Below are 288,358 nucleotides of genomic sequence, written 5' to 3' on the forward strand. Positions count from 1 at the left end.
TCCAACACAGTCATAATGAGTGTTTCATTAAGATTGTACCTTTATGAAATACTAATTCTTTAGGGGGGCCATGACAGTGCAGCTTTAAACATTGTGTCTCTCCCATGACAGGCAAGTAATACGGCAGTTCACTTCTCCACTGAACGCCAAATTGTAACAAACTGAAATCCAAATGGCAAAATAGGTTTTAAAATAGCCAAGCTGTGACAATTGCGGAGTTGGAGAATGTATTCAAGTCAGGTATTATAGCATAAATAATGCCATCAGGTGCTAAGTTCGCTTCAGAGTTTAGTGAATATCCGCTAAGTATAATTTTTTTTTTCTCGCTGGCATTTGTGTCTAAGCAGCCACCATGCTGCAAACTTGTGTCTCCATGGGGTGTCAACATCAACATCAGCACCTGCATCTGCCAAAGAGGTAATCCCTAATTCAACAATAGTTCCCTCCTTTGTACAAATTTGTAATGAGTTCCAGGGCCAATTTTCAAACAAACTGGGGGTCAGCATTAACCAGTCACTTTGCACTGCTGCTTCAAATAATGAGTCTAGGACAAGCGTGTGTTTGTTTTATACTCCGTCCGTAACTCTACACTTGCCAGTAAAACCATTCTGGCCGTCATCAAACAGGTGCGAGTGGTTGCTGAGTCTTATTCTCTTCTTTCTCACTGAAGGCGATGGCCTACTGAACTCTCTCTGGTTCCCTTCAACCTTGCGATACATTTGTCATGAATGATAGCATTTCAATGTCATGGGAACCAGCTGTGGGGCACAAAGAATTCTAGAGTAACATTCGGGCACCACACATTTTTATCTGAAATGAATGGAGATGCAGGTAGGACATTTTGTTAATGGAGAATCCTTTTCTTTGTATTTTTTTTTATTGGTGAAAATGGATTTCTAATGCTATTTAGTTGATTCATTTGGATTACTTTGAGATTTTTCTGTTTGTTGTAGAATTTCTGGCTTGCTGCGATGGGTACCTTTTAGGATCATGTCACCACAGAAAAAGCTGGGAACAATCGAGAAGTATCTACTGCGTGCGTGAAATGAAATAATTGTATAAAACTTTGATAAATACACATGGTTTCTTGCTGTGGCATAGCATTTTCATTTAAGGGTTATTTCATGCTAGAGCAGTTATCCTGTATTTAAAAAAAATATATATTATTATTATTAACTTATTATTAAGCTGTTGCCTCTGAATGTCTTTTTTACAGGTTTTCTCAGGAATTTGCATGGCGTAGTCTGCTGAAATCTTTTAGCCGGTCAGTGTCCTCCCCATTTGCACGTGCATATGTGATATCACACTTAAACAAATCTATTTTATTCTACAACATACCAAATGTCAGGCTTGTGCATGTGTTCTCAGCTGAATTGCAATTCCTTAATTTTAGGCCAATTAACTGGTCGTCTGCGTTCAGTAACTCTGATGAGCTAAATGGGCGACTTGTGCAATGGACGAGCATGTTCATGTGATTAGTGATTCCATGTTTCCATGCTTTACCCATGGAACCAAAAACGATTGATGGGAATGAAGATGATTGATTGTTAGGGGAGAGCCATTAAATGTTTATTTTGTTCACAAATCAAGTGAGGTTGACTAAAAAAGGACAAAAAGGAGAGGCGGTATAAAGAATCTTTATTAATTTATCATAAATTTAATAAATATATATTTATTAAACTTTTTTTTCTGCTTCTCCTCTTTCCCCCTATTGATAACTTTTTCTCACTTTGTCTATGATATATTTTGTGTGTATATATATATTTATATTATGTATATAGTTTGCCGTACACTGACTCCGTTTCACTCCCTCTTTGCTTTGTCCGAATCCTTTTCCCGAATATTTGGACGAGCCGATCCATTGAATAATAATCTTTTTACTGAAACCTCTTATTTTGATTGGTTCAGCTGACTGTTGGGTCTGATGTTCTGGATCTGATTATCTTTTTTTTATGTTTAGCTGATGGTAATGATTAAGATAAGAGATTTTGCATTATAAGTGCAATAGAGGAGGGGAAAAAAACCCAAGTGGAACAAAAGAAGCTTGCCTTTTTACGGTTTACGTGCACCGATGTGACCTCAGCCTTTCCATCTCTGGCATGAGTGGTGAACAAGAGTCACTTCATTTATTTAAATTACTAGGAAATCTATAACATTTGAATAGTAAATGCCATCTTCCAGTAAATCCATTATCTTTCCTAAAATACAAAAATCAAATCAACAACTGTGGTGAGCACCCATTAGAAAGCATTGATTACTGCGTCCCTGTGGAACCTCCTCAACTTTTCTCAAATAGTTGTTCAAGCTGAGTGATCCAGAAAGCTCTCCTGACTGCCAGCTTGATTGTCGGGGAGTCTGTTCCCAAACTGTTCCCAATCAATTCATAAAATTGCTGATTTCTCTTGTTTGGAATGGGAAAGGAGGGCAATCAGTTAACGCCTAAAATAGAGTTTCCAAGGGGTTTCAGTGTCTCCTAAAATATAGAGTGAGCGGATTTCCCTTTGTTTTCAGGAACGTCAGACTTACCTTCAAGGACAATACACCAGAAGTAGTGCAAAGAAACACTATTTCTAGCCCTATAGTGTCCCTCTGCCCCTGCGACCTCCCTTGCAGCAATGAAAATGCTATAAACCCTTTAATTCACTTATCTGTTTCCAGTGCACAGGTCCTTTGGCACTGGCTCAGTCTCTGCCTCCTATTACATCAGCACGAGGAGCAGCAATTTGCAAGACGATGGGCGTCCAGCGGCGCTTCATGGAGATAAACTCCATGAAACTGCAGGAAGTGCCTCTAGTGGCTGTCTGGTAGACAGCCACTAGAGGCAGTCTTAACCCTTAAATGTAAACATTAGCAGGGTTAAGGGGGCTAGGACACTGCATCCAGACACCTTCAATCCGATGAAGTGTTCTGGGTGCCTATGGTGTTTGAGATTTCTGTAATTCTGTGTTTATAAACATTCTTTAAATAATATTCTTGCTGGAACAGAATTGAAAAATCCTAAATTCTGACTCCCCTGCTAGAGGTTTATTAGGAATGACTTGGAAGCACTTCTCTAATGAACTTGTAACTAAACAATTAAGATTGTACATCGTTGACCTACTTGCTATCTATTGTGCTGGAGCCTGCCTGCCGTTTGACACCCCTGGTTGGGTATCCTCAGAACCTCAGCTAGCTCGTCCTATTGAATGAGGGACACTTTTAACAAGAGGAGATCTGGGGGAGGGACAGATCTAAATAGCGAGGAAGGGATGTTCTGGCAAAGTGCAAATAATTACAAGTATGTTGCTGGTATCCTAGTATTTATTATTCAATCATGTAGAACGTTGGCTGCTTTTACATTGAAAAAATATACTTTTTCTTTCAACGTTTTTATATAAATAGTGATGGTCTACTTTCCTGGTCACTGGCATGTCTGAGCCCCGTACTGATTGGGCATTATGCCTGTTAATGAGCAAAGCTTAAAAGTTACAAGAAAATAGTTTATGATTGTTAAACTGATGACTGATTCTCTAAATGATTAATTTTATTTAAACAATAAAGCAATATTGATCTGTGTCAAACAGCAGAGGCAATGTGACTGGACACCTTCTGGGAGGTAGACAGTGTATGATTGATGTCTTGAAATAAACAAAATACGGGGGGCGGAGCCAGGCTGTGAAGCTGACCAGACGTGTAAAGCTTGAGCTCCTGCAATAATCGAAGAAAATCGACTTTTTATGCCAAATTATGGGACTTATTAGCCCATATTTGCACAAAGACACAAGCAGGGGAGCCCAGCAAGCGGAATCATACCTTTCTTGACTATCCACATCGACAAGAGCCCGAGGCGCCTGTTGCGGCCTACTAGGTCCTGGACAGAGGAGAGGCGGCTGACCTCTTTGCGATCTGGCTCTACAAGCGGACCCGCTGCACCCCTATCCCCCCCCCCCCGGACCGGTGGGGGTCATCCCGGTCCTACCAGGGCTGTTAAGCCTGGCTTACAAACTACCTAACATGGCAAGCGAGAAACGGGATACCCCGAGCAAAGCCACAACATGGCGGGGGCCTCTTTTCAAAGATACACGTGGCACGAACCCCCTTCAGAAGACTCCCAGCGATGCAATCATGGAGTTTCAATGGCGACTAGACCTCCACTTCCAAAACTTCTGGCGCAAGCTTAAGCACCATATGGCTCAAGCCGTAGCTAAACAAGGGAGCAGAGAACGGGGAGCCAAGCAGATGGAAACCCAAAAGCCTACCTACAGCGAAAAGCACCGTAGCAAACCGGTGCAGCCTGTACATAAATCCAAGTATCGACCGCACAGGCAAAGGGCATCGTACGACAAAACCCTGCCGAGACTGGAGCAGGGGAAGCGCCGAGCGGCCTCACAGCAGCCAAGTAAACGCCTACCTCCACAGCGGATTCCAACCCAACAGCAGAAGCGCACAGCTCTGGCTACGACACAGGCCCCAAAATGGCGGCGCGTGAAGGGGCGCCCATCGCTTCTGAAGCATGCAGCACTGGTGAGAACGCAGCGGCGACCCAGCCCTCAATCTCCGGACGTACCACAGGCGGTACTGGGGATCTCGACCCGAACGAGAGACTCTGCCATCTGTCCGACCTTGATGGTGGGTGATATGCAGCCCACGTCCAAACGGGACTGTGCCATGCCTCTGGAGGGTATAGGCTGACCGGGACACTCGAATACGGCTGCGGAATTACTCGTCCCATGCCTTATATCGTCTTTATATGTAACAGATGATGACCTATTGTTTATTCTTGTGTTACTTGTTTACTTTTATATTATTCTCTATAATTTCCTACTCAGACCACCTTTGTTTGTTAGCACTGAGGTCATACCTCACATCAGGCACAAGCACTGGGTCCCCCCCAGACGATAAACGCCCTATCCCCCAATCATACTCACCAGCGGGCTGCTATAGCTATTGCTTCTGCAGCGACTCATAGGCTGATTTGGTTAATGTCTAAGTGGCAACCCCTACCAAACCATAGCAGGATGACTCAATAGGACGCCACATGCGTGTATGTTATCTCGCTTGCTGCTACTATTATTTTATAATAGGCTTCATATAACGCTCATGAAACATAGCATGTCACCTTAAGGCCTACCGAGACCAGCTAACTGTGTAACATCATCCTGAATAGCCAAGCAGCCAGAATGTGCACCTTATTAAGTTGCATTACAGTTAATCTGCTTATACTGTATACCATACTGTGTATGCTGATGTCATTGCTTGCCACCCTGGTAGCTTACAGTTATATGTGTGTATCAGCGTTGTCCAACCTGTTGACTTGCCGCTGATGCCTCCTAAATACCACCTTTTTAGTTAAACTATACCACTGTTGACTTTACATCTTATGACTTTTTACATTTATAGTACTTACCACATGTCCTGCCTAGGCTTTTTTAGGCTGCTTACACTGATACATTGTCATAGACGTATCCATGCTAGCACAGTGTCGCCAGCCATAATACTAAAAACATGCCTCGTTAACTGATGTGTCGTTCTCTATAGTCGTACCGCAATTAAGCTAAAAGGTGTACAATTTACGTCCCCCAACGAAAATGAGCACTGGGATAGCCTATCAGTCATCACTGGTCAGCCTGTTGGACGACAGGTCACGGCTTGGACTACTTGTTCTAACACCCATATTACAACATACTTGCGCTAGATTACTATAAATTTAAGTTGAGCTAAGTCACACTAGTTTGACCACGCTATGATATTTAACAAATTGTATATTTCTTAACGTGTACCAAGCACAGAGCAACATCGTATGTTCCTATATAACTAATAATTAGCGAAGTCTTAGACATGAAGAATGATTTGAAGTCAGACATATATACTTAGCTTGTTCACCATTGTTTGAATATAAAAATGAGCTGAGAACGCAATGCTCCCTATGTGAATTCATTCATAATATAAAAATTGTGCAAGTACTAACCTAAACCCTACTGTTATAACTGTTTCTTGAAAAGCATGAGGACTGCCGTTGGGGTACCACATGCCCGATTGTTATATCTTAATGCACTGAAAAAATAAAGAATTAAAAAAAAAAAATAAACAAAATACTGTCAACTACAACCAAATGGCTTGTATTGAAAACCATTATTTTAATGGAATTGTTTTAAATATATTTTTAGATTATTGCTTTACGTTGTGTGGCGTTAAACATCAGATTGCTTTATATCAAAATGTTTTTATTATTCTAAGAATCCTCAGCTGAAATCAATAGTGGGTTTTTTTCCCAGCCCACAGGAAATTCGATGTAGTTTTTAAAAGTAAAAGTTTTACTAGACTAAATTAAACTGTATTGATGCTGTCTTGTTTATATTGCGGTATATAGGAAGTACGCCATCGATTTTGCGAGTTGTTAATTAACCTGGGTCAATATATTGCACAAACGAAGCTTAGTCTGAGCAATGTGATGAGTAAACACGCTCCGTAATATCACACAAAATATTCGGCTAATGCACATGATAACGTGGCTGTCTTGTGGAAAGCAAGAGTGTATTATTAAAAGCAAGTGAAAAATTACCATTCCAAAAGGAACACTCCAATGGGAAAAAAATTAGTTTAATTTTTTATTTATTTATAATTTAGTCGCTATACGCCCAATGAAAGCGCATGCATGCACTTAAATATGATTTTTTTATGGGGTGTATCTAAAAACCATTTACAGAAGCTGCAAATCTCGTGTTTGCTGCCAATACAAACCCTCCCCTTCTAACCCCGCCCAGACTTTCTGTAGCTGTCCAATCACAGACTTCCCAGTGCAGCTCAGTGAGAAGTATTTGCAAGGCAGGTGCTCTGGGCAATTGATGGCTCTTGAGTTTACTTCCACAGAGCTAAACACATAGGAAGTAACAGGACTGATTGTCTTATTGACATTGTAACCAGGTTAATTTATAAAAGTAAATTTCTATTAAAATGTGCACTTATGGGGGGGCGGGGCGCACCGCCGAGCTGGACGGTCGCATTCACGTCCAGCTCCTGCTGAACACACCTAATTAAACACCTAAAACATGGTAATCGACCCAAGAACAAACCGACAGCATGGGTGTTTGGCGACTCGGAGACACCGGATCCAGGGAGAGGCTGGCCCACGGAGCTGCAGTCCCCTGGAGGCGCAGCCCTCGCCGACAGAGTGGGGGCCTAAGCCGGCGGTGAGAGGGGTGGACGGCCGCTGCCCCTCTATCCTGCCTAAAGGTGCCGACTTGGAAGCTGAGACCCGGGTGGACCTGGCCCCGTTCCCCCCCCCCCTATGGACCGGCGGGGGTTATCCCGGTCCCCACCTGTGCACTCAAGGCCCGACGACAAGGCCACTCTGCTCGAGAGCCGGAACGCACCACCCAAGATGGCGGATGCCATGTGGGCCGAGATTGGCAGAGGCGACTGCTCCATGGCGGTGAACGGAGCGACTAATTAAGCCTCCAGGCAAGAGCCCGGGGGGCAGAAGGAGTCCAGGCCCACCATACCAAGCACCGCAGCCCTGCACACGACTACTCACCCGCCAACACCACGGGCCAGATCACAGGCACATAACGGAGGAGGCCTAGCCAGACCCAAAATGGCGGCCGCACTGGTTCCCGTTGCACGCCACTTACCTATGCCAGCGACTGCCACCCACACAATACCCAACGTCCTCCAAGCACACTCCCTAAGAGACACTCACCTCTGGACATCCAGTGAAAGCACTCCTGGCCACTTGGGGAGACAGCCCCTGGGACACTCACAAAGTACGCAGAAACACCCCTGGAGCAGCACCGCCAGAACAGCGACGGACACCCGCACCCGGTCGTACCGACATGGTGGATCGGGCATCGACTAAGCACAGGCCCGCGACAACTAACTAGGCCTCGGACCTACCAAGTCACAGGCCCCTGGGGCACAAATCGACTTACGAACTCTAGACCAACCAGGGTGACAAGCGACTACTATAATACACGCAGAATATATTTGCTTGATAACGTGTATCTCACTCATGTACCCATACTCAGTCAGATGTGTAATCTTGTATGTGTTTGAAGGCTTACAGCGAAAACCTACTCAGCTAAGCTAGCAACAGATAATACTACTATCAGGAAATGCGCATTGTTTAGCAAATACTATAGCAAATCTGTTATTCACCTATGGTCTCAGCTTGTTACTCTAATATAAAATATGAAAAATGCTTAGTCTAACTTGTCTATCTTAAATATAAAATGTGCAGTCTTGTTTAAAACAGCCATGAAAATCCATAATGTATACTCTTGTTCGTGCTATCGTGGCACACCATGCATGATTGTAATTCCCTGCACGCTATAAATAAAGAATTAAAAAATGTGCACTTATTGTAAAATGAGAGGGGGGGGGGGGGTAAAAACACACTTTACACATAAACCACTTGAACAAGCCTAAATGCTCAAGGGGCCTGCACAGTGCACAAGATGAGGAGTCACATTTTACTCCAGGCCAAAATTGAGAGTGAATTGGTGTTTCTATAAAATTGTTAGATATGTGTATTAAACAAATTCAAATATGGCTAAATATTTGCTCTGTGATGAAAAAGTTAGAAGCGCGGAACAATTGTAACTCATCTGCGATTTAAAAGTAGCTGCTGCAAAGATAACTCGGGTAGACAGCCATTAGTGGTGGAGTTAACCCTGCAAGGTCATTATTGCAGTTTATCAAGATTACCATTACAGGGTTATGGGACCTGGGACACTGCACCCAGACCACTTCAATCAGCTGAAGTCTTTAGTGTCCCTTTAATTGTAGCTGGGTGTAACGGATCCCCTATACTCCGCCTGAGTATATCTCCCGAGTTACAAGCGCAATAGTGATTATAGCTCCCAATTCCCCAAACATCAGCCTAGACCTGATGAAGAGTAGAAACGAATGTGTTTAATCTGGCCAACTGGCCCACTTATATACAAAATCAGGCAGGAAAACACGCCCAGAACACTCCCACAAAATGGCTACAAATTACAGTGTCAACATGATTAGGCATAAATGACATAAAATATTAATACACATGTAGGAACCCCCACAAATATGATATCCCTGGATCTGAGCGCCCAAGTTGTTCAAATAGCGCTCAGATCCCACGAATACAGTCGAATCGCCACCGGGGTGAAGTTTTGCCCGACCGCTCATGAGGCGTCTGCCCAAATTAGTTCCATAGTTTCGGTGGTAGCGGTCGGTCAATTTCAGGAGTTCAAAAACAAACAAAAAGGACAAACGGTTCCCCTGGCTCATGGTTTGGTCGTATTGTTCATAGGAACAAACCTACCGAACAGCGCTCTCCTGGCCTGTCGCAGAAAGAAGAATGCATTTGTATGGTTTATCCGGTGTTCGCTGGGACGAGTGTCCGACTTAGAGTTCCAGACACTCGACAACCAAGTCCCGCTGCCTGCTTTTGTGCCACAAGATAGCCACCGTTTTCTCCAGCACATGGCGTTCGGTTATACGAATTGCGGCCACCCAGAGAGCTTTATATACTGAATGCAGAGAAAACATGAATAGGGTTATGGAACCTATTAGTGAACTTAGGAGGAGGACATCTCCTATGCTGTCAAAATAGTGGGTTTTGTCACACTGGGTGCCTAGAGTGTCTCTTTAATTGTAGCTGAGGTTAATGAACAAGCCACGTTGTAAGACCTTTGTATGAAAGTTAAATGTAGCTGAAATTAACATAATATTGTGAAGACCGAATGTAATGTTTGTTACTGATCACAATGTGTAACAATTTGTTTACTTGGCTCTGTAAAGATGTGTTATTAATGCTATTACAAGCATTTATATCGCACCAATATTGGACAAGCTTACCATCTAGTTATTTCCATTTTCCTACAAGAAGAGGATAGAGGCTGATGTCTACAGACCGGCTGAGTCTCTGAATGCTAGAACCCAAGAGAAATGGGAAGATTTGATTAACATTCTGGATTTAAATAATAATGGAGCTAATATCCCGGGAATAGATTCTAAAATTAGCCATCGCAGCAAGACCAGCATTCTAAGGTTAAAAAGCAAGAATGTTCCTGATTTCATAGCAGGAATGGCTTCCTGAATAATTATTAAATATTGGTAGATCGTAAGGAAGCAGGTAATTCTTTGTGGATTACAATATATGATTGATAACAAGCAGAAGCATCGAGAGCAGACACTCGGTCACTGTCTCTTTCCTGATCACACCAGGTCTCAAGGAACTCTCAGCCGGCTCTGGGGGGGAATTAGTTCATCTCTGCTTTCAGTGGGGAAAAAAATCCCCAAAACCAAACTATTTTCATGGAGTTTCTTTCTTTTTTTTTTTTTTTTTTTTTTAAGGCCACTGCTTCTAGCCGTGTTAAACATTCCGAGCACTGGGTGTCACTGGAGTTTTAAAAAGTCAAATTTAATTGTGGGTTTAATCATGCTGTAACACTTTTGTTGCCACAGACTCCGTGGAAATCGTAGAGGGAATTAATATAGGGTATTCTGCCGGAAATGAAATTGCCTGATTAGAGCATTTTACTACTTCCTTTGTGTGCGAGGTGAATGTGGCACGGTGTGTTTTTTGTGGTTCTCGTACCTTTCTGAGGATCACAGGGCCTTTTTGATGATGGTTTACTGATACCTATATATTATTTTAGTGGATAGTTTTTTGGTTTTTTTCTGATTCAAGTTTTTCAGTGATAACAGATATTAAAATGTAACAGACAGGGAACTGGCGATATCCCAGGTGCTGCTCCCCAATTCCATCTTTCTAAATATGGATTACCCACAGGCAGAGGAGAAATAGGATTTTCACATTTAAGATAAAATGTTTTTCTGCTCACATTCAATTCAACAATTTCCAGCAATTCATTTCCTAGTGAATTACCCTGTAAGTAACACATAGGGAGACATACTTGTTAAATGCAAAAGAAAAAGATGTTAAATAATTACAAATCCTTTTTGCATTTGGTGATAGTTCTTTTCTAATCAAACATTAAGTTGTGCACATTGTGTTCATTATTTGCCATTGTGGTGCAATCATTCCTATTGTAGATTTTAATATTCAAAGTTTAAATCATGAAAATTAAATGGAATGCTCAAAATACCACTAATTTTACAAATCCATCATTTTATCTAAGTGTGCATCGCTCTGAGAATCTAGTAATTTATTGTGAGAGTCCACCTGTTTAATTTGAGAGAATTTTTAAATACTGAGAGCAGGTTATAAAGTCTTAGTTCCCAGCTATAGCGTATTCTGACATCTTTACTTAGACCTTAAAATGCAACATCACACTTGAGACATACTAGCTCCTGTTTAGCTCAATTATTTCTATATTTCCCTAAAATTATTTTTATACATTTTTTTCCTTTCTCGTTTACAGGCAGCGCTGGGGTTAACAGATTTCACGTGTCCATGAGCGGCAGAGGAAGTGACACTTGTGACTGATAACCAGCCTGCCGGTTGGATAGGGGGCCCCCCTGCGCTCTGGGACATCTGCATGATTTTGATCGCCGTCACGGTGGTATCCAAATGCCAGCTCCACAAACCGTACATGATTAGTTTCGATATACTGCAGAGTGGGCTTTGTTAAGTGTATTATTTGCCGGTTAGATAGGCAGACACTCATCCAATTAAACCTAGACAGACTTTCCAGTTAGTGTGGCTTTTCTGCGGTCTGCAATGCCAAATATGTGCAGCTGCCTTTGTATTTGATCTCTGAAGTGACATGGCTTGGAACTATTGAAAGCGGCAATCTATTATCAGACTTGTTACCAGGGTACAGCTCAATTGCATTGACAAAAAAATAAAAAGTCCTGCGGAGCTTTAAAGGAACGCATTTAAAATAAAAAAACGAGGAAAAAGAATTTAGCAGGGGGCGATGTTCTCTCAATAGCTAGCCCGGTATTTTAGGATACACACTGGGCACTTATACACCAATTAACCCTCTAAGCACCAAAGGGTTAGGGAAAGAATAAGGCTTTGTATCGGTACAGGTTAAAATATTTACATAGTATTTTCAGACTGGTGAACGGCACTAAAACACAACCTCATTTGTAAATTTTAGACCACAATCACTAGGTAGGCAGAACAGATATCCAGTTAATTTTTTCACAATTCTTTCATTTTGATGTAAACTGGGAAGTTATTACAGTAAACGAAGAATTCTAGTGAAATCTGAATTGCAAACTGTAGACACCACTTCTTTCTTAACTTTGTTCATATTTTTTGTAATTGTGGTTTACTCTATTACAAATTTAGAAGGATTCGTCTCACTAACCCGGAGGGTTGACAAATGAATTGCAAAATGAATGCCCAAATAGTCATAATGGAGAAAAATCTGTAGCTTTAGACAAGTCTAAATGAATAATTTTGTCTGACACTAGCAGTCTAGTCAATGAACCTAAATGTGTTTTTATTTGCATCATTTTCTGTTCTGGTTTGGTTCGTTTTAAAGTTTTTCACAAAGTGTCTATGAATTCTCCCCTAAGGAATGTTGTATACTGGCTTTGACCTCTGTAGCAGAAGGAAGCAGTTTGAGAGAGGATTCTGTCCATAGACCATAGATTTTTGGTAACTGTTCACTTGAAAAGGGTTTAAAGGCTTAAAACTCCCAGGGGAGCACATACCCCGAGAGTTGGTAATTGTAGGGATTTTCGCATTAAATGTTGCATTACAGGCAAGAGGTTTGGGAATAGAATTTCTTCCTCGCCACAAAATGCTGCCATTGCGAGGGCTGAGAATGCTACGGAGTGTCTTGTGATAATTACAGAAGCATATTTTGGCTTCCATTTGAATTTCGATCACAATCTCCCAAAAAAAGGCTGTGGCTTTCTTTTCTTCTTCTTTATGGCCTGTCTGTTGCTTTGTGTATATTTGCTACTATCTGTTGCATGATGAAATCAAATTGAATTAAATTAAATGCACATGGCCGTTCGTTCTCATTACAGCCGGACATTGCTACGGAACGCCAAATCAATGAATAGTCCTTCTCATCAGTCAGAATTAGTGAAATTGTGTACAAAATGTAAAATGTTATTGTCAATATCATATAATTATAGGGGGATAAATTAAAACCATATATAATAAGTTTACATATTATTTTAGTTTTCAGTATAGAGATTGCCGCTATGTCTGTCAGTTACTCCCTCCTCCTTCATCTCTTGCAGTCAACTTTTTACAACTCGCCCAATGTGCTTTAAATTGCCTTCTTTGTCAGCTTAAGCACTCCCCGGCTGTTTTCTGTATTTTTCCGATCTATCTGTCTGTCTCTGATCTATCTGTACTATTGTATCTATCTACCAGGCTCTCTCCCCACCCTCCATACTACAACATCCATTGACATGGCTTCTGAGCCATATTAGACCCTCACAGTCATATTCCCCCCCCCCCCCCCCCCGACATAATTCTTCTAGGAAGTTTTTTTTTTTTTATTGAATAACATGAAATGTATTATGACTTAATTCATTAAAAATACTTGTCCCGAGGGGCGTGGTCTGACGCTGAACTGAGATGGCCGCCTAATTCTGAAGCTCCGTCCCTGACCGCCCGAAATTAACTACATACCCGAGTTTATGGCTTCCATGGGTCGCACGAGACGCACCCAGATGACACCCTCAACCCCTAGAACCCAGGGGGAGACTCCCACGGAATCAATCAGGGGGTATCTACAAACACCGGCGGTCCTGGCGGCCCGCCTCGAGGCCTCCAACATGGCGCCGGCTTCCCCGGGTTCCTCCATATCGGAAACTGAATCCACGCCGGAACTCGAGGTGAGGCCCTCGCCTCCGACCCCAGACTGGTACGCGCTCTTTGCCTCCCTGCCCAAGAAAGAAGATCTGCAGAACATGGTAGAGGAGGTGAAGGGCGCGCTGCAGACAGAACTTGCAACGGTCCGCGCTACAATCACAACACTGGAAGAGAGAGTCAGCACTCTGGAGGCAAGAGATTCCCGCGCAGCAGGCCCAAACTCACCAGCCTCCCAGCAGCAAGCAGCACTGATCACGGATATGCGGTTACACCTAGAGGACCTAGACAATAGGAGCAGACGGCACAACATACGGGTGAGGGGCATACGGGAACTCCCAGACCAGGACAATCCACAGGCTACCCTCACCCGCCTTTTTAATATGCTCCTGGGCCGCCCACCAGACGCCAGAATAGCAATGGACAGAGCCCACCGTGCAGTACGCCCACGACCGCCACCCGACGCCCCGCCCAGAGACATCATCTGCCGCATCCAAGATTATCAAATTAAAGCCGACATCATGCTGAGGGCGCGAGCGGAGCGGGCCTGGCGCTTCGAAGGCCAGATGGTGGAGCTTTACAACGATCTTTCACACCTTACGCTGCAATCACGGAGAGCTCTACGCCCGGTCACACAAGTACTGCAACAAGAGAGGATCAGGTATCGGTGGCTGTTCCCCTTCGCTCTCCTGGCCCGACGGGGGAATGCTGAAGCGGTCATCCGCACACCGGAAGACGTCCCGACCTTCACGGAGACACTGGGGCTCCCACGGATCCGAATCCTCAACTGGATGACCTGCCCCCTCAATGAGAGGAACATGGGGCAACCGGCTGGGAGAATATACCCGATGGAGGGGGAAACAGGGATGGACATGTCCTCTCACCCCCGGGCTGGTCCAGAGGAATAGGAGGGGAGGCGGTGAGATGCCCTGGCGTGAGTGGACTGAGACCTGTGAACTGAGACCTGGTAACGTAGCCCGGCATTCAAATGCAGGGTGTACTGAAACGAGACTGGGAGCTTTTCCTGCACTTTTATAAGCAAAAATTTTATTTTCATTTTCACATTACTTTACTCTTCCTATCTTTGGCTCAGCATCGAATCCTCCCTTCTGCTCTTCTCCCCCCCCCCCCCCCCCCCCCCCCTTTTTTTTTTTTTTTTTTTTTTTTTAATGTATTTATTTATTTATTTTTATTTTAGGCCTCACAAAACCCCATTATTACTCTTGAATCAACTCCATTCCCTTTTTAGACAACAGTACCTGGGGCCTAGCTCATTAACACAGACAACACTGAAAACTCCTCACTTTATTTCTGTCAAAATAGAATAATCAAACTGTATTATGAGGGACCCAGCATAATTGATTAGTGTCGATATCAAAGTCAGACTCACGAATGGGTAATTTTAATGGAGGCACTTATCTTTAGGGGATACTTAAAGACTAAGGCTTGCTATAATTAGAATAGGAATCTCTCCACTTTAGTCTCTCTACTCTTGGAGGGGAGGGGGGGAGCGGGGAAGGGACATCTATAGGCTGCTTGAAGCCTGGGGGGGGAGGGCATTATGGGGGACTACGGTCTTGGACTGCAGGGCATACAGCAGAAAAAGAGTAGCTGCCCAGGAAGGGGTGGGAGTGGAGAGGGAGGAGCAGGAGGGGAGGCATCCTTCGGTCGCCGCGGGTCCTCATGGGGGTACACAGAAGGGAGGGACCCACGACCCAGGCCCGAAAACCACGCGGAGGAAGGGAGGGGAGGGGAAGCTGGCATTGGAGGGAAAGGGGAGGGATAAAAGAGGGGTTAGCAGGGAAGGTGGAGTGTTCCAGCGAGGGGGGGGGACGGCCGCCCTTACGGGCCCCTGTGATCCTGTTGGCCCCCCCCCACCCAGGGGCAACAACCCCAGGATCTCCCACTCAAGATCACCAAGATTCCCTAGACTTAGACCCACAGCTAATCCCACAGAGCCAAGCTCTGATACAGCTAGCTCATAGGCCTACAAACGATGGAGAATACGAGGGTCTCTGGAAGAGCCCATCACAGGTTCACAGCACTTGAGGACACCTCACGCAGGGGCATCCTGAGGAGGCGGGGAAGGACGCTAAGGCATGCACACATGATCACACACTTAGGAGACTGCGAGTACATTACACAACGGACTAGGACCAAAGGGAGGCTATACTGGTGGGGGTTCTAGGGGAAAAGGAAATCGGAATCTAGGGGGACTGACGATAAGGGAATAACACGCACACTTGTTGACCTGCAAAAGCAGCATTCCATACACGCAAACTGGGTGGCCCGAAAGGGAACATCTGTACCACTACTCACCTGGAAGACCAGACAGGCCCCCTATCATAGGTAAACAGCAAACCACTATCTGGGGGACCTGAAGCCACCGACATAGGACAATAGGGACGGACGGATCTAGAGGACATCTTAGGGACAAAGACGACCCTCTGCGGGCGCACTGCCGAGAAACTGAGACTCGAGGAGTGGGGAGCTGATACGAAAACCTCACTGTTGGGTCTCGAGGCACATTGCCCAGTTCTTTCCCGCTTCCAGCGGAGCAACTGACATCACACGCCGACTATCCGGCTCGCTGAACTGTAGTTGACCATACTTACGTTCCCCCCTTCGGGCTGGTCTCGCCCACGCCCCCTGTGTTGTAGACCCTACCCTTCTGTTCTATCCCCTCACGTGAACCTCCCTGGGAGTGTCGGAGCTGCCATGCTGTTCCTGGGGCCCTACTCTGGGGTTCTGCTTTACGGGGGGGCCTGATGCCGGGGGGGGAGCACCCCCTCTCCAGGGACAGGGGAGGGATGGGAGGGGGCTAGTGGTGTACACTCTGAACGCGAGGGGTCTCAACTCCCCACAGAAAAGAGCCAGGGCGCTGCGGGAACTCAGGGCGCTGAAGGTCGCTGTGGCATTTTTTCAGGAGACCCACTTTCGCTCAAATCAAGCACCAAGATTTTTCGACAGGCATTACCAAATGGGATTCTTTGCGAATAACCCCGACGCAAAAACAAAGGGGGTGGCGATCCTTTTCGCGAAGGACGTGCCCTTCCAAAAAGTGGCGGAACACAGAGATCCGCAGGGGAGGTACCTCTTCCTGAAGGGCGTAATACATCATGCGCAATACACATTTGCCAACGTGTACCTCCCGAACAAAGGGCAGAAAGCCTTTCTGAAAACCACCCTCGAGGCCCTCGAACAATTTGGGGCAGGCACGGTCGTGCTGGGAGGGGATTTTAACATACCCGTGCATCCCGACATGGACACATCCACGGGCAGGACAACGCTGCCAGACCACGTGATACGGGGCACCAAGGCCCTGCTGCGGGACCATATGCTAATAGACTGCTGGAGAGCAGTCAACTACGATATCAAAGATTTTACCTACCTTTTACTCAACTGCGCACAAGTCCTATTCCAGATTGGACTATCTATTTCTACAACATCGACACCTAGACGACCTGCAGTCGGCATATATCGCGCCGATGACGTGGTCGGACCATGCGCCGGTCATCATGACCCTTAAACACCCATGCCCGTCCAAAAAGCAGTGGACCTGGAGACTGAATGAGGCACTGCTGGATGACCCAATGATACGGGCGGACGTTGCAGCGGTTTCGGAACGATTTTTCCTAGAAAATGGCACCCCGGAGACCGGCCCGTCCGTGGTGTGGGAATCTTATAAGTGCACGGTTCGAGGGCTTCTGATCACGCACGGAGCGCGACAGAAAAAACAACGCACCCTAGAAATCTCCGAGCTGACGGCCCAATTAGCGGACCTGGAGACGCAGCATAAAGGCAACCTAGACGGGGAAGTATACAAACGCCTGACGGCGGTCAGGGCACGACTGCAGTCGTATCTTACATCCAAGATACAATTCCAATTCAGGCTAGTCCGGAAAGCCTTCTATGAACATGGCAACAAGTGCGGTAAATTACTGGCTAGGGCCTTGAGGGCCAGGAGGCAGAAATGTTTTGTTCAACAAATAAAATATGACGGAGAACGCCACACAACCCCCCAGAAGATAGCGGAAGCTTTCAAAGCATATTATGCCTCCCTCTACAACTTGCCATCCGCGACGGGGGACCTGGAAGCAGATAACAGGACCCTGCTGCACGAGAAACAGGACTACGTGGCCCGCCACCTCACCTCCCGGCTGGGAGAGGAAGAGAGAGATGCCCTGGACGAACCCATTACCCTGGAGGAACTGCTTCAAGCAGTGAAGCTAGCAAAGACGGGGAAAAGCCCAGGACCGGATGGGTTCACCGCACATTATTACAAAACCTTCGCCAAAGACCTGGCACCATATCTGGTGAAGGTCTTCAACGAGGTCAGAGAGGGGGGCACACTGGACCCCAATATGCTCCTGGCCCATGTGGTAGTGCTCCCGAAAGATGGGAAGGACCCGCAGGAATGCGCAAGCTACAGACCGATCTCCCTGTTGAACGCCGATCTGAAACTCTTCACAAAGATATTGGCACTCCGCATCCAACCCCTCCTACCGGAACTCGTAAAACCGGACCAAGTAGGATTCATCAAAGGGAGGGAAGCAAGGGACAATACGGTCAAGGTGATCAACTTGATCCATGCGGCCCAGAAACGGGCGCTCCCAGCCCTGTTCATCTCAACAGATGCGGAGAAGGCGTTTGACAGGGTAGATTGGTCGTTCCTGATGCTGGTGCTCCGACAGGTGGGACTCGGGCCTCACATGATGGCATGGGTGCAGGCACTATACAGCAAACCGGCAGCCCGAGTAAGCGTGAACGGGATCCTGTCCCAACCATTTAGCATATGCAACGGGACCAGGCAGGGATGCCCCCTATCGCCCCTGCTCTTCGTTATCAGTCTTGAGCCATTCCTCAACGCGATAAGGGGAAATGAGGGCGTGAGGGGGATTGAGGGCTCCTGGGGTAACTGTAAGATTTCTGCATATGCGGATGATCTTCTGTTCTCCGTTACGGACCCACATACATCTCTGAAAACGATCATGCAGGAATTCGAAGTGTACCACCGTATGTCCAACCTAAAAATAAATTATGGGAAATCCGAAATTCTCAATGTCGGCTGCAATCCACGGACGGTGCGAGAGCTCCGAGAGAAGTTCCCCCTTCACTGGTGCAAAGAGGCACTGGGGTACTTGGGGATCTGGATATCGGCTAGATTGCCTGACCTATACCGGCTCAACTTCACCCCACTTCTAAGTCGAATTCAGAAGAACCTCCAACAGTGGACGCTCCCACACATAACATGGGTGGGGAGAATCAATGTCCTGAAGATGAACGCCTTGCCCAGATTCCTGTATCTGCTCCAAACAATACCGATTGATATCCCCAAAGAGTACTTCCACCAGGTGCGCAAGTCATTCGCTCAATATGTGTGGAACGGAAAGCAGGCCAGATTGCGGTACGAGATCCTCACACAACCAAAACACAGGGGCGGTCTGGGACTACCGGATCTGAGCAAATACCGCCAGGCGGTACATTTGCAAAGGATCCTAGAGTGGACTCAAGCACCTCAGGAGAAAGTGTGGATCCAGCTGGAGGGCAGTTTCATTAAGGCGCCACTGACAGCGGTGCCATGGATCCCGAAAGGTACGGAGGGAGCACTGCCACATGACCACCCGACTATTGCCGCGACACTGAAGGTGTGGAGAACAGCGACTCGGAGGACAGAGCTGGCACCGCAAGTGTCGCCACTGTACCCTATTGCGGGAAACCCTCAATTTGAACCGGCAGACTCTCCGCAATTCCTGACATCGCTGGGGCTACCGAGGCAGTGCAGACTGAAACATGTAAGCAGGGAAGGGGGAGTGGTGCCTCTCACGGATCTACAGGCACAGAATGCCGCGAGCTTCATGACACAATTCAGATATCACCAACTAGTGCGGCATGTTAAATCCATACCTAGGGTGGACACAGCAAGCAGGCACCTAACCACATATGAACAGCTCTGCGACCAAGACAACCCCCCGGCACACTGTATCTCGACCATATATCAAATGCTCCTTACCAACGGAGGGGGAAACCACACACCATACTTTACGAAGTACTGGGAAAGGGATCTGGGTCACACCTTGACGGAAGATCAATGGAGGGAGGTTTTTCTGAACACCCACAAAGCCTCGATCAGCACCAAATACCAAGAGTCGGGATATAAGATGCTCACGCACTGGTACCCCGAAAGATTAGCCCTAGCAGGATGCACCAACGACCCGGAGTGCTGGAGGTGTGACAGGGCACTGGGCACGCAATTTCACATCTGGTGGACCTGCCCAAACATTCAACCTTTTTGGGAAGGAGTGCACGAAATCATCAAGGAGATCACGGATGATAGCATCGATTTCAAACCAGAAGCATACCTCCTACACGTGACCACAATGTCCCCGGCAAGATACAAGAAGACGGTACTACCGCATCTGATTAATGCAGCGCGAAGCCTCATACCCAGCCACTGGAAACGGAAGACGGTCCCCACAACGGACGATTGGATACGCAGAGTGGAAGAAATCAGGGAGGCCGAAGAACTTATACTATCAGCAGCGGGCAAGACGCAGCGATACCACCAAACATGGTATCACTGGACAAGGTGGATAGCGAGGGATGCGGAAGGGAGGGGGGGAGGGGGCCGCGGGGGAGGGGGGAGGGGTCCGGCCCGAAGGGGCGGGGTGGTGGAGGGGGCCCAAGAGGCGGCGCGGCCGGCAAACCCACCCCCAGCGTACACCCTATGTTGATGTCTTTCCCTGCTTCCCTTACCCCCTTATTGTCCCGCGGGAGAGATCCCCGCCACCGGAAGGGAGGCACCGGACAAACACCCGTACAATAGGCACACGGGGGGGAGGGGGAAACGCGGAGAGGTCCACCGAGACATGAGGAAGAGCTCAGGGACAAGCGTGGGAAGGGGGACCGATGGAGTTGGGGCTGACTAGACAGGTGGGGGGAGAAAGGGAGGGAGGACAAAAGAAACGGACCGACACGCAACCAAGGGACATTTACACAGCAGACGAGAACGGCACACTAACGCAAACAGGGAACTAATCCTAACAAGGAGGGTAGAGGGGATAATACCCCACATACTACAGCGGACGGGGGGACGGGGACAAAACCAGAAAGCCCCGAACAAACGAGACCAAGAGAACCACACACTAGAGGGGAACGCTGCTCAGGCAATAGCCACATATGCAACCAGCAAATAGATAGTATGACGCATACACTACACCAACGACATTATGTATCAGATTCCCCCGAAGTAGGGAACAGGGGGATATCCTCGCAACGTAAGTGAATATATGAAAATATTATATACTTATTAATTTTTATTTCATACTAATCCCTGACCCACTCAACGGATAGCGCAAGGAATAGCTTGGCCGTTAACAGAAGAACTATCACTTCTGGGATTCACAGCATTTAATAAAACATTGATCTTCTTCTATAACCTGAGATGCTTCGTTTTCTTTCTAAACTATAATAAAGATTTGGCAAATCAAATCACAATCCAGTTCAGACGAGGCAAAACCAGGGCAAACATTGCAAATGAGGAGAAGAAATAGAAACATTGTTTCTCTGTATGCTTTCCATAAGCTGACTGCCAAGTGCGAAGGACAGAGTTTGTAACAATGATGGACAGGGAGCGAAGACGGAGGCGCCCAGTTACTGGAAAAAGGGCTGTGGATTCCTACATTTAATTATTATTTTTTTTTAACCTCACAAATATTTCTTTCTTTAATATAAGAATAAGTAAGCTCGATATTAAAAGTCCTTGGAAGTGACAATTCCCCTTTAAGTCACGGGTTGTTTTCCAATACTTTACTGATTGTGAATTCTTCATCTTAATTTTCTTGTAGACGTAATCACAGCCGCTCCGGCACAATAAAGGTTAATCTCCCATGCACCATATTGAAACTAAAAGCCCCCCTTTCATTCTTGTGAAAACTATTTTAACCACTTAAAGACAAAGCGGTATTTTGTAATAATGATCCTGTCATTAAACTCTGTTATTTGTTTTACCTGAGCATGACCGAGACAAAAGCGTAGGATGCACCCTGCTCACCTATAAACTGTCTGCTTCGCTTTGATCCATACAGGTTGCAAATTCTGATAATGAGTGCTGCTCTTTGAAGATCAGAGTAATTACAGGAGCCATGCCGCACTCTGCTCCTTTAAATGTGCGACAGAATTAAAGGAACAAAACAATATGACTTTAAAAGTCAGTCCATCTAATCTGCTAATGCTTGAAGCTGTTACAACCATTTTACCACCCAGGGAACGACGCTTTCAGAGAAACCATTTGATGGCCCCTCGGATTACATATCAACTCGTTAAAGTAAAACGGCAATTCTACAGCACGATTTTCATAGATTTTGTTTTGTAATATTTCTAATGTATTATTTGTTAATATTGCTGTTTAGTGTTTATAAAGCCCCATCTGCAGCACTGTACAGCTGGGAGATTGCAGAAATAAAAACATACCTTTCAAAAGTCCCACATTCGTCAGGACAGTCTCGGTTTTGGGCTCCTGTAACTTCATGTCAGGTGTGATGTTTAGGGACGTGGAGACACAAGACAAATGCCACCAACAAGTACAGCGCAGGCGCGTTATTAGATAATCTAGTTCTGCACAAATTGAACGTGGTAATTCAGCAGAACCCAAGCTGATTGCTCCCCTATATGAAGGGAATGCTCACAATCATCATACCCCGTTCCACCCTCTATATGACCACACCACCCTACTCAGAATAAATAACAGAGAACACTACTCATCAGCTTTACATCTGATATACAGCACATTTATTTATTCTGTTCCAACCTAGAGAAGGTGAGGCCTTGTCTGAGGCTGAAAAATTATCTCCTTTTATTGTTCATCAAAGAGACATTCTGGACTCATGAATAGGTTTGCTGCATACCTCTGGTTCTTATAGCTGATGTGAGTTGTCAGATTTCTGCTAAATAAAGTTTTATCACAAGCTCCACCCCTTGTTCTTCCTCGTTTAAGAGGAAATGAAAAAACGGCCTGGCAGGAAGTGTGCTTAGCTGTCCCACACCCACAATCCTCTGTTTAATATCCCAAATAAACTATTTTGTCTAGATTAGAGACGGGGATTGGCTGAGAGATTCTGGCCAACTCGGATTAAAAAAAATAAAAAAGATTTATGGGATTACTAGCAACAGCTGCCGATAAGGGAACATAAGTCATTTATTTTTGTGTTGAATGTAGTTATTTGTGCAACTTTAAAATGTTTTATCTATATATAAAATATACATTCTTTACTCCGCCTCGTTCACAAAATCTTTTCCAGAAATAAAGATCTTATTCCCTAAACAGTAAACTGTAGTTTATTACAAACTGAATCACAAACTTTAATTCCATTTTAAATGCAACTCTATTCACTATGTAGTAAATAAATTGGCTGTTTTTGTCATATTCCCCACGTGAGCTCTCTTATTGTTCAAATAATACGTTTTAACTTGTTTCTGAGTCCTTTTTGTTTCTTTACACAATATTGAAAAAAGCTATACATTTTATCTGTCATGTCATCATGTGGAAGTTTGTTATGGAGTACAGCCTGAGACTGCTTGGAATCCAACGATCTGTTCTGTGTTTTACAATCTACAAAAATGGCCTTCTTCTTCTAGCCCCTACTAGAAAGAGACCCAAAAGTGCATCGTTAAAACTACATACTAAGTTAGCCTCAATGTGTTGGGCTTTTACTGCACCATTTCTTGTATTGATTAAATTCATTACTTTCGATGCGCATGCACAGTAGTCTCCGAATGCATTCCTATGGTAAAGCATTGGATTGGCTACGATTGTCAAGTTTGAATATCTCTGCCAAGGAGGTGGGGCGGGGCCAGCTGCGTCAATATGGTTCTAGGTGAGTAAAAATACTTTTTTAAAGGGAGGCCGGTTACCCGAAATTTATTTTTAGAACTATAGTTTTAGGAATACATGTTTCTATCCTTGACACTATAGTGTTCCTTTAAGCATTGTTAATACCAACAGCTGCTAGATAACTGCGGGTGAAAATATCAACAGGGTTCCATGTTCCACTTCTATCTTTCATATCTGCACACTATTCACATCCTCTGATACCGACCGCCACCTAGAGTTTGCCATTTTGGAAATACATCACGAATTTGGCACATTTTTCCATTGCCACTGCACTAGGAATCTGTAAAAGGTTTGCCCAGGCCCTGCGTGCTTCAACCGTGGTCATCTGAGCCTGGAAGAGGCAAGTGTAATGTTGAGCGTCTACCCTGAAAAGCAGGTGTTACTTCCGTTTAGCAACTCCCTTCAGTCTCTTTTGGTAAAAGTTAAAACTTTCGCAGCCGCTAGTTACGAGTCATTTAACATCAAGTCTTCTAGCATAGGAAACAGCCGGTAATTGCTCTAGAGAGAGAGACATTTAGTGATTATCGATTACTTGTCCGTAAATGACTGCTGCATGTGTACACAAGTCCAAAGTTGGGCGAAATTAATTCGCAGTTGAGTGAATAAACAAAACGAGTTAAAAAGCACATTTTAATTTTCCAACTTGTGTTCAGTGGGGCCCACCTCTAGAAAATCGAATATATGAGGAGAATCAGGTTCTGTGTTTCATGCAATTTGTTATCCCCTGTAATTTCTCTAGGATCATAGGGGGATTGATTAAACTGCTAGTACACACTACCTCGTCCGACCTTTCCAATGCCGTGCGGTAAGACTGTTCAAATAAAGATGATCAGTAACAATGTAGCAGCTGGCTGGAATTAGCTTGGGAACCAGGCATCGCATGACAAGAAGATCTTCATATGACCTGCTGAGGGGGAACATTCCTTTCTGTTTAATGTAGTGGACCTTTGTAAAGACTTGTCACTGATAGTAAGACCCGGCTGTAGACAATTGTTTGGAATTTTTTCTGAATCTTGATAACGTCTGGTGTCTCCATCCATTCTTAGGTGAATTTCAAATTCCCCTTTTCATTAATCTTGACACAACTCATGCAGAAAAAAAATATATCATAAAATATATTATATATATCTTTAAAAAATTAATGTTTTGCGTTTCTACATATTATAGGCTTAAATATGTAATCCCATGTTGTAAATAAACTGGTGATCTAAATAAAATAAAATGGTTTTCAAGATAAAATGATGTGCACAAAGGTTTATCTCAATCATTAAAGTTCCACTGTTGCCCAAGAATTTTGTTCTATAAATCAGATTGAAACAAGAATGCAAATCATGTTAATTTCATGTATCCAAGCTAGGGTAACTTTATGTTTTGACATGAAGGCTGCCATCTTGGAATTGTCAATGATAGAGATACAAAAATGCAAGACTATTGAGAGCATGTGATGTCAGCAGCCAATCAGAGTGTGTAATTTGCAGAATGACACTCCGCATTCCACTATAGAGGAAACGTGAAATTCTTCTTTGGGCTCTTTGATGAAGCTTGGTGCCCAATATACCCAAGATTAGCTAAAAATCTTTACTTTGACTTTTATGAATAACAACAAGCCTGTCATGTATATTTAACATTGATCAGCACAAGGTATAGAGGTCTGGCCATAAATATTCTGAACAGCAAACAGCCCGTCTCATCCCTTGTGACTGCAATTTTCATTGTCTAATATGTTCTTTGTTGCTGCATATCATTGTTTTGTTCAATGTGTCTTAACAAGGTCAAATCAAAAGGGTGTGGACTTGGAGGGGGGGAGAGGGGTAAGGAATTAATACAAATTTACACCCTGGCTTGGTGAAGTCACAATGGTTTTGACCTTTAACATTCCTGCCTAATGGATTACTTGGTTCTAAATGTCTAATTATGTTAAAGGGGCATTCCAAGCACTATAGTTACTAGTGATTACAATGTGATGAGTATCCAATGTATTCTGCACGATCAATGTATAACAAAAATAAGAAATTAAAAATAATAAACACTGCTTGCTTACTCCCCCCTCCAATTCTCGGACTGTGCTTTTTTTTTTTTTAAATCAGGGATGTGACGGACATGTCTTGCACATTCCCATATAAAGGAATAAACAGAACAGGAACAGGAACCTCCATTCCTTTCCAATACGTGAGTTCACCCTACGAGTTACATTGTATAAATAAAGTGGAGTGGGAGGGTTGGTTTAGATCTGCGTTATGTTTAACCCTGGGCCAGGCCCTAATAGTGGGTCCTGGTGCTAATTCTGTCTGAAACAGGTAGATTCGTGGGTAACTAACAGCCACAATAACTTGCCATACACGGGGAAATGAACTCCCATTTAATGCTGCGAATCATATGAAAGGTACCGGTGGCATGTAAAAAATGTGGATCTCTGTCAAACAATGTTAAGAACCAATGAGTTATTTATTTTATGTATTAAGTGTTTCTCAGGGAGTGTACCATCTGCTGGAATGAACACACTGCTCCTAAGAACTGCAGTTTTTACAGACCGTTTTAAGATATAACCCAATGAACAGATGCATGTGTGTATTCATTGGGGGTGTATCTACTAAACAGGGATTTATATGGGCAGTGGAGTGTTCCTTTAAGCATTAACCATAACCACTTTATCCTTTCACTGCCCGAATCCTTTCACTGTGTGCCTTTTGGTTGGTTGCTGACACATGTCTTGCACAGGATCCTCTCGTAGCCCTACAGATGGAGGTAAAAGATAATTAGCATGGAATGCTCAGACTGTGCCAGGACAGTGCGGCACTCAATTTAAATTAGAAACAATAGATGTGGTATAGAATTGTAAAATATATTAATAAATCTCTATCAGGTTATACAGAAACCTAAGATGTGAAAGTTCCATTTTACGGTTTATCCAGTCAAAAATCTGCTTTGCCTCTTTGGTATTTTATTCTTTTATAAAAAAAATTTTAGACACCTTCCGTAAGAAACGGCCCTCTCGCTTTCCTTTGTTCGGAGGTATTCATAAGCAGTTTGTCAATATGGGCGTTGCTGACTTGGCACACGGTTTCTTTGCTAAAGGACTAATCACTAAACAGCTGAAGAAGGTGTGGCGAGCGGATGGCATGTTCCTGCAAAGAAGGACAAAGAAGCTGTGAGATAATGTGACACAAGCACAGATGATACAGGAGTAACGGCGCGGTATAGAACATCGGCAAACAGTGCGAAATCTAGGATTAGAATCTGGCTTTGTCATGGAGTGAAATCCCTGCAGAGTAAACATTGCGCGGACATTCCTTAGAATGGCACAGCAAAATCGCAAAAGGGTTTCATTCCAGGAAACGCTGTATTCATTGTTATCAAACAATGCCTTGAGAAGTTCCCTTGGATAACAACAGTGTGTCACAATGAATCGTACCTACTGTACAATATGTGGCATGCATTGTATGAGTGGAATGCCAGGTATTATGCTAGCTCTGCCAGCTTAATGCCGCCTTTCAGTAGAGATTAACAGCCTCAGCCCTGAAAGCTATTGCTGCTTCATAAAAGACACGTTGAGCTGTGGAGGGCTGGGAGCCCTGCAGCTGCCATGAAGTGAAACTGTCATTATGCCCTGCAACTCTGAGCATGATGGGAATTACAGTCCATAGCACTTGGAGAGAGATTGGTTACAAACCCCTATGCTCGTTACATAGTGGGCTTCTATTTGCTAAGCAGCGATTTGGGGGAGATTCGAGAACTGAACTGAAACATTTGTAGGAAAAACATCCGGAGTTCAGCAGAATTTCTCAGCCTTTTCCAGATAGAAGGGCCATAATATAAAATAATTCATTTGCTTCAGCGATCATTTCAAAACAGGACATTAAAAAAACAAACAAATTAAACAGTATTCAAGGTGATTGTGATAAAATGTTGGTAGGAACAGAAAACATGGCCAGATTAAATGATAGTCTGTTATGAAGGTTAGTTTTGTGCTAAATACAGGGAGGATTAAGGGGTGCTTAGGATCAGAAGTGAGGGGTGTCATGGCCGGTAAAAGGTAGACTTCCATTGGGAGAATTGAACCAATAGAGAAAAACAGAGGAGGAGCAGGAAATAAATCCAAAGTTATTATGACATATGCTGTATGTATATATATATTACAGCTCCTCCTTTTACTTCTCTGATGTGCGTGAGAAGTCAGAATATAGCTGTCCTAAATCTGTGCATTCTAGTATTAAGGCACAAACAAGAAAAGCCACTGGACTACCATGGATCAGCTGGAAGCCTCTGTATGGAGGGAATAAAACGGAGAGATAATTATCGGTATTTAAAACGGGTGATATTGCAGAGGGTGGAAAGAGGAGGTTTGACAGGAGAACATAGAAAGTAAATTGATGTAACCAATGGGGTATTTCTAAACAGACTACTTACACAAATACATGTTCTGACATTTCACAGACAAACTACAAACAAACATACTAACCCTGAACACACACAAACAAAAACATATCTACACACAGTATACACACACAGGATCACTACAAAACCACACATAGTGATGTTTGACATCTAAGATACTGACATACATGGAAAGTCATACAACAACATGCATAACATTTACAAGAATTGACATTGCACACACGCATAGGCATATAATCACATACACAGACTGACATTGCACACACCCCCATCCAATATTCATACATACTGCCCACTTCCTTAAACTAAACTTGACCAAAACTGAAATTCTAGTCTTTCCTCCCTCAAGTGTTGTTACTCCTGTGTCTGTCTCCCTCCAAGTCAATGGTGCTACCATCAGCTCCACCACGCAGGCTCGCTCCCTAGGTGTTCTCTTTGACTCCGACCTCTCCTTCAAGCCTCATGTTTAATCTATCGCCAAATCCTGTCATTTCCATCTTAAAAACATGCCCATGCCTCACCCTTCTGTCAGTCCCTACATTGGCTTCCTATAAAATATAGAGCTCAATTTAAAATTCTGGTTCTTGCTTTCAAATCACCTATCTATCATCCCTTATACACAAGTATGTCCCGTCTAGGCCCTTACGATCTGCTGAAGACTTACGTCTATCTTCTGTCGTACTCCCACCTCTAATGCTCGCCTTCAAGATTTCTCGAGGGCTGCACCGTTCCTGTGGAACTCTCTTCCCTCCTCCATTAGATGCTCACCCAGTCTCCACTCCTTCAAAAAAATCATTAAAAAACCCACTTCTTCATAAAAGCATATCAATTAAACTGTTACTAGTTCCTGACTGATTCCTCTTCTGCAACTGTCACTAGTCTAATACTATCTTTACCTTTTTGTGTCATTTTACCCCACTCCCTCTAGCATGTAAGCTCCCCACTCCCTCTAGCATGTAAGCTCATTGTAAAGCGCTGCGGATATAATAATAATAATAATACTGATATTGCACATATGCAGGCACACTAGCAAGCACAAACACTGATAGTGGGCACAGTAAAATATGTATTCAAATGCAGACAGGCAAAAGTAATGCTAAATTATACGCATGCTGATATTATACAAGAACATTGACATTCATTGATAGTCTATACACACTGATACACAATCTGACAGTGACACACTGTCAGGGTAAACCCTGTGCTATCCAGATGGCCAGACGTGGTCGCCCCACAAGTGTCAAACGGGGGCTCTGAACCTGGGTCCTTTGCTGTCCTGGGTCTGCTATCTGCCTTTGAGCCACAGCAGTTACGATTCTTTCAAGCTGTTCTAGATCTTTATGCCTGGCTATGTCTGCCGCACTGGGGCTGGACTTATTCTATGGTCATTGCTGTGTTTTACCTGAGACTGATCATCTTCTGTGTATATAAACTGCCCCCCCCCCCCATACCCCGTGAGAACATTATCAAGTCTTTGATCCTGGTGTATGTGATTAGTTCCTGTTTTCTAGTTTCCTGAACTCTGGCATCCCTTGACTTTGGCTATCCCTCGACTATCCTGCTGTTTGTGACCTTGTTGGTACGGCTTTGGAACACCTTTCCTGCACAGCCTCCTGTGCACCCCCCGTGCACAGATTCACAGGTGGCTTCTTACCTGGTCACCCTGGACTGTGTCTATCTGCAAGGATGAGCAAACGCATCTGCGCTACAAACTCCCACCTCAGGTAAGATTCCTGACACAAACTCACGTGCATTCACAATGTTCTACACATAGCCACCCTCACATGCAATGGCATTGCACAAACATTAATTCATATTCAAAAATTTCAGCTGCGTGGGGAGGGGTTTTGCACAGAGACCTTCCAACCCAGTCTCCCCAGAGACACAGAGGAGCACAACTGGAGGCTGGCGTTATACTGTAACATCCTGTAGGTGGTGCTAGCCATGTAGGGTGATGTGTATACTTGTACTGTCAGAGCAGAGTTTGTCTGTAGTACTTTACAAAGTTTTACTTTGGCTTTCTCCTCCTCGGTTACCCTATGTAAAGTCTCCGCAGTTCACTATTTAGGGAAAAACATACCTCAAATTGCAAACATTTTCTGGGTGGCTGTTCCTAAGAAACGATTAGTAAGCAAACTCTAAAGAAAGAGTTTACATCTTTCATGTAGATTGTTTTAATTCAATACAATGAGTCATCGGAGAAAGTGGAAACGGCTTCTGGAATGTGCGACCATGCTTGATCGGAGCTTGATTCAAACGATGGCACTCACTGCCTGTTATTACAAATGCCACATCAAAATCCTGTCGTGTGTGTTTTTCTCATTTCAGTGCTCAGTAACGTTATGATTATATAATCGTAATATCACTAATTGAGTATTAGCATGTGCTTGGAGCTAAACGATTACTTAAGTACAGAGAAATCACACAAACCACACAGATTTGTACCAAACGCAAAATATTTGAGCGATATTCAAACGTTACATTCTGCAAGCAACACACTCAACGATTCGTATACAAACTGTGAAGTTGGCTAATAACGGGAGCAAGGACTCGTATGACGTGCACCAGCCCTGCGGGAACACGCCATACTGAGATCTGATTGGGCAGGTAGGAAGATAGCATACTCCTCTGATGTCACTCAGTGAGGGCTGGTTTGTAGTTGTGGGAGTTCTGTACATTTTTGCGGTTAATGAATAAATAAAGAGCAGCCATTAAAGCTAATAATTTTTTTCTTTTAATTTTATGATAAATTTAGAAACCCCATCCTTCTCTGCCAGGATATTATCAGCCGCTGCCGATACAATATAATATTTTCACACGCGTCAGAAGGAGCGCAGAGAATGTAGCATTGTCCTTGAGGTAAATAGTATTTTTAAAATACATCTTTGACATCACGTCTGTCACATTGTTATCGGCTGTCTGATTAAAGGTATTTCTTCCGAACTGTATTTTGAAAGGGCACAAAATTCCATGCATCACGTCTCTGGTTGTTTTGACTACAATACTACCTAAGAAAAGAGAGCTACCTAACTGCTTACCCACTAAAAATGCCAGTAATTCGTAGTTAGAGGCAAAGTTTAACCTTTTACGTTCACCTGTGGGTTACGGCAAGTTTAACCTCTCTGGCGCTGGTGTAGGCCTAAAAAGAAGTCAATATGTTGCTTACTAAGCTCTGAAGCTGATGGTAAAAGAATGAATGCAGGAATGAAATGTAAATGTAATATGGACTGACAGTGAGAAATAAATATACCCAATGGGATGAAATAACAGTAGGGCTGCGTCACATACAAGGGAGCGACTTATTAAATGAAACCGAAAAGATATAACTGGTATGTGAGCGCTCCAATTAATTATGCAATTATGAATGCAGGAATGATGCAATCTTACAGATTACACCTGGTTAGTCTTTCTCCTTTGTTGTAAACTAGTTCCATGATTTTCACAAGATTCCAGCTCAATGTTAGTGCTTGATGAACCACAGCATTGTAGGTATCGAGTATCGACACTCCCTGCAGCTAGTCCTTGCCTATTCCCAACATTACAGGGCGTAAAAATCAACTCCTAAAGGTCCACCTGGGCTACAATGTCATAACCAAGATTAGTTGTACTCTTCCTCCACGAGCCATTGTCCACTACTTCGCCATACCACCGGACCCCTTCTTCCCCAGGATAAATGACATGGGGAGGACGAATGACACGTAGGATAGGAATCAATGACATCTGCCACCGCATGTCACTGCCCTGTCCTCCATCCTCCGCTCTCACATGTAACTGGTTCCCCTTCCTTGTCCCTATGTAACTGGTTCCTTTCATCTTTCCATCTCAACCATGTCCTGGAACAATCTATCCCTAAATGAGTTTATCAACTAATAATCCCTATTTCACAGAGGTTGTCCCCTTCAATTAGTTGTACATATGTTAATAAAATTCATTATTTTATGATATATCCCTTTGTGATGTGATCTAGCTAGAACAAGGATTTGCTCCTTTCCACCCTCACCATACCAGATCGTATAACCCCCTCCTTTCTCCTCTAACTCTGTCGCTCCTTTATCTCTTCTGCTACCTATTCCAAGGATTCAGGATTTGTTGTCCTGCCCCATCTATGTACCCAGCACATGCAGCAAGTATAAAGGACAACAATCGCTTGATAATTTATTCTAAACAGCAAGACCCATATTACTAGCATAAACCGTATGACACACGTGAGGTGCCTGGACCACCGTGGCCCCTGGAACTAATAAAGATTTGTTTTTCTGAAAGTGGATAAAATCCATTAAAAAGTACATAAAATAGAAAACACCATAAAATACAAAAAAATACTTTTGTTTTTGTTTTGGTAAAAGCAGAGAATCCGTGAATATTTTATTTACAGGTTAACGTCGGAGGTTTGTAGACATCATTATTTTGCAGCCAAAATGAGAGACAAAACACGTGGAATATTTGCCGTTTATATAAGAACAATTATCAAGGAATGCGTGAAGATCTCATTGGAATCACATGCCATTGTCTGAGAGATCACTATCAGGGTGGGGATGCAGAGATGCAATAAAAATAAAGTGAAATTATCTCCACGGGTTGTTTTCTGTCTAATCCAAACACTTCCCGTCATAGCAGACTGGTGCCATTTGTGTAACATGAGGAATGGATTGGGTGCATTGTAGATATTATGGGACTTCGAATGTTGGATTCAGTGGGTTAAGAAACATGTTGGTATTGTGGTTAATGAAATGTGTGGATTTCATTGGACGATAAGAGGATCACGAAAGTCACCCAGACCATTTCATCTCACTGAAGTGTGTGGGTCCTGTAGTCCTCGTAGCCCTTCGATCTAAAATACTGCGGTGTAGTAAATTCGCCAATGTTTTGATTGAAGGATTAATGCGGTGCAACCTCAGAGTTTTACTCAGTCATGTGACATTCGATGCAGCTTATAGGAAAGAATTGAATCCCTATGAGAAGCAGCTAAATGGACATGCACGATGCAGGAGGAGCAGTGTAAAGGTATATGAAACCATTTTTTAACAAGTCAAAAGGAAGAAGCCTTGAATTGGAGAAGGGACTAGGACGCTATATCATTAAAAATACGTGTTATTGTTGCTCATGATATAGCGTTCCTTTAACTGCATTAGTATAGCAGGCAAAATGATATTGGCCCGTTATTGTTGGACGTTAGTAAATCTATTTCAAGTTGTGAATTCTGAGTGACAATTTAAATCCGGAAGGGAATTGTGCAGAGCTTGCTGACACATATTGGATTTCTTTCACTAAGGCCTCTATTAAACATAACTTTTTTGTTTCAAATTTTTAATTAATAAAAGATTTTGTCCCTCAAAATTCTAATCTGCAGATCTTCTAGTTTCACCTATCTGGGACCCAGTGTGTAAGAATAAACTGTCTCCTCTCTTCAAAGGATACTCGGAAACCCAAACATGACGACCATATTGGGGACATGCCCCCATTCTCCTAGTATGGATTACATAGGGGTAGGCAAACAGAATGCCAAAACAATTTCCTTAAAAGATGCAAGTGAAATAGAGGTCTGTTAAAATGTTGAACCTTCTTTGATGTCGTAAACGCATCATATTTTGGAGAAAATAGCCTTTGGGTATTTGTGGACTTCGATAACAAACAGGTGGTGAAAATATTTGTAGTAAAATGTGAAGCGAGAGACGGTGGTGGGCCTTTTTGAAGAAATATTTGCAGATTTGTTAAATAATGTCACCGTGGCATCTGTTTTAATGCCGTAAGATGCCCAGAATGCCGACTTTATTGGTTGTAAAAAAAATGGGAAAACAAAAAATGTATACTTTACAAAGATTATACATATAGCGTTTACTTACATCTTTAACTATCCTACTGAACAGTGCTACCATTGTTAATAGAATCAGAAGAAAAATCTGTAATTAACCCTGACAATGATAGGTTTATCCACTAAAGTGTGAATTGTCAGGTATTTCATATTTAGGCCAAAACAAATAAACTAAAACCAGCGAACTTGGCAAATTTTTCTTGTTTTGCTGTTGTGGCCAAAGCTTCGCTTTCATTCTGGGTAAATCACACTAATGAATAAATCTGTATTAGAAACTAGAATTTAGCACGTTACAAAAGTATCAAACGTGCTGAATTAACGCAAACACAAATTTAGCAATGAAATCTATCTTCATATGTTGGACGTTCGTTCTTCTCCAGACACATAAAAACTTGACTATCTGGAGTGGGACCCATAGGTATTACGCTATCTCTTCCGACAGGTAGAATGGAATATGCACCAAGGAAACATCAGGAGAGAGTTTGTAGAAAAGGGGTATAAACAGACATCCCGATACAGAGACAGCATCTTTCCCAGAAAAATCCTGGGATGCTATCAACAAGAGACAGGGAACAAGGTGAGCCTAGTAGTTACGTGTTATCACCCAGCTTGAAGTACTACGCAAATTATCAAGAAACCTCCAAACAACACCACGCAGGTGGAAAGTAATTCAACAAACTCCCTAATCTCCTTCATTTCTCCAAACCTGAAGAGACCCCTCAACAGGAATATAGAAAACGGTGCACTTAGCTACATCCGAAGCTGCATCCGAAGAGCTGTGAGTCCTGTGAATACAGAAATGGTACACCTACCCCCCTCCCATATATATATATATACTACAAGATCATTGGTACTTTGGTCTGTTAATCCTCAAATGTGCTATACATCTTCATTTGTGCAAACTGTCCCACTATACTATTTGTGATGGAAACAGCCCTTCTGTTACATAAAAGAGTTAATTGCCATAAAAAACGAACACAAAATGACAGAAAACTTTTTGTCAAGGTGTAGCACTATAGATATTAAAACTATTGACTCATGGGTCTGTTCTGCACCCTGAGGAAAGGAAGAATTTGGAAAGTATAATTAAAGGGACACGCAAAGCACCAAAACTACTTTAGCTTAACAAAGCAGTTTTAGGTTATATATCATGCCCCTACAGTCTTGCCGCTCAATTATCTGCCATTTAGGTGATAAATCACTTTTGTTTCTGTGTATGCAGCCCTAGCCACACCTCCCCTGGCCGTGACTTACACAGCCAAAAGTTAAAAAAAATGCTTAATTTTCAATCAGATCTTGCAGCACAGTGTGTTTACTTTAAAAGTTTGTATTTCATGGTCTGTTATTTGTACTTTAAACACACACAGGAGGCTCCTGCAAGCTCTAGCAGTTTGTTAACCGAGCAGGAGATTTTAAATTAAGAATACTGTTCAATAAGGGACGCTAGTAAATTTAAACTCTTTCGGGAGGCTGTGTGTGTCAGAGCCAGGCTGCATAAACAAAGTATTTTAATCCTAGATGGTAGATAATTCAGCAGTGATCTAAAGTTGTTTTGGTGATTAGAGTATCATTTTAATGAAAAAAAAAAAAAGAACAACATTGGTGTGTGCACTTAGATACTAAACTTTAAACTTTGCTTTACAGGATCTTCCAAAATACCAACCCTAGCAGGCTTAACTTCAGCAGTGATATATGTGCCATTTTGTGCACTTTGTGAGCATGTTTAAAATACACAAATAACTGCACTCAAAATAAAGCATATTAGTAAATCAGACTCACCCTGAAAATAAATGGCCACAATCCTATCAGAGGCCAGCCTAATATGCTAAGTAAAGACATAAGGAAATTGACTTGTTGAAATCCTCAGGGGTTGTAAATATGGGCGGAGCTGCAAGAAGTGAGGATGCACCGCCCCCGAGGTCCAGCAATTTAATACTGGAATTACCAGGAATTAAGGTATTCTAGAACGCCAGCTAATAAAAATAATATCCATGGAAACATAAGGAAAGATAATCATTTCATACAAAATGTTCCAGTCACGAGGCCAGCAAGCGCTAAAGACAGTAAGAATAATGTCAAACCCTCACTAAACATCCTAATGGGTGCCAAAATCACATTGTGTCGGCCCTAAACTGTCACTATGCATGCTCAGCCTGGCTTCCTAACATTATAACATTAAGTGACCATTGGCCTATTGTGACCTATTTTGAATCAGATGACCTACCTAGGTGTAGTTGCTTCCTTCCTCCGGTGAGTTGACAGTGTTTGTAACATTGTATTTGTCCCTCATAAGATGATACAGGATGGGGAAGGGGATGGAAGGGAGGGTTCAGGATCCCACATACACTATGTTCAGTGCCCCTAGGCCCAATATCATAATCACACTCCCTAATTCAGAACCAGGCGATGCCCAGTCCTGTAGCCTAAATGTATAAACCCCTCAGCCCATTGTACTTGTGATGTGAAATAATAACTAAATTAATGTATGCTCCTCTCCTCCACAACTCTGCTGATCACTGCTCTTAGTTATTATTATTTTATTATTTATATTGCGCCAGCAATTTCTGTAGCGCTGTACAATGGGCCATGTGTTCTGGATGGAGAAGGTCTGATAACTAGGCCAGTAGCAGTAATTTGCCCTTGGGTCAGAAAGCTTCCAGTCACTACTTGCAAAGATAATTTATATCCCAGGTAAGCATAGCATCTCTGTAATGTATTTCACTCATTGTCAAAGGGCTAACACAGCTATAAGGAGGGAATGTTTGTATAAATATTATTGTCTGGGCCTGCCATCCCTGTGCCCTGTCCAGCTTGGAATATTATGAATTTCGGAATTTCGAGCAAAACAGACATGTGGCAAGAGTACTTTCAGGCTGGACAGGACACTCTCCACGAAGTGATTTAGTAAAGTACATAGAGAGTTTCTGAATGAGTCGCTCATGTCCCAACACGAAGCGAAAAATGTTTTGACAGTTTCCGAGGTTGAAATATTTTTACACTAGAAATGACAGATGACATTTAATATTTCCCTAGACTCCCGTCCGTACGATGGATTCGAGATTTTGCACTTTTTTGCTTTATTGAGCAATAGTGTAACCGGGAAGAAGGAATCTGTGTTACTCCCAACGTAAACCCTGTGTTTCGATTTACAGCTGGTGGACATTTAGGGGCTTATGAACTAAACATAAAATTATAATAGTTTGAAAACCTATTTGCTATACAAAAAGTGCTGATTTTGAAAAAAGATCCAAGTCCCGCACTGACACAACCTGGCTACTTTAACCTAAATTTTGCTATTTCGTTTTCAATTCACTATAATTCAGGTTTAAGTCAATAAACCTTATGCTACAACAGTAATTTAATTTAGAAATTTGCACCCAGCTGTGACACTGAGAGGGGGGGATTCAGTGATATAGTCGCTGGCTGACATGCCATCCTATCTATAAAGCTCCATCATTTTCTTCAATGCTGTACAATACGTGCAGTCTGCAGTCATATGATGACATAATAGGAATTATTTACTGAATGGCAGTGACTGGATAGTAAGCTGACTGCTCACCCACTTTATTTTGTAATAAAAATGAAATCACGAGCAGCCCTGCCCATATTGCGCAGCCATTGTGATAATTCTATTGGCAAATGTGAACATGCGCAGTTACAGTTTGGAGAATAAATTATAGACGGCTGTGAAAAATATCCAGAGATATTACATATACTGAGATATTACATTTACTGAGATATTGCATATATAGAGATATTGTCCATCTACGTGGATATTACATATCTAAAAAGATCGCACATCTACAGAGATATTATTTATATAGAGATATTGTACATCTACGTGGATATTACGTATCTATAGATATCTCATCTCAATGTAGATATTATGTATCTAGAGACATCGCACGTCTAACGGAGGTATTATGTTTTATCAGAGTCCATACAGATGTTCAAACAGCAACTAGATGCATACTTGCAAAAACAGAATAATCAAGGTTATAATCTTTCAATGTAGGGTAATAACTTCTTGATCCAAGGATAAATCTGACTGCCATTCTGGGGTCAAGAAGCATTTTTTTTCATAGCTTGTTGCAAAATGGAAGTGGATCAACAGCAAAAAAACAAATGTGAGGAAGGCTGAACTTGATGGACGCAAGTCTCTTTTCAGCTATCTAACTATGTAACTATGTAACTATGTATCTAGAAATATCTCACGCCAAGGAGATATTACGTATAGAGTGATATTGTACATCTACGTAGATATTACGCTTATAGAGATATCACACATCTACGGAGAAATGATGTATATAGAGAGTGTATAGAGATATGGCATGTCTACAAAATGATTACATATTTTTTTGGTGTTATCACATATCCTCAGCTGTTCCCACCTCCTATAACCTCCGACTCAGTACTAGCACGATATTTAGCATACCGCAATACAAAAATAAAGTGGCTCGATCCTCATTTTCCTACAGAGCACCCAATTATGGAATAACCTCATGGACACAGTCAGATCTTCATTCAATCTAAAATCCTTTAAGAGATCTATGGCAACATACCTCAGCACAGAATGCACCTGTCATGGCTGAATATATGTATTACCTGTTATGTATTAAATGTATATATATGTGTGTATATATATATATATAGTTTGTATATTGTATTTGTGTAATATTGTGTTATATTGTATCCTATTGTAACAATGCAATGTTTTGTGGACCCAGGACTTACTTGAAAACGAGAGGAATCTCAAGGTATCCATCCTGGTAAAATATTTAATAAATAAATAAATAAATATTGCATATCTAAAATGTACAGGATACGAAATATAAACTGAGATATTACTGAGAGGTCAATGCTTTGCTCGACTTCAGTAAACTCCATTGTGTGTTTTATTTGAAGTGTATTTTTTAGCCCATGTTTTATTAAGAGCCCACCTGCAGTCAATCTCTCATCACTCTACCTGGGCAGTTTTCTTAGTTATACATAACACACCATCTGAAGAGCTCTGCCTCCATCGCTGTTAACGTACGTATGTGTGTGTGTCATGGAGCCTGAAGACATGTTTATTGATGGAGGGAAGAGAACGGGCTAGAGAGGAAAAAAACGTTTATTTCTTAAATTAGGACTTTGTAGCCCGAAGCTCCGCGATCTCACTGCTCGTGCCAGCATTGTGTTTCAATGACTTCATACCAGGAGAAGAGTGATGGTTTTATTAAGTCTGATTCAGGGAAGATTAGATGTCTTTTGGGGGGCTGCAGGTTTTTATCAGTACTTTGAGAGTACAGACGTTCACGGCCCAAACAACAAAACGTTTGACTGGAAAATAACCTATCCCAGAAATAACAATGTATCAAAATCTGCCACTTTGGGGTAAAAAAATAATTATTTCCACTTTACACAATCACTTTTAGGCCTTAATTTAAATAATGAAATAAAAGAATACGCTTTTCAAATGATCAGTCTTTTATTTTGTAATCATTTTTTATATGTGATATATTTTTTTTATACAGTATTTAAATATTTTGAAAACATTTTAAAAGTTTATCCAAAAATATTAAATTGAATCCTTTGTTCTTCTGGATCATGGGTCCTCAAACTCCGGCCCCCCCAGATGTTGCTGAACTACAACTCCCATGATTCTCTGGCTATCTATGTAATTCAAAGCATCATGGGAGTTGTAGTTCAGCAACATCTGGGGGGCAGAGTTTGAGGACCCATGCTCTGGATTAATGGCAGAAATAAAGGTCTTGATTTAATTAATTTGAATCAGAAATGGTTCCATTCAGTTAGATAAAAACTACAAGTCACTATTAAAGTCTATGGGAGTTTTTTTAAAAGAACGGTTTCTGATTCTGATTCAAACAAATACATTTGAGGCTGAAGATAGATGAAGACAGTAAACTTATGAATTTTAGTTTTTTTTTTTCCAACCTGTATTATTTTTTTTAATAATAATAGTAACAAAAATAACATATTTTGCAAACCGTTCAGCGCTGTGGAACAATTTGGCGCTTTATAAATAAATTAATAATATGTTATTATTAATTTATTGTGCAACTGATTTGTTCTTTTGAAAGGTACATGTTTATTTGTATTTAAAACAATGTATATGTTTTTAATCAAGCAGAAAGATTTAAAAGCTAATAGACCCATTTTTTTTCTAATGCTTAAAAAAAAATAAAAAAAAATACAATATGTATTTTTTAGTAGCATTTCCATTACAGATCAATTCTATTGATGTAAAATTGTTACCAGAACTGGTTCTTGATATTTGTTACTTCATGACATGTTTACGATAGTCTTTAAGAGGACGTTCCAGATTAGCGTTGGCCAATCCCTGTAACATATTGTATAGTTAATGTATAAAAAAAAATACAAAACATGCAAATGTATGTAAATTAAAAACAGTAAAAAAATATGATACCAATATTTGGCGTTCCTGTGGTTGCTGCATATCCCCAATCTTGCATTCTTTATGAGGTACAGCAGACATTTCGGGGTGAGTCAACTTTATTTCAACTAGAAAATTAAGAACTGAGCAACAGGTCCCAAAACCGGTGGCCCCCTCGGGATATTACAGCTGTAGGAGATACCGGTGTGTTATTGGAGCAAAAATTAAAACAGTTTAGCTTTGGGTTTAGAGAGAAATCAGTTTATAAGGAGCAACAAATGTTATTTAAAAACGGTAACAGCAATAATATCCCATGTACCTTTCACAATATAATAATGGTAATATATTGTCTACTCCATTCAATACATTTTATTTTGTATACAACAGTCACTTGCAGTGGGGGGAGGGGGTAAGTGGGGTGATGCCCCCCAGTTTTTTATGAAATTAAAAAAAAAATAAAGATCTAACCAAATCATGTAAAATGTTTGGAGTATTTTTGAAACAAATGCCCCATTCTCTGGGTAGAGATCTCACTGACGCTTAGTCTGTCCAAACAGCATTTGTGAGATCACCCATTGGCTGTGGACAGTCAGATCTTGAGCACTCTAAAAGAGAGACCTGCGTATGACGTGTCATCTAGGGCTCTCATTGGCTTGCAGCATAAAAGGGGTGGAGTCAAATATCTGGTGGTTTTGTCAGAGTCTATACAGATGTTTAAACTGCAATTGGATAAATACTTGCAAAAACATGACATACAGGGATATCATTTCTAATTAGTGGGGTAATCGCTGCTTGATCCAAGGAGACATCTGACTGCTATTTTGGGGTCAAGAAGGATTTTTTTCCTAGTTTGTTCCAAAATTGGTCTTTTTTGCCTTCTTTTGGATCAACAGCAAAAACAGATGTGAGGAAGGCTGAACGTGATGGACGCAAGTCTCTTTTCAGCAATGTAACTATGTAACTGTGGAATCTTTAAAGTGGCTGTTTCTCAAATAGGTTTATCTATAAGTTTATGACCTCTCACTGGACCAGGGCTCAAGTACACAAGTCAGAGGGCAGAGACAGAGTCCCAGGGTTAAAGTCCAGCATCTCCTGGTCACCTGTTAAATTTTACCTTAAATGAAAGAAACCAGTTTAATGATTTTTTCCCCATAACCCTCTGCTTCAGTTCTTATGGCTGTCTACTTTATATCACTGAAATATAAATATAATTTGACTAGGGCTGCATAAACAAAGTTATTTAACTCCTAAAGAGAATTAAGCAGTGAGAGTGCAGGAGCATGATCTATACACCAAAACTGCTTCGTTAAGCTGAAGTTGGTTTGGCGCCAATAATTGTTTTGAACTTTTTAAAAATGAGAAGTGAAACATTTGATGACAGTTGTCCTTTAACGAGAGACCCCTGACTTACTTGGAAACATTAATAAAGGAGATTAGTATCTGTGCCCAGGGTAGGTAATGACCAGGATCTTTTACTGCAACCTTAGTCATCTATTTAATTAACATTTTCAGTAACATGCTAGAATTCTGTAAAAACATACATGATGCGCCCCTCAAAGGGAATCTATCAACAGGAGCTGGGTCAGTTCATATCTGAGAAGATTTACAGAGGAATTTCAATCAGAGATGTTCTGGATAATGCCAAAATATCCCAAATAATGTGTTCAAATATACAAAAACAATATCCAAATGAAATATATAAAAAAATGACTAGTTAGAGAGTGGCAAATGAAAAAATTCTATATTCTGTAAAAAATACAAAAACATTTAGATATTTAGTGCTAAGACAACTTTCAACCAGTTCAAATAATTCTAGCCACTGAAATTGTCATGGTAAAGAGAATAATATATACAGTTCTTTTGTGAGATACAGAGCTTGACAAAATATAAAAATATTAAGTATATAATAAGCACCCGCCCTGACTCCATGCTAACCTGCTCCTTGATACTCAACGGCCGGTAATACACAAACTCCTGGATTCTAAACGCAAAAAAATACTGTTAAGCGCAAATTAGTTATCTGCCGTTTTGGTAGCACACATTATATTCCTCCCCCCCATTCTCATCAACTATCAAAAACTCAACGTAACTTAACGTAAAATAGTCAAGTTAAAAAAAGTTAATTAGAACTAGGGTAATTTAATAATTTACGCTGTGGTTCTATAATGAAACACAGCACAAGGGATATAACAATAAGAAAAGACATTTGGGTAGAGCCGTATAGCCCGTGCTGTGCTCATAGTTAGGAAGGAGGCAGGGTGTGTGGGATAAGAATTAAGGTTTACTTATAATTAAGGTGTACTTGTCTTTTCCAAACTTGGAATATCAAGAGTTATAGTCTTGAAGGCTGGATCCCTTGCCCTACGCCCCTATTCCTCTAGCCCTATGCCCCTTTTCTTCTAGCCCTATGCCCCTATTCCTCTAGCCCTACGCCCCTATTCCTCTAGCCCTATGCCCCTATTCCTCTAGCCCTATGCCCCTATTCCTCTGCCCTACGCTCCTATTCCTCTAGCCCTACGCCCCTATTCCTCTAGCCCTATGCCCCTATTCTTCTAGCCCTATGCCCCTATTCCTCTAGCCCTACGCCCCTATTCCTCTAGCCCTACGCCCCTATTCCTCTAGCCCTACGACCCTATTCCTCTAGCCCTATGCCCCTATTCCTCTAGCCCTACGCTCCTATTCCTCTAGCCCTACGCCCCTATTCCTCTAGCCCTACGCCCCTATTCCTCTAGCCCTACGCCCCTATTCCTCTAGCCCTATGCCCCTATTCCTCTAGCCCTACGCCCCTATTCCTCTAGCCCTACGCCCCTATTCCTCTAGCCCTACACCCCTATTCCTCTAGCCCTGTGCCCCTATTCCTCTATCCCTACGCCCCTATTCCTCTAGCCCTATGCCCCTATTCCTCTAGCCCTACGCCCCTATTCCTCTAGCCCTATGCCCCTATTCCTCTAGCCCTACGCCCCTATTCCTCTAGCCCTACGCCCCTATTCCTCTAGCCCTATGCCCCTATTCCTCTAGTCCTACGCCCCTATTCCTCTAGCCCTATGCCCCTATTCCTCTAGCCCTACGCCCCTATTCCTCTAGCCCTACGCCCCTATTCCTCTAGCCCTACGCCCCTATTCCTCTAGCCCTACGCCCCTATTCCTCTAGCCCTATGCCCCTATTCCTCTAGCCCTGTGCCCCTATTCCTCTAGCCCTTCTAGACTTAATACTCTGTGAACACCTTCTAACCCTAAGTATCTCTAACAGAACCCCAACACTAACCATATCTTTTCTACCACAGATATTTGTTTCCAGTGTTCACTAACGTCGTGTTACCCCATTTCCCGGGGCACGTTTAAAATATCTTCTGTTTCAGGTGTAGTTTTCAGTATAATCCTCCTCACCAGCACCAATGTTTCGGTTTATCCATTGTTCTCACGTCTGGAAGCAGAAATACAGTAGTGAGTGAACACTAATCCCTTCATTTTTCACTGAGCTTTAATATATCAAGGGTCAGAGTTAATTTGTAACAGAGATATCATCGGTGTAATCATGCTTCAACCAAACTGGCTTACTTCATTATCTAAACAGGACATGGAATGAACATGTCTTGTGAGCTCAAATTAATATTCCACCTTAATCCTATAATAATTTTCTAATACCTTTCATATTTCTGTCACAATTGCTCATATCAAATATTGGCAACAGGTGTTCAAAAGAGCGAAAAATTGGAAAACAGATGTTGCATAAGAGGTAGTTGCAGGCAGAATAAACGTGTCTTTCTGGCAGTCTATGTAATACGGGTTTTGGAGCCTTTAAGACAAAGGGTTTAAGTTATTTCAGTTTTTCTTTTTTTTTGGTAATGGCACGAGCAATGTTAATTATCATTTTACTGATAACATATTGTTTGAGCTAATGAAAAATGTTTCCTCCAATGCTGCCGCTTTATAAGACCTTTCACCATCCGAGCCATCTGAACGTATCAAGTTGGGGGAAAGGTTGAGAGGGTGCTCACCTGATGCCGAGAAGAACTGTGTCTTAAAAACTTGGTGCTTTAAGAATATTTGAATAGACACAGAGTATCCAGAGATATTTTGGAATGAATACAAAGCTTGCACACTAATTGAGTTAGGTGCTACAAATGTAGAAGCTCATCTTAAAATGATTCCATTGAAATATAGATTAAGATTAGCATTCTAGCTCTGATGGTATGTGTGACACTGAATTTAATAGAAAGTAAAAACCCAAACTATTTATTTTTGTGTGGCCCAGAAGGACTAGGCCATCTAACCCTTTCTGCACTTGTTTCCATTGAGGAAAATGGAAACAAATACAATTTAGATCAATGACAGAAGTGCCAGGTTCATCTAGGATTAACCCTTTCTGCTGTAAACATAGCAGTTACCTATGGGTTAATCCAGCCTCTAGTGGCTGTCTCATTGACAGCCGCTAGAGGCACTTCCGCGCTTCTCACTGTGATTTTCATAGTGACCTGCATCATTCCGGAAACAATGAACACGCAAGTATGACGTAGGAAGCAATCATGGCGTGCATCACTCTATAGCCCTCTCTAGCCCTTGAGATAATTGTTCTGCTGTGGTTCCCTGGTGATCACAATAGCATATTCCTTGTAGTTGTGATGTATTCTGTTTTTTGACGCAGTTTGGTCCTGACTCTCCTGATCCCTGTAACCCTGACCCGGCTATTATCTCCGTTCTGTCTGAATTATGTTATCCTTCAACCATGACCTGTTTCTGACTAGGCTCTCATTTTCTTGATTGTGTTAATCCTGACCTTTCTAAATACCGGTAATACACTTCTATTCTTTCATACATACCTAGACTGTGTGGGCTTGTAATACTGCGTGTTGGGGTATATCGTACCATGACAGCTCTACGACATGTGGCAAAATAGAATCTGGGTGTTCTTGGCCATATTGAAAATTGACTTGTGGGTGCTCTGGGTTGTGTGGGAAAATTGGCTTTTGGGTGCTTGGAACCATATGGGAAAGTGGGTTAGGGTGTAAGCCATGGGTAGGAATTATCTGGTGGCTGCTCTAAGCCACATGGGACAATATGTCTAGGATGCACAGGATATAAGCTTATGATGCTCTAAATCTTACGGGAGACCTTACCACTGGGTTAAGACATTTGCCTATTTATTTGCCGTGGGCTCTCTTAACCTTTCTGATAGGAATTTACAAGAACTCGTTGCTGAGACAGCAAATTTATGCCAGATCTTCCAAGAGCAAGTACCCACATAAGTGATTGCAGATTGAAATTGGAGGATGATATCAGCCATTAGAGAATTAGCAAGCTCATTCCAAAGCTCTGTCCCACCTTCTTTGGTCTGGCTTCAATCTGAGCGGCAGACATGCAGTCCCCAGGGAGAACTGTTAGCTTGCAAAATATATGCCACTGAGCTAATGATTTTGACACATCCACAATACGAGCTTTAAAAGTAGGCATGCAGACAGCAAAGTCTGTTTTTTTATCTCATATTTTTAATGGCTAAATGTTTGTAGGAAACAAAATGGATTTATTATGCTGAATCCTGCGTATAAAATTAAGGATTATCTAGTTCCGGGCCCTAGGGCTTCAGACGACCTAACAAAACACATCTTAATTCTGCTCTGCTAGTTTTCTGTTATTCTTTTCACGGGGAAAATAAAGGGAAAAAAAAACACACAACATAGCTGAATAAAAACCGCCGGGACGGCTATTCACTATTATTTACCAAGCATCAGATGATTGGCATAAATTTGTTAAAAAACACATGGATTTCATTTTAAGGCTGCTGCATACGTCAGTGTCATTTCTGTATCCATAAATGATGTATTTATGGAAATATGACCTGTTAATGCTGAGACAACAAGAGAGACCTCTACGGTATTGGTCTATCTTTATCTACAGTAATCGGCGTCAATCATCGTGTGTTGTGTTTTGTTGCCCAGAGATCGTGCAGGTAAAGCATGTGGTTGTTAAACATAAAAGAGAATAAATGAAGAATCCTAAGTCTCAAAACACAGAAATACATTCAGTTTCTGATTTATGACAGGTTGAGGGAAGCTAATTTTCGTTGCACTAGCCACTTCCTGTACGGTAGTACACAGCAGCGGCAATACAGCAAATGCAATGGGAACTTAAGACTAAAGTGATATATACTCAACACCACCTCAAATTATAGAACAACATCTGTAGAACTAACTGGATTAAACAAGTTACTTTTTCTTTGAAAAATAAATATTTAAAAAACAGCCATTTAAATAATTACTGATTTCTAACTGGTACATGCAAAAAATGTGACGTTTCCTGAAATCATTTTGGATTTCATGATGTTTACAGTTAAAATAATCAGAATGTGTTGCGTTGAGAGTTATTTTGTTTTCTAGTATCTAGGTTTCTTAATGTGATGTATAAAATATCTCTCTTCCTGACATCACATTTTCAAGTAATGATATCATAGCTAAGCCAGTTAAAATTTGAAGCTACAGTCTGCCTTCAAGTTTTGCTTTTATGACTCCTTTAGTTTCTCTGAAAGATGAAATATATGTCCCGTATGAGACCGACCAATGTCCACCAGCTTTCTACATCATTACCATAAACAACTCAAGATAAATATTCGGGGCAGGTTAATTTATCTGAAGATTGAATACACACTTTAAATCTTCTTACAAATCATAGAATCATTGCTATAGAATTAGACAACTAAAAATGTGTACGATTTGGCTGATAACAATCGCCAGTCCAAATACTCCCGTGTTGCAGCAAAACAAATTCACAAAGACTATAAATCGGATCAATACTTATCTTACAAGAATGAAACCATGTAATAAAAGTTCCAACTACACTATTTCAGAGACTACACTATGTGTTGTTGTGAAAGGAGCTCTTATTTTAGGATTCATTTACACAATGTTGAGAAGGTGCGAAAGGTTGTGTAATGTTCTACCTTTCTATGTTCATGCATCCAAAACATATAATTTTTTTGGATCTAACTTGTTTATTGATCAAATGTGAGAAGACAGAACATTTTGGTTAAAATTATAAGTTGTACTAGCTCGATATGGACCTTGGATGATCTCCACTGAAGGCCAATGTAGGTGTTACTGATCTGAATATTGAACCCAGAGGGCTTGTCTATTCCCGATAAAAAGTAAATGTCTACGTTTATTGTCATGCGAGCGTGACCCATTGACCTGTGATGTGTTGTCAGTAGATTAACTCTGGCTTTCTCTTTGATGAGCCATAAAAGCAGCTTCTGTCCAGAACTAGATCTCTGAGAATTTGTGGATGAATTTTCCTCCTTTTGTTTTGGTTTTGTTTTTACACCAGCGGTTACTGCCAAGAAAACACAGCTGGGAGGCATTCGATAATAATCCCACTATCTGAAAATGTGATGCTGTTAATTAACATACAAAAAGCCAACAAAGGAATGCACGCCATTATTCTAATATGGGAAATACTAGAAGACAAATGGGGGATTCCACAATTTAAAAAGAAGAATTAAAGAAAAACACAATTCTTATGACTCCTGCAGCGTGAAACTTCACAGATGATAAAGCATGCTATTTTGGGTATCTGTGTACACTGGCCTTCGTTAGAACACATACATTGAATATCACTGAGGGAAGGACAATAAATGCTTTCCTATAGAAAAAAAATCTAAGAATATGCTTTTTATTAATTGATAACCCATCGTTATATAAAACCACTATTGTTGATAGGTTATAATGAACGCAACCATGCTGTAGGATAATGTAAAACTTAATGACATTTTTTCAACATTAGTGGACAGTGGTGGTTATTGGTGGCCAAATGTGGTTTATCCACTAACAGTGATGGCTTTGGCCTGTCAGAACCTCATGATGTTGGTCTCTTGGACGTTGACCAGTCAAGGCACTGGATTGCAGAACTGACTCTTAAAGTGTTATATAGAAAACCTCCTATCCAACACCCAGAGCACAGAAGACCATCCAACAAAACAGCAGCTTTCATTATGTCTTTAGATTGTAAGAGATCCAGTCTGTCAAAACCTACTATAGAACATCATTTCTGTTTGACATGAAACATGTTTCATTATACCCTTTGCTACGTAGACTGAAACAATGACAAATATCTATAGTTAAATGTGCTAAAGGCACTATAACCACTGCAGCCCTTGGCAGTGGTCCTGGTGGTAGTTTATATCCGAGACAAACTACACACTGGTCACTACCGCATCATAGTGCTAATTCTAAAGTCACACAAACTCAATAGTTGGATGGCATTTGTTGACTGATTATGTGAGCTGATGGAAAAACTGAAAATGATTTGACCCAGAAACTGGGAAAAGCGCCACTTTAATGGTTGTGGTGCTTAGTCTGTCCCCGTGATGTATGTTTGTTTCAAGCACAATTGCACATTAACACCACTAGATGGCACAGAAACTGTCACTGTAGAACGCGCTCTAACTGCAATCTGTGCATGTGGACAGGTGAAGAGATCGCTGTTTGTTATTGAGCGGACTGCGAGATTGCTTTAATGTACTTCTGTGTTTTTTCCACTTAGAACATCCATCCATCATTATGATATCAATAATCAGATATGAAAAGTCATCCTTTCAGTCCTGCCCAGAATGTTCAGTTTACTAATAAGATAAAGAATATTTATTATTCAGCCTTTAACCCCCACATTCTGTGATAACAGATCAGCCTTTAACCCCTTAAGGACCAAACTTCTGGAATAAAAGGGAATCATGACATGCACACATGTCATGTGTCCTTAAGGGGTTAAAGACCTTATATGGCCATGGAATGTCTCATTCATTTTTCAAATACTGGCACGGGGGATTTAGGACTGGATTGTGATCCCTATGGGGTTATGAATGTGGTCCTTATGGTAGTTCCCAGAACGCTGGTGGATGGAATTTATAGTATTAGTTAGCAGGAAACCCAAAGACTGTCTGTCCCTGTCTCCCAGCAGGGCATAGCTTAAACATGTCTGCTCTTAATACAAACACTGGACTGGCGATGGCTAGATATGGATGGTTTGATGTATGATGAGGTTTGTGATCTATATTTCTCATGAAGCTCAGGCAGCCTTGCAGTGGGAGAGGTCTCTACCAGAAGACTATAACTACTTAGGGCAGTGATCGCTGACCAGCCAAGCTCAGTGAAAAGGTCAATACTTTGCTTCCCTTAGTATTTCTCAGACCTCCAACCTGCTGGTGCTTAAGTGGGACTATTGATGACCTTGTGCCTCTGTATATTGTCATCACGATGCGTTACCATGGAAGCAATTTTGATGTCATGAATACAGTCTTTGTGTGGTGTCAGGTTCCCGGGAATCAATGATTCATGGGTCTTAAAAGTATAAATAAAAAAAACGATTTCACCAGTTAAACATTGCTAGACAATACAATAGATCGGAGAAGATGTTAAATGAAATGTCACTTTGTTACGACACTGACAGTCATTATATAATTGTATAATAAAATCATGTTTAAAGAAATCAAAAAATAAACCAATCTAAGTTGTCTTGGAAGATCTGATGTACTAATTAATTATCCATTGATATACTGAATAAAATAACCAGCTTTAACCACAGCAATAACAAGAATGCTCAATGTATATTCCAACAATATCACGCAGCAATACCATCAGGCCTAAAAAAAAACAGTTTTAGAAGGATGGGTAATTAAAGGGACACTGCAGTCACCATAACAACTGCAGCTTAATGTATTTGATCTGGTGAGTATAATCATTCCCTTCAGGCATTTTCATGCAAACACTGCCTTTTCAGAGAAATGACAGCATGGAGACGCTGATAGATAAATTGATAAAACTGATAAATTGTATCAATGCATCTCTATCAGGAGGTGCTGACTGGCCAAGCCGGCCTTTGCCCTTACCTCCTTCACACACCCTTGGCAATTTCAACCAATCCAATGCTTTCCCTATTGGAAAGCATTTGATTGGCCAAAATCATGAAATTCTAATGATATAAGCAAGGACGCGGATCGGGGCAGGGCCAGCGTGGGCTGACCCGTGCCTTGCTGGAAATAGAGTTTTCCTACCTTTTAACCCCTTAAGGACCAAACTTCTGGAATAAAAGGGAATCATGACATGTCACATATGTCATGTGTCCTTAAGGGGTTAAGGAGGTTAAGGGGGGCAAGTTACCTAAATAGTGTTTTTAACACAGTAGGGTCAGGAATACATGTTTGTATTCCTGACCCTTTAGTGTTCCTTTAATATAAAACTGAAAAACTGTATCATATATATGGCAATTATATGTGACGGAAATATACTGTGTGAAGCAAAGAATATTCAGCTTACTTTATACAAATAGACGTTACATGCCTTAATATACAAAAAAGGAGGTGTACTGTAACTCAGATGCAGTAGATAAAATTATTGAATTGACGTGTGGCTACAAGGATGACGTGTGGCTATGGGGATGACGTGTATTTGTGTTTTGGTGTGTATACGCAGCATGTACAATACTCTCTAGAAAGATGTTGCAGTATTACAAACAAAATGAGATAATGAAACGTGTACATTATTGTGAGTCCCCCAGTGCTCGGTTTAGAAAGCATTATATGAGCCTACGTTCTGGTTATGATGATGGTTAGATGTGTTCAGGCCCCAGATACATGGGGAAACACCACAACCAGGAGAACAACATGTAGGGACAATACAATATTGTAAAGAGAAAAAACACAGCGATTGCACCGTGGAGCTCTGTTGAAAGTGAGTGCTATACTGTGTTCTATTCAAATACTTCAATTGTAGTCATACAATATTATATGTGATATATATTCTTCATCTCATCGATAGATACTGCTATGAGCTGACTATCTAAACACTGCTATCAAGATGACATTCATCCTTTTATTCTATCGATTGTTTGTGATTTTTACATCTATGTTCAAAACTATAAATCATTTCTAAATTTTGACCCATACAGTATAGTTTAATGTATAAATCACACACAATTTACTAGTCTAGTTAAATGGATTCCATAAAACAAATGCAGTGTGCGTCCACACAATGAAGCAACAACGCATCCATTTCAACAGCCTAATTATCAATTAGAGATTAATTTTGGCAAATACAGACTTAATAACCATCAATATAATAACTAAATTACTATGGCATTGATTAAATATGTTTTATACGTTTTTCAAATGATTTAATATTTTGAAAACTATTTTAATATTTTGATATGTTTAGATTTAATGATATATTGTATGTGATATTTTTTTGATATTTTATTATTTAAAAAATATATTATATAAAAATGATTATATCATATGAAAAGCATATCCAGGAATATTACATTGAGGCCTGTTAATTTTCTCCTAGTACTATGGACATTACCCGTACCTCACACAAGGAATGTAGGTATACTTCTCGCATTATTTGTTTTTTTTATGTTACTGTATCTTTAACAATAAAAGCTTGATGACCTACAACAATGACACACTCTTAGAAAAACGAGCTCCAAATTGTTACTTTCTCTGGTTTCATTGTTAAAGTTCACATTTGTCATCCTAGCCCAACGCGTTTCTGTGTCTGTGTTTGGCCACTTCCTCATTGTTGATGTTCAGGAGAAGCTAAGGCAAGTGCCTTAGACAAAAACTCCCAAACAGACTGACTATTCTTGTACGTGCCCTACTTAACACAACGCTCTCAAATACAGTTTCAGTCTACTGTAACACAAGCAGAGGATTATGTTGAAAACATTCTAAACGCCTGGAATAACTGAGCAAAAAAAGAAAATTAAGATTTCCTAAAAATAAAAACAATCTACTCTCAGGGGCCTAAAAGAAGATCTAGTAAGCCCAGTCTGTGCCTGACATTTTAACGAACAAACAGTCTGTGATCCGTAGCAAAAGAAATGTTGGGACTGACAGACAGCACATAGAATTCGCCTGGTCAGTTTAAGCTTCTCGTTTTTCTGGCTTGTTTAAAGCGACCGCTAAGTTTTAACTATGCCAAGGTCCAGACTACCAAACTAGCCCATTGTTAATTCTTAAATTCGAGACCAGACTAGCACATTCTTAATTTTATATTCATACTGCAACAACTGGAATGTAACCGTAAAATAATATCTTAATGTAATATAATAAGTGCTGTGGTGTAATGAAGCAGCCCTCAAACAACTCTATACTAGTGGCCCAGGGGGCAAATATCTCCCTGCCCCCTTGACAGCCTTCCCCTTTTCCTTTACAACTATGACCGTCCCCCTGTGGGTAAAAAATACTTAAAATATGTCCGCAATCTATTACAGCAGACATTTTGGATGAGGCCAAAGGGATTGCAGGAAAACTATCTTTTAATGTAATATATTTGTTGGGGCTTTGGCTGAAAGGATTATATTTTCGTTACAAAGATTCAATCAGAATTTTTATTTATTAGATAACAGTGTCACTTTAAATCCAAGTTTATATTCGTCCTAAGTGGAGTTGTCACAGAAAGGTTTTGGGAGAAAAATGATATGTATTGTGTGTGAATATTGAGCAAGATCTATTAACTGTCCAAACATTGTGAGAGATGAGAAGTGTGTTTGATGATCAAACATTTAAAGTGGATTCTGTTAAATAAAAGGCCGCTCCACAAATCAATGCATCATTTACACATGTCAATATGTTCAAACGTGACTTTTATAAACTGTATTTTAAAGTCAATTTTAAATAACAGATTACAGTCTATCTATTAACAAACTGGTTTTGCAAAGTAAAAAAAAAAAAAAAAAACAACAAAAAACAAACAAAACATTTCCTGTTTTCTATATTCTGAATTCTGCACTGTGGAGTACATAACATGTTTGACAGACGTTGAAAAGAAATCAGAAATGCTCAGCCAATCAGAATAGAGAAATGGGGAATGTGTTGTGCACTGTAGATTAGACCTGGAATTAAAGATGTGCTTTAAAAAAAAAAAAAAAAGAAAACTTCAAAGTTTATTTTTTTATCCGCTCTGTATTTATAGAATATCTTTGTAGGTGACTGGTCCCCTGAGGCAGGATTAACCCCTTCACCTCTGCAGCATTTTGAAATGTTCCTGTCTACATATGATCCAACTGGTTTAAGATTAGCAACAAAACTGAACCTGCTTTATGGTTTTTTTTTTGTTCGATGTATATAGGGGTTTTTGAGATAAATAACAGAATAGCAACTTGTCTTCAGAAATTTCAGAAATACGATTATAATAATGATAGTTGTAGTTATCTATAATACACCCGCATGCGATACAGTCATAATATAAACTGTTCTGTTGCAATGTTTTTTTGTTATGCACCCAGGATGTGCCTCTAACACGCGTGAGTAAAGATATTGGTGAATTTGTGATGCTCTGTGGCCAACCCTCGCCTTCATAGCAAAACAATTCTCTGCAGATTTCACTTAAGATGTCAATGTCAACAGACAAAACAAAGATAATATTACAGAAATGTGCTTTCCCCCTCCCCCACCTCTCCTGGTATTTTGCACTGAAATAACCTTTCAAAACGGAGCAAAACATGTCCGTATTCTTAATGTATCTCTCGTGGATTTAATACCCTACCTGCCGAAACGTACTGCCACATTTAGAGGACAACAGTAATTAAGCATCAGTTGCTTTCATGTAAAGGAGCCTTTTAGAGAAGTTGGAAAATATATCTAAAAGTTTTGAATAATTTTTTTCTTCTCATTTTATTTATTTTTTCAACCTGCAGTTTATAGTTTACGGGAGGAAGCCATGTTTTATTTCTGATCCCTGACCAGGATTTACATTTTTTTTTCTGTCTCTCCATTAAAATCTCATAATCCGCTTGCTCTGAGGATACAAAGTGTGTGTTACTTACGTCCGTTAATTAAAATCATTATATTCAGACATGACTTATTTCTATTGATTAAAAGCTTTTTTTATATACATTATTGACATTCTAATATCAATCTGGCACCGGTTTCGGCATCTAAGATAAAAATGTAACGCCCAATAATAGTCACAACGAATGAATCATCCATTTTTTAAATAAATATTCGGTATATTAAATGGAATGAATTAATAATTAATAAAAATACATACTGAGCCCTCTGCCAGCATCATAAGTAAATGGCAATTTTGGTCATCAGACCTACCCCACTTTAAACAGTTTTCTGGTTTTACTTGTTTTTGGTTTTTTTACGTGTTTTCTTCTTCATTTTACAATTCCACCCAATATGCCAATTTAGTATGCAAATGAGCAGGTTGAATAATTTAATGCCCATCTGTGATGGCAATAATTGAGTTTCTATTCCTTATTTCTGAAATATATGGAATAATTAAACTTGCTAGTTCACATTGTATCTCTGTATTAAAATATTGTGATATGAATTTATACAGAAAACACATACTCTGTAGTGTTGTACCAAAGGCACCTAAAATGATCTGTTTCTTTTTTTTTACCAAAATCTGCAATAGTTACGAAAAAGGATTCTCCAGTTCAAGATGGTGCTGATTTTGTGAAGCATTATGTAGATTATACAGTAAAAATCAAGAAGGACACAATGAATCGAATATACACATTTTAACTTTCATGTAGTTTTCAGAATGCAATTTAGTCCATGAAACCTCACTCAATCTAATTTTTCCTCTAGGAATGATTAACAGACTATAGATCAATGCATTTCTCTGACATAAGTCACTAATTTCTGATTTACTGCCTGCAAATTTGCAGAAAATGGCAGCTCACCCCCTGTTCCAAACAGTAAAGGAAGTTTCAATCGGTCATACCATTCCCACAAATGTGGAGAAGGATAGAGTGAATGGACTCTACCATTTCACTCATAGAAATTAAAAAAGATTGCTTTTGAATACCTTTGAAAACCTTGTTTTTAGAAGTATGATTACACTGGGCTTACTTTATGTGGCCATTATGTGCCAATGCAGATTTTTGTTTTACATTCTATTGCCACTTTTAGTAAGCTTTAGTGCTAGTAATGTCTTTGTGGTCCTTACAAATCCCTATAAGCACGGCATTTGACCATTTTTATTTATCCATTTTTGTCACACCTACAGTATGTGAGTACATTGTTATTTTTGCTTTTATAACAAATCTCATACCCGGAGTGATATACTGCAAGATAAAGGACACTGTCTAAGCTTTCCATTTCCCAAATATTTTTTACAATTTACAAAGGCTGAACCAATAAGTGGAAAATAAATATTGTCTATATGTACATAATTCAAATATTTACGTTTCTCTGCACAGCAATCTATATACAAAAGTGGTCTGTTATATGTTTTATGCTATCTATGCATGCCTTACTTCAAAGAAATATTATTCGGATATTTTTTATCAATCCCAAATTCTCAGTGGTGAAAGGTTCAGATTCCTCTTTTTTTTAACTCTTTGAGTGCTCCCTACCGGTGAAATCTATGATACCTAAAATGGGTTCTTATTTTTATATACACATATTTGTTTTTGGGGATCTTTCACATCAAAGTTTGGAATGTTCATGTTCATGACTATTTAATGCAGAACTACAGAACATAAATATCTGATAAAATATATATATATATCAATTCAGCAGATTTTGTTTTGAACATATTAACATAATAATGACTTAACACGACGAGTACAACATTTGTAACAGATCAGGTTTGGAGCACGGAAATTTATTAAATTGTTTAAAAATGCAACTGAAAGCAGCTTAAGTTAACCAGGTAATTACACAAATTCTTTAAGTCCACAGGTAAAGTCTTAGGAAGACGTCTAGTATGAAATACAAAACATTATCACGGAAAATGAATAATCTCTAACAGGTAAAGAGCACCATAAAAATCAGTTACATGACTTTTTTTTCTTTCTTTTTTCTTTTTTATAAATCCTTTTTTGCCCATCACTGGAAGACATAACAGATCTTGTAATTTTTAGTTACAGCAATAGCTAGTATCCGTACTGTGGATTTACGGGAATTACATTTCCCATGATGAGCCAGACTTAAAGTGGAACAGACATTATTATAGTCTTTACACAAAACCAATTATATTATGTTTTCAAATGAATCGATATTATATACATCTAACCAAGCTACAGCAAGTTTAGTTTTTAATACCACTGGGAGATCGGACAGTTTTTCTTTTCAGTATGGAGGTCACAATTGTCAATTTTCAAACCATCATTTCTAGTTACTGTTAAAAAAAAATGTGATGGTCATTTGATATCATAAGCCAATCCTAAATTGACGTTAGTTAAGTTGATTTCGTGTGCCCAACAAGCCTGAACGAGATATAATTCTGTTAAATATATATATTTTAAAAATTTAGTTTGAAACAAAAAAAAACAACAGAAAAAGTAAAAAAACTCACAAAAGGAATTTAAAAAAGATAGCCACAACACATAGGTAGTTTTTAGACTGCTATACAATTGTGTATAGACTGATTCCAGTGCCACCTTAGGGCTGACCGAGCACCTTGGGAAATTAAGTTCACAAAAATGTGCAGTACAGAGCAAACCATTGGTACCATGGAAGACACGATATGAACCAATATTATGCACACATCAGTTAAAACATTTTAGTGCACTCTGGGAAATCTAGTATTTCTTAAAGACAATTGATGCTACATACAGCAGGCACAACATATATACTGCATATAGATAATACATGCTACAAAATTGATCATATGCCCCTCATTGATAAAAAAAAGAATTAGTAAATCCTCTCGATAGGAATGTTTTTACGAAAAAATATAATATTTTTTTCTAAACCTCAGTAATTCAGTTAAGAAACACTTAACAAAAACAAACGCATGAGCTCTAATGGTCTGTTCTACATTCTGAATCCTATAATGTAACGTATTCATGTTTGGAAGAAATATAGTATAAATTTGTTCAAACAATGCCATTGTATCCATCATTAAAATCCCAGTTACTATCTTACTTCACTGAATTTCCTCTTTATCATTTGACCATTGTACTATGCTATTGGATTAAGGTATCAGCATTATTAAAGCTTTTTCATTTCACCAACGAATGTTGGGGACGTAGGATTTGTTGAAATTTTAAGGCAATGGGTTGTAACCTCAAGGAGAAAGAATCTTGAACATTCGGTCAGCATTTTGTAACCATCTTTGTTCCAGTCAACAACTTACTCTACATCCCTAGTGGTTGTGCAATGTTATTGGGTTTTAAGGAAAATGTCAAAACAGTTGAGATTCCCAACCCACTAAAATTCTCAGATATATCAACCAAACAGATCCCGGATGGCCCCCATCACTAAGAACCTACTAATCCAGGAACATGAATATTTGTAGATAATTATTTTCATATAGCATGTTTCTATAGAGAAATAAAATGGACTTAGCACACACTTTTGGATTTTATCCGGATTCCCTTCAATTAATTACCTTTAGAAACCTAACTTACAGGGACACTCCGAGCATCTTAACTAGTATTGCTGCCTGGATAGTTGTCCCTCAGGCCTCTAGTTATGGTTAGGGAAAGGATGGGGAATTAGGGTTAGAAATAGGGAAAGGGTTTCACTTCCAGCCTGGAGTGTCCCTCTAATGATACTCTATAACCTTTGGAATGGATTCACGATCTGACCCCACTGGGAATAATTCCTGTGACCCTTATGGTTGAAAAGAGTCTATAGATAGTTCCTTAGAGACACTTCATAGTCTGGACCAGCTTAACCACATATTAATTGGAATTTAATTGGAAATATAATGTACACAGTTTAATAGCTCAAACATTGTCCATATCTGCACAAAAGCTGTCTCTATCCATAGAACACGTGTACCAAACTTTCTTTTCTAACCCACTGTAATGCCGTTCACATGGATGTACTGCAGTAACTGGAAAAGAAAATATGTAATTGGCAAACGTGTGCAATTAAACAGAAGCTGCCAGTACTCTCAAGATATTGATCATTAATTCAGGCACTTGAATATTCTTTTTTTAATGCAAAACTCCCCCTGAACTATCAAAGCTAAAATAAAAAATGAAATCATAAAATAAACAATAACATTTAATAGTAGCTACACCCATGCATTTAGGAAAAATACAAAATTCCCCCCAAAAATGTCTAATGTCGTGTGCTCTCTGCTACCTGGCGTGTGCATCAGTCCTTTCCCCATCTACAAATATTGTTCCGTTTTTGTTTGTTTATTCGTCACATGACTAACTTTCCGCATGTCCTGTACAGATACAAAGTACTTTCACTATAACATCCCACTTAGAAACCCACCAGCTGACTTTCCTATCGACCTTCCTCAGTCTTTAAGGGCATTTCACGTATCAAGGCACCATTCTGAAAAATGAATTCCGCGCTATTTCTAGAATAAAAAATAGAATATAAAGTTTAAGACCCATTTATCAAAAGAGTTCAGTAGCTCTGAAATAGATAGAAATCGTCATATACAAGTCTCATCATAAAAGTCAAACATCTATAGGTTTAACTCTAGTACAGAATTAAGACACAAGCTACCCGTTAGTGCTTAGAATTTCTCCATACTATTAACATATAAATAATAATAATAATAATTTTTCATGTTCATTTATAATAGTTCCAGTGTGACTGGCATAAGATATCAATTGTACTTATTTAACCAATAGCTGAGTTAGTTTTTATTTTATTTTTTTCTGTCCTTTTTTCTCTTTTTTGGTCCCTCCGTGACCGTATACATTTCGATTTAGCAGCCGTTTGAATAGAAATGGCGCCGCTTTCTCTCCATCCTGACAGCTCCGTGATATGTATAATTTAAAATATCTACAACGTCCATATAGCTTTATGAAAGATTTAAGAGAAACAGCTTTGTTATTCTGTCCAGTGCGATGAGAGGAATAATGCTTCCTTGTATCACAATGTCACCTGTCGGGTCCCAATGAAACGTTGTCTCCTGTCTAACAGAAGGTAGCATAATCTCCTCCTCAAAAGAAAATGATTAAGTGTGCAAATTGATGCCGTAGTGGTCCTGTTATGTGTCCTCGTTCGTGGGCACTGGCGTGGATTATTTGCAGGTGAAAACCTCTGTCCTTTCACTGCACGTATTGCATTTGACATAGCAGCACCAATGGAACTTGCAATTGCACTGCCAAACTTTGGTGTACTGATGCGTATTGTAGCCTCGACCGCAACACATCAGATCACAACCGTCTGTGTGCGGGGAGGTTCGGTTGCAAAGGCGCCCCTGAGTTCCCACGCTCCCAGTGGCACTGTCTTCCTCGCAGTAGTTTGGCGAACGCTCTATGTATACCAAGTCCGTCTCCATGGGCTTCTGGTAGCTCCTGACCCTCTTGACTTTAAGAAAAGTTGGCTGACGGAGACGGTTAGCTCGTACAACTTCCACATGCACCGCATTGTTGTACTTCTCCTTTAAAATATGGCCGATGTCCCGGAATTTGGGCAATGTGTTCCAACAGGTCTTTGTTGTACAGGAGCCAGAGACACCGTGACATTTGCATTCCAATTTCATTCGCTCTTCCAATACCTATTGAATAAACATATAACAGAAGTAGAGTTAGATTATTATCGTTATTGGCATTTATATAGTACCAATTAATATTGCAATGTTTTACAATGTTACAAAGCGGGGGGTTAACAACACATGACACCAAACTATGACAAAATTTAAAAAGGAAGGCTAAATTGCTCAAACGAATTTACAATCCAGAGATTATATTTTAAAACTAACCACACAGTATTTTAGCAAGATTAATCACTTTTGGTTTTTATGTTTGTTTGACTTTACACTTTCATGAAACATTTCGAGTGACCATAAAGAGATACAAATGGGTTCTTTAAATTGTAGGGAATCAAAAACATAATTACTACATTTTGTAATTGTTTTGTAATTCTGTAACTGTTTAGTAAATCCTACAAGTTATTTTGCTAAATAGAGAACAGCTAAACGGGAAACATTCCAATAATATCGAATTTTTCCAAAATGGCTAGACCAGAATTTCCAGCCCACTTGTCAATTTGATGGCAGTGTAAACTAAAAAACAATTTCTCTTCATGACCACTTTGGTATTATTAATTGCAATTCGTATTTTAAGGTAAATTAAAGACTTTTAAATCTAAATGTATATCTTTCTCTACTTGTTGGAAGGATAATGTTCTCACCTTAAGAAGGCAGGGGCAGGAATACTTAAAGGGCTAGAATCAAAGGTGAATTCATAGTGAATTTAAAACAAAAAGTTAAAATAGCCAAACGAGAAACATTCTCTGAGCCAGCTGCTGTCACATGGTGGTAAGTTATGTTCTGGGGTAGTTGGTCCATGCTGCTGTCACATGGTGGTAAGTTATGTTCTGGGGTAGTTGGTGTCAGATGAAGTTATGTGTCAGAGTATACGGAGCAGTTGGTGAAAGTTACTTTTTTTACATGGTGGGGAGGTGTTTGTACACCATCCTAGCTCCTACATATGATAGTCCTGATATGCTTCCTATAGGCCAATTAGGTGGCAACCTAGGGCGCTGCCTTAAAGGGTGGCGCCGGCAGGAGCTTTACCGCTCTGCTCATTTGGCCGCCCCTCTATGTTGGAGAAATTCTACAAATCGTGCCGCCAGCCATGTTGCCGGGCGCTAGGGAGCACTTACATGTCTACTGACTAGTGCCCGGTGTAACACTGGTCCAGCAGCCTGCTCAGCCAGACCCCCAACAAAGACTGCCATTTCCGCAACAGCGCAAGGGCACTTCAATTTCTCGCTCCCGCCCCTTGCCCTGTACGTAGGGACAAGTGGGTGAAAGCATAAAAGGACTGAGACGGAATGAAGGTGACCAGGTGCAGGGAAGCTGCCAGTTACACAAGAAAAGCAGTCCTATATGCAAGAAAGGTAAGAGGGTCAATGGGTCATCACAATGTGTATTTGTGAAGAATTTGTGTATGTCAATCTGTATGCGTCAGTGTGTCTGCAGTATGGGTCAGTGTATATGTCTGCATGGGTCAGTGTGTGTTAGTGTATGTGTTTGCATGGGCCAGTTTGTATGTCTGCATGAGTCAGTGTGTGTCAGTCTGCATGGGTCAGTGTGTGTGCGTCAGTCTGCTTGGGTCAGTATGTGTGCGTCAGTCTGTGTGTGTCAGTACGTGTGAGTCAGTCTGCGTGTGTCAGTACATGTGCGTCAGTCTGCATTGTTCAGTGCGTGTGTATCAGTCTGCATGGGTCAGTGCATTTGCGTCAGTCTGCATGGCTCAGTACGTGTGCGTCAGTCTGCTTGGGTCAGTATGTGTGCATCATTCTGCATGGGTCAATGCGTGTGTGTCAGTCTGCATGGCTCAGTGCGTGTGTCAGTCTGCATGGGTCAGTGTGTGTGCGTCAGTCTGCTTGGGTCAGTGTGTGTGTGTCAGTCTGCATGGCTCAGTGTGTGTCAGTCTGCATGGCTCAGTGTATGTCAGTCTGCATGGGTCAGTGTGTGTGCGTCAGTCTGCTTGGGTCAGTGTGTGTGCGTCAGTCTGAATGGCTCAGTGCGTGTGTGTCAGTCTGCATGGCTCAGTGCGTGTGTGTCAGTCTGCATGGCTCAGTGTGTGTCAGTCTGCATGGGTCAGTGTGTGTGCGTTTGTCTGCTTGGGTCAGTGTGCGTCAGTCTGAATGGCTCAGTGGGTTTGCGTCAGTCTGCATGGCTCAGTGTGTGTCAGTCTGCATGGCTCAGTGTGTGTGTGTCAATCTGCATGGCTCAATGTATCAGTCTGCATGGGTCAGTGTGGGTCAGTCTGCATGGGTCAGTGTGTGTCAGTCTGTATAAGTGGGTGGAGCAAATGGGGCACACATTTTTTTTTGCCTAGGGAGGCAAAAATCCCTCACAGTAATTGCCTCGGCTTTTGCTAAGCTGGCCTGCTTTCCCCTTTAAGGTAGACGCAGGGTACACCTCCATAACTGTCCCCCCTTACAGGGGAAGTCTGGTCACGCTGCCCTGCGCTGGTATAGAATGATTTTCCTATGAGGTAAAGTAGAATTAGTCTGGTTTTGGCAGCCAGTTAATCTGCATTCCTCACAGAATGATGCTTTGAAGAATATCAATAACAATCTGTGGTTATTCTCTGCAGATTTTTGGGGCATAGTTTCATGCAGAATTCCCCACTCTGGCCTCAGTCCAAAGGATACGCAGTCAGCCAGCGTCTGCCAGCAAATCCTGATTAAAGATTGAAAAATCATTAGCCGACGGGAGCCTTATTTCACTGCAGATACATTAATCAAGCCCTTGAGTACTGCTCGAACGGATCCACATGTAGAACTACCATGCCACGGTCTTCACCCTCACCAGAACCCGTGGCTACCACTAGTCACAACCTTAAAGAGACACTGTCACTTCTCTGGAATGTGAATCATTGAATCCAATATTGAAAATCACTTGTCTAAACTGTTAGTGTTCGTTTCCATTTCTTTAAAATGTATCTTAAAGATTTGGCAGGTGACATCACAATCTGGTTCAGTCCTGGCACAACCAAGGCACACATTGCATTGGTGGAGGGGAAATCGATACATTGTTGTTGTTGTTTTGAATTCTTTATTTTTGTTGTGCATTGCATAGGGTATCATGAGAGAGTATAACTAGGAAAGTATAACCTATGTCAATTTCACGGCACATTTTGGTATCGGATTGTACTGCACATTTTGACAGGCTTAATAAGTATATCAGTGGAGAGAGCTCATACGTGTTAGCAAAGCAGGATATGCACACTGATTAGAGATGTTAGTATGCTTAAAGGACCACTCTAGTGCCAGGAAAACATACTCGTTTTCCTGGCACTAGAGTGCCCTGAGGGTGCCCCCACCCTCAGGGACCTCCTCCCGCCCGGCTCTGGAAAGGGGAAAGTGTTTAAAACTTACCTTTTTCCAGCGGTGCGCGCGCATTCAGCCGGTCACATAGGAAAGCATTCATAATGCTTTCCTATGGACGCTTGCATGCTCTCACTGTGATTTTCACAGTGAGAATCACGCAAGCGCCTCTAGCGGCTGTCAATTAGACAGCCACTAGAGGAAATAGGGGAAGGCTTAACCCATTCACAAACATAGCAGTTTCTCTGAAACTGCTATGTTTATGAAAAAATGGGTTAGCCCTAGAAGGACCTGGCACCCAGATCACTTCATTAAGCTGAAGTGGTCTGGGTGCCTAGAGTGGTCCTTTAAGGAGCTAGAGACATGCTACTGATGAAAAATATGCTAGGCTCAATTATAGTCCTGTATAATAGCTAATCCTAGTATATCAGCTTTAAACAGAATATTCTTTAAGTAGAATAAAACAAAATGATATTAATAAACACATTGAATCATGTTGCTAATGTTAAGTAAAGTGCTTGCCCCAGGAGGTGTCTTCCAGGTTCTATCAAGAGGGAAAGGGGATATTAGGCCGGTAAAATTAGGTTAGGCAGCCCATGTAGATTCCGGCCAGCCAGGCAACATGATGGAGCACTAGGACGGCTTCATTTGCTCCGTTGTCTTGTGGGAGCTGTGCGTGGGAATGTAGGGAAGTCACGGGCCCTCATGGTGCTTTCCCTAGAGTCGGCCAGTCGATGCCTGCTGCAGGCATCACACAGTCCTGTAGTTCAGCAAGGGGTTTCGGTGTGGTTATGTGAGGCAGTTTAGCCCCTTGGGTAGCAGTTCCCAGGAAGCTGTGGGCTATTTTCGGCAGAGGAAATCGATACATTGTTTATATCTCTCCTCCACCATCAGGGGCGGACTGAGCACTCGGGCAAATCGGTCATGGACCGAGGGCCCGAGGCTCTGGGGGGCCGCCCCTGCTGCAGTGCAGTAACGGCTGAGCTGGGGAGTTAATCTCCCCAGCCAGCCTGCGCTCAGCAAGGGGCCCGCACAGCCGTCCGCGGGCCCCTGCTGCTACTAATTATCTCCTCCGTGCAGGGCACGCTGAGAGACAGCTAAGGGGCCTTCCAAAGACCCCACTAGGCTGCCCCTCAGTGTGCCTGTCTCCAAACACAGCCTCACTGAGCTGCCTGCAACTGCTCAGGGCAGCTCCGTGCGGCTTGTTCTGCAGGAAGTGACATCACCAGTCACAGTGAGCTATGCGGAGCTGCCCTGATAAGAGTTACAGACAGCGTGTCAAGAAGATCCTGTGCTGGAGCTGTGAGGGACTTTCCAGGAGAGGATGTCTGGACTACCAGAGAGGTAAGACTTGTAAGGGGGGCTTTAATTTTTTTTTGATATTTCCCCCACTACTGCCCCTACCCCCTGCACCCTCTGCCACCACAACCCCCCTGCTCCCTCTGAAGCCCCTACCCCCCTGCTCTCTCTGAAGCCCAACCCCCCCAGCTCCCTCTGAAGCCCCTACCCCGTTCCCTCTGAAGCCCCTACCCCCCCTGCTCCCTCTGAAGCCCCTACCCCCCCCCTGCTCCCTCTGAAGCCCCTACCCCCCCTGCTCCCTCTGAAACCCCTACCCCCCCTGCTCCCTCTGAAGCCCTTACCCCCCCTGCTCCCTCTGAAGCCCCTACCCCCCCTGCTCTCTCTGCAGCCCCTATCCCCCCCTGCTCTCTCTGCAGCCCCTATCCCCCCCTGCTCTCTCTGCAGCCCCTATCCCCCCCTGCTCCCTCTGCAGCCCCTATCCCCACTGCAGCCCCTACCCCCACTGTAACTCCTTCCTTTACACTTACAACTCCTATCATGCCAAGGCACTTTAAACTTACAACTCTTATCATCCATACCCCCAGCTCCCTCTGCACACCCTACCCCACTGCACCTTCTGCTGCCCCTACCCCATGCTCCCTTTGCAGCCCCTACCCCCTGCTCCCTCTGCAGCCCCTGCTTCCTCTGTAACTCCTTCCTTTACACTTACAACTCCTATCATGCTAAGGCACTTTACACTTACAACTCCTATCATCCCTACTCCCTCTGCAGCCCCTACCCCACTAAACCTTCTGCAGCCCCTAACCCATGCTCCCTCTGCAGTCCTTACACCCCCCCACTCCCTCTGTAGCCCCTACCCACTGCAGAGATCCTACCCCACTGCTACCCCTGCACCCTCGGCTGCCCCTCACCCCCAGGCACCCACTACAATTCCTATATCCTATGCACCCACTACAGCCTCTATACCCTATGCACCAACTGCAGCCCCTACACTCCCTGCACTTACTACAGCTTATTTTTCCCGTTGCAATCACAACAGCACCTATTACCCTACCCCCCTGCTCCCTCTGCAGCTCCTACCCCTCCCCTCTCTGCAGCTCCTACCCCTCCCCTCTCTGCAGCTCCTACCCCTCCCCTCTCTGCAGCTCCTACCCCTCCCCTCTCTGCAGCTCCTACCCCCCTGCTCCCTCTGCAGCACCTACCCCCATGCTCCCTCTGCAGCACCTACCCCCCTGCTCCCTCTGCAGCACCTACCCCCTGCAGAGATCCTACCCCTGCACCCTCTGCTGCCCCTGCACCCTCTGCTGCCCCTCACCCCCTGCATTCACTTTAGCCCCTACCCCCAGGCACCCACTACAACTCCTATATCCTATGCACCAACTGCAGCCCCTACACTCCCTGCACTTACTACAGCTTATATTTCCCTTTGCAATCTCAACAGCACCCTTTACCCTCTGCACCCACTACAGCCTCTCTTCCCCCCCCGTGCCATCTGCAGTCCCTTCCCCCTGTACCCTCTGCAGCCTCTTCCTCCCAGCACCCTCTGCAGTCCCTACCCCTTTGCACGCACAACCATAAAGGAACGCTATAGTTACCAGAACAACTACAGCTTAATGAAGTTATTCTGGTGAGTATAGTCTGCCCCTGCAGGGTTTTTGCTGTAAAGGCTGCCTTTTCAGTGAAAAAACAATGTTACCTTGCTGCCTAGGAACATCTAGGTCAGGGCTGTCCAACCTGCGGCCCCCCAAATGTTGCTGAACTACAACTCCCACGATTCCCTGTCTGTCTTTTTAATTGAAAGAATCATGGGAGTTGTAGTTCAGCCACATCTGGGGGGCCGCAGGTTGGACAACCCTGATCTAGGTGCTTCCTGTGTCAGTGTTGCAAAATGTGCAGCACTGACATTCCGCATCTCCATGCTCCGTATGGAGACGCTGAACACTTGTCATAGAGAAGCACTGATTCAATGCATCTCTATGAGGAGATGGTGATTGGCACAGCGTAGTGTTTTGCCGCACATGCACAATAGCTTTCCAGTGCTTTCCTATGGTAGAGCATTGGGCTGGCTGAGATCATCTAAAATTGTTGAACTGTGCCAAGGAGTTTGGTCGGTGATGGGGAAAAAAGGTGAGTAAATCCCGTTTTTAAGGGGGGCCAGAAACCGATAGCGTCAGGAATACACTTTTGTATTCCTGACACTATAGTGTTCCGTTAAAGGGACACTATAGTCACCCAGACCACTTCAGCTCAATGAAATGGTCTGGGTGCCAGGTCCCCCAGGTTTTAACCCTTCAGATGTAAACATAGCAGTTTCAGAGAAACTGCTATGTTTACATTGCAGGGTTAATCCAGCCTCTAGTGGCTGTCTTCCTGACAGCCACTAGAGGCGTTTCTGTGGCGCTGCATGCGAAAATCACATTCATCATGCAGAACGTCCATACGAAAGCTTTGAGAAATTCTTTTCTATGGACTGTTTGAATCCACGCACGTTTCTTGCCGCGCATGCGCATTCCGCTGCACTTGGAAGCTGACGTCGGCGGGGGAGGGTAGGTCACCAGCACCGAGGGAGCCCAGCGCTGGATAGAGGTAAGTGGCTGAAGGAGTTTTAACCCCTTCAGCCCAGCGGGAAGGGGACCCTGAGGGTGGGGGGTGGACCTAAGGGTTATATAGTGTTAGGAAAACAAGTTTGTTTTCCTGACATTATAGTGATCCTTTAAGGTAGGTTGTAACATTTAACACTTGATGATCTGTAATTTAAGATGCAAAATTTGGACCTCATACAAACACATTGGCAAAATTTAGAAATACCCCTTTATACAAACTGCCATGCTACACAAACACATAAAAAAAATACTACCCTATTTATAAAACTCAAAACATGTATTCAAATATACTATGAATTCACATATCCTGACACTACACACAAAGACATACATATATTCACTCACACTAGCGCTTACAGTTAATATACACAACATACATTCACTTTACACGTACATATAATCAAATACACGGTACACCTACACCAGCATATATATCGGTCTGCTTGGGGCCCAGTTGCTAATTTTGCCCGGGGGCCCAGGCCACTGTCAGTCCGTCCCTGTCCACCATATAGAATGTCTGAAAGTGACATAATCTCGCTATGAAATTACAGTTAGATGGGGAGCTCTGTGATACACTCATACATACTGCACATTACTGTGAGTTTTATAACTGTGGAGCTCTGTGATACCCTCATACACACTGCACATTACTGTGAATTTTATTGCTGTGGAGCTCTGTGATACATTCATACACACTGCACATTACTGTGAGTTTTATTGCTGTGGAGCTCTGTGATACCCTCATACACACTGCACATTACTGCTAGTTTTATTGCTGTGGAGCTCTATGGTACCCTCACATACTGCACATTACTGCAAATATAATTGCTCTGGATATAATCAATATAATGTGTATTAATTTAAAAGTTATTGCTGTGCAGCTCTGTGCTATAGTCCTCCACACTGCATATAAAATGATATTGCACGGCTCTGGAGCTCGGTGATACACTCAGACACACTATTCAGTACAATGATTTTTGTAGTAAATCTCTGCATATTACTGTTAATGTGATTCCTGTGAAGCTCTGTAACATACACAAACACACCATCGATTGCTAGGAGTGTTATTGTAGTGAGTGTTGTGAGCTGTGAACTAAATGTAGGCTTAATTCGAATATAGTCTAAAATGGAATGTAGGCTAAAATAGTCAAGCTGTGATTATGGTGCAGCTTGAGAATTTTCCATATCAGCTACTTTGGCCTGACATTTGCGATTTTTCGTTTAGTGGATAAACCCTTCAGCCAGTGATGGCCAAGGTCACTCGATTTTCACTCTCAATTCCTAGCGCCCAATTAAAAATGAACTTTCTCATCGCTTCACCTTTGTTCTCATGTTTAGGTTCCAGGACTCAGCACCGGTCTTTCTATATGAACGTTGACAGAATATATTCGGTTTTACCGAAACCTGCCTTTTAGTGAACGCACCTTGATTCCCTAAGAAAGGGGCTGTGTCTACAATGGTATTAAACGTCCATAAAATCTCATATTCTTCTCAAAAATATTTCAAGCTATTTTATTTTCCTTCTTAAAAAGAGTTTTTGTCTAACAATTAAGTGCAGGTTTCCTATTTAGAATAGATAGAATTGATTTTATTTAATATTTTTACAGTTTTATTCAGCGTTCACTTTAAGTAATGTTATGAAGAGACCGGTTAACAAAGACCCGAGTATGCCACGAGCTTGTTCGTGTCTTTATTGATTAAAAGTGGATTATCCATTAAATTATTATGGCTTCCTTGCGGTGTCTCTGTGTAATGCAAAATAAACACTGTCTTATCAGCTTCTCACCCTTGGCTTTCTCAAGACAGATATTTAATTAATATATTTACAAACCATACTGAACAGGAGCAAATTCAAACTGAAATTGGATTAATAAGTTTCTAAAACAAAGCTTTTCGTGGTCATTTTATGAGGATACAAAGTGCAGCAAAGCGCAGCCCAGCCTTGTATAAAATGGAAAGTAGGAAACGCGTTTCACGCACATTAAAAGGACAAATAGAGTGTATTCTCTTCCAAATAATCTAGAATTTTTTTTTAAATATATGGTAGTCTAAGAGGGAGAATGAGAGTCCAAAGGAAATAATTCATTGTCTCAAAATGGTTCTGCTTTTTTTGATTTGTTAATTTACAGTTTACGTGTTGAGATACTATTAGCGACGAAGTCCAGGTTTTATAGATAATGTTTCAGGTCTCTCTTCTTTTTGGGACCAAAAGTGACTTTATCTTTGACCAGTTTCTAATAGGGTGAGAGATTATATTAAGGGAGTGAAAGAAAAAGGTTTAACCCCTTAAGGACACATGACATGTGTGACATGTCATGATTCCCTTTTATTCCAGAAGTTTGGTCCTTAAGGGGTTAAGGGGGGTGCAAAGGAAATATACAAAAATCCTGAATACTTAGTATAATGAGTGGAACACCTCCTGATTTTCCTACAATAAAAACACATACATAGTGTAATACTGTTATGTAAGGAACATTAATCAGTCACAGGTATTGGGTCACTCACAATATGCAGAGCCACATAAAGCTGGCTCGGACTTCAGTAGCAGGTGAATAATTAGCTTATTCTAGCTTTCAGATTCCCAAACAGGATAACTTCTTTCCAACCCTTCAATGATTTCCAGGATATCCAATTGATAAAAGTAAATCAAAGCTTTACTGGATAAAATGCAGGAAACAGAAATAAGCTTAAAATAACATGGGGAATCAAAAGTCGGACTTTTTTGGGGGGGAATAAGGCTTTTTTGGGTTGTTTTTTAAACATGAATGCAAACCTTCTTTCTTGTCCCTGTATTTGCAATAGATTGCGCTTAACATGGCCAATTCACGGAATATCTCTTCCTTTTCACATTTTTTAAATTTATATTTTGACAGGTTTATTATTTGTCAAACTGTAGGTTTGTTACGGGAGTTGAAGATGATTGTGTTTCCTCCAGGCAAATGATTGGCATTCTGTACATTATGTTTATGAGATATTTTTCTCACCCCCCGCACCGCCTCCCCTTTCCTCCAGTTTACAGTTTAACATTATAAAGTCAGAGTACCTTAAAGGGACACTATTGGCACCCAGACCACGTCATCTCATTGAAGACAGGTCCAGAGATCTATTTGAAAGACCGCTCCTCTACCATCTTGTTTGATACACCCTCTGTCAAATACTGTAACTTTTCCCCAACGCCTATCTGCTAAAATATACATTTTTAATGTATTGTATTTATTGAAGGGGAATCATGAAAATATATATATATACCGTATATTAAAACCAAGGAGAACATGCTGAGCTCATACACATACACATTGGGTTGCGTTTTATTGTTTAATTATGTTTATGTTGTTACATATCTCTCAATAATCCTGTGTTGGTTCTCAGAGATGGGGAAATAATCAGTTTGCCAGGTTTAACTTGAGAACTGACCTCGATAAAAACATCCCACCCAAGCCGTAACATGACTTTAGCTCATAAAAAATAAAAATACCTTTCTTCCGGCCTCGTTGTTGTGCAAATTCATCAGCCTCCGTGCGTTCTTTTTAATTTCCCTGGCATCAACGAACCTTCTGGAAAACTCAATTCCATATTTGATATCTGCAGAGCAACCCCCCCATTTCCAGCCTTCGTCTTGGTTGTAGTTGCCCTGCTTTTCCCGGTCACAGCCACAGTTACTCAGGTTGCCCTGGCTGCAGGCCAATGTCACCGCATGAGCCACGCCAGCTGCCGTGATTGCGTAGGTGAACGCGGCTTCCTTACTACCTGTGGAGAAACATCATCAGATTAAAGGGTCTGGGTACAAGAGATATTTTAGACGTGTTAAGAAACATTGTGAATGATAAACAACAGTTTGTCAATTTCTTCAAAACACCCGTAACAATAGCACTGGAAGCGAATTCTCTGCATGCACAACTTACGCAAGAAAAATACCTGAAATCCCTTCCATTGTTCTAGAAGGAGATAGGGAAGCCAACAAGCAAAACGCGGCGTCACACAAACACAAGACGGCACACTTGGTGTAAATCTCTTGTGAGTCATAAACCTACAAAGGTAAATCTGTTTCTTTTCTGGTAAACACGTTTGATTTACTCTTAGACCAGGTGGGTGTAAACACAATTGCCGATATCTTTAGATACATACAGACATATACACACACAGACATAAAGATATATACATACCTACAGATAGATACACACAGTAAAATAGATATACAGAGACACACACACACACACACACACACACACACACACACAGATACATACATAGATAGGTACACAGAGATACATACACACACACACACACACACACACACACACAGATACATACATAGATAGGTACACAGAGATACATACACACACACACACACACACACACACACAGATACATACATAGATAGGTACACAGAGATACATACAGATACACACATTCAAATAGAAAACATGGAGGGCACATATAGGATGAGGCATAGGATAATATTGGGTAAATCAATGATGATGCAGATAGTGTTGAAGATGAATTATGAAACAATGGCCATACGGTAAGAAATGCAACGAAAGATGGACAGACTCCTACATGGATGAACTTTTGTCAGACTCCTTTTGACAGACTCCTACATGGATGCAATGAGATTATACAAACGTTTAAACAGAATAAAGACATTCACAGAAAATGATGATAAACGTGAATTATCACCGTTACATTGCTTGGAATTACACCACCTGGTAACCTGATGTATATATTGCCCTACAATTTAACGGTCCTCGGTCATTGGTGAATCAGTAGAATCTTTTTTTAAAAATCAAAACGCAAACTAATATTGGTTTCTCCACATTATAATGTATCCATTTCTACAGCTCTCTCCACTTAATTGTTAAAAGGCAAACAAACGCCCATCTTGGTATCATCTGCATTTTTCTAAAATGTACAATGTTTCCCTCGTTCTCAAAGAACTACTGCAAACAGTAATTGTCAACACTGGCCCGAGTTTGTTCAGTTATTCAAGAAGGATCCAAGGAAACGAGGGAAACATTTCAACATTTCTCCACAGAGATCCAGCTATCTGATCATTTTCTCATGGAAGCCAAAATTCTGACACTTTCACTCCTGTGCCAAAAAAAGAAATGGGTAAAGGCTATGGCTGGTTTTGTGCATTTTTTAGATCTGAGCTCATTCTATTAGTTTCTACAATACCAACTCACCACTCCTCATCAAATGCTAAATATAAATAATATGACTCTGGTATTATAGAAATTTAAAGTATCTCTTGGCCGGCTAGAGGTGTTCTCTGTTAACCTCAGTGAGCGTTAAAAGCTAGGTGATATCTTTCTGTAGAGATGGGAAAGATGAGTATTTATACTCTCAATGATGTCTGTGCCATGTCGAACACAATAAGAGTTTAGTTTGTCTTTCCAAAAATGATCCAGTAAGTAAAACACTATTTTTCTGTACACACACACTCTCTCACTCTCTCTCTCTGCCTCTCTCTCAGCTTCCTGCATAGTTCATGGCCTAAGTCTGCACACTGAGGGGGAAAGTTTAAATTCAGTCCCCACATCCTTGTTTTAGCTGAGAGCCCAAGCTACCGCTGCATGTGTGCATATTAGCAGCAGAGGCAAATCCTCATTCACAAAACCGAGCCCGACTCTCTAAGTAGCCAGCCAGCAGTTGTGGTATGGAAGCTACAGACGGCTGAACTTCAGCTGCACGGGGCTTATGGGATAAGATCAGAACCTACAGAACTGCATGAAGGCTTCAGACTGGTGGAGTCTCCTACTGTTGTGTCTCTGCTGCTGGCTGTGTGTGTGTCTGCAACCACAGGGACTTTAGAGGTGAGTATCTTCTTTAGTCTAAGTTTGAATTAATTTTTCAATGCATTATCAATGTAACGCAGTAGAACATTAATGTCACTTTCAGCCTAGAGTTTAAACTAAGGAATATAACAAATGCATAATAAGGACATTGACATGAGTCTACACGAAACCCACCAAATGTCCACCCGCTGCCTTTCGCCTGTTATTGGTGCGCAAGTTCCATAATTTGCCATCAGTCTATAGATAATTTAGAATTTATGGGGAATAGAGTTTTGGTTTGGGGGTTTGTACACATCACAAAACAGTGTTTCAAAATTGGGGTACTTATGGCGTCATTGAAAAATGACCCCCTTTTAGACTGGATTCATGCCATATGACGAATGATGTGTCCAGTATCCCAGAATGCTTCTTACTGCCCCCTGTATGCATCTCTCCCTGCTTCGGGAGGAATTATATAAAGCAAATAAAAAACAGACAAATACACATTCATAACAGTTTGAAAACAGTTGATTTTACAATGAAAAATATGCAACATTGTGCTCCCCCACAAACCCCATTCCAATGAATGTAAAATTAAATCCCTCAATCAATTGAAACAACTGAATAATTTATATATTGTTTAGATGTCCCCTTCCATCAGTCAGTTCACAAATCTAACATAAAGAGTCTGATTAACTGGCTGATGGATTAATTGAAAAAATGTCCATGACAGAATCAGTAAATATCAGCACCCATCGGATGTTAGTGAGATAAATGCGCCATATTTTATTAATCTGGAAGGCACAGGGTTAAAACCCAGGTTTTAAAAGGATGTAAAAGTTATAAAAAACAAAGTTAAAGAATTCAGAATATTAGGTGAGAAAATATGTAAAGCTTTGCGGTTTGCGATCACATATATTTAATGCAAATCTCTAAAGCCAGGAGGTACCGTGTATTTAGCCACTAGGCAGCGAAGCATAACATTTCCTGGCGTTATTCTAATTTAGACCTGCTTGTGTCATTCCAGCCTTAAGATTTTTCCATTCCTGCATCGAGCATTGCGCACACGGGGTGGCGAGGAGGTGTTCGGAGGGACGGATTAAATACCACTAAGCACTAAAACATTTTGCATGCTCTAGAGAGCGTATCTGTTGCATGGACTTATTCTGCAGTGCGGCGCTATGATGTCATAGCGTGGAAAGGTCATAAAGCAGATCACCAGCTTTGAGAAACATTTTGAAAAGCTGTAAATGAGGTGTTTATCTGAAAAGGTATCATTCAAGTATGTACTGTACAATAACGCTATGACCGGGCAATTCACTCTATTGTGCACGCAAAAAAATAGCTGCATTAACTCTTCAACAATCAATAAAGAAAGTACACTGTGAGACGCAGTGAATTCTCCAATTTTAACAAGACCCCCAATACACACAGTAAGGATTGAGCAGATTTTGTAACGGGTTCCGATTTCCAATTAGGCCAGGCCGGAATGTGTCATGGGCGCCAGAGATTGCGGGAACACTTGTCAGCCATAATCTAAAACCTAGACGTTTTAGTAAATAGCTCCCAGCTGTGAATTTAAAGGCAGTGCTAGAGCATCATGTTAAGTGGAGCTAACGCAATGACAGGACACAGAGTCCGAGAGGACGATTCGTCTGCCACCCAGTCTAGCATATATTCACACCAGTTTTTGTCGCAGTAATCCTATTTTGAATAAATGATACAACTATTAAACTAGAATTATTTCCATACCCACCACATCCATTTTGTGTAATTCGTTATTTCATATTTTGTGTTATGGGTATTTTACTACCAAACCGGACATTGGCTCTAAATTTAAAGGGAAATTGTCATTTTAAAAAATGTTTTATTATTCAAAATGATGTGAAATGATCCTGTTTCAGCATTCACACTGTAGATTAAAGTATTTTTAAAGATGGCGTATGTAATGGAACAAGGGCAAACCAGAGGATACATTGAATAAAGGTATTAACAAACATTTCTTGGTTTACAAACTAATACACACATAGGCTATAACAAATGTAATCTTTTATTCCCAATAGTAATAAACAATAAGGACAGCCTCCAGGTAATTCTAATTATCTAGATTTGTTCCAACCTAAACAAACCTTCTGTAGCGGAGCCCTAGTCCTAGCAGGGACTCTCCTCCGCTGGTTACACCAAATTACAGCCAGGATCAAGTAAAACAATCCCATAGAACAGTCAGGCACAGCAGAGTAATCCACAGCAAAGTCCCCAGCAACTGGACGACACACAGCTCTGGGGGTATAACTGAATTTTTTGACACATAGACGACTTTTATGCTCAGTCCTATGCAAGGGGTTTCACATACAGAAAATGCAAGGGTTTCAATCCCAAGATCCCTTGTGCCTGAGAGATAATTGCCTGTGTAAACTCCTCTAATTTAATTATCTCTCAGGCACAAAAAATCCATAAAATATCCCGTACCCCAAAAGTCCCCCAACCATACCTGGGAACCCCACAAAAACCACATTCCACGATAGCCCCAATCTGAGTGACCATCATATCTAAGAATCACTCATATTGGTTTGGTAGAACGGGAATGCCATCGTGTGGAAGTTTTGACTAGCCAGACATGAGACGCTAGCCCAAAATAGTTCCAGGGGCATATGTGTCTTGGCCGGTCTCAGTTTGTGGGACTCCTGTGCGAAAACCATGCAAGGGAATCTCTCGCTTTCAGGGTGCGAATGCTTTATATCTCCGGAACGCCGTTCGTGTAGGTGGTTGGGAACAGTAACGGGCAGCGGTCGACAGTTTACTGGTGTTCGCACGATTGCCAAGCCGGTCATAGTTCCATGCACTTGACGACCAAGTACCGCTGCCCTCGTTCATGAGACAAGATGGCAGCCATTCTCTCAGCCACGTGTTCGGTTACACGAAATGGTGGCCACCCAGGAGAAGCACTCATTAATTTTTTCCCTTGCTGTTGTTAACGTTTTAATGGGGTACCGGGGTTGGTCCTTGTTCGGGAAACTAATGGAATCAGTTCGTATGAAGTCTCCCAAACGGCCAATGCAGAACCAGACAAATTAACCGTGGAAAAATACACGCAATAACAGGGGGAAGATACGTACAGCCAATATAGGGGATAAAAAGTAGCTTGTAAATATCCATTTCGCTACACCTTCCAATTCTAAAATTTCCTCAGTAAACCAAACCCAAACTTTCCTTAACCCTGGTACCCAAACACCAGGAGATTAGAGTAATTGTTTTGTTTTTTTTAATTTGAAAGGTTTATCCAAAAATATTACATTATTTAAAAAACTTATCTAAAAATGTAATCTCGGCCTAAATGTTATAGAAAGACTGAAATTCTACTCAATGACTGTAATGTGTATCCTTTATACTATACACATTTTCTCTAAATCCAATATTAGGGGGAATTAATAAATCTCAGATAAAAGCTGTAAAATAGTCACTGTACATAAGAAAGAGAGCTCAAAGATCCATGTTTAGGGCAATGCCAGGTTTATGCATCAAATCCTTTGCTACTGTGAAATATATGTGCGAGAAGTCTTATTGCATGCATATAGTGGGTAGCTTCTGCGCTGTGAAACCTGGAACAAATGGTAATTGTTTTGTAAAATTTGAAAAACTCCAAACCATATATTTTTACCACCCCAGTAATCCATTTAGAATGCTCATAAGAACGTTCTCACCTCAACCTCATACCAAACCCGCAAGGAAAGCCTTGACGCGTGCCATCCCCTTCCCGTAATGAGGTAAGACTAAATGGATGTCAATAAAAAAGTCAAAATCTAAGACTAGAAGAACACTACCTGGTCAGATAATCTCAATTTCTACTGACACATACCCTTCGTTATTAGGTCTGACACCAAAACCTGTGCATTCATCCCACCTTACGTCAAGAGAACTGTATGGTGGTGGAGTAATGGTGGTAGAAATGCTTCCTTGCAGGTCCCAATCTCCGTAATACCTACGGAAATCATTTGAATTCCTAAATACTTTGTTTGCAGAATATAGGCTGTTAAAAAAAAATGTAAACTTATTTATTAAGTACCGTATACATATTTAATTAATTCTAGCCCTTCTAAACATAGGCACCAACACTGCTGAACGTACAGATAATTGTGCACCAGTTTATACAGTGGAACCAAAAAATAGTGAAAAATAGGCTTTACAAAACAAGTCATGTCTTAAAAACCATGCAAAAAGACATACATATATCAGGAATCTTCTATAGATAAGCATGGGATGACCTCACAACATGCAAACAAGAGTCCCATCATTGGCCAATATGCATGAAATATATCTGTCATGATATACACCACATCAGATGTCTAGAGCAGGGGACGTCTTTCAAAAACTAAACAAGTAAATTGTGACTGAAACGTTGACCGTGTGTATCGCTGCATTACACGGTTGACTAGCTTTAACACGTTGAGTTGCCTGGACCCTTCTTTTGTTTCTTTGAATAGACCACACTAATGACCGACTCACTATATAAAGACCTCTAGGTATAAGGCGTAGATGGTACAATCCTTGTCTTGGGATCTAAGTCGGTGGTCTAAAAACTCAAATGGTGAAGTATATATTGACATGTAACAAATACAATAATAATGAGATATCCTACCAAGTGCGAATTATAACAATAATTTGCTTTAATTAGTTGGGCTTTGGTGGAATAGTCCCATCATTGGACACTCTTGGTTCAGGATTCCCAATGTAGGTAAAAGCATTCTTCACACAGTTAATCAAAAATGCATTAATAAAAAATATAGTGATCCCTGTAGCAAAACGAGAGTTGCCTTGGGGCAGGATATGATCAATAAATGGCATCATCAATAACTGACCTCATCACATAGAGTTGACATGACTTTTGTTATTTGAACATTGCTTTATCTATAATTTAGTTTATTCTTTGTCGGTAAAATAAATTAAGATAACATTTTCCTTGCTAGTTTGTAATCAGAGACTGTGTTTACTGGGGTGATTCCACAAGAAAAAAAAGTCAAAAATACAAAAACAATAAAATAAGCAGAAACTTTAACATCCTTTTTTGTTCATCATGTAATAGTGATATGTCCCCTTTATTAAAAACGGAAAAACAATGTGCAGTGTGTACAAAGCTACACTTCTTTCTCAAACACAGACATCCCTTTAGCTCACATGAAGACTCAAAGAATGAAATTCTTAATAGGAGTTGGCAAACACAGTCAAAGGATCTAGTACAGAAACAGAGTTTCTTAACAGACAATAAACTCGGGACAATAGGAGAAGGAATAGAGTTCAAGTATTAGAGAGCTGCTAAAGTCAAAAGACATAGACATTTCTTTCACGCCTTAGTGGACTCGGAGAAAGACATTGTGCGCAGGGGGCGTACAGACAATACTCTGCTCGGGTTTTGTTCAAGTGCTTGACTAAGAATAAGACGCTGGTTAGGGATTGCCTGGCCTTGCAGATTCTATTCTGTTCCAGAGTTCACAGGCAACGGACATGTCTCTCTCTGCTGAGATGTATGGAGACAAGATAAATAGAGAAAAGCCAGCAGGGCCCTGGCGGTGATCTCCAAATCTTTTTTACAGTAATCAATGACATGCATTGAACGCAGTTTATTTATAGTTTGTTTTCATTGGCTGCTCGGATCCCCATAGGGGAATTTATGGAGCCCATGGCTGAAACACAATGGAGAGGCTCCTGTTTTAAGGGGGCCCTGATGAACACTGCGTAGGAGGAGGGTCCAATATGCTTTTTTATCTAAGGAGACAGATCAGCCAGTCACTACCATGGAATAGGAGGTAAAGGACGGAATACATTGTAACATAGCAGTATAACTTGGAGTAAACAGAGTTCTATCGCCACACTGTGAACTTAAATCTATCTGGGTATCGGGATGTCCACTTCACCAGCCATAGCCATATTGTAAGAATCACGAGCACCCATGTATGTGCTTGGTATGGTGAACTTTCCTTTGGCATTATTTCAATTCCAGAAACCTTAATACTGTTTACAGGCTCATTCTGGAGATTTTACTGGTATAAAATAAAAACAAAGAGGTTACCACTCCTTTAAAAAAAACAGAAATATCGTCAAGTACAAAGGCGATTATGGATTGGAAAAAATAAAAAATGTAAATATGTTATTAAGATTCTAACTGTAAGGAAATGCTGTATAATGATATCAGATCCCTCTGCACAGCCTATGCAGACATAACAAAAAACCCGCTCCGGTGACTTGCTCATTAACAGGACTTTACAAAAAGGACAGTGAGAGCAGTAAAGATGTGGAATCCACTGCCTCGAGGTATTCTTCTGTAAAAACCTTCTTTTATTTTAAACAAGGAAGAATATACAGAACAATAAAACATAGATTCTAAAATTTGCATCATAATCCGGTTGCGCAGTCTGGTCTGGATTATTTTTCACACTTTTTGAGACAAAACTGGAATTATTTATAAATTATGGTGTTTTGGGCTTTTTTTGCCCTCTTTGGGAAGACCAGTACTCACAGTGATTGTGAAAGGCTAAATATGACGAGCTAGACTAGAGTATTATTTAGCTATTAGCTTACATTGCTATGGTACAAATCTCTGTATGGTTATTAAAGCGTTCGGGTTTTGTCTCTTCGCACCTCGGCCTTTTAGTTTGGAAATCCCCCAAATCACAGCTGATGTATCCTATCCTCCGTATTTACAAACATACAGTGGAGCGTAACCATTTAAACACATACCTTTTATGTGGTTTGCTAAGTTGCGTCTGGGAGGCATTAACAACTGAAACGACGAAATAAAATCAACACTTTTATCGTGCAAAGTACGGCAGAGACAAAATAAAAAGGTTAATTCCTGTCTGATAATACATTTCCTGAACCTGCTTCACAATCACGTCTCAGATCCACAGATATAAAAATCATGAAAAATTAAAAAAAAATAACATTATCTTTAATAACTACAAATTTTAAATCACTTTTCTCTCAATCTAATAAATAATTTAATATAAATATCTCAAAATGGTAATAGTAATTCATTTGATTACATATTAAGTATATGTTATATTTATATAATTAACCACATTCCTACTAAAGTTGGTTTAGACGTAGGGAGTTACATCTGACTTTAAGGTAACCAGTTTAAATATTGTCGGAGATAAATGGAGGCATTGAAATGGGCAATGTATAAAACATAGAAAAATCAGTTTCATTGCTCGGCACATTATATACCGTAAGTAGTACAATTCTTTATATTATATGCCAATGATTTAGCTAGTTTCTAATAATTAACGTTCTATATTCCATAACTTCTAAATTCTCCATGAAAATAAATACCGTATATAATTTTTACCCAGATAAATTGTAGATTTTAAAGGAGAAGTGGATAATAAAATGTACCATGTTTGTCCACTAAAGTGGAGATGACAATTTGTTGTTTTGTTTTTCCATTATTATAAAATCTTTCCTCTAATTCGGTTTCTATGTTGTTGTTTTTTTCCCTGTATTCTTTTTCTCACGTTACACATTTTAAGAAATGTATAACGTTCTGGACTAGTTTAACTTGTATGTCTTTTTTCTGAAGACCAGCGAAGGCCCAACTACATTATGAAGTGCTTACAATGCAAACGTTTTTTTCATGTTCTCACGTGACTGCGTAACTTGACTGCAGGCTGATTTTATCCATCAATCAAGTTACAGTGAAAGGGAAAACAGTTTACATCTCCTACACACAGCCTGTGAATTTGTTTAACTAGAACATAGAGCACAGTAGAAAAAAACCCCAGCATAGAGCATATAGAATTGTTAACAAGGCACAAGTGATAAGCCATAATTAATTGGGAACAATTTTATTTGTAAACGATTTTATTGAGGCTGTTAAGAGTTTTTGAATTATGTTACAACTAATGGCAGTAAGAAGTTTCCAAAAATACAATAATGACGACAGAGCCTCGTTCTAACATTTTATCGTACTCCAAACTCCCCCAAACCTGCTCTTGTTAGAAATGGGATACTGATCACGCAATAGGTGGTTTGCCCTCCAACAGTCCATGAAGATACCAATGGGTATTTAAACAGCTTTTCCATTGTGTCCCTCATGCTCACCTCGAGTGAATCAATAACGGTTTTCCAGGTCATTGTTATGTTACATGGATTCAAACCATCCTAAAAGCGTGGATCAGCAGCAATTTTAAAGGCCGCGAAAGTAGATAACTGGATATCTCTGTCCTGTCCGAGTAATCTAAAAATGCTTTAAAATTAGTGTCATGGTACGTCAAGCTCTGCCAACATAGGTGCTGCTGGGGGGAGTTGGGCGCTGAAGCCCAGACTGTGAAACTCCAGAGTTGGTGAAGGGGCAGCTGCAGCTACTTCTTAATGCAAGTGCCTATTATAAAAAGAGCATTTTAGGAGAAGAGGGTGATGTCCCCCAGGTGACTGTTAGGAAGGGGTGCCGGGGAACAGAACTTTGCAGCACACCCCTCTATTAGTTAGATAGAATGGCATTAAATACCTGGCTGTACAGCATGTGTTTAGTACCAGCTATAGAGGGCAGAACATAGAAAGGCTGAAATATGTCATGAAATCTCCTCCTTTCTCTTAGTCTGTGGGTTGTCAAGTTTTACTTTGGGCTCAAGTCCCGGGTGTTTCTGGAACCTAACAAGGACCCTGTTTACCAGGCCCACTTGGCATGCTGTCTGCCAGGGATTGGGTTAGCATGGTCTCAGCAAGGCATTGGGTTAGCATGGTCTCAGCCAGGCATTGGGTTAGCATGGTCTCAGCCAGGCATTGGGTTAGCAGTAATTGGGTTAGCATGGTCTCAGCCAGGCATTGGGTTAGCATGGTCTCAGCCAGGCATTGGGTTAGCATGGTCTCAGCCAGGCATTGGGTTAGTATGGTCTCAGCCAGGCATTGGGTTAGCATGGTCTCAGCCAGGCATTGGGTTAGCATGGTCTCAGCCAGGCATTGGGTTAGTATGGTCTCAGCCAGGCATTGGGTTAGCATGGTCTAAGCCAGGCATTGGGTTAGCATGGTCTCAGCCAGGCATTGGGTTAGCATGGTCTCAGCCAGGCATTGGGTTAGCATGGTCTCAGCCAGGCATTGGGTTAGCATGGTCTCAGCCAGGCATTGGGTTAGCATGGTCTCAGCCAGGCATTGGGTTAGCATGGTCTCAGCCAGGCATTGGGTTAGCATGGTCTAAGCCAGGCATTGGGTTAGCATGATCTCAGCCAGGCATTGGGTTAGCATGGTCTCAGCCAGGCATTGGGTTAGCATGGTCTCAGCCAGGCATTGGGTTAGCATGGTCTCAGCCAGGCATTGGGTTAGCATGGTCTCAGCCAGGCATTGGGTTAGCATGGTCTCAGCCAGGCATTGGGTTAGCATGGTCTCAGCCAGGCATTGGGTTAGCATGGTCTCAGCCAGGCATTGGGTTAGCATGGTCTCAGCAAGGCATTGGGTTAGCATGGTCTCAGCCAGGCATTGGGTTAGCATGGTCTCAGCCAGGCATTGGGTTAGCATGATCTCAGCCAGGCATTGGGTTAGCATGGTCTCAGCCAGGCATTGGGTTAGCATGGTGTGGCGAAACCGACCTCGCCACGTGTCCTTGGAGGGGGCTGATTGCCCGCCTCTTGCCTTTGGACTATGGACCAGACTTTATGGGAATGTGATACCCCAGATAGCCATACCATGGAGCCTATTCATATAATGAAAGACTATGGGAAAGACTTTAGCTCCATGGCAATTGTACTGTGTGAGTAGGATCTGCGCGCTATTCGGTAGTTTTGTGCGTGCAGATCCCAGCTATCTGGGGATAGGTGAAATGTCTGTGTGTTATGTGTAAATGTGACTTTATGTATTTTAAAGTGTTTTATGTTGTTTTGCAACCATGTGGTTAATGGAGTCTGCCTTTAGTCCTGGGTAATTGGATTACTTCTCCAATTAACTCCAGGGCAGAAGGGAGGAAACCAGGGTGCATTGTGGGGATGTTTTTCTGCCAGCCAGAAAGGAACAAAAGATACTTTTAGTAACTTTTGAACGCCTGGTCGGATTCATGCCATTTTTTAATATGTTGTTCCCCTGAATGGATTGATTGTGGATATGTATTTTTATGTGAATGTGATGTATGGTTTTAAAGTTATGAAAGTTGTGTAAAAGTATATTTTACACTGTATGCATAATGTGTCACACTAAGGGGAGGGGATGTGTGGGAGGTAACATCTATGTCATAGGTTCTTTTATGCCTCCCCCTGGGTGTGGCCTGTATGTGTGAGTGGAAATAAAAGCCAGGCTGGATGAGCCAGTCCAGAGTTCCTGTTTTACCCTCAAAGTGAAGTGTCGTCTCATTATTGGGGGAAGGATTTATTGTATGCTGTTCCAGTTGACTGCTAGGAGTACAAGCCTATTCGTATGGTTCCTATTCAATGGTCTACAGCATTCATATGCTTGGGAGAATTTAAAAGGTTTCTCGGATTCGGTGATTGTGGTGTCTGCCAGAGTGCTTGGAGTCCTCAGGAAGCACTAGGAGCATCCATTAACGGAGGTACTCAGTCGGGGTGCCAGGTGATCCGTTACATTGGTGGCAAGCGGTGGGATGGCGTCCTAGTGCGAGGAGAAGCAGCTCAGAGACACTGGTAACGTTTGGAATTACAAATTGAGGGCAACGCTAGTATCCGTACAGCGCCCCTGGCTACAGCAGGATGGAATCAGCTAGTTTTTGGACAGCGTTCCATGATGAGGAGGAGGAGGCGGCCGCGGACTACAGGGATGCAGACAGAAAGGAAGTCTGGTATGATGCCCTGGAAGACGCCCAGTGGCGGCGAGGTGAGAGTCTCCCCAGTGATGAGCAGCGGCTACAGAAGCGTGTGGCGATGCGCATGTATCTATTGGGAGAGCAGCCCCTGGATGAGTGGGTGACAAGACTAGAGACCCTGGTATGGCGAGAGATCTGGCTAGACAACGCATACCAGGCCCTCTGGTGGCATACCATTCGACTTACCCCCTGGACGGCCGAGCACGACTTACCGGAGGGGGATGATTATGATGGCCCGGGTTTATTATGGGATGCCTTGGAGGACGACATTGATCTTGGCAGCACGGAGGGGTCTAGGTTTTGGGACATCTACGACTACCGGATGGGCATGTATGTCTGGGCTGACGAATGCGAGGTGAGCAAAGACATGACCCACCTGGTAACAAGGGAGTGGGAGCTGGAGCAGGACTACCAACACCTGCTCAGCTTCGTGCAGCTCCAACCTACCCGACAAGCAGAACCAGACCTCATAGACTGGTCCTGGAGAGACCCACAGATGGCAGGTGGAGATGGGATCGAGGTCTCTCTACTGGCCCTACAGGGATGCTGGGCAGTCGGCCCAGATCCCCAGCGGCAGGTTACAGTTCAGAGAGAGGAGCTTGTTACACCCTCTCTCCAGCGGCAGCCTAACCCACCAAGGGGAGACCGTAAGCCCCACACCAGCGCAGATGGGACCGTGGTCTCTGCGCCCAAGTTACAGGGAGCTGAAGGAGCCGTCCTCCCTCCCCAGCGGCAGTGTGATTTGTTGGGAATTGGGAGCCCGGTCTCCATTCCCCAGCGGCAGAGTATCCAGCAGGGAATAGAGAGCCCATCCCACTTTCCCCCACAGCAGGACTCTGTGCTGGGAGGAGAGACAGTCGGTCTCCCTCCGCAGAGACGGGAAGTATGCATGGGAGAGGAGATTGTTACCACCTCTCCCCAGCGGCGGATCATTAATGTACAGGGAATAGAGAGCCCAGTCTCCATTCCCCAGCGGCAGAGTGTTCTAATGGGAGAGGAGCTGGTTACCACCTCTCCCCAGCGGCAGCTGAATGTACCAGGGGGAGACTGTAAGCCCCACACCTGTGCAGATGGGACCGTGGTCTCTGCACTTCCAGCACAGGGGGTAGGGACGGTCGGTCCTGCCCCCCCACAACAGGGCTGTTTAGCCAAAGGGGAGACAGTCTGTCTCCAGCAGCAGAGCGGTGTAACTCAAGGGGAGACAGTCGGTCTCCAGCAGCAGAGCGGTGTATTTAAAGGGGAGACAGTCTGTCTCCAGCAGCAGAGCTGTGTAACTAAAGGGGAGACAGTCGGTCTCCAGCAGCAGAGCTGTGTAACTCAAGGGGAGACAGTCGGTCTCCCGCAGCAGAGCGGTGTATTTAAAGGGGAGACAGTCGGTCTCCAGCAACCAGGCTCCAACCAGACTACTCCCGTGGTAGTGCTGGCAACAGGACAGAGTACCGCTGGTCAACAACCCCTCAGCAACCTACCAAGGCAGCCTACCAGTCCCCCACACAGCCGTGGTGAGGCACCTGAACCTGGACAAGATTCTCCCTCACCCAGGTGTAGTAACTGTTTATTGTGGGTGGGCTGCTCTGCTGTTTCTGTCTTGTGGGTGGGCTGCTGGACTAACAAGGGCCCTGACCGGCAGGAGGTCAAGTACCCTGTTAGTCTGGGGGGTAAAGGGGAGAAGTGTGGCGAAACCGACCTCGCCACGTGTCCTTGGAGGGGGCTGATTGCCCGCCTCTTGCCTTTGGACTATGGACCAGACTTTATGGGAATGTGATACCCCAGATAGCCATACCATGGAGCCTATTCATATAATGAAAGACTATGGGAAAGACTTTAGCTCCATGGCAATTGTACTGTGTGAGTAGGATCTGCGCGCTATTCGGTAGTTTTGTGCGTGCAGATCCCAGCTATCTGGGGATAGGTGAAATGTCTGTGTGTTATGTGTAAATGTGACTTTATGTATTTTAAAGTGTTTTATGTTGTTTTGCAACCATGTGGTTAATGGAGTCTGCCTTTAGTCCTGGGTAATTGGATTACTTCTCCAATTAACTCCAGGGCAGAAGGGAGGAAACCAGGGTGCATTGTGGGGATGTTTTTCTGCCAGCCAGAAAGGAACAAAAGATACTTTTAGTAACTTTTGAACGCCTGGTCGGATTCATGCCATTTTTTAATATGTTGTTCCCCTGAATGGATTGATTGTGGATATGTATTTTTATGTGAATGTGATGTATGGTTTTAAAGTTATGAAAGTTGTGTAAAAGTATATTTTACACTGTATGCATAATGGGATTATGTGTCACACTAAGGGGAGGGGATGTGTGGGAGGTAACATCTATGTCATAGGTTCTTTTATGCCTCCCCCTGGGTGTGGCCTGTATGTGTGAGTGGAAATAAAAGCCAGGCTGGATGAGCCAGTCCAGAGTTCCTGTTTTACCCTCAAAGTGAAGTGTCGTCTCATTATTGGGGGAAGGATTTATTGTATGCTGTTCCAGTTGACTGCTAGGAGTACAAGCCTATTCGTATGGTTCCTATTCAATGGTCTACAGCATTCATATGCTTGGGAGAATTTAAAAGGTTTCTCGGATTCGGTGATTGTGGTGTCTGCCAGAGTGCTTGGAGTCCTCAGGAAGCACTAGGAGCATCCATTAACGGAGGTACCCAGTCGGGGTGCCAGGTGATCCGTTACACATGGTCTCAGCCAGGCATTGGGTTAGCATGGTCTAAGTCAGGCATTGGGTTAGCATGATCTCAGCCAGGCATTGGGTTAGCATGGTCTCAGCCAGGCATTGGGTTAGCATGGTCTCAGCCAGGCATTGGGTTAGCATGGTCTCAGCCAGGCATTGGGTTAGCATGGTCTAAGCCAAGCATTGGGTTAGCATGGTCTCAGCCAGGCATTGGGTTGGCATCATCTCAGCCAGGCATTGGGTTGGCATGATCTCAGCCAGGCATTGCGTTGGCATGATCTCAGCCAGGCATTGAGTTATCATGATCTCAGCCAGGCATTGGGTTAGCATGGTCTCAGCCAGGGATTGGGTTGGCATGATCTCAGCCAGGCTTTGTGTTGGCATGATCTCAGCCTGGCATTAGGTTAGCATGATCTCAGCCTGGCATTGGGTTGGCATGATCTCAGCAAGGCATTGGGTTAGCATTGTCTAAGCCAGGTATTGAGTTGGCATGATCTCAGGAAGGCATTGGGTTAGCATTGTCTAAGCCAGGTATTGAGTTGGCATGCTGTCTGCCAGGCATTGGGTTGGCATGGTCTCAGCCAGGCATTGGGTTAGCATGATCTAAGCCAGGCATTGGGTTAGCATGATCTCAGCCAGGCATTGGGTTAGCATGATCTCAGCAAGGCATTCGGTTAGCATGGTCTAAGCCAGGCATTGGGTTGGCATGATCTCAGCAAGGCATTGGGTTAGCATGGTCTAAGCAAGGCATTGAGTTGGCATAGTCTCAGCCAGGCATTGGGTTAGCATGGTCTCAGCCAGGCATTGGGTTGGCATGGTCTCAGCCAGGCATTGGGTTGGCATGATCTCTGCCCAGCATTGGGTTGGCATGGTCTCTGCCAGGAAATGAAATGAAACAGGAAGTATCACCTCCCAGTCACAGCAAAGCCCAGGAGGAGAACTCAATGAACTCTGCAGCCCAGGAGGTTCCTAATCATATCAATCCGAGCTAGTTTATCCTCAAACATTTACATTCCTTTGGATTCCTATAAGTGAATACAATTAAGTGCCCAGATAAACAGCATTCTGCATTCTAAAACACTAGATAACTTAACACACAGAAATCTCTCTCTCTCTCTCTCTCTCTCTCTCTCTATATATATATATATATATATACATATATATAAGATGCCAAAAACCCAGAGTATGGCAGTATGCAATGATACCTTTTTTATTGGACTAACATAATATTTCAAAGACAAGCTTTCGAGTGTTTTCCTCTCTTCCTCAGGTCTGAAGCAATACTGATCAAGTTAAACAGATTGATCATACTGCAATACTCTGGGATTTTGGCATCTTGTCTACTGGACTAATACGGCTAATCCAATCTACACTGTGTATGTATATATTGCGGCTGTTATTACAGTAGGTTAACGCAAAAAGATCTCCATTCGTTAAACTTTAATGTGATCCTTCTCAGCACGCATTATTTTGATTCCATTTCTCCTCTTTCCCACCTTATTTCCTTTAATTTATAAGAATATACTTTTCTTAACATGAGCCTTCAGTTTCTTTTATTTGATCACTAATCTCTTTCTATTCCCACATTATGTTTGTTTTACCGGTCATTTCTCTTCTTTTTACTTTTTAATAAAAATTTTAAAAAAATACAATAAAAAGTAACATTTTCACTTCCAGATTAAAAAAAAAATTCTGATAATCAAAGTCACCGTTTATGTATTTTACCCACCGTCCAAATAAATAAAAAAAGTTTTCAATGCAAAAAGAACATCAATCACCTTAGTATTCGGAGTTACACCTCAACGGAGCAGAAAGGGAATAGGTTCTGGAATCTGTGTGATTCATGTGTAAATATTGTCTGTTTAATCGGAGTTTGGCACGGCTAGGCACACATATCATCGATAACACAATGAAGTTGGGCAGCTCAATTAGAAAGCTGCTGGGAGTAGAACGCACTGAGCTTGTTTTCCCGACTTTTACACACCCAGTGGTTGGCTCCTTTCGTTCAAAATTCATTATGTAATTAAGTGAACAAGTCTCGGCGAGGCTTGTGCCCACAAAATCCTCACTTTTATTAATAGCGCATCGCCAGTGAACCAGATCTGGAGAAGTTGCCTGGATCAGTGGTATTGTTACACATGACACCTGGCATTGAAAGGGTGTATGCGCCAAGTCAATTCAAGTCTAGACTGCTAGCATTTGGAGAAGAAAACAAAAATCACTATTTTATTAAATTCCTTTAAACTGGACATTTAAAGTGGACCTGTCACCTGCGATTGTGTGGTTGACAAAGCTTCCTTCGGGTAAATGAATTAACTTTAATCTACACATTCAGTCATTGAGGAATCACTAACGATTATGGAGATTAATCGCTGGAGCTTACAGTGTGCACATAACGGGTTGAGTGATGAGATGTGGGGTAAATCCAGGTCAAGTAGGTGGGGTTCTTATGGTATTTTGACCAACACTCCAAAGGTAACATTTCCCCCTGAGCATTCCTCGAGCCTCTGTGGAGCGCTGAGTACCTCTAAAGTGTCCCTGTTCAGAAGGACAGTCCCTATTTTGGGCCCAAATCCCTTTGTTACTCTTTTCTGTCTTGATGTCCCTCTTTCCTAGGAGCTCCATATTGTGGGTGTGTCTGAGTGTATAACAGAGCTCCACAGCAATAATACTCCCAGTAATGTGTATGAGTGTATAACAGAGCCCCACAGCAATAATACTCCCAGTAATGTGTCTGTATAACAGAGCTCCACAGCAATAATACTCCCAGTAATGTGACTGAGTGTATAACAGAGCTCCACAACAATAATACTCCCAGTAATGTGTCTGAGTGTATAACAGAGCTCCACAACAATAATACTCCCAGTAATGTTTCTGAGTGTATAACAGAGCTCCACAGCAATAAAACTCCCAGTAATGTGTCTGAGTGTATAACAGAGCTCCACAGCAATAATACTCCCAGTAATGTGTATGAGTGTATAACAGAGCTCCACAGTAATAATACTCCCAGTAATGTGACTGAGTGTATAACAGAGCTCCACAGCAATAATACTCCCAGTAATGTGTATGAGTGTATAACAGAGCTCCACAGTAATAATACTCCCAGTAATGTGACTGAGTGTATAACAGAGCTCCACAGCAATAATACTCCCAGTAATGTGTCTGAGTGTATAACAGAGCTCCACAGCAATAATACTCCCAGTAATGTGTCTGAGTGTATAACAGAGCTCCACAGCAATAATACTCCCAGTAATGTGTATGAGTGTATAACAGAGCTCAGCAGTAATAATACTCCCAGTAATGTGTCTGAGTGTATAACAGAGCTCCACAGCAATAATACTCCCAGTAATGTGTATGAGTGTATAACAGAGCTCCACAGTAATAATACTCCCAGTAATGTGACTGAGTGTATAACAGAGCTCCACAGCAATAATACTCCCAGTAATGTGTCTGAGTGTATAACAGAGCTCCACAGCAATAATACTCCCAGTAATGTGTCTGAGTGTATAACAGAGCTCCACAGCAATAATACTCCCAGTAATGTGTCTGAGTGTATAACAGAGCTCCACAGCAATACTACACATTTAGCAATAATACTCCCAGTAATGTGTCTGAGTGTATAACAGAGCTCCACAGCAATACTACTCCCAGTAATGTGTCTGAGTGTATAACAGAGCTCCACAGCAATAATACTCCCAGTAATGTGTCTGAGTGTATAACAGAGCTCCACAGCAATAATACTCCCAGTAATGTGTCTGAGTGTATAACAGAGCTCCACATCAATAATACTCCCAGTAATGTGTCTGAGTGTATAACAGAGCTCCACAGCAATAATACTCCCAGTAATGTGTCTGAGTGTATAACAGAGCTCCACAGTAATAATACTCCAAGTAATGTGTCTGAGTGTATAACAGAGCCCCACAGTAATAATACTCCCAGTAATGTGTCTGAGTGTATAACAGAGCTCCACAGCAATACTACTCCCCGTAATGTGTCTGAGTGTATAACAGAGCTCCACAGCAATAATACTCCCAGTAATGTGTCTGAGTGTATAACAGAGCCCCACAGTAATAATACTCCCAGTAATGTGTCTGAGTGTATAACAGAGCTCCACAGCAATACTACTCCCAGTAATGTGTCTGTGTGTATAACAGAGCTATACAGCAATAATACTCCCAGTAATGTGTCTGAGTGTATAACAGAGCCCCACAGTAATAATACTCCCAGTAATGTGTCTGAGTGTATAACAGAGCTCCACAGCAATACTACTCCCCGTAATGTGTCTGAGTGTATAACAGAGCTCCACAGCAATAATACTCCCAGTAATGTGTCTGAGTGTATAACAGAGCCCCACAGTAATAATACTCCCAGTAATGTGTCTGAGTGTATAACAGAGCTCCACAGCAATACTACTCCCAGTAATGTGTCTGTGTGTATAACAGAGCTATACAGCAATAATACTCCCAGTAATGTGTCTGAGTGTATAACAGAGCTCCACAGTAATAATACTCCCAGTAATGTGTCTGAGTGTATAACAGAGCCCCACAGTAATAATACTCCCATTAATGTGTCTGAGTGTATAACAGAGCGCCACAGCAATAATACTCCCAGTAATGTGTCTGAGTGTATAACAGAGCTCCACAGCAATAATACTCCCAGTAATGTGTCTGAGTGTATAACAGAGCTCCACGACAATAATACTCCCAGTAATGTGTCTGAGTGTATAACAGAGCTCCACAGCAATAATACTCCCAGTAATATGTCTGAGTGTATAACAGAGCCCCACAGTAATAATACTCCCAGTAATGTGTCTGAGTGCATAACAGAGCTCCACAGCAATAATACTCCCAGTTATTGTCTTTAAACTGCAATAAATCAGTCTGTGTCAATAAGACACATTGCTCTTGGTTCTAATTGGTTCTGAACATTGGTTCTAAATTACATTTTAGTTCTTTAAATTGTTATTAGTAAGTCACCTAAAACTTCTCAGAACAGCCCTGTCCCTGGCCACACCCCCACTCGGCACAGCCCCGCCCCTGGCCACACCCCCACACACAGCCCTAAAATTAAAGTATTCCTCTTTGTCCATGTGAAATATTGGGACATGTCAGCCAGTCCAATACTTTCTTGTAGGAAAACATTTCAAGTGCAGTGCGCATGCGCGGCACTGCATGAGACCATATGATAGAGATAGCCGAGATTTATTCTGCTATTTCATGGAAGCGCCTGTAATGGCTGTCTGAGTGACAGTAACTAAGGACCTTTAACCCCTTAAGGACCAAACTTCTGGAATAAAAGGGAATCATGACATGTCACACATGTCATGTGTCCTTAAAGGACCACTCTAGTGCCAGGAAAACATACTCGTTTTCCTGGCACTAGAGTGCCCTGAGGGTGCCCCCACCCTCAGGGACCCCCTCCCGCCCGCCCCGGCTCTGGAAAGGGGAAAGGGGTTAAATCTTACCTTTTTCCAGCGCTGGGCGGAGAGCTCACCTCCTGCTCTCCTCCTCCGATCCGCCTCTTCTCCTCCCCGTCGGCTGAATGCGCACGCGCGGCAAGAGCTGCGCGCGCATTCAGCCGGTCACATAGGAAAGCATTCATAATGCTTTCCTATGGACGCTGGCGTGCTCTCACTGTGAAAATCACAGTGAGAAGCACGCAAGCGCCTCTAGCGGCTGTCAATGAGACAGCCACTAGAGGACATAGGGGGAAGGCTTAACCCATTCATAAACATAGCAGTTTCTCTGAAACTGCTATGTTTATGAAAAAATGGGTTAACCCTAGAAGGACCTGGCACCCAGACCACTTCATTAAGCTGAAGTGGTCTGGGTGCCTAGAGTGGTCCTTTAAGGGGTTAAACTCTGCAATAAAAATACTGCCATCCTGCAGAACTGCCGGGCTAAAATGGGGAGGTAATGGCAAAAAGACCACTTCACTATCGTGCCAATTCTGTCTCTTTAAAGCTAGAAAGAGGCTCGGATATCCTTGCCAGGCCGTGGGGGGAGGATTGTGGGGGCTCCTAAAAGATTCAAGTGTTTTGTGTTTAAGTTTCCGGACAACGTCTTCAAACTCCCTGTGACTTCGCAATGAGTGAGAGAAACAGATGCGATGTCACCTGACGGCCTAGTCATTTCGGGAAACACTTCAAAGAGAATTATGGAATGACACTCAGTAACGAGGAGGGAAAGGACAGATATTCTGTATCCTGCTCGACTCTTAACAATTGTCATTCAGATCACTGGAGATTCATTCCAGGCTTTCAACTCTATCTGGTTAGAGATTTCACACTCTGGGGCTGGGATTCATAGCATTAGCACAGCAGACACTATGTTGGAAAGCTGGCTGAGCCCCATGGGACATGTAGTCCACACACCTACGCAGTGCCAGAATTTGCTATCACTGTTTTGGGTGCAGAATTGAGAATGCTGTAACCTTGCCACCCCCCCCCCCCCTCCCCACCCCCTGACCAGCGTAGGCGGTGAGAAGCTGCTTTCCACTGATTCACATTTCAGAGGCAATCAGTATACAATAGATACACCGTCACGCTGCTGTGGCTGCTGCTTTAGCCAGTAGTACATACCTGAGTACGTACCTGAGTTAGGATCCTCAGTTGCAGCAAGGGTCAGGGAGGGGTCAGGTGCAACAACCAGAAGACACTCAACTCACAGATATGTTCGGCCAATCCCCAGATATGTTCGGCCAATCCCCCGGTAAATAAAACTTCACGGAAAAAGCCTTAAATTGGCCAAGGGAGGGGTAGGGGGTTCTACCAAGCAAATACAGGAACTTAAAATGCTTTATATATTTCATATAGACGGCAAAGAAAATAAATACTCAGATGTTCAGTTCTATCGAGAACACCTCTCGAGACTTTAAACTACAAAAAATTTGTCTAGAAATAATTTAAGATATTATGGCTTGTGTTCAATGTCATTAAAAATTTTATTAATAGGACACCAAGAAAATTCTTGAACAACTTTCCTCCTGACCACACCTAAAACCACACCATCTTAAGTTATAGTGCACCTCCTGGGCCATTCGAGTAGTTAGAAGAAATGTCTGAAGTCCATACTTGGACAGTGCTCTTGCCCTGAGTTGATTCACTTGGTGCTGTAAAATGCGTTTTACCTTGTCATTGGCAGGATCAACGATGCACAAAGGGCCCCCAGGCAAGTTTAGGGCCGGGATTCTAGGCAAAAATCTATCAGAATGCCCACTCAGTCCAGCTACATTCTTCGTCAGGGTATCAGCCGGTGGCAAAGTTTTATGAAAACTGCACGCCAATAACTTTGACACTCAACGAGTCAATAGTTCCACGTCTGATTAAGATATAGAATAAACAACATGTCAAAAGGATTATGGAGTCAAAAGATTCATATCTCACAATGTTTAAATGGAAGGGGTCATGAACTGAACCTATTCCAAAATCTCTACTTAAGTTGAACATGGAAACACGCTAATATAAACAGCCAAAGAGATACATTCCTTTACCTTACGCTTCCTCACCGTTTGTACAGGTAAGTAACCCCTCTCTCTATAACCCCAGGCCTAAATTGTCAATAGGACCACATTTACTGCATTAGAAAAGCCTAGCATTACCCACAGAATTAATACGACGGCTTTGATGAGGGTTCGCGTCCAGTGAAGGTCTACAGGCTGTTATTTTTGGTCTTATCTTAAGTACATAAATGCAGACATTGTTATTTCTGTATGTCTTTGTGATTGTGAAGCTTGTTTAAAACTTGCCAATGAGTTGAGAAGGTTTGTACCTTCCTATACGCACCCCGCTCCGAGCTCCATAATATCCCTTTAATCTCCCTTAGAAATTTCAACGTTATGGCTAAGGTTTTTTTTTACAAAATCTTTTATTTTATTTCTTGTTTTTTTAAAACAAGGACAATAAAAAATCATCTGTCTCAAAAAAGGTGTTTCTTTCCCATCAGATTCTGAAGAGTTTTTGAAAGTGGTTTGGATGCTTTTTTAAAAATGTATTTATTTATTATTGTTTATAAACATACAATATTCAAGGACATCACAATATATAGGTTAATATCTTGTTGATTCAAGGAGACCTCTGATGCCATTTTGGAATCAAGAACGATTTCCCCCCCACCCCCTCCCCCCGCTCCCTCCCAATTTTAAGACAGAATTGGAAAATCTTTTAAATGTACTTTCGCTTTCTTTTTAAACAACCGCAAAAATAGATGTTTGGAAGCTTAAACTTGGCCGCCGGGCCGGCTGGAGTCATTGCTTTGACCTATTTTTGTCCCTTCAAATATACAGTTAGTCACGATCAGTTACAATGTTGTCTTCACTTACAAACCTACGGAAATCTATAATATCTGGACACTGTACGGCTTTTAGCCAGCAGGCAAATGGTTAAAATAGTAATCCGTAAAATATTATAGTAGAAATAAATTCATATTAGAATATAAACGTAATAACAGAAATAAATATATTCGAATTGTTTATTTATACCTACAGAGTTAACCCCTTCTCCCATGGAATTACTCATCAAAATAATGCTAAAAAAAAAAAATTATGTTAACATCTATTACAATAAGTCAATTCAGCCCAGATAAATCATGGGAATTCGCTTGAAACAAATTTACAGGTAAACAGGTGGCAATTCTTTTTATCTAAATTATTTTTGATTACACATTTCCTTAAATGAATTCCCTCCAGATAGGCTGAAATACAATCTGCATTGATTCTAAATTGGAGGATGAAATAGAAACATTGGAAGAGAATATTTTGAGAACATTTTCTGGATTGATTCTGACATACAGGATAAAGACTCTCCGAACCAGAGGAGACAGAAATACCTATAATGGGGGAAGAAACAAACAAGGCAGTTGAAGCAGAAGTAAGGTACTGGCATCCAAGGAATGAAAATAGACCTCAGTGCTGAACAAGTTGGGAGAAGATCTCCAAATGGGGACTCCACTCCCATGAGTGATAGGACTGCTGACTGAGATAGTCCGCGTCATAATTCTCTACACCAGAAATGTGTGGTGCCGGTCACAGTCCAGGCTTTCACCATTCAGAGAATCTTGGAGAATTCCCTCATGGTGGCAGTATTCCATGTCCCTTGTTGGTGGGTTATAAAGGCAACTGCCATGATGTTGTCCATATGAAAGTGAACTTAAAGCTCACAGTGGAGCTTTGGACAAACCAGGAATGTTTTGGTAAATTGTTAAGAGCTTGAGAACATTGATTGGAAGTCTTTTCTCCCGAGGTGACCAGGTTCCTTGAGCCCTTTGCAACTCCCAGGCGGCCAAACAAATGGAAAGACTGTAATCCACTTTAACAAGTAACCACAAGGGTTTCATGAAAGAACACCCCTGACCACTAAGAAATGGAAACTCGACCAATTCACCAGATGGAGTCTCCAAAAATAAGCAGTGAATGCTCTGTGTCTTTTCTGTGCAGACCCTAGAGTCTCCGAACCAGTAGGCCAGCATAATATCAGGGGAATTTACCCCATATGTCACGAGTCATGGACTCTCACCATCCAAGAAAAGGGAATGTTTATTTTCTAAAAGTCACAACTGATCTCACTTTTCATAGATACATCTTTTAAGAAATTATCATCATTATATGAAGGTATACAAAGAACACCGACCCGTGTAGGTGGCGCACCTCTTGTACAACTTCCATGGAAGTTATAATAAAGAAATTGATATTACCAAAATAGGCCATAATGGTCCATTTTTCATGAACTCAGCTATGTTACTTCTTTATGGGCAATACATGAAAGTATGTAGAACCTATGTAAAGGATGGATATTGTTTAAATGATATAAATAACTCCGTTGGGATAATGTCTTGATGGATTTGTAGATTTCCCTCTGCATATCCATTTGGTATACAGCAGGGTAGCAATATCCTTGCATAGACCTACCGTATGTGATACATGTGAAATAAAACATGGTTTATCTGTCCCCCTTACCCAATTGTTTTCCTACCATATGCTTTTCAAATCATTGTTTACAAATAGTTTTTGTTTGTTAGATCCCTGTGATTGGAAATTAAATGATTGAATTGCAAATCACCTATAACTTGTTTATACCTGGAACTTGTGATATTAGGCAGCCTCCTTGCCCAACGTGGGCAATAATATAATATAACTGCACCATAGATTTATACTCATCAGAATCTAAGTGCAAACACATGTAAAAGCACATAGGCAAGATACAGTATTAACTTTATAAGAGGTAATTACACCTAACCTTTCACAGTGTCATTTAACTTTTGTAATATTTATAACAATATGAATGCACGCGAAAAAATTCAGACGTGCAACTTCCTGTGTCACATTTATAATGTGTTGGATGTCAGGATTCCAAGTCCCGGAGTGAGGAGAACAATTACACAACATACGCAATACAAACAGTAACATACGCAATGTACACCCCAGCCCTGAGTCACTACGTAAGATACTGGCTTCACATTTTTTAAAAATATTTCCAAGACACCTATGAATCCAAGTGTCTCCCTCGAAATAAATGAACTAACAAGACTATTATTATTCACAAAAGTGTTAATTGCCCGAAATTCAGAGTGAATCTCAAATTTAAGATCAACAAAGACAAATAGGGAAAATATCCAATTTTCTTCCACATTTTTCCAATTCGGCCTAAAATTTCAACTCCACTTTAAATTCCTGACAATTCTCCAATCCAGCTACAGTTCCGGTTTAGTATTCCTATCGGCCCTTTAAATTGATATTCCAGAGTCAATTCCCAATAATTCATAGGGTAGAGAATAGCAAGAGTTTTCATGTCCCCAACCTCCAGAGAGACACAGAACTCTGAAAACATCGACGGCCTGAGTTCTAGACATGTGCCAAAACGTGTTTAATACCTGGTAAATCACTGAAAGAATCAATTCAGAAATTTGTTTAGTTCCTAAATGAACCAAATACAAATCCTTTTTCAGGCATGGATTCAAAGGATTTTAATTCAGACGATTCTGTTAGTTTATGGAGTTATCATCACATCAGCTGCCACAGAGAGTTCTCACCACATCAACTACTGTCCTCTCCAGCATCATAAAACACAGACCAAGCTTCCCTTCAACTTCAGCTGCCTCCGTCATACATCTATTATATAACCTTAACCATAATATAAGCCACAACTAATACTTGTAACTGACAGAGAAACAACTATTATAATGTTACTTAATTGTGAGTTTATGGAAATAATACATAGATGTGGTTTAGCTCTACCTTGGAATTAGACTTTGATATCTAAATATGAAAACAGAGTATTGCATTAAAGTTTATTAAGTTACGAACGTAAACAAGTCCCTTACCTACTCGAAGTTCTTGCCCAAAGACGGTCCTTTCTCCAAGTGCCGAGCAGTTCCACCTCCCATACCGGAACTGGTACTGGCATTCATTGATCCCCATCTGTGCCCCTTCGCCAATAATTATGATGGCATCAGGGCGACTTTCACAAATGGCTCTTTGCCGAGGCGCCAACCCAGGAATTTTGTTGCAGATTATATTAGCTCCCAAGGCCACCACGGATGACAAAGCTCTAGAGGAAACCAAAACAAGCTATCAGAGAAGAACAGGAAAAGGTTCAACGCAGTAACATTTGATTTATAGCAGTGTCCTATCTTATCCTATAGAAATTAAATTAAGTATCAGTATAATGACTGGCTGAGAGCTAATTCACCCATTCTATGACCTGCCTAGCCTCCCATGTCAAGAGAACCTTTTAATTCACTAACATGTGTATTTCATAGCATGCAATGCCTGAAGGTTGCCTGACATGATAACAATGCTTTGAGGTACTCTAGGCATTGTATGGAAAGTCACTTGGACTTGTTAAGGAATATGTGATGGTCTCATAGATAGGGCTTGCAATGCCTGACATTCCCCTGTGAAAGGAATGTGATAAGTGAAGTTCCTCTAGGCTGGATCGGCAATGTTGGCAGTTCCTGTAGCCATGCTATGTGATGGCTACAGGTCCTCCAGGTAAGGCAGTAGGTAGGTAGGCCTAGGTAGGTAGGTAGGCTTCTCGGACCCTCAAGAGATCTTTGTTCTCCCCACTGGCTTTGCCGCCTCTCATCTGCCTTCTGCCCCGAGGTCGTGGCCTCGGTGACCTTATGGCAAATCCAGCCTTGCAAGGTATAGAATATCGATTAACTGACCACATGATCAATCAATACCCTTTATCAATCAATGGTTGTACTTTTCACTTTGAACTTGAGAAAGATCTGTTGTTAGGTTGAAACATTGTTTAGCTTGTTGTGGAGACCTTAATAAACCTGGGGTGCTTTTTCACCTATTCATGTGTGCTGGGCATTTTCAATATCTCCCCATTCATAAAAACTTTAAAAAATACCGCGCCCAATGCTGCCTGAGCCTTCCCTTATCTAGGATTTCAGGTGGCAGAATGGTTTAACCGAGAAAGGTGAGCCAGCACCAGGGACCTCCTGGCACCATAACAACTTCATTTTGAATGTTTGTTGCACACTGCCCATCTCTCTGATTCATTGAATTCGGTTTCTGTCCCATGTAATTACATCCCAGTGGCCTATCTGATACTAAAACAACAAGCACCATCCATATTCTGAAAAATTCCATAACTAATAACTACAAAAATTTAATTTAAAAAATCAATGTTAAAATCTGTAAAATAGAAATAAAGTAAATGTAAAAACAACATTTGACCTATTACACACAAGAAAGATAAAATATACGCAAGTATAAACAAGCTTTTTATATGCTAAATAAAGTACAGATATTTTTACATAGCATTTCCTTTTTAAGTTTTTTTTTTTTTAGCATATTGTCTGTTAATAGAAGACTCGAACGTCAAATTAACTCAGACGTTAACACCTAGGTATAAAATACTTCCTAATTAGATCATCAGCTTTTGTGCATCACAAATGTACTGTATCGACAAAGAGTCCTTCATCTAGACCCTTGAGATTTTAGCAAATCTAGAATTACGTCTCGATTGATCTAGTCATGCATTCAGCACATCAGCGGAAGATTAAGGTGAAGAAATGGGAATTTCCAGCAGCAAAAAAGAAAAAATATATAAAATAACAGACATTGAAAACACAGTGGAAGTTGGGATCCTGTGATTGATGGAAGGAGTTGTGTAAAAGCCAGATTAAAAAATGGCAAACCTGCATCAACAGAGATACTATATCTCTTTTATATCAGTGTGTAACTCGTGTTAACCTTTTAAATCTACATTTATTTTAGCTATTTGTGTCAAAATTAATTTCAGTCCAGGCACAGCCAAGGCATACAATGCAAATGAGGAGAAGAAATAGAACCATTTCTTCTGCCAGGTGCAATGGGCGGAGCTTAGAACAGTTATTGACAGGGAGTCAAGATGGATAGCAGTAAATTAAGAACCGTATATACTCGAGTATAAATCGAGTTTTTCAACACATTTTTTGTGCTGAAAAAGCCCCACTTGACTTATACTCGAGTCAAGGTCTGTATTATGGCAATGTAAGTTACCATCATTACGAGCACAGCGGTCCTGTGTGTGTGTGTATATAATGCAGAGTGTGTGTTTGTATGAGTGTGTTTGTATGAGTGTGTGTGTATATAATGCAGAGTGTGTGTTTGTATGAGTGTGTGTGTGTATATAATGCAGTGTGTGTGTTTGTATGAGTGTGTATGTATATAATTATAAAAATCACAGAATTTCACAGCCCCAAGTTTTACCCTCGACTTATCCACGAGGCATAGCATATTTCATAATTGTTGGTCACAAAACTGCACTCGACTTATACACAAGATCGACTTATACACGAGTATATATGGTACTTTGAATTCTACATTTAAATTGAAACAGACACATATTTCTTAAATAGAGGTGATAAATAAAGATGTTTTTTAAAATCCCATGAACACTTTGTGCTATACCGGTTAGACTTTATGTAGGTTGTGTAATAAGTCACTAAAACACGACATTAAAATGTATCACGCGTTGAGTCGTCATCTTACACACAGGACTGTTTATAAAAGTGGGAATTTTAGTAAATTTAGTTCAAATTAGAAAGATTGCTGATTTTGTGATTTTTGATTTTCAAATCTGGTTATTTCGGTCTAAAATGTGAAATAAATGATCCTGATTGTGTGACTGCCATGCGTGGTAACGTGGAATGCAGAGGGTTTCTTATATTCAATATTCCATCAGTGAGTCAGAATGTTTAGCTGCGTTATCTAATACTCACATTTTATTAAAGATGTAAAAGTTGCAGTTCTGTCTGCCGTAAAGCAGTCTGATGGTGACGTGCTGCAGAAAGGGACAGGGTCCATCTGTCACATGATCACCTAAAATGGTGATCTAGAGGGCAGCGGATAAAGTAACTTAGATCCAAGAGTACGCGACCTAACACATTTCTACTGGATGCCACACTCTGAAATGCTCAAAGAATAATCTTTAAACAATGTAACTATGATGTACAAGAGCCCATCAGACATCATATTGTTTAAGGATTAAGAATAAAAAGCTGTGCGTCGGGCAGTAAATTGCTCACCGTGGCTAGACATTACCTAAGGGTGCAGTGAAAGTCTAGTTAATGTCAGCACTTGCAGATTATAGAAAAAGTAGGAATATTTGCTCTTTCCTGACTCATCTTTGTTCTCTACCATAATGATTCACATGAGATAGGAGCTCGCTAGGAGCTGAATGTATCGCACTTTTATTTATGGCCCAAAAATATTTCCTTGTAGATATTTCACAACAGGTTACCAGTTAAAAATAGTATTTAACACACACAACTGAATGGTTAAGGGTTTATTCACTAAACAGCGAGTTGCTTGGACTTTACAATTGACTCAAAATTAAGGCCAAGATTGAAGAGGTGGGGGGGGGGGGGGGAGGGGGGGAATCCAAATTTGCCAACTCTGAGGTTTTATTGTTTGTTTGTACAATTTGTAACTTTAATTTTGCATTTCAGTTGTTAACTTAGCGCAGATCGCTATTCATTGAAGAGTTGGGATGTTGGATGTTGGGATTTAAAGATCGGCGTAATAATAGAATGCTATTTCAGATATCAGGAGACATTGTATTGTATTTTGCAAGAGTTCCCACAATCAGACAGTCATTTCTCAAGAGCAAAAAGGATGAATTTTCAGAATCCTTGATTGACACGTCACCTTTTCTCATGAAAGCGACACAGAAAAACCTAAAAATATTACACCACAGATGCAAAAAATGCAATTAAAAAAGTGTAAAAAATTAGTTTTCATCCAGCCCATAAAATACACTGCCCTCATCTGAGAGGCGGTTTGCATCATAGACACAAATCGGATATGCAATAAACATTAATTATTTACTAAAGTGAATTTCACATTTAAAGTCAAGCCTGCAAAACACTCCACAAGTCGGCTCTGCTTTACGTTCGGGTAATCTGGCCGTAAATTTCACTTTGAATTCTCACTTTATTAAATATGCTTGCCATCCTTTTAGGATATATATTTACAAAAGAAGTAAAAATTATATCAAATATTACAATGAGGTTTTAGAAAGGATTCAGGTTTGTTATGGATGTGGAATCAATGGAGGCACTTCATTTAAATCTAATAATAAAGGCCATGAAAGTATTTAGTCAGCCATCACAAGTCTCAGTGTATTTTCTGGTGATTCTGCGCTCAGTCTATGCCAGGCCTTCTCGGCAGCACTGGATAAATAGTCTCGCTCCTGTTAAACACTTGGCTGCTATGAATTTGGAGGACTGTTACTGCACGGGCAGGGTGACTGTGTATTCACTCATCATACTAATTCCAGCTGCTGATTGCTCCGAGATACAGAATCACTTTGTGTGATTAAAGAGGCTGGTGAAAACTAACATCACGATTCGGCAGGATTTCAAAGAGACACTGATACAAAGTGAGATTGTTACGGGACATTCTATAAAGTTACACAATGTCACACTATGCAGTGCTATAGTTACTTACACTGCTACACAATCGCATTGTCAACTTATAGTGAAATTCATGATATTGATATAGTTACACATTCATAGATTACCACAATGCTACCCTGTTATACTGCCATACACTATATGGTCACATTATTAAAGGGACACTATGCACATTAGGTTCCCCAATTGGCGTGAGGTCACGGGAGAAGAATCCCAATCCAGTGCTGAAGGAACCTTTCTTGATGTGAGGGTGAGGGGGAGGACACAGAGGCAGAGGGACACTATAGTGCAGGGGTAGGCAACCTACGGCACTAGTGCCATGTACGGCACTCAAGGTGTCTTTACACAGCACTCAAGGCTGCTAGAGCCAAACAGGCTCTGTCCTATCTTGCAGCTCCTGTCCTTGACCTGTACCTGGCCAGCCTGGTCCCCACTGGAACCCAGGGAAGCCACCGACACTGCTAGATATACACAGAAATGCAGAGTAACCCTCCCCCTCATAAAAATAATACGAACAGCCCACACACAAACACAACACACAATTTGCACAAACTCAACACCACTGACAATCCACATACATGCACACAACCCCACATGCAGCCTCTCACATGCAATACCCCAAACAGCCCTCACACACTACCAAACACACAATGTGACATATCCATCCACACACAATTCCACAAGCAGCCCTCATACACAGCCCACATTCATAGGTATCATACATGATACCATAAACTACTAATGAACACATACAATATAATAGCTCATATACGCACAAATACAACGATACAAAGAAATTACAGTAAAAATAACACAAGCAGAATACGGCAACATACACACCTCAATTAAAAAAAATAGGATTGGCACGCTACGGGACATCACAATCCTATATCGGCACAGTGCTGCTAAAAGGTTGCCTACCCCTGCTATAGTGTTAGGAACACAATTTTGTATTTCTAACACTATAGTGTTCCTTTAAACTTTCATAATGTTACAAACTATATGGCTACATAGTTACAGATTCATAGCTAAATTGGCCACTTGTTGTAATGGTACACTGTTATATAGTCATACAATACACAGTTATATAGTTATACGTCCAGTATCATACACTATGTATTTACATAGATATACCTTCATAATGTTATATTACCATATTGTAACACTTCATTGATAGAATATTATGTCATATACATAGGTTACATTTTAGGATGTTATGATGTCACATTGTATAGAGTATATAATGTTACCTTGTTATACTTTTATCATTCAGTATACTTTCATAAGGTTAATTTGGTAGAAATTTAACAATGAATTGATAGATTACTGGTTATATAGGTTAGATTTTAATGATAAAGCAATATATTATTAAGTTATATATAGATTATGTTATATTGATCGGTTTCAACGATAAGACAATATATTATCATGTTATATTGTTATTATGCCATACTGTTACATATTAGTACCGTCACACTGTTGGTATAATTATAAAATGCCCCTCAACATAACATGTTCACCAATTTGTCCCGTGAAACGTTCCCCCCAAAAATCTACAAAGCAAAATCTATGAATATATTGGGAGAAGATTGTTGGTGGATTCATTTTCTTTTGAACATTTATAAATAGCTGTAAAATGGTGTTAGATAATAAGATCCCCTGTTTTAAGTATGTTTGTGAATCTTGATGGATCATATATGCGTGCTGTTGTGGCACATTACACATGCTTGTTAATTTCATGCACAGCAAAAATAAAGAATAAAAATAAATAAAGTATGTTATATTTTATAACCCACTATTATTATAAGGGAAATGTCACTATTACATTATATATTATATCAGTTAATTCAATACCCTATAAGATAAAAACCAACAACAAGATTAATGTGGTTTCACATGTTTCTCTCCATGAAGCATATACACCAATATCTATTGTCTATTAAGGTCTATTAAGGTGCATATAACTTTACCTTAAAGGCCTTATCCTGAGGAAGGCACCATTTAAGAAGTTTTAAAACGTTGGTTGTCTCCTGGCTAACCCTTGCTTTGAGACCCAGGTAGTGCTATCAGGAAGTGAAGCCCATAACATTAAATGTCACTTCCATGTTACATAACAGACAAAAAACAACTAAACCTTCAAACTTAGAGTATGATACGATTTTTACATTGTTATTTTAGCTCATTGTATGAGATACACGGACGCTCTGTAAATATTCTGCACTGTGTACCATAAATACTTTTTACACAACCAGAGTCTGAACATTTTACTTCTATAATCTGGCATTTACCCGGCACATTTCACAGATTTTATCCATTTACAAAGCTAGCTAAGTCTATTTACTAAGCATGTTGCATCATTCATTGTCTGTTTATCAGGTATGATGTAAAACGGTACAAACACAACATTCCATTACACAACAATTACTCACCGTAAAAAGAATGTTGATAAATAAGACAGTTCTAGGGATTGTCTGCCTTTGATACATTCATTCCAATGTGATTAGCAATATCACTTCTTGACATTTAAATACCTCCACACTGTAAGTTCACATTCAGACTTTATCAAGTGTTTATTTCCTGAACTATGTCTCATACTATGTCCTTTTGTGAGTTAAAACTCAGACACAAAACGTCAATACAATGCACTATATCATACATTGTCGGCCCAACTGTACAAAACAAACGCATTCAGCATACTGAACAAAACAAAAAATCATTCAGTTCATAAAAAAATAAATGAAAGAACCAAACAATACACTCAGTTTTCAAAAGGTTTTCCAGCAAGCTTGTTATTTAACCCCTTAAGGACACATGACATGTGTGACATGTCATGATTCCTTTTTATTCCAGAAGTTTGGTCCTTAAGGGGTTAAGGTGGGTTTAAGAAGATAAAAAAAAAGATGCACCGTCATCACAATACACAAGCCATATTTCTAATGTCTCATCTATAATCCAGTAACTCGCCCTGCATCGCACACAGAGACGGTAAAATATGTCTGTTTTAGAATAACAGCTATCGATTACTTTAGTAATAAGGACACCTGGTTATAGATTTACGCCCACAAATATTGAAATATTCATTTTATGTGAGCCTTGTGGCCTATCGTTAACATCATGGTAGCTTTTTGGGAATTTGCATTTCTCAAAAATACCAGCAGATTGCTTACAAAGAACAATAAATATTTGACTATTAATAGTGTTATTATATTTTTAATCTACTGTATATTATAAAACTGCTCATGTTAGTTTTCTTTAAATAGTTTGAGGTATTGAAAGAGAATTATAGTCTCTAATGGTTGGAAACAGAAATATTTCTGTAATGGATCAACCTGAATTTTCCCGGAAGTGCGGCCAGGGGTAAGGCTACTCCGAGACATTTTATGTGACCCAATGGGGGATATTTATCAAGATTTTCTGAAAAGTGACAGTTAATTTCCATCTTTATTTTGATCCTACTCATTAAAGTGATTTAAAAAGTGATGGATTTCATCGTAGAAAAGTCGACTCATTTTTTCAAAAATTTCCATTTTAGAAGACCGCCAAATTTAAAGCAGAATAAAGAGAATCTAAACAGGACACTTTCTAATCTGAAAAACGATTTGTGTCACCAAAAAAAAAAAGCACATGTTAAAAAATAACGTTTAGAGTGCAAAATAATCAATAGATACAAATTTAAACAACAGGTTATAGTATTACTGGGAGTATTATTGCTGTGGGGCTCTGTTATACACGCAGACACATTACTGGGAGTATTATTGCTGTGGAGTTCTGTTATACACTCAGACACATTACTGGGAGTATTATTGCTGTGGGGCTCTGTTATACACTCAGACACATTACTGGGAGTATTATTGCTGTGTGGCTCTGTTATACACTCAGACACATTACTGGGGGTATTATTGATGTGGGGCTCTGTTATACACACAGACACATTACTGGGAGTATTATTACTGTGGGGCTCTGTTATACACGCAGACACATTACTGGGAGTGTTATTGCTGTGGAGCTCTGTTATACACTCAGACACATTACTGGGGGTATTATTGATGTGGGGCTCTGTTATACACTCAGACACATTACTGGGAGTATTATTGCTGTGGGGCTCTGTTATACACTCCGATTCATTACTGGGAGTATTATTGCTGTGGAGCTCTGTTATACACCCAGACACATTACTGGGACTATTATTGCTGTGGGGCTCTGTTATACACTCAGACACATTACTGGGACTATTATTGCTGTGGGGCTCTGTTATACACTCAGACACATTACTGGGACTATTATTGCTGTGGGGCTCTGTTATACACGCAGACACATTACTGGGAGTATTATTGCTGTGGAGCTCTGTTATACACCCAGACACATTACTGGGAGTATTATTGCTGTGGGGCTCTGTTATACATGCAGACACATTACTGGGACTATTATTGCTGTGGGGCTCTGTTATACACGCAGACACATTACTGGGACTATTATTGCTGTGGGGCTCTGTTATACACGCAGACACATTACTGGGAGTATTATTGCTGTGGAGCTCTGTTATACACTCAGACACATTACTGGGAGTATTATTGCTGTGGAGCTCTGTTATACACACAGACACATTACTGGGAGTATTATTGCTGTGGGGCTCTGTTATACACGCAGACACATTACTGGGAGTATTATTGCTGTGGAGCTCTGTTATACACTCAGACACATTACTGGGAGTATTATTGCTGTGGGGCTCTGTTATACACTCAGATTCATTACTGGGAGTATTATTGCTGTGGAGCTCTGTTATACACCCAGACACATTACTGGGACTATTATTGCTGTGGGGCTCTGTTATACACTCAGACACATTACTGGGACTATTATTGCTGTGGAGCTCTGTTATACACCCAGACACATTACTGGGAGTATTATTGCTGTGGGGCTCTGTTATACACTCAGACACATTACTGGGACTATTATTGCTGTGGGGCTCTGTTATACACGCAGACACATTACTGGGAGTATTATTGCTGTGGAGCTCTGTTATACACCCAGACACATTACTGGGAGTATTATTGCTGTGGGGCTCTGTTATACATGCAGACACATTACTGGGACTATTATTGCTGTGGGGCTCTGTTATACACGCAGACACATTACTGGGACTATTATTGCTGTGGGGCTCTGTTATACACGCAGACACATTACTGGGAGTATTATTGCTGTGGAGCTCTGTTATACACGCAGACACATTACTGGGAGTATTATTGCTGTGGAGCTCTGTTATACACGCAGACACATTACTGGGAGTATTATTGCTGTGGGGCTCTGTTATACACGCAGACACATTACTGGGACTATTATTGCTGCGGGGCTCTGTTATACACGCAGACACATTACTGGGAGTATTATTGCTGTGGAGCTCTGTTATACACTCAGACACATTACTGGGACTATTATTGCTGTGGGGCTCTGTTATACACTCAGACACATTACTGGGACTATTATTGCTGTGGGGCTCTGTTATACACTCAGACACATTACTGGGACTATTATTGCTGTGGGGCTCTGTTATACACGCAGACACATTACTGGGAGTATTATTGCTGTGGGGCTCTGTTATACACGCAGACACATTACTGGGACTATTATTGCTGTGGAGCTCTGTTATACACCCAGACACATTACTGGGAGTATTATTGCTGTGGGGCTCTGTTATACATGCAGACACATTCCTGGGACTATTATTGCTGTGGGGCTCTGTTATACACGCAGACACATTACTGGGAGTAGTATTGCTGTGGAGCTCTGTTATACACTCAGACACATTACTGGGAGTATTATTGCTGTGGAGCTCTGTTATACACGCAGACACATTACTGGGAGTATTATTGCTGTGGGGCTCTGTTATACACGCAGACACATTACTGGGACTATTATTGCTGTGGGGCTCTGTTATACACGCAGACACATTACTGGGAGTATTATTGCTGTGGAGCTCTGTTATACACTCAGACACATTACTGGGACTATTATTGCTGTGGGGCTCTGTTATACACTCAGACACATTACTGGGACTATTATTGCTGTGGGGCTCTGTTATACACTCAGACACATTACTGGGACTATTATTGCTGTGGGGCTCTGTTATACACGCAGACACATTACTGGGAGTATTATTGCTGTGGGGCTCTGTTATACACGCAGACACATTACTGGGACTATTATTGCTGTGGAGCTCTGTTATACACCCAGACACATTACTGGGAGTATTATTGCTGTGGGGCTCTGTTATACACTCAGACACATTACTGGGACTATTATTGCTGTGGGGCTCTGTTATACACGCAGACACATTACTGGGAGTATTATTGCTGTGGAGCTCTGTTATACACCCAGACACATTACTGGGAGTATTATTGCTGTGGGGCTCTGTTATACATGCAGACACATTACTGGGACTATTATTGCTGTGGGGCTCTGTTATACACGCAGACACATTACTGGGACTATTATTGCTGTGGGGCTCTGTTATACACGCAGACACATTACTGGGAGTATTATTGCTGTGGAGCCCTGTTATACACTCAGACACATTACTGGGAGTATTATTGCTGTGGAGCTCTGTTATACACTCAGGAACATTACTGGGAGTATTATTGCTGTGGAGCTCTGTTATACACTCAGACACATTACTGGGAGTATTATTGCTGTGGGGCTCTGTTATACACTCAGACACATTACTGGGAGTATTATTGCTGTGGAGCTCTGTTATACACTCAGACACATTACTGGGAGTATTATTGCTGTGGAGCTCTGTTATACACTCAGACACATTACTGGGAGTATTATTTCTGTGGAGCTCTGTTATACACTCAGACAGATTACTGGGAGTATTATTGCTGTGGAGCTCTGTTATACACTCAGACAGGTTACTGTGAGTATTATTGCTGTGGAGCTCTGTTATACACTCAGACAGGTTACTGTGAGTATTATTGCTGTGGAGCTCTGTTATACACTCAGACACATTACTGGGAGTATTATTGCTGTGGAGCTCTGTTATACACTCAGACACATTACTGGGAGTGTTATTGCTGTGGAGCTGTGTTATACATTCAGACACATTGCTGGGAGTATTATTGCTGTGGGGCTCTGTTATACACTCAGACACATTACTGGGAGTATTATTGCTGTGGAGCTCTGTTATACACTCAGACACATTACTGGGAGTGTTATTGCTGTGGAGCTGTGTTATACATTCAGACACATTGCTGGGAGTATTATTGCTGTGGGGCTCTGTTATACACTCATACACATTACTGGGAGTATTATTGCTGTGGGGCTCTGTTATACACGCAGACACATTACTGGGAGTATTATTGCTGTGGAGCTCTGTTATACACCCAGACACATTACTGGGAGTATTATTGCTGTGGGGCTCTGTTATACATGCAGACACATTACTGGGACTATTATTGCTGTGGGGCTCTGTTATACACGCAGACACATTACTGGGACTATTATTGCTGTGGGGCTCTGTTATACACGCAGACACATTACTGGGAGTATTATTGCTGTGGAGCCCTGTTATACACTCAGACACATTACTGGGAGTATTATTGCTGTGGAGCTCTGTTATACACTCAGGAACATTACTGGGAGTATTATTGCTGTGGAGCTCTGTTATACACTCAGACACATTACTGGGAGTATTATTGCTGTGGGGCTCTGTTATACACTCAGACACATTACTGGGAGTATTATTGCTGTGGAGCTCTGTTATACACTCAGACACATTACTGGGAGTATTATTGCTGTGGAGCTCTGTTATACACTCAGACACATTACTGGGAGTATTATTTCTGTGGAGCTCTGTTATACACTCAGACACATTACTGGGAGTATTATTGCTGTGGAGCTCTGTTATACACTCAGACAGGTTACTGTGAGTATTATTGCTGTGGAGCTCTGTTATACACTCAGACAGGTTACTGTGAGTATTATTGCTGTGGAGCTCTGTTATACACTCAGACACATTACTGGGAGTATTATTGCTGTGGAGCTCTGTTATACACTCAGACACATTACTGGGAGTGTTATTGCTGTGGAGCTGTGTTATACATTCAGACACATTGCTGGGAGTATTATTGCTGTGGGGCTCTGTTATACACTCAGACACATTACTGGGAGTATTATTGCTGTGGAGCTCTGTTATACACTCAGACACATTACTGGGAGTGTTATTGCTGTGGAGCTGTGTTATACATTCAGACACATTGCTGGGAGTATTATTGCTGTGGGGCTCTGTTATACACTCAGACATTACTGGGAGTATTATTACTGTGGGGCTCTGTTATACACTCAGACACATTACTGGGAGTATTATTGCTGTGGAGCTCTGTTATACACTCAGACACATTACTGGGAGTATTATTGCTGTGGAGCTCTGTTATACACTCAGACACATTACTGGGAGTGTTATTGCTGTGGAGCTGTGTTATACATTCAGACACATTGCTGGGAGTATTATTGCTGTGGGGCTCTGTTATACACTCAGACACATTACTGGGAGTATTATTGCTGTGGAGCTCTGTTATACACTCAGACACATTACTGGGAGTATTATTGCTGTGGAGCTCTGTTATACACTCAGACAGGTTACTGTGAGTATTATTGCTGTGGAGCTCTGTTATACACTCAGACACATTACTGGGAGTGTTATTGCTGTGGAGCTCTGTTATACACTCAGACAGGTTACTGTGTGTATTATTGCTGTGGAGCTCTGTTATACACTCAGACACATTACTGGGAGTATTATTGCCGTGGAGCTCTGTTATACACTCAGACACATTACTGGGAGTATCATTGCTGTGGAGCTCTGTTATACACTCAGACACATTACTGGGAGTATTATTGCCGTGGAGCTCTGTTATACACTCAGACACATTACTGGGAGTATTATTGCCGTGGAGCTCTGTTATACATTCAGACACATTACTGGGAGTATTATTGTTGTGGAGCGCTGTTATACACCCAGACACATTACTGGGAGTATTTTTGCTGTGGAGCTCTGTTATACACTCAGGCACATTACTGGGAGTATTATTGCTGTGGAGCTCTGTTATACACTCAGACACATTACTGGGAGTATTATTGCCGTGGAGCTCTGTTATACATTCAGACACATTACTGGGAGTATTATTGTTGTGGAGCGCTGTTATACACTCAGACACATTACTGGGAGTATTATTGCTGTGGAGCTCTGTTATACACCCATACACATTACTGGGAGTAGTATTAATGTGGAGCTCTGTTATACACTCAGACACATTACTGGGAGTATTATTGCTGTGGGGCTCTGTTATACACTCAGACACATTACTGGGAGTATTATTGCTGTGGAGCTCTGTTATACACTCAGACACATTACTGGGAGTATTATTGCTGTGGAGCTCTGTTATACACTCAGACACATTACTGGGAGTATTATTGCTGTGGAGCTCTGTTATACACTCAGACACGTTACCGGGATATTATTGCTGTGGAGCTCTGTTATATACTCAGAGACACCAACAATGTGGAGCTCCTAGATACGAAGGACATTAGGAGAGAAACTGGGACAGAGGGATTTGTAATGGTGCATTCTGACTGCAATCCACATATCCCCACAAGTAATAAAATAACAGCTTTGATTGGTAGAGGGTTGTGTTTTGTAATTCCCTGCAAACACGCCTGTACTCTGAGAGACATTAAAAGCACTTGGACACCTAAATCTTTAATCCTTTCTTTACAGACATTTTCTGAGCCTACTATTTCCTTGGCATCTTTTGCAGCCTGGCACACAGAGATGCAACCCAACACCAAATTCCTTGCCTTGTTGCCAGTTTAAAATGTGCTGAGTCATTTGTATCACAGCAGCTGGTGTCCTTTATCTCAGGACAAACTCAGGTAGCCATGCTGGTTTTAAAGAACTAAATTCCCATGATCCTTTACCAGAACTTGGCTAACAAAGCATCATACGCGTTTGGGCATCAAAACTTGCAATAAAGATATGGTATTTCACTTTGTGCAGGAAAAGAAGGGCTACTTGGTTGGGATATTTTAAAAATAGTATAAATTCTAAACATAGAAGTTCAGAGATAAGAAGTTAACCAGGCATTTCAGAGTCTACAATGACGAACCCAGCATTTCATAGTCTACGATGGTGAACCCAGCATTTCAGAGTGTGGATGGCGAACCCAGCATTTCAGAGTCTACAATGGCGAACCCAGCATTTCATAGTCTACTATGGTGAACCCAGCATTTCAGAGTCTGGATGGCAAACCCAGCATTTCAGAGTCTGGATGGCAAACCCAGCATTTCAGAGTCTGGATGGTGAACCCAGCATTTCAGAGTCTGGATGGTGAACCCAGCATTTCAGAGTCTGGATGGTGAACCCAGCATTTCAGAGTCTGGATGGTGAACCCAGCATTTCAGAGTCTGGATGGCGAACTCAGCATTTCAGAGTCTGGATGGAGAACCCAGCATTTCAGAGTCTGGATGGTGAACCCAGCATTTCAGAGTCTGGATGGTGAACCCAGCATTTCAGAGTCTGGATGGAGAACCCAGCATTTCAGAGTCTGGATGGTGAACCCAGCATTTCAGAGTCTGGATGGTGAACCCAGCATTTCAGAGTCTGGATAGCAAACCCAGCATTTCAGAGTCTGGATGGAGAACCCAGGATTTCAGAGTCTGGATAGCGAACCCAGCATTTCAGAGTCTGGATGGCAAACCCAGCATTTCAGAGTCTGGATGGTGAACCCAGCATTTCAGAGTCTGGATAGCGAACCCAGCATTTCAGAGTATGGATGGCAAACCCAGCATTTCAGAGTCTACAATGGCGAACCCAGCATTTCATAGTCTACGATAGTGAACCCAGCATTTCAGAGTGTGGATGGCGAACCCAGCATTTCAGAGTCTACGATGGTGAACCCAGCATTTCATAGTCTACGATGGTGAACCCAGCATTTCAGAGTGTGGATGGCGAACCCAGCATTTCTGAGTGTGGATGGTGAACCCAGCATTTCAGAGTCTGGATGGCGAACCCAACATTTCAGAGTCTGGATGGTGAACCCAACATTTCAGAGTCTGGATGGTGAACCCAGCATTTCAGAGTCTGGATGGCAAACCCAGCATTTCAGAGTCTGGATGGTGAATCCAGAATTTCAGAGTCTGGATGGCAAACCCAGCATTTCAGAGTCTGGATGGTGAATCCAGCATTTCAGAGTCTGGATGGAGAACCCAGCATTTCAGAGTCTGGATGGAGAACCCAGCATTTCAGAGTCTGGATGGCGAACCCAGCATTTCAGAGTCTGGATGGTAAAACCAGCATTTCAGAGTCTGGATGGCAAACCCAGCATTTCAGAGTCTGGATGGTGAATCCAGCATTTCAGAGTCTGGATGGAGAACCCAGCATTTCTGAGTGTGGATGGTGAACCCAGCATTTCAGAGTCTGAATGGTGAACCCAGCATTTCAGAGTCTGGATGGCAAACCCAGCATTTCAGAGTCTGGATGGTGAATCCAGCATTTCAGAGTCTGGATGGCAAACCCAGCATTTCAGAGTCTGGATGGTGAATCCAGCATTTCAGAGTCTGGATGGAGAACCCAGCATTTCAGAGTCTGGATGGAGAACCCAGCATTTCAGAGTCTGGATGGCGAACCCAGCATTTCAGAGTCTGGATGGTAAAACCAGCATTTCAGAGTCTGGATGGCAAACCCAGCATTTCAGAGTCTGGATGGTGAATCCAGCATTTCAGAGTCTGGATGGAGAACCCAGCATTTCTGAGTGTGGATGGTGAACCCAGCATTTCAGAGTCTGAATGGCGAACCCAACATTTCAGAGTCTGGATGGAGAACCCAGCATTTCAGAGTCTGGATGGATGTGGCGAAACCAGCTTCGCCACTGTGAACTGGAGAGGCCTGGCTGCTAGCCTCCTACCTGCTGACTATGGCCCCTGGAAAATTGGTACAGTTAAAGATTTATATTTGGGCATATTGTACTGTATATTGCTGCTACTGGCCCTTTTAACAGCATCTATGGACACATTGGGACTTTTGGGACTACTGTCCCTTTAAGACTGTGAAGCATGTTCTAGTGTGCTGCCTGTAATATTGTATATGTATTCATGTGTTAAGTTTAACCTGGGTGATATGTATGCAGCATTCATCTGATTGTTCGGTAGAATCACTCCATTCATTATATTGAGTGAAACTACCGAACAACCAGACCACCCAGGAATAAGTGTGCCTCCAATTACAGTTTGCAACAATGTTGCAAACAGGTAATTGGCAATCCATGTAATGTATTCTTTGTCCTCTGGGTGGCTGCCATTCGGGAAACAAACACGTGGCGGCGGCCATCTTAAACTACCGAACAGCGGTGTTTTGCCGTCGAGTGTCTGGAACTAAAATCGGACACTTGACTAGGCAAACACCGCTGAGACCTCCATACTTCCAGGAATTCGTATATAAACTACCGAATGACCCGCCGTTCGGTAGAAAGAACCCCACAAACAAGGGAATTCATTCAAACCCTCTCCAGGCTCTATAACACAGGCAATTCGTCTGTTTTCATTCCCTTGTTTGTGACCGACCGCAGGGCCAAAATGCATGGAGCTGTTTTCGGATACTTTACCCATGCGGTCGGTCAAATCTTTGGAAACCCATATCTGCCGAACTGTTCATCCGAATGACTTGAATTTTGGATATGTTTCCCCCCTGAATGAGGGCTATCCAGCGATGCTGGATTTAAAGGTGTACCCCCTGTTTTTGGGGTACATCCAGGAATTGGGGAAAAGGGTGTACGGTATAATTATGTTAAGTGCTAATCTAAGGGGAGGAAATGTGTGGGAGGTACATCCATGTGATTGGTTAAATTCATCCTCCCCCTGGGAGTGTCCTGTATGTACTTGTTTGTAATAAAAGCCAGACTGGGTGTCCCAGTCTAGAGTTCTTGCTTAACCCTCAAAGCGATGTGTCGTCTCGGTCTTTGGGGGAATGGGATTGTATGCTGACTGCCAAGAGTGTAAGCCGATGTCTGCTTTTCTTGTTCAGCTGTTCCAGTGTTCGTGTGGTTCCAGTCGGGAGAAAGGTGTTCGCAGTAGCTGCCTGTGCATCTGGAAAGGGGATTATCGCCTAAACTGGGTTTTATCCTCTTGTAAGTGAAACGGTCCGTTACAATGGAGAACCCAGCATTTCAGAGTCTGGATGGAGAACCCAGCATTTCAGAGTCTACGATTGCGAACCCAGCATTTCAGAGTCTGGATGGCAAACCCAGCATTTCAGAGTGTGGATGGTGAACCCAGCATTTCAGAGTCTGGATGGCAAACCCAGCATTTCAGAGTCTGGATGGTGAACCCAGCATTTCAGAGTCTGGATGGTGAACCCAGCATTTCGGAGTCTGGATGGCGAACCCAGCATTTCAGAGTCTGGATAGCGAACCCAGCATTTCAGAGTGTGGATGGTGAACCCAGCATTTCAGAGTCTGGATAGCGAACCCAGCATTTCAGAGTCTGGATGGAGAACCCAGCATTTCAGAGTCTGGATAGCAAACCCAGCATTTCAGAGTCTGGATGGAGAACCCAGGATTTCAGAGTCTGGATGGAGAACCCAGGATTTCAGAGTCTGGATAGCGAACCCAGCATTTCAGAGTCTGGATGGAGAACCCAGGATTTCAGAGTCTGGATAGCGAACACAGCATTTCAGAGTATGGATGGCAAACCCAGCATTTCAGAGTCTGGATGGTGAACCCAGCATTTCAGAGTCTGGATGGAGAACCCAGCATTTCAGAGTCTGGATAGCAAACCCAGCATTTCAGAGTCTGGATGGAGAACCCAGCATTTCAGAGTCTGGAAAGCGAACCCAGCATTTCAGAGTCTGGATGGCAAACCCAGCATTTCAGAGTCTACAATGGCGAACCCAGCATTTCATAGTCTACGATAGTGAACCCAGCATTTCAGAGTGTGGATGGCGAACCCAGCATTTCAGAGTCTACAATGACGAACACAGCATTTCATAGTCTACGATGGTGAACCCAGCATTTCATAGTCTACGATGGTGAACCCAGCATTTCAGAGTGTGGATGGCGAACCCAGCATTTCTGAGTGTGGATGGTGAACCCAGCATTTCAGAGTCTGGATGGTGAACCCAGCATTTCAGAGTGTGGATGGCGAACCCAGCATTTCAGAGTGTGGATGGCGAACCAAGCATTTCAGAGTCTCGATGGCGATCCCAGCATTTCAGAGTCTGGATGGCGAACCCAACATTTCAGAGTCTGGATGGTGAACCCAGCATTTCAGAGTCTGGATGGCAAACCCAGCATTTCAGAGTCTGGATGGTGAATCCAGCATTTCAGAGTCTGGATGGTGAATCCAGCATTTCAGAGTCTGGATGGAGAACCCAGCATTTCAGAGTCTGGATGGTGAACCCAGCATTTCTGAGTGTGGATGGTGAACCCAGCATTTCAGAGTCTGAATGGCGAACCCAACATTTCAGAGTCTGGATGGAGAACCCAGCATTTCAGAGTCTGGATGGAGAACCCAGCATTTCAGAGTCTGGATGGAGAACCCAGCATTTCAGAGTCTGGATAGCGAACCCAGCATTTCAGAGTCTACGATTGCGAACCCAGCATTTCAGAGTGTGGATAGCAAACCCAGCATTTCAGAGTGTGGATGGTGAACCCAGCATTTCAGAGTCTGGATGGCAAACCCAGCATTTCAGAGTCTGGATGGTGAACCCAGCATTTCAGAGTCTGGATGGTGAACCCAGCATTTCGGAGTCTGGATGGTGAACCCAGCATTTCGGAGTCTGGATGGCGAACCCAGCATTTCAGAGTGTGGATGGTGAACCCAGCATTTCAGAGTCTGGATAGCGAACCCAGCATTTCAGAGTCTACAATGGCGAACCCAACATTTCAGAGTCTGGATGGAGAACCCAGCATTTCAGAGTCTGGATGGAGAACCCAGCATTTCAGAGTGTGGATGGTGAACCCAGCATTTCAGAGTCTGGATGGAGAACCCAGCATTTCAGAGTCTGGATAGCGAACCCAGCATTTCAGAGTGTGGATGGCGAACCCAGCATTTCAGAGTCTGGATAGCGAACCCAGCATTTCAGAGTGTGGATGGCGAACCCAGCATTTCAGAGTGTGGATGGCGAACCCAGCATTTCAGAGTGAGGATGGCGAACCCAGCATTTCAGAGTCTACAATGGCGAACCCAACATTTCAGAGTCTGGATGGAGAACCCAGCATTTCAGAGTCTGGATGGAGAACCCAGCATTTCAGAGTCTGGATGGAGAACCCAGCATTTCAGAGTCTGGATAGCGAACCCAGCATTTCAGAGTCTACGATTGCGAACCCAGCATTTCAGAGTGTGGATAGCAAACCCAGCATTTCAGAGTGTGGATGGTGAACCCAGCATTTCAGAGTCTGGATGGCAAACCCAGCATTTCAGAGTCTGGATAGCGAACCCAGCATTTCGGAGTCTGGATGGTGAACCCAGCATTTCGGAGTCTGGATGGCGAACCCAGCATTTCAGAGTCTGGATAGCGAACCCAGCATTTCAGAGTCTGGATGGCGAACCCAGCATTTCAGAGTGTGGATGGCGAACCCAGCATTTCAGAGTGTGGATGGTGAACCCAGCATTTCAGAGTCTGGATGGAGAACCCAGCATTTCAGAGTCTGGATAGCGAACCCAGCATTTCAGAGTCTGGATGGCGAACCCAGCATTTCAGAGTGTGGATGGTGAACCCAGCATTTCAGAGTCTGGATGGAGAACCCAGCATTTCAGAGTCTGGATAGCGAACCCAGCATTTCAGAGTGTGGATGGCGAACCCAGCATTTCAGAGTCTGGATAGCGAACCCAACATTTCAGAATCTGGATGGTGAACCCAGCATTTCAGAGTCTGGATGGCGAACCCAGCATTTCAGAGTCTGGATGGTGAACCCAGCATTTCAGAGTCTGGATGGCGAACCCAGCATTTCAGAGTGTGGATGGAGAACCCAGCATTTCAGAGTCTGGATAGCGAACCCAGCATTTCAGAGTGTGGATGGTGAACCCAGCATTTCAGAGTCTGGATGGAGAACCCAGCATTTCAGAGTCTGGATAGCGAACCCAACATTTCAGAGTCTGGATGGTAAACCCAGCATTTCAGAGTGTGGATGGCGAACCCAGCATTTCAGAGTCTGGATGGTAAAACCAGCATTTTAGAGTCTGGTTAGCGAACCCAACATTTCAGAATCTGGATGGTGAACCCAGCATTTCAGAGTCTGGATGGCGAACCCAGCATTTCAGAGTCTGGATGGCGAACCCAGCATTTCAGAGTGTGGATGGCGAACCCAGCATTTCAGAGTCTGGATGGTGAACCCAGCATTTCAGAGTCTGGATGGTAAAACCAGCATTTTAGAGTCTGGATAGCGAACCCAACATTTCAGAGTCTGGATGGCGAACCCAGCATTTCAGAGTGTGGATGGTAAACCCAGCATTTCAGAGTGTGGATGGTGAACCCAGCATTTCAGAGTCTGGATGGCGAACCCAGCATTTAGAGTCTGGATAGCGAACCCAGCATTTCAGAGTGTGGATGGAGAGCCCAGCATTTCAGAGTGTGGATGGCGAACCCAGCATTTCAGAGTGTGGATGGCGAACCCAGCATTTCAGAGTCTGGATAGCGAACCCAGCATTTCAGAGTCTGGATGGCGAACCCAGCATTTCAGAGTGTGGATGGCGAACCCAGCATTTCAGAGTGTGGATGGTGAACCCAGCATTTCAGAGTCTGGATGGAGAACCCAGCATTTCAGAGTCTGGATAGCGAACCCAGCATTTCAGAGTCTGGATGGCGAACCCAGCATTTCAGAGTGTGGATGGTGAACCCAGCATTTCAGAGTCTGGATGGAGAACCCAGCATTTCAGAGTCTGGATAGCGAACCCAGCATTTCAGAGTGTGGATGGCGAACCCAGCATTTCAGAGTCTGGATAGCGAACCCAACATTTCAGAATCTGGATGGTGAACCCAGCATTTCAGAGTCTGGATGGCGAACCCAGCATTTCAGAGTCTGGATGGTGAACCCAGCATTTCAGAGTCTGGATGGCGAACCCAGCATTTCAGAGTGTGGATGGAGAACCCAGCATTTCAGAGTCTGGATAGCGAACCCAGCATTTCAGAGTGTGGATGGTGAACCCAGCATTTCAGAGTCTGGATGGAGAACCCAGCATTTCAGAGTCTGGATAGCGAACCCAACATTTCAGAGTCTGGATGGTAAACCCAGCATTTCAGAGTGTGGATGGCGAACCCAGCATTTCAGAGTCTGGATGGTAAAACCAGCATTTTAGAGTCTGGTTAGCGAACCCAACATTTCAGAATCTGGATGGTGAACCCAGCATTTCAGAGTCTGGATGGCGAACCCAGCATTTCAGAGTCTGGATGGCGAACCCAGCATTTCAGAGTGTGGATGGCGAACCCAGCATTTCAGAGTCTGGATGGTGAACCCAGCATTTCAGAGTCTGGATGGTAAAACCAGCATTTTAGAGTCTGGATAGCGAACCCAACATTTCAGAGTCTGGATGGCGAACCCAGCATTTCAGAGTGTGGATGGTAAACCCAGCATTTCAGAGTGTGGATGGTGAACCCAGCATTTCAGAGTCTGGATGGCGAACCCAGCATTTAGAGTCTGGATAGCGAACCCAGCATTTCAGAGTGTGGATGGAGAGCCCAGCATTTCAGAGTGTGGATGGCGAACCCAGCATTTCAGAGTGTGGATGGTGGACTCAGAATGTCAGAGTTTGGATGGCAAACCCATAATTCTAGTAATGGGCCAATGGCTCAAGTTCCTTTTTTGTTATCATCACTGTTATTGGGGTGTAATTAGAATAGACAGGGTTATCATGTTGCTGTGGACCGTATTTCCAATTCAGTTTTTGTCCAGATCAGCAGTTTTGGCGAGAATTTGCAATTCCCTTGCATGTCTGATTTATTAAATAACAATGATTAAACAAAAAAAAACAACAACAAAAAAACAATACTCTAAACAATTAAATTAAAAGTATTTTAGAAAATCTCAAATATAAATGACATTGAAAGACAAGAATGTTTTGTTCAACGTCTCCACATATACTACCGGGAAAGAAAAAGGTGAAGGTGCCTTAGAATAAAAAAAAATAAATAAAAAAAATTGGATTAAAAAACAAACAAATCCAAAAACCAGATAAAACCACCTTTAGGAGAGATTTTGTCTTCCATAAAAACGATCCCCCCTTTTGTCTGACCTTGTGATTACAGCATTCTGTCCATGCAGCATTTTAAACCTGAGCTAAACATTTGATGGATCAGGGGGATTCTCAGAAAGTTGGAAACAGTAAAAAAACTTCCTAAAAAAGAAGGCTTTGATGACTTTGCAAACGAATACGTGCTTTGCTTCCCACAGTGCGCACAGTGCTCACATTCAGTCTCTGCACACAGGACTACAAACAGGCATTAACACGGAATTTGTGTGTTCAAACGTTTTGTAAAACACGTCTTTTTTTAATTGTTTTTTTTGGGGTGGGGGGTGGGGCAGGGTTAGGCAGGATGTTCAGCAAATCGGGAATTATGAAGAACTTACAAGGGCATTGTGGATTTAAGACCAAAATTGCAGAACTATGAAAACTTATCAGTTTTGGCCTAAAACTTCCCATTGTCAGTTCATGCGCAACTCTCTCTAATTATATATTAATTATGTACTCCCTTAATCTGTACCTGTGTAACAAAGTATTCCGTCCAGGTGCTGTAAAGCTGATACGCGTATACTATATGTTAGCGGCACGCTTTCAATCCTGACCCTTATTACAATTACAAATGTTTTTGCAATCATAATATTTATAATGTTGCGACTACAGTAAGGTAATGTACTTAACGTTAGAGCAATTTAGGGTACAGAGGGGCTTAGGGTTAATTATTATTATTATTTATTATTATTATTGGTATTTATATAGCACTAACTAATACCATAGCTCTTTACAATATTATTAAAGGAGTATATTTACAATAAATGAGACAATTACACAGTGACACAGGAACAATAGGTAGATGAGGGCCCTGTTCAAACGAGCTTACAGTCTCGAGGAGTGAGAAGTTGCCTTTAAAATGCCGTGGGTGCTAACTCCCATGCTAACTCCCATGATTCTAAGTCAGACAAAGCCTGGTTGAGAATGAAAGGAGTTATAGTCTTTCTTTATCTAAAGTCCAGCTAATCCTAAACTCCCTTAAGCCCTTAGTGCAGAGTACACTCTTACACCTTGTATCGACATGGGGGGATACAGCAGACGGAGTGCGCCCCACCGATGCGGCCATTATAAAAGTTGCTATAACAATGTTATTTTTATGAAACATGAGCAATGCTCCCAGTCTTCAATGAAACTGAGGACAATTGCAATGAGTGGAGTCATGCCGACCTCTGACCTTTCAGCATGGGGCTACCATGTGACAATCTGATAGGTTCAATTAGTGAATCGTTTACCAAGCCTTCACACCACATTTAGCAATCCCACCATAATGAATGTAAGGAGGTCTAATCACGGCATCCCACCCACCCAAACGAGGGGCGGATAAAAAGTAAAATCCGCAAAAGGTCTCGCACATTCACTAAACCTGCTCACCCATTTGTAATGGGCATTTTACAGCCTTGTAGACCCTACACATGCTGTGGGATTAGAAGGTCAGAGGGTTGAGACCTTTAATAAATGTCAGGTTTCCCCATTGCCACAAATCTCTACACTGGTAGAAGCGTTTATGGGAATGATGCAGACCCCATTTAGAGCTGGGAAATACACAATCTTTTCAATCACTTTCTTTAACACAATCTTTTCAGGCACACAAAGTACGCTAATGACTGCTGTCAACCCCCTTCAATTAGCCCTATTTTGCTTTTTAGTGCAGGCACCCCTCTCGGAGAGTGAATGAGACGTGTTAAAAGCATACATGTCTAATGCCAGCCTCCACTTAGCAACAAGTCTTTAGCAATTTTTATGAGTTGAGCAAATTAGACCATTTTCTCGGATTTGTTTGCTTGTTTCACTCCTTGGTTAACCAACCGTCAGCCATCTTGCTGCGTGATATTTGTTTTGCATAGAAATCGTTTCTGTGTGAGCCATTGCCTTTACACCATTCAGGCAGACATCCAGTGTCGTAGAGCTCACTAGACAAAATGTACGGAGAGGAAAACCTTCCCCCGAGTCAGACGTGGATTAATAGGTTTCAACTGAAATCATTGTTACAAACAACACAGGCGGATCAGTTCTCTACCGATATATCACAACTGTATACAATCCTAACGCATTGGTTACATCACACAAACATACATTCTCTCAATCTGCTAAAGCAACAATGTACCCCAATTCTGACACGTTCTTTACAAATGTAATTACTTTTTTTTTTTTAGGAAATCAGCATTTATGTAGACATTTCTGATTTCTCCCAGTGTTTATGAGACTAGTTAAAGTTTAATTTCATCATGCCCCTAGGAATATATTAGTTTATCTGAAATTGTGGGCAGGTTATTACCAACTTTAGAATGGGGTTTTGGTGGTGACGTTAAATGGTTCTGAGGAGGATGGTTCTGAGGAGAAGACCGAAGAGGTTGAAGTTAATGTCATATTTACAATAAACTATTATTACGCACGAGGACTGCATTAAACGTTTGGATCAAAACTTTGAGCATTTGTTGAGCACACTCCTGGCACGCAAAGGGTTAAATGAAATGACAGGAATATTCTGTTAATATGACGCAGTTTGTGCATTCAGCGTTCACTCCGCCTGACTCCAGTCTGTTCTGCTAACCTGAAAGGAGATTCCTGGCTCCTTAGGATTTAAACTGATTTTATTTCCAAATACATTTCAACAACCATGTGCCTTATGTCACTTTAACAATGAGAAATGCACACATGTTCACATTACTTCAAGCTTATATCGAGCTTGGGCCTTAATTTATTAAGCTTTCCATATGGTTCAATACCGTTAGAAAAACGTTTCAAATGATTTAACTACAAAAAGTCACCTCTCGCGGCTAGCAACATCACGGCAGTAAAACTATCTACAAAAATTCCCGCACCTCTCGCGGCTAGCAACATCACGGCAGTAAAACTATCTACAAAAATTCCTGCACCTCTCGCGGCTAGCAACATCACAGTGGTAAAAACTATCTACAAAAATTCCCGCACCTCTCGCGGCTAGCAACATCGCAGCGGTAAAAACTATCTACGAAAATTCACGCACCTCTCACGGCTAGGAACATCGTGGCAGTAAAAACTATCTACAAAAATTCCCGCACCTCTCGCGGCTAGCAACATCATGACAGTAAAACTATCTACAAAAATTCCCACACCTCTCGCGGCTAGCAACATTGCAGCGGTAAAATCTATCTACAAAAATTCCGGCACCTCTCGCGGCTAGCAACATCACGACAGTAAAACTATCTATAAAAATTCCCGCACCTCTCGCGGCTAGCAACATCACGACAGTAAAACTATCTACAAAAATTCCCGCACCTCTCGAGGCTAGCAACATCACAGCGGTAAAAACTAAAGTGCGTGTTGCACACGTCCCTGGTGACTGGAATATACCAAACTTACACCGAGTAGGGAGTAGAACGAGGTCTATCCAACGTCACCAAGGGAGCTCCCCTGGAAAACTGAGTTATTTAAGAAAATAGCTGGGTGGCCATAAGTAAAAAAATTACATTAAACGTAATGCCAGAAGGGACAATCAAAAAGCACAATCTGCACATAATCTAATCTATCAAATGGTGCGATCTTAGCACAACAGAGAACTGATCTATGTGTGTGATTAGATGTTGTGTGTTTACTGTTTACACAGAAATGTGAATAAATACGCCGAGCTATCCCAATAAAGCGTTATTCCCTCCCAGTCTATGCAGTGTCTGGCTGATGGCTGTGGCAATGCTACTCTTGCGTAGTTTTCAGCGATTTCTGATCCTACTATTCGAGTTGTGAAGTTGGTGGCTTCAGCTGCTGAGGATTCTTCAGACAGAGAAGGGACGAACATTGTAATGATTTGGGTCTAGATCCCAATCCAGGAACCAACCAACCTGCGGTTACTGTTACTGTGACTTCTGTAGATAATACATTTAGAAGGTTTTTCTAGCAATATTGAATCATTTAGAAACGTATTAAATCGAGGCCTTTGTCCCAGGGTTTCAGTTGTATCGATATAATGTTACATTTAACAGCTTTGTTTGTTCCATGTTGTATGTCACGGTGTGTGAGTCTTCAAAGGATTCACAATAAAACTAATATTTACCTAAAATTAAAGAAACAAGCAGATCCAAGTGGCTTTCATCGAGACATGAGCGGAATGAACTCACTCCAAGTCTACAGACAATAGTAAATAATACGGTGTTGGTGACTGTGGGCACACTGCCAGGGTATTGTGACGGAGTGGATTGATTCACCAAACAGTAATTTGTGGTGAGCTGACAACTAGTGTGCAAAATCAAATACAAAACAGGCAAAACAATAATAACAATAATATTTTTTTAATAACGACATTTAGCCTAAATTCAGCTTCTCACAATTCCCTTTTTATTAAATAAACCTTTAATCACAGTTTATAACCAAATACGGATTACTAGGTTGCTAAATAATCGTCCCTAACTAGATATTCATGTATTAAGGGACACTAAAGTCTCACTGCTAAATTCTCTGCAATTTAGGAGTTAAATCACTTTTGTTTCTGTTTATGCAGCCTTAGCCACACCTCGCCTGACTCACCCAGTCTGCATGAAAAAAATGGTTTCACTTTCAATCAGATAGTAATTTGCCTTACAAAAATTGTATTATATGCTCTGTAAATTAAACTTTAATTACACACAGGAGGCTCTTGCAGGGTCTAGCAAACTATTAACATAGCAGGAGAAGAAATTCTATTTTAAGAAGATTGAGCAATAAAGGAAGTGTACACATTAGATGACTCTTTACAGGAAGTGTTTAGGAAGGCTGTGTCTGTCACATGCAGGGAGGGCAGCGCTAACTCCTAAATGGCAGAGAATTGAGCAGTGAAATTGCAGGGGCATGATCTATACACCAAAACTGCTTCATTAAGCTGTAGTTGTTTTGGTGACTATAGTGTCCCTTTAAGCTTTCTTATATGGTGCTATGGACTAATGATTTTTAGCTAATGAACATTGGATGATGTTCCTCGCACCATCAAACAGGTCAATTGGTCGCACAACAATTTCCAACTATTTGCACAGTGCATCGCTGGGAGACAAAGCGCGAATATGTTTGAATCTCAGGTTCAGATATTATAAGCTCCCAGCAGCTAACAAATAATAGTCACTGAGTGTCAGACACATTGTAATACAATCCATAGAAAATCTGTCCGACTTGCAAACGGTCTGACTTACTGGAGCCTCATTAACAGGGTCATTAACTAAAGTAAGCATTAAAAGTTAAATTTCTCATTTAAAGGCCAAAAAAGAAAAACTAGAAAAAAATCTGTCAATTGAGCTTTTTGTTTGACTACTTTGGCCTCACATTTGAGAATCGCTTTGAATTCTTACTTTACTGAATAACTCTGCGAGTGAATGTATTGTATTATTTACCAGTGATTTATGTAAATTATATCTCAGATAGCTGGTTCAACACATTGGGTCGGGGTTCACATTGGCTCGGGGTTCACATTGGGTCGTGGTTCACATTGGGCCGGGGTTCACATTGGGCCGGGGTTCACATTGGGTTGGGGTTCACATTGGGTTGGGGTTCACATTGGGCCGGGGTTCACATTGGGCCGGGGTTCACATTGGGTTGGGGTTCACATTGGGCTGGGGTTCACATTGGGTCGTGGTTCACATTGGGCCGGGGTTCACATTGGGCCGGGGTTCACATTGGGTTGGGGTTCACATTGGGTTGGGGTTCACATTGGGCTGGGGTTCACATTGGTCCGGGGTTCACATTGGCTCGGGGTTCGCATTGGGCCTGGGTTCACATTGGGCCGGGGTTCACATTGGGCCGGGGTTCACATTGGGTCAGGGGTTCACATTGGGCTAGGGGTTCACATTGGGCTAGGGTTTGCATTGGGCCAGGGTACACATTGGGTCAGGGCTTACATTGGGCCGGGGTTCACATTGGGCTATGGTTTGCATTGGGCTAGGGTACACATTGGGCCAGGGCTTACATTGGGCCGGGGTTCACATTGGGTCGGGGGTACATATTGGGCTAGGGGTTCACATTGGGCTAGGGTTCGCATTGGGCTAGGGTTCACATTGTGCCAGGGTTTACATTGGGCCGGGGTTCACATTGGACCAGGGTTCGCATTATGCTAGGGTTCAAATTTTGCTAGGGTTCGCATTAGGCCGGGATTCACATTGGGCCGGGATTTACATTGGACCGGGGTTCACATTGGGCCGGGATTTACATTGGACCGGGGTTCACATTGGACCAGGGTAAGGGTTCACATTGGGCTGGGGTTCACATTGGGCCGGGATTTACATTGGAGCGGGGTTCACATTGGACCAGGGTAAGGGTTCATATTGGGCCGGGGTTCACATTGGGCCGGGGTTTACATTGGGCCGGGGTTTACATTGGGCTAGGGTTCAAATTGGGCCGGGATTCACATTGTACAAAGGCTCCCCATTGAACTGTGGTGCAGGGCACATTCTCTTGAACTGGTTCTAATTGTTATCCTGTGCCACCGCTTATCATAACCCTGTGTTCTTTATACAAAGTACTTTAAATGGTGGTTTACTCAGAAGATGGTCACCTGGACCGTATGTTCCAATGACAATGATAAGATCTCACTCAGATTCATACTTATCTAAATCTCTAATAATTATCTAACTTTGGGAGGACATGGGATCAGGACAAATGCTACATCGTCTGTATTTTTTTTTAGCAAATTGCACAAATTATATCATTATGTGTATTTAAACCCTTACAGATGAAATTAGATTAATGCAAATCAAGATGGGATTAAGTTTGGTACAGATCAGAGAATGACATCCCAAAAACATTTAATTGTAAACTTCAAGAGAATCTTTAAAGGATTAGCACATCCCATGGAGGCATTATCTTGATACAAAGGTTTAAAAGAAATGTCCCATATGGTCACAGAGAAGGCTTTCAAATGTGGGATGTCAGTTTCAGGGTTTTTCACTAAAGTATGAATTGGTGACATTTCAAAGTGAATTCACAGTAAATTTCAGATTGTAGGAGAAAATAGCCAATTTGGAAACATTTTTTATTTTGCCTGAAAAAATTCCTATTAATTCTACGTGAACTTCAAATTTAAGGCCAAAATAGCTGAACTGGAACGATTCATTTTGAGTTTCCAATAATTCTAACTTGTATAGTTGGACCATAATCATTATCAAATATTAGCTCTAGGTGAGTGGGTGCCTTCCTGCCTTCTTCCCAGATGTTGATCCTGTACCCCAGTTATTGCTGCCATATGTTGACACCTTTTACTCTGTGGCGTGGGCCGCCCCCTCCCCTAATTTAGTGAATAAAAACATTTATAAATAAAAAATATCTTGTTTAGAGGTGCTGCGTTATGTAAAAACTCCATAACCTCTTAAAATAAATATATCATGTCACATAGTTACATAGCTGAAAAGAGACTTGCGTCCCTCAAGTTCAGCCTTCCTCACATCTGTTTTTAGTGTTGATCCAAAGGAAGGCAAAAAACCCAGTCTGAAGCGCTTCCAATTTTTCAACAAACTAGGGAAAAATTCCTTCTTGACCCAAAAATAGCAGTCAGATATCTCCTTGGACCAAGCAGCTATTACCCCACTAATGATATCCCTGTATGTTATGTTTTTGGAAGTATTTATCCAATTTCAGTTTAAACATCTGTATAGACTCTGACAAAACCACCTCTTCAGACAGATAATTCCATATCCTTATAGTTCTTACTGTAAAAAAAAAATATTTTCTTTGCCTTAGATGAAATCTCCTTTCTTCCAGCCTAAATGTGTGACCTCGTGTTCTATGTATAGCCCTGTTTATGAATATATTTCCAGATAATGGTTTGTACTGGCCCCGAATATATTTGTATAATGTTATCATATCCCCTCTAAGGTGCCGTTTTTCCAAACTAAAGAGATTTAAATTTTTTAACCTTTCCATCCCTTTTCTTAATTTTGTAGCTCGTCTCTGCACTTTTCTCGTGCCATGATATCCTTCGTCAGAACAGGTGACCAAAATTGCACAGCATATTCAAGGTGTGGTCTTACCAGCGATTTATAAAGAGGCAAAATTATATTTTCATCTCGAGAATTTATGCCCCTATTTATACATGACAAAACCTTACAGGCCTTAGCAACTGCAGATTGACATTGCATATTGCTGCCTAATTTGTTGTCTATAACAATTCCCAAATCCTTCTCGTGTGTGGTTATCCCTAATTCACTACCTTTTCGGGTGTAAGTTGCTTGGGCATTCTTGACCCCTAACTTTGCATTTCTCTACATAGCTTTGCATTTCTCTACACTACATTTCATCTGCAATTTTAGTGCCCAGTCCCCCAATTTATCTAAATCTCTCTGCAGCAAAGCAATATCCTACTCACATTTTATCACTTTACAACGTTTTGTGTCATCTGCAAATACTAAAACATGGCTTTCAATGCCTATTTCAAGATCATTTATAAATATGTTAAATAGAAGCGGTCCCAAAACAGAACCCTGAGGGACACCACCTACCACTTTTGTCCAGCCTGAAAATGTACCATTAATGACAACTCGTTGTACTCTATCCTCAAGCCAATGTTCTACCCAAGAACAAGAATATTCATCAAGACCAATTTATTTTAGTTTGAAGACAAACCTATTGTGTCACCTTGTACTTTCTAATTACCCATCCGGCCTGAGCCACGCAATGCTGCCAATATTTCAAAATACCAAAATTGTAATTGAGTATGTCTGAAAGGATCAATTCTGGGCCGTGTAAGAACACTTTATGAAATGACTACATAATATGTCATTTAAAGCAAAATTGATTTCTAAATACAAGTATTGTAATTTATTGTGTACTCGTTATGGGCTCTCCAACCTTTGCTCTAAGGAACGATTATACAACATTATCAACGCACTGTGTAGGTAGGACCACGTTTACATAATAGATATTTAATAAACTCAAAAGACAACAAATGGTTCTTTGAAACCAGCATGGGGGCAGTGATATAAGCACTGGAGAGGAGGTAAGTATTGAATTAAAGGAACACTCTGGACACCATAACAACTTAATAAAAAATAAGTTGTTACGGTGAAACTAGAACCCTGGTGCTGGCTTATCTTTAGGGGATAAACCGTTCATGAAAGTCTCTTCTCCAGCACCGTTTCAATCTTCCCCCTCTATCATCTGCTTTCTAAATATCTCAAGAAAGGAAGCCTCGGACTGTCACGGGCAGGGTCAGCTGATGTTTTAATCCAATCAGTCTCTCCTCATTCACAAAATAGCTAGAGAAAAATACATATGTTTGGCAAGCCATTTTTTATGAACAGAGAGCTAGTGGTTGGTTAAGAGTCAGCCAATCAGTGGCGACCCTGCTTGTTGCACTCTGGGGCTACCATGGATTGATTGTATATCTGACAACATTGGGAGTTATGGAATCGGTGCGGGCGGGCTGTGTGGCTGTCTATTAACTACATCACTTTATTTAGACACTCAATAATCAATAGCTGCAGACAAGTGCATTTGATGTCAGCAGCCAATCAGAACGTGAGATTCAAACAAATGATATGTTTTGTTCCCAGCATTCCACTGGGAGTTGAAGAATAAATATTTTTCTGATGCCTCATGATACGAGCGTAAAATATACAGTTAGGAAGTTCAGTTACAGTATATAAAATAAAAAGTGCTTAATAGATTTACAATAATCAACACAAAACGTGAAATCCTTATAATAACAGTGCAATGCCATTTTATGCTAAATATTACACTGATGGAGAATCTCTGGAATTGTTGCTGGTTGCACAAGGCTAAGCGGCGGCTTGCTGTAGGACTCTCTATGCATGTTAATACGGCATTTCAAACTGCAATAAAAAAATACTTCACAAGCACTCAGCACCTCTTCAAAGGCCTCTCTCGTGGTACCATTTCAGTACAATCAATTCTCTGCTTAGATGGAGTAACAGATGCGACTGTGAACTCTTGGCACCTCTAGAAAGGACAGTCTGGAATGTTTTGGGGGCAGCTGCAGGGCACACCCGAAAATATTCACACAAACAGCCGAAACGTGCTCAATATGGCCCCGGAGCTGGAAGTGACAGTTTATTTAATCTAAGTGGAGCGTAAGCTCCTTCGTACAATTCCAGCACGTGCCAATATGTCGAGCCACACACTACTTATTTGCATGGTCTCTTGGCCGGTTCGGTTGTACTGCACTACAGAACATATTGGTGCTTCGCTAAGCAGACTAACCGTCACTCAACTTATTTTACTCAATTCTTGGCGAGATCACAAAAATATTAAGGGTTTATTCACTAAACACTGACGTGAAGTGAGCTTCAATACAACATTTTAACAAAACTATCAGTTATTATACCAGCTCGGCTGTTTCAGACTAAATTGTTCAATACGTTTATTCAGTTTACTAAAAATCTTTATTTCAGGAATAAACCTCAAAGTGTTTTTGTTAAAAGATCTGTTATATTTTAATATGGTTTTTGGTATCATTTATTTCTTTACTATTCCACTATCATATATATATATATATATATATATATATATATATATATATATATATATATGTATATATTTACAAACCCAAAAACGAGTGAACACAGACGCTCCATAAAAAACTTCTCTCAAAATTCCAACGCAAACAAACTATAACTGCCCGACAATTGGAGGTGTGCTCTGCAAACGGAAGGCACAACTTTTCAGTTGTCAAACAACAGGCACAATGTTACAGTTGTTAAGCAGGTGTTAGCAGAGCGGTTTGTCTATGCACGTAGAGAGAAAAATAACCCAGAAGAAAATAGTGCAATAGAAAAAGTTCTCAAATATGACAATATCTGGATGAAGGGAAACAGCTATTTGTGAAGTGAATTACGGTTAGATGGGTGTGCTGGCCACTCACAGACCGCAGAGCCCAATCTTGGCTCTCTGAGCAGCATTCAATTATCACTTGGCCTTCTCTGAAAGCTAACAACGTGTCTCCGTGATATGAACCTCGTTCCCTCCTTTGTGAGCAGGTACACCAGAGACCTTAGCAACTCGTCCGGTAGGTAGAAGAAGAAAATAATTCACAGTTATTCAGATAAAGAGTTAGAAAGGAGTATACTATTATTATAATTATGTTATTATTTATATAGCGGATCAGACTAATAGAGCGGATGAGACTAATAGAGCGGATCAAACTATATACTGTGAATAAGAGAGCCAGAGACTCACAGTAAACGCTCTGTATATCTCGCTTTCCAGTCTAAAATACTCCTTTTTAACTTTCAATCAGAATAAATGTGCCTTTTTTTCAGTGTATTCCTACAGGGCGAGCTGCTATTTTCGGTGGTGCACCCGTTCACACAGGAGGGAAGGAGATCCTGTTTACTACCAGAAGACATTTTAGTATTAGAAGACATGGCAATTGAAGCACAGAATCAGAGATTTGGTTTTGTTTTGTTTTTTTAAATAATTCCAGGCCGTCTAACTGTAGCTGACCAAATGTTGCAAACAAATTCCCTGCCTCTCGATCTCTAAATAACCAGGTTTCACTTGCTGAAGATTAAGCAAGTGTTTTACCACTTAGCATCACTGAGACTGGAAAGGATGGCTTCGGGAGCATCAAACAAAAAAGTACTTTTGTTTTAGTGACGCAGAGAACAATCGTATCCCAGTGTTAAGAATGCATGGGAACCCTAAGCGCCGTGCCTGTAATTACACCCAGCAAAAAGAGCCACACTTGAAGTATCAATGAGATTGAGAAAAACCACAAAAGTCTCCTCTTCAGCTGTCCAAAGAAAAGAAGAGCTCTGCGGTCTCTGTATCCTGCACAAAGTAAGCAAAATCATTTCAAACAACGTATCTGTTACTACATTTCTGGCTTTCCTGATCAGTTTCATTAACTATTTCAGAGGGAACAGCATGAAACAGCAGAGATGTAGCTGGGTGAACAGTCTAACAGTCTCCAATACAGGGATACAACATTCTAACAGCCTCCAATACAAGGATACAGCATTCTAACAACCTCCAATACAAGGATACAGCATTCTAATAGCCTCCAATACACGGATACAACATTCTAACAGCCTCCAATACAAGGATACAACATTCTAACAGCCTCCATTACAGGGATACAACATTCTAACAGCCTCCATTACAGGGATACAACATTCGAACAGCCTCCAATACAAGGATACAGCATCCTAACAGCCTCCAATACAAGGATACAGCATTCTAACAGCCTCCAATACAGGGATACAACATTCTAATAGCCTCCAATGCAAGGATACAACATTCTAACAGCCTCCAATACAAGGATACAACATTCTAACAGCCTCCATTACAAGGATACAGCATTCTAACAGCCTCCAATAAAGGGATACAGCATTCTAACAGCCTCCAATACAAGGATACAACATTCTAACAGCCTCCATTACAGGGATACAGCATTCTAATAGCCTCCAATACAAGGATACAACATTCTAACAGCCTCCAATACAAGAATACAGCATTCTAACAGCCTCCAATACAAGGATACGGCATTCTAACAGCCTCCAATACAAGGATACAGCATTCTAACAGCCTCCAATACAGGGATACAACATTCTAACAGCCTCCAATACAAGGATACAGCATTCTAACAGCCTCCAATACAGGGATACAGCATTCTAACAGCCTCCAATACAAGGGTACAACATTCTAACATCCTCCAATACAAGGGTACAGCATTCTAACAGCCTCCAATACAAGGATACAACATTCTAGTACCCTCCAATACAAAGATATAACATTCTATCAGCCTCCAATACAAAGATAAAATATTCTAACAGCCTTCAATACAGGGATACGGCATTCTAACAGCCTCCAATACAAGGGTACAACATTCTAACAGCCTCCAATACAAGAGTACAGCATTCTAACAGCCTCCAATACAGGGATACAGCATTCTAACAGCCTACAATACAAGGATACAACATTCTAGTACCCTCCAATACAAAGATATAACATTCTATCAGCCTCCAATACAAAGATAAAATATTCTAACAGCCTTCAATACAGGGATACGGCATTCTAACAGCCTCCAATACAAGGGTACAACATTCTAACAGCCTCCAATACAAGGGTACAGCATTCTAACAGCCTCCAATACAGGAATACAACATTCTATCAGCCTCCAATACAAAGATAAAATATTCTAACAGCCTTCAATACAGGGATATGGCATTCTAACAGCCTCCAATACAAAGATACAACATTCTAACAGCCTCCAATACAAGATTACGGCATTCTAACAGCCTACAATACAAAGGGTGAAACAAAAAACAAAGTATATACACTAAAGAACTGTACACGTATACTGTGGATAGCCCCAGGTGAACTTGACAACCACCTATGAAAATATATAGCAAACGAACAAAAGTGGAAACCACCCAGAATACGTATAAATGTTAAAGTAAAGTGGGACAACCTGATGTAGATCAAATGTCCTTAAATCGAATCTGTGTAAAAATTAGAATAACTTGCATAGCGTAAAAAAGTATATATAAATGTTGGTATAAGTGAGATTAGAAATACACTCACAAACAAACGATAATTCAGGCCTTTCACCCTCTCAGGGGAAATACAGGATCCAAACAAATAAAAACAGTTAACATAAAAGTTAGGATATAACCGAACTTTTATGTTAACTGTTTTTATTTGTTTGGATCCTGTATTTCTTCCATTGGTTCTGGACCTCCACTGTGGACACTCTATTGTCACCACCAGGAGTTCCATATGTATATGGAGAGATGCCTTTTTATGCTGCTATTCTGTAAGTGCAATGAATAAATGTGATTTTGTATATTCCTAATTTACTTCACTATATTGCATTTTTTTTACATTTACATATACCGTGTTGGAGGATATCTGCACTCATCACATAACCCCTGAGAGGGTGAAAGGCCTGAATTATCGTTTGTTTGTGAGTGTATTTCTAATCTCACTTATACCAACATTTATATATACTTTTTTACGCTATGAAAGTTATTCTAATTTTTACACAGATTCGATTTAAGGACATTTGATCTACATCAGGTTGTCCCACTTTACTTTAACATTTATACGTATTCTGGGTGGTTTCCACTTTTGTTCGTTTACAATACAAAGGTACTGCATTTTAATAGCCTCCACAAGGATACGGCATTCCAACAGCCTCCAAAACAAGGATACGGCATTCTAACAGCCTCCTATACAAGGATACGGCATTCTAACAGCCTCCTATACAAGGATACGACATTCTAACAGCCTCCTATACAAGGATACGGCATTCTAACAGCCTCCAATACAAAGATACAACATTCTAACAGCCTCCAATACAAGATTACGGCATTCTAACAGCCTACAATACAAAGGTACTGCATTTTAACAGCCTCCACAAGGATACAGCATTCCAACAGACTTCACAAGGATACAGCATTCCAACAGCCTCCAAAACAAGGATACGGCATTCTAACAGCCTCCTATACAAGGATACGGCATTTTAACACCCTCCAATACAAAGATACAGCATTCTAACAGCCTCCAATACAAGGATACGGCATTCTAACAGCCTCCAATACAAGGATACAGCATTCTAACAGCATCCAATACAAGGATATGGCATTCTAACAGCCTCCAATACAAGAAAACAACATTCTAACAGCCTCCAATACAAGGATACAGCATTCTAACAGCCTCCAATACAAGGATACAGCATTCTAACAGCCTCCAATACAAGGATACGGCATTCTAACAGCCTCCAATACAAGGATACGGCATTCTAACACCCTCCAATACAAAGATACAGCATTCTAACAGCCTCCAATACAAGGATACAGCATTCTAACAGCCTCCAATACAAGAAAACAACATTCTAAAAGCCTCCAATACAAGAAAACAACATTCTAACAGCCTCCAATACAAGGATACAGCATTCTAACAGCCTCCAATACAAGGATATAAAACTCTAACAGCCTCCAATACAAATATAATACATTCTAACACTGTCTATATATAAATAAAACCATTCCAACATTATCCAATAATAGGAGCAAACATTCTAACTGCCTCCATACAATTGGTTGATAGAATCTTTGAACGGCCTCCAGTACATAAATTAAACAAACATTCTCCTCTGTGACACTCGTTCTGTTTATTCACTAAGTTAATTTAACATTTTAATTCAAAACAGCTATTTTGGCCTAAAATTTGAAATTCACTTTCAGAGTTATGTATTAGACGGGGATTTCACAAGTGAGAATTCAAAGAGAATTTCAAACTTAAAGGAACACTTTGGTCACCATAACAATTTCCTTGGAATGACCGTGACATACAGGAGTAAAAATGTGTCCGCGACATGCATGGGTAAAACATACTAACAGCACGCAGTGTCCGTGACATCAACAGGTAAAACATTCTAACAGCACGCAGTGTCCATGACATACACAGATAAAACATTCTAACAGCACACAGTGTCTGACGTACACGAGTAAAACATACTAACAGCACGCAGTGTCCGTGACATCAACAGGTGAAACATTCTAACAGCACGCAGTGTCCTCAACGTACACGGGTAAAACATTCTAACAGCATGCAGTGTCCTCAACGTACACGGGTAAAACATTCTAACAGCATGCAGTGTCCATGACACACAGATAAAACATTCTAACAGCATGCAGTGTCCATGACACACAGATAAAACATTCTAACAGCACGCAGTGTCCATGACATACACAGATAAAACATTCTAACAGCACACAGTGTCTGACGTACACGAGTAAAACATTCTAACAGCACGCAGTGTCCTCAACGTACACGGGTAAAACATTCTAACAGCACGCAGTGTCCTCAACGTACACGGGTAAAACATTCTAACAGCATGCAGTGTCCATGACACACAGATAAAACATTCTAACAGCACGCAGTGTCCATGACATACACAGATAAAACATTCTAACAGCACGCAGTGTCCATGACGTACACGTGTAAAACATTCGAACAGCACGCAGTGTCCTCAACGTACACGGGTAAAACATTCTAACAGCATGCAGTGTCCATGACATACACAGATAAAACATTCTAACAGCACACAGTGTCTGACGTACACATGTAAAACATTCTAACAGCACGCAGTGTCCTCAACGTACACGGGTAAAACATTCTAACAGCACACAGTGTCTGACGTACACGTGTAAAACATTCTCACAGCACGCAGTGTCTGACATACACGGGTAAAACATTCTAACAGCACGCAGTGTCCATTACACACAGATAAAACATTCTAACAGCACGCAGTGTCCATGACGTACTCGTGTAAAACATTCGAACAGCACGCAGTGTCCGTGACATCAACAGGTGAAACATTCTAACAGCACGTAGTGTCCATGACATACACGGGTAAAACATTCTAACAGCACGCAGTGTCCATGACATACACAGATAAAACATTCTAACAGCACGCAGTGTCCGTGACATCAACAGGTGAAACATTCTAACAGCACGTAGTGTCCATGACATACACGGGTAAAACATTCTAACAGCACGCAGTGTCCATGACATACACGGGTAAAACATTCTAACAGCACGCAGTGTCCATGACATACACGGGTAAAACATTCTAACAGCACGCAGTGTCCATGACATACACGGGTAAAACATTCTAACAGCACGCAGTGTCCATGACATACACGGGTAAAACATTCTAACAGCACGCAGTGTCCATGACATACACAGATAAAACATTCTAACAGCACGCAGTGTCCATGACATACACGGGTAAAACATTCTAACAGCACGCAGTGTCCATGACATACACGGGTAAAACATTCTAACAGCACGCAGTGTCCATGACATACACAGATAAAACATTCTAACAGCACGCAGTGTCCATGACATACACAGATAAAACATTCTAACAGCACGCAGTGTCCATGACATACACAGATAAAACATTCTAACAGCACGCAGTGTCCATGACATACACGGGTAAAAAGTTCCTGTGGAACACTAGCTATCTGTGTTGGTAATAATGAAATGATATTAGACCAGTAAATAATGAATAATGATTGTGGACTGAATCAAAGTCTTCATTGACCAAGAAACCTGCATTGAATGAATCTCATTTTGCCGAAACATAAACTCACACGTTTCCTGACTGACACCAGGTGAAGAGAGAGAAATATATTTATTCCTATTCACTATGATTCCTTTCACATATGATTCGTGTTTGCATATTATTCCTATTTTCATATTGGAAGAACTAAAAATAGTAAGAGCTCAGCTTTGTTTTATATTGTTTGAATGGGTAGTTACAGTGTTGCCTTTAACCCCTTAAGGACACATGACATGTGTGACATGTCATAATTCCCTTTTATTCCAGAAGTTTGGTCATTAAGGGGTTAAATGATTTGTGATTTATTGTTTCTATCCCCATTGTACAGCACTGCACATTATGTTGGCACTATAATGTAATAATAATAATTACACGGCCGATCTCCTCATTTATAATGCACAGCTGTATTGGTGAAAACATAAAATGAGTCTGTGTTTAGATTAAAAAGGACCAATATTTCCTCCTTTAACTCCATTAGGACATCTTTTAGCCTACGTTTCACCAGTCCAGCACCATGTCTGCTGAAGGCATTTAGATCTACTCCGAGTGTTCTTAAAAACAGATTCTCATTCCCAAACAGTCCCATTATGTTAAAATCACAATCATTTTATAAAACCTGATCAATCGACGCCGGCTTGTGCTCCTGTGCATTACGCATTAGCTCTGAGTAGCGTCACCAATCCACCATCACCACCGAGGTTTCCTGGAGGCTTAATGTCAATGGTCAACACATTCAATGTTCTGCCCCACAGTATGTAGCATTCAAATGCTACATAATTTCTGATTGACTAATCACTTGATTTAATAACTCCAGTATTGAATTCTACATACTACAAGGGAGACATTTTCAGTTTGTTTAAGTAAGATTTCCTTGTTACTTAGAATATCCCCTCCTGAAACTGAGCAATAAAATGAGATTAATAATGTTCTTAGAAAGCACATAAATAAGGATCAACTAGCTTGAGCTCAGGGGAATAATTATCTTGTGGATGATGCAACATAAACAATTACTCTAAATTAGGAATCACTTAATCATCAGATAGACATGGGGTGGGTTTATATTATTAAAGGGACACTCCAGGCTCCCACACACGTTAGGTGCACTGTGTAGGTTAGGTTACAGTTAGTTATACTGGGAGGGTTTATATTATTAAAGGGACACTCCAGGCTCCCACACACGTTAGATGCACTGTGTAGGTTAGGTTACAGTTAGTTATACTGGGTGGGTTTATATTATTAAAGGGACACTCCAGGCTCCCACGCACGTTGGATGCACTGTGTAGGTTAGGTTACAGTTAGTTATACTGGGAGGGTTTATATTATTAAAGGGATACTCCCGGCTCCCACACACGTTAGATGCACTGTGTAGGTTAGGTTACAGTTAGTTATACTGGGTGGGTTTATATTATTAATGGGACACTCCAGGCTCCCACAGACGTTAGATGCACTGTGTAGGTTAGGTTACAGTTAGTTATACCGGGTGGGTTTATATTATTAAAGGGACACTCCAGGCTCCCACACACGTTAGGTGCACTGTGTAGGTTAGGTTATAGTAAGTTATACTGGGTGGGTTTATATTATTAAAGGGACACTCCAGGCTCCCACACACGTTAGATGCACTGTGTAGGTTAGGTTACAGTTAGTTATACTGGGTGGGTTTATATTAATAAAGGGACACTCCAGGCTCACACACACGTTAGATGCACTGTGTAGGTTAGGTTACAGTTAGTTATACTGGGTGGGTTTATATTATTAAAGGGACACTCCAGGCTCCCACACACGTTAGATGCACTGTGTAGGTTAGGTTACAGTTATACCGGGTGCTTTATATTAAGTGAGCATCTTGGTTGGCTACGTCACTTCCTATCCTGAGCAATGTTGATTGAGTGGATGCACAGTCGTGGAGTAGCAGAGAATGCAGGAACTTCATATATGTATCTATTAAAAAATATTATGATTTTTTTTTAAATGTTTGTGTAGAATTTTCAGTACTCAATGTGTGCGAATTGGCTAAATTCAGTCAATTAACTATATTAAAAAAACAAAAAACCTGCTCTATTAATCTGACACCCCGAATGGGAGCCTCCCATTGTAAGCAATATTTTATTTGGGAGAGCAAGATTAACCCCCCAACCCCCAGGCAATAACATTTGTCTTTGGTCAAGCCAGTCTCTCAGTGTGTTTTTGGCATGCAAATTAAACAGGTTTTTACAGTGGGAACAGGGTGGGCAATGCAGATTCTACTTTTCAAACTCTCTCAACCGTATAAAATGATACAGAGTACAGTCAATTCCGTGCCACATAAAAGGTGACGGGGACTGTTCTCTAAACAGTGAGAATAGATACATTTACTAACATTAGGCCAAAATAATCACGTTTTTAAAATCTCCAATTTAGTTTAGAATGAGATTATATGCACCGGTTTGGTTTTGTTGGCCTGTATTTGGTAACTACCTGAACACTGCACATTGTTTAGTGAATAACCCGCTAATGGAGAGATCTTACCGATACTCAGATATATAGCATCAGCCTCCAGTTCATACTTCATTAACGTTAGCTTGGTGAATTCCGCAAGAACTTTGCTGACCAGAAAAAAAGGGATTTAAAAAAACAAAAACAAAATATAGTTTGCTCTACGGGATATTAAATGTCAATTGCAAATGAAAAGCTGTGAAATTTGCCAAGATTTCGAACTATAATAAAAAGCTGAAATGAATATTCAAATGTTGCTGGCTGACCAATGCTGCATATAATTGCTATTTTATTTTCTTACTAAATGTTTACATTTCTAAAACTGTTTAGATTGACTTGTATTCGGTAAAACGCAGTAGTCGAGACCAAAAAAAATAAATATCAGTTTTATTTTTAACTTTTATAAAAATTAAATTTCTCTTGACCCTTTTGAAACAAAGTACGACTAGTAACATTTTCAACTGAAGACGTCTAAATGTAATCGTTCTCTACGAAATGTCTTTAATATCTGAATTATACCAGTTACCGACAATTCAAAGTGAGCTTCAAATTAAAGGTCAAAGTATCCAAACTGGGGCAAATCTGGCATCGAGAATTATTCTAGTTGGGCTACTTTGACCTTAATTTTGAAATACACTTTCAATGCCCCACAATTATCGCTTCAGTATCTAACCCTGTAAAGTGGGAATTGCCAGGAATTCAAATTGAATTTAAAATGTTAAAACCAAAATATCCATCTAGATAGCACAATTCCTGTACTTCCCAACAGGGTGTGAAACTTGCTTTCTGGGGACAATTCATTTCTTACTGAGTGACCTAGTGTCTGTTCCAAGTCACAGTGATATGACAACACAATTTAATACAGGCAGCCATCCAGTTATCGCCCTATTCTCTCCACGGTCTATAGCATTCAGGTAAATAGCATCATATTCTAGGTGATCAGCATTAAGAGAGCAGATCTATGCCTTTAACATAAGTGTCCGCCGTCAATTTTCCCAGAGAGTAAGTACAGAATGGGGCTGCATGTATGTGATGTGACTTGGAAATAAGTCAAGCAGAGGGTAGAGGGATGCAAAGACCCCCAAATAGCAGGCATTCCAATAGGGGAACCCGGGTATAATAACAATTTATACAACTCAAATATAATTTATAACAAGAACAATGTATCTTATTCACACAGACTGATTTCTAAACACATTTATTGTTATACATATCTGTTATACACTCAGACACATTACTGGGAGTATTATTGCTGTGGAGCTCTGTTATACACTCAGACCCATTACTGGGAGTATTATTGCTGTGGAGCTCTGTTATACACTCAGACACATTACTGGGAGTATTATTGCTGTGGAGCTCTGTTATACACTCAGACACATTACTGGGAGTATTATTGCTGTGGAGCTCTGTTATACACTCAGACACATTACTGGGAGTATTATTGCTGTGGAGTTCTGTTATACACTCAAACACATTACTGGGAGTATTATTGCTGTGGGGCTCTGTTATACACTCAGACACATTACTGGGAGTATTATTGCTGTGGAGCTCTGTTATACACTCAGACACATTACTGGGAGTATTATTGCTGTGGAGCTCTGTTATACACTCAGACACATTACAGGGAGTATTATTGCTGTTGAGCTCTGTTATACACTCAGACACATTACTGGGAGTATTATTGCTGTGGAGCTCTGTTATACACTCAGACACATTACTGGGAGTATTATTGCTGTGGAGCTCTGTCATACACTCAGACACATTACTGGGAGTATTATTACTGTGGAGCTCTGTTATACACTTAGACACATTACTGGGAGTATTATTACTGTGGAGTTCTGTTATACACTCAGACACATTACTGGGAGTATTATTGCTGTGGAGTTCTGTTATACACTCAGACACATTACTTGGAGTATTATTACTGTGGAGGTCTGTTATACACTCAGACACATTACTGGGAGTATTATTACCGTGGAGCTCTGTTATACACTCAGACACATTACTGGGAGTATTATTGCTGTGGAGCTCTGTTATACACTCAGACACATTACTGGGAGTATTATTGCTGTGGAGCTCTGTTATACACTCAGACACATTACTGGGAGTAGTATTGCTGTGGAGCTCTGTTATACACTCAGGCACATTACTGGGAGTATTATTGCTGCAGAGCTCTGTTATACACCCAGACACATTACTGGGAGTGTTATTGCTGTGGAGCTCTGTTAGACACTCAGATTCATTACTGAGAGTATTATTGCTGTGGAGCTCTGTTATACACTCAGACACATTACTGGGAGTATTATTGCTGTGGAGCTCTGTTATACACTTAGACACATTACTGGGAGTGTTATTGCTGTGGAGCTCTGTTAGACACTCAGATTCATTACTGAGAGTATTATTGCTGTGGAGCTCTGTTATACACTTAGACACATTACTGGGAGTATTATTGCTGTGGAGCTCTGTTATACACTCAGACACATTACTGGGAGTATTATTGCTGTGGAGCTCTGTTATACACTCAGACACATTACTGGGAGTAGTATTGCTGTGGAGCTCTGTTATACACTCAGACACATTACTGGGAGTGTTATTGCTGTGGAGCTCTGTTAGACACTCAGATTCATTACTGAGAGTATTATTGCTGTGGAGCTCTGTTATACACTCAGACACATTACTGGGAGTATTATTGCTGTGGAGCTCTGTTATACAGTTAGACACATTACTGGGAGTATTATTACTGTGGAGTTCTGTTATACACTCAGACACATTACTGGGAGTATTATTGCTGTGGAGTTCTGTTATACACTCAGACACATTACTTGGAGTATTATTGCTGTGGAGCTCTGTTATACACTCAGACACATTACTGGGAGTAGTATTGCTGTGGAGCTCTGTTATACACTCAGACACATTACTGGGAGTATTATTGCTGCGGAGCTCTGTTATACACCCAGACACATTACTGGGAGTGTTATTGCTGTGGAGCTCTGTTAGACACTCAGATTCATAACTGAGAGTATTATTGCTGTGGAGCTCTGTTATACACTCAGACACATTACTGGGAGTATTATTGCTGTGGAGCTCTGTTATACACTTAGACACATTACTGGGAGTGTTATTGCTGTGGAGCTCTGTTAGACACTCAGATTCATTACTGAGAGTATTATTGCTGTGGAGCTCTGTTATACACTTAGACACATTACTGGGAGTATTATTGCTGTGGAGCTCTGTTATACACTCAGACACATTACTGGGAGTATTATTGCTGTGGAGCTCTGTTATACACTCAGACACATTACTGGGAGTAGTATTGCTGTGGAGCTCTGTTATACACTCAGACACATTACTGGGAGTGTTATTGCTGTGGAGCTCTGTTAGACACTCAGATTCATTACTGAGAGTATTATTGCTGTGGAGCTCTGTTATACACTCAGACACATTACTGGGAGTATTATTGCTGTGGAGCTCTGTTATACAGTTAGACACATTACTGGGAGTATTATTACTGTGGAGTTCTGTTATACACTCAGACACATTACTGGGAGTATTATTGCTGTGGAGTTCTGTTATACACTCAGACACATTACTTGGAGTATTATTACTGTGGAGGTCTGTTATACACTCAGACACATTACTGGGAGTATTATTACCGTGGAGCTCTGTTATACACTCAGACACATTACTGGGAGTATTATTGCTGTGGAGCTCTGTTATACACTCAGACACATTACTGGGAGTGTTATTACTGTGGAGCTCTGTTATACACTCAGACACATTACTGGGAGTATTATTGCTGTGGAGTTCTGTTATACACTCAGACACATTACTTGGAGTATTATTACTGTGGAGGTCTGTTATACACTCAGACACATTACTGGGAGTATTATTACCGTGGAGCTCTGTTATACACTCAGACACATTACTGGGAGTATTATTGCTGTGGAGCTCTGTTATACACTCAGACACATTACTGGGAGTATTGTTGCTGTGGAGCTCTGTTATACACAGTCAGGTAGTGTGTGTTATAGAAGGTGTGAGGAGCTGCAGTGAGTGTGCAGCTCAGGTAGTGTGGGTTATAGGAGGTGTGGGGAGCTGCAGTGAGCATGCTGCTCAGGTAGTGTGTGTTAAAGGAGGTGTGGGAGCTGCAGTGAGTGTGCTGCTCAGGTAGTGTGGGAGCTGCAGTGAGCGTGCTGCTCAGGTAGTGTGTGTTATGTGAGGTGTGGGGAGCTGCAGTGAGCGTTCTGCTCAGGTAGTGTGTGTTATAGGAGGTGTGGGGAGCGGCAGTGAGCGTGCTGCTCAGGTAGTGTGTGTTATAGGAGGTGTGGGGAGTGGCAGTGAGCGTGCTGCTCAGGTAGTGTGTGTTATGTGAGGTGTGGGGAGCTGCAGTGAGCGTGCTGCTCAGGTAGTGTGTGTTATAGGAGGTGTGGGAGCTGCAGTGAGTGTGCTGCTCAGGTAGTGTGTGTTATAGGAGGTGTGAGAGCTGCAGTGAGTGTGCTGCTCAGGTAGTGTGTTTTATAGGAGGTGTGGGAGCTGCAGTGAGCGTGCTGCTCAGGTAGTGTGTGTTACAGGAGGTGTGGGGAGCTGCAGTGAGTGTGCTGCTCAGGTAGTGTGGGTTATAGGAGGTGTGGGGAGCTGCAGTGAGCGTGCTGCTCAGGTAGTGTGGGTTATAGGAGGTGTGGGGAGGTGCAGTGAGTGTGCTGCTCAGGTAGTGTGAGTTATAGGAGGTGTGAGGAGCTGCAGTGAGCGTGCTGCTCAGGTAGTGTTTTTTATAGGAGGTGTGGGGAGCGGCAGTGAGCGTGCTGCTCATGTAGTGTGTGTTATAAGAGGTGTGGGGAGCGGCAGTGAGCGTGCTGCTCAGGTAGTGTGTGTTATGTGAGGTGTGGGGAGCTGCAGTGAGTGTGCTGCTCAGGTAGTGTGTGTTATAGGAGGTGTGGGAGCTGCAGTGAGTGTGCTGCTCAGGTAGTGTGTTTTATAGGAGGTGTGGGAGCTGCAGTGAGTGTGCTGCTCAGGTAGTGTGTGTTAGAGATAGAGAAAATGGAAATGCACAAATTATCGGTTCCTCTTGTAGCATCGTGGCTAGCTGCAGGCAGCCACAAATCTGTAAACGCCCATGGGGCCAGTCACAATGCTACAGGGCGTCTCTGAGTCACTTGGAGCCACCTACACTCGGACACTGTATTTGTAGTTACTGTTATGCCGGCAGGACTGGGCTCAGATGCTCATGGTAAGTACAATGTGTATAACAGTTCAATTCTACGTTTACTAGTAACATAGCTGCACACGGTTACAGTGTGTTCATATAAAGTGACCCCAGTTAATATTTGGCATCACAGGCGAACGTTAAAATCCAACTTTGCAAACCTAAAAAAAATCTCAGGACTAGGGGGTCTATTTACTAAACAGTTAGCCAAGGTCAGTTTGCGCATACATATTCAAGTTGGAGAAAGATCTCACTGTAATAAATTGTAGGGTTTTTCACCAATTTGCCTGTTTTGGTCTAAATTTTAATTTTGAAGTTGATTCTCAACACAACCAGCTCATTGAATAATGAACAAATAGCTGATCAACACTTGTATAATAATTTTTGCTTTGTGAAGCAGGCGTCGAGTTTCAATGCTCACTGCACATTTCCGTCTATAGAAAATCATTAACATAAATGATATTGTAGACAAAACACCCGTAAAGCATAGCATTCAGAAAGAAAACGTGTTTTGTTTTATATTCAATGTAACCAAAACTGATGTCAAGTCACGTCAATAAAAAGGTTTGAAAAATGAAACAAACGTCGTCTCCTCGCCTCTAGTTGGCAAATGTATGGCCTTGATTTTTATTTTTCAAAACGTTATTCAAATTATTGAAAATTTTAAAAAAATTATTATATTTTATATATAGGATAATTGTTTCAATAGTTTGGAAAAAAATATATTTGTAAAAGTTTATTCACAAATATGAAATCATTTTTCACAGCTTATCCAAAAATATAAAATGAAGGCCTATAGGAGGATGGTATGATCGGTACAGGAAACTCTACATAAGCAGATGAGTCTATTGAGCGTAACTATTTTTCAAACTCTGTGGGGCTTATTCACTAAACAGCAATTGTCGTGAATTCAAACCTAATTGGAAAATGTAAATAAAAATACCTGATTTAGAAAACAAACGCTCAGCTCCACAACATTCGCAACCTGTCCATTTTTAAAAAAAATTTTTTTTCAATTCACTACAATTCGCGTTTAGTATATAAATGATTTTGTCGAACAGACAGATACATGTGGATAGATAGAAAGTCTTTTGATATTTGTGTTTCTGCCAACACAGACAACTGTGACACAATCTTTAACTATAAAATGTTTAATGAGCTTTATAAAGATATACAAAACAACATCTCGTCATCAGATATATGGGAAAACCATCTAGTTGGTTAATGAGCTGACAATCTTTATTGCAAAAAATTAGGCTTAAATGGCGAAACCAGAATAAAACAAAACATCCATTTCAGTGAAATGCGAGATTATTTTATTACTTACTTTGGCGTTAAATTTGCTATTCATGTGTCCACCCACCACTGCTTACTGTTTAGTGAGCAGACCCCTCTGTTATTTTAGCATTTTCTACATGATTGTTTCTTTACCAATGACCTTGAATCAAAGAAAGCGAATCTCTCCAGCGGACTACAACCATCCGCTAGTATTTTGTACTGCCAACTGAATTTTAGAATTATTGCACTTTCATAACTCCAGCTTTTCAAACCTATAATTACTGTATGTCACACAGCAAAGGGAAACCACGAACTGCTCAGCATCTGTTATGCGGTTTAAAACTTTTGTTTCAAGATCAAAACTATTTATAGGAGCAAAATTTTTCAGGATAGTAATTTCCTATACGGTTTTGAGAAAATATAGCCACATTTATCCCTAAAAAAATGTCCAGATATTATAAACGAAAGAGCCAAGATTGCTTGACACAGATGGTGACTTAAAGATCTGCTATCTGGTTAATCAAGAGTGTCCAACTAAATTTAATATAATCCCATTTCATCAATCTGCGTATTTTTTATATTTTTATTTTTTTTTAATCGATAGCCAAGCCATGTGTTTTGGATTAAGGCAATATAATATAAAAACAGAAACATTATTGCTTTTGCCTCCGTAAATCAAAGCTACAAATTTGCCCAAAAATGACAAAATCTGTTCAAGTTAGGTGATAACAAATGAATGGTCCAAATGTACCGTCTACTGTGTGACGGATTAAACAGATAAAATAATTATGGGTAGAGAATGCGTTAAAGCTCTCAAATGAATTGCCCCCTACAAAATTATTTGTTGAAGAAAGGAGGTGTATTAACTAGTCAACAAATTGTAGAGGAATGAAAACCAAATTGCAACATTTTGGCTGAAATAGTGAAGCTGTGACTCTAGCAGACTTGGAAGATTTTTACCAAATTAGTTATTTTTAATATATATTTTTTTCAGTTCATTACAGTCTGGTGTTTAGTGACTACATTCCTGCCTTTTCAGTTATAGAATCAGTGTAAAACACAGAGCACACAGATTGATTACGTGAAGAAGAGATTAAGAGAAATTATACCATTTGACGGTTTCAATATGTTAAATGTATTTTAGCTGGTGAGATAACACCGGGGATGCTGATCCAGATGCAATCAATGTCTTCATTTCTGGAAAAGTCAACTTAACCTTCCAATCTATTATCCTTTTCCACAATAAATAAGCATCTACCAACCGTTATCCCTGTTCATGACTTTGGAGATTCTCAATAGTGCAATATATTCCTCATTTTTCATTTAACCTTCCATCTTTCCAAGCTTCATAATATAATAACTAGCATTACGTTGGCCAGTAATAAGCCCTAGACCCCAGGAGGTGCTCGGAAACTAGAAGAAGGTTAAGTTATTTGATATAATTTGTAGATCACAGAGCTGTACGTTAATTTGTTGTATGTACTCGGTCAGTCCCCTGTTGGTCCTAACTGGGATGGCTACACGTTGCCACATGTGGGCCAGTGAATCCCAGAGTGTGGGTCCTGGCACGACTGCCCTCTTTGCCCAGTCTTTGATCCACTCCTGATTAGTAGAGTTTTATTGCCAGGGAAGATACAGCTCTATGTATACAGCAGATTGGCTTTTAAAGGAACTGTTTATTTTGCTGGAAAAAAATGTCTCAAACTCCGCATCATGGGTAGGCCGCTGACTTAATAAAGTGATTGCGGATTCGGAGACAGGTTGGTGGTTGATCATTTTCTTAGTGTAGGTTAAAGATCATTTTTGGCAGGAAATACATTTTCTGGGCACATTGTCCAAGCTATTTTGGATCATATTTTAAGTTTAACCTCAGCAGCCTACACCGAGCTCAGGAGAGTGGGGCTTCTGCATGTTTTCCTAGTGAATAATATTTTAGTAAAATCTGTTTTGGACTGTAGAAGTGGGGGGGAGCGATTACCTCCCCAGTGCTTAATACCCCAGTATTGTGGCAGGTAACTAAATTAATATAGAATAACGTGCAAAGATAACATTAGGACAATCATAGTTTAATAGCTGTAAAATCATCAACTTAAAACACATACAAAACCCAAAACAAATATAATACTGTCCTGATTTAACCAACAGAGTGCCAAATAGAACCATGTGTTATATAACCCCCAAAACTGAAAAAAAAATAAAGACTTTCATAAAAAAACATTTTAAAATAGGAGATTATTCACTGTTCACTTGGACCACAATGGTTAAATATACAGACTGACATCACATTCGGAATTATTACATTCTACTCCCCCCCAACCCCAAATTACCATTTAAGGTAACCCCCAATACACAGAGGACATGTGCCTTAGGATAAGAGAAATCATTCAATATATGATAACTTAATGGGAATGTGTGAAGCTAATACATGAAAGTGCAATTTATAAATAAATATAATACATTTATAATTTAAGCAGCAATGCTTGTGTTATCTGACGCCAGATACATCCTTGTCACATCCACCTGCTGTGCATTGAATAGAGATTCTCAGAGCAAACACTGGATCCTGGAACATATGGGGTCACAAGGAAAGGGGGGGGGGGGGCAGCTGCTGCACCCCCTCACCTAAATAACATCACACTTTGCAAACTGATACATTTGCAGCATTTCATAGCAGCCCTAGCAACCTGTATCCACCTGTAACCATAGCAACTGCTCCTGCAAACAACCGGCTGCAGGATGACAAACAAAATGCAAAGACTTACAAGTAACTGCAGCTGGTGAGGATGAGGAAGATCTGAGGATAGTAAATTGAGAGTAATATACTGCGCGATGAGAGCAGAATCATGATTGGTGCTATCTTCACAGGAAGATCCTTTTTAAATTCCTTTAAGGGCCCCTCCCCAGAAGTGAGATCAGATGGGGACCAGTCCTGGAGAGATCCCTTTAGGAGTGTAGATGCTCCATCTTACACCCAGCAGGACTGAGGGAGCTGGGCTTGGGGGCAGCCTCTGGCAGGGGGATGCTGGCTGTGGCTGGCATGTCTCAGTGCTTGCAAGTTAACAAAGTGGGATTTCAAATGATGGTTTAAAGGATTTGCATGTCAGGAATAGCTCTATCTCCTCTCTCATTCCTGGCTTCCATGAGACTGTGTGCTACCATTGGGCAGTGGTACTGCAATCCGCCTCCTTGTTTAATGAAAGGGGTGGCTGACAATGGGATGACAGGGATCCAGCCAAACTTCACCCTGAGAGAGAGAGAGAGAGTCACCTCTCCAAATCCCAGCAGCAAACTTCTCATGTCTGAAAGCACGAGCACTCTTATTATCTCACACTGACAGCATCCCTCCCTGGGCTGAGCTATGGGGAACAAGAGTCCTGTTTAAAAAGAAATTGTGTAGCAACATTCTAAAGGTGGACCAATCAGCAGGAACATTCCATGGGTTTCCATGGTAACTGCTGCACTTTTAGAACGTTAACCCAGAATTGCCCTCTATTCAGAACCCCAATAAAATGCCCCCCTGACTTTCTAAAGGGATCAAATTAAACTGATTATTGTAATTGGTTAAAATGACTTTACATGCAATTTACTTTATCAACACACAGTGGATAATAAGACCAGTTTACTTGGAAAGTGGATGAAGTGTAAATGATTTAGTTTTAGTCATTTAAAATCTGCAATGAATGATAATACAATCCCACACAGACCTTTAAATAGGTTAATAATCAATCCTAAAACATGCCCCATTTTTTGGATAATGCATTTAAAACACAATATTGGAGCATTGCTTTCTGAAACACAGTGTACAAACTGCATGTAGCATTCTTAGTTCTGTTTTTAGATAAAGCCAACGTTTGATTGCTGGTTTCTTAGAAACATATTCAGATAAAAACAGATAAATTAACCCTTTCACCACCAACCGCTTTATTATTAAATAAAAAAGGAAAGCGTAACATTTATTTTGAACTTGGGATAAAAATCTCTCATATAAATCCAGGGCTGGATATGTAATTCAGACAGGACTTTCAGATGCCCCATATATCCCTATTCTCCCACTCTCCCACTAAATGCTGTATTTAACCTGTGTGAACATAATATTCAGGGATAGAATATTTCATATGTGGGGCTAACACCTGCTTAAGCCAAGGAGAGATCTGACTTATTCTGGTCGTCAAGAAGGATTTTTTCCTAGTTTGTTGAAGAATCTGAAAGAGCTTCAGACCAAGTGTTTTGCCTTATTTTGGATCGGGAGCAGAAACAGATGTGAGGCAGGCTGATGGACACATGTCTCTTTTCAGCCTATGTAACTATGTAACTGTGTGTGAATGTGTAGGTACATCTGGATATTTCTATGTGCACTGTGTGACTGTATGTGTACATTGTGTCTAATTGTGTATAGACACAAATGTGTCATTTATTGTGAATGTTTCAGTAAATTATTATTATTATTATTGCCAATTATATAGCGCCAACAGATTCCATAGCGCTTTACAATATTATGAGAGGGGGGGAATTTAACTATTAATAGGACAATTACAAGAAAACTTACAGGAACGATAGGTTGAAGAGGACCCTGCTCAAACGAGCTTACAGTCTATGAGGTGCGGTATAAAACACAATAGGACAGGACATATCAATCAAATAGGGTGGTAGTAAAGCAGAGCTGGAAGAGAGAGTAGAGTGCTGCCCTTTAGGAGAGAGCAAGAGACTGGTATGTAAGGTAGAGGTTACTCTGGGAGGCCATAAGCTTTCCTAAAGAGATGGGTTTTAAGGCACTTCTTAAAACGATTAAAGACTAGGGGAGAGTCTGATGGCGGTTGGCAGGCTATTCCATAGGAAAGGAGCCACCCGCGAGAAGTCATGCAAGCGCGCGTACGGGTGCGAGCAGCGGACAGGAGAAGGTCACGGGCAGAGCGGAGAGACCGAGAAGAGGCATACCTATGGATCTGTGAAGAGATATAAAAGGGGCTAGAATTGTCCAGTGCTTTATAGGTATGGGTTAGCACTTTAAATTGACTCCAATAGGATACAGGAAGCCAATGTAAGGACTGACAGAGGGGTGAGGTGTGAGAGAAACGACTAGAGAGGAAAATCAGTCTGGCGGCAGCATTCATTACAGACTGTAACGGGCAATGTGGCTTTTGGGAAGACCAATCAGGAGAGGATTACAGTAATCCATGCGGGAAATTACTAGAGCATGGACAAGCTCCTTGGTAGCATTTTGCGTAAGAAAGGGGTGGATGCGGGCTACGTTTTTAAGATGGAATCTACAGAATTTGGCAACATACTGGATGTGAGGCTCAAAGGTGAGGCCAGAGTCAAGTATGACGCCAAGACAGCGCGCTTGCAAGGATGGACTTATGTGGATACCACTAACTTGAAGGGAGAGCGAGAGAGGAGGATTAGTATTAGGAGGAGGAAAGACAAGGAGCTCAGGTTTAGAGAGATTGAGTTTCAGAAAGCAGGAGGACATCCAATCAGAGCATTATCAGCATTATGTAGGGACTTGTAAGCAAGCACCAGAATTTTAAATTAAGCCCTATATCTAACTGGAAGCCAATGCAGGGACTGACAGAGCGGGGAGGTGTGTGAGGTGTGAGCGGACAGGAAAATGAGCCTCGCCACCGCATTCATTAGAGATTTCAGCAGTGACACGTTGCAGGACGGCAGGGGAGAGGTCCGGGAAGGAAAGGTATATCTGACTGTCAGGTGGTAGTGGAATCCAAATGAGGTATTAAGTTTGCCAAGAGAGGCAGTATAAAGGGAAAAAAAGAAGGGGAACAAGGACAGAGCATTGGGGGACTCTAACTGAGAAAGGACAAGGGGAGGAGGTGTCAATAGAAAAGGAGACACTGAATGAGCGTTGGGAGAGATAAGAGGAAAACCATGAGAGGACAGAGTCACAGTGACAGAGTGATTAAAGAGTTTGAAAAAGGAGAGCATGATCAACGGTGTCAAAGGCAGCAGCAGGTCAAGAAGAATTAGTATGGAGTAGTGGCCTTTGGATTTAGCTGTGATTAGGTCATTAGTAACTTTGATAAGAGCAGTCCCAGTATAGTGGAGAGGGCAGAAGCCAGATTGAAGAGGGTCAAGGAGAGAGTGGGAATTGAGGAAGTGAGACATATGGGTAAAAATAAGTCTTTCCAGAAGTTTTGAGGAAAAAGGCAGCAGATATATGGGACGATAGTTAGAGGGGGAAGACGGGTCAAGAGATGTTTTTTTCAGGATCGGTACTACAGTGGCATGTTTAAGGTCAACAGGGACAATGCTAGAAGAGAGAGAGCAGTTGAAGATGTGTGTTAAGAAAGGCACAAGACAAGGGGAGAGAGATCTGATAAGGTGAGATGGGACAGGATCGAGCAGGCAAGTGGTGGGGTGAGATGAAAGGAGAAGCGCAGCCACCTCTTGTTCAGTAGCCGGGAAGAAAGTCTAAAGGGTAGAAAAGGCATGACCTAGGTGTGGTTGAGAAATAGAATGGCAAGGAGGAGAGAATTCTTTCCTTAGCTGTTCATTCTTGTCAATAAAGTAGCATACAAAGCTTTTGGCTGTAAGCTTAGTTTGGGGGGTGGCCACAGCAGGGCGAAGAAGAGCTAAAGGTGTCAAAGAAACACGTGGGATTGCGGGAGCATGAACTAATGAGAGAGAAATAATATGACTGTTTGGCGAGAGCAAGGACTGCACTGTATGAACACAATATGAATCTATAATAGAGAAAGTCTGACTGGGTGCGAGACTTCCTCCAGGAGCCTTCAGCACAACGGTAGCATATTTGCAGATAACGTGTTCATTTAGTATGCCTCAGTTGGGGACGTATCCTCCTTGAGGTGCATGTTTGGAGCGGGGCTGCAGCATTCAAGGCAGAGGTGAGGGTAGTGTTATATGTGGAGATGGCCAGTGAGGGACAGGAGAGGGAAGGGATGGATAGCAGTTGTGAATCAATATCAGCTGACAGCTACTGGAGGTCAACAGAAAATTAAGGTTCCTACTGAGTTGAGGGGGTTTAGACTGAGGTTGTTGGGTGAGGGGGTACTTGAGAGCAAATTCATTAATGTATTCAATCATTTCATGGCTGGTGTTCCAGCACCTGGATGCAGTGTGTAGTTGCGTAGATGTGCTTCATAGAAGCATGTATATATGTGGTATAAGAATATGTGTGTGAATGTATCGAGTAATGCATCAACATACATTGTAGCCGCACAAATGTACTGTTAGTTTATGTATGTAGTGTGTAAATGCAGGTGATTTATCTCCTCAAACCCCACACAATTTAAATAAACTACAAAGTGGCCTTTCTCCTCTCCCAAATGCCATTTAATATGCAAGGTGGCTGCTCACCCCCCCCCCTCCCCCCCCTATTGTTTGGGGGCACTTGTATTACTTCCAGTGTGCTGATAGGCAATACCCAAAAGCAGCCACATCTGGACATTATGAGCAGCCAAATTATGTAGAAATAAACAAGCTTATTGTTCAGATAGATGGTTTCACTTAAAGCGCTCATATCGAACAGCCTGTGACGCTTGGCCAGTACCGTTTATGTCATTGTTTAGAAACAGATTTGAAGAAACAAATTTAATTGCCAGTGTATCCGCTAATAGAAATTTTACTAAAAACAAGGAAAACAATCAGAATTGTCATGGTTTATTAACCAGGAATAATTTAAAACATCCTCCAGAATGTTCAAATCCTCTGCCTACCTCCAATTCCTCAATGAATTAAAAAAAAAAAGTATTTATGGTTTTATCATTGCTGTGGAATTCGGGGTAATACACTAGGAATCCTTCGTGGCTGATTAATAGATGCCATGTAAGTGGGAGTGGGAGTGAGATATATCAGGCTGGTTTCTGTTAACTTTAAGATCTCTTCTCTTTATCTGCAAATTCCCACGAGGACTAATGCAGACAAATAAAGAGGAGTAGGGATTAATTGCTCCTCTGTAATGAAATTCATCCATACACAGCAAAGCGATATTAGTGTACAATAAGGCAACAGTGGAACGATATGATCAATCAATGATAAAATGCCAACAAATTCCGTAGCAAGGCCTCACCACAGAGCTTACAATCAGACACGTATAAGATAGAGAGAAATAGATCTAAAATAGAGGGGCAAAACAAGAGATTGTGATAGGGAGAGCGAGAGATGGAAATAGAGCGAAAGAGAAAGATAGATGGTAGGTGGATAAATAGAGGAATATAGAAAGACAGACAGACTGATAAATGAGCACAGAGGGATTGTTCAGGTTCAGTTCTTGACCAATAATCCAGTCTGTGCAATATCAAGATCTCCACTGTCTGATTCCTTTATCTATTAGTATTATTTTTTTTATTTTTTTTTTACAATGAATAATATTTTTTGAGGTTTTCAATCAAAAGTGTACAAATACAGTACACAGGTTGTTAGAGTGCTTAGTCAAATAAAGCCGTCTTCCCAAAATGTACAATTGAAAAACTACACCATTCCAAAAATGTATATACCATCCGATAGGGAGAAATGTATCCAGGAATGCATTTATAGTAAAATAAAGAATTAACAGCAAGGGGAGGAGACATAAAGGAGGGGTCTTGCTTTGAGCAATTTTCCCACACTTAGAGGAAGCGTTGGTGAGAATTAGACTTAAAGATATCGTTCAGTCTATATTCCAATTTGGATGAATTTCAGCTGATTCAGGATCCTTCAGCGTTTCTGAATTCCAAACCGAAATTGATCTGAATGCCCAGTGAACCGAAGAGAGCAGTAGCTGCGCCTTTTATTGCTTATTCGGAATTAGTTTTGCGATGGCTACTTTCTACGGCCATTTAACACCAGCTTTGAATCACTAAGTTGCAGTTTGAGAGTTGTGTTTTTTTGTAGTTGGTATAGATAGTTTACATTATTTAGCAATGCAAGGTCACAAGAATGTCAAGGGTTTTGCGCTTGGGCCTGCCCCTGAAGAGACTCATATCTATAAGATAACATTTGGGATGCCCCTGAAGGGACTCATATCTATAAGATAACATTCGGGATGCCCCTGAAGGGACTCATATCTATAAGATTACATTCGGGATGGAAAGGAAGGGGCAATCTGCGAGGAATCTACTGAGTAGTTTGATCCCCATCCAGATATTAGTTTTAGGGTGTTTGATTCATTTCTTAACATCAGCAATTGCATTATAACTTGTAAGAAAATATAATTCTCAGTGTTTGGACCAAGAGCTTTCCTTATTCACTATTTAATGGAACTGTGCGAGAAAAATGTTGTGTTTTCTTTATTTTCCAGAGTGTCCTTTTAACTTTCTAAACGTCCTTTCTGCTCGAGGAGTAATTGTAAAGGAAGGAGGGTGTGCTTTCTAAAGAACTACTAAAGTTTTTGAATATTTTATTAACGTAAAATCTTTTAAAATACCCGTAGGATGATGAAAACAAACATCACCTAAAAAACACTAATCCATGGACCCAAATTACCCAAAGTTATTCCTCTCTTTGCTATTATACAATCTCCACTCTTCTGGAAAGTCTATCCATCAGATGGAACATTGCTGCAGCATTTTGCTTCCTCATGACCACAAGCTTGTGCAGAGATGACTATGATTAGCCATTGCTCAATAATGGTAGATATTCCATTAGAGTCTAATGTTGTTTCATGGTGTTAAAATTAGGACCCTCTCCAGGTTTATCATGTTCATCTCCACCATCGTTGTAAATAATTGTGCATGGAGGCTCGTGATGAAATATGGAGCAAAAATTTAGCCACAAATTTGGAAGCAGTCAATGGGTAAAATGGCATTCGATGCTAGAGTCCTAAAATGTTGACCTTTTCACCAAAGCGGAAGATACTTGGAGATTTGTTGGCGTGTATGTAGCTATTTAGCCACAAAAACTTCCTTCACATAGCTTCTGACAAGCAGTTCGTCTGTCGATGTAGCTTCTAGAGATAGTTTGGGAATCAGTAGTGACCATTACCAGGTGACTTTTTCACCTTGTAAGTTTCATCACTTCACAGTTCTGTTCAGTGAGATTGTGTGTCTTTCTATGCTAGTGTTGGGTTCAGTGAGATTGTCTGAATTTCTATGCTAGTGTTGGGTTCAGTGATTTTGTGTTTCTCTCTATGCTAGTGTTGGGTTCAATGAGATTGTGTGTCTTTCTATGCTAGTGTTGGGTTGAGTGAGATTGTTTGTCTGTCTATGCTGGTGCTGGGTTCAGTGAGATTGTGTGTCTTTCTATGCTGGTGTTGGGTTGAGTGAGAGTGTGTGTCTTTCTATGCAAGCGTTGGATTGAGTGAGATTGTGTGTCTTTCTATGCTGGTGCTGGGTTCAGTGAGATTGTGTGTCTTTCTATGCTAGTGTTGGGTTCAGTGAGATTGTGTCTTTCTATGCTAGTGTTGGGTTCAGTGAGATTGTGTGTCTTTCTATGTTAGTGTTGGGTTCAGTGAGATTGTGTGTCTTTCTATGCTAGTGTTGGGTTCAGTGAGAGTGTGTGTCTTTCTATGCAAGCGTTGGATTCAGTGAGATTGTGTGTCTTTCTATGCTGGTGTTGGGTTCAGTGAGATTGTGTGTCTTTCTATGCTAGTGTTGGGTTCAGTGAGATTGTGTGTCTTTCTATGCTGGTGTTGGGTTCAGTGAGATTATGCATCTTTCTATGCTAGTGTTGGGTTCAGTGAGATTGTGTGTCTTGCTGGTGTTGGGTTCAGTGAGATTGTGTGTCTTTCTATGTTAGTGTTGGGTTCAGTGAGATTGTGTGTCTTTCTATGCTAGTGTTGGGTTCAGTGAGAGTGTGTGTCTTTCTATGCTAGTGTTGGATTCAGTGAGATTGTGTGTCTTTCTATGCTGGTGTTGCGTTCAGTGAGATTGCTAGTGTTGGGTTCAGTGAGATTGTGTGTCTTTCTATGCTGGTGTTGGGTTCAGTGAGATTATGCATCTTTCTATGCTAGTGTTGGGTTCAGTGAGATTGTGTGTCTTGCTGGTGTTGGGTTCAGCGAGATTGTGTGTCTTTCTATGTTAGTGTTGGGTTCAGTGAGATTGTGTGTCTTTCTATTCTAGTGTTGGGTTTAGTGAGAATGTGTGTCTTTCTATTCTAGTGTCTGTTCAGTGAGATTGTGTGTCTTTCTATGCTGGTCTTGGTTTCAGTGAGATTGTGTGTCTTTCTATGCTGGTGTTGGGTTCAGTGAGATTGTGTGTCTTTCTATGTTAGTGTTGTGTCCAGTGAGATTGTGTGTCTTTCTATGTTAGTGTTGTGTTCAGTGAGATTGTGTGTCTTTCTATGCTAGTGTTGGGTTCAGTGAGATTGTGTGTCTTTCTATGCTGGTTCAGTGAGATTCGGTTCAGTGAGATTGTGTGTCTTTCTATGTTAGTGTTGGGTTCAGTGAGATTGTGTGTCTTTCTATGTTAGTGTTGGGTTCAGTGAGATTGTGTGTCTTTCTATGCTGGTTCAGTGAGATTCGGTTCAGTGAGATTGTGTGTCTTTCTATGCTAGTGTTGGGTTCAGTGAGATTGTGTGTCTTGCTGGTGTTTGGTTCAGTGAGATTGTTTGTCTTTCTATGCTGGTGTTGTGTTCAGTGAGATTGTGCGTCTTTCTATGCTAGTGTTGGGTTCAGTGTGATTGTATGTCTATCTATGCTGGTGTTGGGTTCAGTGAGATTGTGTGTCTTTCCATGCTAGTGTTGGGTTCAGTGAGATTGTGTGTCTTGCTGGTGTTTGGTTCAGTGAGATTGTTTGTCTTTCTATGCTGGTGTTGTGTTCAGTGAGATTGTGCGTCTTTCTATGCTAGTGTTGGGTTCAGTGTGATTGTATGTCTATCTATGCTGGTGTTGGGTTCAGTGAGATTGTGTGTCTTTCTATGCTAGTGTTGGGTTCAGTGAGATTGTATGTCTTTCTATGCTAGTGTTGGGTTCAGTGTGATTGTATGTCTATCTATGCTGGTGTTGGGTTGAGTGAGAGTGTGTGTCTTTCTATGCAAGCGTTGGATTGAGTGAGATTGTGTGTCTTTCTATGCTGGTGCTGGGTTCAGTGAGATTGTGTGTCTTTCTATGCTAGTGTTGGGTTCAGTGAGATTGTGTCTTTCTATGCTAGTGTTGGGTTCAGTGAGATTGTGTGTCTTTCTATGTTAGTGTTGGGTTCAGTGAGATTGTGTGTCTTTCTATGCTAGTGTTGGGTTCAGTGAGAGTGTGTGTCTTTCTATGCAAGCGTTGGATTCAGTGAGATTGTGTGTCTTTCTATGCTGGTGTTGGGTTCAGTGAGATTGTGTGTCTTTCTATGCTAGTGTTGGGTTCAGTGAGATTGTGTGTCTTTCTATGCTGGTGTTGGGTTCAGTGAGATTATGCATCTTTCTATGCTAGTGTTGGGTTCAGTGAGATTGTGTGTCTTGCTGGTGTTGGGTTCAGTGAGATTGTGTGTCTTTCTATGTTAGTGTTGGGTTCAGTGAGATTGTGTGTCTTTCTATGCTAGTGTTGGGTTTAGTGAGAATGTGTGTCTTTCTATTCTAGTGTCTGTTCAGTGAGATTCTGAGTCTTTCTATGCTGGTCTTGGTTTCAGTGAGATTGTGTGTCTTTCTATGCTAGTGTTGGGTTCAGTGTGATTGTATGTCTATCTATGCTGGTGTTGGGTTGAGTGAGAGTGTGTGTCTTTCTATGCAAGCGTTGGATTGAGTGAGATTGTGTGTCTTTCTATGCTGGTGCTGGGTTCAGTGAGATTGTGTGTCTTTCTATGCTAGTGTTGGGTTCAGTGAGATTGTGTCTTTCTATGCTAGTGTTGGGTTCAGTGAGATTGTGTGTCTTTCTATGTTAGTGTTGGGTTCAGTGAGATTGTGTGTCTTTCTATGCTAGTGTTGGGTTCAGTGAGAGTGTGTGTCTTTCTATGCAAGCGTTGGATTCAGTGAGATTGTGTGTCTTTCTATGCTGGTGTTGGGTTCAGTGAGATTGTGTGTCTTTCTATGCTAGTGTTGGGTTCAGTGAGATTGTGTGTCTTTCTATGCTGGTGTTGGGTTCAGTGAGATTATGCATCTTTCTATGCTAGTGTTGGGTTCAGTGAGATTGTGTGTCTTGCTGGTGTTGGGTTCAGTGAGATTGTGTGTCTTTCTATGTTAGTGTTGGGTTCAGTGAGATTGTGTGTCTTTCTATGCTAGTGTTGGGTTTAGTGAGAATGTGTGTCTTTCTATTCTAGTGTCTGTTCAGTGAGATTCTGAGTCTTTCTATGCTGGTCTTGGTTTCAGTGAGATTGTGTGTCTTTCTATGCTGGTGTTGGGTTCAGTGAGATTGTTTGTCTTTCAATGCTAGTGTTGGGTTCAGTGAGATTGTGTGTCTTTCTATGCTAGTGTTGGGTTCAGTGAGAGTGTGTGTCTTTCTATGCTAGTGTTGGATTCAGTGAGATTGTGTGTCTTTCTATGCTGGTGTTGCGTTCAGTGAGATTGCTAGTGTTGGGTTCAGTGAGATTGTGTGTCTTTCTATGCTGGTGTTGGGTTCAGTGAGATTATGCATCTTTCTATGCTAGTGTTGGGTTCAGTGAGATTGTGTGTCTTGCTGGTGTTGGGTTCAGTGAGATTGTGTGTCTTTCTATGTTAGTGTTGGGTTCAGTGAGATTGTGTGTCTTTCTATTCTAGTGTTGGGTTTAGTGAGAATGTGTGTCTTTCTATTCTAGTGTCTGTTCAGTGAGATTCTGTGTCTTTCTATGCTGGTCTTGGTTTCAGTGAGATTGTGTGTCTTTCTATGCTGGTGTTGGGTTCAGTGAGATTGTGTGTCTTTCTATGTTAGTGTTGTGTCCAGTGAGATTGTGTGTCTTTCTATGTTAGTGTTGTGTTCAGTGAGATTGTGTGTCTTTCTATGCTAGTGTTGGGTTCAGTGAGATTGTGTGTCTTTCTATGCTAGTGTTGGGTTCAGTGAGAGTGTGTGTCTTGCTGGTGTTGGGTTCAGTGAGATTGTGTGTCTTTCTATGTTAGTGTTGGGTTCAGTGAGATTGTGTGTCTTTCTATGCTGGTTCAGTGAGATTCGGTTCAGTGAGATTGTGTGTCTTTCTATGTTAGTGTTGGGTTCAGTGAGATTGTGTGTCTTTCTATGCTAGTGTTGGGTTCAGTGAGATTGTGTGTCTTGCTGGTGTTTGGTTCAGTGAGATTGTTTGTCTTTCTATGCTGGTGTTGTGTTCAGTGAGATTGTGCGTCTTTCTATGCTAGTGTTGGGTTCAGTGTGATTGTATGTCTATCTATGCTGGTGTTGGGTTCAGTGAGATTGTGTGTCTTTCCATGCTAGTGTTGGGTTCAGTGAGATTCTGTGTCTTGCTGGTGTTTGGTTCACTGAGATTGTTTGTCTTTCTATGCTGGTGTTGTGTTCAGTGAGATTGTGCGTCTTTCTATGCTAGTGTTGGGTTCAGTGTGATTGTATGTCTATCTATGCTGGTGTTGGGTTCAGTGAGATTGTGTGTCTTTCTATGCTAGTGTTGGGTTCAGTGTGATTGTATGTCTATCTATGCTGGTGTTGGGTTCAGTGAGATTGTGTGTCTTTCTATGCTGGTGTTGGGTTCAGTGAGATTGTGTGTCTTGCTGGTGTTTGGTTCAGTGAGATTGTTTGTCTATCTATGCTGCTGTTGGGTTCAGTGAGATTGTGTGTCTTTCTATGCTAGTGTTTGGTTCAGTGAGATTGTGTGTCTTGCTGGTGTTTGGTTCAGTGAGATTGTTTGTCTTTCTATGCTGGTGTTGTGTTCAGTGAGATTGTGCGTCTTTCTATGCTAGTGTTGGGTTCAGTGTGAATGTATGTCTATCTATGCTGGTGTTGGGTTCAGTGAGATTGTGTGTCTTTCCATGCTAGTGTTGGGTTCAGTGAGATTGTGTGTCTTGCTGGTGTTTGGTTCAGTGAGATTGTTTGTCTTTCTATGCTGGTGTTGTGTTCAGTGAGATTGTGTGTCTTTCTATGCTAGTGTTGGGTTCAGTGTGATTGTATGTCTATCTATGCTGGTGTTGGGTTCAGTGAGATTGTGTGTCTTTCAATGCTAGTGTTGGGTTCAGTGAGATTGTGTGTCTTTCTATCAGGGACGTATTAGCCGCGAGGCAAACAAGGCATTTGCCTTGGGCGGCATTTTCCAGGGGGCGGCAAAAAAAGCCGCCCCCAAATGCCCAAGGCAAATGTCTTGTTAGCCTTGCGGCTAACAGACATGCCGGCGGGCTGCTGGGCGATCGGGCGGCACTGCCTGGCGGCTGGCGGCCGGCCGGCGAGGGAGCACTTCCCCTGAGCTGTCTGCTCAGCTCCCTCGCGCGCCGCAGAGTGAGGCTGGGAGGCTGAGCCGGAATATTAGTGTGTGTCTGTTAGTGAGTGTGTTTGTCTGTTACTGAGTGTGAGTGTGTCTGTTAGTGCGTGTGTGTTTCTGTTAGCGAGTGTGTATTTCTGTTAGCTAGTGTATGCGCATCTGTCAGTGAATGTGTGTGTATTTAGAATGCGGGGCGGGGGGAAAGGTTGGGTGGGGGTGGCGCGGGGGGAGGGGGGCGCCTGACTTTTGTCCTGCCTAGGGCAGCACAAAACCAGGATACACAACTGCTTTCTATGCTAGTGTTGGGTTCAGTGTGATTGTATGTCTATCTATGCTGGTGTTGGGTTCAGTGAGATTGTGTGTCTTTCTATGCTGGTGTTGGGTTCAGTGAGATTGTGTGTCTTGCTGGTGTTTGGTTCAGTGAGATTGTGTGTCTTTCTATGCTAGTGTTGGGTTCAGTGAGAGTGTGTGTCTTTCTATGCTAGTGTTGGGTTCAGTGAGATTGTGTGTCTTTCTATGCTAGTGTTGGGTTCAGTGTGATTGTATGTCTATCTATGCTGGTGTTGGGTTCAGTGAGATTGTGTGTCTTTCTATGCTAGTGTTGGGTTCAGTGAGATTGTGTGTCTTTCTATGCTGGTGTTGGGTTCAGTGAGATTGTGTGTCTTTCTATGCTAGTGTTGGGTTCAGTGAGATTGTGTGTCTTTCTATGCTAGTGTTGGTTTCGAGAGATTGTGTGTCTTTCTATGCTGGTGTTGCGTTCAGTGAGATTGTGTGTCTTTCTATGCTAGTGTTGGTTTCAGAGAGATTGTGTGTCTTTCTATGCTGGTGTTGGATTAAGTTTTTGGAATAAAAGTGGTAACACCAGATAAATTGGCCCGTACAGAATAAAAATAGGGGTCTTCATTGCACAGTATTGCAGAATATGTTGACACTGTATAAATAATAATAATACGTCTACACTAAGCCTTACAAGGGAACAATGGGGTATAAAATGACATAATGACAGTTTTTCACTGCCCTGGAAATCAATCCTTTTAAAGAGGATACAGATGGCTTAACAAGGGCTTTAACTAGACTACATATGAATGAGGTGGTTTCAGAAGTAGGTGGAGCCAGATGTTGAGTAGGCGGAGCTCCATACATTACCACCCCAGAGGAACAGTTATAGAATGCAGGCCATGCAAGATTCTAAGTATTCAATAATTAAAGAGTAGTAATAAAACGTGTTACAGATGGTGGCTTAACATTGCAAAGCAAGTTCTCTAACAGAATGATTGTAAATGAGAATTTAATTCCACTTGAGAGTAAAGCCAAGCATGTTTTCTAATAAACTGACCTCATCAGAGGCCAGCATCTCCACGTCTCCCCAAATCTAACACAGGGTTAAAAAATAAGTACAAAAACCTAGACATGTTTTGCTGCTGAATAGCTTAGCATTCTACGGCAGAAAAAATTGTTAAATCTCTTGTGCAAAATATGAAACAATGCAAAGAATGACAAATATTATGGCACGGGAAACACCTTCGGAGGGATGGGTAACATTACTTCATACTTTCTGTTCTTACATTAGGTAATTCTATAAATGGTATGTGTGGGGCATTAACCCAGTCAGTGCCACAGGAAGTCCTGCTAACTGCATGTGAGTAAAAACATGGCGAGAGCAGAATCGAAATGGTCACCAAATGGTGACTTTGTTCCAGATAAAAAGCAATTCATGGTTTGTGAATAACATAGACAGGATTATTGGTTAAAGTGTGCTCAAAGTGAATCCAAATTGGATTTCAAAATTTTGGCCAAACTCGCAAAACACTTCACTTACTTTATTTTGGATTTTGCAAACGCACTTTGAATTCCAGTCATTGGAGATTAGTGAATAAGTCTGTGAATGGATTTGTAAAACTGTGTAAAAATAAACATAATTTAACGGCCAAAATTACGAAACAGTGAACTGCAGTGAATTGATAACAAAACAAAAACATAATTCTCAAAAACAACTCATTTTCCAAATTCCCTGTGCTGGACTCCGTTTTGTAACATGTTCAATAATTCTCTCTAGAGTAAATAAACTCACAGAAACAGGTTTTTAGGAAGATGGATTTTGGACGGTGTAGATGTAATATATGGGATTAATATAAAGATCAGCCCAATGTAATATATGGGATTAATATAAAGACCAGCCCAATGTAATATATAGGATTAATATAAAGACCAGCCCAATGTAATATATGGGATTAATATAAAGACCAGCCCAATGTAATATATAGGATTAATATAAAGACCAGCCCAATGTAATATATGGGATTAATATAAAGACCAGCCCAATGTAATATATAGGATTAATATAAAGATCAGCCCAATGTAATATATGGGATTAATATAAAGATCAGCCCAATGTAATATATGGGATCAATATAAAGATCAGCCCAATGTAATATATGGGATTAATATAAAGACCAGCCCAATGTAATATATAGGATTAATATAAAGATCAGCCCAATGTAATATATGGGATCTACCATATATAAAGATCAGCCCAATGTAATATATGGGATCTACCGTATATAAAGATCAGCCCAATGTAATATATGGGATCTACCGTATATAAAGATCAGCCCAATGTAATATATGGGATCGATATAAAGATCAGCCCAATGTAATATATGGATCAATATAAAGACCAGCCCAATGTAATATATGGGATCGATATAAAGATCAGCCCAATGTAATATATGGGATTAATATAAAGACCAGCCCAATGTAATATATGGGATCTACCGTATATAAAGATCAGCCCAATGTAATATATGGGATCGATATAAAGATCAGCCCAATGTAATATATGGATCAATATAAAGACCAGCCCAATGTAATATATGGGATCGATATAAAGATCAGCCCAATGTAATATATGGGATTAATATAAAGACCAGCCCAATGTAATATATGGGATCGATATAAAGATCAGCCCAATGTAATATATGGGATTAATATAAAGATCAGCCCAATGTAATATATGGGATCGATATAAAGATCAGCCCAATGTAATATATGGGATTAATATAAAGATCAGCCCAATGTAATATATGGGATCAATATAAAGACCAGCCCAATGTAATATATGGGATTAATATAAAGATCAGCCCAATGTAATATATAGGATTAATATAAAGACCAGCCCAATGTAATATATGGGATTAATATAAAGATCAGCCCAATGTAATATATGGGATCTACCGTATATAAAGATCAGCCCAATGTAATATATGGGATCGATATAAAGATCAGCCCAATGTAATATATGGGATTAATATAAAGATCAGCCCAATGTAATATATGGGATTAATATAAAGATCAGCCCAATGTAATATATGGGATCGATATAAAGATCAGCCCAATGTAATTTATGGGATTAATATAAAGATCAGCCCAATGTAATATATGGGATTAATATAAAGACCAGCCCAATGTAATATATGGGATTAATATAAGATCAGCCCAATGTAATATATGGGATTAATATAAAGATCAGCCCAATGTAATATATGGGATCGATATAAAGATCAGCCCAATGTAATATATGGGATTAATATAAAGATCAGCCCAATGTAATATATGGGATTAATATAAAGATCAGCCCAATGTAATATATGGGATCGATATAAAGATCAGCCCAATGTAATATATGGGATTAATATAAAGATCAGCCCAATGTAATATATGGGATTAATATAAAGACCAGCCCAATGTAATATATGGGATTAATATAAGATCAGCCCAGTGTAATATATGGGATCTATATAAAGATCAGCCCAATGTAATATATGGGATTAATATAAAGATCAGCCCAATGTAATATATGGGATCAATATAAAGATCAGCCCAATGTAATATATGGGATTAATATAAAATCAGCCCAATGTAATATATGGGATCTATATAAAGATCAGCCCAATGTAATATATGGGATTAATATAAAGATCAGCCCAATGTAATATATGGGATTAATATAAGATCAGCCCAATGTAATATATGGGATCTATATAAAGATCAGCCCAATGTAATATATGGGATTAATATAAAGATCAGCCCAATGTAATATATGGGATTAATATAAAGATCAGCCCAATGTAATATATGGGATCTACCGTATATAAAGATCAGCCCAATGTAATATATGGGATTAATATAAGATCAGCCCAATGTAATATATGGGATTAATATAAAATCAGCCCAATGTAATATATGGGATCTATATAAAGATCAGCCCAATGCAATATATGGATCAATATAAAGACCAGCCCAATGTAATATATGGGATTAATATAAGATCAGCCCAATGTAATATATGGGATTAATATAAGATCAGCCCAATGTAATATATGGGACCAATATAACATTAAATTCTTTGTTTTTATTTTAGTAGTTATGCAAAGAGTCAATATTACATTCCACTCTACTCAAAACATTCTCTGCTTTAAACTTTAAGTGAGATCCTTCCTGGCAATGAAACCTGATTAACCACATTTCTGTAAAATCTGAATTCTGACTAATGTCTGCACATAGACTAAACAGTGACAAACTAGGGTAATACACATCAACAGGTAAAGGGGATCAATGAGAGACTTCATTACATTGGTTTCCATGGTGACTAGAGAATGCTTTGGAACTAGCAAAGTCCTTTCACCCAGAACATAAACAGACAGATGTAATGACTGATACCATGACTGCCTGGTATAGAGACTCAGGGAGAATTCTATTAATATATTGGATCAGTCTTAATGAATAATAAATTAGTAAGGAGCATCATGGGATGTGCTTCTTTTATAAATCCTTTTATATCACAGTTATTAATAAGAAGTGTAATATTGGAAATAATAAATATACATAATGTAAAGATGTTTCCAGTTATACTATTATATCAATTATTTTACTTATTACCAATAAACAAACTACATGAAGTTTTATAAGATTTCCCCAGAGAAATATTCCCTGAGTTCCATGGTCTTTGCTGAAGGGACTATGAGAGATGTAGATTTGCTAGCCCAGCCAGTGATGGTGTAGTCAGAATGTTCAGTATTTAGGGTAAATCTGTGCTGGTGGCTACTGAGAATTCTGGATTAGAGAACACGTGTTTGCAATGTTTGCAATCGTTAAACGTTTATGTACAGAGAATGGAAATATCTCTCCATTTCAGGTCTGACTTGAAACATGTGTAGTCAGTCCTCATATTAAGGAATCCTGTTAAACAATCTGTACAATTCAGTTCTGTGAATTCTTTCTGCCAAATCTCCATCCACAATCTGCACAAAGGATTTGATTTCAAGAAAAAGGCAACTTTTTGATTCCCAGTGAATGAAAGACAATTGGATGGACACACACAGATAACGAGACCCCCTGGCAGAGAGCCTTCACTTCATAGGGGCTCTGTTACAGCAGTGGGATAAGAACTATTTATATAACAACATTTACTATTTAGGCTCATCTGGATGTTTGAAGCAGTTAGTGTTCTGTAAATATTTATTGTAAGATAGTATTACTTATAAATGAAAAAACAATTCATATAAAATCCAATCATTTTGGGAATAATATTGGCAGGATTTATTTTGGTAGCAGAAGCACACACACGAATCTAAAATACCAATGGCAGTTTTACTAATAATAGGATAATAATAACACATATCTTATGACCCCCCAGCAGCGAAGGGGTTAACTTGCTGGCCATCCATTTGACTCCATTACAAAAAAAAAAAGAATTGCATTAACAGTGTATGCAGGTGGTCAGTTAGGGAACATAGATTCTGGGAGAGGTAGGAAAGATCTAGAAGAGAATTTTTTCAGGCAGCCCCCAGACAGAACACAGCCCCTCAAAATAAGTGTGTGTTAACCCTTTGAGCGCCATTGAACTAGTAAGTGAGCTGACAAACTCCTTCAGAGATTCAAAGGGTTAAAATTCTGACATCAAGCACAGGGACAATTGGTTCTTATTTTCCATTGTTTGCAAATACAATCTCCATATTTCCATTTATTTAACAGTTGAAGGAATTATGAATGTTGTGTCAGTCAGGGTGTCCCTGGCTAGTGAGTGCAATGGATCTCCCATTCTCTGTGTACAGAGCCAGTCCTGGCTATCTCCCTATAAAGCAGCAGGTATCTGGCTGGATGGCTGCTCTCATTACCCATGACCCTATCTCTCCTTACTCTCCAGTTTTGCTAATCTCAGCCTAAGGCGAGTGCTCACCTATTTCATGAAAGGGACAGAGAGAGGATTAGATCTCCTGGCTGCCCTTCTCTCCATAATCCTATTGACATGAACATGTCAGTCCTGCTTTGTCTGTCCCTGCAGTTTGGGGGTGTTGGGATATTTTTAGCTGGGAAGTTACAGACAGACAGAGCCCCTGGCTAGCAGACCAGCAGGTCATGTAGTCACACAAGTCAGCCTCAACCATTGTTTTGGGAAATCAATCCCAATGTGTAACCCAGAGACATTTAACTTTATATAGGGCTGCAGGGGACAGCAATGAGAACACTGTGTGTCCCTAGGGGGCACCAGAGAGTGACCAGTCTGCCCAGCCCTGCTGTCTGCATCTCAAATGTCCACCTGAGATTTACAATGGGACTCAGAACAAGCATAATTTAATCATAAAAATAGCCACAAGGGAGATTCGTTTCAGTCTTTATTTTTCTTGTAGTGTTTGCAACAAAACAGTAAGGACTCAGCTAGGTCTCAGGAATGTGGAATTTCAACTCAGCTCCTGCTACAAGACATATTAATGAGAACATAGAGCTCTGGGAGAGACTTGGCAGAGTCTGAGATATTAAATGATGATTGAATCACTGTGATCCTGTAACATGGAACAACTCTGTGGGTGTTTGTAAGGTGCCCCCATACATGGGGCAACACAGTGCAGCTAGGAGGGGGTTAGAGAAATGCATTGCTCAGTGCAGCTAGGAGGGGGTTAGAGAAATGCATTGCTCAGTGCAGCTAGGAGGGGGTTAGAGTAATTCAGTGCAGCTAGGAGGGGGTTAGAGAGATTCAGTGCAGCTAGGAGGGGGTTAGAGTAATGCATTGCTCAGTGCAGCTAGGAGGGAGTTACAGTAATGCATTGTTCAGTGCAGCTAGGAGAGGGTTACAGTGATGCATTGCTCGGTGCAGCTAGGAGAGGGTTACAGTAATGCATTGCTCGGTGCAGCTAGGAGAGGGTTACAGTAATGCATTGCTCAGTGCAGCTAGGAGGAGGTGAGAGTAATGCATTGCTCAGTGCAGCTAGGAGAGGGTTACAGTAATGCATTGCTCAGTGCAGCTAGGAGAGGGATACAGTAATGCATTGCTCGGTGCAGCTAGGAGAGGGTTACAGTAATGCATTGCTCAGTGCAGCTAGGAGAGGGTTGCAGTAATGCATTGCTTAGTGCAGCTAGGAGGGGGTGAGAGTAATGCATTATTCAGTGCAGCTAGGAGGGGGTTAGAGTAATGCATAATTCAGTGCAGCTAGGAGGGGGTTAGAGTAATGCATTATTCAGTGCAGCTAGGAGGGGGTTAGAGTAATGCATTATTCAGTGCAGCTAGGAGGGGGTTAGAGTAATGCATTTCTCAGTGCAGATAGGAGGGGGTTAGAGTAATGCATTGCTCAGTGCAGCTAGGAGGGGGTGAGAGTAATGCATTATTCAGTGCAGCTAGGAGAGGGTTACAGTAACGCATTGCTCAGTGCAGCTAGGAGAGGGTTACAGTAATGCATTGCTCAGTGCAGCTAGGAGAGGGTTGCAGTAATGCATTGCTCAGTGCAGCTAGGGGAGGGTTACAGTAATGCATTGCTCAGTGCAGCTAGGAGAGGGTTGCAGTAATGCATTGCTTAGTGCAGCTAGGAGGGGGTGAGAGTAATGCATTATTCAGTGCAGCTAGGAGGGGGTTAGAGTAATGCATTGCTCAGTGCAGATAGGAGGGGATGAGAGTAATGCATTATTCAGTGCAGCTAGAAGGGGGTGAGAGTAATGCATTATTCAGTGCAGCTAGGAGGGGGTTAGAGTAATGCATTGCTCAGTGCAGCTAGGAGGGGGTTAGAGTAATGCATTGCTCAGTGCAGATAGGAGGGGGTGAGAGTAATGCATTGCTCAGTGCAGCTAGGAGGGGGTTACAGTAACGCATTGCTCAGTGCAGCTAGGAGGGACAGGTTCTGCTAGTGTGTCAGGGTAAGGGGGATCAGAGGATTTAAGGTGTTTATAGGAAAATCCATTGGAAATCCAGGTACAGCTAGGGGTTTCAGGGTAAGGGGGATCCAAATCATTTAACGTGTGAGCCCTGTCATGAGACAGCCAGGTACAGCTAGGGATATCAGGGTAGGACTGGGCACTGTTAGGATTGGAGTGATGGGGATGACCGGGCACTGTTAGGATTGGAGTGATGGGGATGACTGGATACTGTTAGGATTGGAGTAATTGGGATGACTGGATACTGTTAGGATTGGAGTGATGGGGGTGACTGGGCACTGTTAGGATTGGAGTGATGGGGAGGACTGGGCACTGTTAGGATTGGAGTGATGGGGATGACCGGGCACTGTTAGGATTGGAGTGATGGGGATGACTGGGTAATGTTAGGATTGGAGTGATGGGGATGACTGGATACTGTTAGGATTGGAGTAATGGGGGTGACTGGGCACTGTTAGGATTGGAGTGATGGGGAGGACTGGGCACTGTTAGGATTGGAGTGATGGGGATGACCGGGCACTGTTAGGATTGGAGTGATGGGGAGGACTGGGCACTGTTAGGATTGGAGTGATGGGGATGACTGGGTACTGTTAGGATTGGAGTGATGGGGATGATTGGGTAATGTTAGGATTGGAGTGATGGGGATGACTGGGCACTGTTAGGATTGGAGTGATGGGGATGACCGGGCACTGTTAGGATTGGAGTGATGGGGATGACTGGGTACTGTTAGGATTGGAGTGATGGGGATGATTGGGTAATGTTAGGATTGGAGTGATGGGGATGACTGGATACTGTTAGGATTGGAGTGATGGGGATGACCGGATACTGTTAGGATTGGAGTGATGGGGATAACTGGATACTGTTAGGATTGGAGTGATGGGGAGGACTGTGCACTGTTAGGATTGGAGTGATGGGGAGAAATGGGCACAGTTAGGATTGGAGTGAGGGGGAGGACTGGATACTGTTAGGATTGGAGTGATGGGGATGACTGGGCACTGTTAAGATTGGAGTGATGGGGATGACTGGATACTGTTAGGATTGGAGTAATGGGGATGACTGGATACTGTTATGATTGGAGTGATGGGGAGGACTGTGCACTGTTAGGATTGGAGTGATGGGGAGGAATGGGCACTGTTAGGATTGGAGTGATGGGGATGACTGGGCACTGTTAGGATTGGAGTGATGGGGATGACTGGATACTGTTAGGATTGGAGTAATGGGGATGACTGGACACTGTTAGGATTGGAGTAATGGGGATGACTGGATACTGTTTGGATTGGAGTGATGGGGATGACTGGACACTGTTTGGATTGGAGTGATGGAGATGACTGGATACTGTTAGGATTGGAGTGATGGGGAGGACTGGGCACTGTTTGGATTAGAGTGATGGGGATGGGTGCAGGTAATAGATCTAAGAAGGCTTCCCATCCTTTTGGCATCCAATGAGTTAATCTTACTGAGTCCAGGAAGCTAGACTAACCAAATGTCAAATTACTGTCAGCACCTCCCTGTGATGTGTTGATAGTCTCATTCATCCCATAGCTATGCAAAGTATGGCACAAACTCTGCAGGTTCACCTTCACCCCCTTTTTAACTCCTAAATATCATCAAAGCATTGTCTGATTTAACAATGGAGGGGAGGGGGGTTCTAAGAGTGCTGGAAATTGTTCTGTAAAAAAAAAAAATCAGCATTTTCCCCACTTTTCTATTGACACAGAAAATCAGTTCAATTCCAGTGAGCACGAATAAGAGCTCTATCACTTCCTACCGAGCAGGCAGCACACACTCACAGACAGTACTCACCCTAACTTCATGTAGATGATCCCAAAACAGAGGAAAACATAGAAAATCCAACTCTGGAAGTGTCTGTGCATGGTCTGCACAAAGAGCTGATCCATAGAGGTTAAGAAAAGCTGTCAGATTCACCCCAATGCTGCCTGTTCTCCAGGGCAGTCACAAAGCTCAGCCATTCTGTGCTCCCTAAATCCATCCAGGGGGCTCTGGGGGGCACTGGGGGTCTGCAGGGGGCTCGGGGTGTCTGCGGGGGCTCGGGGTGTCTGCGGGGTGCTCGGGGTGTCTGCAGAGGGTTGCTTTGATGTGAAGGTGGATTGGAATTGGGGTTATATGTTACCCCCTCCCCAAGCAGTGCTGCAGAGGAATGAGACTCAGAGTGTGCGAAGCGTGGATTCCAATGGGCTGTTACAGGTAAAGAGCCACCTAGCTCACAGGTAGGAGGACCTGACAGTCACTCAGGGCTGTCACTCACTCTGCTCTCTCTCACTGTCAGTCTATGGATTAGAGTGTGCAGTCTGTCTCAGCTTACACTGTGTGCAGCTCTCTCAGTGAGAAATCCTTCTCCTTACTCTATGCTCAGCCTTCACTGTATATATTGTATCACTATAGACCATTCACTGTATATAATATATCACTATAGATCATCCACTGTATATAATGTATCACTATGGATAATTCACTGTATATAATATATCACTATAGACCATTCACTGTATATAATGTATCACTATAAATCATACACTGTATAAAATATATCACTATAAATCCTTCACTGTATATAATGTATCACTATAAATCATTCACTGTATATAATATATCACTATAAATCATTCACTGTATATAATGTATCACTATAAATCATTCACTGTATACAATGTATCACTATAGACCATTCACTGTATATAATGTATCACTATAAATCATTCACTGTATATAATGTATCACTATAAATCATTCACTGTATATAATATATCACTATAAATCATTCACTGTATATAATGTATCACTATAAATCATTCACTGTATACAATGTATCACTATAGACCATTCACTGTATATAATGTATCACTATAAATCATTCACTGTATACAATGTATCACTATAGACCATTCACTGTATATAATGTATCACTATAGACCATTCACTGTATATAATATATCACTATAGATCATTCACTGTATATAATATATCACTATAAATCCTTCACTGTATATAATATATCACTATAGATCATTCACTGTATATAATATATCACTATAGATCAGTCACTGTATGTAATATATCACTATAGATCATTCACTGTATATAATATATCACTATAGATCATTCACTGTATATAATGTATCACTATAAATCCTTCACTGTATATAATATATCACTATAGATCATTCACTGTATATAATGTATCACTATAAATCCTTCACTGTATATAATATATCACTATAGATCATTCACTGTATATATTGTATCACTATAAATCATTCACTGTATATAATGTATCACTATAAATCCTTCACTGTATATAATATATCACTATAGATCATTCACTGTATATATTGTATCACTATAAATCCTTCACTGTATATAATGTATCACTATAAATCCTTCACTGTATATAATATATCACTATAGATCATTCACTGTATGTAATATATCACTATAGATCATTCACTGTATATAATATATCACTATAGATCATTCACTGTATATAATGTATCACTATAGATCATTCACTATATATATATTGTATCACTATAAATCATTCACTGTATATAATGTATCACTATAGATCATTTACTGTAATGTATCACTATACCTCATTCACTATATACAATGTATCACTATAATATAAATCATTCACTGTATATATTGTATCACTATAGATCATTCACTGTATATAATGTATGACTATAGATCATTCACTGTATATAATGTATCACTATAGATCATTCACTGTATATAATATATCACTATAAATTATTCACTGTATATAATGTATCACTATAGATCATTCACTGTATATATTGTATCACTATAGACCATTCACTGTATATAATGTATCACTATAAATCATTCACTGTATATAATATATCACTATAAATCCTTCACTGTATATAATGTATCACCTTAAATCATTCACTGTATATAATGTATCACTATAGATCATTCACTGTATATATTGTATCACTATAAATCATTCACTGTATATAATGTATCACTATAGATCATTCACTGTATACAATGTATCACTATAAATAATTCACTGTATATAATGTATCACTATAAATCCTTCACTGTATATAATGTATCACGATAGATCATTCACTCTATATAATGTATCACTATAGATCCTTCACTGTATACAATGTATCACTATAAATCATTCACTGTATATAATATATCACTATAACTCATTCACTGTATATAATGTATCACTATATTATAAATCCTTCACTGTATATAATGTATCACTATAGATCCTTCACTGTATATAATATATCACTATAGATCATTCACTGTATATAATGTATCACTATAGATCCTTCGCTGTATATAATATATCACTATAGATCATTCACTGTATATAATGTATCACTATAGATCCTTCGCTGTATATAATGTATCACTATAGATCATTCATTGTAAATAATATATCACTATAGTATAAATCCTTCACTGTATATAATATATCACTATAGTATAGATCCTTCACTGTATATAATATATCACTATAGATCCTTCACTGTATATAATATATCACTATAAATCCTTCACTGTATACAATGTATCAATATAAATCCTTCACTGTACATAATTTATCACTATAGATCATTCACTGTATATAATATATCACTATAAATCCTTCACTGTATATAATGTATCACTATAGTATAGATCATTCACTGTATACAATGTATCACTATAGTATAAATCCTTCACTGTATATAATATATCACTATAGATCATTCACTGTATATAATATATCACTATAAATCCTTCACTGTATATAATGTATCACTATAGCTCATTCACTGTATACAATGTATCACTATAGTATAAATCATTCACTGTATATAATGTATCACTATAAATCATTCACTGTATATTATGTATCACTATAAATCATTCACTGTATATTATGTATCAATGTATAGAGCCTTACAGACCACTGTATTTAATGCATAGATCGTTCACTGTTTATAATGTATAGATCACTGTATATAATGTATCCATGTATAGATCCCGTACTTTTTATAAACTCTCTCAGCGTGAAATACTTCACCGTACACTATATACAACCTTCACTATATAAAATGTATCCCTATATAGATCATTCACAGTGTAAAATGTACAGACCCCAGACTTTATATATATCAATGTATAGATCCTTCACTGTATATAAACCATCAATGTATAGAACCCACAGTGTATATAATATATTAATTTATAGATATTCACTGTATATAAACCATCAATGTATAGAACCCACAGTGTATATAATATATTAATGTATAGATCTTCACTGTATATAAACCATCAATGTATAGAACCCACAGTGTATATAATATATCAATGTATAGATCCTTCACTGTATATAAACCATCAATGTATAGAACCCACAGTGTATATAATATATTAATGTATAGATCTTCACTGTATATAAACTATTGATGTATAGATCCCGCATTGTATATGATGTATAGCTCCCACACTGCATATAAACTTTCTCTATGTACAGACCCCATACTGTATATAAGCTCTTAATGTATAGTTCCCATACTGTATATAAGATCTATCCATGTGGAGATCCCATACTGTATATAACCTATCTCAATATATATAAGCTCTATCAATGTATATATCCCATATTGTATAGGAGCTCTATCAATGTATATATACCATACTGTATATAAAATCCCTCAATGTATAGATCCCATATTGTATATAGTCTCTCAATATATATAAGCTCTATCAATGTATATATCCCATACTGTATAGGAGCTCTATCAATGTATAGATACCAAAGTGTATATAAACTCTCTTAATGTATAGATCCCATAATATATGACATCCCTCAATGTATAGATCCCATATTGTATATAGTCTCTCAATGTAGAGATCACATATTGTATATATACTCTCCATGTATAGTACCCATATTGTGTATATACTCTCCATGTATAGTACCCATATTGTATATATACTCTAAATGTATAGTACCCATATTGTATATATTCTCTCCATGTATAGTACCCATATTGTATATATACTCTCCATGTATAGTACCCATATTGTATATATACTCTCCATGTATAGTACCCATATTGTATATATACTCTCAATGTATGGATCCCATATTGTATATAGTCTCTCAATGTAGAGATCACATATTGTATATATACTCTCCATGTATAGTACCCATATTGTATATATACTCTCCATGTATAGTACCCATATTGTATATATACTCTCAATGTATGGATCCCATATTGTATATAGTCTATCAATGTAGAGATCACATATTGTATATATACTCTCCATGTATAGTACCCATATTGTATATATACTCTAAATGTATAGTACCCATATTGTATATATACTCTCCATGTATAGTACCCATATTGTATATATACTCTCCATGTATAGTACCCATATTGTATATATACTCTAACTGTATAGTACCCATATTGTATATATACTCTCCATGTATAGTACCCATATTGTATATATACTCTCAATGTATGGATCCCATATTGTATATAGTCTCTCAATGTATGGATCCCATATTGTATATAGTCTCTCAATGTAGAGATCACATATTGTATATATACTCTCCATGTATAGTACCCATATTGTATATATATTCTCCATGTATAGTACCCATATTGTATATATGCTCTAAATGTATAGTACCCATATTGTATATAGTCTCTCAATGTATGGATCCCATATTGTATATATACTCTCAATGTATGGATCCCATATTGTATATATGCTCTAAATGTATAGTACCCATATTGTATATATACTCTCATGTATAGTACCCATATTGTATATATACTCTCAATGTATGGATCCCATATTGTATATATACTCTCAATGTATGGATCCCATATTGTATATTGTATATAGTCTCTCAATGTAGAGATCACATATTGTATATATACTCTCCATGTATAGTACCCATATTGTATATATACTCTAAATGTATAGTACCCATATTGTATATATATTCTCCATGTATAGTACCCATATTGTATATATGCTCTAAATGTATAGTACCCATATTGTATATAGTCTCTCAATGTATGGATCCCATATTGTATATATACTCTCAATGTATGGATCCCATATTGTATATATACTCTCAATGTATGGATCCCATATTGTATATAGTCTCTCAATGTAGAGATCACATATTGTATATATACTCTCCATGTATAGTACCCATATTGTATATATGCTCTAAATGTATAGTACCCATATTGTATATATACTCTCAATGTATGGATCCCATATTGTATATATACTCTCAATGTATGGATCCCATATTGTATATAGTCTCTCAATGTATGGATCCCATATTGTATATAGTCTCTCAATGTAGAGATCACATATTGTATATATACTCTCCATGTATAGTACCCATATTGTATATATGCTCTAAATGTATAGTACCCATATTGTATATATACTCTTAATGTATGGATCCCATATTGTATATAGTCTCTCAATGTATGGATCCCATATTGTATATAGTCTCTCAATGTATGGATCCCATATTGTATATATATTCTCCATGTATAGTACCCATATTGTATATATGCTCTAGATGTATAGTACCCATATTGTATATATACTCTTAATGTATGGATCCCATATTGTATATAGTCTCTCAATGTATGGATCCCATATTGTATATAGTCTCTCAATGTATGGATCCCATATTGTATATATACGCTCAATGTATAGTACCCATATTGTATATATACTCTCAATGTATGGATCCCATATTGTATATAGTCTCTCAATGTATGGATCCCATATTGTATATAGTCTCTCAATGTATGGATCCCATATTGTATATAGTCTCTCAATGTATGGATCCCATATTGTATATAGTCTCTCAATGTATGGATCCCATATTGTATATAGTCTCTCAATGTATGGATCCCATATTGTATATAGTCTCTCAATGTATGGATCCCCTATTGTATATAGTCTCTCAATGTATGGATCCCATATTGTATATAGTCTCTCAATGTATGGATCCCATATTGTATATATAGTCTCTCAATGTATGGATCCCATATTGTATATGACAACACCTTGAGCTCTTTGTCATGTTCCTCAAACCATTCCTGAACAATTTTTGCAGTGTTACAGGGTGCGTTATTCTACTGAAAGTGGCCACTGCCATCAGGGAACACCATTGCCATTAACGGGTGTACGTGGTCTGCAACAATCTCTCGGTAGGTGGTACGTGTCAAAGTAACATCCACATGAATGTCAGGACCCGAGGTTTCCCAGAAGGACATTGCCCGGAGTATAACACTGCACCCTGCATAGGGCATCCTGTTGCCATCTCTTCCCCAGGTAAACAACTGCAAACACACCATGATTCATCCATGGTTCAGGTCTGACGCTCACGTCCCCAATAAAGGTGCTTTCGGCAGGGGGCAATTGATGGGAGATGCCCTTCTAGTTTACTGGTAGCCCAGGAATGGTTTACCATGTGGAATGTGAGCACTCATGGGCACTCTGACTGGTCTGCGACTATGCAACCTGCGATGAACCTGAAACATTTTAGCAATTCATCTCATCTTCCCTCCACCTGGGCAGCAATGAGCATTGGTCGCCCATGATAACGACGGGTAATTTTGTAACATGATTTATTTGGAAATAAAAGTGAATTTTAGTGAAACGAAAACATAAATTACTTTTTCCAATGCAAATTAGATATTTTTTTCCAGAAATGTTAAATTCACGTTGAATTCTTGTCAATTGACTCTTTATTGAATAACCCTGAGAGTAAGTGTCACACACTATCCCTTATCTGTACATGCAGTATGTATTACGCACTCACATATTTACCCTTAAAAGTGAGTGTGTGTTATATTGTATTATATAATATGAAAGCATGGTTTAAAATCGTTTCTATTATCATAACAAGTCACACCAAATGTGAAAGACACGATAAAAGCTTTATAGAAATAGAAATGACAACAAGGTCATCCCTTTCCAAACCCCTCCGTGATAGCTTTATGTTTATACTGCCCCAGACTTCTTGAGTTTTCTGCAAAGTTTTATAATAATATGTAAAAAAACAAACAAAAAAAGCCACAAATAAGCGCTCGCTACAACAATATACAGGAAGGCACCAGTAAATCAGTGAGGATTGCCAAAACCTTACAAGCAATACAAATAGTGACAAACAAAGTGACAAACCACAGCCAAAAGGGTGTAAAATTGTATAACACTCTTGTGTTTATATGAATATATATATTTACATATGCTTCTATCGATTCAATGTACACTGGTATTGGGTAACATTCGTTAACCTCAAAAGAGAAAAAAAAGGACAACAAATAGTGCGATATGTAACAATATTTCGAATATTTTGTTTAAAGTGTATAGAGGGCCAACTCACACTTTACTGAGCTACTAAGAGCTCTGCTGTTATTCACCTGGACGGTACAATCCCAGGCTATGGATATATACAACTCTATAGTACTTGCCGTCCAATATATATGGAGAAAATAAAGCAGAGAAAGGTCTTGTGGTGTAGTATATCAATACACAAGATAGGTAGTAAATGAGTGGTATCCTACTTACAATATGCAGAGCAGTAAACTGCTCTGGTATGAAGAGCGTTGGATGTATTATCCCCACCTGGGATATGCCGGCTATACCAGGAAATATAATGACAGGAATGAGATGATAAAATAATGAAATAGAAGTAAAATACTTTATTAATATATGGTAAAGAGGTATAATATATCTATATATAAAGTACAATAGGGAATAAGAGTAAAATCCTTCCAGTACCAACTGGGCCCAGCTGGGCTTCCTCAGAAGTGTGGCATTTTATTTAACCCAGAAAGGAACCAAACACAGTGTTAGATTCACATATCAAGTCCTTATATGCAGTAGATTGACAGGTACCACCAACTCATTTACCTCCTTTTATATTGCTTACCATATCACCAGCACGGAAATTACTTCACCCACCTGGTGCATCTACTCTGCCAATAAGACATCCACAGGGCACCTACTGATGGGACAAAGGACCAAGTGCGGCCTACAGCAATAGGTCAATATAAGAGCCGGGGACCGAATGACGGCCTAATGCAGTCAGGTATTATTCCCAGTAATACGTGTGATAATATGTTACTTTAGATGGGGAGTTAGTTACTATATTAAAAAGATCATATATGTTGAGAGGTCTTCACCCCTATCAGACGGGTTCCTCTGGGCAGCTGCCTATCCTGTCCATTTTTTAGGAAGATTTTACGGAGCCAAACAATGAATAGAACACAGGTTCGTAATGTCGGGTGTTATTTTCATGATTAATCTTTACATTGAAACAAAGTGCAATTTGCTTTTACTGCACCCTTTCTGTTTGTCCCTCGGCTTCCTGTTTGTTCCAAAATGCTGCACGATTTGCGATCCAGCGGTTTACTGTGGAAAACTTTCATTTGAACTACTACTCCCAGAATCCTCTGTTGCTGATGGAATAATGTGACAGAAACGTAAATAATTAGCAGTCTTTCCTCGATTGGTGAGAGCTCAGTTCAGATGCTGCAAAGTCGGGTCATTTGCAACAAATGGAAGATCTTCGACTGTCGATATCTTTTTATTATTATTATTTTTTTCCAATTATGATTATTGCATATTTTTTTATGCATTGTTTATCTGTTACGTTACAAGTTGGTGATATCCAGCAGGGATAGTTCCATTAATTGTTAAAAAAAAAAAAAAAAAGGAATTCTTTTCGACTATAATCGGTTACTCGGTGCATTTATAATTGGTTTGCTTTAATGTGATTTGGTTAAACAATGAAATGAATTGAAGAAAACTGAATAATAAAAATTGGCCTCAGATAGCCAGGCGGTGATCACACGTGGGTTGAGCTGTTTTGACCTGACTTTAGAAATTTGTTTTTCAGTTTATTGTGATTCATTAATTTGCTTAATTTGTATCATTCACTGTTTGTTCTCGACTTGTTTATTAACAGACAGTTATGGACAAGCTATACCACAGGGATAAATAGGGTCACTTTAAAACAAGGGCTGTTGTTTAAATGGAATTAATTTGGGCACATTGTGCTGTATTGAAACCACTTGAATTTCTTTAATAGTTGTATTGGGCAGGGGGTATGCAACCTTTGGCAACTTTGGTTGTGGACTACTGCTCCCCTAGTACTTTGCCAGCATTAATGCTCTAAGAGCATTATGGGAGATGTAGTCCATAAGATCTGGATTGCTGAAGGTTGCCTACCCCTGATCTAGAAGCTTCACAATACGGTTCAGTTCAAGCAATACCTACAGTCATGGGAGAATGCAGTGATGGCCCTCGAAAATGTTGAAGAAAAGTTTGTCCGGTTCTGTTTCGTCCGGTTCTGAATATGAGTTCTGAACTGTAGGCGTCACATTCCAACAGAATTTTATTTTGAAGGAAGCAGGAAAAAGCCCATAAACCACTCCAGTTGGCGGACTCTGAGTATTTTAGTAGCCTGCAGTAACACATATAACCACAGGGGGCATCTGTGATAGTGTAGGATCAGTGCTTCATATTCTTCCAAGTGCTTTCCATGCAGCTGCTTTTAACGAGAGCTCGACATGGGCTTATTTATATAACAGCCTTGTCCAGGGCACTTTACACAGATTAGTGATAGTACTGCTGGGGACGAGTACATTCAAAGGAAACTCGAACAACCACAACCACTACAGCTTATTGAAGAACTCTTTGAGTGCAGTCTCTCCAGTTTTCAAACAGTTTGGCAAAATAAAGGATCCCCTGGCACCCATATATTTATAAATGAATAAATTGCTGTTAACCTTTTGGCTGTGAATATTTAGGGTTTTAGAAGTTTTACGTGAAGCCAAGAGAAGGTAGTTGATTGGATGATGGTGGAATTTGTATCAGTGCTGAAGGGAAGCAGGAGGGTGCATGGAGAGGGAGAAGGAGTAAGGATTATGGGGGGTGGGACAAAAATGGCCGGTTGGGGGGTAACGGGGTATCCTTGAGGCGCAAGGATTGGGCGAGTAAAGGAACAAAGCTTACTTTTACAACATCTGGGTGATTGTTACAGAAAAACCTTTATCATTGCTTGAAACATTTTAGCAATTCTTCTAAGGATATTGGCTGACATTGATGGGAGTTGCCCTTCTAGTTTACTGGTAGCCCAGGAATGGTTTACCATGTGGGATGTGGGCAGAGGTCAGTGTAATCTTCTCCCGAAAACATCGATGAGGAACAATGAAACCTGATCCACTCCATATCTGCAGCGAGAATCTTTGAATCTTTGATATATGTCTCTTTTGTGAATCACGTCTCATGATAGCAGCTTGTTATATTTATTTTAAAGAGATTAATGTAGCACTTCTGGTGTCTATAGCATGTCCCCTGTAAACCTTTTAATTACATTGTAATTACATTGGTGCCTAGTAACAACTCTACTGGCTGTCACTCAGATGGTCACTAGAGGTACTTCCTATCTCAGTGCTGCACTGTGTCTCCACGTTTTGCTGCACATGCGCAATAGCCTCCCAATGCTTTCCTATGAGACAGCATTGGATTGGCTGAGATCATCAAAGATTGTTGATGTCAGCCATGTAGGTGGAGCCAGCGAGACCAGTGCAGCGTGTGAGATAAGATGAGTAAAATCCCCTTTTTCCTGCACAGAGAGGAGGGCTGGTAACCTAAACAGCAACTTCAACACTATAGTCTCAGTAACACACGTTTGTATTCCTGACGCTTTAGAGTTCCTTTAAATTTCATGACTGAACCCTTGTTTTTTTGTTATCCCTTTTGGTTGAATCTCTTTTTTTAAATAATTATATTTTACTTTTGGGTGTCATTTTCTTTTTTTAAATATTTTTTTTATATTTTACCTTTGTAGTCTTGTTTATTTTATTTGTTTTCTATTCTATATATTACTGATGAAGTTTTGTTTTGAAGACAATAGAATCCTTACTGGGTATTAGTGGATAAGATCTTCAGCTTTGCGTAACCGCTCATTGCATTGGATCGCGGAGCAGTTAAATGATGCGACGTGGCACCTTCTCCTAGTGTGAATCAGATGCTCTTGAAAATGAATTCTGGCACCCCGTCCAAGTCTAACGTCCAGGTTTAAAATACTGATATGACATGTTGCAGTAAAAGTGTTACATCTCACACTGGGAATGTAGTAGACTTGTCAGGTTATCGTCACAGTTATTTATTTTGTTTTTGTTTTTTACATCCTAATAATTTTTTTTAACTTCGCCTTCTGGTAACTGGACCCAAGTCAGGCCTCCGAAGAGTTAAATGACGAAACTCGATTCCTTTTATGATGTACGGAATTTCCTACATAGATCAAATGTTCTTTTGAAGTCAAGATTGTAGAATGATATCATTTTTATCCTTTTTTTGTTCCTAACCGGGACAGGATTAGTTTCCTGGTATGTTTACAAGGCCGCTTACATATAAATAAAATATTTTCCGTCTTTTGTAACCTTTCTGATCAAAGTCAGACCTCGTCTTTCATGTTCCCTTTGCTTTGTTTTTTTTTTCTGAGGGGTTTTGCAGGTGAGTGGTGGGTGGCCACTTTTAAAGATGGCTTCTGTGGACAGAAAATGTTAACAAGTTCCCCAGGATAACCGGTACTAAATGAAAAAGGTAATTGAGACGTTAAGCATGTCGTGTCAAATGAGGAGATGGGAAAGGAGATAAGTTTGAAATGACTTCATTTCGAAAACACTGACCACCAGAAATTCCTATAGTCTTTTTGTGAATTTAGCTGTGTGTTGCTGCTTCCTAGTGGACGAAATATAAACTACAGTTGCACGTTAAATTGAATCTGTCCGCTACAATTATGTTTACATTTCAAGAAAGCATATGCACCATCTATGTGTATTTTTTAACAATTTGGCAGAAATTCACTGATACAATCTGTATCTATAGATTAACCCAAACAGTCAGCCAAATCCAAACCTTGTCAGGTAAAATTGTCAACTAATCGTAAATATACACTTTATTACAGACACAAACAATAAAAATAAATAAACGGCAGTAATTACAGGTGGGATCTGAACAGTAAGACTAATCTGAGACAATGTATAATGATGATACTATTGGAACGCAATCCCTGCGGGTGAACACAGTGCTGGTATAATGATACTGCTGTATAATGGCCCGTCGCACTTCTCTCCTCTCCCCTGCTAATCCAGTCAGGGATAGATGGAGCGATAAGACTTTTCCAAAACGCTAGAGTCTATTATTTGGCCACATCTAAAGGAAAATTCAAAGCACCTTAACCACTACAGTGTGCTGAGGTTATGGTGCCATGAGTGTCCCGACACCCCTCCATTGTCATGAGTCAAACCATTTTAGAGTATGAGTATGGTTAAGTATGGTAAGGGTATGTGTATGAGTGTATCACAGAGCTCCACAGCAATAAAACTCACATTAATGTGCAGTGTGTATGAGTGTATCAGAGAGCTCCACAGCAATAAAACTCACATTAATGTACAGTGTGTATGAATGTATCACAGAGCTCCACAGCAATAAAACTCACATTAATGTGCAGTGTGTATGAGTGTATCAGAGAGCTCCACAGCAATAAAACTCACATTAATGTACAGTGTGTATGAATGTATCACAGAGCTCCACAGCAATAAAACTCACAATAATGTGCAGTGTGTATGAATGTATCACAGAGCTCCACAGCAATAAAACTCACAGTAATGTGCAGTGTGTGAGTGTATCACACAGCTGCACCGCAATAAGAAATGTGAGATATGTATGAAGACATTACAGAGCACCCACGACCCACTAACAAACACACAATGAGATATTCACTCATCTACGCAGCCATACATTCATAAATACAAACTACAATAACAATTATTTGTATAGTGTCAACATATTCCGCAGCGCTGTACCATAGGTAAACAAAACAAACAATACATTCTAACAAAACATTATCGACATACTGGTGAAATGGGACCTGCTAAAATGAGCTTACAATCTAAAAACACTAGGCATGTGCACGGTTCGGTTCGGCATTCCAAAATTCGTGATTTTCGCAATTCGGGACTTCGACAATTCGGCACTTCAAGACTTCGGAACTTCGGAACTTCGGCAACTTCGAAACTTTGGCACTTCAGCACTTCGGAACTTCGGCACTTCGGAAATTCGGCAACTTCAGCACTTCGGAACTTCGGCACTTCAACACTTCGATACTTCGGAAATTCGGCAACTTTGACACTTCGGCACTTTGACACTTTGACACTTCGGAACTTCGGCATTTCGGAATTTTGGGACTTCGGCACCTCGGGACTTCTTTTGCAGCCGCTTGGTATATAACTCCCTAATTCCCACGGTATCAGGGAGTTATCTACCAAAAGGCTGAAAGACTTAAATTGGTCTTTCAGCCAAATTTACTAATACTAAGTAAAAATTACTTAGTATTAGTAAATTTTGCCCCTACTCGCTATACCGCAAGTAGGGGCATGTCTAGTAAACAGGGAGCAGCCTGTGACTGCTCACTGTTTAAAAAAATAAAATAAAATAGTGCCCCCCGGCCCCCACCCCTGAGCGGCGGGTGGGGGCCCTAAAAACTAATAAGGGGGCAGGGCCGGAATGGCCCACCGGGATACCGGGAAATTTCCCGGTGGGCCGCGGCATCTGGGGGCTCCGCAAGTATGTGCCACCGGGTGGCCGGTCCGGTGGCACACTCAGAGGGGGGCCGGCGGCCGCGTTCCACACTGCAGCCTCGCCGGTCCGGCTGCACTCCTACTGCTGAGGGCTGAAGGAGGAGGGAGCATATCTTTACCATGCTCCCTCGCGGTTCCCACAATTCACAGCACGGATGCTGCTGTGAATTGTGGGAACCGCGAGGGAGCATGGTAGAGATATGCTCCCTCCCCCTTCAGCCCTCAGCAGTAGGAGTGCAGCCGGACCGGCGAGGCTGTAGTGTGGAACGCGGCCGGCCCCCTGACTCCTCGACTCCTCTAAGGTGGGTGGGGGTGAATAGAGAGAGATACAGAGGGGGAGGGGGGGTTAATAGAGAGAGATACAGAGGGGGGGGTTAATAGAGAGAGAGATACAGGGGGGGTTAATAGAGAGAGATACAGAGGGGGGGTTAATAGAGAGAGATACAGAGGGGGGTAATAGAGAGAGATACAGGGGGGGGTTAATAGAGAGAGAGATACAGAGGGGGGGTTAATAGAGAGAGATACAGAGGGGGGGTTAATAGAGAGAGATATATAGAGAGATAAAGGGGGGGGTTAATAGAGAGAGATACAGAGGGGGGGTTAATAGAGAGAGATATATAGAGAGATAAAGGGGGGGGTTAATAGAGAGAGATACAGAGGGGGGTTAATAGAGAGAGATACAGAGGGGGCGTTAATAGAGAGAGATACAGAGGGGGGGTTAATAGAGAGAGATACAGAGGGGGGGTTAATAGAGAGAGATACAGAGGGGGGGTTAATAGAGAGAGATACAGAGGGGGGGTTAATAGAGAGAGATACAGGGGGGTTAATAGAGAGAGATACAGGGGGGTTTAATGGAGAGAGATACAGAGGGGGGTTAATAGAGAGAGATACAGAGGGGGGTGAATAGAGAGAGAGACAGAGGGGATGGGGGGAGAATAGAGAGAGAGACAGAGGGGGGTGAATAGGGACAGAGGGGGGGAGTGCCACAGGGAGAGGGGGGAGAGTGAGACACAAGGGGAGAAAGAGGGGCGAATAGAGAGAGACAGAGGGGGAGGGAGAGTGCCACAGGGAAAGGAGGGAGAAAGAGACAGAGGGGGGAGGGTGAGACACAAGGGGAGAAAGAGGGGCGAATAGAGAGAGACAGAGGGGGAGTGCCACAGGGAAACTCTAGTCCTGGAGCTACGGGCTAGAGTTCACTCTCACCACTGCGACCACCAGGGATTCCTGGTGTTCCCAGTGGTGAGAGTGAACTCTAGCCCCATACAAACACTGCCCACACTCACACCATACACATTCACACACTGCCCCCCCATACACACACACAGACCCCCATACACACATTGCCCTATACACACATTGCCCCACACACCCTACACACTGAACCTTTCACACACATTGCACCCCTCACACATTGCACCCCTGCTCCTATACCCTACTACAGCCCCATATCCCAACGGTTTGACTTTTTACTCTGGGAGCGGGTCCCGGCACTCCTGGCACCATAACCACTACACAGAGCTGTAGTGGTTATTGTGCATGGATTATTTCTTTAAATAATCTATAAGTGCCCCTCCTGAGATCAGGCTCTGGATCCGCCACTGATTTTATATGTATATATATATATATATATATATATATATATATATAATTATGCCTATAATATTTATACATATATTAATGTACATTTATATATGCATAATACACTAAGAAATGTCATTAATATGTACCATATGTAATGAGCAGATATTGGCCCAGTCTTGTTGCTAGGTGCATACTCTAGCACAATAACATATTTAAAGTGAAGAGCGCACCCACAGGACTTCAAAATAAACAAGATACCGTCATTTTTTACAGTTGTGCCCTACATACATTCACTATTTCAGTCCCATTACCAAGCTTTACTTAATATGTCATGGTAGTTGGACTGAAACATTGGTTATATGCAAAGGCACGTCTGCTTAAAATAAATCTGCACTCTTTTTTTTTAAGCCTATATGTGCTTTTTTTTCACGTTGGAGTAATAATTTTAATTTTAAGTTATCTTTTCTAACTCTGTATCTGCACACTATGCTGGCGCGACGCATTATGGGGCTGGTAAATAATTTTTTTCCAGGGCTGCTTTTAATTCCCAGTCCTCCCCCCTGGCCCCCACCCCTGAGCGGCGGGTGCGGGCCCTAAACTAGAATAAGGGGGGGACCTTATGTTCTCCCCCCTGGCCCCCACCCCTGAGCGGTGGTTGGGACCCTAAACAAGAATAAGGGGGAGGAACCTAGTGTCCTCCCCCTGGCCCCCACCCCTCAGCGGCGGGTGAGGGCCCTAAATACTAATGGGGGGACCTAATGTCCTCCCCCTGGCCCCCACCCCTGAGCGGTGGGTGGGGGCCCTAAATTGTAATAAGGGGGGGACCTAGTGTCCTCCCCCCTGGCCCCCACCCTGAGCGGTGGGTGGGGGCCCTAAACAAGAATAAGGGGGGGACCTTGTGTCCTCCCCCCCTGCCCCCACCCCTCAGCGGTGGGTGGGGGCACTAAATACTAATAAGGGGGGGGACCTAATGTCCTCCCCCCTGGCCCCCACCCCTGAGCGGCAGGTGGGGGCCCTAAATTGTAATAAGGGGGGGGACCTAGTGTCCTCCCCCGCAGGCCCCCACCCTTGAGCGGCGGGTGGGGACCCTAAACAAATCCCCCCCAGGCTACTAGGGGTCCCCGAACCCCTAGTCACCCCCTCCCCCCCAATAAAAATTATCCCCCTACCTACCCCTCTCACCCTAAAAATAATGAGGGGGGACCTTTAACTAAGTACCTGTAAAAAAAACCAAAAAAAAACTTACCATTCAATGTTTTCTTTCTTCTAAAATCTTATTTTTTCAGCCCCAAGTCTACGCGGAGCCCTCCATGGGTGAAGATGGATTATTTTTTTTTGCGCTCGTTTTTTTTTTTATAATTGCGTCGGTTATTATGGTTTTTTATTTGCCCTTTTTTGGGGCTGAAAAAAGAAGATTTTAGAAGAAAGAAAACATCGAATGGTAAGTTTTTGTTTTTTTTTACAGGTACTTAGTTAAAGGTCCCCACCTCATCATTTTTAGGGTGAGGGGGATAGGTAGGGGGATACTTTTTATTGGGGGGGAGGGGGTGACTAGGGGTTTGGGGACCCCTAGTCACCTGGGGGACACGCATTTTTTTAGGGCCCCTACCAGCCGCTCAAGGGTGGAGGCCAGGGGGAGGACCTTAGGTCCCCCCCTTATTAGTATTTAGGAGGGGGCAGGGCCGGACTGGCCCACCGGGATACCGGGAAATTTCCCGGTGGGCCGCGGCATCTGGGGGCTCCGCAAGTATGTGCCACCGGGTGGCCGGTCCGGTGGCACACTCAGAGGGGGGCCGGCGGCCGCGTTCCACACTGCAGCCTCGCCGGTCCGGCTGCACTCCTACTGCTGAGGGCTGAAGGAGGAGGGAGCATATCTTTACCATGCTCCCTCGCGGTTCCCACAATTCACAGCACGGATGCTGCTGTGAATTGTGGGAACCGCGAGGGAGCATGGTAGAGATATGCTCCCTCCCCCTTCAGCCCTCAGCAGTAGGAGTGCAGCCGGACCGGCGAGGCTGTAGTGTGGAACGCGGCCGGCCCCCTGACTCCTCGACTCCTCTAAGGTGGGTGGGGGTGAATAGAGAGAGATACAGAGGGGGAGGGGGGGTTAATAGAGAGAGATACAGAGGGGGGGGGTTAATAGAGAGAGAGATACAGGGGGGGTTAATAGAGAGAGATACAGAGGGGGGGTTAATAGAGAGAGATACAGAGGGGGGGTAATAGAGAGAGATACAGGGGGGGGTTAATAGAGAGAGAGATACAGAGGGGGGGTTAATAGAGAGAGATACAGAGGGGGGGTTAATAGAGAGAGATATATAGAGAGATAAAGGGGGGGGTTAATAGAGAGAGATACAGAGGGGGGGTTAATAGAGAGAGATATATAGAGAGATAAAGGGGGGGTTAATAGAGAGAGATACAGAGGGGGGTTAATAGAGAGAGATACAGAGGGGGCGTTAATAGAGAGAGATACAGAGGGGGGGTTAATAGAGAGAGATACAGAGGGGGGGTTAATAGAGAGAGATACAGAGGGGGGGTTAATAGAGAGAGATACAGAGGGGGGGTTAATAGAGAGAGATACAGGGGGGTTAATAGAGAGAGATACAGGGGGGTTTAATGGAGAGAGATACAGAGGGGGGTTAATAGAGAGAGATACAGAGGGGGGTGAATAGAGAGAGAGACAGAGGGGATGGGGGGAGAATAGAGAGAGAGACAGAGGGGGGTGAATAGGGACAGAGGGGGGGAGTGCCACAGGGAGAGGGGGGAGAGTGAGACACAAGGGGAGAAAGAGGGGCGAATAGAGAGAGACAGAGGGGGAGGGAGAGTGCCACAGGGAAAGGAGGGAGAAAGAGACAGAGGGGGGAGGGTGAGACACAAGGGGAGAAAGAGGGGCGAATAGAGAGAGACAGAGGGGGAGTGCCACAGGGAAACTCTAGCCCTGGAGCTACGGGCTAGAGTTCACTCTCACCACTGCGACCACCAGGGATTCCTGGTGTTCCCAGTGGTGAGAGTGAACTCTAGCCCCATACAAACACTGCCCACACTCACACCATACACATTCACACACTGCCCCCCCATACACACACACAGACCCCCATACACACATTGCCCTATACACACATTGCCCCACACACCCTACACACTGAACCTTTCACACACATTGCACCCCTCACACATTGCACCCCTGCTCCTATACCCTACTACAGCCCCATATCCCAACGGTTTGACTTTTTACTCTGGGAGCGGGTCCCGGCACTCCTGGCACCATAACCACTACACAGAGCTGTAGTGGTTATTGTGCATGGATTATTTCTTTAAATAATCTATAAGTGCCCCTCCTGAGATCAGGCTCTGGATCCGCCACTGATTTTATATGTATATATATATATATATATATATATATATAATTATGCCTATAATATTTATACATATATTAATGTACATTTATATATGCATAATACACTAAGAAATGTCATTAATATGTACCATATGTAATGAGCAGATATTGGCCCAGTCTTGTTGCTAGGTGATACTCCAGCACAATAACATATTTAAAGTGAAGAGCGCACCCACAGGACTTCAAAATAAACAAGATACCGTCATTTTTTACAGTTGTGCCCTACATACATTCACTATTTCAGTCCCATTACCAAGCTTTACTTAATATGTCATGGTAGTTGGACTGAAACATTGGTTATATGCAAAGGCACGTCTGCTTAAAATAAATCTGCACTCTTTTTTTTTAAGCCTATATGTGCTTTTTTTTCACGTTGGAGTAATAATTTTAATTTTAAGTTATCTTTTCTAACTCTGTATCTGCACACTATGCTGGCGCGACGCATTATGGGGCTGGTAAATAATTTTTTTCCAGGGCTGCTTTTAATTCCCAGTCCTCCCCCCTGGCCCCCACCCCTGAGCGGCGGGTGCGGGCCCTAAACTAGAATAAGGGGGGGACCTTATGTTCTCCCCCCTGGCCCCCACCCCTGAGCGGTGGTTGGGACCCTAAACAAGAATAAGGGGGAGGAACCTAGTGTCCTCCCCCTGGCCCCCACCCCTCAGCGGCGGGTGAGGGCCCTAAATACTAATGGGGGGACCTAATGTCCTCCCCCTGGCCCCCACCCCTGAGCGGTGGGTGGGGGCCCTAAATTGTAATAAGGGGGGGACCTAGTGTCCTCCCCCCTGGCCCCCACCCTGAGCGGTGGGTGGGGGCCCTAAACAAGAATAAGGGGGGGACCTTGTGTCCTCCCCCCTGGCCCCCACCCCTCAGCGGTGGGTGGGGGCACTAAATACTAATAAGGGGGGGGACCTAATGTCCTCCCCCCTGGCCCCCACCCCTGAGCGGCAGGTGGGGGCCCTAAATTGTAATAAGGGGGGGGACCTAGTGTCCTCCCCCGCAGGCCCCCACCCTTGAGCGGCGGGTGGGGACCCTAAACAAATCCCCCCCCAGGCTACTAGGGGTCCCCGAACCCCTAGTCACCCCCTCCCCCCCAATAAAAATTATCCCCCTACCTACCCCTCTCACCCTAAAAATAATGAGGGGGGACCTTTAACTAAGTACCTGTAAAAAAAAACAAAAAAAACTTACCATTCAATGTTTTCTTTCTTCTAAAATCTTATTTTTTCAGCCCCAAGTCTACGCGGAGCCCTCCATGGGTGAAGATGGATTATTTTTTTTTGCGCTCGTTTTTTTTTTTATAATTGCGTCGGTTATTATGGTTTTTTATTTGCCCTTTTTTGGGGCTGAAAAAAGAAGATTTTAGAAGAAAGAAAACATCGAATGGTAAGTTTTTTTTTTTTTTTACAGGTACTTAGTTAAAGGTCCCCACCTCATCATTTTTAGGGTGAGGGGGATAGGTAGGGGGATACTTTTTATTGGGGGGGAGGGGGTGACTAGGGGTTTGGGGACCCCTAGTCACCTGGGGGACACGCATTTTTTTAGGGCCCCTACCCGCCGCTCAAGGGTGGAGGCCAGGGGGAGGACCTTAGGTCCCCCCCTTATTAGTATTTAGGGCCCCCACCTGGCCAGGGGGAGGACACTAGGTGCCCCCCTTATTCCAATTTAGGGCCCCCACCCACAGCTTAGGGGTGGGGGCCAGGGGAGAGGACATTAGGTCCCCCCCCCTTATTCCAATTTAGGACCCCCACCCGCCGCTCAGGGGTGGGGGCCAGCGGGGAGGACATTAGGTCCCCCCTTATTTTACTGTAGGGCCCCCACCCACTTCTCAGGGATGGGGGCCAGGGGGGAGGACACTAGGTCCCCCCCTTATTAAAATTTAGGGCCCCCACCCACCGCTCAGGGGTGGGGGCCTGGGGGGAGGACAATAGGTCCCCCCCATTATTTTACATTAGGGCCCCCACCCACTGCTCAGGGGTGGGGGCCAGGGGGGAGGACATTAGGTTCCCTCCCCCTTATTCTGATTTCAGGCCCCCACCTGCCGCTTAGGTGTGGGGGCCGGGGGGGGACAATAAGTCCCCCCCCATTATTTTACGTTAGGGCCCCCACCCGCCGTTTTCTTTTTTTATAACAGTGAGTAGCCACAGGCTCAGGGGTGGGGGCCAGCGGGGAGGACATTAGGTCCCCCCTTATTTTACTGTAGGGCCCCCACCCACCTCTCAGGGGTGGGGGCCAGGGGGGAGGACATTAGGTCCCCCCCTTATTAAAATTTAGGGGCCCCACCCACCGCTCAGGGGTGGGGAGGGCCCGGGGGAGGACAATAGGTCCCCCCCATTATTTTACATTAGGGCCCCCACCCACCGCTCAGGGGTGGGGGCCAGGGGGGAGGGCATTAGGTCCCCCCCTTATTCTGATTTAGGACCCCCACCCACCGCTCAGGGGTGGGGGCCCGGGGGGAGGACATTAGGTTCCCTCCCCCTTATTCTGATTTAGGGCCCCCACCCGCCGCTCAGTTGTGGGGGCCGGGGGGAGGACATTAGGTCCCCCCCCATTATTTTACATTAGGGCCCCCACCCGCCGTTTTGTTTTTTTATAACAGTGAGCAGCCACAGGCTGCTCACTGTTTAATAGACATGCCCTACTCGCGGTATAGCAAGTAGGGGCATAATTTACTAATACTAAGTAATCTTTACTTAGTATTAGTAAATTTGGCTTTCAGCCTTTTAGTAGATAGCTCCCTAATACCGTGGGAATTAGGGAGTTGTCTACTTATTCATTCCTGTCATTACATTGACTGGCCAAGTAACTTACATTTTATATGAATGTATGTTACTTGATTGTTGTTACTTGAAGTGTTGCAAATGCTTACAGCTGAATCCTGGCTATGTTTGTATACTTTTTTTATTTAAAATTGTATACAATGTAACATTCTTCTTCTTTCACTGGGTAATATTAGTACTTAGGCAATACTGTGCTTCGGAACATCGGCAACTTCGGCACTTCGGAACATCGGCAACTTCGGCAACTTCGGCAACTTCGGCACTTCGGCACTTCGGCACTTCGGCACTTCGGCACTTCGACACTTCGACACTTCGACACTTCGGAAATTCGGTAATTTCGTAACTTCGGGACCTCGGCAATTCGGCAATTCGGGACTTCGGCAATTCGGACATTTGGAAGTACCCGAATGTCCGAATTGTCTGAAATTCGTCCGAATTCCTTTTCGGACCGAAACAAATTGCACATGTCTAAAAAACACAAATACACACATGAACATAAAGACAGACACCAGCACAAACATATACATACATACAGACAGACAGACACAAGTATGTACATATACCTGCAGACACACAAACACATTCTCTCTTTTATACACTACATATCTCCTCCATGTTGAGTGCTACTGTGAATTTTCCCCATGTCCTACCCTCCACGAACCCTATCACTCTTATCTACACATTCCAACATCACTGAGCCCTATCACTCTCAGTCACACATTCCAACCTCACTGAGCTTAATCACTCTCAGTCACACATCCCAAACTCAATGAGCCCTATCACTCTCAGTCACACATACCAGCCTCACTGAGCCCCATCACTCTCATCCACACATTCCAACCTCACTGAGCCCCATCACTCTCAGTCACACATCCCATCCTCACTAAGACCTATCACTCTCAGTCACACATCCCAAACTCAATGAGCCCCATCACTCTCATCCACACATCCCAAACTCAATGAGCCACATCACTCTCAGTCACACATCTCATCCTCACTGAGCCACATCACTCTCAGTCACACATCCCATCCTCACTAAGCCCCATCACTCTCAGCCACACATCCCAAACTCAATGAGCCCCACCACTCTCAGTCACACATCCCAACCTCACTGAGCCCCATCACTCTCATCCACACATTCCAACCTCACTGAGCCCTATCACGCTCAGTCACACATCCCAAACTCAATGAGCCCCATCACTCTCAGTCACACATCCCAAACGCAATGAGCCATATACTTGTCAGACACCCAGGGTTGGATTTACATGTCAGGTGCCTGTAGACACAAAATCCAAACACCTTTGTGCATTGATAATTATATTTCTTTTTGCACTAACCTAAAAACATATCTTGAATGTTATGTAAACTCTTGATCAACTCACCAAAACTGTGCAAATCTAATATATCCAATATAAATTGCTTATTCACTTTAATCGACAGTTTTATACACTACAGATACACTATTATACACTATTAAAGGAGCTAAATTGAGCTAGTATTTAAAAGATTGGGTCAATGACATCATAAACAGTGTGTGACATCACTCAAGGTAGGTGTGGCTAGTTAGAAACATTAAACGTAGTGTGACATCACTGAAGATAGTGTGGCTGATTAGAAAACTCATAAGCAGAGTCTGACATCACTAAAGGTGGGTGTGGCTAGTTAGAAACATTAAACGTAGTGTGACATCACTGAAAGTGGATATGGCTAGTTAGAAACATTAAACTTAGTGTGACATCACTGAAAGCGGATGTGGCTGATTAGAAACATCATAAACAGCATGTGACATCACTAAAGATGGGGTGGCTGAGTAGAAACATCATAAGTAGAGTGTGACATCACTGAAGGTGAGTGTGATTGGTTATAAACATCATAAACAGAGTGTGACATCACTCAAGGTGGGCGTGGCTAGTTACAAAACTCATAGAGCGTAACATCACTGAATGTAGGTGTGGCAACTTAGAAACAGCATAAACCAAGTGTGACATCACTGAGGCTGGCTGTGGCTAGTCAGAAACATCATAAACATGGTGTGACATCACTGCAGGTGGGTGTGGCTACTTAGAAGCTATTATATAATCTAGACCAGGTTTCCCAATTCATTTTTCCCATGGAACCCTTTGACATGGTATAGCAACAACATTTGTGCCGTAGAGTAGCGCAGAGTGTAATATTCTCTTTTGCTGGCAAATTCCTTTTGTATCTGGTTTAATTGTTGACAATTGTATTTGCATGTCTGTAGTTGCGTCAAGTCGATTTCGATACTTTGTTTTTGTTGCAGAGTAAAGCGAGAATCCAGTTTCACGTAAGTACGTGCTGGCGAATGGCAACAGAACTTTGATTGCCCGCTTGGACAATTCTGGGTATTCTTTGCGTAAATCACCCCAAAAAGCAATAAGAGAAACTTCTTTAAATTTTTGGCTTAGTTGACTGTCAGAAGTTATATCGACGAGATTCTCAAAATCTACATCAGAAAAATTGGCTGGCTTGTCTTTTATGAATGGATTTCGAACCCACTCATTATTTTTTTTTCATTCAAGAATGGAAAATACTGATTAATAGATGTGATTAAATGGCGAAGATAATCTACAATTTGATTGCGAATTGCATCTTCAAGTTCAATTTTTGATTCTTCAAGAAAATCCTTAAGTGTTGGTAAAGAGTTCAAATTATTTTGCTCAACAGATGAGGTCCAAAACTGCAGCTTACCAGACAGTGAAAATATTTTATCATTAAAAAAAATTATCATTAAAAATATTAGTGTTTTTTCATTGGAGTGATAAACGTACGCCATTTAATTTTGTGAACATGTCTGCAAGATATGCTACTTTGGATAACCACAGAGTGTTTGTTAATCGATCAGATAATCCAAATTTATGATCCTTGAAATATGCAAACAACTCAACGCAATTCAAACATTCTAACAAGGACTCTCACCTCGTGATAGCCAATGGACTTCTCAATGCAAAAGCAGAGCAGAGTGGTGACTACCCATATCTTCACCTATAATTTTAAAACTGAAAGTCTTGCAACATCTGTGGACTCGTCTAACTGCAGTGAGTTCCCATCACATTGATGCAGTTGAGAAATTAGTTCAGTATGGATGTCATCAGCAAGATCATGAATACGGCGAAGTGGCACAGCTTCAGTTTTTTTACTCCACTTCTCACTTAAAATTCATTGCACTATTTCTTTTGCACTTGGTTTTATTAGTGATTCCCCAATTGTGTGCGCTTCTCAGCAGGTAGCAACGGCCATCTTAGTTGTGGCGAATTGCCGCGGAACCCCAATTTTGTTCTTGTGGAACACCAATTGGGAAAACGCTGCTTTAAGGGTTAAATGAAAGTCAGCTCTGTCTTAATTCAGCTGCAAGGAGGCAATGCTTCTCAAAGAAATGTACCTTAAACCTAATTGGAAATGTATATATATATGTTTTTTACGTTTAACCTAAACATCACACTACACCCCAAACACCACACTACACCCCAAACACCACACTACACCCCAAACACCACACTTCATTCCTCACACACACACACCACACTTCATTCCTCACACACACTACACCCCAAACACCACACTACACCCCAAACACCACACTTCATTCCTCACACACACACACTACACCCCAAACATCACACTACACCCCAAACACCACACTTCATTCCTCACACACACACACACTACACCCCAAACATCACACTACACCCCAAACACCACACTTCATTCCTCACACACACACACTACACCCCAAACATCACACTACACCCCAAACACCACACTTCATTCCTCACACACACACACACTACACCCCAAACATCACACTTTATTCCTCACACACACACACTACACCCCAAACATCACACTACACCCCAAACATCACAAAGCACCTCAAACAACACAGAGCACCCGGAAAACACAGTGCACTCCAAACACCACAGAGCATCCCACTACATCCCTTATACACGCACACACACACACACTCACACACACACACACACACACACACACTACATCCCTTATACACACACCCTATATCCCGTACATAACTATGGATCCTCTACACACACACACATGCACACTAGAATCAACATACACACTCTGAATCCTATACACACACACAAACACACTCTAAATCTCCTACGCACACTCTGGGTTCTCCTCACACACTAGATCCCCTACGAACACAATAGATCCCCTATAGGCCCACACTGCACCACCTACACACACTACATTAATGACATACACATTCTGGATCCCCTGTACGCAAACAAACACTACTTTCCCTTAGCACACACACTTTTCAACCCCTACATACACTACATCATCTATACACACATACACTACAGCCCCTATGCACACACTCTCTACAGCCCTTAGCCGTACATATTACACCACAAACACAACACAACTGAAACTGACATTTACACAAAACACCACACCACAATCAACTCACTCTACACACACTCAATCCCACAAGCAAGCTCTAAACACATGTAAAGCCCCCCCCCCCCCTCCCCCTTCTTCCCTCCCCCCTTGGCACGCTTCCTTTTCAGTGGGCCGCTGTGATTAAAAAATGCTTGGGCCAAATTTTTTTCCCAGTCCATAGTATGCATAATGAAGGGGCTGTGGGCGCTCTGTTTCTAATTAAATAATAATTTAATCACCTGCAATGTTTGAGGTGTTCAGAGTGTCATTTCAAGAATATTCTCAATATAAAGAATTGTTGCAAGAGACCACTAGATGGCAGTTTTAGCTTACAAAAAAATGTATAATTAAGGTAAATCTATGCCAAAATGGGAAAAAAATGATCTGAATATGTATGAAAATTGTAATTTGGCAAACTATATTCAGAGTTAGTGTGTGCTAAAACAATTCATCTGTAAAACTCACACTTCCAAGCAAAGTACTTATTTGGACATTTGGAAAACACTGCATCTGGGATTTATTTTTTAAATGAATTGCATGAAAATGCAGAATTTGGACAAAAAGCTAGCAGGTAGATCGTTAAACAAAAATATGTTTGAAAAAATACTGTATTGTGGCTAAAGAAACATGCCCAGGACGAAGCTATGAACTCCCATCCCCATCCGCCACCTGAAGACAACCACCTAAAATAACAGGCAAACCAGGCACCCTATACATTGAGCCCAAAAACAACTACACGCAAATATCCAACACCTCTGATATAACACCAATGGAGAGACATATGATTTACCCTCTTATACACTTAAATAAGGGAATCTACAGAAAAAAAAAAAAGAAAATATACACATAGAATAGTAACACTTCGAGTTCCTACTCTAACCAAGAATTATACTGACCAAGAATTATACCACCTACGCTGAATATACTGAGTGCGTTATCTGCTCAGAAAATTGTGAGTACGTTATACTTATTATTACTCCCGGTCTGTTATTTTTATACAGTGACCACTATTTTGTTTATTTTTTTTATTTCTGGTTTTACATAGAATAGTACAGTAAATGTAGTTGGTGGTTATGCCTTTAATTTACACTAACAAGATCTCAGAAACGAATGGCGTATCACCCCTATTGGGGTCTCCAACCTCAGGTCTTTTCAGTCTTGTTAGCAGATGCACTCAGATAAAGAAAAATAAATATAACATAGGTGTGCTCAGTGGCGGAACTACCGTGGATCCATAGTAGATCAGCCGGGGCCGCACATTGAGGGGCCCATCTGGTGGCCTATGCTGTTAGGCCCACCCGATGGCTATGGATTTCAAGGGGGCCTAGTCAGCGCTGCAGCACTTTAACAGCGCGACCGGTCCCCCTGTGATGACGTAAGCCTTGCTTCAATAGTGGGGAAAGTAATGGAAACCATGTTAAAGGTTAGGATTGTTGAACATCTAAAAACACATGGATTTCAAGATCAGGGACAACATGGGTTTACTTCAGGGAGATCATGCCAAACTAATCGTATTGATTTTTTTGATTGGATAACTAAAATAATAGATCAGGGTGGTGCAGTAGACATTGCTTACCTAGATTTCAGTAAGGCTTTTGACACTGTTGCACATAGAAGGCTTATCAATAAACTGCAATCTTTAAGTTTGGATTCCAATATTGTTGAATGGGTAAGGCAGTGGCTGAGTGACAGGCAACAGAGGGTTGTAGTCAATGGAGTATATTCGAAGCATGGGCTTGTCATCAGTGGCAGGGGTGTATTTACCCCGAGGCAAATAAGGCATTTGCCTTGGGCGGCACTTTCTGGGGGGCGACAAAAAAAGCCGCCCCCCAATCGCCCTGGCAAATGCCTTGCTAGCCTCTTGTCCTGGGGGGGCCCAGGAGCTGGCCGGCTGGCCACCTCAGTGCCCCCCAGGCTGGCAGCGGCGGCACTTTCTGGGCGGGCGGCGAGGGAGCACTAATCCTTCTGTTGAGCTCCCTCGCGCGCACCGCAGTGATGCCGGAGCCGGAATAGGACGACCGGCCACCCAGCGCCCAGCAGCCCCACTGGACCCCAGGGAAAGTGATAATCCACCCCAGAATTTTCAAAGGTAAGGATGCTGGGGGGATTTAATTATTTTAAAAAATGTGAGTGTGTTGCTGTGTGTGTGTGTGTGTCTGTTAGTGAGTGTGTGTGTCTGTTAGTGAGTGTGTTTGTGTGTGTGTGTGTATGTTAGTGAGTGAGTGTGTGTGTCTGAATAAGTGTGTGTCTGTTAGTGAGTGAGTGTGTGTGCGTGTGTCTGTTAGTGAGTGCGTGTGTGTGTCTGTTAGTGTTTCTGTGTGTCTGTTAGTGAATGTGTGTGTGTGTCTGTTAGTGAATGTGTGTGTCTGTTAGTGAGTGTGTGTGTCTGTTAGTGAGTGTGTTACTATGTGTGTGTCTGTTAGTTTGTGTGTGTCTGTTAGTGAGAGTGTATACATGTCTGTTAGTGAATGTGTGTGTCTGCTAGTTACTGTATGTGTCTGTTAGTGAGTGTGTGTGTCTGTCAGCTAGTTTATGTGTGTCTGTCAGTGAATGTGTGTGTCTGACACTGAGTGTATATGTATCTGTCAGTGAGTGTGTATGTGTATTTAGAAGGCTGGGGAGGGGAGGTGGTGAGGTGCCTGAGTTTTGTCATGCAGCACAAAACCAGGATACACCACTGACCAGTGGGGTACCTCAGGGATCTGTACTTGGACCCATTCTCTTTCATATTTTTATTAGTAATATTGCAGAAGGTCTTGATGGTAAGGTATGTTCCAGGAGGGATATGCCAAATGGCAAATGATACAGGTAAACTAGAAAAATGGTCAGGGTTGTGCAACTGACATTTAATGTGGATAAGTGCAAGATAATGCATCTTGGACATAAAACCCCAAGGGCAGAGTACAGAATATTTGATAGAGTCCTAACCTCAACATCTGAGAAAAGGGATTTAGGGGTGATTATTTCTGAGGACTTAAAGGTAGGCAGACAATGTAATAGAGCAGCAGGAAATGCTAGCAGAATGCTTGGTTGTATAGGGAGAGGTATTAGCAGTAGAAAGAGGGACGTGCTCATGCCATTGTACAGAACACTGGTGAGACCTCACTTGGAGTATTGAACGCAGTACTGGAGACCATATCCTCAGAAGGATATTGATACTTTAGAGAGAGTTCAGAGAAGGGCTACTAAACTGGTTCATGGATTGCAGGATAAAACTTACCAGGAAAGGTTAAAGGATCTTAACATGTATAGCTTGGAGGAAAGACGAGACAGGGGGGATATGATAGAAACATTTAAATACATAAAGGGAATCAACACAGTAAAGGAGGAGACTATATTTAAAAGAAGAAAACACCAACAAGAGGACATAGCCTTAAATTAAAGGGGCAAAGGTTTAAAAATAATGTCAGGAAGTATTACTTTACTGAGAGGGTAGTGGATGCATGGAATAGCCTTCGATCTGAAGTGGTAGAGGTTAATACAGTGAGGGAGTTAAGCATGCGTGGGATAGGCATAAGGCTATCCTAACTATAAGATAAGGCCAGGGACAAATGAAAGTATTTTTTTTAAAAAATGGGCAGACTAGATGGGCCGAATGGTTCTTATCTGCCGTCACATTCTATGTTTCTATGTTTCTATGCCAGAGCGCAGGGAGGAAGTGACTGCCCTTGTCACTTCCTCCCAGCAACCACCGGGAGTCATGCGGGAGGAAGAGAGGAGGAAGTATGAGTGGGAACTCTAACTCCCATCAGGCTACCACTGGACCCCAGGGAAGTCACCCTCCTGCAAATAAAATGTAGGAAACAGGAGGGTGACTTAAACATTTTGCATGTGTGTGTCTGTATGTATGTCTCTGTATGTGTGTGTCTGTGTGTATGTTTGTGTGTCTGTATGTATGTATGTGTCTCTATATGCATGTGTGTGTGTTTGTATGTGTGTCTACATGTCTGTGTGTATGTATGTGTGCCGGTTTGTATGTGTGTCGGTTTGTATGTGTGTGTGTATGTATCTATGTATGTATGTGTGTCTGTATGTATGGGTATCTGTGTGAGTATGTGTTTGTATGTGTGTGTATGTACATGTGTATGTGTGTTTGTATGTATGTGTGTATATATGTATGTGTGTGTCTACATGTGTATGTCTACATGACAGTGTGTGTGTCATGTGTGTGTCTATGTGTGGGTCTGCATGTGTGGGGAGGGGGCGGGACGTGGGGGTGGTCTGGGCCTATGGGGTGGGGGGTAGATGTATGGGCAGTGGTGTATCTTGGTTTTGTGCTGCCCTAGGCAGGACAAAACGTAGACACCCCCCCCGCGCGCGCGCCACCCCCCCCCCAACCCTTCCCCCCTGCCCCGCCTTCTAAATACACACACATTCACTGACAGATACGCATACACTAGCTAACAGACACACACAGTCGGACACACACAGTCGGACACACACACACACTAACAAACACACACAGTCGGACACACACTAAAAAACACACACAGTCGGACACACACACTAACAGACACACACAGTGAGACACACACACTAACAAACACACACAGTCGGACACACACACTAACAAACACACACAGTCGGACACACACACACTAACAGACACACACAGTGAGACACACACACTAACAAACACACACAGTCTGACACACACACTAACAAACACACACAGTCGGACACACACACACACTAACAGACACACACAGTGAGACACACACACTAACAAACACACACAGTCGGACACACACTAACAGACACACACACTAACAGACACACACACTAACAGACACACACTGTCGGACACACAGTCAGACACACACAGTCAGACACACACAGTCAGACACACTAACACACACAGTCACAGACACACTAACAGACACACACACACTAACACACACAGTCACAGACACACACACTAACAGACACACACTAACAGACACACACATACTAACACACACACACACTAACAGACACACACACTAACAGACACACACACTCACTAACAGACACACACACTATCAGACACACACAGTCAGAGACACACACACACACACTCACATTAACACATTTTTTTTTTTTATTTACTCCCCCCCCCCCTACCTTTGGGAATGCTGGGGGTGGGGGGGTTCTCCCATTCCCTGGTGGTCCAGTGGCTGCAGGACGGCACTGGCGGGCAGGCTGGGCGGCCGGCGAGGGAGCTCTTCCCCTGAGCTCTCTGCTCAGCTCCCTCGCGCGCCGCCCGCAGAGTGAGGCTGGGAGGCGGAGCCGGAATATGACGTCATATTCCGGCTCCCAGTCTCACTCTGCGGGCGGCGCGCGAGGGAGCTGAGCAGAGAGCTCAGGGGAAGAGCTCCCTCGCTGGCCGCCCAGCAACCAGCCCAGCATGTCTGTTAGCCGCAAGGCTAACAAGACATTTGCCTTGGGCATTTGGGGGCGGCGTTTTTTGCCGCCCCCTGGAAAATGCCGCCCAAGGCAAATGCCTTGTTTGCCTCGCGGCTAATACGCCCCTGTGTATGGGGGGGCCCCAGGGCAAATTTCGCACTGGGGCCTCATAGTTTCTAGTTACGCCCCTGGGTGTGCTATTTAAAATATAAAACCTTTAATTAAAATTGCACTTACAATTCAAATGACTTGCAGTGCTCTGTCATGTACTTTAAAATATTGTGTATCTTGAAACGCTTGCGACTGCGTCTGTGGTATGGCAGGCATGTTGTATATCTAAATAAAGAATAAAAAAAAATTGCACTTACAAAAAGTATTTTCTCAAGTAGCAAATTACCATAAACGAATGGTAAAACACGAACACAGGAAACAATCCCACAGGTCTTCAAGCTTGTTCCACACGTCTATAGCCAAATACAGGTAAAAACGAAAAGAAATACAAGCAAAGGTATCCCAACACATTTCACGCTGACATCTTCAGGGGATGTCAGTAAATATATTCCTTCAAATCACACAACTGGTAATCAACCAATCTGCGCATACCCCGTCCGTTTGAAGCCTCGCTTTCAATGCGTTCCAAAGTTTGTTCGCCAAAACGGAAGGCATATTTATAGTCCCAAACAGCCAGTACAATAAATATAATAATGGCTACTTATAGAAAATGAAAAATATTAGCTTTCATACACAGTATAATTCCTTCATCAATAATAGACAACCGTGTGACCCAGGATGAAATATGAAACTGGAAAAGGGATATAACCAAAATATAAAAACAATGATGAAAAACAAAAAACCCTATACATTGTATCACTCCCGGGAATACAAAGTGTCTGGAATGTGGAGAATTGGTGATAAAGTAGGACTGTGGCTTGAGAACTGGGGTCAATCACTTCTTAATTAACACTCTATAACACTCTCACCTGTTCATCAGTGGGTTCTGTGCTCTCACTTTTCTCCAATGTACTAAGCTGGAATAGTCTAGTGAGATGGAGCACAAGTATAAGTTGGGCGTCAGCAGGCGTGCAGTTGAAATCTTGCTGTATGTCTGTGTCTCCTGTCATCTACAGACCATAATTTACTGTTTCCATCCCTGTGGCAAACAAACAACCTGAAAAGGTAAGTATTGAATACCCCGTACTCATCTTATCTCCTTAATAAAGGAACACTCCATCGCCACTACAGTCCGCTCTAGCGGTTGTGGTGCCAGAAGTGCTCCGGTGTCCTCCCAGTGTAAGTAGTCAAATCGTTTAAGTACAGTTTGACAACTTACCTGTGGTGTGCTATATTCTGGTCCTTAATTCTGTAACTCCCCTGAGCTAAGGGCTGCCATGCAGGGCCTGCGTTGGGTGAGAGAGCGTCAGCTGGGACCCTCCAGCTAATAACTTAAACAGTGTGTGAGGAGTCTGCTTGGGGTGTTGTGTGCGAGGAGTCTGTTTTTGGCGTATGTGTTCCAGGCTGGCTGATGACGTTCTAATGATTCTGCCGGATATGAAGTTACACCTATGGCAGCAGAGGGGTTAATTTCCGCATGTGTAGTGTTTCAAAGTGAAACACTGCTCATACAGACTCCGGGCACCATAACCACTTCAGATCAGTTTTTATGGTGCCTGGAGTAACCCTTTAATTAATTCATGGTTCCCCAGCTGTGGATTTCCCTGGCCTGTTTTCTAATATTTCCTTGTGCATTTCTTAGAATAACATCAGATAAACTCCATAACGTCAGATAAAACAGAGATTTTGTGTAAACCAATAGATGGCGATATTGCTTAGAGAATTTTGGTTAATGGGGTCTCTGTGCACACAGTTCATTATAACTGCCGCTATAAGGTTATGGTGTAAGGAGGTCCCCTGTCTCCCCGCACACAGTGTATTATAACTGCAGCTATAAGGTTATAGTGTAAGGAGGTCCCCTGTCTCCCCGCACACAGTGTATTATAACTGCAGCTATAAGGTTATGGTATAAAGAGGTCCCCTGTCTCCCTGCACACAGTGTATTATAACTGCAGCTATAAGGTTATGGTGTAAGGAGGTCCCCTGTCTCCCTGCACACAGTGTATTATAACTGCAGCTATAAGGTTATGGTGTAAGAAGGTCCCCTGTCTCCCAGCACACAGTGTATTCTAACTGTAGCTATAAGGTTATGGTGTAAGGAGGTCCCCTGCCTCCCCGCACACAGTGTATTATAACTGCAGCTATAAGGTTATGGTGTAAGGAGGTCCCCTGTCTCCCTGCACACAGTGTATTATAACTGCAGCTATAAGGTTATGGTATAAAGAGGTCCCCTGTCTCCCTGCACACAGTGTATTATAACTGCAGCTATAAGGTTATGGTGTACGGAGGTCCTCTGTCTCCCTGCACACAGTGTGTTATAACTGCAGCTATAAGGTTATGGTGTAAGGAGGTCCCCTGTCTCCCTGCACACAGTGTATTATAACTGCAGCTATAAGGTTATGGTATAAAGAGGTCCCCTGTCTCCCTGCACACAGTGTATTATAACTGCAGCTATAAGGTTATGGTGTAAGGAGGTCCCCTGTCTCCCTGCACACAGTGTATTATAACTGCAACTATAATGTTATGGTGTAAGGAGGTCCCCTGTCTCCCCGCACACAGTGTATTATAACTGCAGCTATAAGGTTATGGTGTAAGGAGGTCCCCTGTCTCCCTGCACACAGTGTATTATAACTGCAGCTATAAGGTTATGGTGTAAGGAGGTTCCCTGTCTCCCCGCACACAGTGTATTATAACTGCAGCTATAAGGTTATGGTGTAATGAGGTCCTCTGTCTCCCTGCACACAGTGTATTATAACTGCAGCTATAAGGTTATGGTGTAAGGAGGTCCTCTGTCTCCCTGCACACAGTGTATTATAACTGCAGCTATAAGGTTATGGTGTAAGGAGGTTCCCTGTCTCCCCGCACACAGTGTATTATAACTGCAGCTATAAGGTTATGGTGTAAGGAGGTCCCCTGTATCTGTCTCCCAGCACACAGTGTATTATTACTGCTGGAATGTGCATAAATACATATTTAATGTCATGATTTTGGTTTTGAGAGTTGTAGCTTTTATCTTTCTACAACAAATAAACTACTGAGTAAGTTGAACAATGTTGTAGAAAGTTAAATGAGCTCAAAGCAGAAGCCAGGTCATTTGCAGCAAACATAGAATCTTAAAATGTGGGGGATCTTCTTATTTATTAGCTTTTTATATTTATTATATATTGTTTGTATGTTTTTCCTAATTTCCTTTTTAAACCAGAACTGAGCAGAGCCAAAACACAGTCAAAAAAATGAAAAATAAATAATATTTTGTTTGAAAGTTGTCCATGTGAGGCTTAAGCTCATCCGAATGTTGTCCATGCAAAATATTTGGGAAAAACGATTCAGACAAAGAATTCCTCATACATTGCGCAAGTCATTTGTTCGGTTTCACGTCCATATGGCGCCTCAGAATTATGGGATTCGACTGACCTGAAAACTAATACACAAATCTATTTAAATGCTTTAGGAGGGAATGAGTGAACTCACTCCTGGAGGGTCCCTTTATACGGCATCTAACTTGTGATCTCACAATCGTGAGGTTGATACAAACTTTGTTCATGAATACATTTTCAATACAAATATTTTTTTTCAAAAGGACCCCACCCTTCTTCCTTTATGTATCTCAGTTGTGCTTTTCGACAAAATAAAAATTGTCAAATTGGAAAAAGGCGCCAACATATTCAGCAGCGCTGTACAGTAGGAAAACAACAGCTACTGTGACCAAATGAGGCTGGTATACAGGAGGTGACGGGGTCCTGCCTCAACCTGCTTACGTTGTATTGATCCATACTGTAACGGATGGACAGGCACCCCGACTGGGTACCTCCGTTGAAGGATGCTCCTAGCGCTTCCTGAGGACTCCAAGCACTGCAGCAGACACCACAACTACCGAATCGGAGAAGCATACAAATGCTCTCAAGCATAAAAATGCTGTAAACAGCTGAACAGGAAAATCATACAATCAGCTTACACTCCTGGCAATCAGCATACAATCCAATTCCCCCAATGACGAGACGACACTTCGTTTGAGGGTCAAGCAGAACTGACTGTACTGGCACATACAGCTTCTTTTATTCACAATCCACAATCCTCACTGAGCAGGGCCTCAATCCCTCTGTTACTGTGTCACTATACCCCACTCCCTCTAACATGTAAACTCACTGAGCAGGCCCTCAATCCCTCTGTTACTGTGTCACTATACCCCACTACCTCTAACATGTAAGCTCACTGAGCAGGCCCTCAATCCCTCTGTTCCTGTGTCACTATACCCCACTCCCTCTAACATGTAAGCTCACTGAGCAGGGCCTCAATCCCTCTGTTACTGTGTCACTATACCCCACTCCCTCTAGCATGTAAACTCACCGAGCAAGCCCTCAATCCCTCTGTTACTGTGTCACTATACCCCACTCCCTCTAACATGTAAACTCACTGAGCAGGCCCTCAATCCCTCTGTTACTGTGTCACTATACCCCACTCCCTCTAACATGTAAACTCACTGAGCAGGGCCTCAATCCCTCTGTTACTGTGTCATTATACCCCACTCCCTCTAACATGTAAACTCACTGAGCAGGCCCTCAATCCCTCTGTTACTGTGTCACTATACCCCACTCCCTCTAACATGTAAGCTCACTGAGCAGGGCCTTCAATCCCTCTGTTACTGTGTCACTATACCCCACTCCCTCTAGCATGTAAGCTCATTGAGCAGGGCCCTCAACCCCTCTGTTACTGTGTCACTATACCCCACTCCCTCTAACATGTAAACTCACTGAGCAGGACCCTCAATCCATCTGTTACTGTGTCACTATACCCCACTCCCTCTAACATGTAAACTCACTGAGCAGGCCCTCAATCCCTCTGTTACTGTGTCACTATACCCCACTCCCTCTAACATGTAAACTCACTCAGCAGGGCCCTCAATCCCTCTGTTACTGTGTCACTATACCCCACTCCCTCTAACATGTTAACTCACTGAGCAGGGCCCTCAATCCCTCTGTTACTGTGTCACTATACCCCACTCCCTCTAACATGTAAACTCACTGAGCAGGCCCTCAACCCCTCTGTTACTGTGTCACTATACCCCACTGTTTCTAACATGTAAGCTCATTGAGCATGGCCCTCAATCCCTCTGTTACTGTGTCACTATACCCCACTCCCTCTAACATGTAAACTCAATGAGCAGGGCCCTGAATCCCTCTGTTACTGTGTCACTATACCCCACTCCCTCTAACATGTAAACTCACTGAGCAGGCCCTCAATCCCTCTGTTACTGTGTCACTATACCCCACTCCCTCTAACATGTAAACTCACTGAGCAGGCCCTCAATCCCTCTGTTACTGTGTCACTATACCCCACTCCCTCTAGCATGTAAGCTCACTGAGCAGGGCCTCAATCCCTCTGTTACTGTGTCACTATACCCCACTCTCTCTAACATGTAAGCTCATTGAGCATGGCCCTCAATCCCTCTGTTACTGTGTCACTATACCCCACTACCTCTAACATGTAAGCTCACTGAGCAGGCCCTCAATCCATCTGTTACTGTGTCACTATACCCCACTCCCTCTAACATGTAAGCTCACTGAGCATGGCCCTCAATCCCTCTGTTACTGTGTCACTATACCCCACTCCCTCTAACATGTAAACTCACTGAGCAGGCCCTCAATCCCTCTGTTACTGTGTCACTATACCCCACTCCCTCTAACATGTAAACTCACTGAGCAGGGCCCTCAATCCCTCTGTTACTGTGTCACTATACCCCACTCCCTCTAGCATGTAAGCTCACTGAGCAGGCCCTCAATCCCTCTGTTACTGTGTCACTATACCCCACTCCCTCTAACATGTAAACTCACTGAGCAGGGCCCTCAATCCCTCTGTTACTGTGTCACTATACCCCACTCCCTCTAACATGTAAACTCACTGAGCAGGGCCTCAATCCCTCTGTTACTGTCACTATACCCCACTCCCTCTAACATGTAAACTCACTGAGCAGGGCCCTCAATCCCTCTGTTACTGTGTCACTATACCCCACTCCCTCTAACATGTTAACTCACTGAGCAGGGCCCTCAATCCCTCTGTTACTGTGTCACTATACCCCACTGTCTCTAATATGTAAACTCACTGAGCAGGGCCCTCAACCCCTCTGTTACTGTGTCACTATACCCCACTCCCTCTAACATGTAAGCTCACTGAGCAGGGCCCTCAATCCCTCTGTTACTGTGTCACTATACCCCACTGTCTCTAATATGTAAACTCACTGAGCAGGTCCTCAATCCCTCTGTTACTGTGTCACTATACCCCACTCCCTCTAACATGTAAGCTCACTGAGCAGGGCCCTCAATCCCTCTGTTACTGTGTCACTATACCCCACTCCCTCTAACATGTAAGCTCACTGAGCAGGGCCCTCAATCCCTCTGTTACTGTGTCACTATACCCCATTCCCTCTAACATGTAAACTCACTGAGCAGGCCCTCAACCCCTCTGTTCCTGTGCGTCCATTTGTCTGGTTACAATTACGTGTCTGTTAGTCCACCCATTGTACATCACTACGGAATTTGCTGGCGCTATATAAATAATAATATAATAATAATATATTATCAGAATGCTGCTGGGGCCAATTCATACAACATATGAGATCCAGCGCTCATTCACTAAACAACAACTTCAAGGCTCATAGATTTTAGCTTATAATGTCAATGTACCCATAGATTTTAGCTTATAATGTCAATGTACCCCATTATATGTATAGATGTAAATTTATTCTAAGTTATATTGGGGGATTTGACTGCCAACCCAAACAGTAGCCCTGCAGCCAAATCTGTCAGTCAAGCCTATCCAAGTCATGTGATCGCGGTGTCATCGCAATCACATGACTCGGATCGACTGGATTGACTGCTGGGGAATTGCCTCGATTGTCAATCAGGTCCCCCAACTTGGATCCCCGCGGGGAGTACGTATATAGACTAGAGGGAGGGCCTGTGCATTAAAACCCCCTTTTGTAGGACAGCATAGCAAACCCCAATGTCTGTAAAGGATTTAACCTACACCAAATATATTTCATGTTTAAACCTGCGCCTAAAAAAAGTTTTCTGAGTGAGGAGCTAGCGATAGTCTGACGCTCACTATAGTCTATCACCAGTGCCGATTCTGAGGATTCCTCATTGCAGACTCAGACTGCATTAGGAGAAAGGGGCAAAGCTGACTGGCACTGTCTACATGTATTTGGGGGTTAGACCATTTGTAAATGATTTAACCCTTTATGGTAAAAAGGCACCCAGAACCTCCAGGCACCATAATAACTTAATTGAGATGAAGTTGTTATGGTGTCCAGGGTGTTCCTTTAATAAGGACGTGACTGACAGCCACTAGAGGTGTTTTCTCAGCCAGATAAACATTTTTGCATAAAAAGTTTTTCGTTGTCCTAGGAAGGGTGAGGCGGCTGGGCACCAAAACCACTACATTAGGATACAGCGGCTTGAAAGCCTAGAGTGTCTCTTTACCCTGCATACTGAAAGTGTTTATTGTTTTCTGAATCTCTGATCACTGAGAATATACAAGTCTGACCACACGGAAGGCTAGAGTGCTAAATTCATATAATACACGTCAACCCGTAAATGTTGGCAAATTGACGGGCTGAGATTTTCAGGCGTATTGCAACAAAAAATACATTTTAAAATAGGAAAATCATGGCTAGACAAGGTTTACTCTAAAATTAGATAAGTGCTGATTTGAAGGCAACGTGTATTTTAGACAGTTTTAATTAAATGAAAAAATAAAAAATATAATAAGACAAAATCAAACCCTTTTTTAAGGCGGATTTTCTAAATCCTGTACTTAACAGGGGCCACGAAATAAGGATTTTGGGCAGAGACAAGACACTGCATTTTCTACTTCATAACAATAAAAATAATTGAAAAAAAATAGCTCAGATTCACGGACACAGGAGGCAGCAAATCTTTACCCCCTCATCAGACATATAAATGTTCTATCTTTGTTTTATTTTTCTAAATGCAGAAATATGGATAAAAATTAGACAGCTGGAAAATTCTAGGCTGTAAAATTATGCTGTAAAGTTAAAAAGGAAACTGCCGATTTCTAAACTAAATCCGATGTTCTGCAAAGTGGAAGGAAAGCTGCAGGTGTGGACCCAAATACACGAGACCGCTCTGTTCCGTAACGCTGGAATTGGGAGTCATTTTTGCTTTAGACGGAAAAAAGAATTAGCTGTAACATGTGTTCGGAATGAGAAGCAGCTGTACTGTTTATGTCGAAAATTAAACTAAAAATAAGATAACTCATTCCTACCAACTGCACCAGCTTCCTCATAAATACTAATGTGGAGAATATACTGTGGTTTTTTTTTTTAAAGGGATACTGCAAACACCACAACCACTTCTGATTATTGTACAGCTCGTTGCTATGGTTATGAAGCTGTGCCCGCTAATATACCTTTTTAATCCCTTGCCTTTATGGGTTTTGTTATTTTTTGTTGTTGTTTGTTTGTTTTGGGTATTTTTCTGTGAAGCCTAGACTCCACCCCCTTCTCACTGACATTGTGTGGTTCAATCTAGCTTCCTCATTGTTACGTGCACATAATAATCTCACACAACCAACTCAGCCTCCTTCATGTACAGGAGATGTCCAGTTCAGAGCACTCTAGCCAATGTACCAGTACGCGAACGAGACAGACAGTGCATGCTCACAAATGACTAGGACCTCCATTTAATATTTTTGAATAAACTTTTCAAGTGATTTTTTATAGTTTGAAAACTATTTTACCGTTTTAATATATTGACATATTGTATTTATATTTTAAATAGTTATATTTATTTTATATTTTCTGAAAATAAATATTTGAAAAGTTTGCTCAAAAAGTTTAAATAATTTAAGGTGTTAAGGTGTATTAATGGGAAAATTGGAAAAATAGGTTTTTTTTTACAATTAAAGAATATATGCATAATTTAAAACCTGCGTGAGAAATGTCCATTTTGTATTTCCATTTTGCCCATTCTTGAAAGTTTAAAAGAAAAAAAATAAATCTTTTTTTTTTTTTTTTTTTTTAATATATAAAACAAAACATCTGTACGGCTTTCTGATTTCTGAAGCATACATTTGTTTCCTAAAAGTAATAATTCACTCATATTTTTCTCCTTAACTCAGCCCAGCCCATTCAAATTATTAAACAAGGAGCAATGAAGGGCTGGAGCTAATTTGAAATTGGCAAATTCATTTTACTTGCCTACTTAGCCAAAATATGCTGCCTTCTGCTGGTTAGGTGGGTGTTCCTGGTCTTACACTGGCAACATGGTACACGTTAAGTGTCTCCCCACCTATTGATTAGAGTTTGCCAAAAATATAAATGACTGCACTATATCTAGTATAGTAAGCTGTAATAATACAATAAGTAATGATACAATAAGCTGTAAATACATAATAAACTGTAATAGTACAATAATTTGTCACAAAACAATAAACTAATACAAAATATGAGCTATAATGATACAAAGGCTGTAATAATAAATTAGCTGCTATATACAATAAGCTGATATATACACTGAGCTGTAATACTACAATAAGCTGTAATAATGCAATACACTGTAATGATACAATAAGCTGTAATGATATAATATGCTGATATATACAATACGCTGTAATAATACAATAAGCTGTAATGATATAATAAGCTGTAATGATATAATAAGCTGTAATAATGCAATATGCTGGGGGACGGAGCTAGCAGCCGAGCCGGCAGGTCGCAGGAAACCTGAGCTCCGACATTACACGGACCAAATAGCCACGAAACCCATTTAAAAATACCTCCACAAGCCGGGGAAAGGCTGCAAAAGACCCAGCACAACATGGGGAAACACTCCCGAAAACCCCGAGGGTCGCCCGCGGAACATACACGGGACATCGGGCAACTCCTGTCCCAGGCCTACAGGCCCAAAATGGCGGACGTCCTTCACAGCATGGGAATGGAGTCACTATCTGCATCGGAAGATGAATACCTGAGCGATATGCCGACCCCGACACCCCAAAGGAAGCACCAAGCAGCTCCATCAAAGCAGTCAGAACCACCACTAGCCACTAAGGCCGACCTGACAGGTATGGTGACTGACCTTAAAGCATTCTTCACGGCTGAATTGTCAGGCCTCAAAACAGAGCTGGGCACACTCACAGGCCGCATGAGAGCCACGGAAGATGCGGTCCAGGACCTAAGAGTCCGACAAGACTCCACAACAAAACAATTGCTCGAGTTCACAACCACATGCTCCCAGCTAAACGCCCGAGTAGGGCAACTAGAAGATATGGCGCGACAGAGAAATGTTAAGGTGAGGGGGATCCCTGACACGGTGACGGCAGACGAACTGCCATCCCTCATAAAGCGACTGCTACAAGACGCCCTACCGACCAAACAGGCCAAGGGACTGACCCTAGACAGCCTATTCCGCATACCAGGGCGCCCAAACAACGCCCCAGCCTCCGCAAGGGATGTCATAATGGGCTTTAAATCCCGCTCAGACAAAGACGGATTCCTCCGTGCAGTCAGAGGACAGACCCCGTATGTTTTTGATGGCCATACCCTACAATTTTACCAGGACCTGAGCCGCCAGACGCTGCAGTGGCGGGCAACGCTGAAAGACACCACAACTCAATTGAGGGCGGCGGACATTCCTTATAAATGGGGACACCCCCGCACGCTAATTGCCACCAAAAGCGGGCAAACCCACAAACTGACAACGCCAGAAGACGCACCCCAATTTCTTCAAGCTTTAGGCATTCGCCCAGAGGCAGGCGCCAGGAGCAACACGACACACCGATGGGATGTCGCCAACATAACACCGTTTACCCCTTCGGAGCCGGCGGCCCCAGCAGGACGCAGTACCACGCACCCAACCGGCACTTGATAGGGAAAAGTTCCCCGCCACAAGGAACCAACGGATATGCCGGCTGGTTCTTTTGTTTGTTTGGACTTATTGGTGTTTCTAATTTTGTTTGGACTTATTGATGTTTCCGTTACACTGCCTAGTACAATATCCACCACCGGGAATGTATAATTTTGTACATAACCTGTTTGCCAGTTCTGCATTTTTGCCCTAGTCGGCGGACGGCCCACACCTATCAGGCGAACACACGAATCGCACTATAGATTGTGTCCTCTGACCTGACTCAATCCAAGATCCACAACCCCCTCCCCCTCCGTCCCCCCCCCCCAGGACTCCGGGGTTAAGGAGCCCTAAAGCATAGTGGCCTTGTAATGTCTCTGCCCGTTAATCCGGGGACCCAAAACCAGGCACCCAGACCCAAGCTCACCTCACCAAACTACTACGTCACCTTATAGCTCATACCTGGAAGATGTAATGCCAACCAAGTCGCTACACCCACCTCAGCATAACATGTGCACACCCCGAGCCTGTATACTAGAGAGCTGGTCTTAGAGGCCGTGGCCTTCAAACGTGTACCTCAGCTTACCTGATATGGGTTGACGCTTTTAGTCTCTGAGGCAAACCAACTCACCTGTACACTATCACACTGTTGATAAATCACCACAAGGAGCTTTACCTGTCTCTACCATTTAGCAGCTGCGCAACCACATGTCTTGTACCCTGTACACTCAAAATTTTCCTATAGCACTGAGTACTACGCGTCAGAACATCTTAGCCCAGAAGATAAGGTGCTGTAGTTATGCAACCAACACTTGCCATGGCTAACTCCCCTGCCTCACATTATACAAGTGTCGCTATAGCATAAGCACTTGCAGCCTGTTCCCTTATTCATATGTCCCAGACATTGAAGATCAACTTCACACACACTAAGCTTATGTACCCAAAGTTGACTACTCTTGTATACCCTGCCTGATTGTATATACAGTGTCTACCACCCTGTTTAAAAAAAAAAAAAAAATAAGTGCAGATTTTCATGCAGGAACGTTGTTCATGTTCATGTCTTATCAAGGCTTACCTATATTTGTAACACTGCGCTTCAAAAATAAAGAATTAAAAAAAAAAAATAATGCAATATGCTGTAGTAATGTAATGAGCTGTATATATGAGCTGTTATATACAATAGGCTGTAATAATATAATCATTTATAATAATTTGCGATTTTTATAGCGCTTTTCTCCCTGTGAGACTCAAAGCACTTTACAAATATACAAACATAAAGACATAAAAGTTAGGAGTTTCTGAAGGTCAGCTGAGCAGACTGAATGCCTGATGGAAGAGGTGGGTCTCTTTAGCTTTTTTTAAAGTCTGTAAGGACGATGCCTCTCTGATTGCGCACGTAAAGAGTTCCAGAAGGTAGGGGCAGTGTGGCTGAATGCCCTGGAACCTGAGTCTGTCTTTATTCTGGCCACTGACCGGAGGGATTTGCTGGCTGACCGAAGTGAATGGGATGGAATGTAGGGTGTCAGGAGCTCTTTCAGGTACTGTGGGCCTTAATTGTTTCAGACTTTGAAGGTTAGCAGGCCAGTTTTGAAATATGTTCGCCATTTAATTGGAAGCCAATGCTGGCAGTGAAGAACAGGTGTTATGTGGCAGGAGTGAGTTTGATTGGTCAGTAGTCTGGTTGCTGCATTTTGTTCAGTCTGAAGGCGATGGAGTTATTTTTCTGGGAGGCCCAAGTAAAGTACATTGCAGTAATCTAGCCAAGAGGATACAAATGCATGGATTAATGTTGGCATATCATCCGGCGGAATTAAGTGTTGTATCCTGTCTATGTTTTTCAGATGAAAGTAGGCAGATTTTATTACGGAGGAAATCTGCTGTTTAAATGATAGTCCATAGTCAATCAGCACTCCGAGGTTTCGTACCTTTGATGAACTAACGATTTCAGAGCCTCCAAGCTCCAGGCCAGTTGGGTGATCATGGGATATTTTTGTTGCCTGGGGTGCCCTCACTAAGAGAAACACTGTTTTGTCTGGATTCATTTTAAGCTAACTAGCATTCATCCATTCTATGAGGTCTGCTAAGCAACTGTTAATGCTGCATGTTGGGTCTGTGGTATCTGGAGCAAAGGAGAAGTAGAGATGTGTGTCATCAGCGTAACAATGATACCTTAGGCCATGTCACCTAATTATGTCCCCCAGTTGTAGCAAGTAAATTGTGAATAGCATGGGAGACAAGATGGATCCTTATGGAACTCCGCAGGCCAGTTCTGTTGGTGCCAATGAGCTTGATCCTGATGTTACTCTCTGTGATCTACCAGTGAGGAAAGATTTAAACCAGTTAAGGACTGTGACTCCTAGACCACAGATGTGCTGCAAGCGCTCTATTAAATTTCTATGGTCAACGGTGTCAAATGCAGCTGAGAGATCCAGGAGGATTAGGATGGAGTAGTCACCTTTGTCTCTCGCCATAAGGAGATCATTTAGCACTCGGACTAGCGCTGTTTCCCTGCTGTGGCGGCATCTGAAACCTGACTGGAAAGGATCAAAGATGTTCAAGCTTGATAGATGGGCCTACAGTTAAGTTGCCACTACTTTTTTAATTATTTTCCCCAGAAATGGAAGGTTGGATACTGGTCTGTAATTAGCCATTCAGTCTGGGTCTAAAAAAGGTTTCTTTAGGAGTGGTTTTACCACAGCTTCTCTTAGAGGATCTGGGAAGTCTCCAGTTTTTAGTAAACACTCCATTATTTTTGTGAGGGCTGGGGCGAGTGTTTCAATGCATGCGGATATAAGCTGAGCTGGAGCAGGGTCTAAGTCACATGTAGTAGGGTGTAACTTTTGCGTGGTTCTTTTAACTCCCTTTATATCCACATTTGTAAAAGTGGACCATAAACTGGGGCAATCTGGCATTCCATTGTAGTGGTTCTGGTGTGTAACTGTTTGGCCTGCTGTGATAGCGGCTCAGATTGAGGAAATCTTTTCTCTGAAGAATATCGCAAATGCTTCACACTTATCCTGCGAAAAGTTGGTGGGGATATGCATGCATGCTGGTTTGCAGAGCCTTTCTACTGTGCAAACCAGTTGCCTGGGTCTATTGTGGGAGAGTGCAATTTTGCGTGATGAAAATTAAGATCTTTTCTGAGTTATCTTAAATTGATATTCATTTAGATGTTTGGTAAGAGCGGCTTTATCCTCTGAATCATGTGTCCACCACGCCACTTTCTCTCGAGTTTACGTCCTGTTCTCTTCATTTCTCTGATGGTGCTATCAAACCACGGTGCATTGGGTTTTGACAGTGCATATGCGTGTTGGTGCAATGCTTTCTAGTGTATCTCTCATGGTTTTGTTGTAGAGTCGGACTAAGGAGCTGGGGCCCTCACAGGTGCCCATTAGTAGACTTAGATCCATATGTGATGTTACATCCAATGGCGTCACCCTTTTTAATGAGTGTTGTTTGACCAGGTTCTGAGGCTGGGGTCTGGCTGATTGTGATACAATGTAGAAGTGAATGGAGTGGTGGTCTGACCAAACAACGGGATCTACAGTTACTGTTGACACTTCTAGTTCAGACTGGAACACTAGATCAAGTGTATGACCTTTTCTGTGGGTGGAAGTGGCAACAATTTGTGTGAAGCCGAGTGCACTCATCAAGCTGAGGAGATCCTGCCCAAGCAGGGATAGGGTGTCATCAATCCAAGTGTTGATGTCTCCAAATATGTCATCTGGAGTGTTCAAAAGGTCTGAGAGTTCCTGAAGAAATTTCTTCCCATCTCCTGGTTGGTCTGTATATTAACAGTATCCAGAATCCTCTATCTATTGAGAGGCTGGCAGCTACGCATTCAAAAGATTGGGGTTTGTGGACTGATATTGGTCTGGGATTTAGGGATGATTTCGCACAGATCATAACTCCACCTCCCTTGCGATCTTGTCTCAGTGGTAGAACACCTTGTAATTGCCTGGAATAGCTGCCTCTAGAATAGGCCCTGCATTTTCATCTAGCCATGATTCTGTAATGCACGCTAATTCGTATGTTTCAATAATGTCGTCAATAATAGCTGTTTTGTTTCTTATTGATCTGGCATTGCACGGGATTGATCTGATGGGACAGTCTTGGAATTCTGAGTTTTTGCTCTGTACTTTGGAAACAATGTGACTTCTAATGGGGATCACACAAAGAGGTTTCCTTGATTTGATAGTGCGGTTTTGTGGCTTCTAGGTTGAATAACTTCAATTGGGCTTGCAGGTAGACAGAGTGGTGGAGCGGCTGTGATAGAGTCAGGAGGATATAGAACTTTAAGTTTTGATTTTCCTCCACGACAACCCCTGTCAGTCCATTTGAAGATCCCAAGTGATTTTAGGGTAACCACTAGCGAGGGACTGAGTGCAGCGACCGCTTTTTGGGGTCTGATGGAATACAGATGTGAGGGAGCATAGGTGATCATTCCCTCAGCAGTGAAGGAGTTACAATAGCTTCTAGTTTTTGTAGGGATGTTAGCAGTGGGGGCTGGTTACATTGCCCTGCTCTATAGGATTCAGGCCAGCGAGGTGTGAGATTTTGCACTTCGGGCTGCATTGTAGATAACAGATAAGAGCGCATGCATGCAGGTCAGATTACAGGAGTTCCAAACCAATGTGTTTTAGTGAAATAGTTTTCATCAATTAGTTTTCTTGGTGTTTAGAGCATTGCTGAATGGACGATCAACTCCATAACCCAATTTACACAGGAAGGTGAGTAGTTTTGTTTAGTTTAATTGTACCTTGTTTGTGGTGTTCAGCTGAAGGTATCTCGTCCTGGTGGTAAGATGGTCCAGTGGAAGTATATTTCAGTCCGTTGTGTATCTCAGTTTACTAATGCCATACGTTCAATTCTGGTAAATCCAGTTGTGTGATATGTGGAGTCGATTTTGGTCCTTGAAATATTTGTGATGAATTATGAGTGTAAGGAGGTTAAAATTAAGATAATTTCCGGAGAGGTCAGGAGCCTGAGAAAAGTGTCAGCAGGGGCGCCTGGGAGAATACAGAAAGCTGTAATAATGCAATGAGCTGTAAAATGACAATACTCTATAATAATACAACAAGCTGTAATAATACAAAGAGCTGTAATGATACAATAAGCTGTAAAGATACAATAAGCTGTAATGATACAATAAACTGTAATAATGCAATGAGCTGTAATAATAAAATTAGCTCTAATAATAAAATGAGCTGTAATAATACAAAGAGCTGTAATGATACATTAAACGGTAATGATACAATAAACAGTAATAATACAATAAGCTGTAATGGTTATGGTGCTTGTAGCACCCCTTTGAGCGAGTGTTAATTTATTTAAATATTTGCTTTTTTATTATATAGTTTATAAATATATATTTTTTACATTATTTTTGGATTGCAGGAAACAATGTTGAATTTGCCACACGATATTAAAAATACGTTTGCAAAACATTTTTCCGAAGCATTACTCACAAGTTATATATAAATTCTAGCAAACACTCCCACATACTGCGACTTGTCCTCGAATGAACCTATTGTCCCTTGTCACTGCACCTGTTCCCTTTCTTCCTTGCTCCCACCTCCTGCTCAGCCTCCTCTCCCAGTATCATCGTCTCCTGCCTTATGTTTCACTAAATATCATGCTACCTCCTTGCTTTGCTGTACCCCAACCACCCCACTATAGCAACCACAACCAGGTGCATTCTCACAGTGTTCCAGGGATCTCTTCTGCAACATTCTATTCCTACACATATCCCCACAATACAGTCTATCTCAATATGCTTCCTCTCTGTTCATATTATCTATAGGTCCACCTCTACCTGTCTCTACCTTATCAGCCTTCTCAACCTGTATCTAAAACCTCCATTATCCTCAACCTGTGTCTAGTCCCTCCATCCCCTGAACCTCCATCTAATACCTCCACCCTTCTCAACCTGCATCTAGTACCTCCTCTCACCGCCACCTGTGCCTTATACCTCCACCATCCTCAACCTGTGTCTAGTCCCTCCATCCCCTGAACCTCCATCTAATACCTCCACCCTTCTCAACCTGCATCTAGTACCTCCTCTCACCTCCACCTGTGCCTTATACCTCCACCATCCTCAACCTGTGTCTAGTCCCTCCATCCCCTGAACCTCCATCTAATACCTCCACCCTTCTCAACCTGCATCTAGTACCTCCTCTCACCTCCACCTGTGCCTTATACCTCCACCATCCTCAACCTGTAGCTAGTACCGCCACCCTCCTGAACCCGCACCTAGTACCTTCATCCTCCTCAACCTGTGCCTAGCACCACTGCACCCATTACAGAGTTCTGGATAAATGCTTAATTATTCACAGACACAGCTAAAGGCAAAGCAGGTTATAGTGTATAAAGCCAGGATTTCCCAGTGATAATGAGTCACTTTTTTCATAGATCATCTTATTAATTATTTTCCTGATAAAGAGAGAATAGTCAGTGTGTGGTATGAACAATTGACAAAGAAGTATTTTTAGAGGAAACCCCAGTTAGTGAACCCACTACAGCCACTATGCACCTGCACCCATTACATATCACTCCCCTGCACTCACCAAAGCTTCTAAAACCCCTATTGACCCTCTATTACTCCCTACACCCTACAGTCTATAACCCTCCCCTGCACTCACTACAGTCCATTTATCCCCTGCACCCACTAAAGCCCTTCCCCACCGTACCCTTTCCAAACCCTTTCCATCTGCATTTGCTAGAGTCGCCACTGCCTATGGCCCTCCATCAATTCACTGATTTAAGATGCATGCGTTTATTCCAGTTATGCGGACACAAACAGTAGTTTGAAACCCTCAGATCCAGCACTGAAACGGTTAAGTTCCCATTGTGCGCACATTTGTATATTCTTGTGCATGTGTGTATATCTTTGTTTGTGCAGTATGTACCATACCACGGGCACTCACACACACACAGACACTGCCCATTCTATTCAGTACATTTATATCTTGTAGAGTTGGGTGTAACGAGCCATTTCTCTGTAGAGGTTTTATTTTCGTGAGTTCTATAAAACACTAAAACCTGCTTTGCCTTTAGCTGTGTCTGTGAATAATGAAGCATTTATCCAGAACTCTGTAATGGGTTCACTAACTGGAGTTTCCTCTAAAAATACTTCTTTGTCAATTGTTCACACCACACACTGACTATTCTCTCTTTATCAGGAAAATAATTAATAAGATGATCTATGAAAAAAAGTGACTCATTATCACTGGGAAATCCTGGCTTTATATGAAAAAGATGCAATATTTAGTTTCTTACAAAAACAGACTTCCAATTGGGATATTAACACCAGGACAACATCCCCGTGGCCTACAATGAGGGTACATTGTAACGAGCAGTACATTTTCAAGGGTCAGACTATATATAATAATATAATGAAATGATGGGTGAAATGAAAGACAATATTACATTATTCGCCATAACCTGGCAATGCTGTTAATATAAAGGATCATTAAAGGCAGCCAGACCGACTGATCTCAATGAAGTGGCGTGGACGCACTTCAAGCCTGTGATGCAAAACTAAGTCTCTTTAGGAACGCCATTTTTACTTTGCAGCATTAGCGATCCACTAGCGGCTGTCAGGAAGTCAAACTCGGTTGTAGATCAAAGTTTGCACCTAGAGCAGCATTTGATTGGCGCAGTGCGGCTTTTTGTCAAACTAGATAGATGATCTCAGCCAAAGAGGCAGAACGGTATCACAGCGAGGGCTCAAAGGTAAGTAAATCTCACCTCGAACTCTCACACAAGAATGGAGTACTTCTACATAGGTACCAGGAAACTATAGCTTTAGAGAAACACGTTTGTATTTATAACACTATTGTGTTTCTTTAAGACATACATTCACATCATGTTTAATTGCACATACACACACATATACACGCATATACATACATGCAATATTACATACTATAATGTTTTCAAACTGCATACAGACGGCATGGTGGGTGATGGCACACTGTACTATAATATTATTATTATTATTATTATTATTATTTATAAAGCGCCAACAAATCACGTAGCGCTGTACAATAGGAGGACTAACAGACATGTATTTTCAACAAGACGAGTTGGACGCACAAGAACAGAGGGTGTTGAGGCCCTGCTCAAACTAGCTAACATTCTAGAGGAAGAGCTTACATCCTACATAGTGTGGCTGCCAGCTGCCGTGTGCGGTATCTGAGATCAAAACAACAACGGCATATATGTCTTAACCTGCCTGAGATTAGTAGGAGTTATGCTCCCAGAAGGAGCTAATATTTGTAGCTGCCATTATTAATTCATCTTCACTCCAGAAACTGATATATATTGGAAGAAGACCCAGAAACATTGGCACTCTCTCGCCCCAGTTCCTCTCCCCCAACATTACTACATCAATGTATATTCTAACACCCCAAATACGCCTAGTGTGATTGTCCTGACCCCACAGTACCCCCTAAATCTCCTCTTACTCCCCTTTTCCAGGTGCTGGGACCGTTGGAAACCTCCATTTTAAATATGATGTAATATAGAAGATAACAGGGCTATTCACTAACCTCCAACTCACCCACAGTCAGATCCGAGCCACTCTACCCCACTTTTGCCATTTATATTAAAGTTCTGCATATAAATCATCTAGACCGCCAGCTCGTTTGAGAACGGTCCTCATGAACCTGCTGTTCCTGTAACATTTTGTAATTGTCTAATTTATTGTTAAACTTCCCCCCTCTTATAATATTGTAAAGCGCTACGGAATATGTTGGCGCTATTTAAATAACAATAGTAATAACCTTGACATATCCTCACACAGTCCATATAGCAGAACACAGACTGTAAAGGTAGCAGGACCGGGTGTATACAGAGCCCTACCTAACTCTGAATCGTGTATTATGGAAATAATGGCAGCAAAGGGATCTGAGACATTAAAAAACTGACAATTAGAGATGTCGCGAACATAAAATTTTCCGTTCGCGAATCGCGAACGCGAATTTCCGCAAATGTTCACGAACGGGCGAACAGCCATAGACTTCAAAGGGCAGGCGAATTTTAAAACCCACAGGGACTCTTTCTGGCCACAATAGTGATGGAAAAGTTGTTTCAAGGGGACTAACACCTGGACTGTGGCATGCCGGAGGGGGATCCCTGGCAAAACTCCCATGGAAAATTACATAGTTGATGAAGAGTCTGGTTTTAATCCAGAAAGGGCATAAATCACCTAACATTCCAAAATTGTTTGGAATAACGTGCTTTAAAACATCAGGTATGATGTTGTATCGATCAGGTAGTGTAAGGGTTACGCCCACTTCACAGTGACAGACCAAACTCCCCGTTTAACGCACCGCAAACACCGCAAACTGTTGTCAGAGGCAGACACACCAAAAAAATGCCACACTGCTGAGCTCTGCAATGATGGCATTCTGGTGGTGGCAACAGCAAGCGTTGATTGGCGTGCTGTCTGGCTGACCCCCGGTGCCGATGCATGCTGTCTGACTGTGCCACTAGCTCCTTGCGACAACCTCCCCCTGCTTCCAACTCGTCTCCTCCTCCTCTCTGTCTCCCCATCTGAACTTTCCCCCTGTTCTTCTTCTCTTCTAGCGGGCACCCACGTGACATCCACGGACGCATCGTCATCATCAACTGCTTCACTTGTATCTGACAACTCAGCAAAGGAAGCAGCAGCGGGTACAACATCATCATCATCACACCGTACGTCCATGTGTGTAATGCTGCCTGACTGAGACATATCCCTGTTATCTACATCCTCTGGCAATAATGGTTGTGCATCACTCATTTCTTCCAACTGATGTGTAAATAACTCCTCTGACAGATCAAGTGAAGCGGCTGTGGTGCTAGTGTTGGTGGTGGCGGCAGGCGGGCGAGTGGTAACCTGAGAGGTGCCCGAAGCTAAGCTGGAGGAGGATGGTACATCAAGGTCCCGAGCGGAAGCTGTAGAAGATTGGGGGTCCTGTGTTAGCCAGTCAACTATGTCCTCAGAACTTTTCGAGTTCTGGGTACGTGGCCTCTGAACACTGGGCGTTATTCTAGGGCCAAAGGGAATCACAGTACCAAGACCACGACGGCCCCTGCGGGGTGGCCTGCCTCTGCCTTTCATTTTTTTTTTCGATTAGTGGTACTATGCTTGCAAGCTACTATGACAACAGATATGAGTGGCACTGTGCACTGGCAGAATTTGGCAGAGTAGACGCTGTAGGCCTGACACACACGCTTGCAGACAACTAACTGCTATTCAATCTGTTACAGTCCAATTTTTTTTTTTTTAAATGTACACTACTGTTACACCAGATAGGAGTTGCACTGGTGTGACACTGTGCCCTGGCAGGCCCTGAAACGCACACGTGTGAAGGAAACTGACTGCTATTATTTCACAGTCAAATTTCTAGTTTTTTTTTTTAATGTGCACTACTGTTACACCAGATATGAGTTGCACTGGTGTGACACTGTGCCTTTTTTTTTTTTTTTTTTAATGCAAGCTATTGTGACACCAGATATCAGTGGTGGCACTGGGCAAGTGGGCACAGTATACGCTGTGAGCCTGACACACACGCTGGCAGGCAGGCAACTGCAATTAGATTACACAGGAAAAAAAAAAGAGATCAGATGAGTCCTTCAGGGCTGTGGTGGACACTGAATACACTAGCCTAGCTATTGATTTCCCTATTAAATCAGCAGCAGCTACACTGTCCCTCCTCTCACTAAGAATGCAGCTTCCGGGGGGGGGGGGCAGGCTGTCATGGAGGAAAGACGCACTTCGTGTGAGCTCCCTCAATATCTCACTTTAAGCAGCTGTCAACAAGCGAATTTCACCCCAGAAGGGGATGACCCAGCAATGTTGCTCCTACCTGACCGACCCGACATGCTTAATAGTGGTCAGCAACTCGACAGAGTCTTACTTACCTCCGCGTGGCAAGTGTGGCCTGGTGCTCACCGGGCGGGAGAGGCGGCCGATCTCCCGATCCTGGGATGCCCAGGAGCAGCTACTTCCTGGCAGGAGCTCCGTTACCCCCCCCCCCCCCTCGGACTGGTGGGGGCTATCCCGGTCCACCCCTGAGAGGCTGTCTGGAGCTAATGGATGCACAGAGCACAGCCGGTCCAGGCTGACATACTCATCTGCGACTCTCCCAATACGGCGGCAGCGGCGTGTCCTCCTGGTACCAGCAAAGCATGGAAGGATATTGAGTCTAAGCTGGACAGACTCTTTAATCAATTTTGGAAGCAAATAACAAGCAGGAATCCCCAACAAGCTCCACCGCAGCCCCAACAAGCTCCACCACAGCAAACCGAAGCAGTCCCCATTAAAATCCACCAACGCAAAAGGCGTCGAAGACGGGACCGGAGGCACAAACAGAAATGCAAGCCTGCCCCACGTCAAGCACTCGCCTCCACCTTAAGCCACCACAATCCCGCACCGGACGTGAAGCACCACCGGGACAGATCTGACCACCCGACAAAACAAGCTTCCACCACCTCAAGCCGCGAACCCGGCACTCAGCCAGAGACTTGCCTTTGTTGTTCCAGGTATCAGGGACTCCCAGGGTCTGCACCTGGCGCCCAGAAGGGATCAGATGAGCACAAGCAGTAAACAGCAGCCTGCCAAGCATGTCCCACTAAAGCCGATCCTCCACACCATGCCTTTGATCACATGAACTGCTCTCTGCACATTAACTAATCGTAAAGTAGCAAGCGTTTAAACATGTCATTATTTCACCTCCTAAAGAGTTTATTGTCGTAGTTCCTTACATGCTTTTACCTTAACCGTTCATGTATTATGTTATTCACTAGTCTCATCTCATGGGTGACTCACACTTGATTTATAACTAGTGGTGGAGCTGCTGATATAAATACACAGTTGATAACGTGCAAGCTACACCCTAAACATGACAGCCATCTTTCACAACAATGTACTGCTATATACTCATACCCTCAGTGCAACTAGCCATGATATACGCACTTTCAGCCTAGCATGCTCAAATATAACACACTTCTGTCTAGAAAAAACAAAAAAAACAAGAATGCATCTTCCGAATGCATCTAAAATGGATGCTGTCCAGGAGGTGGGAGGGTCTGGGAGGGAGGGTCTGCTGCTGATTGGCTGGAATGTGTCTGCTGACTGTGAGGTACAGGGTCAAAGTTTACTCAATGATGACGAATAGGGGGCGGACCAAACATCGCATATGTTCGCCATCCGTGGCGAACGCGAACAAGCTATGTTCGCCAGGAACTATTCGCCAGCGAACTATTCGGGACATCACTACTGACAATTTCTGTATTATTTTCTCATAAAAAAGATTTCCTGGGATACACACTGACCCTCTAACAGATAAATAAATGTACTGAGCAATGGCTGAACGGACCCTACTTACTGTCTCTGTCTCACATAAACAGCTCGTTCACAAACTAAATAGTGTACAAATATATCAACATTGTATTTTATCCACTAACAGGGAACTCATGTTACATGTCTCACTTTCAGAATTATACTGTAAATGGCCTGTCTGTCTGTCAGTCTGTCTGTCAGTCTTTCTATCTGTCTGTCTATATTCCTCTCTCTGTCTATGTATGTATTCGTCTATTTATCTGACTTTTTATTTGTCTGTCTATTGTTCTTGTTTTGTTTGTCTGTCTGTCTATTTTTTCTTTCTCTGTCTATGTATTTGTCTATCTATTTTTCTTGCTCTGTCTGTCGGTCTGTCAGTCTGCCTGCTGCCTGTCTGTCTCTTTAGATTTTTCATTCTCTCTGTCTATGTATCTATTTATCGTGCCCTGTTTGTCTGTCTGTCTGTCTCTCTTTCTGTCTGTATTCCATCTGTGAATTCTGTTACTGGGGTAGTAAATGTATTCTGTAATACAGTCAGCCAGGACTTTTCACTTGGCAAATAAAATCCCTGGAATTAAACTGGGGGAGGTGGAGGGGTGGGGGTTCATTAGCCAGTTATTTGGCAGATTGATACATTGTTTTAGCTTCTCTCCAATTAAATCATCAGTTTATTAGCTCATCCTCTTCAACCTATCGTTCCTGTAAGTTTTCTTGTAATTGTCCTATTTATAGTTACATTCCCCCTCGCTATATAAATGGCAATAATAATAATATACATATATTAATTATAATCCATAATTGCATTTATCTCTGTAGCTTGTTTAAATCACATAAAATCTTTCCAATCACAAAAGTACCATTTATTTATTATTTTATACAGCAGATATAGGGGTGATGTGCCCTTAAACCACGATTTTTGTACCCCAAAATGGATCATTCAGGCCAAATTGACCCAATGTTTTACAAAATCCAAATCTGCTGCTTTTGTCCAAATATAACATTTAAGTTGCTGTTTAGTAAATAATCCCCTAAGTAAATCACAACTTGTGACGCTTTATTAAACAAACAATTTTTTTTTCAAACTTGCAAGTAAATTTAAACATAGTTTTAAAATCATTTTATTCTTACAACAGAAGATGCATTTTGCAGACTCCTATTACTGACTCTCTGCCTGCCTCTGATGTGGATATTTTCATTAAATGGATTTTAATATTATTTTATTATTTTATGCTAAAAGTAAAAATGTATTGTAATAAAATGAAGCACGAGGGAGAATTCTGATTATTAACACAATGACTTAACTGTGAGTATTTTAACAGAACAAAGCTCTATAAATAAAATATCTGTGTCATTTTTACACATTGTTAAATTTTTTTATAATTTTTTACAACTGGACATTTGTAAGATTACCACATTGTAAATTAATATACACACAACCTTCATAAATGTATATATTCACATTGTTTAGAAAAATATAATAATTACACAATGTTTGTATATTAACACATTGTAATTAATATACACACAACCTTCAGAAATGTATATATTCACATTGTTTATAAAAAAATATATAATAATTACACAATGTTTGTATATTAACACATTGTAAATTAATATACACACAACCTTCAGAAATGTATATATTCACATTGTTTATAAAAAAATATATAATAATTACACAATGTTTGTATATTAACACATTGTAAATTAATATACACACAACCTTCAGAAATGTATATATTCACATTGTTTAGAAAAATATAATAATTACACAATGTTTGTATATTAACACATTGTAATTAATATACACACAACCTTCAGAAATGTATATATTCACATTGTTTATAAAAAAAATATATAATAATTACACAATGTTTGTATATTAACACATTGTAAATTAATATACACACAACCTTCAGAAATGTATATATTCACATTGTTTAGAAAAATATAATAATTACACAATGTTTGTATATTAACACATTGTAAATTAATATACACACAACCTTCAGAAATGTATATATTCACATTGTTTAGAAAAATATAATAATTACACAATGTTTGTATATTAACACATTGTAAATTAATATACACACAACCTTCATAAATGTATATATTCACATTGTTTATAAAAAATATAATAATTACACAATGTTTGTATATTAACACATTGTAAATTAATATACACACAACCTTCAGAAATGTATATATTCACATTGTTTAGAAAAATATAATAATTACACAATGTTTGTATATTAACACATTGTAAATTAATATACACACAACCTTCATAAATGTATATATTCACATTGTTTATAAAAAATATAATAATTACACAATGTTTGTACATTTACACATTGTTTAGAATTTAGAATGTTTACATACTGCATATTTTTATACTAGTTACAGGGCTGTTTGTATATTTGTATTCACAATGTTTATAAATATACAATATTTACGCTTTGTAACTTCTAATATTTACACAGTTTGAAATGTATTCCATTTCCACATTTCTAAAAGTATACTACATGTGGGCATTTATTTATAAATTGTAAAATTATTTGTAATTTAGCATCGTAGTAATCTATTTTGGAAATCGATTGTCTGTAAAATGTGTAATTCTGATATACAGTATCTCCAATTATACTCATACAGAGACCAAGAAACAACATAATTGTATTGAGAATCTTTATTTATAAACATGGACATTAGTTAATAATTAATATAAAATATATAGAAAATATAGTAACATATGTTTCTATGTTCTTTAAATTAATTAGTATATAGATAAAATACATTATATATATATATTTATATTTTTGCTGTTGCAAGTTTAAATCATGCAATTTGCTGTGTCTTATTTATCATTTAGGCTTTCTCAAATTAAATTTGTAGAAGTAGATTTGCACTGATTGTTTAAAGGCAGTGAAATATATTGAGGATCACTCAAAGAGATTTTAGGGGGCCCAGTCCCTGAATAGTGGGTTTGGAGGAATTCCTTCTAGGTTTGCAAAATGTGTTTCACAGTGATAGAAAACCAGTTCACCTCAATGTATCTATTGTAAGCTGACCTAAATTGTGAGCGGTCCAGAGACCACAGCTTAGTGAATGTGCCCTATTATCAGGATTTCTAATTTTATATACTAACGTGCATATTAAATGGGTTTTGCCGTCTGTACAGAGTCCTCGAAATCTATGGGTCTTCTTACTTAATGGACATTTATATTAAATATAGTAATGCTATTTGTATAATTATAAAATTACCATTTAAATGTAATTCTGCTAACCAGACACTCATTTTGACGACCTTTAGAAAAAGCTTTTCCTTTCTATTAATTAACCTCGTATTTGGATATAATATTAATAATTATGTAATTAACCTTTTACATTGATTACATTCAAACCAATACACTTTCACTCACGCAGTTGTTTTGATTTATGTATTTGATTTATTTCATATTTATTTTTGTGTTAACACAGAATACCCTGTGCCTGGGATACAGGGACGGTTGATTCTTGCTTTAATTTCTGTGTTTGTGTGTGTGTGTGTTTGTGTGTTTGTGTGTTTGTATGTGAGTGCTCTGTCAGTGCTGTCAGACTACAGTGGAATGCCCTGACATGGATACATTGTTGTTCCTGCATTGTAATATATAGATAGTACTGCTGGAAGGACTGTTATTCTTTACTAAAAGCGAGGTTGTTCTAGCTTTCTGGTTGAAGGCAAGTAGGGTTAAACCGACCAATTTTATAGACAAGAATTTCCATTTGAAGAAGCCAGCAGATTTTAAATTCCGATGTTTGTCCACTAGGGGGAGCTTTCCTCTCTGATTTAGCTCACTGTGGGTTTATCTAGGGAGAGGGTTAAAGGGGGTGAGGGGAGTATTTTGTATTAAAGGGATACACAGCTTTTTAAAAAGATGTTTATTTATTTATATTTTTTGAAGAAACACCAATGGATGTTCAGGTATTAGGGGTTCGGCAGTTTTAGCAAGCTGATTTTTCATATAAACCTCCACCCCCCTCCAAAAAGAAAATATGTAGGAAAAACCCTCCTAAGTAGTTTAAAACAAAAGAAAGACATTTCAATGACGTGTTCCTTTAAAGAGTCCAACTCGTTCCATAGTATTAGACATAAAATGTAACAGAATGAGATTGATTCACTAAGCACCCAGTACTCAAAATTATCGGACTGGCAAATTTGAGGCTAAAAACACAGATCTCGAAACTTTTCCCAAATCTGCAATAGTTTCAAGTTGTCTACTTTAGCCTCGGTTTTGCCGTTTGGATTTAACCAAGGTGCAGCCATTTGTGGATTTGGACCAGATTGCACAGGCACTCTATGCTACCAGGGCACATGGCTGTACAAACACTAACTTTGAACAATCGTGAGTCTGTGCTGAATGATGCCAGCAGCTGCAGGTGGAGATAAAATTAAGTTAAACTATCTCTCCACTTTCAGTGATTTATTAAGAAAAGAGCATGTAAAGTCCTTGCACCATAACCACTTCAGCGGGCAGTATTGGTCATAGTGGCTTCCTAGAGTGTTCTTTTGACACTGATTCCTTTGTCCCGCCTCTTTCATTCTTAATCGCATCCTTCTTGCTGGTCTTGTACCTGTGTACAGCTCCAGTTTTATTCCTCCCTCCTAACCCGAAATGTCCACTTTCACAGTTGTTCCTGTTATTTGGAATCACAGCAAAGTGTATATTACAGGCATTCCTGAAACTCTCTCCTGAATATGATAAACCGCTTCATTAAATATTTACCCATTAGAGGTCAAGGTTGGGCAAATCCCTTGTTTTGGTATATAGCTTGAGTCCCAAAAGCGCCTCATAGCGTTAACATATTAATAATAGAAATCTGGGTACATTACATGTCTCTCCTAAAGGGTGTTCAGATGGCTTAACACATACCATTACCCATCTCACAGGTATTCATTACATTGAATGTTGAAAGGCCAACTCGGTTCTGCTTAGTAAAGAACCTGCACCCCTGAGGCTTGCCTTGATTTTTGTAATTGGCATATTAACCAGGTGAACTATTTAACACATTTGTCTTCCTTTATTGCTAGGATAACATAGGAGTGAAAAATAAAAGATAAAAAAAAAAAGATGGTTGAAAAATCCCTCTGGATGCATTGTATGTTGTTTTACAGTAAAAAAAAAAAAATGCACTACCCATTTTTTTTTTAGATAATAGGCCGTGGACAGTGAAGGAGATCCCCCATCCAAACATGAATGATACATCTATTGAAAGACATCTAAAAGAATCGCAGTCAGTCGGCCTCATCTGACTGCTACAATGTTATTTTTAACTTCCCCGTTTTATTTTTCCACCAGATGTGCCCAAAGCAGAAATAAGTCAGCAATTCCCACAGACCCAGGACAAAAAGTAACGAGGAAAATGTCTTGTTGCCACGACTGTGACGTCAGTGGATCTCTCCCGCTGTGCGTGCCGGCGAGAAGACAACCAGCGTGTTTTTCCAACGCAGACAAATAGCAGGACAATGCAAGGAAAATAAGGCACAGGAAATTAACTGATTCAGCACCAAAAAAGGTGGAAAAAAGCAAGTGTAGCAGTAAAGTCTACAAAACGGACTCACACACCAGGATCAAAGAAGATTATTGGCCGAGCGGTGCGTTTGGCTCTTGAATTTAAGGGCTGATAATGTCCGCATTGAGATTTGTAAAATATTGCTCGGAATCCACATTAAATGTATGTGTAGAAGGTATGCTACTCGCTTCCCCTGTATAATAATAAATCCCTGAATTTTTGAAATATTATTTATTTATAAAATATTTTACCAGGAAAGACACATTGAGGTTTATCTTGTTTTCAGGTATATCCTGGCCCCACAGACACTGCATTGTTACAATAGGGTACAATCTAATATTAGAATTGCTAAATAATAACAAAATACCCATATATACATTTAACACAGAACAGGTAATAAATATAGTCAACCATGACAGGTGCATTCTGTATTGAGATATGTAGAGAGGGATCTCTTAAAGGATTTTAGATTGAATGAAGATTTGACTGTGTCCCTGAGGTTATTCTATAATTGGGTGCTCTGTAGGAAAAGGAGGATCGTGCCACTTTATTTTTGTATTGCGGTATGCTAAATATCGTGCTAGTACTTGATCGGAGGCTATATGAGGTGGGAACAGCCGGGGAGAGCATTCTACTCAGGTAGGGTGGGAGCTTCCCAGAAAAGATGAAGGCTGCGTCTGAATTCCAGAGACAACCAGTTTAGCTCTTTTAACATGTCACAGTGGTGGGTATGCGGCAGTATGAATTATATAATGTATTAAGTTTATGAAGGTGGGTTTGCAGTGCGGGTGCATACACTACATCCCCATAATCAATGACCGGCATTAGCATTTGTTGCACTATCCGTTTCCTTACTGTAGGGCTTAGGCAGGATCTGTTTCTGTATAGGGCCCCTAGTTTTGGATATAGTTTTGAAGAGAGTTTTTTTTATGTGAAGGCCAAGGGATAGATTGGGGTCTAGCAACATACCTAGATATTTGAAAGAACATACTGTGGTCAGTGTGCTATTTGAATTTGTGTACAGTTAAAGCTTTGCAGACGTTGATAAATAATGTGAGTAGTGGGGGGCTGAGTATAGAGCCTTGGAGAAAGGGCCGGTGCAAGGATTTCTGGGTACACAGGCAAAGATGATTTTGGCACCCTCCCTCCAAAAAAGCATCTTCACCTGTGTGCCTCTTTATCCTTTTTCAAATGTTTTACAACCCCTCTTTGTTTGTCTACCTCCCCACTTTTTGCTCTTCTCCAGCCACTGTGTATCCCTCCCCCCCATCCTCTTTGTATTCCCCCCCCAGGCCCTTATATGTGTCTCTTTCATCCCTAGCCCCTCTCTGCATCTTTCTCACCCCAGGCCCATCTGTATGTATTTCATGTCTTTCTGTGTGTCTTTCTCCCCACTTAGCCCCCCTTGTGTTCCCCTCCCTCCCCTCCCTGGTCCTCTCCCCTTCCTGTCTATTAGTTGCCCTCTTCCCTGTACTTTAGTATTCCTCTCCCCTCCATGTCCCTTAGTGTTTCTTTCCCCTCCCTCCCCTGTCCTTGGTGTTTCTCTACCCTCCCTCCCCTGTCCCTTGTCCCTTAGTGTTCCTCTCCCTACCTTACCTGTCTTAGTGTCCCCCCACACCCCTTTAGTGTTCCTCCCCCTCTTAGTGCTCTTCTCCCTTCCATTCCCTCTCATTTAGTGGTCAATCTCCCCCTAAGTGTTCTTTTTCTCTTCCCTCCCCTGTCCCTTAGTGTTCCTCCACCCCCATTACCTGTTGCTTAGTGCCCCTGATCCATCTTATTGTTACTCTCATCCCCCTCTTCCCCTCCCTTCCTCTTTTTAGTGCCCCCCTCCCCTGTCCCTTAGTGTTCCTTTTCCCTTCCCTCCCCAGTCCCTTAGTGCCCCCCCCCCCGTCTCTTAGTGGTCCTCTCTCCTTCGCTTCCTGTCCATAAGTGTTCCCCTCGCCTTCCTGTCCATTAGTGTTACCCTCCCCTTCCTGTCCATTAGTGGTCCTCTCCCCTCCCCTTCCTGTCCATAAGTGGTCCTCTCCCCTCCCCTTCCTGTCGATTAGTGATCCCCTCCCCTTCCTGTCCATTAGTGGTCCTCTCCCCTCCCCTTCCTGTCCATAAGTGTTCCCCTCCCTTTCCTGTCCATTAGTGGTCCTCTCCCCTCCCCTTCCTGTCCATTAGTGATCCCCTCTCCTTCCTGTCCATTAGTGTTCCTCTCCCCTCCTATTCCTGTCCATTAGTGGTCGTCTCCCCTCCCCTTCCTGCCCATTAGTGGTCCTCTCCCCTTCCTGCCCATTAGTGGTCCTCTCCCGTGCCCTTCCTGTCCATTAGTGGTCCTCTCCCGTCCTCTTAAAGTGTGAGTGCACATTTGTATCTTATTTATATTAACAATAGTTTTAATATATTACACTTTTAGTTTCTTCTGTTTTTTCTTCTTGAGTTTCAGATACCCAAATAAGGACTATTTAGGCACTGCACTTACCTCCTGTTTTATCCAGCTTTTAACCGGAAAAGAGAGACTCCGTACTTGGTGATTGAGCTGCCATTGGACTGTAATCATTGTATAAGCACTGAATTATATCTTTCTGTTTTTTCAAAGAGCATGTATTGCCAGTCCACCCGGTCAAACGTCTTTTCCGCATCAGTGGACAGTATGACCAGAGGACAGCGGAAGGACATAACCAAGTGCAAGAGGTTAAGAAGCCTAATGGTGTTGTCCTTGGCTTCCCTTCCAGGGATGAATCCACTCTGGTCTAGATGTACCAAGGAAAAGTTCAGGTGAGATGCCAAGATTTTTGCTACACGTTTACAGTCATAAGTGAGTAGGGAAATAAGCCTGTAACTGGTGCATTATTCAGGGCTCTTCCCCTGTTTTGGCAATATTGTAATGTGAATGTGAGCCATAAGCGTGTTGTAGGAAGCCAACAGGTACGGCTGGAGTAGGTCCCCAAACGTATTGTAAGAGGAAAGCCATCAGGTCCTAGAGCCCTTCCAGTTTAGACGATTTGATGGCCTCACAAAGCTTGTCCGTGGCAATTTCCTCGTCGAGTAGGGACGCTGTGACCACCGGGATTTTCCTTTTCACATGTAAAAGGTAGGTCTCCATGTCAGTGAAACGCGTGGTTGTGGGTTTGTGGGTCCTCCTTATCCGATATGTTGTAGAGTATAATAGTCATGAAAAAATCCAGCCATTCCTGAAGGATGTTCTTATTCTCTTCCACTAATAAAAAAAAAAATGCATAATTAAATGCATGCATGTTTCCATTGGGGTTTTCTACTAAACAGTGTAAGCTGGCTCTATGGATTAAAATTAGTTTGCATTGCCTTACAGTTTAGCCCGTGTATATACAGAGTTGGGAGAGATGGGGTGAAACTAATCACCGATTGCTTGCCTTACGTCACTCCCACTACACATAACAAAAACAGTTACAAAGTTGCTTGCAGTGGCAACCCGTCACAACTCAATGTCTGCAAAATTGTTAAAATATATTAATAAATAAAATGATAAAAATAAATAATAAACACTGCCGATCCAACAGCAGAAAAAAGTAGGAACACAAATTGTAGATTTGTCGAGTCATTGACATTGACATTTCTGATGTCAAGTGTCTAAAAATGATAGCTGGGCCCTGAAAAACATCTTAAAAATGTCCATTTTGGCCATGTAGCTTCTCGGTCACTGACTTGTTACATCGCAGAATTGTAATTTTAACATTGACCATATGACAGCTTTATCTTTACCTTATCCTTTCAGACTTATTTATCGGTAAAAGTCTAGGTGATAAGTTAACACAACCCATATGTTTTTTTTCTTTTTCTTTTTTTTACTTATCCTGGAATTTTGGCTGGTTGAAGTTGTGATATTTTTTATTGTTTTGTAAAAATTTTTTATTTTTGGTGCATTCGCTGACGTAGTCACAGCATGTCATTTAAACAATAACCATTTAACATCTTCATGGCTGACTTACAGGCATTCCTGGCTGAATGTCTTAGAGCAATCTGTACTTTTAACGGACATTCTCAGGGATCATTTTGCATTTGAACGCTGTCAGGGAATGCAACACAGGACTACGCTCAGGAGAAATAACGGAAGTTCCTACTTAAGAACTTTTAGCTCTCGGGTGTTAGTAGTGGAGACAGGGAGCAGCATCCAGTGGACTTCTGGCAGGAAGTCAACACATTCAAAAAGGCCTGACTCCTTACAATAGATGGTTGCCAGGGTACTCCTGGCACCATAATCACTACAGTGAGCTTTAGTGGTTATGGTGCTTTGGGTATCCCTTTAATAAGGCACCTGTGGGGATATTCACGAAATGGGAATTGTGGGGAATTCTATATTTTTATTCAAAATAACCAAACTGGAAAAATAAGAGAGTTGAAGAATTTGTTATTTCAAATATTTTCACCTACGATTTGCAATTCCATTGTCGATTCTATTTCTGTTTACTGAATAAGCCCCTTGTTTATGAAGCATTAAATCTAATATTCCACATACATGTCTCTGTTCATGGTTCCCTCAATGTTGCATTTGTTGGCGAAGAGCGCAAAATGGTTTGCGTGGGTTCCGCGTGGGAACTAAGAATAGGATTCCCTGAGCTACCTATTAGCAGACCCCCTTCTTCTCATTAGACTGATATGCGTTTATTAACCCTTTAACTACTAAATAGCAAAGGCACATTGACGACGCACAATCGTTCCCATTGAAGAGCTTTGTGTGGACTCCCTCTGGCTTTTAACCCTTCGATTACTGGTGAGATACACAAACACATTTTTTTTTAAACAGACAGTCAAATTTCGTGGTGTTAAAATGCAAAGGCTTTCTGGGAAAAACTAAATTCAAATTGTATTGAAACAATATCTCTGTAGTGAGAAAGATTCAGATTTGTCATCGTCAAAAAGGAAGTAGACACACAATGTCCTTTTAATAACCCAGCACGCCTCATGTGTACAGTAATAAATGGGGAAGTCGCACAATGACCGTAGTGTAGTCAAAGTATTTCTGGAATACAAGGTTATAGAGACTCCATGTGGAAATGTGACCTATGTCCTGGGGATTGCGTGCAATGTAAGGGGTCTCTGGAATGAAACATATCTATTGTTTTAACCCCTTACAATGTATCAATGTCTACAATAAGAGCTTTGTTTAACCCTTTCTTTGCTCCCTGGACCTATGATGTATTATAGGTCACACTGACAGAACGAGGACAATAAATAATTAGTGGGAGGTTCATTACAATAACTAATCTGTTGTCACAGCTCTCTGTGAATGTAGCAATGGATTATTCGATAAATTTAGCCCATTAGAGTGTGTAGAATGATCGCTGTTTTCTGCCTGTTCCCCGGGTTAGTCTCTGCAGTTATCTACCTATAATCGTATGTTCTAGATTTTATTCGGTAGAAGATCTGTACTTGATCTGCACCCAGTGAACTCAGATACACGTGGACTGCTCAACATCACCAGAGTACCCTCAACCAATAGAGAAAGGATTGGATGAAAAGGAGCGTAATCGCTGACTTGTAACTACAACCTATAACTAATATACACATTAGTCGGGCACATGGTGATTGCGTGGACCCCGTTGCAATGAGAGCATACATCTAGCAGCTTGTATGAGCTAAACCCATGAGAGCGAGTCAGTTTTAGTATGCCCGCGTTAGTATGCCCTTCAGCTCTCCCGGCCGTAGCCAGGTATGGGGTATTCTGTTTGCCGAGTCCGACAGTGATCTGTGGAGTAGTCCGGGATCTAAGGGATACTGGACTAACCTGTGAGGGTGACAGATGAGGCCCTGCTAGTTGCCAAGCGGCATGAGAGGCTCTATCTATGCGTTGGCCCGAGGGGATTTCATGGCCACCGGACATTGTGGCAGGTTGTTGGCCTCTCGACTATTAAAGCTTAAGATAGTATGGGAGTGACAGGTGAGGCCCTCTCTATGCAACCATGCGAGGTGAATAACTATGCGTTAGGCCGATGGCATTGTCCTCCGAGTATGAGGGTACCTCCGAGTATGAGGGTGGGTGTTGGCCTTGGGGGACCACTAGACTACGGCATAGAGGCCAGAAACCTACCATAGTGGGCACCCAGATCCCTAACAACCAGTACTATCTGCTAATAGGGGACCTCAGTGTAGGCCAGATTGTGGACCTATTTAGAATGGAGTTCGAGAACATTTTGACACTGTTGCACATAGAAGGCTTATCAATAAACTGCAATCTTTGAGTTTGGATTACAATATTGTTGAATGGGTAAGGCAGTGGCTGAGTGACAGGCAACAGAGGGTTGTAGTCAATGGAGTATATTCGAAGCTTGGGCTTGTCACCAGTGGGGTACCTCAGGGATCTGTACTTGGACCCATTCTCTTTAATATTTTTATTAGTGATATTGCAGAAGGTCTTGATGGTAAGGTGTGTCTTTTTGCGGATGATACTAAGATATGTAACAGGGTTGATGTTCCAGGAGGGATAAGCCAAATGGCAAATGATTTAGGTAAACTAGAAAAATGGTCAGAGTTGTGGCAACTGACATTTAATGTGGATAAGTGCAAGATAATGCATCTTGGACGTAAAAACCCAAGGGCAGAGTACAGAATATTTGATAGAGTCCTAACCTCAACATCTGAGGAAAGGGATTTAGGGGTGATTATTTCTGAGGACTTAAAGGTAGGCAGACAATGTAATAGAGCAGCAGGAAATGCTAGCAGAATGCTTGGTTGTATAGGGAGAGGTATTAGCAGTAGAAAGAGGGAAGTGCTCATGCCATTGTACAGAACACTGGTGAGACCTCACTTGGAGTACTGTACACAGTACTGGAGACCATATCTTCAGAAGGATATTGATACCTTAGAGAGAGTTCAAAGAAGGGCTACTAAACTGGTTCATGGATTGCAGGATAAAACTTACCAGGAAAGGTTAAAGGATCTTAACATGTATAGCTTGGAGGAAAGACGAGACAGGGGGGATATGATAGAAACATTTAAATACATAAAGGGAATCAACACAGTAAAGGAGGAGACTATATTTAAAAGAAGAAAAACTACCACAACCAGAGGACATAGTCTAAAATTAGAAGGACAAAGGTTTAAAAATAATATCAGGAAGTATTACTTTACTGAGAGGGTAGTGGATGCATGGAATAGCCTTCCAGCTGAAGTGGTAGAGGTTAACACAGTAAAGGAGTTTAAGCATGCGTGGGATAGGCATAAGGCTATCCTAACTATAAGATAAGGTCAGGCACTAATGAAAGTATTTAGAAAACTGGGCAGACTAGATGGGCCGAATGGTTCTTATCTGCCGTCACATTCTATATGCCTCTGCGTGGGCCAGATCGTGGACCTATTTAGAATAGTGACTGAGAATGTATACCTCTACGAGGGCCAGATCGTGGACTCATTTAGAATGATGACTGAGAACGTATGCTTCAGCGTGGACCAGATCACGGACCGAAATAACTGAAAGTGACCTACCCCATTGGTGGAGAAAGGTTAATGATGCCAGGATGAGCTCCTTGGCAGGACAACGGTTGGACAAAGCATGTCACCTAGATAAGCTAAACCTGGCATACACCATGGAGGAGGGAAACAGAGGAGGGTATAGGATCATGGCAAAAATATCCACAAATTGTGACCAACCTAGAAATTACCATTGCGTGAGAACCAGCAGGCGTTAGAGGAAAAGAGAAAAAGGAACATGAGTATGCAACACCCCAGCGACCATTTGTAGAGGCGTAACCGAGTGAACCGTAATGCCGAAATAACATAGATCACGCAAACAAGATAGGCATACACCAGACGAGTGTTAAGAGGCGAAGATGATAGCAAAGCTCGGAGCAGAAGTAGAACAGTTAATCACACCATACAAAGCATACCCAGATATACCCAGATAAAGGTCCCCTTCCCAGGTGTCCAAGGCCAAACTAAAGATCTCAACCGATTGCTTTAACAAAATATGTGGAATGTGATGGGGGGAAAATAACCTCAGAAACCTAGTATGATATTGTGGACTTAGTTGCCATTTCATTACATCCACCAGTATACCTGTTCATTAATGCACATATATAATGAAGCAATCAGGTGACACCAGCTAGGTTCATAGAAGCATGTGGACAGGCTCGGAAGGTTTATCTACTGTTCATATAAAACATCAGAAGAAATATGATCGTAGTAACTAGTTTCTTGAGTGTTGGTGACAGACATGGTGGTTCTAGAATTCACAGAGAATTCTGATTAAAATAATAAAACCAAAAAGTATCCTTTGAGTGTTAGTTCTACGGTATATAAAACCTGTTAATTAGAGAGGTCATAGAGAAGCAGCCTGCCTGGTTCGAGCTGACAGGAAGGGTACACTGGTTTACTACCCCGGTTCTTATTAATAAAAATAATCCAGGATCATCCTGGGGTGCTCATAAAGCCAAATCCAGACATTGTTTAGGAGATTTATCAACGTCTGAATTTTGTAAAGCAGATTCCAAATTACCGTGAATGTTGTTCATTTATTTAGCAAATTTGCCTTGTTTGGAGTGAATTTGGTTGAATTTCGATGTTTGATAAATATGTGAATACTATTTTATATCATATTTGCGTGTGACAATAACTGATTTAAAAAAAAGTGTTTGTACGAGCCACACTCAATCCCAGCAGCCACCCAGTGCTTTGGAGCAGGACCAGCAATCCCACAACGATAAGGCAACACAAGAAATTCTCCAGGCACACAACATGTCCAAGCCGCAGGCAGTTTTAATGGAACAAAAGGAACAGCAACGTTTCGGCATGCTAAGAGGTCTTTGTCCATTCTTTCAACGTTTCGACCTGCTAAGAGGTCTTTGTCAAGCTTTGAACGTTTCGACCTGCTAAGAGGTCTTTGTCAAGCTTTGAACGTTTCGACCTGCTAAGAGGTCTTTGTCAAGCTTTGAACGTTTCGACCTGCTAAGAGGTCTTTGTCAAGCTTTCAACGTTTCGACCTGCTAAGAGGTCTTTGTCAAGCTTTCAACGTCTCGACCTGCTAAGAGGTCATTGTCAAGCTTTTAACGTTTCGTCCTGCTAAGAGGTCTTTGTCAAGCTTTCAACGTTTCGACCTGCTAAGAGGTCTTTGTCAGGTTTGTGTTGCAATAACTGATTTTAAAGCAGACAAGTGATGCCACTGAATGAAATTTGCTTATTAGTTTGAAATGATCCAATTTCAACCGGATCTGCCTTTAGTAAATATGAGAACTGCATAACCAATTGATATTCTGTATTTTAAGCAAACTCTGACCATCTGGTCCTAAATTGAATTTGAGTGAAAAACAGAGGACAGTAACTGAAGAAAAGTGAGTATCTCAAAACGCAAAACATATCGAACCTCGAAGTAGGATTCAGCAGGAAAAGACCACGACAGACAGGAAACTGAGTCTAGAGTGCGCACATACCAGAACCACTGTGAAACTGGAACAGTGTCCGGTATAGTTGGGAGTACTCACTAAACTGCAAAAAAAATAAAAAAATTGAAATTGCCTTTAAATTCCCCACAATTCCCATTGTAGGAAAGATCCTGTGTAAACGCCACCTTCTAGTTAACACTGGTTAATTTATTCACAAGGTATATTTTATTTACTATATTTTTACACAGATGTCAGGTAATAAGACAGAAGGCTGAGATATTGAATACAATGTATTAAGAAAGAGAACCCGGTCACTGACAAAAAGGCCCAGAATGAAATAAGACCTGGGACACAAATAGAGCGATTCCACCCCCCCCTGAACTCCCTTCAGCGACATTGATGTGGGGAATGACGTAACCTTAATCAGGGTGACGTAGGAGAACCTGAAATCTGCCAAACGTTCTGAAACTAATTACTAATTGCATCAGCTCAGCAATTACTGGATTTCTTACTTCCCAAGCGTACGGGCAATGAAAAAATAACTATGAGAATCAGAAGTCTAGATGCGCTCAGCAGTGAGAGACAGCAGATGTCGCAGATAGAAACAAGTCAAGCGGCAATCTAATGGCACATGCCAGAGGGCTAACTGCTGGCTGATAGCATCGCAATGTGAGCCGATTCTTGGTTATCCACCTTCAAAAGCCTGATTAGAACAATGCTGGGAATATTGCTCTGAATACTGGAGTATTCCCACATAAACCATAAATTCAACCCCTAATTTCTTAGCCCGCTCTGGAATGAAATCATTAATAGTGCACAACACCATGCTACTACAGCTCTTTTTAGTAGTTATGATTCAAGGAGTTACCCTTCTGGCGTCTGCCCCTTTAACTTCTGAAAGCGAGAGAAATTCACTCTGAACAGAGCACTAGCAAGATTCAAGCCTTTTTTTACCCTTTTAATTTTTTTTTTTAAATATATTATTTTTAGGAAATTCTTTTTATTACTTTTTTATTCCCCCTTTCTTTTTTTTTTTAAATAAGCAGAGCTAGTAAAGTTAGTTTCCAGGTAATTGGCACACTGCTTTAGTGAACCGGAGAAGAGGGACGTTGCTGTAATAATCACACGTTTTGTAAAATGTTTTCACATACAGTAAATCTGGGAGACTTTTGGCATCAACACTCGTACCTGTATGGGGTTATGGTACTTAGATTGCCCTTTATAAAATAACATATAACTATTCTATTTAGTTTAAAGGAACGCTCTGACTTCCATAACACCTTCATCAGAGTTAAGTTGTTGTGGTGCGATAAGTTTCCCTGGGGCTGGCTTACCTCATGGGGGTGAAACCGTTAATGAACAGTTTAACCACAAAGTGCTTAATCTGGTGTCTGATAGCTCTGTGAGCAGTCCGATGCTTGAATCAGGAAGCCTCAAACATACGTATTTTTCTCAAGCCATTTTGCGAATGGGTAGCTACTGATGGGCTGAGAGTGTCAGCTGATGCTCTCAGCCTATGAGAGGCACCTTGTCTGAGTCTTCCCGATTCAATCCTCAGACTGTGGCGGGAGGGTACGGACAGGGCCGGATTAACCTAGGAGCTGATGGAGCTGCAGCTCCAGGCCCATGGAATAGGCCCATTTAAAAAAGTTGTTTTTTATACTTTTTTTTACACGCTACTCTTAGGTTTGCCATCTGACTGGTATTTTAAGGCACAGCCGGTATTTGAGGCTGCCTGGCCGTGATGGTAATACCGGCAATACAAATCTTTTTCTCAGTATCAACGGAGATTACTCTGCAATACCAGCACCGGCCAGTAGGGGTCATTCTGTATGGAGAGAGGCAGGGATAGGAAGTTACAGCATATCCCTCCCTACCTCTCTCTACTCACTGATCCGCGGGGGAGCAGCTACACAGCACATAGAGTTCAGACAGCAACACCCAGCCTACAGAGATAGACTACATAGGTAGACATAGTGGGACAAGGAGACACTAGGGACACAGTGTCTCCATGTCTCCCAGTGTCCCATGTCTCCCAGCCAGTGTTCCCTAGTCTCCCAGCCAGTGTTCCCTAGTCTACCCGTGTCTCAATGTCCACATGTCCCCCAGCCATGTCCCTAGTGTCTCAGTGTACCCATGTCTCCCAGCCAGTGTCCCTTAGTCTCCCAGTGTCCCCAAATGTCTGTGTCCCCATGTCTCCCAGTGTCCACATGTCTCCCCGTCAGTGTCCCTAGTGTCTCTGTGTCCCCATGTCTCTGTGTATCTAGTGCCCCAGTGTCCCCAAATGTCTCAGTGTCCCCATGTCTCCCAGTGTCCCCATGTCTATGTTTACAAGTGCCCCATGTCTCCCAGTGTCCCCTAGTCTCTCAGTGTCTGTGTCCCCATGTCTCTGTGTCCCTAGTGTCTTAGTTTCCCCAAATGTCTGTGTCCCCATGTTTCCCAGTGTGTGTGTCCATGTCTCTGTGTCCCTAGTGTCTGTGACCCCATTTCTCCCAGTGTCCCCAAATGTCTGTGTCTCCATGTGTCTCAGTGTCCCCAAGTGTCTCAGTGTCTCCGGGTCTCACTGTGTCCCCGGGTCTCACTGTGTCTCACTGGGCATGTTCGCCCCTTTTGGCAGGTCTGGTCGCGTGATTCGCGCCAGTGGCACACCCTTTTACCCCACCCACTGACTTCCTGCTTCACTGGACACTGCTGTTAGGGGGTATGGATTTACTTGAAAGATGAAAGCATAAATTAGATAAAGAGATTAGCATAGAGTATGTGTTTTCTTATAGCTGAATCCTTTGAGTTTCCCTCCAACACCATCTCCATCAGATACATGACGCTTGAGAGGTATGACTGTTTTAGTGTTTTTGGTCGATAAGATTCTGTAATTAGGCCCATCATTGTCAGCTCCAGGCCCACTGGGCTCTTAATCTGGCCCTGGGCACGGGGCACTGGATTCAACACTTATTAATGGTTTAACCCCTTGTGGTAGGCCAATGTCCGGGGGCATCCTCACACTATAGCAAATTAATTCCGAAGTAGCTGTTATGGTGAATGGAGTGTCCCTTTAAACCTTACATTTCCATATTTTTCCCCATCGTTAAAATGCAAAATTTCTCCCCTTTCTAGAAATCCCATTATTCTCACACAGAAGATTTTTTTTTAAGCTAGCTATACAATTACACAGATTGTGATGTTAACGTTTGGCCAAGCTCCATTTGAGAACAAAATACTGTCAAATTGTTGAACCATTTTATTTACCATTAAACACCTGTAAAACGAAGTGAAGACATCTGTACAATAAGAATGTGCTGAGTGGATAGCCGTGCAATTAGATATCTTGCTAAAATTGCATTTTGGTCCAAGATAAGGTATTTCACTGCACAATATATAGGACACAGCACATGTGGATTATTTAATCATGCATTTATTTTTTACTTATGTTGTGTAAGTATGAAACAAAATGACTCATTTACAACACAAACCTTGCTATGGGATTTCTGTTAATAAAACAATCATTGAATAGTGAGAACGGACTATACATAATTATGGGAATAACATTTTTTTATTTGTACTTTATCATGGGAATGACATTTTTTTTTTGTAATTTTTTTTTGGTTTTTTTTCTGTTTAATAAAATAGCTCTTAATTCAATCTACGCAATTCATTAATTAAAATAAGTGAGCATATATTATTTATAGGTTACGGTTCTGTAAAGAAGACATTTATTCAAACCATATAAACATTTTCATTGGCTTCTACCGCTGTGTAACGAGATTGATGGCAGAGGTAACATTGAGGTCAGCCAGCAGTTCAGTAACGTTGGAACGCACACGAGGAGACGTTCTGGAAGTTAAAATCAATAAAAGTAACAAAAGTAACTAATTGAATTGAAATAATTAATCAAATGTCTGTAGGTATTTTCTATCAGCCTTTAGCAGCTCTCTGGCTGAGGTACGGGAGGCGGGGAGTGCCCCTTGTGTACCCCAGGTACTGTGCCAAACCATTGAAAAAAGAATTTAATTACTTACAGTGTGGAGTCACCAGTGCCCTACTAGCACCATATCCACAACAGTGTGCTGCTGTGGTTATGATGTTTGGAGTGTTCCCCTGTTTTACTTGACATCATATTTATTATTTATTTTTTTTCAAAATTCTTTATTTTCAAGTTTTCAACTGTTAATGTGGGGTACAGAATAAAAAGAGGGGGGGGGGTACAAGTACAATTCACATATTTGAGTGAGTAAGGATTTGGCTTGTCTGAGCCGGAGAGAAAGAGGCCGGGATAACCATGGCTCGTGAATAAGATGTCCTTTAACGATGGTCTCTTTAGCTGACGTTGTCTGATGGTCTTGAGGGTATCATGGGGGTGAGCTGTCGCTCAGTGATTGTGTCTTTAGGCTAGTACCCTATGTGTCTGGGGGGGTAACAGTGGTGGGTAGGGTAGTTGGACATCATATTTATTTTTTATGTGAATTTTTCTTTTTTTCAGATTGTTGTTTGAAAAAACAAGCAAATAGAAATGAGCAACAAATGTCAAATTTATAAAAAAAAAAAAAAAAAAAGAATGCTTAATAAACACCTAAATCACAATATTTTGTATAGAATCTGGACATTTCCAGACACTGAACGTCCCAAACTGAATTAGACGGCTCCAAGGCTCATGGTTTGATTTAGCTTTGCTCTTAGTTAATAATCAGTGATTTTCCCCTGGACTTTGTAATTCAAAGACATGTTTGAAGATTAGCTAAAATGACAAACTACGACTACTTTCTGTAAGGACAAAATACTCGTACAGGGTTATTTACTAAAGCCCGAATTGTTGCCAACTAAAATGGCAACATTAAGGACAAAATAGTCACGTTGTGACAATTGTGAAGTTGGATAATTTGTTCAGATCTGCAGATTTTCCCCAAATATTAATTTGCCAGCAGGATTTTATAGATTTGAAATGCTGAGTTAAGAAAAAGTCTTAAATTCCATGGGTGACCCATTCATCATGCTGTAGTCATTAAACACAGAGAAGGAGACAATGTGCTACAGACAACGGTAGTTCATCACACTCCATAGGTCTAGGGCGATTTAGGGTCAGCGGCTTTAGATTATATGTGTGGACTGTATTTAATTTTTAGCCCTAATTTAACCCAATTTTAAAACTTCTAAAAGGCTGCCTAAACCATAATATTTTGTAAGCAGTGCTCTTTTTATTTCACCACCAAAGGACAGAGTTGCAATATGACATCTCCAGACCCAATAGCCAAGGTAGGTGATAGGCAGAGACGTGTTTTGAACAAGAGTGAGAGACAGATACAGTTAACCTGTCTAATATAAGAATTCATCACTAGACCAGGATACTTCTTTGACAGGGGAATTAGACAGACCATTTAACCCCTTCGCAGCGCTTGACGGATATTTTTCTACCTAACCGTAAAACAAACGTTTTTTAAAAAAAGTTACAACATTTTTTGAAAAAGTGAAACAAAGTTTTTAAAAGGTTAAAAATATATATATTTTTTTAAACGGGCGTATCAAACAACCACATTAGACCCTCTAACGTGGCACAAACCCCTTACAAACTGCACAAGCCAGCACCACCAGTGAGGAGTGAAGAGATGGGCCAAAAAACTAAAAAGGCCAAGCCCGATAAGCCTCGGCTGAGCAGAAATATCGGAGACCTATGGCGGCAGGCCTGCAACAACATGGACACAAACATGGCTGACTACGCCAACAACTGCTCCAAAATATTAGATGATTTCACAAGCGGGGCTGAACTACACCACTCACCTGTCTTGACAGCTCCTCTCCAGACTCACCCTCAAACATACACATCTCCTGTATCCGAAGCGGTGATGAAAGAACTGCGTTGCGGGGCTTCCACTCACCATACAAGCTGACATGGCCCAGATCCACGGATACCTGCAAGGCCTGACAGGCCGTGTCAGCACGCTGGAAGCAGACTCCTGCTGATACACGCAAGACACAGCGCAGCTACACAAAGCAGTGCAAGACCTGCAACAGCAGACTCACAAAATGGACCAGCGGTTTGCAGAACTGGAAGATCAGAGGAGAAGCCTGAACCTCAAGATGAGGGGCATCGGTGAGGAGATACCAGAGGTGGAGGTACCACACTTCCTACGGCGCCTGCTGGCCGCTGTCTTGCCCTCAAAACAGGCCAAACAAGCAGCCCTGAGGGGGATGTTCCACCTCCCACATACAGCTAAAGCACCAGCCGCCGCACCAAGAGTCCTGGTGCACTTCCTGAGCCACGGAGACAGATCAGCGGTCCTTCAAGCAATAAGATTTATCAGGGCCGACTTTGGCCTGGCGCCGCATGATGAAACCCTTCACGACTCTCCTTCGCCTACATAAAATTACATACCAATGTAGGCGACCCTGGGCGCTTTTGATCCACCATGGCGACACTTCATTCAGGATCCAAGACATGCAAGGGGCCAAAGATCTCTTGCCAACCCTGGGGCTGCAACAGGACACCCTATCCATTGCGGGACTAATCCACACAGCGGCATGGCCAACAACGAGTGACCCCACGACAGCGACACTGTTCGTCCCCCGACGGGCTAGAGCAGGATTATCTACAGCGACCGTCACCTGAAGAACTCCGGAGTAATAGCTACCTAATATTTACCTCTTAACAGCCCTCTGGTTACACGGGCAAGCTGTTTTCAGCGATCGTGACTCTTCTCTCTCCAATGTTCTTGTTCACAAGTAGATAGAACGTCCCTGTCTCCCCCCCCCCCCCCCCGGGGTAATGGGGTATACTTCAAAGCAAGAGCATCATGCTATTTACAAGCCTACACACTAGAAATCATGCTCCCTATTTAACCTAGTTTGGCAAACAGAACCATACCATAATCATTGTACTAGTAGCACAATCAGCCTAAAAGCCCTTAGCAACGCCGGACCCACCGGCTATAAGACCATAACTCCAGGCACACTAGGCTTCCGAACAAGCGCTGACTCCCACAAACCAAAATTAAATTCCCTCAGCTCATGGCCAAGGCCACTACATGCGAGTGTACCGGTCTGTTATGCACTATTGTAAATGTTTTATGACATGCATATGTTGTTTTTTTTCTTCTGTAACATTTAACTTTTTTTATGCTGAGACCATGACCTGAGTCAAAAATAAAGAATTTAAAATTTAATTCAATTAAAAAAAGAAAGTTTGAAAAAGTAAAAAAGTTTTAAAAAGGTTTTAAAACGTAAAAAAAACGTTTAAAAAAGTAAAACAAAAGGCTTATTGCCACAAACAGGTGAAAAAATTGTTCCTCGCTAAGGTTCAAAATAAGCCTTTTGAAATACCCTGTGGTGCCTTTTTTTTTTTTTTTTTTTTTTAATAATGCTGTTCATTTTAATTAAAAAAGTACACCCGTGCTATAAGCAAAAAGCAGTTTCAGTCTCAAATGGTTGATGAGGTTTAAAGGAGCAGTCTGAGTGCAATATTTACCATTATGATCAATGTGTATATATATATACACACATTATACATACAGATTATTGACAAAATGTACAGCTCGGCTTTATCTTGAATTCTGCACAATCACTGGGAGTGGATTAGTATTGGCACAACTGACTCCCATTAATACTTACGGTACAGCTCTGATTTTGTTTAGGAAAGCACAGCACAAGCATGTTTAACATACATATGCAGTGCGTTTACCATAGAAGGCAATGGGAGACCAGGTATTGGCTGGGACATGCATGCCACTTGCTGATTACTGAATATCCGTGAAACATGGAAATCATTTACAGCATCCTAGGTAAATATGAACTTTTCTTCCCGTATTTTAGAATGGAGATAATTTCCATCCTTGAGTTTAGGTTGCGTCAGTATCTCCATTTGAATAAAAAAGGGAAATACATAAATCCTGGACTGTTGCTGATCCATGAGGCCTGGGTTGGGGACCACTGCTCTAATGAACAGGGCCAGAGTACTGCAACCCATATTGCAGTATAAGATTTAGCCATGCCAAGTAAATTAACACCAAAGTAGAAGCAGTACAACATTTTGAGTTCAGTCTGGAAAATAATAATAATATCCCTCTCCCTATATTTAACAGTACGGTGATATCAGATTGCTGTTATGAGTTCCAGTGAGAGTTTCCATTTCAGGGATACTCATCATAACCCATGTTGTCTGCACCTAATACATGATATCTAGCAGGGTGTCTTGAACTGGTACAAGGCCTCACCTTGAAATGGTGGGGGCATACAGGCCTTTTCTGCTGGTCTGGCATGCATAGGATGGCTTGGAACTGGCTGGTACCCTGCTGCGTACGCAATTGGCATCACAACTGGCTGAGGTGTGACATTGTTTACTGTTACAGAAAAATAATTTTATTGAAATACCATAGGGTTACTTCTTTAAGAAATGGTATGTCTTTGTGGGGTAGTTTGGATAAGCAACCTGCCTAAATGCTCCAAAACGGAACACGGACAAAAACATCTATGAAAATGTTCACTTAAAAGCTGAAATTGTCATGTCTCTGTTACAGCAATGTATCTTCACAAAATGTGTCTAGATCATACATTGGGCATATTGTTTTACTCAGAAGATGTGACGGAGCATAATTTGGGGGATTTTATGACAGTGGTACACATTAAATGTACAAATACCCAGCAAACATACAACATGTATGTAAACAATGCCTTTCTTTTTCACCACAAACTTTGACATTTATTAGTTTAAAAGTGGAGGTAAGTTAAGGCACAATAGATGCCATATGGAGTGTCTGCTTTCTCAAATGGAAGGCCTTTATGCAGTTATTTGAACAGTCAAACTGCTATAATGCCCCAAACTGAGACATAGGCCCATCATATCCATCTATGAAAATTCTAACCATAGAAACTTAAATAGCCTTGTCTCTTATATGGCATTGTTGTAGTTTCACTGAAAAGTGACAAAGGCATACAATGGGGGTATCGTTATACTCATCAGATGTAGCTGAACACAATATGGGGTGCGTAGGAATAGCACACACCAGCTTTACGAAATACACATTACGAAAACCATGTTATATGTGTGTATGTCAAAATAGAGCAAAAACACAAGTTGACTACAATATTTAGGAGAGATTGGCGATAAAATGGGTCTGTAAAAAGTGTCAAAATAACCTTAGGTAAATAGCCTGTGATGTCTACTTTATATAAATATATACTTTTGTATGACAATTTTGTTTTTTGTCATGGCTACTAAATTTACAAGACAAACATACCAACTTCTAAAATTGTTCACATTGAAATTGTTTTTTAGTCCTTGTATTTTGTGACCTGTAACTTTCAAAATAAACTGAAATTCTACATATATTATGAATACAAACAGCAAAAATGCAAACATTGCTTGTGTCCTTAAGTTTAAGTCTAGCTTTTGAAGCTGTGTCTTTAAGGAGTTAATGTGCTCTTCTGTGTGTGAGGTAACTGTGTAAAAGTAAAAAATGTAATGCTTATATGTAATAATTAATATACTATTAAGAAATTATCTATCTGCAGGGAGTGCAGAATTATTAGGCAAATTAGTATTTTGACCACATCATCCTCTTTATGCATGTTGTCTTACTCCAAGCTGTATAGGCTCGAAAGCCTACTACCAATTAAGCATATTAGGTGATGTGCATCTCTGTAATGAGAAGGGGTGTGGTCTAATTACATCAACACCCTATATCAGGTGTGCATAATTATTTGGCAACTTCCTTTCCTTTGGCAAAATGGGTCAAAAGAAGGACTTGACAGGCTCAGAAAAGTCAAAAATAGTGAGATATCTTGCAGAGGGGTGCAGCACTCTTAAAATTGCAAAGCTTCTGAAGCGTGATCATCGAACAATCAAGCGTTTCATTCAAAATAGTCAACAGGGTCGCAAGAAGCGTGTGGAAAAACCAAGGCGCAAAATAACTGCCCATGAACTGAGAAAAGTCAAGCGTGCAGCTGCCAAGATGCCACTTGCGACCAGTTTGCCCATATTTCAGAGCTGAAACATCACTGGAGTGCCCAAAAGCACAAGGTGTGCAATACTCAGAGACATGGCAGAGGTAAGAAAGGCTGAAAGACGACCACCACTGAACAAGACACACAAGCTGAAACGTCAAGACTGGGCCAAGAAATATCTCAAGACTGATTTTTCTAAGGTTTTATGGACTGATGAAATGAGAGTGAGTCTTGATGGGCCAGACAGATGGGCCCGTGGCTGGATTGGTAAAGGGCAGAGAGCTCCAGTCTGACTCAGACACCAGCAAGGTGGAGGTGGAGTACTGGTTTGGGCTGGTATCATCAAAGATGCGCTTGTGGGGCCTTTTCGGGTTGAGGATGGAGTCAAGCTCAACTCCCAGTCCTACTGCCAGTTTCTGGAAGACACCTTCTTCAAGCAGTGGTACAGGAAGAAGTCTGCATCCTTCAAGAAAAACATGATTTTCATGCAGGACAATGCTCCATCACACGCGTCCAAGTACTCCACAGCGTGGCTGGCAAGAAAGGGTATAAAAGAAGAAAATCTAATGACATGGCCTCCTTGTTCACCTGATCTGAACCCCATTGAGAACCTGTGGTCCATCATCTAATGTGAGATTTACAAGGAGGGAAAACAGTACACCTCTCTGAACAGTGTCTGGGAGGCTGTGGTTGCTTCTGCACGCAATGTTGATGGTGAACAGATCAAAACACTGACAGAATCCATGGATGGCAGGCTTTTGAGTGTCCTTGCAAAGAAAGGTGGCTATATTGGTCACTGATTTGTTTTTGTTTTGTTTTTGAATGTCAGAAATGTATATTTGTGAATGTTGAGATGTTATATTGGTTTCACTGGTAAAAATAAATAATTGAAATGGGTATATATTTGTTTTTTGTTAAGTTGCCTAATAATTATGCACAGTAATAGTCACCTGCACACACAGATATCCCCCTAAAATAGCTAAAACTAAAAACAAACTAAAAACTACTTCCAAAAATATTCAGCTTTGATATTAATGAGTTTTTTGGGTTCATTGAGAACATGGTTGTTGTTCAATAATAAAATTAATCCTCAAAAATACAACTTGCCTAATAATTCTGCACTCCCTGTATTTGTGCTAAACGCTCCTTACCAGGGACGTTTCCCATGAACTTCTGGAATAGTGTGGTAGCTGGCCCCCTGCCCACCGACTATGGTCCAGGTCGGAGACCTCGTTCGGGAGTTAACCTCCCAAGTTGCCATTAGCAGCTTTCCCTGAGTGCTGCTGGTTCGGTACTTTCCTTTCATTCAAATGGAACCGAACGCTAGCTCCCTGGCAGCATGAACCAAACCAACGAATGGTCCTCAGCGGTACATAGGCGTGACCGCTATGGAACTAATTTCAGCATGAGGCTTTGTGGGTCCCTGGTCACCTCAGCGGTACTTAGCCGCGAATGTTATGGAACTGTTTTCGCCATGATGTGAACATGCTGTTCCCAGACAACTTGGTTCGGGGTTTTGAACCACTTTGAAATCCACCAGGAGAGCGCTTTTTGGAGGGTGCTTGAGAATAAGGGTAACAAACGCTGCCTGAGAACCAGGCGGAGCACCCTGTATTGCGGCCGCAGGAGCTCCCAAGAGTTGACTGACAAAAGCATCAAACGCCCTGTAACTATTTTGGGCTAGTGTGCGGCCGGTCAGAACTTTAACACTGTGGCGTTTCCCCTACACTGCATGGATCTGAACGCTATTTGGAAAACTTGGGGTGCTCAGATCAGGGCTATTTGGGGATGTATTATTTGTGGGGTTATATCTTTATGATGTTTGAGGGTATTTTTATGTTTTTGTGTTTGCCTCTCTGTCCCTGGGAGATAATTACCTTACCGATCTTTAACGCAATCATCTCCCAGGCACAGAGATCTTTGGGAGGGTCTTGCATTGTATTGTGAATAGACCCCCTGCTGAGGACTGTGTATATAAGCAGGCAACTTGGCCATAATAAACCAGTTCCTTTTCACCCTTGACTCAGTCTGGGCTAGTGTTCCGGTGGATCAGCTATACTTTCTGCAGGAGAGCTTAATCACTTGAAGCTGTACCCAGGACCCTGTTCCAGGGTGGGAAGCAACGGAGAGACCCCACCCAAGCTGTGGTGGCTAGGAGCTGAAGCACTACTGGTGTTCCGGTGATAGCTAGGAAGCGAGCTTGACGTAGGTACCCAGTCGGGGTGCCAGGCGGTCCATCACTCTATTGTCTATGTATTGTCTATCTATCTATCTATCTATATATCTATCTATTTATCTATCTGTCTGTCTGTCTGTCTGTCTATTTATCTATCTACATATTTATCTTAGGTCCACATGCAACTGGAAGGTATACCAACATAGCTGCCAAGCAATACGTAGAATTTACATGCTGCCAGTCAAAATCAATGAATCAAACATTTCCTATGGAATCCCAGCTGTGATTAATTATCCTCTTGTAGCAGATGGATTCTATGTAACTGCAAGAAAGCACTTTTTAGATCCCTCCCAGCAGCGTGTGGACCTTAGAGCTGTGCAGAAGATATGTCGGAGGATGAAACTCAAGAGTAATTAGTTACACTCACACATGTTGGAAAACTTACGTCCCGCTACGTACACAGACATCGAGCTGTCAATATGGCGACCATGTCATAAGGAGATCCGGGCCAGAAATATGGGCAGTTAGTGCAGCAGATTACCTATGAAAAGTCTGGCTAATTGGGAAGAGAATGGATGTCCTCTGGGGCCGCTCCGTCTACTATCACTTTGCAGACTTTGTGCTCCTTCACCCCAGCTGTTGGGCAAAGTAACATCTAACTCAAAATGAAATGGCAGTCAAGTCTAATTTATCTATTATACAAAACAAATTAAGAATGTAGCGCTTATGTAAAAATAAATTAATCACCTTTTAGAGTGTAGGAGCAAGATTTCACTGAAAAATCAGCAGGGAAAATATCTATAAAAGATAATCATACATAGTATAGATCACACATATATATTTGTTAATATTTGTATATAATATATAAACTCACAAACGGAGAGCTATGGACCTAGCTCTAGTTTGAATAGCCTCTGGGTCCATACAGGTGACCCACCCCTCTTCACGATATAGTTCTGAGGTCTGTGGATAAATAGAAATACACCCAATTGTGCAGTATAGTTGCAATATCTCTAAAAATATATATATTTTTCTCTCAAGTGGGTACTCACAAGTGTGGAGTCAAGATATATTGACTCAATTTTGTGGCGTTGTGCAGGTTCGGGACTGCACTCCCCATTCAATATAACGATATCAGGCTTTCCTATTGAGGCTTTCTTTTATTTATATATAAGAGTGTATTAATTAAATCTTTTTATTATTTTAACGATCCTGGTTCCTGATATCGTTATAATGAATGGGGAGTGCAGTCCCGAACCTGCACAACGCCACAAAATTGAGTCAATATATCTTGACTCCACACTTGTGAGTACCCACTTGAGAGAAAAATATATACATTTTTAGAGATATTGCAACTATACTGCGCAATTGGGTGTATTTCTATTTATCCACAGACCTCAGAACTATATCGTGAAGAGGGGTGGGTCACCTGTATGGACCCAGAGGCTATTCAAACTAGAGCTAGGTCCATAGCTCTCCGTTTGTGAGTTTATATATTATATACAAATATTAACAAATATATATAAGTATGATCTATACTATGTATGATTATCTTTTATATATATTTTCCCTGCTGATTTTTCAGTGAAATCTTGCTCCTACACTCTAAAAGGTGATTAATTTATTTTTACATAAGCGCTACATTCTTAATTTGTTTTGTATGTTAGGTTGAATAGGAATATCTGAATGTTTAGCAGCTATATTAATTAAATATATAGATATATTTATATTCATTTTTTCCGTACTATTATTAAGCGCTGGTTCCATCATCCAAATGTACTATATAATTTATCTATTAATTACAGACACAGCTTAACAAGCATTGCTCTGTGAATCTGAAACAAAAAATGAACACACCAAACAACTTATAATTTATTTTCTATTTATATATGAAACCAAGATGGCTGCACTCACCTGACAATGTGAACATTATAAGGGTGCTGCTGGGACCAATTCATGCAACGTACAAGATCCTGCGCCCTCACTCATTCACTAAAAAAAAACAGTAATTTTACTTACTGTAAATTCCTTTTTTCTTAGTATAGTGGCAGTACTTACAAGTGGGATGTTCCTTAGGATTCTGGACAAGAAGCTCCCCCTTCTTTAGAATTTAAATGCTGTGCTCCGCCTGCTGCCTCCATATAAGCTGTAACTCAGAGACACTCACCAGTAATACAAAAGAACCAAACGGAGACCGAATGATGCATAGAATTTAATCTATTTGAAAGCGGAGGGAAAGCCAGTACTGCCACTATACTAAGAAAAAAGGAATTTACGGTAAGTAAAATTACTGTTTTTCCCTTCGTATAGTGGCAGTACTTACAAGTGGGATATAGCAAGACCCCTGCAAACAACAAAGGGTGGGAACTCAGCAGGCCACAGCTTGTAGCACCTTACGCCCAAAGCAGCTTCAGATGATGAGAATACGTCCAGCCTACAATGCTTGATAAAAGTATGTAAGGAAGACCAAGCAGCAGCTTTGCAGATGTCTTCAGGTGAGGCGGCTGCTTTTTCAGCCCCGGAGGTCGTCATAGCTCTAGAGGCACGAGCCTTTAAAGGGAAACTAAGGGGAATCCCTTTGATTGATAAGCCAACCTGATTGTATACGTTAGCCATCTGGCCAAAGAGGGTCCTGAGACAGCACAACCCCTGTTAGCGCCATGAAAGAATACAAATAGATCTAAGGATCTAATCCCTGAGTCATCTGAAGACAGATTTTCAGGGATCTTCTAACATCTAGGAGATGTCACATTCTTTCCAGATCCGACGTAGGAAAATGACAAAACCCCGGTAGGACAATAGGTTGGTAATTGCAGCACTAGCAATAACCTTAGGCAAAAAAGAAGGCTTGGTGTGCAGGACCACCTAGTCGCGATGAAAAAAAGGTGAATTCTGGAGAGATTCTTTCATTCTCTATGATGGAGATCCAAGATTTAAGGAGACATTGGGAAACCTTTAACCTTACCCTTGGTAGGTTCAGTTTCTTGTACCGCCGTCGTCACTTCTTTAATAAATTCCGTCAGGTAGAGGTAACGCACATTCCAGACAACATAAGTGCTTAGATTTACTTGTGGTGTTTGGAACAGAAGTTGACATCTTGTCTATATCTGTCTTATCTGGAGACATAGGACTTATTCTAGAAGCATGCATAAAGAAAGGTGAAAAAAAGGAGCGTTCATAGTTAAACCTCACCTTAAATCACCTAAGATCCGTGTAGGAGGGCAGGTGACACGGAGAACCAGAACTGTACACCCACCCTTGGGGTCAGGAAGGTCCTGCACAGCCATGTATCCAAATTAAAAATTTGGCGCCAAACACCGTTTCGCGCATGCTCAGTAGCGTGATTCTGTGTTTGGTGGAACACAAAGCCTCCCGGGCGTGCGTTCCACCGCTGTGCGCATGCGTAATGAGCAATGAAGGAGGACCGCCTGGGAACTCCGTCAGAAAAACCACAAAAGACAGTACCCGGTCACGTTCCGTAACGCGAACCCGGAAGTACTGTTGCCGCTCAGTTCCTGCCCGGGAAACTATCGGGCACTCACCTCCCGGTCAGCAACCTGTGCTGAACGCACCAAATCTCCACCTGCACTGTGGGGGAACCTGTCCGTCCCGTTGCCGGGACAAGAAGAACTGGTGAGTGTCTCTGAGTTACAGCTTATATGGAGGCAGCAGGCGGAGCACAGCATTTAAATTCTAAAGAAGGGGGAGCTTCTTGTCCAGAATCCTAAGGAACATCCCACTTGTAAGTACTGCCACTATACGAAGGGAAAAATTCAAGTCTCACAGTTTGTAATAGTTTTATTTAAAAACACATCAACTAAGCAAAAAATAATGGGGGTTTAGTTACAGTATATGATTGTGCATTGGATAAGGCTGCCACAATGTCAATGTATGTTTTTAATATTTTAATATTCTGAAAAAATTAATTTAAAAGTTCACCCAAGAATATTAAATTATTTGAGAAGCTTATTCAAAAAATCGAGGCCAATGTCACATTAGAAAACGTGTGATTTTATGTACATATCCAACTTAATGGTGTAATGAAATATAGGCTGTAATGTATCAAACAGAATCGGATTTTCCCCAAGGCGTCCAAACAGAGTAAAATATGTACATCGTAACCCAATCTAAAAGATCGACATCATATCGAGACTGTAACACTAACAAAGATTTTAAAATAAGTTAAAATAAAAGCTCTATGTGCAAAGTGGGGAGGGAGTGCACAAATATAGAGACAATATTACTCTATGTAACTACAAATGTTTCCAGTTGAATCGAAAGTGGGTCGAGTCATATCAAAATCCAACCTACATTCGCCTCCCATGGCGACCCCGGGAGACAGCACTATGTAAACACCTACCCTGCTTTATGTGAAATCTGAAGGCTGAGATTCTCATTTTTTTTAATAATTCATTTATTTTAAAAATAATTAATGAGAAGTCTGTAATTTAACCATTTTACTGACAACAAAAAGCGATACACTTAACAACACACGTTTCCGTTTTCCAGCAATTCAGCTGTTAACAGGGGCCTGTCTTCTAGACAGTTTGGAGCCTTCAACAGACACCCGGATTACTTTCAAACAATAATTCAATATTTAATATCTGTTTCCATTTTGTGTGCTGAGTCAGGCTTTTCTAAGCCAGTCATCGAGGTGTCTGCTGAAGCCGCAATATGTCTTGTTACAGAAAGTCTCTGACGGTCTGTTTTAACAGTTTGCAAGTGGAGGAGGTTGTGTAAAGAGAGCAGATAGGGTGGAATGTCTAGTTTCACTTGTCAGTTTTCAAACCTTTCTTGGTGCAAGGGTTTAAGGTGCTGTAAATTCAACTAATTTAATGCTGACCCCAGACTTGTTAAGAGGAAGTTGCAGAGAAACAGCTGCAGTAATCTGCCACTTGGAGGATCAGCCAAACCTTTCTGTATAAACGTTGGAATGTAGGCTTCCCTGTCCACCAAGTGGCCCTCTGTGCTGATCTCACTCACTGCAAACTTACACCTGTTCACCGTTCCCCTGGTACAAACATCAGGCCGCACAGTCCAGGTTTCCTGCACTCTATTCTCCAGGGAAAAAACAACTTTTACAGACAAACACGTGCAGGGTTATTCGCTCTACCAGGGATTGTGGACAAATGACAACGATGTTACAAATTGTATACATAAATAGAAGACTTGGAAATACTCTCCAATTCAGCTCAGGTATCGTTTCCATATTGAATATTTTGTCCGAACATTTGCAGCTTCCTTGTTTATTCTCCACAATTCCCACGTTGGTGAAAGAAAGAAAAAACAGAGGAAATTATAGGAAAATTTAATCTCGAATGCTCTCTTTATGCCATCAAAAACCACAAGAAAAAAATAACATTGAATTATAGCCTCGATTTAATAAGCTTTCCAAATGATTCAATACTGTCAGATAAACTTTCCAGATGATTTGTTTACAAAAATTTGAGTTTAAAAGCAGGAAGCCCCAACAAGCTCCACCACAGCCCCAACAAGCTCCACCACAGCTAACCGAAGCAGTGCCTATTAAAATCCACCAACGCAAAAGGCGTTGAAGACGGGACCGGAGGCACAAACAGAAATGCAGAGCCTGCCCCACGTCAAGCACTCACCTCCACCTTAAGCCACCACAATCCCGCACCGGACGTGAAGCACCACCGGGACAGATCCGACCACCCGACAAAAACAAGCTTCCACCACCTCAAGCCGTGAACCCGGCACTCAGCCAGAGACTTGCCTTTGTTGTTCCAGGTATCAGGGACTCCCAGGGTCTGCACCTGGCACCCAGAAGGGATCGGATGAGCACAAGCAGTAAACAGCAGCCTGCCAAGCATGTCCCACTATAGCCGATCCTCCACACCATGCCTTTGATCACATGAACTGCTCTCTGCACATTAACTAATCGTAAAGTAGCAAGCGTTTAAACATGTCATTATTTCACCTCCTAAAGAGTTTATTGTCGTAGTTCCTTACATGCCTTTACCTTAACCGTTCATGTATTATGTTATTCACTAGTCTCATCTCATGGGGCGACTCACACTTGATTTATAACTAGTGGTGGAGCTGCTGATATAAATACACAGTTCATAACGTGCAAGCTACACCCTAAACATGACAGTCATCGTTCACAACAATGTTCTGCTATATACTCATACCCTCAGTGTAACTAGCCATGATATACGCACGTTCAGCCTAGCATGCTAAAATATAACACACTTCTGTCTAAAAAAAATAATACAAAAAAAATAAATAATGCAGCTTCCGAATGAATCTAAAATGGATGCTGTTCAGGAGGTGGGAGGGTCTGGGAGGGAGGGTCTGCTGCTGATTGGCTGGAATGTGTCTGCTGACTGTGAGGTACAGGGTCAAAGTTTACTCAATGATGACGAATAGGGGGCGGACCAAACATCGCATATGTTCGCCACCCGTGGCGAACGCGAACAAGCTATGTTCGCCAGGAACTATTCACCAGCGAACCGTTCGGGACATCTCTAATTTCCAGCCATTCTCCGTTTCGTGTCCATGTCTTTTTAGACACTAAGTGCACATTCCCACTGCATTACAATACATGAACACGGAATATTATCTACTAACATTAGGACATAAAAAGATAATAAGAACAATAACATGAGTCATAATAAAAAAATAAAAAGAAAGATCAAGGTAATTAACCCGGCCTTCGTGGCTCATTGATATTGGGCTGTTTTATTTCACATCTGAATCCGCAGGAACATTTGTGATAATTAGGCAAAAAAACGCAATCTCATTGTTTTCTGTAAAAAAGCTTCACTTCAGTATGAATATACACGTCCCACTTGTACCCACTTACAGGCACTCAAAGTAAATTGCAGCAATAAAACGGTCAATTCATCGTACTATTGAAACACATCTCGCTATTGCGTTGTAGATTAGCTCCAGAAAAATTTAAAGCAGTAACTTTTCCTCCAGCAAATGGGTTTTATAACCATGCCATGCATAAACTGTAAGCGATCACCTACAAAATAAGTCTTCATGAGCAGCCATAGTAAATTCAAACCAGAAAATAATAGCACAGAGTTGAAGGGGAATTGCTACTCTGTCTCGATAACACCAGGCCGAACATGCTAAACCTGAATCATGTCTAACGATGGTCGAAGAGGCACGTTACAGATTCTTAGAAGTGGCCAGGGGCGTAAAGCACAACTTTTTTTGATAACTGATATGTTGTCCATTTTTAAAAGAATGCACCGTTTGATCGTTCCTTTCTCTAGACTCTGGAGTGCAAATAAAACTGCAGGAAGTTGCAGACAATTAATATGAAGATGTCTTTTTTTCCCCCAAAGCACAATTTTTGGATTCAAAATTAAGCATTTTTAGTAATTGATTACGACTATCATTCATGAGATATGTCTGATTATGGATCCAATGAGAATATCTAAAAAAAAAAAAAGATATGCCATTACATAATGCTGAATGTCAGAATTAGTTGATAAACAAGGTAAGCCATTGTTCCACACTGAATGATTAAAGCATCCAAGATCATCTGAGATAATGCCTAAGTTTAGAGGAACTTGGATTTGCAAACTGATAGATAGATAGATTGGTCAGAAATAAAACCACAGCTTAATGCCCAAAACCAACCAAAAAGACTTCTACGACCCCAGATTTAGAGACAAGATTAGTACAGTATTTAACTAAATACGGGAAGGGCCCGAGAAAAGCAATTGGCAAAGGAGGCACTGACAATGAAGTTACATATGAAATAGCACTACACCTTCAAAAACCTGGCTTTCACATCAACTTGAAAAATCGAGTCATCAAATAGTATTTCTTGCATTCCTGATCAACTCTTTAAATCAAACACTCAGTCTTGAAGGACACCTCTTCACTATCATTACAAAGACTAAAAGGCTTAATATATTCAGACAAGATTACTGTAGGGGAGCTTTGCTACTTCGGCTGAGTACCTCCACTAAGAAGCTCTTCCTGATACTTCAAAGTAGTTGATGATTATAGCCCTCACCCAAACATCAGCCAAGACTTGAGGAAGGGTGAAAATAGTGAACACTTTAGTGAGTGAAACATGGATTTATATACACAGACCCCCAGCATTGGTTCTCCAGCAGAAGCATTGGTAAGCCTCGGTGACAGGGAGAGGGCACCTCTGTGACAGGGAGAGGATTGCAACACACGCGTCGCTAATTAAATTATCTCCCATACACACAGGTGCCTGACACACATATGCTCCAAAATCATGTTTAAACCCTGCAAACCATGTTTAAATCCCCTGATAGACCAATCTGTGAAAATAGCACTCTAATCCGAGGTTTGTAGCGGAGGCACTACCCGGGTTAAGTCTTGACCGGCTGGGGTTAAAATTGAAGCCAAACACAGTTCCATGTGGCTGGCACGAAATAGCAATAGATCCCCCTCTAGCCTTGGTCTGCATGCCGAGGGTGCTGGGTGGGTCGTGGTCAGTGCGCTTTTGCTGGGAGTGCCTGCCATAGTTTCAGGGAAGCCATTGTACATGAATATAGGTCTTTTTAAGTGAAAATAATGCTGGTTCTTTACAATTATCTTATCAATGGAAGCAAAGAAGAACTTATCTGTGGCTTAAACACATGACTGCTTGGAATGGGAAGGCCTTTCTTGGGACTCAACCAGATCTGGTGATAGAGTCTGATACCAGCTTAAAAGGATGGGGTTCACAATGTGGAACATCAGAAACAGGAGTAATAGGGATGGGGGAAAAAAAGACATCTTCATATTAATTGTCTGCAACTTCCTGCAGTTTTATTTGCACTCCAGAGTCTAGAGAAAGGAACGATCAAACGGTGCATTCTTTTAAAAATGGACAACATATCAGTTATCAAAAAACGTTAATCAAAGAAGAGGAACAAAATCCCCCAAATTTTCGAAAATAGCGAAACATTTCTGCCAATATTGCTTAGATAGTGGTGTCATCATAAGAACGGAATATCTTCAGGTTTAAAGAATGCAATTGCAGACCAGAATTTGAGATTTCTAACAGATTGGAACGAATGGAAGCTACACGAACAGATCTTCCAAAAAAAAAAAATCGGATTTGATAACCACTATAAATCGCTCTTTAGCTGGCTACTGGATCCATAAGCAATAGCTATGGACCCTTTCATACAGGATTGATCAACCACAAGAAATTATGACAATAGCTCATATATTACTAATGGTGTTCGTTTCCATGTAACTAGGAGGATTAAAATTACAAAATGTTCGGGGCGGCGGGGCCAGCCGCCGAGCTGAGCGGTCGCAGGACAGATCAGCTCCTGCACACTATGACCTATTAAGCATGAAAATCGGGTTTCTAGGGGGAATAAACGGTCACCATCCACGACCCTCGATGCACACGGGCTACCGGAGATGAGGAGAGGCTTGCTCCTGGAGTTCTAGTCCCTCGGAGGAGAGGTCCCTGCTGTATCAGGCGGGGGGCCTACCTGGCGGTGAGTGGAGTGGACGGCCGCCGCTCCACTATCCTGCCCAAGGGAGCCTGACAAGAGCATGGAACACGGCGGACCCGGTCCCGGTCCCCCCCCTCAATTCAGCGAATTCTGGCGGAAGCTGATATGTAGAGGGGCAAAAGCTACAGGAGAGCAACGGAGAGAAGACAGGCAGTCTAATTTACCTCCCGATCACGAGTACCTGATGGCTGACAAGCACCGGAGTCCACCAGCGCCCTGTAAACCACAAAAGTCATCAAAAAATTGGCGGCATATCCCGGTCTACCTCCACACGCTCCCCGAGCACAACAGGGAGACCTCTATCTCCACTCACAGCCCAGAACCGACATCCGGAGAAACTCCCAAAATGGTGGACGCCTTCATCACCTCCGACCCACGAGGCGCATGTCTCGAAACGAAGCGCCGGCTGAATAAAATCTTCACCGCCTTCTGGGTGCAATGGGAGGCCCGCATGCAACCTCCACCGCCAGTGTCCTCACCCAATGACCTATCTCGGGTCCCGACATGGGTGGCCAAGCGGAGGATGGCAGAACCCCACCCCTTAACTGCACACCAGCATGTAACCAGCACCAGCAAGGGGCTTTCAGGGGGTCATGCCGACGGGGCCTAGTGGAAAGCAGAGGCAGACCTAAGCCGGCTCGGTAGAGAGGTCGGGAAAAGCGCACAGCACCGCATCGGCACAGACGCCAACCCAAGACGAGCTCAGCCCTTGGCCCTCAGGATGCAGGGGGACGTATCCCCAAACAAGGCTACCAATCCCGGGTACTCACCACTCAGCGATGCAGACGACTGCGGGCAGAAGAGGCCCGAGACCCAGAGCAGAATGTCGGGAGTAGATGGCCAATGCACAAAGCCACTTTGGGGGACAACATCATACTTGCAGCTGGCGTGGGCTAAGTGACTCGAGTTTTTTAAGCTAACTGTCCTATTCTTTTCTTATGTTTTTTCTTTAAGTTACATATATATGTGATCTCTGCTAGGCTCATAGCCCATAAGCCTCCTCATGTACAATGCCTCAATTAGTTAATCCGTTTAGCATGCTAGACTAAGGGCAAGTTAAATGCTACACATAAGCTGGGGGTAAAAATTAGCGTTGGTAAACCAGCCTGTTAACCTGTCGTTGATACCTATATACACAGCGTGTTTAATGTCCCACGATGCGCAGTGTCACTCTACAGACATTAATACACTATTATAATACACTGACAAGCCGCTCAGAACCACTTTGTTATTCACTCACTAAATATGTATACGCGCAATTCAAAGTTAATCAAGTTACTAGCTCACTCCAGGTTATCTAAAGCCATTAAGCAGTTTACAACTACAGAGCTGTAACACACTAACTACTTAACCAAGCTGAATGTCGTTATATGGCTGTTCAACGTTTCAATATATATAAAATGTGCATGTCTATCTATTACCCTACTGTGACTCATGAAACCCTGCAAGAGGAATGCCGTTGGGGTACCTCAGGCATGTATGTATGAATCTTTGCATGCCAAAAATAAATAATAAAAAAAAAAAAGAAAAGAAAAATGTTCAAATCAGTTTTTTACCCAACTTTTTATAACAAACCAAAACTGTGTGGAGGAAGCATGCCATTTACCTTTAGAGGATCTAATTTCTCCCAATTATTAATTTCTTTCAGTAAACTTGATATTCCCAAATCATCAGCAACTCTATGTCGATAGTTAGAAATATTGTGAATGTATCAGGAATTCAAAATCTGGAACTCACTCCTAAAGGGGAGCTATGGCTACTAAGACATTCCAAGAATGATATGGTTAAGTGGCTGGTTTTCGGTGTAGTTTTAAGTAATTTTTTTTAGTGTGTGATTGTGCAAGTTGTTCATTAGTTATTTTACAGCTTCTAATGAGCATAATATGAGCTTCCTGTCATTAATAGCATTCTGGATTTTCCCAACGTTAGTGACGTAAAGTCACAATTTTATTAAAGACGGGAGGCCAGTATTATCCCTCCCTAATGGACCCACCACTATTTATGGTGGATTTTTTTCCCAGAAGTTACCGTATTTTTCCGTGTATAAGATGCCCCATGTATAAGACGACTCCTATTTTTTGAGCGCAAAATTAAGAAATCAATATTTTAAACATCAAATATAACAACTATTATGATATTTTAGAGGTGACTTTGAGGAGAACACACTTCTGATTCTCAAGCCTGTGAAGTTAATGGCTCTTTAGTGCATGCTGGGAGACTACAGCTCCCACAATACAGCAGGTGGTGTGAGGGCATGCTGGGACATCACAGTAAATATGCCCTCTGCTCCCTGATCCCCATTTCTTCCCCCATAAATATACATCGGAAAGCAAGACCTACCTGAGCTGGGGAAAACCTTAATATGGCTGCTCCTTTTATGGTGTGGCATGTCTCTGAGGTCCGTTGGTGGAAAGTGCTGATGTCTGCTGCAGCTCCCTCGCATATAGAGACCTCTTCCTCCTTGCCACAGCATTCAGAAGTGGATCGGCAGGAGGGCGGCCAGGTATGTGTGTAGGCCGTGGCACACTGAAATGTGGCAGGCGCCATCTTCACTTAGCCCATGCACAAGTCATTTTTTTTTAACCCCTGTAGTGACATTCCGTGTATTAGACGACCCCCACTTTTAGACTAAATAACTATTTGAAAAAAACATAGTGTTACACATGGAAACATACGGTATATTTGTTTTCGTAAGACTTTTCATCTGTATCTTCATCCAAATTTTCTGATCACAAAGATTAGATGGACTTTTTAATTAGGTCGCAGACAAGACAATTATAACATTGTGTCTGTTATAGATTATGCTACAACCTGATTGGGGGGACGCTAATGTCCAATTTAGATCATGCTTAGTTACATCTGTTACATTTCTTTCTTCAAGTTACGGTAGCTCGTTTTGACTTATTAATGCTATTTTAGTAAAGAAGGGTACATACTCACCTCCTGTATTTAATAAAAGTGGGGCTTTACGTCCCAGCATTAGGAAAATCCTTCATTTAATTTTGGAGCTTCTAGTTGAACATTGCAAAGCCGGTTTGGGTGGAGAACTTTGCGCTGGTTATTAACACGTGAGTGACTGTCTGCTTCTTGTTACTTGGTATCTGAGAATTACACACAGTGCAGAAACGTGAAAGAAGCAGGATGGGGCTGAGCGAAATATTTCTGAGTAAATTACACATTCCTTTCGGCACCTTGTATCTCACGTGTCCCTTTACCCCCTTAATTTGCAAGTTTGTGTTATTCCATTACGTTTATGAGTCCAGGGCTGCAGATTTATTAGAAATTTGTAAATAAATGACAATAACGGGTTAAATTAGATGGTAGCAATACATCAACTGCATTTGCAATCTTCTGGGGCAAAAGAAAGGTTGAATATTAGGGAGATGTATTGTTGAATAGACCAAGTGCAATTTATGTTAGGTGTGGAACTAGTGCAATCACACCAGAAGACTAACGAGTCCAAGGGCCTGCCAACACCAGGTAGGGTCACTGTGGTCACATGTGCCATAGGGCTCTCCCAGACCACGCAGACACAGCTGGTTTGAAAACAAAAGAGAGAGAGAGCAGGGCTGCACCACATGAAATTGAACAGGTAGTACTAAATAGTCTCGTCCCAACAATACAAATTGTCACATATAAAGAGGTTTCTTATCAAGAGGTAGATGCAGCTGTTATTTTTGCTTGAAACTGGTGATGTTGGCAAGAAACTGATATGAGCCGACATTGAATATAGTTTAATTGGGCTATTTTTTTATTCTCTTTCTGAGTACCTGGACACCCATCTGCTGTGAACGACCCTCACCATATCCCATAAATGGGGATTCTACCACTGTATGCGATATACATTAGAGCTGGTCATAGCTCTGTTACATGTGAGTGCAACATCATTATTACTCATATACTGTCACATTAAGCTTTGACATATTGGTTGCCATGTCTTTCTCTATCCACATACGGAAACTAAAGACACTCACATCTACCACATCCCCCTAGCATAAACAGTTGCATCTACTACTTCCTGATAAGAAAGATCTTGATATATGACAATTTGTATTGTTGGGACGAGACTATTTAGTACTACCTGTTCAATTTTTTGTGGTGCAGCCCTTCTCTCTCTTTTGTTTTCTTGTGTGTTATTTTGAAGGGTGGGGAAGGATCCCCTTCTAAGGGTTGCTGCCTTGTTGTTTATTATTTTCTATTATTAAGCGCTGACCCAATTGTGTGTTTTTACAGCCGATTTGAAGCTAGATTCACCAAGGCCAAGTGCAATCTGTGTGTATAAATCTGTATTTGTAAATCTGTGCATTTGTGTCAATCTGTATGTGTGCTGCTGTTTGTGGGTCTGTCTCTTGGAGTGGGTCTGTGTGTATGTGTCTGTGTGCGTCTCTGTAGCAGTGTTTGTGTGTTTCTGTGTGTGGCAATATGTATATGTTTCTATATGTGACAGTGTATGTCTATATATGAATTAGGCATGTGCATGGGGAAAATTTTCGGTTCGGTTCGGCATTCCGAAATTTGGGATTTTCGCAATTCGGGACTTCGGGACTTCGGCAATTCGGCACTTCAAGACTTCGGAACTTCGGCAACTTCTGAACTTCGGCAACTTCTGAACTTCTTGAGCCGCGGGTGGGGGCCCTAAATACTAATAAGGGGGGGACCTAATGGCCTCCCCTTGGCCCCCACCCCTGAGCGGCGGGTAGGGGCCCTAAATTGCGGGCCCCCACCCCTGAGCGGTGGGTAGGGGCCCTAAAAATGTCCCCCCTAGTCACCTGGGGGGACAACATTTTTTTAGGGCCCCCACCCACCATTTAGGGGTGGGGGCCAGGGGGGAGGACCTTCAGTCCCCCCCCTGGGGGCCAGGGGGAAGGACACTAGGTCCCCCCCTTATTCCAATTTAGGGCCCCCACCCGCCGCATTAGGTCACCCCCCTTATTCTAATTTAGGGCCCCCACCCGCTGCTCGGGGGGGGGGGGCAGGGGGGAGGACATTAGGTCCACCTTCCTTATTTTACTGTAGGCCCCCACCCACAGCCCAGGGGTGGGGGCCAGGGGGGATGACATTAGGTCTCCCCCCTTATTCCAATTTAGGGCCCCCACCCGCCGCTCAGAGGTGGGGGCCAGGGGGGATGACATTACGTCTCCCCCCCTTATTCCAATTTAGGGCCCCCACCCGCCGCTCAGGGGTGGGGGCCTGGGGGGAGGACATTAGGTCCCCACCCCCCCTTATTTTACTGTAGGGCCCCCACCCAACGCTCAGGGGTGGGGGCCAGGGGGAGGACATTAGGTCCCCCCCCCTTATTAGTATTTAGGGACCCCCACCCACAGCTCAGGGGTGGGGGCCAGGGGGGAGGACATTAGGTCCCCCCTCATTTTACTGTAGGGCCCCCACCCAATGCTCAGGGGTGGGGGCCAGTGGGGAGGACATTAGGTTCCTCCCCCTTATTAGTATTTAGGGCCCCCACCCACCGCTCTGGGGTGGGGGCCAGGGGGAAGGAAATTAGGTCCCCCCCCTTATTTTACTTTAGGGCCCCCACCCACTGCTCAGGGGTGGGGGCCAGGGGGGAGGACATTAGGTCCCCCCCTTATTCTGATTTAGGGCCCCACACACCGCTCAGGGGTGGGGGCCCAGGGGAGGACAATAGGTCCCCCCATTATTTAACATTAGGGCCCCCACCCACTACTCAGGGGTGGGGGCCCGGGGGTAGGACAATAGGTCCCCCCCATTATTTTACATTAGGGCCCCCACCCACTGCTCAGGGGTGGGGGCCCGGGGGAGGACAATAGGTCCCCCCCATTATTTTACATTAGGGCCCCCACCCGCCGCTTCTATGTAGCTCCCTGCGTCTCTAGTTTTTATTAAATATATTTTTATATTCATTAAAGGTAGTGCCTACGTATATCAATCTAGATGACAAAACATGACAATGGATGAAGCTTACGCAAGTTTCCATTTCAGTTTCTAAGCTAATTTACCCACGATCCATCAGCTAATAGAATTCCACAGAAACCAAACTGCTGGCATCATGGCCAGGGGAAACAAAATGGCAGCGCCCAGGTATTGAGTTCCTACACACAGGGCCGGACTGGGAATGCAAAGCAGCCCTGGAAAAAAATGTATGCCAGCCCCAGTAGTGTTTGTGTGTGTGCGTGTGTGTGTGTGTGTGTGTGTGTATGTATTTATGTATACAAATATTACTCAATCTTGGGTAGCAAGACATAGCCATATTTTAAATGTTATAAAGGGTTATTTAACATTCTCACTAAATGATATATACTTTTATTATTGGTATGTTCCTTTTTTAATTATAAATATTAGTAAAAATAAGTATACTCACATGCAGGCACAGACAATCTCATTGACACAAGCACACACTTTCACTGGTACACAGGATCACAGACAGGCAATTTCACTGACACACACAAGATCATTGACAAACACAGACAAGCTTACAGGTATACACAAACTTAGTACAGACAAACTCTCTGACACACACACACACACACACACGAGCTTACTACAGACAAACTCACTGGTATACACAAAGATGCATACTACAGACAAGCTCACTGACACACACATGTCACTACAGACAAGCTCACTGACACACACATGTCACTACAGACAAGCTCACTGACACACACATGCTCACTACAGACAAGCTCACTGACACACACATGCTCATTACAAGCTCACTGACAAAAACACGCTTACTACAGACATGCTCACTGACACACACATACATGCTTACTACAGACATGATATAATATAATAAATATAAATAAAGTCAAGTGGCAAAGAGTGGAAAATAATGATTGTGAATTGCAAGGCATTACCCGTCTGCCATAAATAACCATTAACACAATCAGATTATTCACTAAACTCTCTGCAGCAAATAAAAATCCAGATTGCAAAATTAAGACACAAATAGCCAGGCTCTTCCTACAGCTGAGTTCGAGCAGTTTTCTGATCAGTTAGTTTTACCCATATTTTTTTTTCCATTCTGATTTTAATTCTTTAGATTTCTGACTTTGGTGAATAAGCCTGTTTGCATACTGACATTTCTAACTTGGGTAAATCTGTAAATCCAATTAATCCATAATAAACTGAAATAAATAAAAATTTCACAAAGAAATACAGTTGCAGCCACTTCGAGACTCATTGTGCTAGTATTTTTTTTCCCATATTTTTTTTCTAATGGTCAATTGTATGTGACATAAAAACACAGCGAACACCCAGGCTAGATCTCTTTCAGATGCTGAATAAGACGAGTTTTTTGCCCCTCATTGTACTGAAATGTATAGGGTTTTTTTGTGTGCCCTTAGAAATAGCCACAATGGCTGCACACACAACATACAACACCTGTGTTATAATGAACAAAGCTAGCTTTATTCAACTTACACAGCACCAGTTTTCCTGTAGATTTAAAACCATTCCACCAACCATTTCACTGAAAAAGAAAGACCAATTTGAGCCATAAAATCCTGTTAAAATCTTAGTGTAAAGATTTAAAAAAAAACTGATATGCAAAGTAATAATTTGAAAAATGAATGCACCTCTAAAATCTAGGGAGCAGACTACCAATAATACAGATACAATATTTTTGTTTGTTTTTAAGATAGAGACCCCAAAATTCCATTAGAGGGGACAGCAATGTTGGCTGAGGAATGTACAGTGCGTGCGCCGAGTTTCTACATAACTCTAAAAAAGGTTCATCAACGTTTTGCTTAAAAGTGTTAGCTTAGGAATACAAACTTGCACTCCTAACGCTATTGTTTTCTCCTGTGGATTTTTCTTTAAGGTCCTCCCCTAAGTCTAAAACAAATTGGGAAAAGGGTTTTCATCAAGTTATTTTATAGAAGTGAGATCCAGTCTGTGTAACTGCTCGATCTACCTCCCGCAACATCATGCTGAATCTTCTTTTTATCCAATGCTGCCCATCGGGGACAAAAAGTGCATGCAATGTCCTCCACTGAACGGGAGGTTACCTGTGAGGGCAGAGTTTGACTCTCACAGCAGAAGCACCACTAGTGACTACCAAAAAATAAATAAAAAGCTAAACAGCAAAGTAGCAGGGTTAAATCTAAAGGACAATAGTTACCAAAAAAAATTCTGTTAGTGTGTGTGTCTGACTGTGTGTCTGTTTGCCTGTGAGTGTGTGTGTATGTTAGTGAGTGTGTGTGTCTGCTAGTTTGTGTCTGCTAGTGAGTGAGTGTGTGTCTGTTAGTGTGTGTCTGTTAGTGAGTGTGTTTGTCTGTTACTGAGTGTGAGTGTGTTTCTGTTAGCGAGTGTGTGTTTCTGTTAGCTAGTGTATGCGTATCTGTCAGTGAATATGTGTGTGTGTATTTAGAATGCGGGGCAGGGTAAAGGTTGGGGGGGAGGGCGACTGAGTTTTGTCCTGCCTAGGGCAGCACAAAACCAGGATACACCACTGTTCCCATGCAGATAGTGTGTAGACTTTAAGACTTAAGGGGGTGGAGGGCGGCGTGACTGGACGAGTTTGGGGTTAAAGGGACTTAGGATTGGGGTACCTCCCTTTATGAGGTTACAACTCCTAGCACTCTCAACCCAAGTCACTCCGTGGTAGGCTTCACTCCTAACACTAAAGACACCCTAACCTCCCCAGAGCCCTATTATTACCTCGAGTTCTCCCACAAACAGAGACATTGTTACAGCACTTTGATGCAGCTGCATTCTCAGGAACACAAAGACATTTAAGAATCGATAGAACAATATCAAGATGGCAATTAAGCTGGCGATAGATGCGGGCAGCTATGCCATTACCACGCCAATTCCCCACAATCCCTAATTTAGTGAATTAACGCCAGAGTCCCCAGCAAAGCAAATAACATACGGCTTCCAGAGATATTCAACATAATGGAAATAATGCTGATAGTATTGGGAAGTGCAATGCAGATAAACATGGTGTAGAGATTGGGCAACACAATACAGATAACCCCGTGTGTGCCAGATACATTGGGTAACCCAGTCCATGCAGTTAACCCCGTGTGTGCCAGATACATTGGGTAACCCAGTCCATGCAGTTAACCCCGTGTGTGCCAGACAAATTGGGTAACGCAGTCCATGCAGTTAACCCCGTGTGTGCCAGACAAATTGGGTAACGCAGTCCATGCAGTTAACCCTGTGTGTGCCAGATACATTGGGTAACCCAGTCCATGCAGTTAACCCCGTGTGTGCCAGATACATTGGGTAACCCAGTCCATGCAGTTAACCCCGTGTGTGCCAGATACATTGGGTAACCCAGTCCATGCAGTTAACCCCGTGTGTGCCAGACAAATTGGGTAACGCAGTCCATGCAGTTAACCCCGTGTGTGCCAGACAAATTGGGTAACGCAGTCCATGCAGTTAACCCCGTGTGTGCCAGACAAATTGGGTAACGCAGTCCATGCAGTTAACCCTGTGTGTGCCAGATACATTGGGTAACCCAGCCCATGCAGTTAACCCCGTGTGTGCCAGACAAATTGGGTAACGCTGTCCATGCAGTTAACCCCGTGTGTGCCAGACAAATTGGGTAACGCAGTCCATGCAGTTAACCCTGTGTGTGCCAGATACATTGGGTAACCCAGTCCATGCAGTTAACCCTGTGTGTGCCAGACAAGTTGAGTAACGCAGTCCATGCAGTTAACCCTGTGTGTGCCAGATCCATTGGGTAACGCAGTCCATGCAGTTAACCCTGTTTGTGCCAGACAAATTGGGTAACGCAGTCCATGCAGTTAGCCCTGTGTGTGCCAGATACATAGGGTAATGCAGTCCATGCAGTTAACCCTGTGTGTGCCAGATACATTGGGTAACGCAGTCCATGCAGTTAACCCTGTGTGTGCCAGATGCATTGGGTAACGCAGTCCATGCAGTTAACCCTGTGTGTGCCAGACAAATTGGGTAACGCAGTCCATGTGGTTAACCCTGTGTGTGCCAGACAATTTGGGTAACGCAGTCCATGCAGTTAACCCTGTGTGTGTGCTAGATACATTGGGTAATGCAGTCCATGCAGTTAAACCTGTGTGTGCCAGATACATTGGGTAACACAGTCCATACAGTTAACCCTGTGTGTGCCAGATACATTGGGTAATGCAGTCCATGCAGTTAGCCCTGTGTGTGCCAGATACATTGGGTAACACAGTCCATGCAGTTAACCCTGTGTGTGCCAGATACATTGGGTAACGCAGTCCATGCAGTTAACCCTGTGTGTGCCAGATGCATTGGGTAACGCAGTCCATGCAGTTAACCCTGTGTGTGCCAGACAAATTGGGTAACGCAGTCCATGTGGTTAACCCTGTGTGTGCCAGACAAATTGGGTAACGCAGTCCATGCAGTTAACCCTGTGTGTACTAGATACATTGGGTAATGCAGTCCATGCAGTTAACCCTGTGTGTGCCAGACAAATTGGGTAACGCAGTCCATGCAGTTAACCCTGTGTGTGCCAGATACATTGGGTAATGCAGTCCATGCCATTAACCCTGTGTGTGCCAGATATATTGGGTACGGCAGTCCATGTAGTTAACCCTGTGTGTGCCAGATACATTGAGTAACGCAGTCCATACAGTTAAACCTGTGTGTGCCAGATACATTGGGTAACACAGTCCATACAGTTAACCCTGTGTGTGCCAGTCAAATTGGGTAAGGCAGTCCATGCAATTAACCCTTTGTGTGCCAGATACATTGGGTAATGCATGTGAGCCCTTGTGTGGCACTGACACAGGGTCCATTCCAGTAGGTCGACTTGTGCCCTTTAACTGCGACCTATAGCCATCGTGTTTACACTAGTGCACACTTTAACTCTTTCTTGTCAGAAGGATAGCATTGCTCTGTCTGCGCACCAGCTCACATTCTAATAAGAAACAAACTCCATTCATTTCTAACGCCAACTCCAGCCACTAAGGGTTTTGGGTTTGATTTTTTTGTCAGTTTTGTTTATCCACCTGTTTTCCGAGTCACTGAATGATTTTTTCTTTCTCTGTTTAAAAAGACCTGCTATTTACTAAAACAAGTAGGTACTGTGGAGCGTTTGAGTCGCTCTCTTTGTCTGGGCAAGGCCTGGATTAGTTGGGTTCTTCAGAGACCAGATGCACTAAACTCAGGCACAGACAGCCCTGGGACCATCTGTGCAACGCTGGGAGTGTCAATGAAAGGCTGTGTGTTCTGCCGTGGGAAAAAAATAGGGACTGGTCTACCATAGGGCTGCCTGAATTGACCTAATTGAAGCTTATATTTGGGAGAGCGCAGTGCCCAGTAGAGTGTAATCCTTCATCAGCTGCACTCGTAAGCAGTAATTGGAGCTTATTACAGGGAGGGGTTCTCCTGCAGTGCTGTCCAAACTGAGAGTCTTTTCTCTGTAATTACTGGCTCTGAATGGGGGTGGGAAAACGGGGTCCTAGGCAGGAGTGTGCTACGAGATGAGCACAGAATAGTAGGAGGAGAAAGAATGGCTGATAGTTGTTGCCAGCCCAGGCCCAGACGCCTATTCTTAGGGGGAACAACATTAAGGAATATATAATGAACTCGAGTTGTTGGCAATTAACCCCCTAAGCAGAGCTACCACACATCATTTGCATTCGAGGAATATCCGAAAATCCTTTTTCTCACGCCTATTGAAATTGGGAGATTGCTGCAGACAGCGCGGCTGCCATTCGGCGATGCGTTGACATGGCTCAATGTGCTTTCCCAGCGAGACACGTTATAATAAATCACTTATCCCCTTTCATTGCTTTGTGAAAGCATTGTCAGCGAGACAAAATGCATGGGCCGGTGACAAAGACGTGTATTTGTCGAGAGCCTTGTAACGCCTTTTGTTTGGTGTATTATATCGTGTGTAACAAAAATAGCTTGAAAATATTTATTGGTCATATTTGTGAATGGTATGGGTAATTAATCAATCAGGGCTGGATCTATGGGTGTACGCAGGAAATGCCACAGGGCAAAGGCAATATGTTACTGTGTCCACAAAGCATTTTATTCACTAAATCCAAATTATAGCAGCTTAGAAAACAAGTGGGAAAATCTATTTAAAAACTGCCGATATAGGAAAATTCTTGGTCAGTCGTAGCTTGGAAATTTTTGCCTAAATTTCTCCTCTCGAAATTTCCGTCTGAAACTATTTAGTGAATAAGCCCCGCAGTTAACATGTTGATAGCTATATCTGATATATTATATTTATTGATTTTACCCAGCCAAATTTAAATGCATACTGGGAAAACCTGCCCATTTTAGCTTGCTTTTTCCATTTTCAGATACTTTGCCGTCACACCCCAAATCACTGGCGACGTTATTCACTTTATTACGAATTGTCTGCAATTCAAAAGTAAATTTCAAATTTTAGGGAAAAATAACTAAACTGAGATAAAATCTCTAAATCAGCTATATTTGAGGATCAGATATTTTGGTATTAAACACTGAATGCACTGGTCAGTTTCTGACAGCTCCTATTTAAGGAAAAACTCCCTTTATTTAGTAGATCATGTAAACATTTTTACCAGATAAATAAAAAAGTCATTAGATAAACAGGAATATGTGTTTATGGCAGAGCCGGATTATCCGTTAAGCGACCAAGGAAGCTGTTCCGGGCTCAGAAAGGGGCCTGTCCAATGGAGTGTTATGGCTCACACTTTATTGGACCACCAGGAATCCAGCTCACATTCCACTGGACCACCATGGATCCCTCACACTCCACTGGACCACCAGGGATCCAGCTCACACTCCACCAGACCACCAGGAATCCAGCTCACACTCTACTGGACCACCAGGGATCCAACTAACACTCAATTGGACCACTAGGTATCCCTCACAATCCACTGAACCACCAGGGATCCATCTCACACTCTACTGGACCACCAGGGATCCAGATCACTTTCTACTGGACCACCTGGGATCGCGCTTACATTCCACTGGCTGACCACTGATCCAGCTCACACTCCATTGGACCACAAGGGATCCCTCACACTCCATTGGACCACAAGGGATCCCTCACACTCCACTGGACCACCAGGAATACAGCCTACACTCCACTGGACTACCATGGATCCCTCACACTCCACTGGACCACCAGGGATCCAGCTCACACTCCATTGGACCATCAGGAATCCAGCTCACACTCCATTTGACCACCAGGGATCCAGCCCACACTCTACTGGACCACCAGGTAAGGTAAGCAGGGACCAACACAGACAACACTCAGACTCCCCCCCATACAGCTTTCACTCCCATCTACACAATCTCACAAACACAACACATACCCATACATCACTCGAGGAGGGGGCCTCAATCAGGTAAGTGCATTACCAATCAATACATTTTTATTTTTTTTACCGTCTGCACTATATTTTTTTGGGGTGGCTAAGAAGATTTACTTTGAAGATTACCAGTGTATACCATCTTTTACCCTATCTGAGAGGGATACAAGCCTGAATTTTCATCCTTTCAGTGGGTTCTCTACTACCCCTACCTCCCCTCTTGTGCTGATTATACCACACTATATTTATTCTTTTTTCCCAGATATTATTCAATTTACAGATATTTTGTATACAGGTTGGATATAATTGTTATATGCATTCACTTTGGGGATTTACATACATATTCTGGTTTTCCCCTTTAGTTTTTTGACTTTTTTGTTGCTTAAGGGAATTAGAATATATAGTGATTGATTTGTTTGCACTTTTTGTTCTTTTAGAAAGAACTGTCTGATATCCAGGGTAAGATCGGACTACGTCACTGAAACAATCGATCGCTGAGTGGAGGCCACGAAAACTGAAATTAATCATATCTACAACTGAAGAAAAATGGTGGAAAGTCTATAAAATGTGGCTGTCACCACTGGAGTGATCTCCTGGACAGTATAGTGCGGGATCATTTTATTCCTGGCCTCACCTGCCACCATGTGAGAGGAGGTAATCCTGTCTGGGAACTTAGGATCTGTTATTATAGAATCGTTATAGAACAAAGTCACGTAACAGTCAAATATAAAAATATTTAGGTGCTTAATAGACTCTCTGTGCCCTTTGTACGTAATTCCTATTGAGCCAATCAGGAGTAGGGGATCAGATACATTCTGGAAAATATTCTAAACACAAGAGAAAGAGTTCTGGGTTCTATGACCAGATACTTTGTAGGATTAGAGTTCTCTTGCATCAATTCACAGTCAAAATGTGTTATAACATTTGTACAATGAAAAATGTAAACCTTTTAGAAATGTTTGCTCAACAACAACGCTCTATAATGGTTTATGCTGTTCCTTGCTGTTCAGTGTTTGAGCTTCGTTTCCCATAATCCTTTAAAAACTAGTTCTAAGAAATTGTAATTCAATGAACTCAGACTGGGTACCAAATTTGAGTATTTATCAGTTTATTCACCAAACAGCGAGTTTGCATCTGATTTGTAAAATTCCAGCTAAACTGTCTATGTTTTTTATTGAAAATATCCACGCTAATTAGAGAATATGTTTACAGTTTAGCTATTTTAGCATTCATTTTGCAAATGGGCTGTCAATTTATCACAACACCCAATAAATATTTTAATTACACGTCACCACCCAAATCAGTCTTGATGGCAGAATTTGTCATTGTTTTCTGTGACGCTCTACATGTCCGATTTGATACAAACGTAAATAATCTGAATCTCTTAAATCACCACCTGAGAGCAATCTAATTAAATTAGGCGATTAATCGCACGGCGATCTGCATTCCCACGCAGCTGGCTCGCTGCCTCGCTACCTCGGCCAATCACAGCTTTGGGAACTAGGGGACGCTGGTCTTAAAATCTCAAATTTATGGGAATTTGGATTACGGATTATGGTTTGTTATGTAAATGGAAACATTTGGCTTGTCAGGTGTCTTTGTATTACATCACAAATGTCTGCACATTTTGCTGTATTAGGAATGTATAAATATTTACACACAGAGAAAGAGAGGAGATATAATGGTAAAGCAAGTATTCTAAAAAAATAATGCAATTGTGGGGCTTTGGTTTTATTAAAAAAACAAACGTGACGCAACGACACTACAACCGCTTGTAATCCAAAGATTAACCCCCCATGAAAATATACTCCCATAACACTAAGGGCCTTAACCACCCAGCGAAGCGGAGCCTGCTTCGCAAAGACATAAAACAGCTACACCCTGAAGTAGTGTGCCTCCAGGAAACACATTTTAAAACTAAGGCATATTCACCCATATTTTTACAGGACTATCCCCATCAGTACCACGCCACACACTCCAGCAGATCGAAGGGCACCTCCATACTTATCAGTAAAGATGTGGCATTTACACCCACGCATGTAGAGGTAGACACCGAGGGACGGTATGTCATAGTTGTGGGGACCTTCAATGACGTTATGTATACTATCACAAATATCTATGCCCCCAACAGGGAACAAAGAAACTTTCTCCACAAGGTACTCAAGAAAATATCCACCATGCAACAAGGGATAGGGGTAATATGTGGAGACCTAAATCATGTCCTAGATCCAATGGTAGACACCACGATACCACACACGGCCAACAGAATGAGACCGCTCAAGAGACAAGGAAGGGCATTGCAAAAGCTACTCCACGACCATCACTACTATGATGTGTGGAGAGCTCTGCACGTAGGGGAAAGGGGTTACACCTTCCTATCCACAGTCCACAATACCTACTCACGAATAGACGGAATACTCATAACGGGCCAACATCTGGCGCAGGTTAAAGAATGTTCAATAGAACAGATCACATGGTCAGACCATGCCCCAGTAGTAGCAACATTGACAGACAAATATGACTCCACTCACAGAAGCCCCTGGAGACTGAATACCTCCCTACTCACAAACACAGCCTTCACGAAAGACATATAAACAGAGTTAAACCACTACTTCATGGAGAACAAAACAGGAGACACCTCACACAACACGATCTGGCAAGCACACAAATCGGTAATCAGGGGGCTACTGATAAAACAGGCGTCGTTCCTAAAACGGCAGACACAAAAGCAAATGCGTGACTGGCAGAAGGAGCTACAAAACCTAAACTCACAAAACCAACAATCCCCATCCTAAGATCTAAAGAGACGTATTATGGCCATTACACAAAACATACACAAACAAGCCCTGGAACAAACGGGCCAATACCTCCATAGGCTGAAAGCAACACACTACTCACAGGGAAACAGAGCAGGTAAACTGGTAGCACAACACCTAAAGACAAAACAAGCACAACAAAAAATTACATACCTACAGAAAAAACACTAAAATCGGGTAGTACCCCTTTAAGGAGTGCTCCCAATTAACTGGTATAGATGTTAGTGGACATGCCTAAAACAGACAGGAAAGAGTAATGAAAAGATATACCAATAGGCTTAATATGAGAGAATTAGGAAATAGATAAAGGGTTTATAGCAACTATCAAAAGCAAGGTACACTGAGTATATGGTAAGCTCCCAAGTATCCTGGCTAAACAAATGTTACGATTAAACTTTATTAGCTGTTGCCAAAATGATACAGTTGCCTCAGTGTGCTTTTGCAGGTATTGCTGCTAATCCCTATAACGTTACTAGGAGACTGCTTCAAGGGCTGTGTAACGGTAAAATTGGTTATCCTTGGTGTTGGAGCGTTTTAACAGCCGAAATAAATATTATAACCCTATTGAAGCAGACATGCCAGTAATGCAGGTGTAGTAAAGTGGGGAGAGAATAAGGTAATGTATCCTCCCCTGCTAAACACCTATAATGGATATACAGGTAGATAAAGGGAGATAGGGGGGAGAACCTGTGTGAGATTGTCCCCTAATCGAGGAGGGCAGCTAAAGGTGCTAACTCAAAAGCCGAGGAATATCTGTCTTAGTCCTATAATGGCTGAAAGCACTACTATGCTAGTTCCCTGCAAACTCCTTGTAACACCTTCGTGGGTGTTCTATGCTAACACTAGCGCTAGGAGTAAAGTCCCTATACAGATCAGCTACCTGTTGAAATTCCTATTCTCCGTAAAGCATGATATGATCGTCTTACAAAATAATACAAAACATAAGTGCGATAGAGGATTCCCTTAAGTGCATGGTGAGTGCACGGTGAGTGCTCTAGTGAAGTGTAGGGATATCCTAAGGCAAAGACCCGACGCGCGTTTCGGAGTTTAAAACTCCTTCGTCAGAGGCTGAAAAAATCATATCATGCTTTACGGAGAATAGGAATTTCAACAGGTAGCTGATCTGTATAGGGACTTTACTCCTAGCGCTAGTGTTAGCATAGAACACCCACGAAGGTGTTACAAGGAGTTTGCAGGGAACTAGCATAGTAGTGCTTTCAGCCATTATAGGACTAAGACAGATATTCCTCGGCTTTTGAGTTAGCACCTTTAGCTGCCCTCCTCGATTAGGGGACAATCTCACACAGGTTCTCCCCCCTATCTCCCTTTATCTACCTGTATATCCATTATAGGTGTTTAGCAGGGGAGGATACATTACCTTATTCTCTCCCCACTTTACTACACCTGCATTACTGGCATGTCTGCTTCAATAGGGTTATAATATTTATTTCGGCTGTTAAAACGCTCCAACACCAAGGATAACCAATTTTACCGTTACACAGCCCTTGAAGCAGTCTCCTAGTAACGTTATAGGGATTAGCAGCAATACCTGCAAAAGCACACTGAGGCAACTGTATCATTTTGGCAACAGCTAATAAAGTTTAATCGTAACATTTGTTTAGCCAGGATACTTGGGAGCTTACCATATACTCAGTGTACCTTGCTTTTGATAGTTGCTATAAACCCTTTATCTATTTCCTAATTCTCTCATATTAAGCCTATTGGTATATCTTTTCATTACTCTTTCCTGTCTGTTTTAGGCATGTCCACTAACATCTATACCAGTTAATTGGGAGCACTCCTTAAAGGGGTACTACCCGATTTTAGTGTTTTTTCTGTACTCACATTTTCCGGGTTCAAGCCCATATTTAGGTGGAACTGGTACCACCACCCTGACCTTTTTCCCGGACTCTAGACCTCCTTTGATGGTTGGTCATAGAATCCAGGGAAATATTTTATCTCTTACCAAATTACATACCTAACCTCAACTGAGGGGCACAAAGTCACAGCGCCCAAAGACATAAGCAACGTCTTTGCTCAATACTATACCTCGCTTTACAACCTGGCGAAAGACACAAAAACGCCACAACCGAACCCACGAGACATACAGACATATCTAGACGCGATTCCCCTACCCATGTTCACAACACAACAACAACAGGAACTCACAACCACCATCACAGACAAAGAAGTGGCAGCGGCTATTAAACTCCTACCGACGGGTAAAGCACCAGGCCCAGATGGCTTTGCAAACTGCTACTACAAACGATTCGCTACTATTCTAACACCACATTTGACTAACGCATTCAACGAAGCCACCAAACTGCAACGATTGCCCAAAGAGGCCCTAGTGGCCCATATCATAACACTCCCAAAACCAGGCAAAGCACCCACTTGCCCGCAAAATTTCCGCCCCATATCCCTGTTAAACACAGACGCCAAACTCTACGCAAAAATTTACGCATTACGTCTTGGTAACATGCTCCCCCACATCATACACACAGACCAAGTGGGGTTCATAAAAAACAGGCAGGGGGGAGACAACTCCAGGAAGGTGTTAAATATCATCCACAGTGTTTACCGCATGAAGGTGGGAGGTGTAATGGTGTCATTGGACGCCGAAAAGGCCTTCGACCGGCTGGGATGGGAATTCCTTGAGAAGGTCCTCCTAAAGTTTGGGACACCGGGGGGCTTCCTCTCAGCGGTCAGGGCCTTATACAACGCACCAACAGCGCGGGTCATAAATGCGGGATTTGTTTCAGACCCCTTTACCATCTCAAATGGCTCCCGCCAGGGATGCCCACTATCGCCGCTACTATATGTCATGGCTCTGGAACCACTGGCGGCTGCCTTTAGACAACACTCCTCAATACATGGGGTGAAAATAGGGGATAGGGAATACAAAGCAAGCCTATATGCAGACGACATCCTTCTAACCCTGACACAACCGCACATATCACTTCCAAACCTGATGGCCACAATTACAGAATACGGACGACACTCCTACTATAAACTAAACATCACAAAAACACAAGCTATGGGATTGGGGTTACCGAGGGAAACAATCAGCAGACTTAAAGACGCCTTCCCCTTTGACTGGCGGAAAGATCACTTGACATACCTAGGACTACGCATCCCACCTCACACAGAACAGCTCCTAGACCTGAATTACAACAGACTGAAAAAAGAAACGGCAACCACGCTAGAGTCTTGGGAGGGGAAATACCTGTCCTGGGTGGGCAGGGTGGCAGCAATCAAGATGATGCTGCTCCCCAAATTTCAGTATCTCCTGCGCACCCTTCCTATCATACTTCCGAACGTATACCTATCCTCCTTCCAAAAGTTACTAGTCCGCTATGTATGGGCCAATCAACGGCCAAGGGTAGCCACCAGGCTCTTGCAAAGACCAACCACAAAAGGGGGACTGGGTTTGCCAAGCATACACACATACTACAAAGCAGCCCAATTAGCAACTATCAAAGGGGCGACGACAGGGGGAGAGTTACCACAATGGACCCAGATAGAGGCCCACTGGATAGGTGGTCCGACATTTGGGGACCTATTTTGGATCCCACAGCAGCTCCGACCTCGGACCATGAAGCCCTTACAGACCACACAACAGACACTCAGAGCCTGGGATGACCTCCGAACGAAGGGAGGGAAAGGGGAAGCCATAGACGGGGATGCCCCACTCTCTTGCCTAGCAATAGTGATCCCGACATTTGACTCCAAAAAATGGGCGAAGGCGGGGTGCACCAGGATCAAACATCTATACCAGGCAAATAAGCTGATACCTTTCCTGGAATTACAATCTAGATATGACATCCCCACCAGAGCTATGTTCCAACACATGCAACTAAGATCACTGCTTACAGGGGTAAAACTACAAAGTAGGTCAGCACTACAAGAGCAAACAATAGAACAACTATGCCTATCAAACAAGCCCCCCGGAAAAACACTCTCAACCATATACAACGCACTCATAGACGATAAGACAGACGCAGACATGACATTCCAAGCAGCATGGCACAAAGAACTGGGGTACGTCCTAGACAAAGACCAATGGCGCAGGGCTCTCACAATACATAAAGGTAATACACGATGCATGACACACCTCGAAACGATTAGGAAGCTGCAATATAGGTGGTACATGGTGCCGGAGAAACTGTCCAGGTTATACCCGAACCACCCTAATGTGTGCTGGAGATGTGGGGTGAATGGGGGGTCCATGGAACATATGTGGTGGTCCTGCACACAGCTCAAGACCTACTGGAAAATGGTGGGGGATATAGCAACAGACCTCCTAGATAGACCATGGCTACTGACCATAGAACAGAGCATACTATTCATGATACCACAGACAATGACCAAAACAGACGAAAGCCTGTTATTCCACCTGCTGATTTCAGCGGTTACACTCCTAGCCAGAGCGTGGAAATCGACTCTAGTACCAACCAGAGAAGCCCTAATAACACAAACTTCCACAAACTGGAAGTACGAGATAATGGCAAATAAACACATAAATCCACGGAAGCACACAGGTCAAGCGGGTGAGAGATGGAGAGCATATATGGACAAGGGCACATAAACGCAACAGCTCCAAGAAGGTGTATAAGGGTGGAGGAAGGGGGCCACATGAAGGAATCCCAACAGACATCGTACTATGAACACCCAGGCACAATGAGAGGAAGGCCACAATGGAACAATGGGAAACCCAGAGATAGAGAGTCACAGTAGGCAGATACAACACAGGTATGAGGCCAATGAGACACATTGGTAACCCGTTGATGAAGGGTTACAAATCACCTGCACAACCCAAACTAATCTCTATAATGTCCCCTTGCACAGCACACGCCGAGTGGCGAAACGAATGTGTGGTAAACTATCAACAAACTGCATATCATGGAATGTATGACTTATTTGTTTTCCCCTTCCCCCTTTTCTTTCTGTACCCCAAAGTTCATATATCTTAAAAAGACAAAAATAATAAAAATTGTCAAATTGAAAAAAACAAAAACAAACATAAAACAGCTTTACTTTTTCTGGTACACACTGCAAAGCAATGTATGCTTTATATTGCATTTTTGTATTTTCAAATTGGGCTAAGGGCTTGGGTTAACACTAGGGTTACGGATAGGGCCTAGAAGATAATCTCCTAGTCTAGGCATAGGCAACCTTTGGCACTGCAGATGTTTTGGACTACACCTCCCATGATGCTTTGCCAGCATTATGGGTGTAAGAGCATTATGGGGGATGTAGTCCATAACATCTGGAGTGCTGAAGGTTGCATATCCCTGAGCTAGTCTGTCTGACATTAGTGGCACTCCCAGGAAACAGCTGTTGTTTGTGGAATATGTTCTTAAAGGGACACTACAGACACAAAAACGACATTAGCCTAATGAACGCCGTTTTGGCGTACAGCTCATGCCCCTGCAGTCTCACTGCTTGGTTCTCTGACATTTAGTTGATGCAGCAATAGACATTTAGTTTACACTTTGTTTATGCAGCAATAGTCACACCTCCCTGCATGTGACTTACACGGCCTCACTAAACACTTTCTGTAAAGAGAGATCTAAAGTTTAAAGGGACACTATAGTCACCTGAACAACTTTAGCTTAATGAAGCGGTTTTGGTGTATAGAACATGCCCCTGCAGCCTCACTGCTCAATCCTCTGCCATTTAGGAGTTAAATCCCTTTGTTTATGAACCCTAGCCACACCTCCCTGCATGTGACTTGCACAGTCTTCCATAAACACTTCCTGTAAAGTAAGCCCTATTTAGGCTTTCTTTATTGCAAGTTCTGTTTAATTACGATTTTCTTATCCCCTGCTATGTTAATAGCTTGCTAGACCCTGCAAGAGCCTCCTGTATGTGATTAAAGTTCAATTTAGAGATTGAGATACAATTATTTAAGGTAAATTACATCTGTTTGAAAGTGAAACCAGTTTTTTTTTTTTCATGCAGGCTCTGTCAATCATAGCCAGGGGAGGTGTGGCTAGGGCTGCATAAACAGAAACAAAGTGATTTAACTCCTAAATGACAGTGAATTGAGCAGTGAAATTGCAGGGGAATGATCTATACACTAAAACTGCTTTATTTAGCTAAAGTAATTTAGGTGACTATAGTGTTCCTTTAAACTTTATTTATTGTACAATGTGTTTCATTTAGAATGTCTTATCTCCTGCTATGTTAATAGCCTTCTAGACCCTGTAGGGGCCTCCTGTCTGTGATTAAAATTCAATGTACATGGCAGGAGATAAAACCTTATAAATCAAGTTACATCTGATTGAAAATTTAAAAAAAAATTCATGCAGGCTGTGTGGGACGCAGCCAGGTGAGGTGTGACTAGGGCTGCATAAACAGAAACCAAAGTGATTTAACTCTTAAATGGCAGAGAATTGAGCAGTGGAACTGGAGGGACATGATGTATACACTAACACTGCTTTATTAAGCTAAAGTTGTTTTGATGCCTATAGTGTCACTTTAATCGGCCCTTTTTCTGTTATACGTCAGGAGAAGAGCTGGGGTGGCAGAGACAATGTGTTTATCTAGCCCTATCTACTTTCCCCAGATCGGTAACAGGAGAGCGGCTGATTGGCAGAAGCTGGAAAAGAGGAGTTAGTGCCAAATAGTCCACCTCTCAATATAAGAATACAGAATTAGGATTCTGGGTTAATTTGTGGCAAAAATAAATGATAACCAAAAATACCTCTATAAAATACCATGTTATGGACCTGGTTATAGATTGACCATGTCTAACCTAGACATGGTTGCACACTACACGGCTTGGCAAAGAAATATGGCAACAAAAGGTATTCACAAATTTAGCATTATGGTCAAAGGTTGGTGTCCTTAACCCCTTAAGGACACATGACATGTGTGACATGTCATGATTCCCTTTTATTCCAGAAGTTTGGTCCTTAAGGGGTTAAACCTGCATATGGTATCGACCATCCTTCAACCAAAAGGGTGTTACATTGTTACTAAGGGGATTGATGAAGGTAAGGCGAGCCATTTATATTCTTCTTGAGTCAAAGATATGAAGACTGTAGCATTCAATAGATAAAATGTGGAAGTTTAGTTCCAGTAGTTGGAATCTATGTAGCCGTTTGGGAAACTTTAAACAGTCGATTAAACTTCTGCCTGAGGGATCGTATTCTGTTTTATAAATCAGGAAGAAAACATCTCTTAAAATAAATGTGATTTTTTTTAAATCTGAGAAATAGCTGTTCATTATCTGCCTCTCGATCTTTTTGCTGCTTTAGTAATTTGACATAAGGGGAAAAAAAAGAGTTTCAGGATAATCTGTCCATAAATCATTTCAATTAATTGGGCCTCCTTGCAGTAAAAGCCTCTTTAAGAGCACAGAAAAAAAACAAAAAAAAAACGGATTCTCTTATTTTTTTATAGTCATAATTTTTACTGAGAATCTCATTAATGATTTGACTTTAGTCTTTAAAGGAACAGCTGATGTGCAGGAAAATAGACACTAATTTAAATGTTTCTAATCATATCCATTCCTCGAACGTTCTTGAGCACACACAACATTTGCCACACGTTGCTCTGAAGTCATTAATGACGTGGAATACTTCTATTTATACCATTGGTTAATGAAGCGATTTCGGATGATCCGTTAAAGTAACCAATCGCTACACACCACAGTGTATATATACTCCCAGGGTATCATTGCTTACTTGCCCTGTCGTGGTTTTCGATTACTAGAAAGTGCGTTCCTATTGTGATTGATTTTCTGTTATCCGACCCTGGCTTATTTGACATTTTCTTTATTCTATTATCCTGACCTTGGCTTGTATTCTTGTTATTCCAATTCTCTGTTAGCCTTTGACCTCAGCTTGTCTACATTTATCCTTAGTCTGCTTGCAGACATATCCTCTATTTGTCACCAGTGCTAGACTGACCCCACTAAGGATCGGTACGCGCCTCTGTCCTGCTTACACGTAGGTTTGCGGGTTAGGGATAGCTCAGTCCAGACAGTGTGATAAACACCTGGAATAAAGATTTAGCTACAAATACACTACTTGTTCTAGTTTATTTGACTAATTAACTCTTGCAAAAGTTATAGGTGGGATTAAAAATGGGCATCCTTGACTCTCCCGAATTTTATTGACAAGGATGAAGGATTTTATTTTTGTTTAACAGGTACTTCCTGAGAGACAGCTCATGGTTGACTCTGAAAAAATGCTTGTCCAGTCCACTTGTTATTTTAAGTTTTGATTTATGTGTATTTGCTAATAAATTGTGTGTTTTTTAAAACTTCTCTTCAGTTGCATCCCACATTTTTTTTATTGGGAGACGGTTCATTTGGCCTCATAGCTGATCATTCAATTTCCTCTTCTGAGCAGAGTAAAAGACTGACCATTAAAGTATACTGTGCTGACAACCTGATCGGCAGATATGTTTCCAGAATTGATTGATCACTAAATATGCATTAAATGTGTCATGCCAGAAAGACTTCCTTATTAAATGTATGCACACAGCTCAGGCCCAGAGGAGGCGGGCTGAAAGCTAGCCGGATAGGAGGCATGTGTGGGTGTGGTGGGTGTAGGTGTCATAATTGGGTGTGTCAATTAGAATAAGGGTTGGGTGTGGTCATTTATATACAAGCCATTTTGTCTCCCTTACCTCAGCCATCTTAGATTTAACGGCGTGGTAACATCTCTGCATCCTCCTGTGCTACCACTGCTTGTCTCACTGCCAAGGGCATGGATATTGATGCTATCCTCGCTGCCCTCAGGGCTGAGGCCCTTCAAGATGGTGGACGGCACCTGCAGTCACAGCTAGCACGCCTGCAGGGTGCTGCCTCTGTGGCTGCTCCTTCTGTCAGCAGCCATGTTAATCTGGGTGCTGTTCCTGTGACTGCTCCCTCTCCTGGCGGCCATGAGACTCAGCGCCGTCGCGCACGTCCCCCTGCCCGGTATAGCCCCTCTCGGGAGGGTCGGGTGAGGGAGAGGAGTAGGAGCCCTGTCGCAGGCCCGCACGCCGGGTCCCCCGCGGCCGCGGGCGGAGCAGCTTCCCGCGCTACCCATACCTCCTCCCACGTTTCCACACGCCGGATGAGTGCCGGCCATGCCGCATCGCGGCTACCACCCCCCCCGGTCTCGCGGGCTCGGCGGAGGTCGGCCGCGAGATCCCAACAGCTCCCTGCTCAGCGGGCACCGATCACCCGGTCGGCCTTGGCGGTTTCCACAGTGGCGCAAGGGCGGGCGGCCCTCTCTCCAGGACGGGTAAGTAGGCCGCAGGTCGGCAGGGCTGTCTCCGGGGGGGTGGGGGGTTCTGGGGCACGGGCCAGGGACCTTGCTCCCTCCAAATCACTGTACAGTCCCCCCCCTGCTCTGCCTTCCCACTCTGCCTCCCCTGGTGCTGCTCCTGTCCCTGTGCCTGCTACTCTGGCTGCTGTTTCTGTCTCTGGGGCTGCTGTCTCACACTCACCCCACCCTGTATCTGCCCCTCCACTTCTCCCTTCCACCTCAACTGCCCCCATCATGGCTGGGGCCCTGGCAGGGTCCCCTGGGCCTGCTCCTCCTAATTTCCCTGTCTCACCTGCTGGCCCACTTGTGGCTGGTACCCAGGTTGCCCCCCCTGGCCCCTTAATTCCCACATTGCCCCCAA

At 41.9% G+C, this 288,358-nt stretch overlaps 1 protein-coding gene across 2 annotated transcripts; it reads right to left on the reverse strand.

Annotated features, from left to right (window-relative positions):
* Nucleotides 1-56,504: 56,504 nt before the first annotated feature.
* Nucleotides 56,505-171,527, reverse strand: WNT7B (Wnt family member 7B). 2 transcript variants are annotated; one of them, XM_063446748.1, is made up of 4 exons: nt 171,414-171,527; nt 97,373-97,599; nt 70,289-70,560; nt 56,505-59,624 (listed from the first exon to the last, which is right to left on the reverse strand). In XM_063446748.1, the coding sequence occupies exons 1-4, from the start codon at nt 171,506-171,508 to the stop codon at nt 59,145-59,147; spliced, it is 1,074 nt and encodes a 357-aa protein (XP_063302818.1). In that variant the 5' UTR covers nt 171,509-171,527; the 3' UTR covers nt 56,505-59,144. The 2 variants fall into 2 exon arrangements, with proteins under 2 accessions (XP_063302818.1, XP_063302820.1); XM_063446750.1 differs by lacking the exon at nt 171,414-171,527 and adding an exon at nt 148,974-149,234.
* Nucleotides 171,528-288,358: the final 116,831 nt, after the last annotated feature.

Source organism: Pelobates fuscus, chromosome 3 (genome assembly GCF_036172605.1).
Source record: "Pelobates fuscus isolate aPelFus1 chromosome 3, aPelFus1.pri, whole genome shotgun sequence".
Classification (NCBI taxonomy): Eukaryota; Metazoa; Chordata; class Amphibia; order Anura; family Pelobatidae; genus Pelobates; species Pelobates fuscus.

What these genes read in the sequence shown, in the direction of transcription:
- WNT7B (XM_063446748.1), bottom strand. Translation starts at nt 171,508, where the DNA reads ATGGATCAGCTCTTTGTGCAGACCATGCACAGACACTTCCAGAGTTGG. An exon ending in ATCATCTACATGAAGTTAGG is followed by an intron (nt 97,600 to 171,413) that starts GTGAGTACTGTC and finishes GGTTTCCTCTAG; the next exon opens with AGCTTTGTCATCCGTGGTGG. An exon ending in TGGGCAAGAACTTCGAGTAG is followed by an intron (nt 70,561 to 97,372) that starts GTAAGGGACTTG and finishes GTTTCTCCACAG; the next exon opens with GTAGTAAGGAAGCCGCGTTC.